Raw genomic sequence first — 286802 nt, 5'->3', positions numbered from 1 at the left:
TTCATTTAATAGTGCTAGGTGTTAATTTTTTATAACACAACTTGAGAGACAATTTATAAAAACAACAACCAAACCAAATTATTTGCTGGCAGATATTCAAACTCTGACTTTTCATATAATAATGGTCACAGATTTTTCTCTTGACTCTGCTTATCAATATCATTTTCCTTTTCTTGGTAAATGTTTTACTAGTATATTCAATTTACTGGTATTTTTTATTATTTGGTCTTAGTAGATGTCTGATTTTGTGTTATTTTCTTCTTTAGCCATTTTTCATTCAGCACCTTCTGCTTCATTCTCAGTTGCCCACACCATAGGATCCCAAAGGTGCCCCACTATTTTGTCCACTGAAAATGTCAGTGAATGTAACGTTTTAACCATGTTGAGGAATATTAGGGATAATGCATTTCCATGCCTTAATCCCTCATTTATATTAAATGGGCCAGAGATTTTACACCTTCTTCATGCTCCATCTTCTTCATTGCAAATTGTGACTACGCCTGTTAAAAAATGCCTTATGGAGTTATAAATTCCTCCAAAGTGGCTCAAAGGCCACGAGATGTCTTTGTAAGATTTATTAAAATCTGGAGGTGCGTGTGTTCATTCTGACTGTAGTGTTACATATCTTCAAATGTATCATGATTATTTACTGTTTGGGAGAATTCTTTTTCCAGAATCCAAATTGGTGTTACTGAAATGTTCCTGCTTTATTAAAAAACAAGCAAACAAATACTCCATAAAAGCAACCCCCTGAAAATGTAAACCCTCCTGAGACAGCTTTTTAGGCTTTCAGAAAAACACAGGCACTCTCTCCACTGGCTTTTACATTGCATTTCTGAAAACCACCTTCCATGGCTCTGAACTTTTTTCAGCTATCTGAAATCAACAGAATTATTCTGTACAAACCTTTGGCTTTGTTTGCCTCCTTCTGCTTTTAATAATTTAATGGCAACTCTGTCAACACACAGTGCCAAGTTCTTCCCAAAGGCTTGTAATTGCCTCTTGGATCACTTCAGAGCTGAGCTCCACAAACAGCTCGGGTCCATCCCTTTGTAACTTTTTTCTTTGAAAGGAAAGGGTTTTCATTGTTCATCAGATTGGCAAAAGAATGATGCTCTTTCCTCCAGATGAAGATTCTGCTTTCTTGTCAGGCATTAATGTCCCTTCTCTGCCCCATCCTCTCCACCATGCCCTTCAAATGTTCTGAAGTGGCTTTGTCTCTTGGCTTTTTTTTTTGATTCAATCTCATCATGAACCTGATCCAGGTTCTGAAGGCATGCAGTCCTAGCCACATTGTGATCCTGATTACTTTCCAAAATGTTTGATCTTTCCTTGTGGGAGTATACTCTTGGTTTCTTCAGCAGTTCTCCTACAGCATCTCCAATCATCATCATCTTACACTCAGCATCATCTGCACACTTCAAACAGAAACCTTGCAAAGCTTCAAACCTGTCCTTAGGTGCTGCTCAGAGTTTCTCTAACTGCTCAGAATGTGTGAGTTTTACTTGTACCACGTATGTTTGTCTCTGCTGGGACAAGGCTGCCTCCTGTAGAGACATTTACAGTTTTAATATCCAGCCAGCTGTTCCCATTTTTGGGGCTTTTCTTGCCCCATATGCACTCAAAATATTCCATGACCTCAGGGTCCACCCTCTCCTTAGACGTCTCCATTAACTGCCTTCCCAAGACTGAGTCAAGCATTTTCTAAGAATTTGTTCTTCTTTATGATGAAAAGGCCTTGAATTCTAGGTCATATTGCTTTAGTATGACCCCACTCCTTTAGCCTGCCCAGGATTTTACAGTCAGCAGGGCTTTAAGAGTCAAATGTGTTTTCAATGAACTGTTTCATGCCAAGGTCTAAGCAACTCTAGCTGGAGCTGTTGTGCTGAGTCATTGCCTAATTTCTGTGGTGCAATAGATCTGGGGGTTGTTTTCTGCTGTATTTGCAGGGTTAGAGGGAAATGTTTGAGAAATCTAAATATTTTAGGCCAATGATTCATATTCTGTAAAGGTGTTCTTTTATTACTTGACCAGATTGCCATTTCATAGGGTTTGCCTCTCACTCCCAGTCCCATAAAAAGGAAAACATACAACTTTATGTTCTCCTCATGACTAAGACGTTGAAATTGCAAATGGTAGACTATGTTATCATTTAGTTTATTTAATAAACTAATCCATTTTTCAAAAGAGGCCTTTAAAATTTTGCAGCTTAATGGTAGCTCAAAATTGAAGCACTCAGAACTTGCCATTTACCTTGTCATTGTTCAGCCTTCTGTTATAACAAGCTGCCTTTTTTATAAGAATTACCAACCCAAAAGGAGTGCTTTGAGGCCTGGGTGGCTTTTGCCTGCTTTGCAAAACCTTGCTTTGATGGCAAACTACATAGGATTGGAAAGGTTTCTTTATTTGTGTTCCTGTGACAGTGCAAGCAATAGTTTTGCTGTCTGAAAATATCAACTTGTTTGGTTTGTAGTCTCTAAAAATGAAGGCCAACAGGAAGGGCATCAGTAGATGTACCCGTTAAGATTATAACTTCAACAACAAAACCAGCATCACTAAATCCTAAATAAGTAAAAGTTAAACCAGGGAACATCAGGATATTCAGCTTTCTGATTTCTCCCTTGGCTGTTAGGAGTGTGATATACAGCTGGAGGTCTTTTTCACAGGAGAAGAGACAAAATAAAGTGCTTATCTAACTCATTCCAAGTATGAGCTAGACATCTGTGCTCACACACAAACACACACACACAAATATATATGGATCTCACCTATAGAAGTATTAGTTTGGCCTAAAGTCAGTGGTTTTGCTTGCAAATATGTAAAATGTCTCTCAGCATAAAGACTGCAGTGTCTTCAAGAGGCTTCAGGAGTTTTCCAGCTTTCCTTCCCTTTCTAGTTTTACATTGAATAGCTAAAAGGGGGCTGTGCTTTATGATGGATACTATCCTTATCAGGGAGAAGAATGAGCCCCAGTGAAATCTCTGAGACCTTCAGGCTTCCAGTTACACAGAAATTTCATGGCTGTGGACTGAAAGGAGCAAAGTGGTTTTAGCATTCGTGTCTGGATGTGCCACCCCTGCCTCTCAGGTTCTAGACTACTAAAGGCAGGATGTGATATTTAGTAAAGTTCTTCACTCAGTCTTAAAACTGCCCTTCTGAGGTATCCCTATCAGCAGAAAGCCATTGCAAAATCCAGAGTAATGGCACAGATTTATGGAAACTGGGAGCAAGCCCAAACCTTTCCTATGGTGTAGGGACTTGTTTTTTAAATTTATTACTGTGGTGTTTATATTTACTGGGATCATCTGCTTATGTCAGCTGCACATATATTCCATTGCATCAGGGTTTTGTTTCCCTTTGCTTTTTGTTTTCCCTTTGGCTGTGAGGATGCCCTCACACAGCATCAGTAGCATGGTGCAAATCCCTGCAGCTCATTCTAGGTGAGTTAGGCTGGGTACCAGAAGGGCACAGCTGCATCAGCACTGTCCTGCACCCCTGCTAATGGCTTACAGCTCTGCAGGGCTAATCAGCTCCATGAGAGAGCACAGGAGCCTGGCACTGGCACAAGCCAGCTTGTTCCCAGCCAGCTCAGGTAGCTCTGCACAGCATTTAATTTTCCTGTCCAGTTTTCAGGTTAGCAACAATTGCTGGATTAGCCTAAGTGACAAAGCAATGTAAATAACAGCTCCACTCCAGGAGAACACTCAGTGCCATTGAGTGACATTTTCCTGCAGGATTTCTTCTATGAGCTGGTGAAGCAAAACAAATGTTAAGGTATTCATATTAGTAAGTGTATTGTGTCCTTAAAAAAGCCAGTTACTCCTCCTATGAAGGCTGGCACTAACTGTACTGAGTCATAGTTTCAAAAAACAACAACCAGAAGAATTGTGTGACAAGGAACAAGTGACCAAGGCATAGCAAACAATCTTTAGATTCCTTTTGAGCTGGCTTCTATTTCTTTTTTTTCTTTTTTCCCTGCTGCTTCAAAGTGCGTGGTTACCCTCTGCACCTCCACGTCTGACATTTTGTTAGGTGTTTCTGAGTAAAGCACTCCTGCTCCAGCTCCCACATTACTTCAGTTTGTATCACTAACAAACAGCTTTCATTCTTTCCCAGTCAACGCTGGAATACGCAAAGCAAGTCAAAAGCTGTGGTCAACACAACAAACAGAAACATCTATCTCTCCCAGTCAGCCTTTGCCTCACTATGCTTTTTCTCCACTTCAGATAAACAATCTACAGTGTGTTTACTGAGGCTTGCACTGATATCCCTCAACGGTGCAGGCAAGTCTACTTTTATTCCAGCAGACACAGAGAATAAGCCCACGGTGCACAGTGCGTGCAAACCCCTTTGAAACCCAAGATTATTTGTTCTCCGACTGTTCTAAGGTAATTAAGGAGCATTGCATGTTTCTCAATTAATGATTCCTCATTCAGCTGGGGATCTTTGATGCTAATTTGTTTTAATCAGGACAGAGACTGCTAAAAAACTAAACAATTCAGTGAAGAGGAACTAGGAATTTTTAATCAAGTGGAAAAGATCTAAATGCTATGAGGGACACATCCATCATAAGTTTTCACTTCTTGTTCATTTAACTTTGTTCTTTCAGGTCTCATAAAAAGTTGCGTTAATCAATGCAAACAAGTTGGTGAATATGAAGAATGCATGGTGGTTTTTTCTCCATCTGACATGAACATTTGTGCAAATATGAGGAGCTGAAACAAGAGCCATGAAGTTAAAACACATTCACTGTGGTTTTTTTAGTTATGCACTGAAGTACAGTTTTCTGTTTTGTCAAACATTATACAGGAAGTTGTCAATCATTGTCATTAATATGCTGGGGAGTCCCTGGAAAGAAATACTGGTGTTGTGGGGGATTGGATGCTCTCCATTTAAATGTTAATTTTTTAATTATTTTGGTATCACACCACATGCATACATTGGGTAAAATGACCTACTGTGAACTTCTGCCCATGGAATTAGTATTTCAAATGCTGCAGCCCATGCCTCATGAAATCATGTGGTTTTTGAGGAGGCCATGTGTGTGCTCGATAAAATAATGTTTTATTCCTAAGTACATTTATTTATAGCTTTGAGGCAAAAGCACTTCACAGTTCTGTCTCCTCCAGCTGCTTTACCACGATAGACTTAGTGTCTTCCATCATGGAAATACCACTGTGTATATCCCACTCCTGTGGCTTCAACAGAGTGCAGGTGCTCCCAAGCCTTGACTTCCAGAGATCTTTAGCCATGAGTTAAAGCCATGAAGGACACTTAAATCCAAAATGTGAGTCCTCCTGAACAAGCAGTATTTTAGCAATGGTTCAATTAAAAGTTGTTCGTGCTAAGAAATTTCCAGATCAGGAGAGGCATTTAATGGCTTTGAGGTTTTTAGTGCTGGGAAACATTTGCAGATTACTGATTCTTATGTGACCTCCAGCATCTTCCTATCAGTGCTTTTAAAGCATGGAACCTGTTTTGGACTGTTACCTATATTCTTAGTACCTGTCCACTAAGCTCCAAACTGTGCCAAAAATAGGCAGAGAGACAAAAAATCTGACTGGCTTCCTTGCCCTCCTTTCTTTATGCCCTCCTGTCTTTACTGTGGAGTGTGTTTATTTTGGAGCTGGGAAGCTGAACAGAAAATCCTTCTAAGAAATTCCTAATGACTATCTTAAGGGTGAACTTGAAGTAGTTTAATAGCAGCAGGGGTTTGTTTGCTTGTTTGTTTGTGGTTTTTCTTGCAAGAGAGCTTAAATATATAACAGTTAAAAGTAGAATTGTATATGTTAAATGATGCCCATACAAATGGAGGCACAGCCACCGAAGAGTTGCCTTACAGAAGGTGGCTTTTTTTCACCAAAAGCTCTCTGTGCACTGTGAAACACAGTTCAGATGTTTGAACTTATGCTAATTGAAAGATCAACATTTTTCTTTCCTCAGTGAATACCCTGCTCTTTTCGTCTTCGAGATGGCTCTCCCATGTGCAAAAAATGAGCTGTAATTATGCCCAGCTCAAGGCAATCTCAGGATCTAAAATATCCTGCCAACCAGTGTGTTCTCAATCTGCCTTGTTAGTTCACAAAATTGTGCATGTGCCTCTGCTACAGTCTCAAACCTGATAATGTCACATCATTGGGACAGGAAATGTTCTCTGATCTTATCTGAAGTGACACTTGCAATTTCAAGTTCTAGCTTGATGAGATCACGTTGTCAGGGCTCCACACAAGTGTGATCTTTCCTGATTTGCAATTGTATCTGTTTTGAACGGTCTTTACACTGTTCTAGCAAAAGCATATGATAATGCATTTTGTCAGATGTAAGGATAATGAAAAAGTGATTTTATGGTTCCCCTTTTAGAAAATCCAGTTCATGTGACTAAACTCAGTCAGTTTTCTTAACAGTTCCACCCCATCTGTCTAATTCTGTTTGCACCTGGAAACCCTGGTACCTGCAAAATGTGAGCATGTCAAGGTACTTCTCCCCCTTCATAAAATAGATGAGACTTATTACCTTTAAACCTCTATTACTTCCGTGAAGCTCTGGGCTGTAAAAGGGTTTGCACATGCTGGAGTTGTTAAAACATATATTATGCCTTAAGCAAAAATATTTAACGTAGTAAAAGCTTGTAAAGTTGAAGAATACTTAAATACCCACGTTGTGTTATTGGCAATAAGAAAGTCTGTAATATTTAGGAGCAGGAGACTCTCAAGTCATATTTCAAATGTTTTTATTCATGATACTAATTTTCTTTAGATGTACATTATATGGGAAGGAAAGAGCTGTTCCAAGGGCTGTATTTCCCCTTTTAGCATATAGATTACTGTCTGAATCCTGTAACACCAAGATAAAATAGAAGAGGGAAGAAACATTGCATATATCTAACCTGTTAAGGCTTCAGGAGTCTGTGAACAGAGGTATGGTGCTAAGGTACAAATGCTCAGGTTTTCAATCCCCATTTAAAATGCATTATGACAGGTCCGACATCAACGCAGATGACCAAAACAAAGGACAAGTTGTGACCTCTCTTGTAGCAGTACCATGGGAGCAGATTGATTTGTCTGGATTGTGGCATGTGGATCACAGTAACAAGCAAGACAGGCCACAGCTATTTGACTAAATTGCTGCAAAACCTAAAAGGGAAATAATATTTATTTGTCCATTTAAAGTGATGAAAATAGAAGGCAATAAGAATCCAGGGTATTTTACTTTCTTGGATAATAAGATAAGACTCGGCCTGAAAGGCTGGAGGAGTGGAAATAGAGGAGTTTCTTGGCAAGCAGTTCTGAAATCCAGACAAAACCTCTGGCAATTATTTTATTTCAACTGATTATTCTTCCTAAATAGTTGTGTCCAAGCCAGAGGAAACACAGTTTCTAAGAGTTATTCTGATATCACAATGATTGTATCCCTCTTACTACAAGATTAGATAAATATACAGTTTTGCTGTATATCACATAATGATATATGGCCCAGATATATCACTAAAAATTAACCCTAAAGTGTTGCATTTGGACCGACTAATCCTGGACAAATGCTATTTCTTTAATAATGAACGCCAGCCCCAAATGCATTGTATCGTAAGGGAAGTGACAGTTCTGCCAAAACCCTGCAGAACTTGCAAGATGCAGGCTCATGTGAGATTACTGCGTGCTGTGCTGACTAAGAAGAAGAAAGGACAGAATTAGGTTATTGTGGTGCTACCATGTGTGTCAGGCCGTTGCTGAGATGGGAGGTGCACATGTGGTGCTGCCTCTGTGCATCCCTCCCACAGCAAAAACACTCTCCAAGTTCTGCTTGTATTCTGGGGTCAAAGTAGGCAGATGCATCTCTCTACCTAATAAATAGGATTTTAAAAAGGTTTTTAACTGAATATTACCATGTGACATTTATCACAGAGCTACTCAGATTAGTGCATTTGAAGGAGAAAGCTGTCTTGCATTATTTCTAAGGGACTGGGTTTCTTCTAGCTGCACAATGTGCTTTTGTCTTTATTCCCATGATGATATTCAAACTTTATGACTGGATAGTCTAAAATGTTATTAGATGGCAACAATAGCTTGCAATCTATTGCCTGGTCAGCTGGATTTTTATTGTTTAAAATAGCTTAACCTTTCCCTGCCATTTTATGGAGTATATAGAGCTCATTCCAAACCATTTTGTGCTTTGGCTGAAAGATGTATTTAGTAGATGGATTTCAAAATATCCTGGTTGAAAATCTGCATCCTATTGCAGTAATCTGTTCTTGGCCTAATGCTGGTTATTCTTTAGCACTAATCTGGAAGAAAATACAAAATCTCTGCTAGTAAATATTGCAGGTGACATAAAAATTAGTGGAGTGGTAAATAATGACAGAAGAGATCATTTCTGTCTTCTGGATTTGCATCATTTCATAAGGTGAGCTCATCTGAACAATATGCATTTTAATACAGACAAATACAAAGTCATATGCCTGGGAACAAAAAATTCCAGTCACATGTACAGAACAGCAGAAAAGTACCCTTGAAATACAGTGCTAGTGATGAAGATTTAGAGTTTGTGATAGGTGGTGTCTGAATGTGAGCTCCCTGTGCAGTATAATGGCTGAGAGAAAAACATTAGCTTTGAATGGGTAAGCAGTGAATGTCAAGCAGGAGGGAGATGAGTTCATGGCATGACTGAGATAATTGCTAGCATTCTCTGTCCAGATCTTGTTTGCTCACATGAAGGAAAAACCTGGAGGAAAAAAAAAAAAAGATAAAAGGTTCAAAGAGGAACAAAGGAATGATTCTAAGCCTGTGGAAAAGACATTCCAATAACCTGTGATTTAAGAAAATTAATCTGTCCAATTTATCTAAGAGTGGGTTAATAGGTGAATTGATACCAGTCTTCAATATCTACATTTAATACCTGTTTCACAATTCTGAATATGTCTGAACACACCACTAAAAGGATTAACAGTATCTTGTGGATGGAAGCTGGAGCTAAATAAATACAGATTTTAAAAAACCACAGTGCTTTAGAAGTCAGGGTAATTGATTACCAGAACAATTTATCTAGTATCAGAATGTATTTTCCCCCTCTGAATATCTTTTTGAAAAATGTACTATTGTTTAAACAGAAGTTAATTTAAAATAGATTATCGTAATGATCCCTTTGGTTTTACAATCCATTAAAGAGACATTACAAATCTCCAAATATGACCCAGAATGCAGATTTTTGTTTGAAGAAGAAAATGTTTACAAAATGAAAGACCTATAGGAATATGAGCTTCATTCAATTTTAAATCTCCAAGAGAAGTGTTTAAAAGAACCAAGAAACCTCCAGTGAGAGCTGCAACACAAATATTATGTATCAGAATTTAAAAGGGAAAACAGAGGAGCAGTGACATGAGTTTCTGCTAACTATCTAAGCTGTCCCAAAATGCTGAAGGAAACAAACTGGGAAGGCATGGCACTAGAAACTGAATGCAGTAATAGCATAATTATTGGCATATTGCTTATAATAAATCTTGTTTATTGTCCTTTTTAACTTGCCACTGACTTTCTCTTTTCACTGAAATGTAGCCTGTATTGTGAAATAAAACCATAGCCATTAGATAAAAGAGTCTTGGTGAGACTTCTCTGAAATATTGATATATTTCTGCTCTATATTTCTGTGGCCTGTCCTGGGAAAGAAATGAAGAAAAATATTAGTGAGCCATTAGAAAATGCTTGACTCTCTAGTACTGCTCTGTACTAAGTCATGTGAAAGAACAGCTCCTGTCACTGCAGACACACAAGGTAAAAGATATTAGCATGGTAATGACACCAGGAAGGGTCAAAGGATGGAGGAATAATGAGAACAGACATGTCAGGAGGATGAATAGGTGTGGCCATTAATTTTAGTTGAAGAGCAAAATGTAGATTCTGGCAAGATTTAGAGGACAAGTGGAGGCTGAGCATGATGCAATGGCTGTAGGACAGACAGGAGTAGGACACATTTGGGCAAGGCAAGAGAGAAGAGAAACACTCTTCCTGCAAATAGCATTTATTCTTTTTTACAGGGTAACACCTCATCCTGCTTCAGGGTGAGCTCAGGGACAGGAAAGGAAAGAGAGCTGCCAAAAGGCAGAATGCTTTTGTCTGCCAGGTACAGCTTTCCAGAAACTGCTCCCCTCAGTTGATTCAGGGTAGCGTCGGTTTCAGAGCAAACGATGCTAAATGCAAAGGCTGAGCTTCTTGTGGAAGAAAGTACTCAAGTACAGAGACTTGTGAAAGATAAATTCCCCTAACTCAAGAAGAGAAGAGGCAAGGAGAGAGTGTTCATCATCCCCTAGCTCTCCTTTGCTTTAGAGCCACGATTAGCAGTGCTCAGTAAAGGGAGTGTACATAAATCAGGGGCAGGGATCTCAGCAGACTGGGATCCTGTGAGTGCAGGCACTGGGTTTGTGGCATTCTCACGTGTGATACTCAATAACTCTTCTGGCTGAACACCTGCAGGAATGGAGTAATCCTAGAGAGGCAGTGAATGAGAGAGGATGTGTGTATGTGTGTTAATGGCAAGGTCAGGGGCACTGATGTAATAGCAATACCTATCCAAACATCTTTGACATTCTGATCAAAGACACCCAAAAGCAAAGAGTTCAGTGACTTGGTTTAAGCTCCTACATTTCAATTAACGTTCAAAGAAATCGTTCCTTCTAGGCTGAACTAAAATGAGTTATTGATGTAATTATAACACTCAGGAGAAAAAAAACTTTAAATACTAGTCTTACCAACTGATACTAGGAAACTTTTCAATATCCCATTAAATGCTTTTTCTTGTTCTGTTTGCCAGGGCCTCAGTTCAACAAAAACATTAAAGTGTTTGAGGTAAGTTAGTCTATTCAATGAAACACACAGTTTCATACTTACCCATATGTCCCATTGACATTAAGCACATATTTAAAGTTAAGCACGCAATTAAAGGCTTAGCTGAACTGGAGACTAAGCTCTTTATAAAAGAAGTTAGTTGCAAAGAGAAAATGAGCAAGGGTTCATTTCTACTTAGTTGAGCTTTACAGCTAGATCTGTGTTTAAAGAGAATAGTGTCTAGAAAGAAAAATTTAATCCCAATTCCTCTCTCAGGAGCCTCTAGACAGAGCCAGCTGCAATGGAAGACTGATTGGAAAATCAGGATTTCAGGAGTAGCACATCAAGGACCGTCTATTCCAGTCACCAGTTACTGGAGACAGCAATGCTGCCTAACCCTGTTAACTCTTCTTGGGGTACAGGGCACACATGGATGCAGGACTGAGGAACCACTCACTGCCTATCTGGGCCAAAAAGAAGTCCTTGGGGGCATTTTGCAGAAGCTTGTATTTCTGGGAAAAATGTCACAGTATTGTGAAATCAGGAGGGTGAAACCATCTAATATGCATCCCTTTAGATTGTGAAACCTTTAATTAACTTTCTTCTTGTATGGCTCTCTCACTTCTCAGGGTTCTTAGATTTAGATGTGCTACAGACCCATCACCGTGCTATGACAGCAGAGTTCATAATTTAGAGCATTAAACTCTGGTTGCCATTCTTGAAAATGTTTGGAAGAGATGATAATTTTCCTTTTTTGAACTGTCAGGCACTTTTCTCCTAAATTCCCTAAATCACAGATTGATATCTAAGTGCATGCCTGTGTTATCTTTAGATCTCACACCATTCTAATAACCATTTATGATTCCTGTTATTAATTTTTGTCACATATCACAGTTTCAGTTTCATATCACCTACAAGTCCTTTTTTTTGCAATAAATGGCATCACTTAAGCATGCTTATCTCATTCAATAAACAAAAGATTCCAAGAGAATCTTTATGCTACAGTTGGATTCAGATAAATAGTCTTTTCAGCACTGCTGTGAGTACAAGTGACATTTTTGAACCAAAACTTAATAGAGAGTGACTGGAATAGCTGACTCCTGATTTTTTGTGGAGATAAAATGAAACTTCAGTCTTCAGACAGTCCTATCATTGATTTTAGTCTTTTATCTCCCATGAAAACATCCCCCTCAAAAATCATTTAGCTGTGGATTTAGCAAAAACAGAAAGCAGATTTTGTCTGTTCTCAAGCTACCCCAGTAATACAGTTATCTGACTTTATTATGGCATACAGATGCTGGTTGAAGCACAAACCTACTTCTAAGCTCACTTAACCCATTTCTTACCCTAACAGGAAGAAATATATTCAGAATGTATCCTTGGCAGGTCACACAGAAAGAATTCGGTGCTGGGAACAAAACAGATGACCAAAAAAATTGCAAATGGAATAATAAGTGGAATGAGGTGCCTGCCATCCCATAGTTTGACATTCTGGATTCCCAGCAGCTTCCTGTGTGTTGCTGTATCCTTGCTGCTGGCCCTGTAGCTCATTCTCCCCTTCCTGCTGCCACCCATCCTCCTCAGTTGAGCATGTCTGGTATTGCTGCACTGAAGCTTTTTGATCCCTGTTTTCCACAGGCTGCCAGGACTCCTGGGGCAGGGCAGTGTCTCTGGTCTGTGGGTGATCCCACTCCTGATGCCTGGGACCACCCACAAGTTTGTGCTTTGTCTGTGCAGCTCTAATCAATCAACCTTGTCCATGTGTGATGCTTGATGCCAGCCATGGAATCCTTGGAGTGGGGAACACGCAGATTTCCCATGCAATCATCTCAGCCAGGTGATCGATCAGGAGATCACCAGGGACACACAGGCCAGAGAACATTCCAGAAAAGCCTGAGAGCAGTGTTGAAAAGGAGAGTGGGAAGGCAGAGAGCTGGGCAGCAGGGTGGGAGTGCTGCAGCAGGGTGACATGGAGAGTGCCAGGCTGCCTCTGCTGCTGCTTGAGCCTGTGGGGCTGCTCCTGAGCAGCTCCACCTGCAGCAGTGCAGCTGCCACAGGCACATCTGCAGGGGCCTGGTTTCAGGAAGGTAAGGAGAATCGAGCCTTGGAATTAATTTATGGATGCTTGGCATGATAACAGGAACAGGATAAAACTTCTCTCTTGTTCAAGGTGAACACAGCAGAGGGAGGGAACCAAATGTGCTCATGAATGCACAATGGAGCCTGAAGTAAGTGCACTGGATGAAGAAGGGAACCTGTTTGCATTGTTTATCTGTGTGTGGTTATGTTTGTCTAGCAATTGGGTAACTGGGATGTCTTTCCTTAAGAGCAGGTTAAATGAAAGCCAGCAGCTGGAGAAAGAATGAGGGCAGAGACGTGGAGAGGAGGATGAGGAGGGTAGAGGTTGGGTTTGCCAGTGCTCTGTGGAGCGAGGTGAGAAACTGCTGCTCTTTGTTTAAATGTCTGATCCCACTGTGGAAATTCTTACTGCCGTTAAAAATGCAGGAGGGACTGGATTTAATTTCCTATTTACTGAGGAGGAGAAAATCACGACTCTATTGGAAACAATGGTAATAAGGTGATAGCTCAGGATACTGCTTTTCTATGGTAAGCTCTTGATACTCAAAGCTGCTGAGTGCTGTGGCAATTTATACAGTAGAATCCATATGGAAACAGATTGGAAGAGGTCAAGTATTCCATGGTGACCTTTGCTGTCACCACAAATTTGGTGCTGCCCTTGAGCATCACTCAGTATGAACCAGTGTGTGCAACTCACTGCTTTCCCAGTGCCAGCTGATAGACTTGGCATATTTGCCTGTTTTTTAGAGGTAAAATGCTGAAGAAGCCAACTTTTGCTTTCATTTTGTTCGAATTTGATTGCACAGCCTGTGCTGGTTGTAACCCTGTTCTTGTGCTGTCTCCACGCACGCATCTCCTGCAAACCTCATCTTGCTGCAGCTCTGGCCACATCACCCAGCAGCTGTGCAGGGAACAAAGAGGCTCATTGAGCCCTGCCTGGTGCTCAGCACTGCTCTGGGAGCTGGGAGAACCACAGGCTGATTCAGTGTTTGTTGATCCCACACACGCAAGTGCTGCATGCTCTGTCCTGAGCATGAACCCCAGAGCTGCAGCCCCAATACCCCACGTAAAGCAGCAGGACAGCTGCTGGTTGTAGCTTTAAACACCCTGTGAATGATCCTCATGTCCCCATGACATATATCCATATTGCTTTTCTATCCCCTGTACCTGCAGGGTGTGAGGACAGGGACCAGTGAGAGCTCAGAGCACAGCTCCTCCTCCTCACTTTGCTGAGCACAGGCTGCTCTTGGCTTCCCCCTGCCATTTTGGGGCTTTTCCCCTCCTCTAACCCCCAACAAAAGCAGTTACTGAAGGGCTCTTGGCCCTGGGGTCAAGGCATCCTGCTCAGTGTTTGCCTGGTGCAGAAAGACCTGCAGCCCCAGCTGAGCATGGTACGTGACAGATCCCAGAGCTGCACAGGGCTGAGATCATCCTGGAGATGCCAAAGGAACAGGCAGGCAGTGGGGATCTCTGACAGCCAACACACAACACCAAAGGTGGTAGAGAGACTATACATAACAGAAAATCATATGTAAAGTTTAACGTGGGTATTGTTTGGTCGGGTTTTTGTTGGTTTTTTTCTTTTTTTTTCTTCTTTTTTTTTCTTTTTTTTTTTGTTGTTGTTGTTGATTTTTGGTTTTTTTCTAAGATAGATATGCAGTTTCCATGGACACCCATTTTTATCTTAATGTATGTTTCCTTTTATTAAATATGCATAACCAGGCTTGCTCAGGATGTGGTGTTTGATTTTCTTTACATTTTCTCCAGGAAATTGCTAATAGGCAAGCAGATTTTTGGAGACATTTAGGACAGTTTTACCTTCCTGATATCTGATGTTTCAAGTTTTAGGAAGCCAACCAGATACAGGAAAAAGATAAAGAATACAGAGAAGGTAAACTGCTGTATGCAGTGTGAACAGCTCATCCTCCCCTAACACAGCCCATTTTTCTATTGAATCCATCTTTTCTTTCAACAGGCTTTCCCACCATTTAGTCCTCTTCTTGTTTTGTTTTTCCTTAGCCTTGGTAGCAGCAAAGCTACTGCTGAAAAAATCTGACTGGCGTGGAATGTGAGCTGAGGGCTTGAGGCTCAGTCATGGGGAGCAGGTGTATTAATCAGAAAAGCCCCAGTGGTTAAGAGGGAGGAATGGGGAGCTTGTTTTGGTTGTTTTATTTTGGACATATCTTGCTTTAAAAGAAGAACCTCCCCACAGAGACCTGAATTTTGGATGGCCTGGGAGGCATGGTGGTGTCTTACTGAGGTGTCATGTTTTAGGAAGCCTAAGCAGAGAGTTACACTGAACTTAAACAAAGAGAAAAGGTAATTGTATAGGGGGGTGGAGCCTATTTTTGAGCTTTCTTAAATTTTAAGGCAGAACAATTTCTTTTGTTTTGCTGATGGAATGAGAATGAGAAGGGATTATAGACGGCCCTTTACTGAACTTTTCCTTCTGTTTCCCAGTTAGGACACAAGCTCAGAGTTCATGGATATGTTACCTTTTTTTAAGGAGCAAAAGCAAACAACAAGAACAACAAAAAAGAAGCAGATAACTTCTTTAAATTAGTTTCTTCTTTGATTTTCAGGAATAAGAACCGGTACCAAATTCAGCAAGTGTATTAAAAACTATTGGTGCCACACCGTTCTGTGTCCAGGTCTCTGTCTGGTCATCTGGTTCAGATTCACACCACTTTTTACATTATTTCAGCCTTCTGGAATCAGGGAACACACATTTCTCTGTCAGGGTTAATGGTGAGAATGTTGTCACTGTCTCACTGATGTGCCATTTAGAAGAGAGGTGAAAAACTGAGGATTATTCTATCAACATCACTTTTTCCATTGAAAAGGAAGAGTATAGGGCAGGTTCCCCAAAAATGTCATCACTTCTATCTGCTTATAGTGCAGTCTTCCACCTGAAAGCTCTCATGGTTTTTATCCATTAGCCCCTTCTTTATCAGGGCCATTTTATATTATCTTGGACACTTTATTGAGCATCAAACTATGAAAGCTAAGAGGCAGAGCAAAGGACAGGTGGCACAGAGGCTGCTGCAGGAGGTGACTCATTTGGCATTTCATTCTGATCAGATTACTACATTTAATTTGGGCATTGGAATCTGATGTTTCCTGTCCCTTCACATGGCAGGCAGGAGAGGTGGAGGGGGAGAAACTTTTGTACAGAGCTCTGAAAGGCAGCAGGGCACGAAAGATTTGCTGCCATCCTTTTGTGTTGTTATACAATGGCAAATATCAATTAATTGCTTTCTAACACAGGGGAGGGTTTCTTGGCTGGGAGTAGGAGGCAGGGTACACCGAGCTTGGTGCAGGTTCTTTCTGGCAGCAGAGATCAGGCCTGAAAACTCACCTACAGATGGTACAGCTGTCCTCATGAGGGGCATGGACAGGGAGTGAGGCCCTGGTGAACCTCCTGCAGCAAGTACAGGTGAAACTCAGGTCTGAGCTGGTGTGTAGCCACGTGCCCTAAAGTCCTGTGATTAATCAGTTCCTTCAAAACCTGAATGTGAATCAGGCAGTTCTTCAGTGAGGCAGAAAGGGATTCTGCGTGGTGAAACCTTGGATTCCTTATCCCAGTGCTGCTGATGAGAGCGTGGAAAGAACTTGGCTGTGTTTTGTGCCTTTATCTATGTCTAAATACACACCTCTGATGCTCACCTGCCTCAGGGAGCTCACTGTGCATCCTCCCCTTCCCTTCACTCTCCCGCTGCCTTGCAAGAGGCAGGGAATCACAATCAGCAATTCACATTGTTGCCTTTAGAAAGGGTTTTCCAGCTGAAGCCTCTCCAGATGGTTTCCAGCAGGGCTGGTGATAACCTGCAGGACGAGGGGCTGCTTCCATCAGTGCAGCTCACGGGAGTTTGCAGTTGTGTGGGCACATTTTGGAGCTCCTTTTCACTCCAGTCTCCTTTGGCATGGCAGGGTGGGAGCGAGCTGGGCTGCTCAGGGCTCCCAGGCAGGGTGACACGTGTTCCCATGGCAGGCAGGGATCTGCAGCACAGCTCCAAGAAGGGGCTCTGTGCTCTGCAGCTGCCAGTGCTGCGTGAGATCAGTCAGCCCTGATGCTGAGCTCTGCAGATTAATGTGTTTTCTTCTCCCATTTCATCCCTTCTCCACAAGCCAGCCTATCTCTTGCATCAGTAATGACCAGCTGCAGAGCCTCAGGGTTTTCTCTAGCCACTTTTAACTGATCTAGAACTTCTCATTTTTTCCCATGCTCTGCCCTTTCCTTGATTGGTAAATTCCCAAATGTCTTTAATCAAGCTGTGTTGAGCCTAGCAGCTCTGGCAAGTTTTCTTTTGTTTTAATAAAAGGTGAGTTTGTTCCCCAGGCAGGTTCTGCCAGCTCAATTTCAACTATTGCACATTGGTCTAAAAAAAGCGAGGGGCTCCCATCTCAAAACCAGAGGCAATACAATATCCCAGGTGAACTTCTGCAACCTTCCCCTTCAGAGGAAAAGGGGCTTTTCCCTCCCATTTCACTGAGCTCAGTGTTTTGTTGGGTGCATTCTCCATTCACAGCTTCAGGCTAATGGACTCAAAGGGTTTGGCTCTGTGGCTGCTGCTCAGCCCAGCCTTAGAGCTCAGGCTCTCCAGAATTGTCCTTACTTAATATTACTTAAACCTGCAAAGCCAAAGTCAGGCATTCTTGAGATCTCCCTGCCTCTCTCAGTTCTCAGCCTCTCCCTTTTTTAGGCATTTAATAAAAGCTGGGAGAAATCTTTCACGTAAATAGACTTAGTAAAAATTCACTGGAAAGGGAGACCAAAACTTGATATGAGTTTGGTCAGCACAGGGGAGTGGGTTTGGGGTTTTTTTGGCAGACTTTTTTTATTAGTAGTATTTCAGCCTCTTCTTGAGCAACAGCTGGTTATGGAACTGGAGAAGAGGTGAGAGGAATCCCAGGAAACTCACAGAGACTGGGAAACCATAACCCTGCAGCTTGTCCTGGCATTCCCTCTATAATATGATTTTCCTTCTGAAAAGCTTGTTTAAAAAACTTTTTTCAGATTTTATATGGTTTGGGGTTATTTTAAGCTTCCAGCTAACAGTAAGATGAGAAAATTCAAAGGTAAGGCTAATTATTTGGAATAGTTCCAAAATTTAGACACTGGAAGTGTGAAAACTGCTATTAAAAGCATCTCTGTAATTCATCTAACCCTGTAGAAATTGAAGCAATAAGTCAAGATGAGTTCAATGTAGGGCTGCTTCAGGCAGAAGAAATCAAAATTGAAATATTGAACCAAACGATTTGAGAAATCATCAAAATTTACAAAATACAGTAATTTATTTAGTTCCATGATTTCTGCACAGAGCAAGTGGACCTCAGTAAAAATTAATTAAGTGGGTCTGCATGAAACTGTTGGGTCAAAGGTAACAAAACCATCTACAGCTCCTCTGAGAGTCCTGGCTGACTTTATTTTTTCCTCAGATGGAACCATCAGGAAATTTGACCTGAATTCAGGAATAGCTTCTGGACAAGAGTAAATGCATTTCTTGGTGAGGTTATTGTTGACTGAAAAAATTATATTTACCCTGTACCACAGCAATATAAATAGCTTTTATCTCCATTACAAACAGACTTATTTCATCTATCAGTGATGTACTTTAAATCTCATATTTCCATTACAAACAGGTTTGTTTTACCAGTGACTTACTTTAAATCTTGTAGTAGAGTTCTGACAACCTTAATTTTCTTTATGGGCAGATGCAGAACAAAGGAAAATGGGTGCTCTATACTCCACATTCACTCTCAGTGAAGCAGTGGATTTCCTTCCTCAGCAGGATTTCCTCCCCTGCCAGGCTCTGCACATGTCTGAGATATCGGGGAGAGGGAGATATTGGGGTGATTCCTGAGGCTTTCTAGTCATGGAGGGGGGAGAATAAATAAATAAACCTCCCAGGCCCAGGTCAGGACATTATTGCACTGCCTTTCTGAGCAGAACAAAGCTTGGTGCAGAGATGGGGCTACACTCTTAGCATTGAAGACATGAATGTATGAAATCAATTATCAAAGGGAAGCTCTGTGGTGCACAAATAATTGGTGCAAGTACAGTGGCTTTTCTGTGTGGAATGTAGCCTTGGAGTGTTGCTGCAGCCTTCCAACACAACCAGAGCAGAGTAGCTAATTGGAGAGAATAAACACACCTTAAAAAGTAAGGGGGAATGGACAAAGATGGGAAGTTAGGGGGTAGCAGTGGGATAGATATTAATTAAAATTTTGAAAGCCCCAGCTATCAATTTCCATGCTTTGAGATATTTGAAGTTCTTTTAAGTACAGCCAGAACTCAGAATCCCCTGAGTCATTAATGGCTGTGATGATCATTAGTGCAGGGCACCCAGTGAGTGTTCAAAACAAATAAAGACATTTTATATTCAGAACTATTTACAAAAACTAACTGAAATAGAGCAGAGTGGGAATGATGGCCAAATAAAGCACAAGAGAGAGGTTGTGAAGGGAGGGTTTTGGTGGCCCTCCAGTGCTTCAGAGAGGCTACAGTACGTGTGCAGGTTGCTGTGGTATTGCTGCATCACTTCTTCAGTGGCTGGAAAGTGCCCCAGCAGAGAAGGCCTTGGGGTGCTGGTGACAGCAGCTGAACATGAGCTCAGCTGTGGAATTAAGAGGAGGTTACAAACAAAACCTTCATTCCCTGTACAGCACGGAAAGTAACACTCAACATCCAGTTGCCAGGGAACAAAGCTCTTCCTAAGGAATAATGGACAATGGAGAGCCAAAAATAAGATTAAAAACTCTTTGGCAATATACCATATTTTTACTTTGTCTCAAGCCTTCATCTTATGATTGCCTTGATAGAGGTGTAGAGCACAGAATAAAATGATGGAATGGGAAAGGAGCATAGATCATTTTTTTCAGGTTCTGTGTCACTGCTTTGCAGAGAGGATGTTCCTGCCAGGAGACATGCTCATCATTTTTCAAGTTTGGTGTCAGTCTTCTAAAGAAGATATCTGTTGATCATGCTCAAATTTATCTAGGGAGTATATCTATCTCAGCAGAGAGAAAAATAATTCATTCTTTAGATCTGCCAGTCAGAGCAAACATCTGTCCTTAGAGTGAGGAAAAGATAGAACCCATATCCATATCCTCTGACAGGTTATCCCCAAGGAAGGCGTGAGTCTCCCTGTTAAAGTGCTCTGTGGGAGAATAGTGGTGTGCAACAGAAACAAGAATCAACCTTCCTAAACCAAAGAATATTTATCCCTACAGTTTCTAATTTACACTCTGCCTTACTTCTGGGAGAATTTTGCACCACCCCCAGAAAACCCTCGACCCTTTTTTGTGCTCATTACTGTTCAGGTTTAAAGAAATTGTTTCTCAATGAAGGATGCCTCATGAGCTGCATGAGAGACAGACTGCAAGGAGATACTCTCTGACTCTGAGTCCCAGCCACAGACTTTGGGCTTCCCAATCTTATCAAGATGCTCAGGACAATAGAGTGTCTCCAAAAAGTAAGTCAGGCCTTAAAGTGAGAGAACAAAACCTATCATGTCAAGTGGCAAAACACAGGAGCAAAGGACCAGTGGCTTAGGGGAAGGAGAAAAATAAAATGAACTATCATCAGGTTGTCAGGTTTACAGTTTTATGATCTGTACAAGCTTAATAGAGTTTAATAGAGTGGAAATCCATACCTTTGAAGATGCTGTTGGAATGCATACTGCCTGATGAGGTTAATTGAGGAAGGCCTGAATTCTGTGAAGTCTTAATAGCACCACTTAAGTGAGTAAAATATGTATTCACTTTTATGTTGACAAAACAACTGAAGCACCAGCTCATGGCTGTACTCATACACTACCTGCTGCACATCATCTTATGCAACTTCAGTGTGTTTTCTTTATCCTCCCTGTGTGTTGGTGCTATCAAACCACCCCTCTCCCACTTTTCTGGTCCTTTTGTAACTGGAGACACCATTTTCCTCTCCTCCTCTCTCTCTCCCTTCAGCACTGCCTTCTGCTCCTGCCTGTCTCTCACCATAGACTGTGGGGTGTGTTATGTTTTGGAGTCCCAGTTCTGAGAGACAAGCAGCAGCACCTGCTCATAAAGCTCTGGAAAGCTTTGCCAAAGCTTTTGGGATATCATATCTATCATTTGTGGCTTTGAAATTTTATAGCAATTTAAATCTATCTCTAATGAGATAGAGCTATTGATGCAAAACCTTTATTACAGGAAGAAATTTTAAACTTGACGAACATGGGAACAACTGTAATATTTTTGGGAGGAAGGAGAAGCTTTTATTATTTTTTCTCAGCTGACAGCTTCAGTTTTAACTTGTTTTCTCCTCATTGGGCCAATTCTGTTGGTGCTTCCTTAGGATTTACTATAATTCTGAAGGCTCCCTAGCTGTGTAGTCATATTTAGACTTTTGAAAACAAGCAGCACATCCTCAAGGGCTCTTAAGTACACTAGTGATAACGTTAACTGAAGCAGGGAGAGATCTTTCCTTTCTTGGCTAAAATATTTCTGCAGGACAGTGCCACAGCCTTGGCCATATTCCATCAGTCTCCTCTTCCCTGGCTCACTGTCATGGCCTGCTAGTCTGGAACAAAGCTCTCAGATATGTCACAAGAAACAAAAAATCTCATGGAGAAAGAGAGTTAATGACCACAGTCAGGACTGTTAACACCAAGCAAGGCCCAGTTAGAGGAACATGTGGCAGATCTTCACCCTGGGCTCCCTCTGTGACTCTTTGATCCCACGCAGCTGCAGAACAACTCAGAGCAGTAACACCTGCTATAAAACAGCTCAGCGACTCTGCTAATTGCTTAACTGAGAGAAACAGCGTTAAATAGCATGAGGGTGACCACACTGCTTCTGCCTTCAATCACTCAACAAGAGATCAGACTCCAAGACCTGCCTCTGGAACACAGTGAGAAGGAACAGGAGACCTGGCACTTATGCTGCCCTTGGAGCTTCAGTCTTAGCTAATACCCTCAGGTGGAGAATATGAACATAACTCAAAGGTATTTGGGGTGTTTGGGGGCTGTATTTCCTGTGTTTCTATCAGTGCATATTCTGATGGCTGTCTTTGGGGGCTAGAAGGAAGCAAGTGTCTGCAAAACCCTAAGTGCACATCAGCCAGCCCCAGGTTTGTGAGGAAGGAGAGTCAGTGAGGAGTTCTGAAATCAGTTTTTTACAGACAGGACAAAACTTCTGGCCAGGAGCTTCCTGGGTAACAGTTTCCACCCTGTTGTAAGAGGCCTTCAGGCAAAGAGATCTGTAAACATTTTTGTCTGAGAAATAGAATGGTGTGTGCTAAACTGAACTACACTGAGAAGTGTAATGGACACCTATCATGGATGTGGATACTTATTGTCTGAAACACAGGCCATTTTTTATTATGAAATTAAGGTAGGTTTGAACTGATGGAGTGGGATGTTACTATTTGCTATTTGCAGATCTGAAGCAGGCAGCTTTTGTCACCCTCAGACACTGCAGGTGTTTTCACTGTAAAGATCTGGGGGATGCAAAAAGATGGGGACTAATTTGCAGGCCTTACCTAAAATAGTCATGTATTTTAAGCATTCCTTCCAGTGTGAGACAGTGATAAATTAGAAATCTCTGCCCTGGTAAGGCTTGTTAGTAAATCTGATATGCAGTTAGCTGACAACTCTGATGCATGGGGTTTCAAGCCTGCTCTTTGGAAGCCCTGCCTTCTGCCCACCTCCCACCTCACTGTGAGGAAGTATATCCATCAAATTTTACATGGGATAGCTCATATTACTATCTGGATGATAGGAACAACATTTTCTGCATTAGCAACTCTCAACAGATAATGTCTTGAGGATTGAGAGAGGCAGATTAGGTCTGAATAAATATCCTGTGTTATTCATATTTAATCATTTTACTTTGACATTGTCTAATCAGTCAAAGCAACAACTGTTACTGACATATAGGCTTCATAAAAATACATACTACACTAAAGCACTAAGCCTTGTCCCTTTATACTCATGTTGAGCCTGTAAACAGATCTCAGAACAAACTGACTTAGAAATAGAAACTGAAGGCTGTAATGAAAGAGCCATGTTACCAAGGAATGACAAACAGGGAATTTGGAGAGGTCTACCTGCTGGAGGAACAGGGAAAGAGGAATTGTCCTGGGAGCAGCTTGGTCTGGTGATGTTATCCTTGTCACCCTGTTAGCCTCTGAGTCTGGGGCAAATTAAAGGTGTGAAACCTGTCTGCCCAAGTGTACACATTTTAATATCACCACCTCAGAGTCTTTCCCCCCATTCATAAATACCAACGGGATGGAGGGAAAGGGGAAAGCAGCAGGGGGAGGGGGGGTGGTTTTGGAGAGACTAAAATGTTTCTGCTTTTCCTGGTGCAGAACTACAATACTTGGCAAAAGGCTGGGAAGCAGCATTGGAGGGAGGGAGGGAGGAGGGGAACAATGAAGATGAGCTGAGAGGAGGACAGAGAGGGTGATTTGAAAATTTCTGGAAGAGACACAGCAGATGTATTGCTGACGTGCTGTAAGTAAAGTGCACCATAACCAGTCTGGCTGAGGTGAGTTGGCATGTGCTTTCACAATGAAATTTGGCTCCTCCATCACATGAAACATTCTCTGGTTGCTGCCCCATCACTTAACTGCATGGCATTCTACTTAGGGCACAGCAAGCTGCTCTCTACCTTTAGAGACAGTGAGGACGTGTAGCAATGTCTTGAATGTTTTCATTGCAGCAGAGAATAGGAAGCCTCTCCACTGCAAGCATTAGCAATGCAATTTCATAACTATCTGTTCAGACAGTGCACAGGAGCTTGAAAAACAACTTGAGACACTTTATTCCCCCTGGGAAATGCCATCTGAGAATATGTTAATCTGACAAATATGCAAAAGGCTGTCCCCTATTGGTGAACCATGAAGAAAACCACCTCCTTTTTTTCTGGGTTTGTGAGATGTGCTCCTCCCTGCCAAGAGTGGAGCAATCCTTACCCTCTCATCAAACCAGACAGCTGAAAAGTATGGAGACATTGTGCTGCCTCCTTTGACTTGCAATGTGAATTTGATACTATCTGTACCACCTTTGACAATGCACTTGAAATTAATCAGAGGAGAAATGTCTTATTTGATTATATTTGACCGTGAACATTGATCAGTTGCATGCAATTTTGACTTCAGATCTGCATGTCCAAAGCCCTTTCTAAAAAGGGCAAAATATTACCCAGAGATACACAGGAGTTTGTATTATCTGAGTCTCTGAAAGGAAACTCTCAGGGGAAATGAATGTACATCTGGGAAATTAAAAATCATTTGCTATGAAACTCTGCGTGAGAGATGGACAGTATCAGCAGAGAGATCCCCAAGACATCAATCCTTTGCCTGTTCTCTTTTCATTGCATTAGCTCATCCTACTTTCATATGCTTGTGTTCATTTCTGGCAGATGAGAAGCTCTGTCAGTCCTCTGAGGAGACCCAAGACCCACTGCTCCTCAGCATCTCAAGTGACACAGGAGGCCTCTGAATTCCCTATTTGTAGTCTGAAAACCCCATGGAGACTATGTAATCCTCAAGATAGCCTCTTTTTCAGGCTTCCTTTGTGCCACGGGGAGCTGCTGTGGCCCTGGGTACAATGAGAATTTGGCATCCTTAGGGCAGAGCAGTCTGAGGATTCATCAGGCGGATTTAGAGTCAGGTGAGCCAAGAGCTGTGCACAATGTGCTGCTTGAGGGCTTTTCTTTGGAGCTTTTCTGTGTCTCCTAGGCTGGAATTCCCACCAAGAACGTTGTTAAAAGCTCTCCATAGGCCTTGTTCTTGGTGCAGACCTGGTCACATCCTCAGTGGTGGCCACGTTTGGTCCATGACTGGAGCAGAGCCTCAGGTTTAGCTGCCTCCGAAAGCTCTGGAGCTTTCATGCACCAAAACTCAAAGCAGCAGTTCAGTTCTTTACTGAACAAAGCAGTTCTGTAGAGGAGTGCTTTGTAGGATGCTGTTGGAAAACTTTCTGCTCTTATTACTTGTATCTTAAGTGAGTAGAGATCATTGCTTGCTAGCTCTGACCCTTCTTCCCTCTCTGTTTCTTGGGCTAGGGTAGATCTCCCAAATTTGGTCTATCCCACGGTGCTCAGAGAGTCCAGCGCTTTTCACTGATGACAATAATTTAAATTAGGGTGAAAAAAAAATAAAAAGGGAAGCAGAGAAGAGATGCTTATTGTTGCATGGGGCAGGGCAGTGCTCTGCTGTCTGCTCTAGTCTGGAGCTGTGCTGGCTTCCACTGCTCAGCTGCGTGGAGTCTGAGCTCAGACCACACACAGGCTCAGGCAGCTCCTCCTCTCCTAAAAGCCAGTCAGGGTTGCCACAGTCCCCACACCTCTCAGAGACCTCAGTGTGCTGAGGCAGATTTGCAGGTCCTGACAGGTTCTTCTTGATTGTCCTTCAGATTCATCATTCCTTTATAAAGGGCAGTAGCTTTTCCTACCTCTCACCCTGTAACTTTCCTGCTCTTCAGACACCCAAAGGCTTTTGGATGGCATTTTCTGGAGGGAGTAAAGTGTCTCAAGCTGTTTTTCAATAGGCTGGGGTTTTTGTTGCTGTTGTTTTGGTTTGTTTCGTTTCTTTCTTTTTTATTTTTTTTTTCTTTTTGGAACCTGAGAAGGAATTTATATTTCACAAAAGTGACTGGGTGGGTGGAGCAGGGGAGCCTGAATACAAAATTCACTTGTTGATTGGGATTCTGGGGTGGGAGTAAAGGAAGAAAGCATTGCAGGGAGTGTTTTCAAGCTCTTAAGAACATGTTTTTCCAAGTGCTGTTCTTAAGCATAAGACTTTTAATAATAAGAGCACAGTAGGGTAATATAAATGACACAAAAGGCACTCTCATTGCAAAGCTGAACAGTTTGTGGTTTAGTAGGTTTTTATGATAAAAGAGACAAAAAGAATAAAAGTCTTTTCCTTCTCAAAAGCCACCATGCCTGGTAACATCTTTTGCTAATAAAAAGAATTCAGCCTCCCCCCCTCCTGAGATATGTTCTTACCCAATTAAAGTCCTCCTGCAGATCTCTAAGCCTATTGACAACTTGTTCCGTGTCACTAAACTTGGTTTTCTGCCCTGCCACAGAAATTACAATGCAGTGCTTCTTAAATGGTCTCAGTGTTTGTGTTGGTCTCAATGTAAGTGGCAGAGGAGAGGGCGTTTTGCAGACCCTCAGCTCCCACCTGGGATCTTCATCCTGTCCTTCATCTCTCACTTTGTTTTCCCTTCCCTCTTGTTTGTCAGCAGCAGGGCTTAGCTACCAACAGGAAGAGATTCAGTTTTCTTTTGTATTGTGGCAAAACAACTGTGGTTGTTGTTGTTTACCTTTTATTCTCTTTGCCAGCTTGCCCTGGGCAGGCTGGAGGTGAGGAGCTCTGAAGTGAGCAAATTTGCCACAGAGACACAGAGATTGGTGTCTGTGAGCACATGGAGAGGGGAAGGAAACTGTGGGAAACAGTAACCAGCACCCCCTAACATGAAACGGGCCTGTGAGGGAGAGAAGGAAATCCTTTTCTGTGCAGAGAACACTGGAGCCTGATGCTAGTCCAAATAATGAAATCCTCTCAAAATAGACCTGTAGATAAGCTGTGCAAGCAGTGTTAATGCCAGCTATCATTTCAGCTGCAGCCCACCAGCTGGTGCAGCCTGTTTGTAAATCTGAGTGCGCTGTGGAAAGCCAGGCAGTGTCCCCCATCAGCAGTTCAGTCACCTTCTCACACAAGAGGTGGAATCCAGGTGACTTCATGCCTTTTTCCACACAAGCAGTAGGAGCAGAGGCTGCCACAAGTTCAAAAAGCTGAACTGCTCAGTTGTGTTGGCAACTAAAGCATGGCAAATTGTAAGGATGAAACCACAGGGCTTTAAGGGGAATATATGACCTTAATCCCACTAGAGGGCTTTGTAGTAATTTCCCTTCTCTCACAGACCATGCAAAAGGCTTGGGTGGGTATCTGGTATAATTTCTGTGAGTCACTCAGACATGGAACTCCAAATTAGGGGAGAGGGCTCAAATAACCATTTAGGAACTCTGTCGTGATCTATTTTTGATATATAAAAGAGAAATGGTAAAGCCTCCAGGTTTTTTTCCCTGTTTAGATCTATATGTTCCTTGCTGAGTGAGCTTTTCCCAGCTCAAGGAGATCCCATCTTTTTGGCACCACAGTAGTTCCAGGCACAGTTCTGCTCTCTGGACAGAAAGGCTAAAGCAGTCTGTAGTCCTTGAGCCACCAGGACCTACCAGAGCCCTTTCTGTCTGCCCAGCTTTTGGATCCATTCCTGCCCACACCTCTGGTACAATGGCCCTGGTGGATCTCCCTTGGCTCTGTAAAAACTCCTAAAAGTTCAAACAAAGGAAAGTGTACCTTGCTGCATGGCTCTGGGCCAACCCAGCACCAGACAAAAATGCCTCATACAGTATTACCCCGGTCTTTTTTTCCTTTCTCTGATTAAAAGCAAACCTTTGTCCCTGCTGGTTGCATTGTTATCACTTGTTCATTGGCTAGGGCATAAACAGCTGGTTTTAGCCTCCATTTAAAATGCAGGCAGTTTAAGCATTACGTGTGGAATACAGCAGGATAAATAGAGATATACTTGAGCAAACATACATTTAGTAATTTATTTTTCTACCAGCAGTTTTAGAGAGCTGTGGGGTTTGTGATTTTTTTTTTTTTAATCTAATCCATTCTGTCAGCGGTCTCAAGAGTAAAAGCTTCTGCCTCAGCTTGGGGTTGATGCTTGGTCGAGCCTTAAAGCTTCATGGTTTTTTGACACTGCACTAAGTCTGAAGCTTTGATGTCTGAGGCTGCTGCCTGCACAGCGTAAATCATATTTTAAAGTTTATTGGTACAAAGGGTGCCTTTCCTCAGACATCCACATGTGCATCCACTCACAACATCTTTCCCCTTTTTTTTAGTTACCTACAAGTTTCTGTAGGATTAGAGGATTCTTTCAGTTGCTATTCCCACGTGGATGTTGCCATCTTTAATTGAAAGCTCGCAGTATTTGTGGGCTTGGGTAACACCTATTGTGCTTGGCAGTGCTGATTGAGGGTCAAAAGAGAAATGAAAATGTTTTTCTCACTCCCTTACTGCTGTACCTGGTTCTCTTTGGCTGTGTGTGAAAAGCTGCTGAGGTCAGTGGGATCAAGTGAAGGCCAGACCTGATGTACAGAGACCAGCAGTGGTTTTTGGTGTGTGGATACAAAGCACACCATCTCCCATGGTCTCCAAGGAGCTTGTTTGGGGCTTGGCACAACACTGCAGGTCCTTTGGCTGCTGTGCTCACTGCTCCCCTCTTGGCTGGGCCTCAGGAGATGTGTGAGCCACCTCTCTGAAGGGTAGAGTGCACTGGGTTTGGAAGTTCAAGCCTGCCTTTCCCAGGCTGCTGGAGCACACCAGGGCATGGGATTAGCAGGATTAGCAGGATCAGTGTCTGGGTTGGAGCTGTTCAAGGCTTTCTCCAGTGCACACATGGCTGCTGGCAGGGACAGGACGTGGCTCCCTCTGGGAAGGGCAAGACACTGACTGAGCACTCATTCTTGTGTTTCAGTCATTCCCTGTTCCCAAATGTGCTTTATACAAGGAGTACAGAGCACAGCCTGCACGTGTGCCTCTGTGCCAGATGTAAACTTTCTAAGGAGCTATTCCAGCCAGTGGCACTGGGGATTGCCTTTGTGGGTCTCCTGCTTTCCATCCACGCAAAGTGAGAGCACACAAAGAAGTTGTGCAGCCTAAAACCTGTGCTGAATTTATTTACACAGAGCTGTAAATCAAAAAGGAGCACCCAACAGAATTCAGCACACTGAGTACTGAGGGTGACATCTGTTGTTATTCAGTTCAATGTCTTTGGAGGAGACATTGGAGGGATGCTGACATCATGGAGAGACAATACAGAAGAAGGCTGGAGGTGTGAGTTTCTTGTGACAGAACAGTTCAAGTCACAGCAACTTGTTTGAGAGCCCAACAACCCTTAGAAACATGAGGCCAGGACTCTGAAGAGGTGACCAAGCAGAACTTTATTCCCAGCAGAAGTAAAAAGACTCTAAGGGTAATAAAAAAATGTAAATCTAATCCAACATCACCTGCAGTTATGAAGGATAATGCAGAAAATCTGCTGTTCCAGGTGTTACTTGGTGATGTGGCATTTCAGGCAAAGCTAAAGTATGTAATATCTCTTAGTGGGACTTATGCTTTTAAATCCCATCAGTGCTTTTAAAAAAAATCCTCACTGGCCCCCTCAACCATTGCAGTTACCACTGCCAAAGTCACCTGGAATCTTTTGCACCTGCAGGGAATGTCTAGAAGTTCTCAGGGCAAGAAATAAAGCAGAGGGTCTTTCTTCTCCTGTTATTTTCAACAAAACTCTTTATCAGTCATTCTTTAAAGAGCTGAGATACTCTCTCACACCTACTCTCCGCAGTTGTCACCTAGAGTAAAAAGCCAAGTATTCAGGCTTTTTCTCTCTTTCTTCAGAGTCACTGCAGAGAGCTCAGGGAGCAGTATATTGAAATACATTAGTAACACAGAAAACCTCCTCCACCTACTCTATCATCTCGGTATTTTTCCTCCAGCTTCTATTTATCATCTATGTATAGATTCCCTGAATGAACAAAATTCTTCAAGAATTCATGATTCAGGCTGTAGGGCCAGGAGGTAACTGGGGGGAAGGAAAGAAATGGCAGGTAGAACGTAATTAATTGTCCGTGCACTGCTTCCCCTCAGCCATCTGTACAGCTCTTTCCTCTGGAAGTGGAAATGCCTTGGTATAAAGGTCAAGGTATTAGTGCACTGGGCAGGATTCAGACAACCTTTTTTCAATTTCTGCTATTGACTCTCTGTATGACCTGAGTTAGGTCCCTCATTTCTCTCTGTCTCAGATCTCTATCTGTACAATAAGGGTAACAGTGTTTCTTTTCCTTTTCCTAGTCTGTTTGTCAGCTCTTTAAGCCTTGGCTTTAGGTGTGGATGCAAACACACCCACACCTATGGCTCTCAAAGGAGAGAGGAATACAAATATGTAAGACTGTACCTGAGCTTCAAAGCCAGCACAGTACATCTGCTCTCTGCTACTGATTGTTTTTCTTCTTTCCTTATCCATTAAAAACTATGATTTTAAAACAGCAAAGTAGCTGTGAGCCCATTAGTATAGAGCAGGAATTTGTGATAATCTTAAACCACTTTCAGACCTCTGAATTTAGGAAGAAACTTCCCAGCAGCAGATTCACTTGCAGCTGCAGCTTTGGTAAGGAGTTTCTTTAGGGAAGTTTTGCTGGCCAGTGTTTACAGCAAGGCACTGGACTGCAGGGACCACAGGCTGATCTGGCACTGCATTCCTCCTCATCCTCAAAGGCACTGAGAGAAAATGCAGCAGAAAAGGGTATGCTACTTAAATTCACAGCAGTAACAGCAGTAAAATGTTTAAATGTCCCCACAAACCAACTTCTCAATATCCTGCCAATGCCACCTCCCTCACAGCCCCGCTGTAACTGTGAGGAGCGGTCAGAGAGACGCGGATTTCCACAGCAGAGCTGGCCAAAGACGCCTTTTCCCCTGGCCAAACCCCAGCTCCTCCTTGCAGTGCATCACCCCTCAGCTGTGCTGATACAACATTTCACCATTAACATGATTTTCACTCCAGGAATCCAGGCTAGGCTCAGCCCCCGTGCCGGTGGCACAGGAGAGGCGTGTCGGGCGCAGGGTTGGGATGGGATGTGCAGCAGGGACTGGTGATGCTGGGCTTGCTGCTGTGCCAGGTGCAGTGCAGGGACACAGGTGTCACTGCCTGCAGCCTGGTGTCCTGTTCACTGCACGGGAATGCCTGTGAGAGCTTTCCTGAGGAGCTGGGTGAGCACTGAATTCAGAGGGTGCTCATGGCACAGCGTTCCTTGTGCTAACTCAAATGTTCCTCTCACAGCATGGGAGGAGTTGGAGTCAAGGCTGGGAAATATCAAACTTGTGACACACTGATAATGGGGGCATTTAACACAGACTATGGAGAAATCACAGTCACGGAAATCAAAGAAAAAAACTCCTTGTGAGGTGACTTTTCGTGAGTTTTTATTTTCCTTTAGTTCTTCTTTATAGGGTGAATGAATGGGGATGGTGGCTCAGTTCCTGGCTTGTGAGATGTGATTTTAACAGTGATCTTACTAAAACATTGTCGAACCTCATTTTCTCCCTGTTACCAGAATTGACTTCAATTTGCATGCTTGTGCAGAAGCTTATGCTAGGTAGAAGCAGGGCATTTATGGTCTCCAGATGGCAGCTGTTTTGATGTATGAAGGTCACATCTTTTTAGATCCATTTGTATTGTATCCATAGACAAACTAGTTGAGATTTGGGGCTGCCTGGAATCAGAATGAATGGGTAATGAATAATGGAACCTCAGTTTCCACACAGGAAAAGTAGCCTGTGAGCTACCAAGGATACATCTATTGATCAACAGATTGGCCAATGCCAGTAAACACTTTTTTAATAAGGAAAAAAAAGCCATACCTAGGGATACATGCTATGAAAATTACCATTAGAGGGAGGAAAGAAGTAAGTTCACAAGGGGAATACTGATAAATTTATTCTTCCCAACAAAAATTGTGGGGATAAGCCCATTAACAACCTTCTGTTTCTGCTTCCCTTTGTATTAATTTCTCTTTCTTCGTTGAAAATTTAGGAGAACATTTAATCGTTTACAAATTATGTAGAATTTTATGCCTATTTGTCTAGTTCCTTTCATTAGCAAGGGTGGAGAGAACTTATGTCATTAACCCTGGGCTTTTAGGTTTGATTTGACTATTGTGAATAGAGTAACTTCCAGAACCTATTTGAAAATGTACGTATCTATGCTTTTTTTGAGCAGAAAAACTGCTCAGCTTTCTGACAATCAGTGTGAATAACATCCAGCTTCAATCTCACAGGTGGAACATGGGGACTTAAAGGCACAGAATCAAAGCCAGGAGAACAGAGCAGAACAAGGCTGGGTTCTCAGAACTGACTAATGATAAGAGGGGCCTAGAAGAAGATCTGGCTTTTAGCTAGCTTTGAATGTCTAACCTCTGAAGATTTGGAAGCATTTAAGATGTCTCAAACCTGAGCCAAAATTACCTTCAGTCTGAAGGTTGCTCATTGACTGTTCTCTTCTCTTTGGGCTGGTGACTTCATTTGTCCCACAGGTCCTTTAACAATGCATTTCCCTGTCGTGCCTGTGGTCCTTTCATCTCGCCTCATTTCCTGAGAGTGCTAAACTACTTGGAATTCCTTTCTTTTTCCTAATTTGAGAGTTCAAAGTATGGATTTGTAGCAAATTATTCCTGATGAGTGGTTTCATTAAAAGAACAGAAGGGAAATTGTTCTTAAAAGTTTCTATGTTGAAAAGGGGAGGAATGGTGAAATAAAGTACAGCCTCACACAACATTGAAAACTTCCCAGAACTGTAATGCATTGTTTCTATAGAGTTAGGTGGATGGTTTGGACATGCTGCTACACCTCTTCTTTGCTGAAATTAGGATGAATTCCACTACTAAACACAGTGCCCTTCCCTGTTCACAGTGGTGATTTTCCAGTGTGGTAACAACAGTTCACTACAAATGGGACAATTTCTCCACAAAGATCATAGACACAGAGCCAGAATTTTACTGAATCCCAAGCAGATTAAGGGATTATTTGTACAAGAAAATGCAATGTTTTCATGCATTGTAGTTGTTGAGCATCCAGTACAGTTTATTCTGAGATCTCTGGGGAATTGTAGCTGTACACCAATCAATAAACACAGTGGGACTTCCTCAGCCTGTCATGCCATCAGCCATTGCCTTGAAGAAAGACACGTACTCCTGTGAAGATTTTCAAATTGTTATTTAGATAGGGTCAGGTAATTCTACTGTATCAAGAAGGTGAGACTGAACTGGGAGAGCCTGGGGTGTGTAAAGCTTAGAAGCAAGGAGAGAACTTATCTGTCACTGGGTCAGGCTGTCAGAGGGCTGTTCATAATGGATTTTCATGAGTTAACCTTTTATCTTGTCCTTTTCAAAACGCTGTCATGTAACATGAGTTATGTGCTACCGGATAATTTTCCTAAAGTGGTTGCAGCACGCACCAAAGGCAGTTGTGCACTTTGTCTGGACTAACATTTCAGAACACACTTTAACTACATCCTCTGTGGGATATAGCCACTCTGGGAATTTTTTAGAGACACAATTCACGGCAGACAAACCATCTCTTATGTGTAGCCATGCAAAGTGAAATAAAACAAGGTAAGACTGAAGGCGTCAGTCGACTTTAAATGTATCCGAACTCTTTCTCCCGGGGGAAGGGGAAAAGGCAGTGATTCTCATCTTGCTGTGCCTTGTACAACACTTGCAACACTGATTGCCACTTGTTCACGTTCTGCCTGATTTCAGTGGAAATTCTGTGGGGCTTCTGGGAATTCTGAAACTCTGAGATGAGGAATTCATGGAAGGTTACCCACTACAAGGAAAAGACAAATATAGATGTTATATAGGCAGCATTGCTTCAGCACAGAAACCCAGCGTGGCCCAGCCTGGCTTTGGCCACAGCCCCATGGTTTGTACTCCTCTGAGGGGCACAGTGTGAATTCGAACCCTCTGGGGCCTGATCTCTGGGTTTCCCACATTTTGCAGATGTCTTCAAGAAGTGGAAATTAGTCAGTGGAGACAGCAGGAGTTCAGCACCCTGGTCCAGCACAGTTTTCCACCCAGGACTGGGCACAGTTGAGGTGTTTTCCCATCTAACCCTGGAGTGTGGTACACTTCAGGTTGGAGACAGGCGCCCTTCTGCTCCACCCAGGAGATTTTCCATCATGCAAAAGTGCTTAATGAGCTCTGGAGCCCAGGATGAAGGTGCTCCCTGAATTAAATCATCTTTGGGTCTACGCAGTGTGGAGAGTAAATACTGTACATCACCATCTGAGAGGCTGGCTCCTAACTTCAATTTAATCCCTATTTAGACTGCTTGAATCTTTATGTTCTCATCCATAAAATGGATTTAACAGCATTTTCCTGCCTTTCAAGGCAGCTGGGTAAGCACACAAAGATATGTGCCTTAGCACTAATGAGCTCTTATGAGTACTGTAAATGAGAATCATCTAGATTAAAATGATACAGGGACTCTATTTTGCTGAAAATAACTCAATCTCTGAGGTCACTTATGAGAGGTTTTTTCAGTGGAAACCTTTATATTTTGTGTGGGAAAGAATGAGGCCAGAATCCATCAAATGTAAAGGTGCATGTATAAATATGCATAGAGAAGTCCAACATTTTCACCCTGGGGAACTACTGTATAAAATATTTTGTTTTATTTTATATATATTTATATTTATATTTTCTTTTGGCACAGCAAGAAGTGTTTAGTAGAGCCAACTGCACTAGGGAGAGACCTCATGCCTCAGATTGTTGTCTTTGGGCTTTGAGTTCCAAAAGTGATTGAATAATTCCACAGAAAGAGAAGGTTGGTTGAGAGAAGAAAAAAATGAATCCATGTTTTGTACAGAAATGATTTAATCCAAACCTACCAGTTATTACACTATGATATGTGCTTGAAGACTTTGACTGGTACGAAACATGGCCACATCTACTTTTTTGGGCAGAATATATTTGTTGTACAGAAGGTACAACCATGAGCTTGAGGTAGGAGCAGAGGTTCAGAGGTGCCACTCCTCTCACACTTGCTTTGGTTTTTGCCCTTTGCTCCTGTGTATCCCTTGCTGTGCCTGTGCCTGGTACTTGTGCCTGGTTAAAGGAATAAATTCCTCATTTGCAGCAGGATTAGAGAGCCTTATCTCCAGGAAAGAGAGTAGTATTATGGTGTAAAATGACTTGAACTTTTAATTGTTACTTAGGCTTAAATCCAAGGGACTTCATTGCTTGAAATTAGAAAGTGAACATAGTAGTCTCTTTTCTTGGGTTGGTTTTTGGTTTGGTTTCTTGTTGTTTTGGGTTTTTTGTTGTTTTGGCCAATGCCAGTAAACACTTTGTTGTTGTTGTTTTATTGTTGTGGGTTTTGTTTGTTTTTTCCTCAGGTGTTTGAAATAAGATATTTTGGAGCATCCTCTGCTATTTATCACAAAGGCAGCTGCAGAGCTGAAACATGAGATGTACAAGGCAAAAGGAATAGTTTGTCATCCTTCCTGGTTTGTCTCTTCCTGAGGATTTCTGAGGTTCCCTTGCACAGATACCACTCCTGTCTCATTACAGTGAGTATGATTATGTCTAGATGCTCAGCACCAATTTCCAAGCTGAAGAACACGATTTTATTGTGTATTATTCTGAAAGTTCCTGCTAGGCCTAATGCCTGCTTCAGGAGAGATCACTGTGGAATATTTGAGCTGAACCTGTCTCATTCCACTTAACAACCCACTAGGGTTCCCAACAGGGTCTATTTTAACTGCTCCATTTCTTTATCAGAAGACTGGTCCTCCTTTTTGTTAAACACCTTCCTGTACCTTGGACTGAGGGCACCACCTGACAAGAGGGTAAGGGTTTCCTGCATGCAGCTGGATGTTATTTCACCACCAGCATTTCACTCTGAAAACTTTGGACTATTCTCAGTTTTCCAAGTCAGCAATTGGATCATATTTATTTAGAGCTGGCTGTGCAAATGTATTGATTTGTAGTCTGTTATTGTTTTGTGCCTTGTATTTATGTGGCTCTAATGGACTGAAAGTGTTTCAAAACTGAAGGGGATTAAAATATAGAGCTTTTTCTCTGGGTAAGTGTAGGGAATATTAGAACTTGAAATCTGTTCTAAAATGTAATTTTACAGCATTTATATACTGTTATTTTAAAGCTAGAGATACTGTGCCATCAGTAATTGAGTACAAAGCCATGAAAATAGTAGAAAGAAATGAAGGTACAGAGAGGAAACAATGAAGCTGGCAACACAAACCCTTGTCAAATGTGAGGAATGAGGTTTGAAACAAGCTCTGACTTTGCCTCAGCACCACTTGCTTGGTCGAATAATCTCACCCCCCAGCCAGATGTCACCATATGGCCAGTGACAACTTTCAATTAAAGGCCTATGCTGTTTATCACCCCCTTTTACATATGGATAAAAAGCAGTCCCGTGACCTGCCCATTGCACCCAAGAGGTTTGTGCTCCTTCTTTAAAAGATGTGTGTGCCAAGACTCACCCCCATCCTCGGTGCTACAAGTTTTCAAGCCCAGTTTTAGTGGTTTGGACCTCGGTTCAGCCACTGCCAGCTCTGAAGGCTGGATGGAGCCTGCATCTCCAGCAGTCCCTGGGTGCTGAGGGTGGGTTTTGGAGAAGCTGAGGGCTCAGCTCTTGACAGTGCTGAAAATGTCACTGTGCAGTGGATTCCAGCCTTCCAGCTGCTCTGGCTGCCCATTTCTGCAAGGGGCATTTTCAGAGCGTGGCCACACCAATGCGGATTTTGTGTCGTGCATCTCAGCTGTGGAGCAAGGCACCCTCTGCATTGTGACAGTCACTCCTGCCACAGAGTCCTGGCACCCCTCACAAATGAGGGACAGAGGTTGATGATCCAATCAGCTGCTCATCCCTGCGACCGTGCAATAATTGTCCAACTAATTTGATTATAGGAGTTACTATGTGTTTTAAGCTAACTTTTGTGCATGGCTGGGCTTTCCCAGTAATCCTGTTCAGTATCCAAGGCACCATTCAGCAGCTCCTTGTAAATCCCTGCAAAGCAATTACTGTCCTTTCTCCATATTCAGGAATTGTCACTTTCAGGTGCAATTAAAGTAAAATTGCTTTCAGTAGGTACTTGGCTATGATGACTTTTGCTGGTCATAATTCTCTCTACACTATGTTGTTTCTTCAGATAAAAATTATATTTCTCTTGTGCCCTGGAATCTCAAGCTCATTTTTGACCCAAAGCATCCTCAGAGAGTTGTAAAACTAAGATGTTATAACTGCACATTACCCAGTAATGAACGTTGTGAGAGTCAGGCCAGGAAGATGAAGACAAGAGATATGAATTAATGTTTTAATAATCTTCCTCAGATCAGTACAAGTCATACAGGCAAGGATCCCAGTAACTGCTGGTGAGCAGAGCAGCAGCTCCAGTGTGGGCTGATATTGCTGTGGAACTCTCCAAGGGGATGGTGCTCAGTGTCTGCACAGACAGATGGTCACTCAGCCACCAATAGAGCTGTGACCTTGTCCCAGCACCATGGTGCAACTGTGTACTTTGGCCAGAACTGCTGTTTACAGTGCCACAGCTTTTGCTGGAGGCATAGGAAGCTCATTAATTTATTTTTACTTCTATTTAATCCCAGGCTATGCCAGACATCCTTTTGTACTGATCCAGGATGTCCACCATTTTTATAATGGGAAGAAAAGGCCTGCTCCATTTCACCCTGACACAAGATTTGAGTGAAACACAGCTGTGGATCGTGCCATGGTTCTGCAGGGCCAGGACAGGAAACCTGTGCAAGCAGCATCTCCCACTGCACTGTGCTGGTGCCCCTTCTCCAGTACAGGAGCCAAAAATGTGAGACATTCTGCAGACCTGCACAATGCCAGCCTTCCCACACATCCACGTGTGCTGCCAGGCCAGATCTGCTGGGGTTCTCCCATGGTCGAAACAACCAGAGCAGTGTCTTGTTCTTGCATTTTGTAATACAAAGGATCTCCAACAACAGTGCAAAGATTGTATTTCAACATCTCAGAGGGGATAGCACAAACACTGCTGAGCTATATCCTGGAGAAATAGGTTTAACAGATTAAGAGGCTGTCCTTCTGGCACTGTGCAAGGTGTTGGACTTGCCTGAATCATTCCTTGAACACAGCTTTTCTCTGGGAAAAACACCTTGTCTGGCCTTAAAGATTTTGTTCAATGGTGGAGAACACAGTACAAATCTTGTTTACTTGTTCCTATGTTTACTTACATTCTCTGTTGAAAATACAGCACTTTTCTATGCTGAACTGGTCTAGATTTAACAGCCAGCCAGCCTTGTTAAAGCTTTGTCTATGGATGGAAAACTTTCTATTTATTTTCTAATTTTCTGTTCCTTGTTAGGTTCCCATGACAGTAGCCAGTGGGTTTGTGATGAGATTGCACTGTTAGGGATGTACTATTAGCCATGCTTTTCACAGACACTTAACATCACCCTTTTGGCTCTTCTTGGAACCAACTCCAATTTTTCAGCACCAGTTTGATAAGATTTCCTGAAAAAGGACAGTACAGACCCAGATGGCTTCCCAGCCAGTGCATTCAAAAGTGGCAACACTTCCATGTGTGTTGCTATAAATACAGCGACAAACACTTAAAATGATTTAATCTTATATTTTTAGGTACCTGACTGCTGTGAGAGGGGTGCAATGCCCCAGAAGCAGTGCTCAGAAAAGCCACTGTGCCGAGCTGATCCTATTCCTCTGTTTGGTTGGTCCAGAAAATAAGGCCCAGTACAAAAGGGAGCACATTTGCAGTGACTGTACCAGATACAGCTTACTCAGATATCAGTAAATGAAAAAACTGGGAACAGGGGGAAGTTAGTAGAGAAACTGTTATCACTGCAACTCCTTTGTTTTCTTTAATACACCCTCCTGATCTGTTCTGTGTTCAGAGCTACCTTCCAGTTGGTCAGTCCCCATTAGTCCAGCCCCTGGCTGTGGGGTGTTTAAAAAAGTCACTTCACCAATAAAAACCTGAGCCAAGCTCCCAAGGAGCATCTGGCTGTGGCTGTTTGGATGTGTCTGTGAGTAATGCCAAGCCACAGGAAAGCCAAGCCAGTATTCAGACATCAGTTTTTGGAAATGGGATTTGTTGTGTTATTTATCTTCTGTATTAACGGAGAGGGCCTGGCTTTTGTTTTTTAACCTTGTTGTTTCAATGCCAGAACAGCAGAAATATAACCCAAGTTAAAACAATAGCTCTTAAAAGATGTGATATTTTCTTTCATCCCCTGTTTAGTAAGCAGCCTTGGCAGTGTCATTTCATATAAAGAACTGCAAAGTCACAAGGTCCAGAAATACAATAATTCCAGGGATGACAAAAAAAATGACCTGCTTTGTCTTTTTATTGACTATAACTGTGGAGAAAAAGGCCATTCTGCATCCTCAGCCGTAACTAGTTAATTACTTTCTGTTGTTTTTTGTAGATGTTTCTAACCAACATTAAGTAAAATGTACATTGTGGAACAAACCATCCATACAGTATATGCCATAATTACTGTTTAGCAATTTCACACTAGCAAAAATTTATTAAAACTTCACGACTCATTAATAGTAAGTGATCATAATCGCTTAATAGAAAAGGAAACTCAGCTAATGATAGAAGTGCTGATTAATGTTTTTGACCTTTAGACAGGAAGTCAAGTGAAATTAATGTCATTGGGTGTTGAAAGTTAAGTTATTGTCAAGTGTAGATAGCCTCTAATCAAAAGAGAAACCCTACCACTTCACAAATTTTCTGTTCTTCGTGAGAAAATTGTTGCTTTTCTGTACTCTATGACATTTTTTAAAATCTCACTGCCACATTTCAAGTAACAAGATTGATCCATTTATTACAAAAGTCAGATAAAAAAAAGAAAGTTGCATATATATATATATATGTGTGTGCGTGATCACTTCAGGAGGAGGTCTTACAGAAATGCTTAACATGCTGGCCATAATCAAGCAGCATTATATGTAGCTATTAAATTCCTCTCTTTTTTTGTTAACAACACTCTTTTTATGAGCTCAGGTTAAATATTTTTGAAGAGAATAAGAGCCCAGCTGCCCAGTCAGTTGCCTCCCCACACATCAGCTGCTTGGGCTGCACTGGAGCTGACAGGAGGGCTGTGTGCCTGGAAAGCAGCAGCCTCAGTTTGCATCTGGCTGCTCCTGGTGCCCCTGGGGCTGTGGCAAGTGGTGGCATTTGGGGTGCAGCAGGCACTGGACTCCACCAGGAGGTCTTGAGGCCAACCTCAGGGCAGATGAGTGTGGCAGTGGGACATCTGTGCAAGGGTCCCAGGCCCTGAGCTAACTCAGGTACTGGGCTGTAAATGGAAATGACTTCTACTTCAGCTGTAAATATTTTTTTAATGTATGCTCTTTTAAATTTTTTTGAAATGAGACATTACTTGAAGGCAGGATCCCCAGGACTTATTTGTTCTTAATTATGCCACAGCCCTGAGTGTAACTTTTCAAGAGGAAGGGGATGGAGCCTCTCATGTATTGGCCTAATCCTGTCCCACTGAAAAGGCTGAATGGAGATGCCTCAGCCTTTCACCTGAGAAGGTAAGCTTCTTTCTAGATGCTAACTCAGGCTGTGAGCACTCTAAAACTCAGTTTGAACAACCTTATCTAGATTATTCAACAGCTCCCATGATGGGCACAGGGAGGGACAGTTTCCTCCAATTTTGAGCAGAAGCCTGGCTATGTGTTAGTGAGCTTCATGTTCATTTGACATCAGTCAAAGTCACAGAGGGAAGGACAATCCCTTTCTAATAATGTCACTCAATATTTAGCCTACCTACATTTGTATAAATAATAAAGCCCTCAGGGAGTGAGTTCTGTGCAGCCATTGATCTGCTCAAAACAGCACTGAAGTATTGACAAATACTGTTTTGGAGACAAATAAAAGCTAAACTGTATTTATATCCACCAGATTCTGACCTCTGACAAACAAGCAAATGGAACTGCACAGCCAGGTTAATGCTACCTTTGAGCCTCTCCAACCCAGAATGAAGACAGCAGTGGATTGGTAAATGCAGGTTTATTTTTAGATTTTTGTTTTTATAATTTGTATCTGTGTGTGTACTTCGTGGGAGACTTTCCAACTGCTTCTCTTGAAGGTTTTTGTGTTAACATCTCTTTTGAAAGCAAGAGGGATATGGCACACTTGCAGACCTGGAGATAAATACCATCTGTTTAGTTAACTTCACTGAGAATATTGGTGGAATGATGTTCTTTTTTAAAAACATATATACAAGAGCAATTCAGAGACTTAAATGGTAGGTCCTTCCAAAGCAATTGACTACAAGACTTTATTTTATAATGCTACAAAACATAAATATACTTTTTATTAAAGACTCCGTAAACTATGCTTTCTACCTCAGAGCAAAAGATTTCCTAGCATCCTCTTTGGGGGGAAAAAAAGCCAATAACAACCAATCCAGAAAACCTTCTGCACAATTACTATGGATCAACATTTCCCAGTCCCCTTTGTTTTTGTTTTTTTTTTTTTTGCTATTGCTCTGCAGTTTTCTGTAATTAATACAGATAAAAAATTCTGGAGATGCAGATTTAAGTGGTGTAATTTGTATTCAGAGCCAAAAAAGACATGCATCCCATGAAAACAACTGAGTTTATTGTTACCAAAAAATTGTTTCAGGAAATCATACTTCTGTCTCTGAACACAACCCAGAACTCAGCATGAAGCAGACAATAACAGAGACAGGGTTTTTTGCCAACATGCAGAGGCAGTGCAAGTGTCAGGGCAGGCTGATGGCTTGGGCAGTGTGTTTTGGAGAGCTCTAGGAGCATGCCTGGAAAATGGTTAGGATCACCTTTCAAAATCCCTTTCCTGTGCAGCTTAGAACTCTGCTGATTTAATGGCACAATGGAAATGCATGTCCAAGAAAACTCCAAGAAAGTGAGAAGGTGTCAAATTTGGCCCCTCTAACCTGTCCATCTTTGTCCATGCCTGCTTTGAAGATGCCAAACCATTCATCTGCTTACCAGGGTGTCATTTAAAACGTCTCTGCACAACCCAACCCATTATTCTATGAATGTATTCTGTGTAAAGTAGACAACTCCACTTATCCAGGCATCGCCAGGCCCTACCAACGTTCCTAAAGGAAGTCAGGCAGAGTGTGATGAGCACTGCTTTTCACATGGCAGCCAGGACAGTGGGGAGAGAACTCAGTTTTCATGTGGGTGCTGGTGCATCATGACAAGAGGTGGATGCTATGGAGCACCTTTCTTTATTAACAGCATAACCTCTACCTGTGGAAAAAGGGCAATGGGATAGGTACAATGGCTCGTGTTTGTGCACCTTCTAGGCAGACCCTTGGTGCTAACTCACCCAGCTTTGTCCAGGAAAAGTAGCCCAGATTGCCATGATCTCTCAGCCCACAGGGAAATTGCCAAAGGCAGCCCACGTGTGAGCAGTAATAATTGAAAACAAAACCCCAGTCAACCCTAAATCAACAAAACAGAACCTAAGAATCAAACCCACAGACGAGGCACACTGAAGAATCTATCTGGTCATGCACAGCTGGCTCCTCAGTGATGTCAAACACAGCTTGGTTTCACCTGTCCCAGGAGAGGCTGCTCAGCACGACTGTCATGGAGCTGGACCTCCTGAGTGGAGGCTTCACTGCTCTTCCTCCATCCTCATCCTCCTCTTTCACAGCACTGGAGCTGGGGCAGCACAGAGAACGAGGGAAAGGTAGAAGAAAAGTCCAGTGCTAACTCATATGGCAAACATTTTGATAGCCTTTGTGCACCACATTCTCTAAACATGTCTTTGAAATGGTTAAATGTTTGGAAGATAGCACTGCAGGAGCTGAAGGACCTGGAGCTCTTCATGCACAGCACTTAACAGCAGCAGAATGACACCTCAGTCCAAGCAGCCTCCATAGCTGGCCCAGGAACCCAGATGAGAGCTGGATACTGCCAAACAGAATGTGCTGCCTTCCCCTCCCCTCCTGAAACACAGATCATCTGGGCAGCAAACGATGCCAGCACAGCTAAACATCTCCTACTTGCACCACCCTGCAAGACCTTCCTGAAGCTGCCAAAGCACGAGGAGGATTTAGCTGGAAAAGTGTTTTCAGCCCTAGCAGAGCAGACCTTTAACCTTGGATTTTGTGCATCCCTACCCCTCCCATCTCTCCTTCTCACACCCTGCCCCCAAACCTTGCTTGTCTCTCTGAGCAACAGGAATTGAAACTGTCTGGCCTTAAAACCGTGGGAGGCTCTGGCCCATTCCTGAGCAGCAGCTTTTTCACGGGTGAGTGTGATTGCTCTTTGTTCATAACATATTCATTTGTTAAACCTCAGCTTGAATATGAGTAAATGCTGATAATTTTCCTGGTTTTTAGTCACCAACATGAGGGAAGGCATCCTGAAAGCCTGTTTATCCACCTTCCCTTTCCTCTCCCAGCATTTCCTAAAATTCTGCATCTCCTAAAATATCCTCCTGCCAGCGCTTTTGTCTCCCAAGCCTGTGCAGCTCGTCTGCTGCACTGTGTGAACACAGGAGCGAGCCCTCTCTGTCTGGCCTGGCAGGAGGAAGGGGTGGGATGGGTGTGGAGCCTCTGTGCGTGCCAGAGAGTGAACAAGCATGAATGGGGCCAGCTGGCCACTCCCGTGCCCCTCTTCCCATCCTCTCCAGCTGATACCGCCTGCTCATTGTCATTTTGCAGGCCACATTCACTAAAAAAAGACTAGGGAGCAAGCAAATGAACAGATATTTAAAGGGAAAAAAAGCTTTATTTCTTATTTTCTTAGATCATGGTAGACTGCAAAACAACAGGGAAAAATGAGATAAGCCTTGTTGTCCTTTTTTTTGTTTTGTTTTTGCCAGCCAAGCTTCCTTTTTTTTTTTTTTTAATAATGAATTGAAACAGAAGAAAAACAACCAGGAAATTGTTCTCACAAAAACATGCTCTTTAATAAAAAAAGAGAGTAATGTTTATTGAGAGGGATTGTTTTCTGGATATGTACAATACTAATGCAGGAGGATTATGCTAACAGAAAACGCTGAACATCGTGGATTGACTTCCAAAGTGTGGACAGTCCAAAGAGCAATGTCCTCAGAGCAAGTAAGTCAACAGGAACAAGTGAACAGTGGTTTTGGGGTTTTTTTTTACAACAAATTACCAGCCATTATGACTGAAGACCTGACACGTCATAACCTGCGGCGGGATGTACAGAAATCCGTAAGACAACACAGAATTTACACAAGAAGGTCACTGTTTGTGTAAGAGTTCCCTCCAGAAAATGGAAGCATGTTCTAGACAGTTATGGAAAAAGACTAAGGGGAAAAAAAGGTGAGAAGAAGTGCAGGAAAATACTAACATTGGATATCCTCAGATCACAGTGAATGCCAGTCTTCCTGGGTCCAAATGCTGTTACCCTTACCTTCACCACTTCTGCTAACCATTGATTAATTGCTTTATCATCATGATGTAAGAAAAATTACTTTTATGTGAGCCTTCTCCTGCTGTTTCCTTTTTGCTGCAGCTCTTGTCAGCTTGTAGTTTACACGAAAAGTGCAAAATTCAACATACCCTCAGGTGAAAGACACATGCACCTTCCCAGCCTGAGCAGTACTAATCACAGCTAATCATTTCAGTACCAGGTAATGCTGCACAAAACGTCACAAAAACCCTGTCAGAGCAAACTCAGTAGCAATAATTCTGGGGGAGGGGAGAGCATGGACATTAATAATTGCCACCAGTTAAGTTTCCCACATGTTGGAGTGCTTTGAAGCAGTTTCTCCCACTGATTGCATTCGAGATTTATTTTTTGTTCTTATCCAGAAACAATGCAGGGTACTGGGAAGAGGTAAGAGGTTGATTTTATGCATCACTTCACAGAAAAGCAGCAATATAAAAATCAAGACCATATTTTTCTTTCAATTTTTGCCTCCACTTGGTTTTCTTTTTAAGCACTGTGTGACTCAGCTCAGTCTGGGTTGTGCACAGGTGACTGCCAGGTACAATCCCCTGCGAGGCTTTGTTCCACCTCTAATAACCCTCACAAACATTCCCTCTGTCTTAACTTCCACTTAAAGGTTAAAGCCTTTGTCTCACCCCAAAGCAGGCAGAGGATGTCAGTGCTAATAACGTGGTCTGGGGATGTGAGAGGGAGATCCTGTGCTCCCAGCACTCAGGTTAGCACACTCCCAAAAGAATCGCTTCACTTCTCAGAAAGGGAACAGTTTCCATGGGCTAATCCACAAAGTCAAAGAAAAAACCCATGATTTCTCTGTTTTATCCTCAGTGGGACACACCTTTCTCTCTCAGCAGTGTGCTCTCTGCAGTATCTCCTGCTAAAATGAATGGTGGTTCCCTAAACCGTAATTTTTGCATCTTCAGGGTTTCTCCTGTTTCTCCAGCTTCCTTCTGTCATATATATCCTATTCCATAAACATTACCATGAGAGGACAATATTGTTTAAATCTTATTTTTTGAAGATTACTCCAGAGTTTCAGCAGATTTGCTGGCTTCTGTGCTTGAAGGAGTTTACATCTCCCTGTGGTTCACTAAATCTGTGGGGTTTAGCTTTTGTAGCATTTAAGCTTTGACCCAAGGACAAGTGCAGTGGCCAAAATCAACTCCTTAGTCAGCTGAGGAGCAGCAGCCAGCGAGACTGCCATGACTTATTTGTCAGAATGGAGCTCTGACAGGTTTGTTAGTGTGGGATAAACTTCACCCCAGCTGGACAGGCCTGAGTGATGGAGCAGACACAAAGGATTTGGTGGACAGAGGTTTGTAAGAAGTCAAATATTTTGGTATTTTTGAAGGATTTTGAGGAAAATGGCCCTCGAATCTATGACTCATTTTCTTCTGTATTCTACGAAATTCTCCTTTTGACAGAATAAAGAACCAGCGCAGAAGAATGATGATGTTGGAATCACTACAAGCAGGTGAAAAGGGGCTAAGGTTTGGGTGTCTTAATCCAAGCAATCAGCTCTAATTCTATGCATGGCAACAGCAATTGGCACCTGAGTAAGGTAAAACAACAGGAACTGCTTTAACTCTGGTTAAATGTGCTCAGAGAACTCCTGTGAATAGCCCAGACAGTGTAGTTTAGTCCCAATTTAGAATATTACAGTCTACATTGGTAAGAAATGCTACTGAGAAATTTGTTGACTCTGTGCTCCTTTAAAATCCAGGTAATTTTCAGGCCACATCCTGAATTTGTTGCTCGTGCTTTTATGTATGATAAAAAAAGAGATGGAAGGTCTTGAAGGAGTTGCAGGAGTTGGCTTCTGACTATTGAGGTGTCCACATCTAATACACATCTATTAAATATAAACATTGCCTAGGGGCAAAACAACTCAGGAGAACTTGAAGCAAGGGTGTATAAAAGCTGAGATAACGATGAGTTAAAAATGGGAATTCATCATCCTCCCTGCTTTTACCTTAAGAACAGAGCCATCAAAATTTCCCAAAGAGAATTCTTACTCCTGTAAGAATTTACTACTTAGCAAGACTTTATCTATTTGACTGAAATTCCAACTGGAAAATATACATGAAAACTATTTAAATATTTCTAAAGCTTGTGAAGAGTTTGAAAGTTTTCAATCCTATTCAGTACTGAACTAAATTTTAAATTCCATCTGGGGAATAACAACATAATGTTTTAGATTATTCAAGTCAAACCAGTGCTAAAGAGATAAAATGGGAACTTTCAATTTCCTCCCCATTAAAGGTGTTCTTAGTTCAGTGGAGACATGTTCCTGATCACACCTTTTTTTCCTCAAAAGTGAAGGCTGTAATTAAAAAAGAAAACCAGAAAACCAGCACTGAAGCAAATGTATAAAGTTGAATACTGTGGAACTGACAAAACGACCTTCCAAAGTTAAAGAGAAGCTGAAATAGCCAATAATTGAAATGTCACAGGAGGAACTGGCTGCTAAGAAAAAGCAAATATTTAAAGATGAGAAATATTTAACAAGTCACTAGATTAATTTCTCTGCCAAGTTCATCAGAACTAAATATATTTCTATTTGATGTCAGAGACATCAGGTACAATCTGAATAACCTTATGGGCATAAAATCACCCTGAAAACCCTTTAGGTTTTAATGCAGAACATGCAGAATGCAGAACAGTTTAATGCAGAAAGAAAGAATGTCAGTGAACATACATTTTTCAGTGAGGTAGATCCACCTTGGTATTGAAGACAAAGAATTGCATTTTATGAAAGAAAGTTACAATTGTATGAGTAACTGCTTGTGCTTCCGTCTGCTCCTGTCTGCTCTGAAGGAGCTGCTGTTGCAGCAGAATCCTGCTCTTTTATTAGAAGCTAAATATGAGATACTCCTGTCACTTGACATACATAAGATTTATGTCCCTTCAGGGAGCTGTTCTGAGTTTTGCTCTTCTACTTCACTGGTTTCTCACCATCTTTACTCCATGGAAATATCACAGTGATTAGCCAACAATTGCAAATTTTAATTGAATTGAGATTTCAAGGTGATTCCTGCTTTGTTTTCTTGATCTCCAGCCTACTTGTACAAGCTTAGCAGAAGTAGATGCTTTCATGTTTTCAGTGTACTGATTTGAACTGCAACAGATTGTGAGCACTCATAGAGAAAAGGCTGGGTCTTAGAGGGATGTAATTTCATTGAAGAAAAAAAAACCCAAACAAACACACAAATAACCCAAAACAACAACAACAAAAAAAACCAAACCAAACCAAAAAAAAACCCCAACAACCACCTGGGCATAGGTCTTCAGACAAGTGTCATCTATGCATGCTTTGAAATGATGAAGAATTCCAGTTGCTCCTAATTCTTGCTGCTGACACAGTGGGAAGTGGCCCAGTGCCCTGGTGGGGACAGATGGACAGACGGACAGCTCCTACCCAGGGCTGCCCCCTCACCACTGACCAAGCCCCACTCCCTGGGGCTGCTGCCTGCTGGTGGTGTCACCACCCACTCTGGGACAAGGGGAACCCTCAGGTGCTGTTACTTTTGCAGGTGTCTGAAAGGTTCACCCTCAGTGCCTCTTTCACTGGAGCAGTTTGTGGAATCAAGAGTTACGCTGACTGCTGCAAAACCTCAGCCACGTATTTCAGCCTCAATTTTACCTTTGTGTGCTCTCCTTCTAAAAACAAGCATAAACATGCTATGAATTATACTAATGACAGTGTCTGCTCCAGTACAAGATGATTTGGATATGTTTACGGTAGCCCATGATTTAATTTACACCCAGCTGAACTGGTGAGATTTACAACTGGAACAGTAGATCATCTCCATGTACATCTTTATTTGGACAGTCCCTGTATTATTGTTACATGGGTAAAATTAATCTTTTAAAGGACTATATAAAGCCCAGCCTAAGCTTGTTTATTATGCCCTCAACACTTGATATTTTACTGATTGAAAGGGGAAAAAAAGATTAAACAATTTGCGTAATTCAGTACTGTAGCAGGTGACTGCATCGACAAGGTCACCATGCTGACATCATCCACACCTCATCCAACTTTGAAAAATCCTCCATTATTTGCACACTGTAAAGTGCCAGAATCCTAAGGGTATTTTTTCCTTTCTGCCTGTTTAATAAGCAATTCAATTTTTAAATTTGGACTTCAGTACACTTTCAATTTACAGGACAAAAAGTACTCTGCTCAGATTTTTTGTCTGCCTGTAAAAGCCACCATTTTTTCCTCCACTACATATTAATTTTATTTCCAAAAGTAACTCTCATTGACACAGATAACCAGCAGTTTCTTTTGTAATGAGAAGCTGATTAGGTTGTTATTTACAGTATAAGTAAATAGTTTTTATTCTGGATCAGTGTCAAAGCTGTAATAATTGGTACTAAGTGTAAGAGAGATACTGTAACCAAAGCAAACATTAAAAAATCTTCAAAAAGTATACACTATACTGGGAGATTAAAATTCTTGATACTGGCTAAAATGTTTAATGTGCTGAATACAGACGATATTTTAAAGAAAGATTTGTGGATCAAAGATGGATTTAATAATCATAATGTTTAGGAATTTGTTTTGAAAATATTTTAATTGGATAATGTCAGACTTCTGAATTACAACGCTATGTTCATTAGCATTTCAATAGGTTGTACTATCAACTGTTTTTGACATAAAAGAATTTGATTCATTTTTAAAATCATGAATCTCATAATCTCTTTTCTGCTGCCACTAGTTTTCAATAATTTGATTATCTTCTACAAGAAGAGCAACAGGAACCACACGGGCTTTGCTGGTGATGATGGTCTACATAACTCTTCTCTGAAAGCAGCCCTGCTGCCTCTGAAAGTAATTTGCAGTTTCTTATCAACACAGAATTAAAAAGTAATATTATCTAATTTGTTATGTTCAGTGGCACAGAGTACTGTAGAATTCTATCACATACAAACAGCTTTGAAACCTATATTATGTGACCATAATCAAGAGTACATAAATGAATTCCAAAATTTATGAAAGTGTTTATTATTAGCCAAGAAAAATCTCAAAGGATGAACTTGTCAATAGGTTTAATAGTCTCTTAGCAAGATGTGTGTTTTGCACACTCAAACCTCAGTGCAGTTTATAAAATAGTAATTTGTACTTTATAGTTGTATTGCAAATAACTGATCTGGACATTTCAGAGCAGGACAGGGCACAATTGTGTAAGTCTCAGTAAATCCAACATGATGAACTTGCTTGCAGAAGTTATCTTCTACTTCCAATAGGAACAAAAACTGATTACTGCTGATCACTTAGACATAACTGCTTGTAACAGTCAACAAGCCATCACAGTAAGGTATAAAGACAGCCCTTAGGAGAAATGCTGCCTATCTGATGACATTTAAAGCTTAAAAAAATTCCTTCTATTCTAAATGCTGCAGGAAATCATCATGAGCCAGCACAGGCTGCCAGTGTCACTGAGTGAGGACCAAGCGATTAAATCATGTACACTGGTAACATTGCCACCCAAACCATTAAATTAATTTATGGAGCTGGTCCTGCAAACAGTTCATCATGTCAGCAATGCCAAGGTCTGTGGTAGGAGCTACCAGGGTGAGAAATGTCTTTCACATGGGTACGTGTGCACGATGCTGCCTTGCAAGTGATCAACCCTTCTTTCGTGTTGATTTTAGCCATTCCAAGAAATAAAACACAGATTAAATGATATCCTATTACCTCTTGTCCCTCTACAAGGTTCTGATAGGAGAAGTAAGGCGTGAAGTTCCTGTAGCTTTTTGATCTGATATTATCAGGTATGTATAAACAGATGCTGATGTTTTAGCAGGGCAAATAAATTGTATGTCATTTTTTTATTAAACAAAGAGTATAATAACTGGACTATATTATCACAATGGAAGCATAGAAGACCATAGACTGTACAGCTGAAACCCTGTAGCAAAATTTGTTCCTCATATTTAAAGAAATGTATCTTTATCAAGCTTTCACAATGGCTGCATCTTGCTAACGTAAAGAATCTTCACTCTTGTTAAGGCTAGATGATCATAATTAAAAGATAAATGTACTGTTAGAAGGTTCTACGCCACACTCTATTTTTATGAGAATTTAACTGAAAGACATACATGATACCTGTATGTGAATTATAATGGCTTCTCAGCAGGGAACGCAGAATCACTTACAGTACGTAAACATTTAAAGAGGAAAATGCTAACACACTGAAAGAGTTTAACATCAGTAGCGATTCATCAAATGAAGGAGTTTCATAAAGTCCACTCTCTGGGAGAACATTCACCATTAGACAAAAGCCTGGCATCCTTGATAGTCTGAAGTTCAACCAATTTGAAAACCAAAACCATTCAATGAGATAAACAAGATTTTAAGAAAACCGTCATCTTCTTTCTCAGGTAAAAGCCAGAATTAAAATAATAATTATTAAAATAATCCAACCAGGTCGCTTTACAGGCAAATTTACACACTGTCTCTTTAAAACACTGCATGCCCAAAAGCCTTTTGGGTTTGGAATGTAGCACTGCACCAAGTATTTCACAAAGCCTCTAAATATCACAAGAAGCTTTTTTTTTTTTAGAGAGAGAGAAAAAAAAAAATAAAATAAAATTCCAGCTGACTGAGACTGTTCTAGCAGGAGTGCCTCAGCTTAGCTCCCAGACCTGGAATTCCAGATAAACAACAGAGGACAGCAAACAGATTATTTTTTGTATTTTTTTTTGATTTTTTTTTTTGTTTGCTTTTTGAACACGTCCTTTTGCAATGCGGCTACAAGACGACTGATGAGCTTAGGGACAAAGAGAGTGAGAGTGCAAGTGCCATCAGGGTGAGCTGTGTGCTCAGGTAGAGGCTGGTGGGAAGAGCCAGGGAATTCTCTGCAGATATGTGACTGGTGGAGACTCCCGCTGTGCTGTCCTTCCCCAGAGCGTTCTGCAAGACACAAAACCTTCCCTGGTCACCACCACAACGTTCTCATGGCAAAGCATCAAAGTGCACATCACAAAATCCATCTTTTGTTTGGCCACGCCCCGCCCTCCATGGATACCTACACATCAACCTCATAAACAGAACGAATAAAAGGACATGAAAACAGATGTCACAACTACAATATTTTCAAATTTGTTAACACCAGGACTGCACGCTTCAATAAAGAGAGGAGTAATAAAAAATTCTTGCTTTAGCAATGCTTTCCTGTGTAAATTATGGGGTTTTTTTTAGGGATTTGCATTTATCATGCCAGTTTATTTTATAATCACAGGACTAGGACCCCCAGAGAAACTGCACCTACAGGACAGCCAACAGAAAAACTTTGTTTGACAAGTTATTTCTGGACAACAATAAATAAAATTTAATCCATTTATTTAATAAATAAAATTTAAATAAGTATCCTTGCTAGGTGCAATGCTGTTTACTATGGGATCTGTCTAAACACGTACCATGAAATATAAAATCAGCAGAGGACACTTTGAGCCCAGCTCTGACTTCTAAGTGAGATCATTCTTTAATGCACTGTGATATCCAAACATAACAAAATTGAGCAGACAAGTGTGAGGTAGCCCATGATAATTTTGACAGACTTGGAAAAGTCTTTTCTTATGGGGAGGCACCTGTGCTGTGAAATATCCGAGATCCACACTTACCTCATTAAGACAGAGCTCTGTATCTACAGATTCATTGGATTTTCGTTTCTTCTGTGCCTGTGAACAAATACAGATTTTATTCCCACTTACACAATTTATATTCCAGCAGCACAAAGCACTTAGATAAATTTGCATCGGTTGTCGTAATCCTGTAATTTTGACAGTGATTTGCAAATGATTAGCAAATAAACTCCAAATGTAACTCATGTTTTCCAATAACATTCACATTCTCATTTGAATTTGCAGCAAAATTTCAAACAGTCAACTAAGGGTACTTAGTAATTACAATGATGAGTGCCATCAGCTGCAGAGAACATGTTATCTTCTATGGCCCCCTAAGAATGGTGCTGGATATTCATGACAAAAAATGAAATATGACAGTTAATAATTACTGTAGTACCACTGCATATTAACTAATAATCTATTATATAACTCAGATTTTGGAAAATATATAACACAGGAGTATTTTATCCTTAATGATTCTTGCCATTTTCCCATTATGATAAAAATATAAATATTATTTTAATATATTTCACAGCTGCCAGAGAATCTCTTCTACAGAGCTGCAAAAAGAACACTGACTCAAGCAAGAGGCATTTCAGGTGGCATCATCCAAAATGGAAGCAGCAACCTGCACTCTGCCCAGCAGCAGGAGGTGTTTAATATTCCCTTTCCTCAAGTGGACAAGTCTGGGCTGGGTGTTTTCTGCTCTCCTACAAGAGCAGCACTAATCCCCATGGGGTGGAAGGTGCTCTCAGTAAAATGTACTGTGGCTGACTTGAGCATTTCAGTGATTCTCAGCATCAGTTCTTCCTTTGTGCATTCCAGAACCAAACCAAGCACCCTTTGGAGGAGGTAAATGTGCTAAAGTAAATCAGTTCTTGTAAGGGAAGACTTGGGTTTACAGAACTCCTGACTGCACTGGGCACATCTGGTGCTTCCACCAGAAGTTTTGTTGGAGCTGCAGCTTATTTCCTGCCAAACCCAAAGCTCTGAATCTCAGTGTGCTGCATTCGTCTCACAGTGCAGAATCTCACTGGCTTAGGCAGGGATGGACTGGACTAAAGCTGGTGTGAGAAGGTGCTGAGCAGTCTGATTTTATGACCTCAAAATTTCAGTTCCACATGCAGCTATTTTAGTTCATATCTGAGAGCCACTGGTTCTGCCAACGGACACAAAACAGTCTTTGACCTAATTACTGGTTTTAGAATTCAAATGAAGGAATTGAATTTCTTATTAGGAAATGCATTCTCTGCTTTTGATGATATATGAACACATTACACACAATTGAAAGAGTGAAACAGCTGGGATTTAAGAGAAAGCTATAGTAAGAATACACACTAAATATATGTTGATAGTTTTCATATATATGACAAAATAATAATTTATTAATAAACACCCTCCTTAAAATTTCCTTCTTACATGCCCTTTGTACTAATTAGTACCATTAAAGTGGTTATGGTAAGCATAAATTTAACTGGAAAAATGGAAAAAGAAATGCCTAGAAATAAATTTGGAAAACAAAAAAAAAGGTATCACAGTGAAGCCTTCCTGCTGTGTTTGTAGTGGATAGGAAACTTCTTTCAAAGGCAGCTGGGTAGCTTTCAACACCTAAAAGGCTGGCTCCAAGGAGACAGGTAAAGAAGGAAAAACCAGATTTAAATCCTGATTTTCTGATGTCCATGACACCCCTACTACCTTGAATTGGAATGTGAGGCTCCAGATAAAGCCTCTGGATGAGAGGTTCAGATCCTGACAGAGTGGGCTGTAAGGATCATGCAAACCTCTTATTTCTTCCTTTGTCACTTACTGCTAACTTTCCTATTCCCACAAGTGTTTGTTTAATTTGAAAGACTGTGCTTTGCTGCTTTCACCTGCTGTGGACTCACAGCACTGTGCTAACTACAGGTTTACACCTGGCAGCTGGTCTCAACACCAAAGTCAGGATTTATATGCCTTCTGTACTGTGTTTATCAAATGAGTAAAGAGAAAAATGTCATTATTTTGCCTATATGCAGTGAAGTCTTCTTTTACTTCATTCAGCCTGTAAACAATAGAGTGCAGCAGCTAAAACATACTTCCCTTTGAGAACACTATTTAAAGGGTAAAATCAACAGCTAGGAAAAAAATCACCATTAAAAAACCCTTTTCAATCATTTTTATAAACATTCTCTGGTTTTCATTTGGAAGGTGATCTTCTCTGCATCCCTATACTTATTGTAGACATTGTAACATCAACAACACTTATTCACGTGCATCCTCTATTATAATGTCCTCCCCTCTCAGCACTGAAAAGCAATTTTAATAATCAGGCAGGCTCTTGCCTTATCAAAACAGAAAGGACAGTATCTTCTGTTTAAAAATACAACAAAAATGAAGCCTTTTATTGGGAGGAAGGCAAAGGGAAAGAAGAAACTGTCATTCTGAGGATGAGATGAGACATTATATGCCAAGTTTCAAATTGGAAGAGTACATTTTTAGTGTTGAGTTATAAACCTGTGAGAATGGGTTATAATGGAAATACTGGCATAGGCTGCACTACTGGAATACAACAGTGCATCACTAAATCACAAATAATGGAATAAAAACTCCAAACTTACACGTTGAAGAGAGTGGTTTAGTGAACGTCCTTTACTTACAACTGCAGGGGAGAATTCTTCCTGCCCTATTTTGGGCAGAAACAGCTCTACAAGGAGCAGGACTCTTTGTTTGTGCTACAGTGAGTGAACACCTTATAGAGATTTTAAGAAAAAATAAAAATATCGGGGTTTGGAGGTTATGCTGATAGCCCTGGTGGAAACAGACCCAGACTGGGAGACATGCATTTGAATTAAAGAGGATACCCTCTGCTGTCAGATATCTACTTTCTAATAGCTTCCATTATTCTAAAAATTTAAACAAGAGAAATGAGTGTCCATCACGTACAGCTGCAGACAATTCTGGAATAACTGCACCATCAGTTAATTTGGGAATTGAGAGTTGTTCATTATGCAAGATGCCAAAGATTCGCTGCCAATCCCATCTCAGGTATCTGGCTTGCCTACCAAGCAGGCAAGGAGGAGTTTTGAAATGTTCTGGAAGTAACTAACTCCACAGGAGTAAAAGAGCTCACGAAAATGGCCAAGCTGTCTGTATTCAAATTTGTATTCTTTTAAAATTTTAATATAAAGCTGTTTATCTGGTGACAAAAAGATCTATGGGGAATCCATCATTAAATAAACAAAACAACAAAAAAAAACCAACCAGGGCTGGACTGATTTAAAAAAAATAAAGAACAGTGAAGAAAAATCAGCTTAAAAGAAGTGGCTAACAAAAACATATGAGCTCTTTTCTTCTGAGGAAAAATAGCATTTGCTAATGACTTAATGACACACTGAGCTGTGACATATCTCAGTCTGTAAAACAAAGTTACATAAGATGGGCTGACACTTAGTCCAGCTTTGCAGGGAAATGTAATTCATTAATGTGAGCTTCAGGTTTGACCTCACTTAAGCTTACATGTTTTCTAAAAAGAATACCTCCTTTCCCAGAGAATCTTCTCACTGTAGCAGCACATGCAATAGATGATATTTAGAGATAACTGTATTTAAGCACCTCCTGATGAGCTTCAGTATTGTGTCTGTTAGTCACACACAAGCCTTGTTTTGGTCTCAAAAGCCTTAGCTTTCAATGTTAGAACTAAAATACTGGACTTGGTCAGGGGCTGGTAGAGCAACTAACAGCATGTCTAGAAGAAAAAAAACCACCTCTCTTTATGAGAAGCAAAATTTTACTTCTTTCTTGCCTAGGTTGAGAGTTAAATCAGGGCCAGTAGACAAGCTAGTGGTTTTCTGAAAAAAAACAAAGGAATATTGCTCATAGAGATGTTTCTCCTTCAAAAGACTCTGTGGACCTCCATGTTTTCTTCTGATCTCAATGCATCCTAGATGAGTTAAACTGCATGCCCCTAATTAATCTTCTCTTGCCCTGCACCTAATAATTATCATAATGTGAAAAAGGCATATTGTATATGTGGCTCTACGCAGATATTTACTATATGTAATCTGATAGATAGAAAAGTTATACTATATTAACATTAGAATAATATAGTGAATGTAGTTTTGTAATTAACAGTAAGTTATAGTACAATAGAAGCTGTGTATGTGTGTTATATTTTTTTGCTCAAGAAGAGAAATTCCTCAGCACAGAGATAACATTCACAGAGGCCCCTAAACCTTACAGAGGCCTCTAAACCTTCTAGTGAAGAAGAATTTATGGCCTCTTATCCACAGAACCTAACTTTCTCAAGGACGTATGCTCTCATGCGTTCTTTTAATTAACAGAAAACTTTTGTGACAAGAAACAGCTGAAAATTACTCGTTTTACGTAAGATATGAATAGTCATAAACTGAAGGCTTAAAAAAGAAGACTTCTCTTTGTTCGGGGCCCTTCTCCTTCCTAGCCTTTGTCTGGGAGGGAGGGGGGACAAAAGCCCGGGCTACCTTCTTTGCTCTTGTTGTCTCATTATTTGTCCTGTCTCTGAAAACTTTTTTTAAACTTTTATTATTGTATTAATATTTTTGTAACCAATTTTTATTCTTTATTAAATATTCATAAATTTCAAAAAAACGAGTGATTGGCGTTTATCACAATAAGATCTCCTAAAATAACTCCCTGCTTTCCCTCTGGATCCATCCTCTGCAGACACTACAGCCCTGAATTTATGCCCAGAAATGCAATCTAGCAATTATGCATCCAGCTTTTGCAAATCACAGCAGTGCATGGTTAATAAATGCATTAAACGCTGCAGCAGTGCCTCACCAGGAGTCGGTGCACACACTGCTGGCTTGTCACCAAGCAGTATTTTTGTACACACACCACAGCATCAATTCCTGTTCCTCAGAGGAGCTCTGACTGGGGGTGTCTCCAAATGGAGGTGAGCTTTAATGTGAGGGAGGGGAGGAGAAGGGTGCAAAGGGAGCTGAATGCAAACAGGCACAGAGTGAGCACCCAAATTCAGAACCCAGCCCCTTTCTTTGGCTGCACACTTTGGGCTTTATGAGCTTTATGGGATGTGTTGCTTGGACAGGGAGAGGCAACAGAAGCATCATTAGGACGGATATCTGCCAGGTAGGCTGTTTATACAGCTGATTTTAATGAGTGAGCCCCTGTCCTCTCCTGAGATCCTGGTTAGTCATGCCCATATTAACAAGGCTCTCTGAAGAAGAGGGACAAACCTCCCAGAATTCATCCTTCAAATGACCACACTTCTAAAGCAGCTGTAACAAATGAGGGTGTTTGTTCTTTTTGTTCTTCTCCTATGTTGATTAGAGAGATTTACTATGCAACTAACCTGCTTTCCCCAACAGCAGGACACAAATATTAGGCAGAGAAATACACAGACTGTAAAAATGCAATCAGTTTAACTCTTCCATGCTCACTAAATGGGTGGTGCATCTATCACAACTGACAATAGCATTTTCTTATTAGCACAGGAGTGCTATGCCACACTGGAGTATAATTACTTTCAACAGGGAAAATAAGAAAAGTGTGGATCAGAGACAGAGGCCACTGAAATAAGGATCCAATTCAGTACAGGGTAATTCTGAAACCCATACCATCCAGCCAGAGTGCAGAGCTATTTAAGCTACAAAAACAATCAGCTCTGCACTGTCCTATAACAAAGCAGCCAGAGCTTTTTTCTGCTTTGTTTTTTTGGTTTTTTTTTTTTTTTTCCTCCTCTCTGCTGAACCAACCCTCAAGATACAAGCTCGGGGCATGAAATTATCAGTTGTCATTCTGCATAAAAGCACTACAGTTCTGTCATGACACTTTGTGGAGAGAAGAAAGTATCTTCTAGAAACAAGCATCACAAAGACATTACTGGCACTGTGCTCCAGAGCTACACAGATAACACCCAGCACAGAAAGAGGCAAATCACAAGGTTTTCAGCTGAGAGACATGAAATAAAGTAAACCAAGCATTCCCTTGTGCCCAAATATGTACTGGGAAAACACACACTGAGGGGTTTTTAACAGCATTTCCCTTATCCCTCAACATTAATGAATTCTTGCCAGATTTGAGGACTTAAACATGAGAAACAAGAAACACAGAGCAACCTTACAGCAGGGAAGTTTAATTTCTGGCCAGGAAAGAGAAAGTCTATAGGAATCCTCTGGGAGAGGGGCTGGAACAAAGGTAGGTCCTTGTTGTGCCAGTTTTCCAGCTCTGCAGTCATCAAGGAAGGAGCACTGCCCAGACCTTCTGGACTGGGCCAGGAACAGCATCTCCTTCCCAGACTGCAGAGGAACAATGAACCAAATCAGCCCTGGTCTCACACACAGTGCAGACACTTAGGGCTCCTGACAGATGCAGATGGAAACACACACAGCAGCAGACAGCACTTCAGCAATCTAAGAAATGGGCTGAAAGTTGATAAAGTCTGATACAGACAGAGGAGAAACTGCCTTCAACTTCTCTGATTTTCTAACAATTTGCAAATTGTTAGAAAATTTGATTGAAGGGATAAGAACTGCAAATAGTCCTCCCAAAAGGAGCTGCAAAGAGTGTGGAAGGAAGGAGAGATGACCTATATGATATTAATTATTGCTGGACCATTCCCAGATCCTTATGTTAATAAACATGAGACCTCATTAAGCTCCATCTCTCACTGCACTTATATGGCTGGGATAACATGGCCCAGAAATTGCCTAACAGCAATCTTAAAGGTTTTATAAAAAACAGATCCTATCAGAAACACCAAACTGATCAAACAGCTTACAAGGACCAGACATGGAGATCTTCAAATATTTATTTCAAGCAATTAGTTTCCCAGTGAGCACAGCACAAAATATGACACCCAGCCAAGACAACTGAGCTGACTTACCTTTCATGGCAGTACAGTAACTTGCTAACAATTTTGTTTTCGTGTTCAGTCATTCATTTAGCTGAGTAAAATGAATTTCTATAGTCCCAGATTCTTCCTTCCTATTTTTAGGGGATATTATGCAATTCTCCTAATACAGTCTTTTTATGGATTTGCCGCAAGCAAATATTTTTGCATTAAGAAGGGCAGAGGAGAAAACAGAATACTAAAAAGCAGAGACTGAGTAAGTTTTATTAGGTTAATATCTCAACATCTTGGGCTGCCTAGGTCGCTGGGTTTTTCCTCTAGTTGTAAAACTGAACATCCATGTAATCCCAAGTTGAGTTGTTTTGGATTTGATTGTAAAAATGCATTTCCTAAGGGATTCACCAGAGAGATCAACCCAGCGCCATGGACAGCAGGTACAGGCAGCACCTGGCTGCTGCACACTGAAGAGCACCTGAAGAAAACCAGCAGGAAGACAGAGCTATGGCAGTCCCAGTTAAAAGACATACTCAGCTTTTAATGTTGAGGAAAGGTGGGTAATTTAATCACTGGAGATCCCACAACACCTCTCCACATGAATGAGCACAAAAACAAAGCTGTTCAGGTGGCAGGTGAGGCTGCTGCCTGCTGGATTAGATGGGCTGTGGTGCCCTGGAGTGTGGTGGCATCACCCTGGGCAGCCACGGGAGCACAGCACTCAGCCACAGCAGCAGGGCTGCCCTGGGCCACGAGCCTGGAGAAGAGGGACCACAGCGTGGGGCTGCAGGGCTTCTGCAGGGCACCAACCCCTCCAGGAGTGCTCCAGGGCAGGCAGAACTCCTCTCCAGAACTGCAGAGCCTCCTTGGCTGCAGGCACACTCAGGACAGAGTGCAGCAGGAGCTGCAGGGGAGCCTGCCAGGCACAGGCAGAGCTGCAGGAGCAGTGCAGCAGCGATGCTCAGCGCATCCTCGGCTCATGAGAGCCCAGCTGGGAGCTGTGGGAGGTGGGAGGGATGGAGCAGGCAAGGTCAGGCACTGCCTCTGTGCTCCAGCAGCAGGACCAGGGGTGCTGCCCCGTGGTTCTGCAGCTGGAAGGGAGGATCAGGCAAGCTTGCTTGAGCACCAGGCTGCACAGGGCCCTGAGCGCTCAGCACGGCAGGAAGCCTCCCTTGTGCCATGCCAACCTTGAGCTGCATTACTGCTGCTCCTCTGAGCACTGCACCACTCCTGCATCTGGAAAGGGAAGGCAAGGGAACGACCATGAGCATCTGCTTCTTGTTAAGTGCCTAGAAAGGTTCAGCACCTTCTATTAACAACACACGGGCCCATCAGTCAGGGTCTCACAAACAGGATGGGGCTCTGTCTAGCTGCAGACTTAGGATTTATTATTTCTCTGTATCATACAAGCAATAAGCAAGAGATACAAAAAATCAACAAAATCCATGCAAGGCTAGATCAGAGACAGAGTCACAGCTGATGCAGAGCCTTTTTCTAGATATTTTCTCAACCAATAGTTTACAAGAAGTTTAGAGTCATTCCAGCAAATCAGAGAAAACCCTCAGTCTTTCAGTAACAAGTCTTTCAGTCTTAACAGTAAGACTTTTGTAAACCTAAGAAACAATACACAAGAATTCATTATTTAAGACTGAAACTTTCTCTATCTTTGCAAAGCATGTATCTAAAATCTTTTACATCCTGAACCAGCAATCAGTCTTTTTTCTTGTTCCTTATGAGAGATATAAATGTATTCACTTGGTTCTTTCTAGACTTTCTAGAGTCTTTTTCTTTTTAGATTCCCACATACGTGTCTGCACTGTGAGTTCTGGCATGGTTACACAGAGGAAAAAAAACCCAGAAAGCATTAAAGGGGTGAAAGCACTTCAGGTAAAAAGTGACTTTCAAAAGCAAGGGCTACAATAAAGTAACAGTGAAGTAACCTTGCACGGGAAGGTTAAAAGAAACCAGTTAGCTGAGCACCCACCCCACAGCCGTGCCCTCCCTGCCTCTGTTTAGTTTGCACATTCCAAGCCCAAGGTGTTAATTTCCACAGTTGTGTGGTGTACCCAAGTCCCACTAAATCACGGCGTGATTCAGAGGGCAGTTCTTTTCTTTGAAAATAATCCACTCTTGAACAGCTGGGATTTGGATTAATTAGTGAATTTTGCATTTTTGGCACAATCTGCTCTCCAGAAGTGCCACTGAAATAAAAAGAGTAAAGCATTCACTCCCCTCTAATCCTGTAGCAGAATTTTGCAGGTGCACAGATGTATCCTCAGAACTGGCAGGGCTGCAGTCGTAGTGAAGTTGCTGCACTACTTGTCTCAGTTCCTTTCTAGCACTGACAATACCATTTAGAAGAAAAATATAGATTTTTTTTTTAATAGTGGAATGAAATCTAGCAAGATGAGAATTTAAAAAAAACACCCCAGGTTATGGTGTATTGTGGCTTTGATAGGCAGCTATTCCTCAAGAATTCAGCTAGAATCACACACATAACATGAAAATTTTCACCCAAATAATTAATGTTTTGGATCTTTTTTAATATGAAATGTAAGACAACTTCAACTTTAAGCATAGCTGCTAGCAATGTCTATGACAACCTATTTTTATTTTCATTAGAATAAAAGCCTTTGGAAGTCTGTAGAAAGGTGTTCAAATTCACTACTAGCACTCCTGTTTAATAAACTCTGATGGCATTTTAATTTCTAAAAAAAAAAAGTGAATTATTATCATACAATTTGGATTATTGGCATTTTATTTTCTAAGACAAGCTTATTTTTCAATAGATTTAAGTCATGACTGAAAAAAACCCAAATCCAATTGGTTTCATCCACAAATCTCCATTAGCTAAGCTAGACCTTGGTTTGTCCTGTCAGCTTCCTAAACGTTATTAAAAGGCCCCTGCAAAATGGATCTTAAAACTCAATATTTGTGAGAGACTTTGATGTAGCACCCAACATTCATCCTCCCCTTGCTCAAGTGAGTGAAGGAGAGAAAAATCACCCCTTCTCAGAAATCCCATCAGTGAAACCCTGACAGTAATTCTCTTTAATGGGCTATCCTACAGTGGACCATACTTTAATGGATGGTATTAGAGTGGCCTTCCTCATATCCCTGATTTACACATGAATGATGCTCTCACAAACAGCCACACTGTAATTAATGAAGCTATTCAAAAAAGAGTTTCTTACAGAAACTCTTGTAAGAGATCTCTGCAGAATCATGACATTATCTGAAGGGTGCCTTATTTTTACTGCCCTGATCCCACCACAAAAACAGGAATTTCTCCACCTGCCAGGCAATACCAACTGGAAATCAAAAGCAACTTCCTAATATCATCTACACATATGGCCTGAAATGTGAGAAGTAAGAAGTATTGAGGATTTTTTCTGCCACTGAAACAATTTCTTAGACACATAAAAGTACCGTGAATGTTAGATGTTTAACAATTATAACCCTACTAAAACAAAACTGTGCCTATAATGACCAGATTATGCAAATAGCTACCAGATTATGCAAAATTGTATTCACAGGATATAATCCTTCTTTGTTTCATCCCACAAGATCTTCAATGAAGGACAGAAGGCTCAAGTTTATGTTTACACTTAATAAGCTGGAAAATAAAAGCAGATGAATGCTAATAATGTCAGTAATGCAGATCAACATCACTTTGGGTATATTTTGAAATGTTTCCATACTAAACTGGAAATAGCTTTAGAAGCTTAGTTGTGACTAGTTTGCCTACTTTTGGAAGAATTGTATTGTAGTAGAGTGGATAGTTCAGGGGATTATTAATGGGACATACAGATTTAAATTCCAAGGTAGTCTGTTTAATCTAGCTCCAGTCAATACTGACAACTATTCTGCAGTAGTTTTGAAATGAGGAGGTGGTTCTGGAGCACTCCTTCTCTTAGAAGGACAGGTTCAATGTACAGAAGTGGCACTAATTTGCACCTCAGGCAGTGCACTTCATCAGAGACTGAGGAATTAATGGGGTATAGGTTTACAATGTCACAAAGCACACAGGATGTTTTTCTATGCCCTTCCCTTCCCTGTTAAAAAGGGACAGTCCTATCTAGCCTCAGATTTTTCTAAATCTACTGAAAACCATGCAAGAAAAATCATGAAGGTGCCCTGTGCTACAAAATTGTAATATCCTTTGGTGGAACTCAAGAGAGAGATTGTAAGGTTTCACCTAGAAAAACATCTTAGGAGAGCTATCTGAAGAGAATCTTGATTGATGATGGTTGGCAGCACGCATATTTCCATGAGTGCATAATGGTTTTATTAATAGTTCTGGACTGAGCTGAAGCAAATAGAAAACAGACCAAGTGAGCAGTGGGGTTTTTTTTTTTTGTGATCTACCTACTCAGATGAATCTAATCCCTCACTAGCATCAGCTTTGTTTTCCTAGCAGGTTTCAGTGTCAATACATTGCCATCAAGTACCTAGAGAGGAAACATTAAAAAAAAAAGAAATACAACTCTGTGTGTGTGCTAACCATAGTAGCACTCTGGCTTCTTGTGTTACTCCTACCTACAGACCAGAGGGTGGAAAGCCACGAGGATGAAGCACAGCTACAAATGAGGGATGTGTGAGCAGAGGGTCCCTGCTGTGCATTAACAACGCCACTGTACATGGACACCAGTGCTGACACTGCACCACTGAGCTGGCCCAGCCAGGAGTGAACTAAATGGGCTTAAGGGATGTGGAGGTTATCACCAGTGGCTCACTTCAGATGTCCGTGGAACACCAGAGTGCAGCCCCCTGCTGCAGGGACACGAGCCAGCACAGCTGGCATTCCAGGGGCTGTCCCTGTCACAGGGACCCAGCTCAGCTCCCAGGGAGCAGAGTTCTCTCTCTCACTGAGGGCACTTACCAAAGAGCTGCACTGATACTAAATATAACATCAGCCACCAGCCTGAAGGTGAAAAGCCTCTGCCTAATTAATTATTCCTAAGTATTCTCATTAAGCTGTTCTCTGGGTACAGACAGAGCGTGTTTTTTATCTAAACCTGTTTAGTTGTGCCTATAACAATCTGAATTTCTTTGCATATACCTGTGACTGAATCTTTAGGAATAATCAGGAAATCTTAATCAGAATTAACAGGGGCTGGTTGAACTCTTGATGAGAGCAGGATTCTGCACACAGATGCAAAAATTTCTCCAAGTTCAAAACCACTATGAAAAAAGGGATAATTATTTTCTGCTGAATGTGCATTTGGATTCTGAAACTTTACTCAAGCAGCTAGGTCCTTGCAGGAACAGCCCCCTAAATTTGCCCTGAGAACCAGACAATTGCAGTGCCTATGTGAGTGAGGTGTGAGGAACAGCACTCCGACACAGAAATCATTACAGACCACCCAAGGTACATGCAACTCTTAATGCACTGCTTTTCCTACAGAAGGTAAGCCTTTGTAAAAACCATGCTGAACGCTGTTCATCAGAACAGTTCTGATCAAACCATCTTTTTTTTTACATTTGTGCAGGCACCAATTTAGGAACGGGTTTTCGCAGATTCCTGTAACTGCTTTGCTTTCGTCTGTGCACACCTGATTTATGTGCCCATTTATCCAACTCCCTGCACAAATGAGGTACTTAGGGCTGCAGGTAGCTTTTTAGAGCCTGCCTGGTACATGTCTTACCTGCCACGCACGTAACAAATTCAAATGCACACACTTCAACTCAGAGGATGAATTCAGAACATCCAAATGTTTAGGGTCATGTGGAATGTGTAACTTGCCTTGAATCAGAGGTGTCTTGAGGCTTCTGAAAATGTCAATCTGGATAACTATAGCACCATGTAATGCAGTATTTAATAAATTACTGCCTGAATACTTAATTCTGTTTTAAGAAAGACATGAGGGAGGATAAGCCTGTAATTCTTCATGAAACATGCTGAGTGAACCTATGACAAACAGTCTACGTTATGCACATCAGTCTGTTTACCCGTGACTCATAAAGAGAGCTGAACACGCAGGAGGGCTTAACCCGAGGTGGGATTATTAGGCCAAGTTCACTGATTTGGAACAGGATTTGGTGTGAAATAGTCAGGCTCTGCTCCAGAGTACTGACTAAAATAAACATTTTGAACTCCTATTGATTTTGACGGCAAGGAACTGAAATGGGTGACGTTGTCTCATGTTCTGGAACTCAACAGCAAATTGAAAAATGCTGTGGAGTAGATGGTTTGCATCAACAAAGATCTATTATTCAGGTAAAACAGCTGATCAGGAGTCATGGGGATAAAAAGTAGGAAATAAAGGGTGTCATTTATTCCCAGTATTTGATAACTAATGTACAGTGAAGACTGTAAGTAAAATGAGCAGACAGGGTAAAAGCAGACCAAAAATTTATCTTCAGCTGTTTTGTTATCATTATTTTTTTTTTATTAAGAATATAGATTAGCCAATTTGGTTAAAAGATCGTGTTTCATTTTCTGTCCTATAAACTTGGTTTGATTACTTGAAAAATTAATGAATGCTATGGAAAAGGTTCCAGATTTTAGCTCTTCAACACTGTACTATTTGTGCATCTATGCTGCCTCGTCAGCACTGTATGGGTTAGAATGATTACTTATTATTGCATTCTAATTTCCACTGGGCTTTTCTATATTTCATTTGCTGGTGGTAACACAGAATAAGCTACTCCTAAAAGGTCTTATTATTCCTGAAAAGATTTTGATCATATCTGCCACACGGCAACTGAGAGTCTGGGTAGTTTATATTTTAAGGATGTTAAATGAGAAATATCAAAGAATGGTGTGCATACATGTAAGGGGTAATGGATAATTACAATGCACACTTTAAGGATAATTCCACTATACACAACTGCGGAGTTATTCCCTTTTTACAAGTGTATAAACAAAAGCAGAATTTGATTAGGTAGTGTGATTGCCTCTTTAAAATCAAATGACTTTATATGCATAAACAGACTTCTGGTACTTGAGTTTGCTGTTGGCCAAGGAAGGCAACTTCTCCTCCTTAATCAAGGCTAAGGAAGCAGGGCTGATTCAGACATTTCACCCAAATCAAAATGCAGACCTACTCCAAGCTCAGCTGCACTCCAGTGTGGCCACAGCCCCCTCTGCCCTTCTCCACTGTGCCTGCAGGGCAGCCCAGCCACAGATGACACAAAGACCACTCCAGAACCACACAGGCTCAGCATCCCTCCAGCTCAGTCTGGTGCAGATTTTGGTGGGTTTTATTCCCCCCGAATCTGCATTTAGCCACTACATCACGAGAGGAAATACAGAAAAATAATCTAAGTGAGTTTCACAGCAGATTAAGTCCATGAGGCAGTTGAGTGTCCAAACATTACAGAATGGATCTGCAAGAAGAAAGGACAAAACAACCCAAACCAAAAGGAAAGAAAACAAACAAACCAACCAAAACCACTCAGAAAGGAAAAACAACAAACCAAACAAAACAACCAAACAAAAACAGACAGGAAAAGGATCTAATGAAGACTAATGGCTAACTGAAGTGAGGTTACAGATGTTTTAGGGGTAGATATGCCAGTGAGCATAAGACCATGAACTCTAGTTGACATTTTTCTGAAGGATTAGACAAAATATGATCAACCACTTGTCCCAAAAAAGAGCACAGGCTTGCTGTGCTCTAGGAAATAAATAGCTCATCCATGGAAACAACCTGCTGATCATTAACATAGTGTCCAGTAGTGTCTGCAGGACTTCAAGAGCCACCAAGGGTGACAGTAAATGAGAAAATAGTAGCACAATATGAGTATAGTTCCCATCTGTGAGCTCTCCTCTGCCCACTCATATACCCAAGGACTCACAGATACCTCAGGGAACAACAGTTTTGGGAAAAGACTCTGGGGCAGGCAGCCCTACACCCCTGTTCCAGGACCTAGGAACATTTCTCCCACCCCTGGGGATTCCAGGGAACACAACCAGAGACAAGGCAAACCCCTTGACCCTGCACCAGGACTGGCACAACTCATCAGGGTCCCTCTGTCAGTGAGCCTTTCCCTCCAGGGAATGAGGAGGTTGTGCAACAAATTGCTGCCCTGCTCCCCTAAACTCTCAGCCCCTCTGCACCATCTCCCTCTGAGACAGAGAAGGCAGGTAATTCATAAACTCCATGCATCTGTGACTAAAATTCTCCACTATCCAGAATTATTCAGCCTCCACACTGTCATTTGTCCCAAGCCATCATACTACAAAACAAAGCTGTCAATACCACTTCAGTAAAAGTGTTTTTAAAAGTATGTTTCAATTATATAGTTCTTGTGAAATCCTTCTGCTAACCTAGGAAAGAGTAATTCTTTGCAAAAATGGCAGAACTGATAAAGATTTTATTTGTTAAATTTTGATCTTGTCTGGCAACTGCTGAGCTATTTTCATATCTTAGCAAGAAACATCTCTCTATTGACAATTGTATTAATTATCTGATATAGCACAAGTCTTTTACTTTGGTTTTCCTCATGAATCTCTGTGGATATTTTTTTTGAGGATAACCTAGTGCATTAACATAGTTTATAACAGTAAAGTATTTACTCTTTCTGAATCACTCAAACACACTATGTGGCTTTCAGAACAAATAGAGGCTATAAGGTGATAGCTGCACTCAAGTTGACAGCAATTAATTGGGTTTTTAAGGCCAAGAGTACCTTTTCATTATGAGTTCCTGGAATAACTAGTATGATGGGATTTTGGTGTATAATAAGGACTCCTTGAAAGCTATTCCTGTTTAAAAAAAAAAAAAAAAAAAGTATTCGAGATTTCAAGGCCTCTGCTCATGATTTCTAGACTTCTACTCTGGATTTCTGTTCCATTAGAAACCTGGTGGCACAATCCCTCTTGCCTACTCTTGCTTGGTAACAGGTCACCTGCTGGCACAACCAGAGCTTCTTTCACTCCAGCAAGTACAGATGGGAGCAGAGCCATGACTAAAACCTAATATTTGCTAATAGCAAACAATATGTCTTAAACAAAGCACTTTGTCAGGCCCCATAAAGGCCCCATATATCCTGAACTCTACTTCCAAAGACAATATGATTAAACATGTACCATCGCTATGCAATGACCTAGAATTTTTATTGGTAGTAGTTATGCCTTAAAATTAATTTATAATACTGTAGTCCTTTTTATGGCTGTTTTTTGCAGACTATAGTCTATCTGTTTTACAAGAGAAATACATGATGGACTAGGTATTTGAGAACTAGAGTTGGCTGACATTAGGAACACCTTCAATATGATGAAGAACCACATAAAGTAATAGCAAGGGCTATGAATAGTTTGATTTGGCTTATCTGATGTGATCCAATTTTCTGATTCTGGTTTATTCTAGCACTTCGTATTTCTGTGGTATTCTTATAAGAGGATCCTCATGTGAAACATAGAAACAACTGTGGCTTAGGGGAACACTGCAAATGCAAATCTGCTTTTAGTAGCAATAATTTGCAAAATTCTTTCTGAGGATAAAAACTATAATCTTTCCATAGAAATTTCAATTTTCTGTAAAAGTGTGTAGTGCATTTTCATAAAGCTATATTTTTGTAAGTCATTAAATTGGTTTTTAGTAACCTCATCCTCATTTTCAATTGAACAATTATTAAACTATAAAACAAAATTGCACAATTTTTTTACAGAACTGTAGTCTGGAGTTTTACAGTCTGCTATAAAGTGCTGTATTATTATAATACACTAAAGATGCTCAGACTATTAAAACTTTTTTTTAAATGAACCATAAAATATTTTATCATTGATGAAATAATTCCTCAAGTATTATGCTCTTCAGCAGTATACATGCACAGCATTTTGGTCTCATGAAAAGCATGCTAATCAAAAGCCCACAATTTGAACTGTAATTCTAATACACAACATAAACCACGTCACTGTCTTTCAGAAGTTTATTACACCAATTTCAAACATTAAAAATCAGGGTATTGATCATTAAATATAAGGTCTAGTTTTACAGAGAGATCTCCATGCCAAAATTGTGATAACAAGAGAGATGTAAACACTTTCCTTTTGAAAGTTCTTAGTCTGTATTTCACTCCACAAATCATGACTGATCTTGTAAGGGGCCTGATGTTCACCTCAGAAGTTCAACTAAGCCTGGTAAATGAGAACAATTTTTTTTCCTGACTGCTGATGGCTGATGTCTCATAGCAACACTGACAGTGATATGATGCATCGGAGCTATTGGGTTTGATCCTTGGCTACATCCTCACACTGTTCCTCCCTGTTCAAAAGAGAGGCAAAGGACTCCCTGTACCTAGAAATTAATCAGCTGCATGAATCACATCTTTAACTTCAGCAGGATTTCAACAAACTTGAACACAACCCATCTTGTGAGGTCCTGAAATTCTAAAGTGGCAAAGATGGTGAAAAGCAAGAAAATGACCACGATCATGCAATAAATGACCACAGTCTCAGGGAATTGTACAGCCACACTTTTTGAGGACCCACTCCAGCATGGTGCTGAAGAAAATGAGGATTAACCTTGCTGAAACCAGTGTCAGTGAAATCTGTGGACAATGCAGCATCTGTTGTGGCAAAACAGAATTTCATTTAGTGTTCCTCAAATCAGAGGTATAAGATTAAAGATGAAACTTTAACTTAGCTCTGGCCATCAGATCTTAATCTGTACACACAAAGCACTCAAGACTTCTTTAGGTACAAGGGAATTGCCATTAAAGCAAATTAAAGACATTGCTTTTTTAGCAGAAAAGCTGCCAATAGGTGTTCTCTAAATCACTTGTACCAGCAGGCTGACCCCATTATGTCAGCTAATCCTGGAAATACAGGAGGTAGATTTAAATCTTTTCATAGAAAACATTAAGTCTTTTTTTGTTTTTCTTATTTTTCTTTTGGTTCTGGCACAGCATTGAGAGTTTTATACTGTTGTGCATCTTTTTCCCCAGAATGCAGCTTTCTGTGTAGCTGCAATGCCCAAAGGAAGAGGTCCAAGCAGGACTTTTCCAAGGGATGGACCAGGCTGGACATCTGAAACATCAGTGCTAGTTTATCACAAAAAGAAACAGCTCATGGGCTGTGTGAAGGGATGGGGGAAAAGGGTGCCAGGTGTATGTGTGAGTCAATATTGGGGATAAAATACCCAGGGGATAAAACAAGCTTTGTCTCTAGCCCAGTGCTCCATCTCTGCTGTGCCATTCCCTCACCTACACCCTGCCCGTGCTTCCTGCTCGTGTTCACCCACACCCAGTTACAGCCCGTGGAGATCCACACCCGCTGTGTGCTGATCCTCAGAACCTCATGGAGCTTTGAACCCTCTCCAAACAGCCACAGAAGGCTTTCCAATAATGGTATTTAGCACCTGGGAGGCAGCATTAAGCAATTACAGAGGGTACTTAAACCACCAGATTAGCAGCTCCCTGCACAGTGCTGAAGGTCTGCACAGACAGATCTACCTGGGAAAAGCAGGATCATTTTCAGTCTCAGTCACGTTTAAGTCCTGCTCTTCTCAGAGTTCTGTGAGCTCTCTCTCCTGTTTTTGTCCTAGGATTCACCAGTATAAATATTTTTTTATATCACAAGTATTAAGAGAATTTGTGGAAGAGCAGCTTGTATTATGACCCACATCTGCTATAAACACTCACTAATCTTACATCCAAATAGAAAGAATTGACATATTTAAGTATCCAGATTTCTCTTTTCACATTTTCCCCACAAAATGTTTGGTATTTTCCATTTCTATCTCATAGTTTTTGAATTTTGCTGCTGAGAGCACAACGACGTTTACATACAGGACATGTCTTCAGTCCAAAGGGCCTTGTATCTCAATTACATCTGCCCATTGCTACATTCTTCAAAAACACAAAAACTTTAATTCCTCTTTGAATGCTGAACATCCAAAGCAAGAGCAAGACATAACAAATATGGGAAAACAAAGTATAGAGCTAGCTAGCAAGACTTTGATGCATATATTTACTTAAATGTCCTTAACCATCTTGACCTCTACAATTTTTGTCTTTTGCAAAACATCCTTTAAAATATAACGGACAACCCAGTGTGAAAGTCTTAGTTTTATATTTATCTCTGTGATGACCCAGGAACAACTGGTCTAATCTATCACTTGAGGTTCATTTCATTACCATCCTTCAGGTCTATCCATCCCTCCTAAGTGCAAAGGCAGCCTTTTTTTGAAGAATACACGGTGTGAGTACACATCCAAACTCATTCTTTAGTCCCTTTCAAATAATCCAACACGATGGCTCAGGCAGGGGGGTAGAACATGAGACTGGAAGACCAGAACCATTTTTTGACTGGCACACTGAATGCAAGTTATGACTGAAAATGAAGGACTAACATATATGTCAGTTAAACAGAAAGCATTAGACTGAAGCTACCAAAAAAAAAAAAATAGGGTTGGCAATAACTTAATAAAATCTGCCTGTATAAGGAACATGCTGTTTGGATTCATCTTCCTTTTTGTTCACAATATTTTATGTTATTTTTACGTGGTGCTGAGGATCCTTTGCAAGATGTCAAGCACTTAAAATATACTTAAATTTAGCATTTGGTATAAGCCTAACAACTATTTACTGTGTTTAGCAAATTCTGTTAGAAGTCTGGTTCGTGAAAAGAGTTTAGAGGATTCTTGACAAAATTAAGCATCTTCCTGGCAAAGACAGAATGCTGATTTAATTGAGGGACAGAAAAAAGAGTATCATACACAATCCATGCATATGTAAACATAAAGTAAGCAGATATCAGAAACAAACATTTTGCTGTATCAATTTAAAATAAAAAATATCCCATAATAGGCTTGTCATAGCAATGACAAGTTCAAATGAAGAACAACTTCTGAACAGCATCACTAAAATGAACATTATTTTAAAGTCCAAATCTTCAGCACGTTTTTGAAATAAGTACTGAGTACAAATAAACAAAGAGTATCTCATATTTCCTTTAAGCATTCACCACCTTTCCAATTCCCAGGTTTGCTTGTGCAGGAGAACACAGCACAGCAACAAACCCATCCTGCTCTTCATATGACCATTCTGAACAAGTCAGAAAGAAATGTGTCAAAAACTGCTCAGCCAGTGGGGCTCTTGGCAGACTGGGTTAGTGCCCTGTATTTTACAGCCCTGGGAGGCTGGTATTTGCTCATTTCTGTGGAATATTATACTAATCAATCACTTCCTGCTCTTTCTTCCCTTGCTGTATTTATTTCAATGGCAATTTGGATTAATCAATCACTTCCTGCTCTTTCTTGCTTGCTGTATTTTTAAACCCACTAACTGGAATATGCAGCCCTGTTGCATCTCAATGACCACTTCCTTAGCCCCTCTCTGCCATTGTCTTTTTGTGTTGAGATTGATGCTTGTAATTTGACTTTTCACAGCGTTCAGGCTGTATTGCCTTTTAGAAACCTTTCAGCTCAGCTAAAGCCTATAAAAAAGCTTTTGGCTGCACTAGTTCATGTTTTGAAAATACTGCAAAGCCATAGTTTCATGGGAGGAGAGACTTGGAATGAATGCCCTTCTCCAAGTGCAATATGAATACTAGCTCTTTTATAAATTTGTATTAAGGTTTAAGTCTCACATGCAAAGTGGCACCATACTGTCCAAAAAACATAGGTTTCTTTTTAAAAAACCGTGGGCTTGTTTTGGCTCTGTTCATGCTACTTTTTGAAAAATGCATTAAAATATTAGAGCTTTGTTCTTTGTGTTTCAGTTCTGACAGAAGGAAGTGGCATATAATATTATGCTTCAGAGGAATAAAACTGCTTGGTTCACACAACTTCAATGACCTTTTAGTGCAGACTTTATCTACAGTTCTTACCAACAGCAGAGATCATTTATTTAAAGGTTTAAAGGAACCCTTTTTCCCTACAGACCTTTACTTCTGGTGCCAAGGACATTGGGGGGTACACTTGAAGTCACAGCAGAGCTTTAAACCAGAGCTGATAAACTCCTGTGGAACGTGACTTCAAAATGCCAGAGCAACAGGGGGAAGGATGGGGAAGAATTTAAGTGATTTTCAAAATACAGGGACATCTATTCAGGCTTAAGGAACATTTGCAAATTGAAGGGAATCCAATGGGATTTGTGATCACTTGCCATTCCTTCAGTTCTTTATTTATTATGTGTACTTTGGTAGCATCTGGAGGCCTTACTCTACAGGGGGCTGTACAAACACTGAAGGAAAATGTGATCTCTCCCACAGCACAACTTTTTAATATAACATGAAGTGACTCAATAATACCCCATCAAGGTCTTGTTCTAAATGCAAGATATTCCAAGTTTCAGGTTTAAAAGGCTGCATTTCTTTCAGCATATTCTATTTGGTTAAACGACTATTGCAAATAGCAATATCTGCCTCCAACTATCTCTCTTATCAATAACTTACAAAGCTTAAATAATAATGAGTGCACAGATGTGAAACCCAGAATTAAAACAGAAGGACCTAAACTCAGCACCATCTATCATTAAGCCCCTATATTTTGTGACTCTGTCATGTCCCTTATGTTGATGCAGATACAATTCTCCAATGCAAAATAAATGCAGGAACTGGAAAAGGATGAAGGAGAGAGAATGATGCAGGAAAAATTAAGAAGCAAAACATATTTCTCAGAAATAAGGTATTTCTGGTTCAGTGCACATGGAACTATTTAATATTAGGAAAGCAAAATGAATTTTTTTATAGAGAAGTGAAAAATCAATGCTTCAACAGTGAAATCCAGAAAAATTTATTGTAAAATCATCTGAGACCTTAAAGCTTGGACGCTTACATTTGTGTCACATAGCAATCTTCCTTCTGTAAAGACAAAAATAAACAGGACAAGCTGATCTATCCCTGCCTGACCTAATTTTGCATTTAAACCACCAGAATTTTTCATAGCCCGATTCTAATCTGGCCTAAAGATGTTTTCATTTTACATTTCCTGCTACCTTTTCCCTGCCTTGATTTTGCTGTTGTGTCCTGCCCAAGCAATCTTTCAAAGAGATGCAAAATCTGTCTTCAGCAAGTGGCGAGCCCCTAAATCCAGAATCAATGACCCACCATCATTAGCTCTGACACTCAATTTAAGTGTCAAAGAAAATCACTGCAGCCATTGGCCAAAATCACATCATGACCTCGACCTCAGTTCAGGGGAGTGCCTGATTCAAAATCGTTTTATCTTTGTCCAGCTTCTTCAACATGTAGCTTGCAGCACCACACGTTCTCTAATATCCAGACCTCCTCAGCCAAAAAACCTTCTTGAGTTTAATGCCAGTAACATAAGAAAGAAGGCAGCAGGACATGCAAGCTCACATTAAGGGTCCCCTCTGAATTAGGAGTACTCAAGGGATTAATTTAATCTGACATATCCTGGCAGGATTTGGAGAGTGCCACATTCATATTCAAACCTGTGATAACACATTAAATACAGTCCCCCGTTTCTGAGTCAGCGAGGCAATAAAGTTCACTTTGAGATATGCAAGTTTCTGATTTAAAATAAGAGTGCTGATAGCTCACAACATCTGCAGTTTGTAGCTACACCATGGGAATAAACAGATATTCCAACTTAGGTAGGCATCTAGTTAGGCAGTAGGAGACTACTCGACAGGTCTCTATTAAAAACTTATTTATGCACAACCTTAAAAACTTATTTATGCCCAACGAGAAGTACAAAACTCTCTTACCTGCAGGTTTGCACATGCTGGTGAATCATTGTGGGAGGGTATTTCGTTGTTGATGGTCTCTGACCCTGTGTTTTTAAGTCTGGAAGCTGTTGTAGTTGTGGCTGTGGTGGTCTGTACTGGTAAGATTGGCTGCCAGACATTCACATCAGTGCCGTTGCCAAAGGCCTGAATTGCATTTTCTGTGAAAATAAATTACAGGCAATTTTCTATTTCTAAAAAAAAAAAAAGGCAAAAAGTAGAACTGAGTTGTTTTTCACTGCCATTATTATTACATTTAAAATGTGTGTTTATAGAAACTCAATTTTATGCTGAAAAATGTGTCTTATTTTTGAACCTATCAGAAACATGAACTGAAAATCTGGGGTCACACAATTATCTGGTGCAGCCTCTTCTTTGTAAAGTTTCCTGTAATTCTTGACAGAAGCTTTAGGACTTACCACAATCATATTTGTTACCATCCAAAAGACTCAAAAATTTACTTTCAGGATTTAAAATACAGTTTGAATGTCATGTCCTAATTCAGGCAGATGAAGTTACAGAGCAAACTAAAAACAGAGAACAGGATAAATATTTATTTCTACAGCTTGTTGTAGAAAACTACCATGCCTATAACTACAAAATAGTTTAACTAAGGCAATCTTTTCCTTACCATTTTCAATCAAAATCTGCATAATTGGGTGAGGGAAACATGGTTAAACTAAAACTTTAGAATATAAAAGTTAAAAAGCTTATCACAGTTTCACAGGATTAAAGAGTGTGTTTATAGCAAGAGTAAATTGGTTGGAGTTTTTATAAACAAATAGAAAAACAGTTCTTAATCAGGTCTTTGGGGATTCAACAAGGATTTGGGGATTTCTTATTTCAAATTCTTTGTACAAGAAATCAAACAATTTCACTGGGGACTAATATATGGAAGTTATTAACACTTCTTCTCAGTGGCATTCCTTGCCTTATAAAATAATTTACATGTAATTTTCTTCTGAAAAAGATGTATTTTATTCTGATATTAGTTCTCAGAACTTCAATATGCAAAAAGAAGAACTTGTAAAAAGCACCAGAATGAGCTGCATTAATAGAGACAAAGTAAGAAGAAGGATAAGTTTTTTTGTGTTTCCCTGAACAAGGCAATATAAAAAGCAGTATTTCCCCAAATCTCAGTAACTCTTTGTTTCCACTGTTGCAAGAATGGTCACAGAAATACCCCCAATCCTTCCAGTCTTCAAAGTCACAAGTGGCCTTTACAATGAGTCTTCTTCAATTATTTCATCCAATTATACTTGATGATCCTTATGAGTCTATTCCAGCTTGAGATATTCTGTGATTCTATGACAGAATCACAGAACTGTTTGGGCTGAGGGAACCTTTCAAGGTCTTCTAGTCCAACCCCTCTGCAATGAGCAACTTCAACTAGATCATTTTGGTAAATGCCCCAAATAGCAGGTTTATTTTCCATTTTGAAGGGGAAATATACTAAAAAACAAACTGGCAAGAAATTCCCATTTTCTTCCTACCGTGAAAAAGGAAGTTTTTTGTTGTATAAAGGAGGTGGGAAGGATTTTAATGAAATTTTCTCCCGGCAATGGAACGCTCACTAATGAAAATAAACATTTTCAAAACTTCCTGTTCTATGTGAAAGACAAAACTTTGTAGAAAATGAAGAACCACCTTTGATTTCTTCCTGAAGAAGACATTATTTTGCAGCTAGGATGCAAAATTTGTCTCACAGTAACCTCCAATACCTTTGACTTATCTTCATTAATGCTTTTGTACTGACGGAAAAGGAAGGACAAGGAATCCCTCTGTCTTTATGTTCTAAAAGGAATCTGTAACACTCTAGAAATTAATATAGTCACAAATGAATAAAATCTGAAGTATTGCAATAGATATAAATGGCAACTGCCATTAGCCTTGAAGAAGGTCTGATGGCACATTGTTAAATTTTACCCCTCATAAAGTTTGAACTCTTTTTTTCTTTTGCTAAATGATCTTGAGTAATTGATCTTCTTCCAAAGCTTAACAAACAGTGTATCACAGAGCAGCTCTGGTTTTTGTGCACAGAACTCCCTGTGCCTTCAGTGCAATGCTGCCTCTTCAGAAGCTACCAATGGGAATTTTTGGATCCTCTCCTTAAATACTGAACCCTGCACTAGCACCAGCTCAGGTCTGTAGGGCTCAATCACTGAGTTCATTTACTGTTTTTGAGAAAAGAAACGATGTCTGCTTCTTTGCATAAGCTGATGAAATACGACTTTTAAAACCACTTTTACTCTCAAAACTCCTGCTGGAAGCCTACTTCTTAACTTTAGTCTGATGGTTAAAAATTTTCCAATTTCAAGCCTAAATATGTATGGCCAATATCTGCCTTTTTGATCTCATGCCAACATTGTCCTGCAGGTCCAGTAATCCCTTCCCCTCCCCAGGCTTGCCCCTCTAATGCAATTTCAGAGGACAATCACGTAGCCTTTCAACTTCTGTTCTGCTAGACTAGGGAAGCCAAACTCTTTTGGTCTCCTCATTTATCTGAAATTAAAACTCTGATGCACACTCCATATCATCCAATTATGCTGCTCCAGGCAGACAGGAAATTTGAAAAGGGAACCTGCCAAAATCGACTGCACTGAGCCATTCTGAAATTTAAAATAGTCCCTAATTTGGAAGTGAATCTGACAGGAAAAAAAAATCAATAATTTAACAAAATCTTTACAATAGTTACTATCCAGGCTTGTGTTAAAACCAGGCATCTGAGATCAAATATCCTAAAAAAAATGAAGCTGGCTGTAAATTGCAAGCACAATCCAATTTAAACTTACTTACAGCAAATCCTTCATATCCTAAACTACATGTCTTTCTTTATATGAAGTTCTTAAATTATACAGAAACCCCTCAGGTGTTGCGACTCCATGGTAAAGATGCTGCCTGACTGTTAGGCTCCAAATACGACCTGCGATGTAAACATATTTCAATACCATACAACTTTGGGTTTTCTTTTTTTTTGTTATTTTCCAAGAGCTTATCCTGTTTGCAATCTTGGCCACAAACCACAGCATCAGGCACATTTGCTCCTCCTTTCAATTTTTACACCTACAACAGAGCCATACGCAACAAAATGCAGAGCGATGGCCTCGATGTGCTGCGCCACGCTCAAGCAGTAAAGGAATTCCAGAAAACACTGTACAGCACGCTAAAAGACACCTAATTCTGTACTCACTAAGGCATGTGTTGTCCTGGAAGAAGTTCAGAAACTTCTGGCACTCCTCGATGTCGTTGCCGCTGTTGCTGCAGTCACACCACGGGGCCACGCTGAGGCTGCTGGAGTCGATGTAGTTCGGGGTCATCACGGTGCCTGTCATGATGAGAGAGGAGCACTGTGAGAAACCTCTGCACTGGAACATCCCCTCCACCCCAGGATGGCCATCAGCCCTCAGGAGGTCACACATTGGGGGCTGGATTCCCAGCACAGACCCACAGCAGGGCTCCCACCTGCAGATTCCACAGCTCCCCTTGGCCTCTGACTCCCAGCCCTGTGCTGTATTTCACACCCTCTGTGCTTTGAATGCCATCACTTCAGGGACTGCAGCACCACTCACACGGTGAAGACACATTTCTTCCCTCCAAAAAGGATTCCCACAGAGAGCTGCATCAGCAGAACTGACAGGTAGAAAACCGTGGCAGAGGGAGGGATGGGTTGGGAGAAGGTGAGCACCTCTTTGAAGGGCTCTGCTGCCAAATCAAACACACGTGGACTGTGTCCTTAGAGCTGCACTTAAAAATCTGAGTTTCCCTCCTCGCTTTGTTTTTTCTCATTTTAATTCTTGCTGTAAATGAATGGCTGAAACCAGGTACCCAGACCTGTGCTTCCTCCCTGAGCCTGCAGCCAGGCTGACAAAACACTTCTGAAATGCATCAGCAGGAGAATGCTGGTCCTGCTGAGGGGAGCCCTTCTGCATCCTGGAGCAGTGTTAACCACAGGTGCTCATGAGGGACCTGCCAGCAGAGTGGGTTATGCTGATGGACAGAGCAAAACCCAGCATGCATGAGAAGGTACAGCAGATTCTTTAAAGGTAATAAATTATTATCAGTCCTGCTGTCTCACTGTTTCCTCAGTACACTGATTATTTCCTAAACATTGTCAACAGCTCTCCAACCACAGGGTCATTCTAACTCTGTTGCAAACTCCTGGGTAAATATACTGCCATTTATATGCCAGCTCAAGGCAACCAAGAATGAAATGAAACCAAAACAGGCATTTTGTGTCCTGAAAGATGTACAGCAACTGCTCATCACTCATCTGGATCAGGAAATTGTTGCATGATGGCTCAAGCCAGGAGTCTCACTGAATGCATTACCCCAGCAGGTCAGGTATTTAAAACTTTCCTAAGGATTGAGAAGTTCGAATCTTTATTTTATTTGTCTGACCAAAACAGAAAAATTAAATAAAAAGGGGAAGACATTCCAGACCTGAACAGCTGCCAGCTGCTTCAGGGAACATGTTCCTCACTGGATAATTTGCAGTCCTAGGACAGGTCATACATCGTGAGGAAATGTGATCACATCTCCTCAAAACTGACATCAAAGTAGTCATTAAGAAGATGGAATAGATGAAGGACAAATGTTAGAGACCCAAAGTGAACACTAGGAGAGAAAATTTGGTCCATAGGTCCAGGGTCCAACAGTCTGCAATAAGAGACGGGAAAGGGCTATCAAACATCAAGCTAAAAAAAGGAACATTAGAAATAACACAAATCACAGAGTGATGGCTAATAGCCTTTCAGTCACCAGGCAGTGCTGGGAAATGAACAAATCAACATGCAAACTGCCTCATATGTGACGTGGGAGACAAGGGACAGCAGGCACCAGGGCTGGCCTGAGAAAGACAGTAATGGATGTGAAAATGAACGTGGTCCCATTGTGAAATTCACAAAAAGCACCTTTTATCTGGTTTTGGGATGTTCTCTGACTATAATCCCATACCTTTGGCTTCCTGCAGCTTTTAACAGATAGTTGCACTAATAATTGCTCGAATTCTACATGAGATTAGTACATGAGTAAACAGCATGGTTCAAAATTCATTAAATGGAGATAAAGAATTCAGTAAAATAGGCAAATATAATTTGCATTGTTAATGGAAACTGGACAGTAGATAAATAAGAAGAGGAATGATGTTAAATTAAAACAAAACACATTAAAATGTCTCTCCCTCATCCACATGATGGTTCAGAACACTATTTCAGCCTTGTAACATGATCTGAAAAGAAGTGTGAGAAAGTGAAGATCAAGAGGATTTTGCAAACGGAAAGAAAATAGGTAGGTTGAAAAAAAAATCTAATTAGCAAATGCTTAGTGAAGGGTTAAAAAAACAGAAAGGTACTGAGGAAATTAAAAAGGTCACTGAGGTAAGACTTTCTTATCACAAAGAGGTAATAAGGTAATTAAAATGGGTTAAGATGGGTTGAAAGTGTAACAGATACCAAGGCACAATTAGGGTTGATGAACACAGGAAAGACAGGACAAGGAAAGTGTGTACACAGCACACAAACTGTGCATCCAGCAAAAGCAGAGTGGCTGAAAGAGCAGCTAGTAGAAAATCAGTCTGTCACTTAAACCTGGGGGCAGATGTGAACCCAAGCAGATTATATGCTTGGTTTCCTGGGGTGGATTTCCTTTTTTCCCTGCCTCTCCCTTCCCCCTCTCTCCGCTCGCTGGCACCTTGGAAATTCTGCTGATGGACACTCAGGGACCAGAGAAACCCTGGTGGCTGGCAGAAAAACAGGACATGCTTGGTTTTCTGAGCTCTGGGTATCAAACTGCTCTGGGATGGTCTCAAAACCTCCACATTTTAGACAAAAGCAGAGCTGGCCTCAACACAGCCAAAAGGTTGCTTGAATTCAGGTGAGAAAGAGCTGAAATTCCTTTGGCCCAAAACAACTCTAGCTTATTCTCACAAACTCTCATGGAATTCCTGGGAATGCCAGGGAAATTGGATGGATTTTGCTCGAGACAAGTGAAAACGTGTCAGAAAGTTAAAGCTAAAGCAGATTTTGAAGTCAGCACTTAGAGCAAAACTCAATTCATGTGGGAGTGAAGAAGGCCCAGATGGCTTAGCCAGGCTGTAACCAAAGTACTGACTCGAATGTGGCTATCCACAGTCTCCTTCTGCATTAACTACTTTTTATTTTTTTCTGTTAATTAAAAAAAAAGTTTTAATTTATCCCTATACTACAACAGGAAGCCTAAAGGAATTGAGGTTTTCCAACTTCCTGTAAAGTGTACATATCTTTAAAATTATATACATAACACCCTGATGCAAACATTAAAGCAGCCTCCACAGACTGTTCTCCATTTTATTGATGAAGCACCTCACACAGAAACTGTGACTAGCTCTATTTCCATTTAAAGTCATTAACTTTAGGTAGGATTCCACTAATTTCAGTGAAGTTAACTCTCGTTTACATCCCTGTATTTGAGGACAGACTCACATCCACTGTACCTTCCACAGAGAAGCCTCAGTTTCCTGAACAAACTCTGTGGAGGAGCAGTTTTTGCTACATTTAATGAAATGGCTAAACAAAAGAATATTTTATTTTAATGAACAATATTTTATTTTAATTAAATGGAGATCCTGAAGCTCTGAATGGATCTGTAGCAGCTTCTTACCCACAGTCTAACTCTTCTTGTAGTTTTATATCTATTCAGCAGACATTTAAAAGATTATACTGCTGATCTCTGCCTTACTCCACTTTCAGATCAGATTGATATCAGAGGCAGGAATTTACTTCAGTGCAAGAAGCGTTTTGGTAATTTCTTGATTTAACAGAATTACTACTAAGAAATAAAAACTCTCCAAACACCAGTCAGTTCCTCTTTTGCATGTCTCCAGGGGCTAGCAGGAAGGAAGAAAAATGTGTCTTTTCCCCTTTGAGAACTCAATCTCCTTTTGATTTGAACTCCCTAGGCACCCATTCCACATTTCTGATGCGTGACAGGTTTTGCTGCATGGTCATCCCCAGTAACACGGGAACACCTCACCAGAGGAACTGGGTCATCCTTGGGCTTAAACTGAAAAATGAAACCAACAAAACTGCCAGCAAAATTCTCAGGGTCCAGCAAGAACTTGGCAGCTCTTACCCAGAAGTATCTATTAGTAACAGCTACTCCTTGCCAGCAACCAGACTTCTTAATCTCATTGACAAGATCAGATTTCAAGGCTATTCAATTCTCTGTTTCAGAGTCAAATGACAGTCTGTCATAACTGTTCAGATGTTATACCCTTTGCATACTGTCTTAATCTCTTCAGTGGTAGAAGAATATCCTTTGAAGCCATCACATCTCATTTTACCCATTGCCACATGGACTTACCTCACTTGTTAGCTGCTAGAGTAATAAGAATGGTAACAATAAGAGTGAGCATAGCTTTCATTTTTCAGCAAACCCAACCTATTTTAGAAATATTTTCATTTCAGTCTTATCCCCAGGGACATTTATTTAAAAGCAGGATCAGCTTCAGGGCATCAGCTGGCACCTTCATGCCCAACAGAAGGGGATATTACTGCACTGCAGCAGGTGCAGGCTCTAAGCTTAAAAACATCTGATCTGGTGGCCTTTCAAATTTGTTTGTTTCAGAGTTTTGACATTCACTTATTATTTATTGCCCAACTATGATATTTCTACAACACATTCAGCTTCTTGATGTGATCTCTCTCCTTTAGGAATTAAATACTGAGTGTGGCATGTGGAATCTGGCTTCCATAAAGGCATCCCTGTGCCTGTTGGCACTCAGGAAGGTGACAACAAACAAAAATAATCAAGTTGGGGGGGGATTTCCTTCAGATTTGGTCTCAGTTCATCTCACTGACAGGCATCTCTGAAAACACTTAGAGTGGACAGAAGGATGTAATGGAAAGAATAGCAGCTGGAATTGATAAAAGGCTGGATTGATCTGTTGTTTCATACCTCAGGTTCAGGCACCTTTCTCTCAAGGTGTTTACCCGAACTTGTGATGACAGCTGCAATATCAACCAAGCTGCACTTCCACTTGTTCACTTCCTACTCCTTGCTCCTGTCTACATTCAACCCTCTTAATAAGCTTTACTTTTTAAGCTTGCATTTATTTCAAATTCAAGCCTTTTCCCTCCTAATCTTCCATCCTTAACTTTCTTGTAACATACAAGCTTGCCCCAAAAATCTCTGTACGGTGACACCGGGCCATCACGTGTAGGAGGAGAAACTGGCCCAGCATCACATCATACAGAACTATAATCCAGTTGTTATCTCACACAGGCCTTCAAAGTGCAGTTTGGGTTTTTTTTCTCATGAGCAAGCCCCCAGCCCTCGCTGCCCTCTCACCAATGAGCCCCGAGTAAGCGAGCAGGCAGTCAGCATAGTTCTCCTTCAGACAGCCACTAACAGAGCGTGACTCGGGCTGGCAGTTGGTGAAGAAATCTGCAAGGCGAGATCTGCAACGGCAAGAAAAATGCATAGCTTTAAAAACCAACCCTGGAGGCATTCTTACCTCTTACACTCTCTGTTTGTGGACAAGACTTAATAATTCTTTAACTTAAATGCATATTGGACACATTTCAGCCATTGAGAGTCTCTTTCTAAGACGCATCTCTTCCCAGAATCTGTTTTTGAAGTCAGAGCAAGAAAGTGTAAGAAAACAGTAAAAAGGAACAGAACAAGAGGGAAATGTCTGCCCTTTACTAAAAGAAATGTTCTGCATTTTCATGCCAAGAAAAAGACAAAGACTGATTTTATCATATGAGGAGTCATTTTGCCTGGATCTGAACTCTTAACTGGAGTTTTTTATTCAGAACACAGTTTCTGCTGTTTTACTGATTACACAGAACTGTACGTTTGTGCTCACAGGGCCAGCCAGGCTCTTACTGCAGGGCCTGAAGCAGGTCCTGCCTTGGTGGTGCCCCAGGTTTGCAGGAGTGAGCTGATCCCTGCTCTGGGGCAGCAGGCAGCACAGCTGGCACCGCAGAGCCCCGGCACCCAGGGTCTGTTTGTTCCTGTGAAATCTGCATTTCTCCAAACTCTGGAGCACTCAGCCCGGGCTGAGGTGAAAGGAAGGTGTGCTCTGCATCGAGTCCTGCTGCTGAGCAGCCACATTATCTTCACCTACCTCAGCCAGCCCATGACCAGGGAGGGGAGAGCACTGAACACATGCAGGAGGTGCTTTAGGACCAGCAGTGCAGCTGTACTGTGATCAACTGAGTCCTACCATGCTGGAAATGAAAAGGACTAACACACAGGATCTCTTCTGATTATTTGTGATTTAAAGGCCATATAATGCCCCCATTCAGGCCTGTAAAATTTGCAAGGCATTGATGAGGTGGGTAAAGGTCACACATCCTACAGTCATCCCCCTGCCCATCTTAGCTTTATAATCCTGGATAGTGACTTTTTTTTATTTGCAAACTGTTATTTAGACCTTCATCTAAAAAAAAAATCACCTCCCTACTTCAATCTCACCTGTGAAATAGATATAAAAATGTTCTTTTGCCTCTGACAACCCACAGTAATGTCTCAGGATCAGATGTTTAATCTTTGCAAAGCCCTCTCAAAATCAGAATAGTAGAATCTATGAATTTTCATTAGTGCTCCAGCATTATGCAGATTTGCAATATAAATGCTCTTTTTCGGTTTTGCAACAACCTCACAAAAGTTAGCAGAAACAAGTGATTTGCAAGTGATTTACTTTATTTGTTTACATGCTCCAGAGACTAATTATCTTTGTTTGCTTTATTGTTTTACCTTCCCCAGAATGGGACTGGATACACATCATTAACTGGCCTGAAAGTAACGATGGGCAAACATCAAAAGGTTCAGAGGCTTCGTTTGAGAAAGCATCCTATAAATAAACTCCGTGCAACCTATACCTGAATTTATGAGAGCTGTTCTCATGGCCTTATTTTACTTCCATCTCCTGCTAACTGTACTGACACCAGCAAACCCATGGTTGCCTTCAAGCCACAGTCAACCCTAAGCTTTTCTCTCCCTCTCTTGCCTTATCTAACCACTTAACCTTGAGATGGAAATCTGTACCCAGTTGCCTTTAATAGTTTTAAAAATTCAACCACTCTAGCAATCATACATATATATATATAAATGTATACACACAGATACATATATTTCTAAATTTACATAAAATCCCTACTTAGCTGGTGAATCTATACTGTGCCTACCAGGTGACAGGCTGAGAGGAAATGTGTCTCAAGGTATGTAAAGAGATAAATAGCAGCACCATCAAGAAAATCTGGGGAAGGAAACCCTCTGTCACTGCAGTGATTCCTCTCCCAGTCAGTAATTAAGACAGTGGCTCGAATCCAGCTTTTGGATCAATTGGGAACAGAGTTGACAGTTTCCAAGGATTTTTCTAATTCTACTAATACCTGGATGAAGTCAGGTTTAGAACAGAACAGAGCCTATTACATCTATCTAGTATGAAAAACCTCTGCCATGGTAGAAAGGGCAAGCCTTCTGCATATACAGTATTCTTGTGTTTCTAGAACAAAGTAGCTCCTCAGATCTAGATTTCATTATTTATGTGACCACAAACCAATCTTTTCAGCAATGGATTATACAATCAGCATCTTGATAATCCTGAAAACACTTCTTGCAATCATTTCATCATTCTTAAATGTCCAGTTCTCCCTTAGGTTATTAGGTGCATTGGTCCAGAGATCATTTAATATACTCCTCTTCTCTAAATGTTTTTAAGGATTGATAACTATAGAATAAAATCAGTCATTTACTACCCAGCCTGCTTAAAGAACTTATTTGTTGTAAACCCTAAAGGAGGCTAAAAATAGCTCTGCAGATCTCTTTTCCATACACCTTGATTTCCATGTGAATTTCTGAAGAGTTTTTGCGGTCATAAAAAGTAATGATGTGACAACATTGCACATTTAAGTTTTCATAAGTCAAATATAGTTCAGGTAGCTCTGGCCTGAGCACTACTGGACATGAACACACAACCCTTCCCTCGCCAGTCATCCAAACTTCACACAATCCCAGCTCTCACCCTCTCCTGAGCTGTTAACTACACCTGATACTTATGTGGATTCATTTGTGCTGGAGATAAGGTGAGAAAATAAAAACAGAGATCTCCATCTGCCATGAAATACTCCAGTACTTTCAATGAAGATCTGCTGACTAACACTCAGTGAAGATCCCAGACATTTCCAGCAGACTGGCAGTGATGGAACTGTGCTCATCAGTGAACACCAGAACAGTGGTACTGCTGTTTATCCAGAGAGAAAGATAAATTAGCCTGGTAAGAAACATCAATCCTAAAGTATTGCACATGAATATTAAGAAATATTTGGGTAAAAGAGAAAATCCTCTTAGAGATGCAGAATCAGAGCCATCTGATAATAGCAGTCCTAACAAAAAATATGCACTGTGTTAACTTAGGGCTCCTTCAGCAGGAGGCAGCTCGAGGGGTTCTGACCCATGGCTGAGCAGTTTTGTTATCCAGAGAACAAACAGAACTTGCCACCTGTACCTTCAAGTGTGCACAGTTTTACATGTGCAGGGTACCCAGGTGTATCCCACTGCTGGAGAGAGGCAGACAGTTTTATACTGCTCATACCACGTAGCAGGACCATTTAAAAGGAACTATTCGTTTCTTTTTCTGTCACAAATCCTCATTGGGCACAGCCACGTTTCTGATTTGTTCCCTTTTCCTTGCATAAATTAGGGGTACTACTCAGAAATCTTCCTCCCAGGAAGTGGAAAAAAGGGGGGAAAAACCATCTCTTTGTAGGGCAAAAACCCCACAAATTAAATTAGTTTTATCTTAGCCCTGGAAAACCTGCATGTTCTGGAAGGCTTACTTTAAATATTTTGTATACCACTAGCTGGAAAAGTAAGAATAATCCTATCAGCAAATTCTAAGAAAGTCTGCTCAAACAACAAACAGCCTTTCTGAAAAGAAGAGAAAAAATCCCAAACCTGCTATTCTCTAATGCTTTGTATCAGTACCAGTAAAATAATTTGTAACAGTTAAAAATACAAAGGAAGCAAAGTTAATTTGCTCTCCTTATGATAGTGGCTCTTCAAATACTCAGTTGGATAATTCAAAACTTTCACACTTTGCTTACAAATAAGCTTTTTTAACAGCAGTACTGTATTGAATCTGCATATAATTTTTGAAGCAATTTAATTTTATATTAGCACAGCCCATTGCATAGGCAACATTGATTAGGTTTTCACTGTTTTTTGTTCTCAAGGTTTTGTAAAAGTTCTTCGATGTCCTAAAGTTATCTTTGGTATTCATCAGTTCTCCCTCTTTAAGGTTGATCAATTCAGCTTTAGCATTGGTGCAATATTTAAAAGTATGATAAAAATTGTGACGTTTCAGAAGATGTTTACCCTTTTAGTTTGGACCTGGTGCAAATCACGACGTATCAGAAAGCAGCACTCTGAACCAGACTCCTCCTCAAGAAGCACCCACATCACTAGGATGGCAGGTGTTGATTTCTCTTCTTTTTTTCTCTCTGACTGTATTGTTGGTACATAAGGGCCCTTGAGGAGAGAAACATCTCTCAGCCTTGCCTTGGCACTGGTGATGTTCACACTGACCTCGGGTCTCCTGCTGGCTGCCCACACACAGCTGGTGATGTTCAGGTGAGTGCTGACAACACTGGCCCTGTTAGGAATGCAGGGATGCTCCTGTGCCACACCTCAGGGATGCCAGGTGAGGTCTGGACATGCTCACTGCCACCTCTCCTTGCACTGCTGCTTGTGTTTAGGCACCTATTTATAGCAGTAACATGAAGAGTAGGTAAATGGCAGAGCTGAGAGGCTGAGGTGACTACACTAATTAGTCAGAGCTGCTCCAGTGTCTAGACACCGTTTGGCAGTGCAGTCACGTAAGGGAAGTGCTGCATCAATATTCAAAACAGAAAAGAGGCATAAATCCGACGCTGAAAAAAGCCAGACTAAGTCAATGAATGCATGTCATAGTGATAAATGGCACCATTACAGAAAAAAACCAAGTCAAAATACTTGTTCTTCTTTCGTGGGGGTCAACTGCAGCGTCCTGCTCTGGCTACAAATGGCTCCTGTACTGCTGGAGTGCTGCTGCTGCTGCTGGGATGCAGCAGTTGGTTGCAAGGGTTGGTATGTGGCCAAACCAATGGCTGCATTGCTGGAGGAGCATTTCATTTTCTCTTCTCTTTCATAAACAGGGAGAAAATGAGGCAAAGGCCACATAAGCAACTCTATCAACCAGTGGGATGAAAAAGCCTCAGAAGAACTCCATGATGAGAGATGACTCCCTGCACATGGTAAAGTAGCTTAGATCCATCTTTTTTTCATTAAAGGACACTAGAGTTGTGTCATATTACTACATCTTACACCTCCCTAGCTATCTGCACTCACTGTTGAGCACCTGTTAGCAACTACTCGACATTTTTATTTAAGAGGTCACTTTCCCATGGGTTTATTAAAGAGCAACCCCACTACATCTTTCCAATTAAAAGGCTGGTTTGTGTTTGGTTGCTACCTTCCTTCTCAAACAATGGCAGTGTCCAGGCCCTGAGGTCACTGATGTTCCTGCCCTGCCCAGCCATGAGCCAGGTCTGCCCATGGGCTGATGTCCCACCCTGTCCCCAGGGAGATGCCCCACGGCCAGCACTGCCCCTCTCCCGAGCTGGGGTGGTGGGATGAGCCCAGCCCTGCAGGCTCTGTCCTGCCCGGCCCTGGAGTCCCCAGACTCCCAGGAACCTCTCATCCCCTGCTGCATCCCGACATCCAGCTCAGCATTTGGGGAGTGGGAAGGGTTAGAAGGAAATTTTTGATGGCAAACCATTTGCCTCTCAGCACCTGAATATTGTAGGCACTGGCTCTCACAGGAGCTGATCCAAATCTTTTCCAACACTGGCAGAAACATTACAGGATTTTAGACCCCAAGTACCAGCTACTAACTGAAAGAAGCTGGGTTTTATCTGATTTTGCTGCTGTTTTGTTATTTTTAATGTCTGGCTGCCTAAACCCAAGCAAATATTTGATTCTGGATTCAACTTGCCACTCCAAACTGTGCTGTTATCTGGAAGCAAAATATGGACAATGCCCAATTACACAGAGGCAGCCTGTTTGGACTGTGGGATAACCAGACACAGGAACAAACACCAGGGACCACACAGGATTCACTGAGATGCCTTCTAGCAGCAGGAGTGCTTGCTCAGGGCACCAGGCACAAAACCCACCCAGGCTGGTCCCTCCAGAGGGGCACCCACACTCCACCCAGCTCGCTGTCCTCACCACATTTGCCAGCATTTATGTTATTACTCAGGTTTTTGTTAAGCAGGGGCCTCCTGGACGTTTAATACCCAGAAAATGGAGATCTAACTCTTTGAAATTCAGTCATGCAAAATGAAAAGCATTTCCAACTATGCATATCTGTATTTTAAAATTAAAACACTGTATTCTTTCTATTCTTCTATTAACAAATTAATAGCCTACAGCCATGCTCTTTTACTGCATTTTTGTGGAAAGTAAAGTAAGTTCTATGCCGTTTTCTCTAATACTATCCTTTCCCTTTGCTCATGTCATCTGCTGGAGACCAGCTAGATCTTCTTACACAGTATCTGCTACAGAAAATCAAAAGAACTTAACAAAACACTAATGCCACAGTTTATCAATGTTAATTAAATCCTCTAAGCGACTCAAGATCATGCATGAGAGTAATTTTAATTTAATATATTAGGTCTCCTTTGGGTTTAAGGGAAACTACTAAGCTCAAATGTGATTCTAAACAAGTATGATTTATGTGAAATTGGGTTATATAAATATTTATATACTACTGACCTTTTGTGTGATAAAACCAATTTTGAAAAATATGGTGAAAATCCTGAGCACAAGGTAATGCAATAAAGAACTAGAACAGTGATTCTCAGATGCTGTGACACAAAACAGAATTTTCTCTTTCTGTATGCAAAAAAAAAAAATTACCTCACATCATTTTTTAGAGGCCTGTTTGAGAGAACATCTGGAAAACATTCCACAGGAAATCAAACCTATATTAAATATGTTTTGCAGGGCTCTGTTTCCTTGCATCGACCTTAAGCATTCATAATGTGTTTCTGTCTTCTCAGCTGCAAAGAAAACACTTCTGTCAGAGTTTTCTACAAAATGACAGACTGAATTGTCAGCCTGTGATTTTATCAGGGGATGCTGCTAAGATTTCTATTTAGTCTACCTGTCTCTGTACCAAAGCTCTCCAATAACATGAACAAATCCACCAGCTGCTTTCCAACCATCATGAATTTGTACATTTTTTTGTTTAATTTCCTTTATGCCGTTTAATTTGAAGCTTCTAATTAAATTGACTGGCATTTTTAAAGATGCCCAAGCCTCAGTGTCTCCTGACAGGATGTTACTCAGGAAAGAACTCCTGCATTATGGGGAGAGCTGTTCTCACTTCATTAGCTGGGCAAGCAGAATAGTCTTTGAATTACAGGCTGGTAACCTAAGAGAATCACTGTCACTCTCAAAAAGCAAGGCAAGGAAAAGCAGTGCAAATCCTTGAGCGTGCACTGGGCGCTCCAGCGTTTATTAATAACTGCATTGTGAGTGCACACTGAAAGGATTGGCTCCAAGTACCTGAGAAAGACATCCACGGCAATAATACTCCCTGTAACCACTTGAATAAACTATAATAGACTATTACCAGCTCAAGCATGAAGCTGATGGGAGTTTGGAGGTGGAAAATAATCTAAAAAGTCCAATGTAAGTTCTCTCTCTACCAGAAAAGTTTCTGTTGGTAGATGTACTGGAACGCCAGGTTTCCTGAGGTTAGGCAGGGATGCTCTTTGTGTAAGAAACTCTCAGTGGTATGTGTGGTGACATTCCTGAAGGAAATAACTCCGTGTCCCCTTGTCAGAGGGGTGGCTCAAGGGAAGAAAGGGTTTCCAGTGTGTCCTTGCACTCAGCTGAGCATGGTCTGTGGGCAGCCAGCATGGCTGAAACCCATCCTGGAGCTACTCTAAATACTGCTCTGACCTTGGAACTAGACAACAAATATAAAATCAGAAATACAGAAGATGAAAGCAGAGTAGAGGTTCTTTTCTGTGCACCCATTTTTTTCCTGCACAGAACAGCCCCACCAAGCAGCAAATCGAGAAGTTCTGGCAGCAGCAAGCCAAGACAGCATTGATCTTATCCAGCACGTTTTACTTGCTTTTAGAAGCAATATGGATATATAATGATAGTACAGAAAGCACTGATTTGTAGTGTAGGATTGGAAAACAAAGCATTTTTACCAGTTAAGGATGATGTGCTGTCTCAGGAGCTTTTTTTTTTCTTTCTTTTTGACTCTAGTCTCAAAAAAAAAAAAACATGAACCCACGAGGCAGAGAAAAAAAATGTGAGGCTGAGAGTTGACAGCCTGTGGCACACCCAGACATTTACACAGGTTGTTCTGAAATGAACTGTCCATTCTGAAAATATTTTGCACTGCTGCATGATGGCCAGTTACTGAGATGTACCTCCAGCATTTCATCATGACTAATTGGCAAAGGGAGCATCGTTACTGAGAGGACAACCACTGTGATTTATGCTTGAATTGGGACAATAGAAAGTGAACTGAACACACAAATAATACAGCTTGAATTTAACAGTTTCTAGTTGTATGTGCTTTACAATAGGAAAGCTTCCTTTAATGGTTTACAGAACGTGCTTGAAAAAATATAATGTAAGCACACACATTATCATTTGATGTAAGGTCATCTGTTAATAATCTTAGACAAGGGTCACAGTCAGCTGACACAGAAAATCTATCATCACCAGTAAACACACACCAGAAAACCCCTTCTGTGTCACTTGTTTTAAAGCCAAGAGATCATTAAAACATGGGAAACAACCACCACCTCTGCTGAGAAGTCTTTGCAGACACTGCTACATTTACATCTGGCTCCCAATTAACAGGAGTTACTCCAGTAACATGGGAGTGTTTATTAACATAATTGAAGCAATAGGATTTCTATTCAGTAAACATGAGAATGCTAAAATTTGAAAATATGCATGCGGCTGTCACTTGCTCTGTTGAGAAGCAAAGTTTTATTTTTAGCTCCAGTGTTTACATTTTCTTGCAGCTATTTTAATAGATGAACTGCCACCAGGAATATTCTCTCACTGGGCCCTGATGTAGAATGATATAAATAACCTTTACAAAGTCCAGCATAATGGAATGGTAAAATCAGTTGACATTCTCCTAATTAGCACTGCCTGAAGATTTACCTACACAGAACAGGAAGAGCCAAATTCACCCCTAGAATAAATCCACTGAAGCCACTGATGTCAGAGGAAGTTCACTGGGAATGGACTTGATAGAGCAGATCTGTTATTTACATTAAACACAGAGCAGCTTCTTGCCCGTAGCATATGCATGGCTTGAGGTAAATGAAAAAAAAAATTTTGATTTATTAAAGAAAATGCTGTTGTGTGATATAGACACCCTTTTTTTGCCCCAGAAACAGCAGGTTAGCCAAATGTGACTGGGTGTACTGCACAGATCTTCACTGCATCTAATGGATCAGGAGGTGGAAACTACTCATCAAACAGTGGATGCTAAACTTCTGTGTACAGAACTCTCTCAAGTAACAATTCAAGAAATCAGCAGCAGCAGCACTCCTAGTGGAACCCCATCCAGCACAGCAACTAAGTGCTTGCTTAACTGTAAGGACATGAGCAGCTTCAAATTTAGATCTCTGTTAAAGTTTAATGCCAAATTTAACTGTCATGGATTTCAATATTTTTGAATGCACATGTGTGAATCTGCTTAATTAACACAGGTAGTTTAATCTCTCTCCCCCCCACCCCCAATAAATTAACAAAACACAATGGGTCACATTAGCCCTGCTGTAACCCCCTCCCTGCCTCATGCTCCTAATCTGTGGTCTTCTTCTTTCTTAAATTATACAGGCAGCTCTTCTTTTCCACTTAAATTAACAAAAGAAGGCTTTTCAGGCAAAATGAACACTCAGGGAGACCTTATCACTATCTACAACTACCTGAGAGGAGGTCGTGGCAAAGTCTTCTTCCAAGTAGAGAACAGGGTGAGAGGAAATGGCCTCAAGTTGAGCCAGAGAAGGTTTACTTTGTATATTAGGAAAATTTTCTTCATGGAAAGAGTTTTCAAGCATTGGAACAGCTGCTCAGGGAAGTGGTGGAGTCACCACCCCTGGAAGTGATCAACAGACCTGTAGATGTGGCACATGGGGACGTGGTTCAGTGCTTTAGGGCTTGGCAGTGTTAAGTTTAAGGCTGGACTTGATGTTCTTAATGGTTTTCTCCAACCTAAACCACTCTCAGAAGGATCACATTTAGGCACAAGTGCCCCAAGATTTTAGAGCTGAAAAGCAGAGGTCACAAGGATCTCGCTCAGCTCACTGAGTCATTTTCCTAGAAAGAGTCTGACATGGAAGCAGGGTGTCTGAATACAGCCTGTAAACCCTGAATCACTGGCATCCCAGTTCACTTTGTGACTGTTGTGTGCTCACTATTGCCACTTTCACTTCCTCAGTCCTGCAGACAGGGAATATGGAATATTCAGCACCACAGGTTATTTTTAACCTGATCAGCACAGGACCTACCTGAGTGCAGGGATTCTGCCTGGGGAGTTGGAGCTTGCCTGACAAGGGACCTCAGCATGAAATCCTGTCTAGTTACTGCTCCTTGGAGCACAAACTCTCTGCACTGGTACAGCACAAAGGTGAGGGAAAGTTGGGTGCAGGACTAAAGCTGAGCCATTTTTCTAATTACTGTATCCTCGTGTCTGCTGCTTTCAGAGAAATGTCAATCACCCAGCAAGCTTTTAATCTTCAAGCCCCTCTAAGCTGACCAGAGAGAGTGTAAATGAGGGCCAGCCAAGCAGATCTGGGCACTGCAGAACAAGCTCCATCCACACTTCAAGAGGGACAAAGCAGGCCTGTTTCCCTGGATGTCTGGATTTTTTTGATTCCAAGGGGATTGATGGATATTGTATGAGGAGGGACTGCTTGATTCCGTTTGAGTTTTATTCAGATGGAATAAATTTAAAATTACCTTTGTTTCTGAGGGGGAGAGGAGAGTAATATTATGTCTATTTACTCTGCTAACAGAAGACATCAAAGTAATGAATCATGTAAAGGATTGAAAGGGAAAAATATAATATTGCAGCATTTTCTATCTTTACTTTGCCTTTCTTGAAAGGTTTTTGCTTATTTTGCAGAGACTGCACTAATGCTTTTTTCCAGGCTAGCAGTTCCCCACACACATATTCCACTACACCATCGAGTTTCCTCTGCAGAGTACACCAGCTTCCTTCCCCTCAGACCCCATTTTTTGAGTTTTCTGAACTGTCACCATGTCTCACTATTAGTTCATTAAAATGAATGAATATCCATTTCATCTTTTTTTTCACTTAAATAAATAAACCTCTAGCAATATAGACATAAATGTACACATTTACATGCTTGTACATACATATATGTATAAAAATCACTCTTCAAATTCAGGCTGTGTGAGGTGAGCTTGTGGGCATGGGCCAAAAAGTAGACTTGGAATGTTTTCAGCCCCACTTGGTACTCCAGAGACAGAGGAGCTCTCCTGAGTGCAGGTGCAGAGAGCTCAGAGATGCTCCCCAAGCATCCCACACCTACTGCAGGGTGAGTCAGGCACCAGAGGTTTTGCATCCACTCCCTCCCTCAGTCTCTAAACACACAGTGCAGGCACACACCCCCTGCACTTCTCCAGAAACCAAGAGTGTCCTTTTCTTAATGTCCTTAACAGCATCACAGAATCTACACCGCTGTCCTGGTTTTGCATAAGCACAGCAAAGAGATCAGCTCAGAGTGCTCCAAGTGCCAAATTGATATAAATGCCCCGGAGGGACTCAGGCTCAGCTCTGTTATCCAGAACTGTGTAATGCTCCTGTGTCCTTCACAAAAACACCCACCAAGTGCCCTGTTAACACGCAGACCTAGAGTCAGGCTGAGAGTGAGCTCTCAGGCTTTTATCTGACCAAGTGAATTGTCGCCAATATCAGCTACAAGGCTCAGAAAGGGAGGCAGCACCTCTGTTTTCCCTCTCATTTGCTGAATTACAGATGATCACTGGACCGTGGCAGGATATTGAGGGAGGAAAAGCACAACATGCAGAGAAGCAGGTGAGGAGGCACCATAAGTGGCTGTAATAGAATTCAAAGTGTCAGAGAGGCAGTGAAAGTTGGATAATTGCAGGAAGATCTGGAAAGAGGAGATGAAAGGAGACTAAGCGAGGGGAAGAGGTAGGAGGGGGAAAAAAGCAAGGGAAAAAAGGGAGGAAAATGAAAGAGAAGTATAAGGAATAGAAAATGTGAGGAAAAGGGCAAATTTCTTTTTCCCCTCTTCCACCTCCTCCTGTACATCCCTCCAGGGCTCTGCTCCCTGCTAATACCACAACTGAGGATTGCTCCCTCCTAGAAATGGATGGCGGGCTCCCCCGAGCCTGGAGCAGGACAAGAACAGTTCCTGCACATTTATAACCTCTCACCACGGACTCCTCTCCAGTGCTGGAACACAAGGGTGGAGGTTTGCAGTCTGCAGGGCTTCTGCTGCAGGAACAGCCCACGAGACTCACACAGAGAAGCCACTTCTGCCAACAGGGTCCAGGTGTAAAGCACTGCAGATTCTCACACACCTTACAGGAAAGGAGTGCAGACACAGTGTCTCCCTTTCCCAGGTAAACTGACATTAAAAGCATTCAACAGAATATCATGAAGGAGGATTATTTCCTTGGCAAGTTTCTGATGTTTTCAGGAAATGCAGCAAGCAGCTGAGCCTCTGTTCTAACATTTCCAGTGGATGAATTCTCCTCTGCACTGCCAACCACGTTTGCAAATCTTCACAGAGTGTTCTGATAGCTGCAGGAGCAGACATCCTTCACACAGAGCTGAACGGGTGGGTGCAACTAAATTAAGATTGGATAGGACAGGTGACCAAAAAACTGGTCAAGAGGTAAGAACACACCAATGAAAGCACATTTATAAAGATCTGGCTCTCTGAGCACACAGTGCTGAAAACATTTTTCACTGTATTTTCAAGGAGATGACCCATGTACTGGAACCTAATTGGATATTTCATTATTATCCTTCTGATATCCCAGAAGAATTAGTATTAAGTCTATTTTCATAATTTTTTTCAGTATCGAACAGCTGCAGACAGCAATATGAACCTTTCGCAGAACTAAAGGCAAAAAATTAGGAAGACAACTGTCTTCTGAAATTAGTTAAGAACTACTTTCTGGCTATTTGAGCTTCAAATATGAATGTCAGTGATCTGACCAGTCATTCTGAGTATCATTATTATGAAGGACAAGAAACAAGCTCCTACCAGTTTCTTTTATTAGCAAAAAATGCTGCCCTTCTTTTCTGAACTTTGCAGCACATGAATGGATTGATAGCTTTATTTCAATAAATAATGGGGCTGCATTATTATCATTCTGGGCAGTGTCTTCTGAACCTATCCAGGAAAAAAACCCCAAGTATGCAAATTTAAGACACAGATTATTAAAAAGACCAGACTAATGACTCACACTTTCATTACTCAAGCAAAATAGTATTTGCAGTACTGTCAAATGTGATAGTGGCAAACAGGAAGCACCCTGCCCTGCATTTACAGCAGGATGATATTCTTAAAACACGCCAGTCAAACTTCTGAAGATTAACTGTTAGCTGAAGTGATCAGATCATGAAGTTCTTTAGAGGTTTGTGCTATTCCAGGACATCACTGGTGAAAGTTTTCCATAGTACACTGATTTTTCTTAGATTTGTTTATGCTCACAACAGAAAAGAACTTTAATGGCTTCTTCTTGTTGTTCTTTTTTGCTTTTCTTTTCAGTGAGCATTGACAGACATGCCTGAGAGACTGCAATTGTTCCAAAGCTGGACATGGACTGGGATGCAAGCAGAGGCAGCAGACAAATGATAATGAAAGTGAACCATTCAGAATTCTGAGAAAGCTGAAAATTAGGACTGTTTACATAAGTCAGAACTTATTTGCATTTCCTGACATTTCAGGTCTCTTTATCCTTCGATTGAGAATTTATTACGAAACAGATTAATGACTTGAATTAAAAAAATAATTTAAAAAAGCAAAGCATTCTGCCATGTCTGTCAGAGGTACCTGAAGTTTGGCCAGATTGCTTGGCTGCTCTGAACTGCTTCAAGATTTGGTGATATATAGTATTTGGTGATATACACCAGGATAAAGCTTTTATAGAGTGCTAAAACCCAAATGTTTACAAACTTTACTCAGGCCTAGCTGTTATTTTATACAGAGTGCAGGCAGATTCAAATTCTGCATTTCTGAAAATAAGTTCATAAAATGGTTTATGAATGCTGAGTAAGCAGCATTCATAAACCATTTTATGAACATATTTTCAGAAAACCTTTAGAACTTGTACCCCTTGTCTGAAGTAGCATTATGAAAAGGCTTTAATAGGAGCAATAGGCATGCAAATAACAGTTTCTAAATTACCTGGTTTCACAGTACGTAGATCATATTTTCAAATTATTCTGCCATTTACTCTTTCTGATTTCAAAATGAGATAGAAGTTACCCAAGTTAGAATTACACACCTACTGACTATTGCTTTTAATTGTTCTAAACATATCTGAAATTACTGTAAAGACTGATATTTACCAGTGCCAGTGGTTACAATAGCAGGGAGATCTCCTGTTTCTTTCCTGCCCTGCCCAAGTCCCTGTTTTCCTGCAGGACCAGGGGAACAAATCTCACCAATTTCCTTTAAGTGCACAGGTCACAGAGACAAAATGTCTTTCACTGTCTGACAGGCTGGGATAGCTTTGGTGCCAATTCCTCCTCTCCATGACAGCAGTGAGGGAAGGCACTAAACCACCTGGAGTTCAGAGAGCCCAAGAAGTTGTAACATCAATGTCAACACACCAAACTTGATCTACCTCCACAGGACCTCAGTGATGCCCACGAGTCTCTCCCAGACCCTGCAGGCATTTGCCCACCCATTCTCCCTGCCCCTCATAGCCAGGTCTCACTGAGCCTTGGAAGAGGTAAAACTTTTTAATTTTGACATTCTGAAGTAAAAGAAGCCACTGTTCATTTACAAATAAATCCATTTTCATCTCAGTGCTGGCTGCAACTTCAGAGATTTTACCAAGGTTTCCCCTGCAACATTGCAATGGAGAAAGCCCAACACCAGGCTCATGAAGTTACATTTAAAAAATGCCATTAAGAACTTAAATGCTGAGACAACATTAGATCAAAGCTGACCAAAGAAAAACACAGTCATGAGAGAAGTAATGGCATTAATTTAGCAAGTTAATTCCAGAATACCACAACCCAAACCACAGGGAGAAGTCTCTCTATAAAATCCTCTCTCCAATTTCACTGGCAGTGTAACACTCTGACAGTTTGACAGAAAACACAGTAAAGATACTGTACCTCTACTAATTAACAGGACCTGTGTACAGGGAAGGCAATACAGAGAAGCAAAAATACTAATTGAACAACATAGAAATAGAAAACGGATTGTTCCGAGGCTACAGCTTTCATAAACTGCATCAGCAACCAAGGTGCTGAACACAAGTCAGAGTGCTCTGATTTAAACCTGCTCCTGTTGTGGCCAGCAGGAAAGGTGTCTCCAGACTGCCCCAAAGCCATGGAGGGCAGGGCACTGCTCCCCTCCTCATCCCTGAACAACACTCAGGCACACCTGCAAAAAACTGAACACCAGCAGTGGAAATCCTATAAACAAACTTCAAAGTAAATATTTTACCAGGCATGAGTAAGTACTTATTAAGATTTAGATCGTATCTTCAGTGTCCTTGACATTTTACAATAGTGTTTATCTCCCTTGTTTGCTAATTCACAGAATTGGATAATCTACAAGAAATTTACACATTAGAAACGAGCAGGATTCTCAGGCACGACTTCATAAATATGACATTAGCACAACAGGGCTCTAATATAAACATACACAATGCTAAGTAGGAGCAAAGCATTTCCTGGGGGCAGAGGAGGCCCTGTTTGCCACTGAATAAACTCTGTGTGACAACCTGCAGGGACCCCGGGGGGAAAGGACCCAGTCTGTCCCGTGGAGCAGAACTCTGCTGTGCCACAACACCCAGGGAAAGAGGCTGGGAATCAGCTCAGTGAATCAGTGACCCCCCAGTGGCACCAGCCCAGCACTCTGCTCAGGGCAGGGGACATGAAACAATTTCAAGGCTAAACCAGCCCGATGAAGATTCTGTCAACAGTGTGGACTCCTTTTTTCCAGTGAATTTTAAACACATGAACAGTCTGTGCATTGTGACTATTTACGAAGTCCAAAATGAAGCTTGTATTCACAATTATTAGTGCTCACATGTACAATGAAAATAAATCCCATTATAATGAAAAACTCTGTTTTTACCTGATCACTAATGGGACATAAAAATCAGACTGAGACATCATTTCATAGAGACACACAATGTTTCCAACAAAAATCTGCAAACATTAAACTGGGGTTTTCAAACATTAAACTGGGGTTTTCAAACATTAAATTGGGTTTACTCCATAATGTGAGGGAGTAGCTGTGAACAGTTTTGGAGAAGGCACACACTAAGCAAATGAGAGCTTTTGTTACTCTGTTAAAGATGTCAGAGGCATTTGCTTTTTTCCCCTGACTCATCCTTTTCCTCAGCGAGCCTCCTGACCCTTAGACCTGGCAAACCCACCAGCACCAAGACGTTCTCCCTGGTATCTCATTAATCACTCCCCTGCCGTGTGCTGTCTTACCTGCAGATGTAATTCTTCTTGCAGGACTCTTGCAAGTTCAGGCAGTTTGGTTTCTCCCTGTCCTCATATGAGCACACAGGAACAATAGTCTGCCGCCTCCTCTCTGTACAGGCTACGTCTCGACAGGAGCAGAAGAGCATCCCGTAGCTGTGCTTTGGGGGGACCTTGTCAAAAAACAGCCGCAGGGCCTTATGACACTTCCTCTTGTTACAGACCTCATTGGACGTGCTGCTGGTGCAGGGGGTTATGTAAGCAGATCTGAACCTCTTGCAGGTATCATTTAGGTTACAAGCTTTGGCTGCATCCAAGCAATTGTTCCCCTTTGAAAGTACTGGCTCCACTAGAAAAGACAACACAACAGCAGTGAGAAACGCGTCACAGTTACACTTTGTGCTTTGTGGTTATTTCACTGTTAATGAGATTCCTGAGTACATGGATTTGTTACAGACAAAGCTTTCAGTGCCAGAAACTGGGACCGGCCCTCCTGTTTGTTGGGGTGATGGTTTATAAGTGAACAAGAGCTCGGGTGAGGTGTGGCCAGAGTGCTGGCCAGCAAATGACACTCTGGGCAGGCTGCACCTCATCTTCCTCATCTTCACATGCAGGGTGAGTGCTGGGTAAGGCTTGGGCTCACTGAACAGCTCTTAAAACCCCTGGTAAATTGGAAAGCATACATCTGGCATAAGAACACAGCGAGAACATAGGCTTCTAACTCTGGTTTTGCAAAGCTCTGACATTTCCCATTTTTTTTCCCTTGAACAAGTTAAATGACATGCCATGTCTACTGCAGGTGACAACATTTAAAAGTTTACTTTCTGTGTACTGTGCAGAAAGTGAAATAAACGTGCCCATTACTACATTTTTTGAGGTCTGAGGACAGCCCACCCAGATAGGAAGGAAATCAGGTGCAGCCCTGTGACTGGGAGCTGTCTAAGGCCACCCTAAAGTTCCATGCTTAGGTAAAACACTGTTATTAAATCTACAGATGCCATCCAAACCCTGGAAAATTTATGAACTTTACAAGCTTTGAAGAAGCTGACATAAAATTAAGAAGTGACTGTGAAGAAACATTTTCAAACAAGGATGTCCCTTTCTCTCACACACACACACACACAAGCTGGAAGAAATTATGGGAAAAATTGAACTCAGATATAAGTAAAGGCTATAATTACACATTTAATTTCTCAATACATTATCTAGATATTAAAACCCAATAGATGCTTTGCTTGAAAACTAAGACAACTGGCTTTAGATTACAAAATTCAATTAAGAATAATTGTAATGCTGCTTTGGATATTAGAAATGCCAACATCACAGATCCAAGAAAATACATTAATTTCCCACTGCTACAGACTTTGCAAGCTGAACAAAACATTTTGCAAATATCTAAAATCTGCTGCAACCTCTTGGGGGGGGGAGCTGGCCAAAGATAAAACATTTTAAACGATCCAAAGCTCTAAGTTACTCTTACAAAAAGCTTTTTTTCCTAGATCTTTCACTTTTACCCAGAAACTCAGTCCAAGGTCCTTCTACAACTCACTGCCACTCATCTCCATTCTCCTACCACACTGCCTGCCATTCCAGATGAGGACAGCAAGCTTTTCTCTTTCTCCACAGCAGGAAAACACAAGGCAGCTTGGCTGAGATGCTGCACTGAGCTGCTGCATTTCTCAGAGCACACTGTGCCCAAGGTGGGCCCTGGCTGCTTGCACACACTTCCCATTATTCAAACAGATCACCTGCAGCAGTCCCGAGCATCTTACCCACCCAAAAATACCACAAAGCTAAGGAGCATTTGATTTGTGTTTCACCCCAGCAGTGTGCTGTAACTACGTTCAGTGCATTTGTGTATTTAACCTTTGACATTTAACAACCACACTCAAAGTCCTTCCCAATCTCAGCTGCTTGCACAATAAAATGGCAACTTTTTGCACCTTATCTTCATAAATTACAAAACTGTAAACATGCAACATTTGACTATAAATTAAGAGCCCAGCATTTCTTATAATAGCAGCCTACAACAGATTAAGCAACACCAGATGCAGAAGAGATGCCCAAAATACAACCCTGTCATAAAATTGTAACATTTTTATATAAAATGTTGTACTACATTAGCATACAACTATAATATTAACTATGAACTCTCGAAGTTTTTTTAATACAGGGTATAGAATTATATGTTTAGTACAAATATAATTACTATGTAATCTGCAGGGCATATAATTATGCAATATATGAATAGTATATGTTAATTACTATGTGATTGCAGAGTAATTACATGGTTATTTGTGCCTGGGAGTCAAATGCTGAATTCCACTCTTTAAAACAAAATTTTGTGGAACAGCTCTGAATGGAGTATTGCAATATGAACAGACTTCAGCTTACTGTATTGATATATGCTGCTGCAGAATTAAAAAGCACCGTGAGTGCAAGGACTTCAAAAACCAAAAGGGACAGGTTAATCAATCTTTTTTAAAAGGCAGGACATAAGCCAAATCACTGACAGCGCAAACAGCAGTGGAAGTTCTCTTGGGTGGAAGCTGAATTAGGTGCAAAGTGTTCACAAAAGACAGTTATGCATATTCATACCTGTCATTCAATTTGTATCTGCCCAACACTCACATTCCTCTACACCTCAACTCTGAATACAGACTGGGTTTGGGGGGTTTGGTTTTTAAACCAGCCCTGGCTGTAACATGCCCCTTGCTCATCTGAATTAAATCTGTCTAAACCAACTCTTCTCTTTAAAACGGACTTCTCTTAAGCTTTTAAATCTTATTTTAATGCAAAATTGACAATCTGCAACACATTTAATGCTTTATTTTTATTTCAAGAGTGCTGAATTATTCCTAAATCCTGTGGTAACTATAAACAGTTAACAACACTGGGAGTCTTCCTGAGGATTACTTATGCAGCAGTAATTCATAAGGTCAAAATTTCACCCAGCTTCTGTTCCGCAAAGCTTAAATTATTAAGACAGACAGGAGTTTGGCTCTCACCAGGTACTGACTACTTTAAAAGCAAATGGATCTTATCAGCTACTTTTCATGCCAGAATCCTTTGGGAAAGGTTTGTGTAAGGATATCCTTTTTCAGTTTCCCCTCTCTTGGGGCATTATTAGATGGACTGGGGGCAGCCAGGGCAGGAGCCTGGGACAAGTCAAGATTTCTTTGCATCACCATTTCCCAACCCAGAGCTTTCTCTCTCCCAAATCGGCTTTGTCTGGGCCCATTCTGGAAATTTCAACCCACACAACCCTCCACTCTTGCCACATCATCACAGAACCCGTGGGAAGTCCCTTCCAGGCAGGTGAGAAGTGGCTGTGGGTGAGTCTGCAGCACGGGGCCCAGGGGAGCTGGGCTGGCACCACCAGGATGCTGCTGCCTCCAGCAGGAGCCTCCATCCAGCAGCTGGGGATGCTGCCCTGATGGGGTGCAGGCAGAGGGAGGGCAGAGCCCAGGCAGAGCCAGGAGCTGTGCCCTGGTGGGAAGCAGCAGCTTTGGGATGCCTAAACCCCCCCTCCCTGCAGGCAGCTGCTGCACACCACTCACACAAACTCTGGGGCAGGACACTGGGTACTGACACTGACCTGCCTTGACCTGCACCCCCAGCTCTTCTACTGCACATGTAACACGTGTGACATGTTTTCTGACCAATTTTATCTGACCAATTTTATGGATGAAAAAGCAGTCCTTGTACTGTGCAACCACTTTGATGTTTGGTACCTCCTGCATCCCTCCACCCTGGCCCAACACTGCTACAGCCACAGCAGTCCTGGCCTCAACCTCCCAGACCACAGAAAGAAGCCAAAAGCTCCTGTCTTTTATCCAGAGGTGCTCCTAATGTCTTAACAGGGTTTCTTCTACCCTATTTTATCTTCCTCATGCTTCACCCTTTCACAGACTTTCCACCTTCATCCTTCATTTTCCTTGCACCTGCCTCTGTATTTCACTTCTGTACCTACTGTGTGTCCTCAGCTCCTGTTAACCCACCCCCTGACACTCAAAAAAGGATTCTCAATGGGTACTGGAAACTTATTTATGAAAAAATATCTACTTTATTCTCTAGCTCTGTTCAGTCTCTCTTCCAGGTCGGCCTTCCCAAGGCATCACTCCCACTAGACAGAAGGAGCACAAGGAATATTAGTTGTTCTGTAAGATTCTTATTAAGCAGCAAAACGGACATTTAGTTTTCAATTTTCTTGCAGCATATAAAAAGCAATTTACTGAGTTTGTCATTAAAATTACCATTACTATTTGCAAGTAATTAGCATTAGTAGGTTTTCTAGTGGATATAGTGAAGGGAATGCTGTAAAGAGAGCAATAAATGTTAATGTGATGGAAGGCAAAATTACAAAGTGATAGAGGTGACCACATGGGTATGGGCCTACTCCAACACAGGTGCAGAATATGGCATATAGGAACAAAACCTGCCCAAAATTAAGAAGAGAGCCATGATCCCACTTAAACAAAAGTGCTGCTGTGGGGTTCACCAAAGTACTTTTGCTTTGTAAGAAGAGCAGATTAAAAAATAAGGAAAGCATAGCAAATATTGTCATCTGCATTTTAATGGATTAAAATAAACTACCGTTTTCCTGGACAAATTATTTGTAATCCCAAATGGCAGAGAAAAATATGAGTCATCCCCCCAAAAATCCTGAGACTGATGGTGTTATTCTGGAGTTCAATTTCTCTTCTGCTCAGCATTTAGAGAACAGCTAGCCTATTTCAAACCTCTTCCATAATCTTAATAAGCAGGTGACTTAATTTTTAAATTAAAGCTAATATACTATCAGCTGTGATCAGGGCTTTCAGAATACTACCACATACCACAAGATGCATGTTGAAATTACAGTTGGTGGCACCAGGTGACAAAGATGACGTGTGTGAAAGGTAGAACCAAAGCCACAACAACAAAAATATCTGAACAAACAAAAACTGCCTAAAATGAGACTTCAGCTTCCTAAGACCAAAGCTGGAACATTTTACATTCCTGGTTAGTCATTAAGTCTTTGATCACACAAATTGCCTAGGTCTCTAGAATTCCTTTCTGAGTACCCCCAGTAAATTCTGAAATTTACTTGAGGCGGTAAACACCATCTCCTCTCCAAGCCATTTAGAGATCAGGAACAATCACGTTGCTTAGCGTGAACCAACAAGCATGATTTGGAAGTGTTCATCTACCATGTTATGTTTGGAAGTGTTCAGCTACTGTGCTATGCACAACTGCTGTGTCTGAAGTCTTTCCCATCACACCCGGCCTTTGATTTCACGAGACTCCGCTGGTGAATCATCAGCTGGGATCCTGCAGACTTTGGTTCAATGCCTTCTGTGACATGAGAGACTCAGAAACACTGCTCTCATTTCCCAGAAGGGCTCTCAAACTATCTCACTGCGGAGTGTTCTCAACAAGGAAATGGTGCATATTGCAAAACAAAGAGGGAGCAAGATGCTTCAGCCCAAGAATGAGAGCTCTCAGTGGGAGGCAGATTGCCGGTCCCTGGCCTGCACCCAGGAAAGAGAGTTACTTCTCTTACAAGAGCAATGACTGGAAACCTTCCCCGAAGAAGGCTCTGTAAGCCTGCAGAGGCATGATCCCACTTGTACTCCCTACCTCTAACCCCTTCCAAAAACACATAACCCTTTCTATGCCACATCTCCTTCCCTTTCTTCCAGACCGAGGTACTGCCAAACCCACAGGGTGCCCTCCAAGGCTTTCTGAAATCCTGCAGAGATGAGCAGGGAGCAAGGACATCCCACTTCCTCAGGGACTGTTGTGATCACTGCCTTGGTGACTGAAGCACCACGACCCCTTGTGCTGGGTGCCCATCAAATCATGGGCTATCAGCTCCCAGGAGCACACACTGACTGCTGTGTGGGCAGAGGCACCAGCCCGAGGCTGGGAATCCAGCTCCTCAGGTCCAAAGTCTTCCAACAAAGCTCAGCTTCTGTATTTCCACACACCTTTCACTACACCAGGCTGCTCAAACTTCATCCAGCCTGGCCTTGAACATTTCCAGGGATGGGGCATCTGCAATCTGTTCCAGTGCCTCACCACCCTTACTGTAAAGAGTTTCTTGGTCCTTTTGTGTTTGCTTGTTTTAAAAACTGTTTTCTCTGAGTACTTTATAAAGATTCTGAGCATCTTGCTAAGGATTTTAGATATCACCTCGAAGCAGAGGTTTCCGACTTTCAGTTGGATAGATTTATCTCTTGCTCTGTTCCTGGAAGTTTAATTCTACTAATGGGACCACATTCTCTAAATGTTGCATTTTTTATTGCCCAAGTTCACCACTGGATCTGGGCTCTCATACTCCACAGGGCTCTTGGCTGTATCTAGACTTAGATCCTGCTTTAGTTGACCATTACCTGGTGCATTTCACAGGCACTGCAAATAAAGGTTGCAGTGGAATTGCAACTCCTATGCTGCATATGTATTAATTAAAAAGGGGGGAAGTTATATCTTACCATTTCCTTCAAGACTTTAATTCTTTATTGGGGAGGAATGGGGAGAAGCTGAGCAAAGAATTCCAAGGAGTCTGAGCCCTGTGGGTTGGCTGAGGGACATCTGCTCAACTTACAGGTTATGTAAGAGGAAAGTCTTATAAACCTGCAGTGATCTGGTTTAAATTGTAGTTCCATGAGGGCAGAGAGAGGAAACCCTGCTCCCCAGTGTTAACAACACTGTGGCATACACTGCTGAAATTCTGTCTTCACTCACAAATATCCTGATCTATCACCTTTCATTTCTATTACAAATCTAATGACAGGTTATGCCAGGGTCCCTAATTTTCCACATGGCACTGAGGACAGCAGTTGTACATTATATTCATGCCAGCACAGTTGAATCTATTTTGTTCACTGAAGCTATTCTGAATTTTTAATAATGTAAGTTATGAATTTGGCTCTTTAAAGCTACTGTTAATTCTGTCCATAGTATCTCAAAAAGGATGCAGAAACACATTAATAAAGTCAGAGACTTGCTAAACAAAGAAACTACAGTTTTTGCAAACTGATCCAGTCACTGTTTCTCACATTACTGCACCAATGATTTCAGTTCTACCCTAAAGAGTTTTAGGGTGTAAAGATCATTTTAACCTATCTACACTACACTAACACCATGGATGGATTATGCATGACTGGGGCCATGCACAGCATACAATTTTTTGTGAGGGATTCAGTCATTCCACACACAATTCATGCTCTGTACTGAGTGAGAGGCTGGGTTTGTGATGTGGAAGGCTATCACCACAGCTTCAGCTGAGCTCTTCTAATTAATTTCTCCTTAAAAATAGAGTGCAAACGTGTTACTGCATATGCTCTTGTCTTATACAGTTCAGTATTTTATTATTAGCTAAATACTAAGTCAACAGAATTAGGAAAGAACCAGCAGACACGGAAATAGAGAATAAACCTGTGAAAACATTCAAACCTACACGGTTGCCATGAGAAGTGATTTACTGCACGCAAGTTCTCAAGACACAGTGAGGGACTGTTTTGCCAAAGTCATGCCAATTTACAGGGCAACTTTCAGCATTTCTTTTTATTACTACAGAATTGAATTCACAACTTGTTTCCTCTTTTCCTCAGACTTGATTAATTACCATGTTAACATAACTACTATTCTTCTGCTTATAATGGGCTCCCTCTAAAGTGCTGCCCCAGCAAAATAAGCCAGGGGAAAGCTCCTAGTTCTTTGCTCTAGCGCTGCAATCCTTTCTAATCCCACTATTTTTCAAATTTATGTTCCATTCCAATAAAACTTGTGTGAATATTACAGCAAATCAGATAATACAAGGTTATGACCCTTGTAATTGATCCTCCAAGGTTCTTTTTTCCTTTTTTTTTCCAGTTGACGTGGTAAAAAAAAAAATCACATTTAGCTGTGCTTGTTGACACTTGAGAATTCACTTTGTTGGTCGTATACAGTGTTTCAGAGAGATCACATTACATAATGATGTATTTCCAGTGCTTCATTTCTTCTGTACCTACAAGCCCATTAAGCTGTAAGCAAACCTCCCGTGGGGCTGTAAGACTGCAAATATCAAGGGGGCAATGCTCCCATCCTGTTCAGAGGGAGCATGGCTGGAGTAGTGTATTATGTGAGGACAAAGGGTTAAACATTAGCTGCTATTTAAATAATTTCAAATAAATAACAGCAGCTACAAATAAAAAATGCTGAATTTCCATTTGTAGAAAAATGCACATTTAAATGAACACGGGTCATGTATCCCAGCACTAGGAATCAGCTTTCTGGAGGAATGGTTTCTGTATCACATGACCACTGGAATAAAGTGATTAATTGGACTGTCTCAGTAAATGCAATCATTACACTTTTAATTAACCTTTTCAACCTCTTACACCTTTTCGTTTTGTTATGCATTAGATTTTTACAGTTTTCCAGTTATTATGCTTGACTACACTTAAAACAATGTGGAGCTCTGTTAGAAAGATAAGAGAAACAATTGAAACAGCTCTGACTGTTCTTAACAGGAAAATATCACTGATACTGTCATCATCAGGGATGTTATAAATCAGGTGCAGGACAGACATTCTGAACTCTGTGGCTACGTTCCCACCTAATTTTTGTTTTGGCAGCACACTGTTATTTAATGACTCCGGCTACCAGGAAACTAGCTTTTGGAAATTCTTTCTCAACCTAGTTATAATTACTCCATATAAATCATACAATGATCAATTATAATAATCTTAGCTTCATCCATTATTTAAACTTAGAGTTTGAATCTACACAGCAGGAGTGCAGGAAATTCCAAAGTCCCTTCTCTGCTCTCTCACAACTGCTTTATTCCTGAAGCCATGCCAGCTACAGAAAGGAAGGGGCCAGATATGCTCTTACCTATGACATCTAAACCTCAATTAACCACACATTTCAGACAAGCAATGGTTGCTGGCTTGGTTTTTGGATTTTTTCTAACCACACTATCTTACAGCGCATGAAACGAAATTCAACATGAGATTTTGCTTTCTTTACATTGGTAGACCAAAATCAGAGGAGTCCTGCAATTACATACACTGACAGCACAAAATATTCCTACTTTAAAATAGCCTAGGTCTTCCTCACATAGATGCCCACAGACATATTTGTGTACACATGTGTATATCCTAGAATGTTTCAGCACTATTTGGCTTCGTGTGTCATTTTACAAGAGCTTGAGAAAAAAATATCCAAAATGTTTTTGTCTAATTTAAGGCTGATCCTAAGATACTTGAGCTCAGTGTGATATGAACACTAAGTCTGATGGAAAGAGGGGAAAAAAAAGAAGCAAACTTTCATGAAAGCTCAAGCAAAACATCCAAATCTTTTTCAGAAAAGCTTCAGAACTTTAACTGGATTTTGAAATAGTAATAAGGATTTACAGAACTATTTAATAAACTGACTATATGTTTTTGATTATGCAAAATATTAAACTAATTGTTATTACATTTCTGCATCTTATCCTAGTTCAGTTCCAGCCATAATATTTGCTATCCAGTGCAACAACAGTGTCTGTTTTGAGGTATAATACTTTTTAATTTCCAACACATATTTTAATGTTTCAACTACATGCCAAGAATTGCTTTGTCAACAGAGATATTTTTTTCTGTGCTTCTCAGCTAAGTCTGCCCAAAGCCCCCCAAATTTTGCAACATTTAGGCTGAAGCAGAGAAAAGAGCTGACAAGGAAGGAGACCTTGTCAGGGCAGGAAGGAAATTCTAGAAATACAGGGTCTTATGTGTGATAAAGCAAGTATTCAGATCTGATATGAGAATCAAAAGGTTTTTCAGTAACTCCACAGCCTCTCCAAACAGCTATCCAGTATTCCCAATGCATCCCATTAAAATTTTTTCATGGTATGTTACCTTGCACTTTCTAAAACATAATTCCTGTTTTCTTCCTAAATTTACTCTTTTCCTCTTAACAATGGCTTTTAATTTCTTGAAGACTCTCCTTCTCCCATTACTCTGTTTGTCCTTTAAGTTATTCCCCCTCATATTCTTTCTTCACAACCTAAATCAAGTTTTCTGGATATCTAAATTTGTGTTGTTTATTCTCAGATTTGGGGAATGAAAAAAACAAAACAAGAGGTTACAAAAAAAAAAAAAAAAAAAAAAAAAAAAAAAAAAACAAAAAAAAAAAAACAACAAACAAAAAAAAAAAACCCAAAACCCCAAGTCATTGACCAAGAGTTTCTGTTCGAGTTGCACTCAGGAGATTGCTACAGACAGACAAAACCTGTTAATTCAAGAGTTGCTGAAGCATAGCTTACTCCAGCCTCAAGCAATACCAGTGTAGGTAGGGATGGTTTACACGCATTGACTGCCTGCTGCAGGAGTATATATTAGCTTATCTTTGACAGCAGCTTGCTCTGGATGGCTATAACCTGAAAAAAAAGGTCAAAGTACATAAAACCTCAGTAGAAAAATCATCCTGCTTATTCTGCGGTATTACTCTTTCAGAAGGAAACCGAGAGAGGACAGTGGGCTGGAGAAGTGCCTGTGAATCCAGCCTGACAAAAGCAGCTGATGGGATAACTCAGGGAACACTTAAAAGCACAGACAGGGAAAGATCCTCTCTCCAGAATAACAAGAGGAAAGCTCCACCGTTCCTGGATGGGAGAATCACAGATGTCTCATTGGTCATGACAAAAGCCCGGCAGCACAAGTGAGAGAAGAGGCCAAAACCCCAGTGCAAGCAGCAGTGACAGACACAGGGCAGATGCTCAATTAGTGACAGCAGCAGCAGGGGTGGGGCAGAGGGTGCCATCATGGCACTGGAGAGAGCAATAGAGACAGAGAACAGCAAAACCCACAGCAGCTGGGGAGGCACCAACTCAGCCCCCCTTTCCCTGCTGCCAGTGAGAACCATTCGGGGCAATTATCTGGCCTATCGACCAAAAATTACGAGCCTCATTCCATTAATCCACCACCAGCTGCTCCTCTTTTCCCCATCACTTGGTCCCAATGAAATCCTGTTGAATACAAATAAATTCACCACAATGCAAAGAGGGCAGCAGCGGTAACTCTTGTTTGCTCCCAGATTTGCTTATGTGAGTTTCAGTCCCTGTGTTGCTGCTGCCTCCATCAAGTCTCACTGCTGAGCCCCAGAGCCAGTGACCAAGGAGATGTATGAGGCAGGGGGACCTAATGGATCCAGGGAAACAAGATACTTTGGGAATAAGTAACTTCAGTGATACTGCCCTGGAGAGTTGATAATGATTGTGATGGTCCCCATCCTTCTGTGTGCCCAGATGATAAAGCAGTACAAAACAAGGGTGAGACAGCCGTGTATGACATAACTTACCTACAGTGCAACTGAGGGGTTTGTTAACTTGAGATCATTATGATATTTAATAGATTACACCACACTAACAATTAGACTACTGCCTACTGTTTAATCTAAATTACCTGTCACTTTCATTTATGGCCTATACAACATGTGGCAATAGACAAAAAGCTTCTTTCTGTTTGGCCTTCAGTGTTCTTGACTTTGCCCTGTTCCCCACAGATCCCTTTCCTGAGCTACTCTGGTTACCTTTCCTTAGCTCTTATAAATGGCCAGTATCTCTTTTTTCCTCAGTGTAAAAATGTGGTTCTTTGTGAAAAAAGACAAAGAGGAAATAAAATTATTTTGACGTGGTAACTACATTTAACAGCATTTATGTCTCTTTTTCGAGGTGCTGCCTCTATGCTTCTGCTGTCATGTGGTGCTCAGTTTGAAGCTCACTGAACACAACATTTTTACTTCCACTTACTTCAAAAACTCTGAATCCAGGTTTTATGTCCAAATTTATCTTGTCTTTGAAACCCCTTTAAATCAACTAAGCATTTGATTAAGTACTATAGTGAACTGGGCATCAGCTCACACTCTCCTTGGCTCCATTTTTAACTCTAAAATACTATAGGATATATTGCCTTTTATCTGGCATACGTTTGTAAATACATGATTGCACAGGTACACAGGACAAAAGTAAACACAGTTGGAAGAGAAAAGCAGTGTTATAACAGAACTGATTATTATGGTGTTCAAATACTTAAGTCAAATGAATGTCTTCCTAATTAACAAGGAGTGAGCCTCACTAAGTAAAATGACAACACTATTTACATTTAAATAGTCTATTTTATTCAGAGTCACTTCACACACATGCACACTACTGAACTGCAGCCAATTCTGCAGTGGAGAATAATAACTATACAGCACCAGCAGCACTGTCCAAGAGGCACTGGGGGGACATGGATAAGAGATGAATCAAGAGTGTATAATGCTCCTGTAATCAAAATTATAACATTGACCCAAATAATTTTTTTCTTTTCTAATTTTTCTTTTTTTTTCCCCAAACACTTCAGGTAAAAAGTGTTAGTGCTGCCAGGAATTCAGATGTGAAGACTAACATCCCAACTCACATCCTGCTAGGATGCTTGCACAGTATTGACTAAAATGGATGGGTTTGAAAGACTAATTGACTAGTGATGTATGGCTTCCAAATAGGCAAATCATGTTTAACATGTCTCAGTAAGTGAAGAACCCATTCCAAGACAACATCAGTATCAACACTGTTAATGTATTAACACATTCCCTTCCTGAGGGAAGGCGGTGCAGTGCTGCAGACGCAGCAGCAGTGCAGCTCCCAGGGGCTGAGCAGTGCATTCCCCTGGCACATGACACTGTCCCCTGGTCCCTCTCTGGCAGGGGACATGGGGACTGCAGCTCCTGCCCCTCCCTGCACAAACACAGCTCCAATTCATGGCTGTAGCTCTGACTCAGTCACTGAGCCCATGGGTGCAGAACCTCTGTGTTGCTGATTTCTGCCTGCAAACCTTGATGCTTAGCAAAAATCTTTGGTAACCTTCAGCTTCCCAGTCTTGTCCTACTCTTTCTCTTGAAGGATTGATTCAGTAACACTGCTAGGAAAATGCTGAGAGATGGCTGAAGTACTTGGAGTCAGTGCCCCTCACAAACAGGAGCTTCTTAGCCCTGCTGGAGACAGATCAACACCATTCCACGTGTATTTGCTTTTGTTTTCATATATTCATTTCTTCAACCCCATCTAAAACACGAAAGAGTTTATGTACCTGATTAGAGTCACCAGCATTAGTTTACTTTTGAATACACTTACAAATCCATATATTCAATTAAAAATAGTACTCATGTTAAAGCCTGAGAGCTAAGTTAAACCTGTATCTTGAAGCTAGGGATGTGCTAATACTGGTTAGAGAGACACAAAATAATAAGAGCCCCAATCCCAGAAAAAGCACTGAGGAGAGAACAGAATCTCAAAATTCAGTGCACACTGGATACACACATTTCTCCATCAGCAGCTGCTCCTGCTCTCCAAGGCCCTCCTACCACTGGGAAAACTTTCACAAGTCCAATACAATAGCACAGTTCCCTCTGTAATTCAAGAGCATCAGAAAGAATGATTAAGAATGCTATTGAAATCAACACCAAAACTTCAAATAAAATGAATCATGATTAGCTGTTGAAACTAGAATGATGCAGAAAAGCGAGATACCCACAACACAGCAGCGCACCAGTAAATAAATAAAGCACAGAAGTCCCACATATTTGACATTTGAAGAACAAAACTATCCATCAATGTCTTGGCACAGATCGATCAAACAGAATGCTGCTGACGAAAATCTAATAGTATGATGGTAATAATGTAGCCATAAAGCCTCTACTCTGTAATTGACTGCTTCCACTTCAAGCTAACATGTCTAAAAGAGTGACTAATGTTCACCTAAAGATTCCACTTGCTTTGAATGACAATCAGCTACACCTCGTGCTATTCTCCATAGATTGCTTGTGCTGGGTAATTGCTGAGGGAGTGGAGCCAGAGGGGAAATAGTCTTCTTAACTAAGGAAATTTATGTGAGGAATTGTATGATAACCCCAAAGGAAAATACCGTTTCCCATCTGATTTTAAAACACAACACAATACTCCAGCCATAACATTCATTTCCTAAAGCAGAAGCATCAGTGGTGACTCCATTATCAGGACGGGGTAGGTTTTATATTTAAAATGGATATTTAAACTTTCAACAAGATATAAAAAATACAATTTTTGCTTCACAAATTTACAGCCTAAATTCTTTGAATAAAGAAGATATTTCTGAGAGGCTACAGATTGTATGCTTTGGTCAGAATTTCCATTTCACTGAAAGTCAATAAAGTTAATTAGCATTAGAAACCTAATAAAACCATACCCTTCAATGACATGTCTTTATAATTTATTTTATAACTTATCTTACAGAGTATACTATTTTACAAATAATGTGAATTTATACACAGTTTATGTTGTTTTAATTCAGGAGACTAAGATGAACTTAAGCATATTTTTTGTGCTTTCCTGAACAAAACCTGAAAAACTAAAGAAACATTTTGGTGGGTTTCTCTAACTTTTTTGAGGCCAGAATGAGAAATTTAAATTTCCCTTCTAAATATCATTGAAAATAAAAATGTATTTATAATAAAATGTTTTGAACTCTTTATTGGACCACGATTGTTACACAGATTGCTCTGTCGCCTTTGATAGATACTTAAAGGTAACTGGCTATTCTTAGTGATGTATTTTTAAAGAGCTACCTATTGATTAATAATGTTTCAGTATTAAAACAACCACTTTGCGTGGATCAAGAAACATCAATAGCAGAATCTCGTATTTATCCACAAATTAACTGGATATAAATCTGTTGCTTTAAGCAAAATGGGGTGCATTCACTCATAATTTTACAAGAGTAATGAGATAACTGTAAGAGTGAAGATTAAAGCAAAATCTGGCTGTATATTTCAGCTGTATACAATAGATAAAGTTCATTTTTTTCTGCTCTTGCAGAATGAATGAAAAAAGGACATAAAAGCAGAACTCCCAACTACAGGAATTGGTGACACTGTAGTTTTGTACTTTTGGGCCTCCAGGTCAAAAACTAGACAAAATGAAATGTGCAGTACTAACAGAGGTGGATTTTTTTTTTAATCCAGTTAAAAATGGATTAAACCAGTAAATGATTTTGTAATTGACCCCTATAACCAGGCCTCGTACAGCCCCACTCACCTCACTCTCACCCAAAGGCTCCATAAGGACTCAGAGGTTTGCTGATTTATAGAGATATTGAAAAGAATGCCCTGACGAAGAGCCATCACAGAATCACAAAAACCTGCATCAGTTGATTTGCAGAGGAAATGGCAGAAAAAGAGAGTGTCGTGTACCCCAAACAAGAATGAATAAATTAGGGAATGCCTCATTGTCAGTACCTTACCAAGCAGTTCAAAACTTGTGCACTTAAATTTCAGGAAGATTGGAAAAATTCAAGCCTGATGGCTGTAATTGCTATCCAGTTCATCCTACTGTGGCAAGCCAAAGTAACTCCATCCTTTGCAGATCATCTGTCCCAGTCTCCCAGTGGATGTGATGCTACAGCCTCCCCAGTATTCCACACAGTGTCTAGTCATCTTCAGATTTCTCTTTAATATCTAACCTAAACACCACATACTACAATTCAGAACAAATGACAATTACCCTGTCACAAAGGATATTACACTGCTTTGACATTTGTTCTTAATGAATCCACACTGACCCTCCTTATCACCTTACAGCCCCTAGATACTTTTAAATCAATTTTTTTTAATACCCTATTCTATCATGTTTCCAGGCACTGTGTTTAGGAACTGGATCATCATTCCCTGGGCTTTTTTTCTAGGTCTATTTTATTGATGGGGGTAGGTGTGTGTATAAACACATGTGCATACAAATATATATATATTTATTTATTTATTTATTTTTAATAAAATAGGTTCTATGTTAGTTTTCCAGCAGCCCCCTTGGGCCTCTTTTTCCTTCCATGAATTCTCAAATTGCTAATGGCTTAGCGACAGCTTCAGTTTATTAAGTACACTAAAAATAATTTAATCAGAAGGATAAAAACATAACATTTCTTGAATATTTTTCTTCCTTTCTATTGAAGAAACAATTTAACTTGAAATTAAAAAGGAATTTTTTTTAATGCCACATCATGTGATGATATATCACGTTATAGGTCAAATAACTTAAAACTACCTTTCTAAATTCCTTGCTGAGCTATGTTGAATAGTTTTAGGTGGTCTTTTATCAATATAGAAAGTAGTCAAAAATCTGTCTTTTCACCTCCAATACACACTGGTCACCAAGGGAAACACAGAGATGGGAGTGAAGCCTAGAGGGATTGGCAGACTGTGTCTGTCTGGGGTGGTTTTGCTACTCTGGAGAAGGACAGAAACTTTCACCCCAAACAAGAAATTAGACCAGATTCCTGATAGCTTTGTCTCACCACAGTTGCCCAGACAGGTACAAACATTCTGATAAAGCAGGTCTTTATTATCATAAAGTTGGCCAAACTTTATTGCCGCTGTTTGCTTTATGAACAAACACGTAAATGTAGAGCTTCTCTATTCCTGTTAACAAAACCCTTCCATGGCAAAACCAGGATCTTCAAAGGTGCACTTGAAATCCCCAAGCTCTGAGCAAAGTGTTGTTATTGAAAAGAGATCGCAAAGCCACCACTTTAGGACAATCCATCCACCCCCAGCGTCCTGATTGCTGCCTTAAATGCCTACACGACCACCAGGAGCAATAAAATAAGGAGTTCTTGAATCTCAAATGTGTACAACTGCTTGCCTGCTTCCCTGCTTTCCTGAGCAGGAAGCTGGAATCTCTCTTTCTCTCTCCTGGTCACTGGCAGTGGCTGAGGCCCCTGCTGCAGAGAACGATGCACACAAAGAAGCACAGCAAATCCAGCAAATCCAGCAAATCCAGGTGGAGACAAAACAACGGGAAGCAAAACAACACAAAGCAGACCCCTCACTGCCCACAGCAAAGAGGGTGCCTGGGTTGGGATCCCCAGGGCTGCATGGCCCCACCCCAGCAAGTAAAGACCTCTAAAATGTGTATTTGAGAGTCAGATCAGTGAGGGGCTCCTTCACAGCATCTGTCCTCAGCAATGGCAGTTTGCTGAGCCTTACAAATAGGGGCTGGTTTATCTGCTTAGGAAAGCAGTGAAAACTGGACTAGGAGAGCTGGTCAGCTCCCCAAAGCCCTAACCCCGCAGAGCTGTCAGTCAGCCAGGGCCTGGGGAGCTCCAAAGCCACTCTCCTACCATTTCTCATTCATCTATAAAATCACAGGGAGCCAGTGAAGGGACAGTGCCAGGAGCATCAGTTTCCATTTCTGAAGGGCTCCTGGAAGAAATGTCAGTCTGCTCAGCCTTCATTCCATGGGTTGTAGGGAGCTGAGAAGAGATGGAACCAGGGAATACTGCACAAAATGTGATCCATGGCCTTTGATGAGGGCTGCAGTCACTAAATGATCCCCTGAGTGTGAAACTCTGCAAAGCCTGGCTACAAACACAGGAGATCCAGCTCCTGGATGAAGGGCTTTGTCCATCCCTAACCAGTAATTCTCTTCAAGGGAAATTCATGTAGAATAGAGCTACTAGTGTGATAGAATGGCTATTAAAAGTTTCCTCCTCTGAGTTTGCAGAGGCTTAGAATAAGCTCAAGACCAGGCTATCGACTCCACACCTGCCATTTCCAACTCACAGCTGGATCCCTTGGGGTTCTGGAGCAGCAGGAGTAGCAATGGGACAGCAAAGGAAGCACAGTTTAGCACAAGCAACAACTTACTGAGAATTTGAATGTCCTGAAGTTACAGCAATTGCAGAAACAACACAAGGATTAGCTGCTTCAACACACACACAAGTTGCATAAATGTTCCTTAAGAATAACTGTACGGTAATTTTTTTCCTTCCTTAAAAAAATTAAATAATCAACTTTTCTAGTTTGTCTTTATCCAAACAGTTCTCCAAAACTCATTAATGACTGGACTGCTTCTGAAAGAGTTTAACTTGTATGTAAAGCTTGCTGCAAAGTAAGTTGTGAAGAACTAACATGGCACTATAACAAAGTTTGACATCCTCCTACCTTCTTTTAATCACTGGTGCTTTGCATTTTGTTATGATGTGTTCATGCAGTGCTGAATCCCAAGGAACAATGACCCACCCAAATTCCCAACGAGTTAGGCAGATGCATAAGAGGCAATTCAGAAACAAGCAGCAACGCTAAGAAAAAAAAGCCATTAAACATGAAGAGAAAGCTTTTACTGGGGCATAGGAATAGGTCAAGTTGTGCAAAAAGGAAATATAAGGAGCACTTTAATGGCCTTAAATGCATCAGTAATTTTACAGCATTTGCTTTTTTTTTCTTTTTTTTTTTATAGTGAAAGGATGTACTCAGCACCTAAAAGCTACTATATTTAACTGGAAAAATAAGTGACCACTGTTTACTACTACAAAATCCATATAATCGGTCCATGACAAAAAAACCTAGTATTTACTTCTACTCAACCAGCTAAAAGGCTTTCCTATATTTCAAATGCATATCTTTCTGAAATTTCATCCAAGATTTCTCACTGTTATTTTTGAGAAATTACAGCAAATTACTAAGGATCTCTATCCATGGTTGAAAATATTTTTTGTGTAACAATGAAGTCATTACTCTTTTTATTCCTGTAAATTCCATGAGAGCAAGAAACAGAAGCACAATAAAAAATCTCTTTCATAACAGTTGATTAGAAAATATGGCCTGCAGAAGTCTAGCTCTCTTTGCACTTTGCACATTAAGAATCCAAATACGTTACCAAAGCTGGGATTTTAACCCCCCACAGCTTTAGCACAAAGAAGCACATTAATAAGATACAATTCAGATTTGCATTTTTTAATAAGCAAGGGGATCAAAGAAAATATAAATGCTGAAGGGATGTTAAATCATGTGCAAATTCAAACATCAAGGTATACCACAGAATGAAGACACATTTGCACTAAAGCAAACGTAGTAAGGCTTTCCAAAAGTCGTGGTGAACAAAATGAACTTTTCAACTGTCTGCAGGTACCCAGTGAGTCTAGGAGAGGAGCAGATGCATTGAAGTTGCACCAAATACTTTGTGTGTTCGATTCTGAATATGTTAATGGTTGATGGCACTTCAGCTGTGACGACAGAGGACCAGCAATGAAAGGATTCACCTTTCTAATAACCTGTTCTCATTGAAGACTCTGAGCTGTTTCTGCTTGAAGATGTGAGTATTTCAGCAGACATGTATTGTCATGCAGACAGCAGGATGGCCCCTCTGGCTGAGGTGGCCACACTGCTGTAATTTACTGGGTGTGACCATCAGTCTGGGCAGCCCAGGCACCATGGGCTGGTACAAACCTCTGCTGAGGCCCTGCCATTCCAAAGTCTCTGCACTTCTTCACACCCCACGAGGAGGCTGAGACAGCTCCCAGCCAGCAGAATGCAAACCAGCACCAACATTTCAGCTGTTTCCACACACCCAGGGCAGCTGACAGGTGCAGGAAGGGACACAGAGCTCTTGAAAAGGGCACCAAGAACACAAGGGGGAAACAGCCTTGACAGGCTAATGGCAAACATTCTTTTCTGTAAAACTGTTTTACATTTTTTGAAGAATTGAGTCCATAATCTGAAGCTGCCTCTAGGCATGACCAGCATTTACTCATCAGATCTCCACAGGCCTCAATGACCTTGGCAGTCTTACAAGGATCATATTTTTACATGGATGAACTGTTCCTGAACAATTTCTCCAAACAGGATTTCTATCAATGTCAGGCACACTTCTCTTTTCATTCCACTTCCCTTTCCTTGATTAAACATATCTCTAGTGGACATTAAAGAGAAGAAAACAACTGTTCCCCAACATGCAGATTCAATAAAATTAGCTCAATCAATCACAGAACTAAACCAGTGTCTGCAGTTATCACACCCTTCACTGCAGCTATCGCACTCCTCACTGCTGCACACTTTGTCCCTCTGCCTGTCCTGGTGATTTACTCTGGAAGTTCATCAGGACAGGGTTTATCTTGCAGCAGTGTTTGTGTACAGAATGGCAGAATGGAGCCTTGCTCCCAAACAGCTCTTGAGCATTATGTAATAAACATGATTCATACGTGGATCATCCCCATCACTCTCACAGAGAATGACAGAAGATAATACCTTCTGAAAAAATAACTTTCAACACTTCAGTGTCAGCATGCAGCAATGGTCTTTGCTTATTTTAGACTTCCAACCTAGGAGTTTCCCATGAATTCTGAGGGGAAAAATGCTTGATGTAATTGTTGTATGCAAAGAACTTTATTCTGTGCTTGCAACTAGACTCAAAAATTCAGAGTAACTCAGTTGTTTTAAGAGATGTCAAATTCTGTCTCATTTCATAGACTTTTCCTATCTTCAGAAAAGACCAGCATAGAATAAGGAATCTAATTTACAGCTCTTTAAGCATCACACTGAGGAAATGAGGATGGTATTTATTCTTTGTCAGTATAAGCAATGCATAACAGAAATCTATATATTACTAGAGAAAGCAGTCTGTTCCAGTGCCCATGGAGAAACCTCCACTCATGCACAAATACTGAATTTACAAGCAGAATTCAAGATTTAGTTCTTGATTAGCATTGTCTACACCTGTACTAAGTGCAGATTAATCTAATCCCATGTCACACACATACCCATCTTGCTCCACTGAGTTCAATGGAGAGGAAGAAGGTAAAAAATGTCCTGGAAAGCAGCTTTTATTGGTTGCTGTCAGACAGGGTAGATGGACAGCTGTTCTGATTCATTGCAGAAATCTTTCTATTCTTAAATCCCTAACACATGCATAAATCATAGGAGGCTGAACAGAGCGATTACTCTTTATCTGAACATTTTTTTGTTGTTGTTCTTTTTAGTGGAAAATAAACTTGGACAAAACCATCACCAGAAAAACTTGTAAAATCTTGCCCTAATGATTTCCAATAATATATTTATTAGGTCATATTTTCGGTCATAAAAATACAACAACGAATGGACAAATTTTCCACTTTGAAAACGATAAGTGAGTTAAATTTTTTAACTCAACAGTTCAGCTGGTGCCCTGTGAAAATTTTAAAGCTTGGCTGCCTGACTGTAAGATGTCACGGGTATCTCATCCCTGGTATCACATGGCACAGCAATTATCTGGGTACAAACTTGTATCACTCACTGGGACAGACCTATCGAGTTTTATGGACTTGGTAAAAACAAACGGCTGTAAAAAACAACTTAGGTTTATGAACTTGGCCCACAGAAAGTGAGAAATAAACATTTATGTAAATCAGTTTCCAGTACAATAGCCGAAAACAAACAACAGACAATTAAAAAAAAATGGTGCTTGACCTAGTAGTATTTGATATATTTTAAATATTTTGTAGTATGTACTGTTAGATGTCTAATTCAAGAACTGCTCCATTTAGCTGTTGAAACAATATTGTATATTAATGTCAAATCTTAACAGACATTGCTTTAGCTCAGCCGAAGGGGAAAGCAAAAAAATGCCATAAAATTCTAATTTTTTTGTAAAGCACTATCACTAGATGCAGAGCATGAATACTGAATTGTAAACTAACTAGAATAACAGAAGCACCCTTTTAATGAATGTAATTCATCATGACAATGTCAATGCCATTCATGTAATGGGGCCACATGTCAGAAAAAAGGAAATTACAGGTCATTAGGGTAAGTTAAAATTATGTAATGGATTTGAATGATTTTCTTCATTTTGCTAAGAATTTCTCAGATTTTTCTTTTAATATCCTAAGTTTTCCTTCAAAATCTCACACCATTCTTCTAGACTCCAACCAGTTTTAGCTTGGAAAGTGACAAGCATGAGTTGTAAGGCTTTGTCTGATTATGTAACATCTGTAGCAATTAGAAAAGGAATGAAAAACCCTCACGGATCTACTACGAAAAACCCCTTCATTTTGTTAATATACACACAAGTCCCCTTTTTTACCATGGATTTATAGTAAACATACAGCTGGGTAAATTCTTTGCCTTGGAGATACAAACAAAAAATGACAAGCAAGACAAGGCACAAGAGTTTAGAGGACAAAAATGAAGATTTTGTAGGCAGAGGAGGGAGCTTAGGGATAGTACAATATAAAAGAACAAAATCAGAACACCATACAAAAATGTGATTTATCCTAAGGTCTTAGTTAACATTGCAAATAAACAGACCTAGGAATTTTCCCAGCCATAAAAGAATGTCCCAAACATTAGAAGAACTTTTTTTTTGTGGATCCCCAAATCCAAATTCTAATAAAGCTTTTAAGGTAAATTTATGTATTCTTACGAAAATGCTTTCATGCATTTTAGAGGAGAAACTCCAACCAGTCTTGAATGATGTCTGAAGTTTGAAACTTATATTTTCATCCACTTAGTAATTCATCAGTCAAAGCCATGTCTCCAGTCTGACAGAGTTCTCAGTAACATTTACAGAGGAAGCCAAGGTTGATTTTTTTCAAATGTGGACAGTTCAAATTAACTCTTACTTCCTTTAAAATGGCCATGACAGCTTTTTGAGGAAACAAACTTGAAAAGGGTGAAAACTTCATTTGCCAGTGGTGAAACAATGATCCACAAACCATGAACTAATACACAACTTCATACAGCACGACAAAGACTAGTTTTAAGCCTACTTTGCTGTAAGAGCTACAATTCTAAATAGGTATAAATCAATGACTATTGTACAGCTTTTTTAAAAATACATACACTGTCTTTAAGCCACCGTAGTACATTTAGAAATTTCAGAGTGGGATCGACCACTAGGCATTTAGCTATGCACAGATTTATGCTACTCTTATGCCTACTGTTTTAAATTAGTACTATTTTAACATGTTCTCTTTGAAAGCAGAAAGGCATATGTCAATAACAACCATGAATGATTAATTCTGTTACAGGATCTTAATTTACTTAGCAGGTAACATGAATTTGTCTAAGCTGAGTCCTAAGGATATTATGAATGTTAATAGATGGCCAGGTCACTGTCTGCTTTAATCTGATAAACATGGTGATGGTTTTCATTATTAAAATGTGGCTCCCTGAAGTATAGATTTAAAAAGATGAAAGAATAAAGCCAAGAGAGATTGATGAGATTCAACTTTGTGCTGCACTGCACAGAAGTAACCTCAATGGCATGTAATCCAGGACTGCTTCAGAAAAAGCAGGTGAAATATTTGAGTAGAGCAGGCCTCCAGAAAGGAGATCTCCTTCCAGGTGTGCATTGTTGAGAGAACTCAGGGAAGAAGGGGTCGGGTGCAGGACATTTGCAGGCAAGGGTGGTGAAGCCAAACTGCAGCAACAGGTTAATCACAGAGACAGGCAGAGCCCTGCCAAGAGGTCTGGTGGCATCAGATCTTCTCTGTGGGTCTTTAATGATCAGCTCCAGCACCCAGGGAACAGTCAGTGCCCCAATCAACCACAGACAGAGAGTGCATGCTAAGTGAAACACAGCCTCGATACAACAAAGATATGTAAAATTCATTAGCATCTGGGAAAATTATTTCACTGTCTTTGGATCCTGTAACAATTCATAGGGAGCTAATCAGATTCCTATTTGCCATTAATATTCTTTTAGGGCAATACTATTTAAAAACTCTCTTTGTATGCTCTTCAGTATTCCAGCTTGGAATGACTCGTTACTTTCAAGAACAGTCTTTCAAACAAACCTGCTCTGAGAACTCAAAGGCAAACCACTTTGTGGCTGAGATACGACCTAAGACATTTCCATCCATGATCACAACTCATGGCTACAGAGCTTCTTTTCTGAGATTGTTCAGTTAAGCTATCCTTGCACTTGGAATGAAAAAACAAGCAAACAACCTCCAAAACTTTACTGGCCAAAATTGCACTTTTTTACCAAAATGACATTTAACAGATCATGTTCTCGTCGTGCATAAACGCATCAACGTATGGAGACATCCACACTGGGGGTATCCAGTGCAGTGTGAAACTCAGCACACTGCTGTCCACTAACATTCTGTAACCAAGATTAAGTGAAGTGACTTTACACTGTTCAGCTGCTACAGCAAGTGAGCTGATAATTGTTCCTCCACTCCCTCATGAGAATATAAGTACCAAAGCACAGCAGTCTCTGCTGTAATGTGGAGTACAGAGGGAGACTGAGAGACAACTGGAGAGAGAGCATGAAAAATGGCAGAGGGCACTTAGTAATGAAAAAGGAAAAAAAAAAAAAAAGAAAGAAAACCGAACGCTGCTAATTTCCCAGGGGTTGGGTATATTTAACTGTCACATCTGGACCCCATGTTTAAGTGTCATTAAGGGAGCTGGTTTTCAAAGAAGGTTATAAACTGAAGTGTTCTGAAATCACTCTGCAGCACTGTTTACACAGCAGAGTGGCTGCAGGTTTTACAGCTGTGAGCTGGATCCCGACAGCCCCGCGGGGATGCTCGCACTGATGTTCTCCCCACCCTAAAAAGGGATGCTCAGAGAGCAAAGCAGCTTAACACCAGCCAAGGAGTTTGAAAGTCTCACACACAGCTCTAGAGCTATTAGTACAACAGCCTCTCCTGAGCCAAAAAACCCCACCTCAAAGCAGTGCTTTAAAGATTCTCATCATGATAACTGCACTTCAGGCAAGGGAGCGGCTGGGAGAGCCGCAAAGGACAACAGGAGGAGTTTCAGTGATGTGACATTTGAAACGCACTTCACATACAAAACAGTCTTTGTTTTCAGAGGTCTACCAAAATGTAGGTCTCTGTTTATGGAAGAAAAAAACATCTTCAAAAGGCACTCAAGGTTACTGGGAACTCTGAATTAGTAGAAGGCCTCAAGATTCAACCTTTACTCATCTGTGCCTACGTGCACTTCACACTGAATTGAAGAGCCCCAAAAACAACCAACGAGCAAACCTCAGTAGTTTGTTGTGGTTTTTTTGGAAAGGTCAAAAGCTCTTTGATTACAGACAGCATTGGTGAAGTGCTTTGGACTGCTAGTGTAAACACCTTTAGCATTATGGTAAAGATGAAAAGATGGAGAGCGGCAGACAAGGCACAAACAAAGACACTGAATTTCTTTTGCAAATGCATATGTGAGTTCTGCATGTGCTAGTTTGCTCTGAGCTATGTTAGGTCATGCTGTGTGACACACATTTGATTTGATATAGGATTTAGAAGGACACACCTATCAAAGTATGTTTATAAACTGCCTGCAGAATTAGTCAACTGAATTTTTGCCTACATTTGAAGTAGATGTGGGATGTTTATTTGCAGACCCAAAGGCTAACCTAAGTCAATGAATGTTGCTGGATTCTTTTTTTTTTTTTTTCTGTAGGAGAAACAACTGGTGTTCATTGTATTGGTACCATATTTATCACTATTTTGTCTGAAAAGGGAACTTGGATATTAAGACTATTAGCACAATACAATGTGAAGTATTTGCTTAATTACTGCTTTTAAATTGTAGCATGTCAGCTAAACAAGATGAATTACACCCCAAAATGAATTGATCTGTTTACATGTGTACACGGGAACACTGGAACAAATGACATTGCCATTATAAAACAACATTTACGCTTCACTAAATGACGTGTTGCACTCTGTTGGAAGAATAACAGTATCTTGGAGAGCACTGTTTAAAACAGCAGCACACATTGTTTGTGTTTATAGAAATTCATACTTTCATTTCCACCTAGTAGTGCATGGATTTGTACCAGCCAATTTTTACCTGCTGAAAAGGTGTTCCCAATAACACCTATGGGCTTTCATCTGTTTAGAGACTTCTTCTGTGCCAGTGTCTTCAGAAAGGAGACAAACAAAAACAAAGTATGAGGATTGGAAGGGATTACTCCTGTATAAGGTTAGTTTAACATACACTCCCATCCTCCTTTTGTGTGGTATCCTAGTCTGGATTGTGTCCATGCACCCAAGGACACACAAACCTCTCTCCCTGTGGTATTTCTAGAATGAGGTACCACACACAGCCACACTGGAGCTGAACTTCTCAGGCTGCAAGAAGAAAACATGCTCTGCAGGTGATGTCTGATGGGTGAGGGCAATCTGTCCAATTTTAATTTAGTTGACATATCAGGTTAGATTTTTAATTCTGTGTTTATCTGCAGACAAAAGACTGCGTTCTTAAAAACAAGCCTGAACTGCTGAAGTGAAACAGAGATCGAAATGCTAATTGAGTCTTCTCCTAGAAAGGTTTTGCTTAGATCTGTGAGAATACAAAAGGCCAGTTAATCGAAATATATGCAGTAAATTTTGTTTATTCAGTTCAAATCATATAGACAGGTTAATTAAAAATTCACAAAGGATTTGTTTTCTCTGTATCAAGCCTAAGGGTTCTTAGTGTTGTGTTTAAACAGGTGCATATAAGAGCAATGAATATGATATGTATCCTGAAACAGGCATTTTAAAAGAAAATCAATATCCCAGGCAAGAGAATAAATGGAATTTATCACTTGTGCATGCAAATGAGAGGGTAGTTGGGATAAGAGCTAATGCAAATTTCTTATTCCTTTTGTAGTCCAGTCCATTCTGAGATTTCAGATTTCAGCAGCTCTAATGAGCTGATAAGGATCTGGATCATGATGTGCTGGATTTGGCTCCAGAACACAGGAGTAGCAGGTGAGAGGTGGTGCATCCCTCCAGGGGCACAGGCCAAGGGCCAGGCAGAGCTGGATTCCAGCCCTGTCGAGCCCAGAGAACAAATAAGGCACTGCCAAGGAACAGGTAAATTTGGGCAAATTCCTCTTGGAATTCATCTGGAATAACAGAACAGCCCGGTTTGGAGGTGACCTTGAAGGATCATCTGTTCTAACCTTACCTAAGAATTTTGGGGACTGGAGTGAGTGTCACAAAGGGACTGTACCTTCAGAGGTACTACAGTCTGGCACTGAGACCAGCTCCAGGGGAACCTCGTCTTCTCACACCCTGAAAACATCTTTTAAATGCAAGTAAGTATTCCTCTTGTTTGAGGTGTGTAGCTGTAAGTAATTTCCTTTTCTTATGTCCAGATCCAAAGCATGTAGGCTCCCAAGAAGGTGAAACAATGGGGCTGGAACTCAACTTGCAGGTGCTCTGTCTGACTGAGGCCCTGGAGTTTAAGCTGATTCTCACCCAAGCCAAGAATATTACAGATTTTATCAGTGAAAATACTGATGTGCCATTGACTTGTATCTTCTATTTTCGCACGCCCATAAAAGGCCGTTTAATACTCAAATTGTTTAATCTAAGATGGGAAACTCTTCTAGCTGGCAGACTTGAAAGAAACAGCTCTGTCCTCCAGAGAAGGAGAAGAAGATCAGCTTTAACCAGCAGAAGGCTGATGGTCAAAACAATTTTTGGCTGAGAGATGACTCAAGGTATTTCCACCCATGAGGGGGAAATTTCCACCCCTGACAAGGGCCTCTGCAGAGGCAAATGCAGACAGCAGGACACAGCTGACAAGGAGAACATGGAAGAATTGTCTTCAGTGGTAACCACTCTAAGCAAGGGGCACAACATTAATACCTTTCTGACCCTGCTAAAGTAACACTTTCTGCATCCATGCTCTGGAATTCTGTATTCCCGACAAAGTAACTTTCAAGAATGGAAAAGGATGGCCTTAAATGCATTTAGAAAGGACATTAGCTTTGAAGAACCAGATTTTTTTGGATGGAATAGCAGAGGAGAGGTGAAGAAAGCAGTAAATGTGTAAATATATGCTGACCTAGCACAGAAACAAATGGAAACGAACAGGTGATGAATCACACAATGTGAGTAATTTAGAAAAGTATCCACATAATATGCAGAAGCACTGCCTAGAAGATATCTAAAAATACTACATGATGATTTTGTTCAGACAGCATCCTGAGTATGAAAATATGGTTACAAAACATGCAAGAAGTTTCAAATCATACCATTTTTTCCTCCCCTTTTTTTATGAGTACAAAACTTTACTATATAGCACCCACTTTTTAGCATCTCTCTGGACACCATAACTGTATTAAAAAACCAAGCAAGAACAATTAATATCTCAGCAAGCACAGACAATTCTGCTACTACAGGATGAGCTGGAAGCTGTCTTTTGTGAGAGGGAAATTGCAACCATTAATTCTTTCAGAACATAAACTTTAATGAAAATAAAAAGCACATTAAGAGCAAAATGGTATACCAGGTTACCTCATGTCATACTTCCCAACAAAAGCAGTGTTTTTTCTAGAGATACTCAACAAACCAAACTCATCTTGAGTTAGTGGTAGCTGGGGAAATATGACAACTCTGAAAATCACTTTGTTCTGAGTACCTCAAGAGGAACTGAAATGCATATCTTCACAAACACAGGCTTGACAAACTTGTCCACTCTTTCCCAGCCCTTATAGTTACACCAGTAACCCCCCAAAGCAAAGTGCAGGTAAAGCAAATGCAGAATTGTCTTGCTGAAGCAGCTGGGGTGGAAGTGTTTGACCCAAATCAAAACCCCAACCCAAAATATAACTGAGGAAAGCACACAACCACCTCTCAGCCGCTGCTTATAGCTTTTAAGGTGGAAAAAACCCTAAAATTGACATGACTCCTGTCACAACACAGATGCTATTAAGAACTGTGCAGGGCTGCTGCAAAGCTTTCAGAAGCCATGCCATTTTCCTGCTGCTGTAAACTGGGGGATCTCAGAACTGAAGCACAGGTTAGCACCAGCTTCACTTTTTAAAGGAAAAATAAAACAACCCTGCAGAATCAGAGCCAGAGGAGTCTGCAGTGGCCGGGGCCCCTCCTTTCCAACTCCACAAAGTAAAGCAAGACTGAACATTAAACAGTAGAGGGGTTGTGATTTTTACCCAGTCCAGAAGGGCTGAGGAAAAGGCAGAAGTGTGAAGGCAGAGAAACAACCCGAGGAGGACACTTCACCTTCCATTTCAGCAGTGAGCATGCAAATCTGAGAATGCAGACAGAACGAAGTGCAAAGAGGCAAAAGAGGTGCCAAAAGAGGTGTAAACTTCTAGAGATTAACACTTAAAAGTTTGTGTCAAATCTAGGCTTAGAAGGAGCTCATAAACAAAAGCTGCATAGGTTACAAATAAAAAAAAAAAGGAAAATTACATCCCCTCTGAGGTGCTGCCAGGTCAAACATTTGGCCCTTGGTTTCTTTCTCAACTTTAAATGCAGTTCTCTCCTAGCAGACACCCAGAACCAGTTTTCCAGGCATCTTTCAAACATATCTGTGCTGGCTTTTAGCTGGAAACTGAGCACTTAATCCAGAATTACCAAATTCCAGACCCCTGCTCAGCTGCTACTAAAGAGAGCCACAAAGTCCATAAGCACTTTATTTCCAGCTCCCAAGTTTTCCAGCGTTTGAGGTGAGACCTTGGGCTCTTGGTCACGGCCAGATTGCCTGAACTGCATTCCAAGTTCAATCCCTGCACTCGTCCATAACCTCACTGTAATGGGCAAAGCAGCTTTCCATTTGCTTGGTAACAATGTCCCTCAAGATCCACAAAGGAAATGCTCTCTCTCTCAGACCTAAGAAGCTTAAAGTCTACTGGAATTTATTCGAACTTGCTTAATAAACTGTGCGCTGTTAAAATGTGGTCATTTTAACACGGCGCCGGGGCAGGAAATGAGATAGTGACACTCATCCGACTCAATTATTTCTGTTAACTGCAAAAGCAATTCTTGGAGCAGAACTGGAGCTGTGTTCCACTTCCCCAGGAGAAGGCTGACCACTACATTAGACAACCATTATCACCCTTACATCCTCTCATCTTCTTTTTTGTCACAGGGTGTAACTCCTTGTGAGGACGTAGGGCCTAATTAATTTCGCTGCCCTAACATAATGTAAGTGTCCAAATACATTTATGCAGTTTCCAAGTAGGGGGAGAAAAAAAGAAAAAAACTAAAAAAAAAGGAGGATACTTGAACCCAGCAAAATTACCCTCCCGCTCAAGTTCTTGAAATGTATCCATCACAGCACTTTCTCAACACTTGAGGGCACAAGAAAATCCTGATTTAATGGACAGGGCTTGGAAGAAATCCAAAACATCAAATCCCAAGCTTAGTTAAAAAGTACCTACTATTGTGTAGGACTTATTCTCAGTGCTATGCAGATCTTAAACTAAAATAAAGGCAGAATTGTACGCTGCTTGTTCAAAAGAAAAGACCTTATTTTTTGAGTACAAATTGTATGTGACTTTAATAGTATGAATTCTGTCAAGTTGTCCATAGAATAAATTTGCACACAGTTCAACATAACATGTGCACATTAAATAGGATTTGGCATTGAAAGACCCAACATTGAATGGAAATCGAAAATAAATGCCCACATTCTCCCCAGAAGACTATTCACCCCAAGGCCTTAGGCATTAATTTAAGTGAATGAGGAAGCCACTAGGGCAGCTGTCGGTAGCTTATTTGATTTGTGAATAAACAATGGCTTCATTTTAAATGCTATTTACTCCTACTACATACTAATGTCAGAATCGAAAATACAAAAAAGAACAGACTATTCAAAACCACACGGTTTTAAGAAATCTTTTATACTGCAAAGTTCTTCATTTCAACATGGCAGGAAAATAAAATTATAAGAACTTCTGCTGCGTTACTAATTTTAACTGCTGCTAATGTTAAGAAGGCCCGAGATTGTATCTTATACTTAATTGATATTGTGCATTTGGCTGTATATTAATGAGAACTTAGGGTATCATAGGTCATTCCAATAAAATCTTTGGGCTTGTCAGCTTGAATTATGTATCTTTACATCTGCAGAAAACAGTGGCAACATGATAATTACAGTAGTTGATACACATTGTTATAACTTGTTAGTACAATCAGGTACATCATGTCCAAAGTGCAGATGCCAATCCAGTCTGGCACTAATAATCCATCAAACAGATTATTAATTAAGAACAGTTTCTATGCAAAGAGGAGCATTTAGCTGCACAATGAATTTTCAGATTGGATCACAGCAATTTCTTCCTGATATTATGAAGACTTAATTACAGCACAAAACCATCTCCCTGGCACTCCAAGATGAAAATGAAGACCTTTGCCCTCTACATCCAAATAAACAATGCTGAACTTCATGTGTAGGTGTGCCTGTGGGTTTTCAGATAATTACACCCAGAACCTCATTCAACTAGTTAGTTTTCATCTGAAACATCCTCACACCACCAGGATTCTTATTTCTATGTAGGTTTTGTCCTGGGCAGGGTTCAGAAAGAAACTGCCTACAAAGATGCAGCTCCATACAGCCTTTATCAAGCAGAACATCCAAGCTAAACACTTCTGGTTTCCATCTAACTCTGTAATTTAAAAGACAACGAAGCCCAGCTGCCCCTTCCTACACTCAATTTCTATTTCACATATTGACATCTTGTCCAGCAATCAGACTCTTGCTTGACATGTAATAGAGGTATGGGAGTCTAAGAAAACACAAGGAATTTACATAAAAGGATAGGAACTGTTCCAAACAATAAGCAAATTGTTTCTGCTCATGAATGCAAAATCTGACTATAAAGCAAACCGAGTGCACAAGTTAAATATGCCTTTGTGCACCTGGCACTTAGAGCAGCTGATAACCCAGGACAAAACTGTCACTGAAAGCACTGCACAGACAATCTATGGATAAATTGTTCCTGAACAATTTCTCCAATATACATTAAGCACTAACAGGCCCATTTTTAACACACACACTCCATTCAAGTTCAGCCTTCTTGGTTTTCTTGGTAAATAGGAATGTTCAGGCTAGCAAAGAAAAAGGAAGAAGCCCCATTGAGCAGTTCCCATACTGATCTCTGCTTCTAAGATGAGAACCTAGAAAAACTGCACTGCAATCCAAAAGGTGCTCTGAATTTACAATCTGTAATAGCAGAAAAAAGGCAATTGCCTCCAAAAGCCTGAGCCCCCAGACATACTACATAGGAACAAATATTCTTACATTATTCATTTAAATTCACCCAGGTTGTCCAGCACAAAATATCAGGGTCCAGAGAAAGAAGAAACCCACAAAGACAAGCTGCAGGTGCTGGTGTCCATGTGCAGTGCAGCCCAGCAGCTCAGGGTATTGCCATGCCTGAGTCAGCTGTGCAGCACATGTGGAGGGAGGGAATCCAGCACTTCCCAGTGTCTGCTGTGCCTGGCTGCACCAGACCTCATGTGCACACCAGTTCCAGCTGGGCTGCCAGATGTCGGAGATTTATGGACATATGGCAGTCCACACGGTAGCCTCTAAACTTTTAGGGCTTCCACAAAACCCAGAGTAATCTTTTAAACCCTTGCAATCTACATGAACAATGCCTCTGTGTGCAGCACCATGTCCAGGAGCATGCAGATGACTGGTGCCTGACAGGGATTAATGGCCCAAACTATCTGCAATCTTATATTCACTGAGAAGTCATGAACCTCACTATTTTTTCTTTCTGAGTTATGAAGCAGAGCTCACCAGGCTGTAAAATGTTGTATTTGATACATTAATAGTGTATTTGGCTGTAAGCATGTTTTCTTCCTCAGGTATTGCTCAAGTGGTTCCACATTACCTCCTACATGGGCTGATATTTAGCAAAGGAGCCCCATTTGAGCAGAGCTGGTGTATTATGGGCAATAAGTTGTTGCATCTACAATAAAGGATGAAAACAAGGAAAGAAGGGGGAGTGAGTTGCTTGGAAAATTTTGTCTCTCACATATGGCCTCAGATTTCCCCTTGTGTTCACACTACACAACGTTTCAGCACACGGCTGGTGACCCCCAGTCACTGTCTGGGGGCACCCTCTGGGGAGCAGCATCAGGGCAGGGCAAATTACATCTGTCCTTAACTTCTGAACCACAGCTTTGGGGGGCAGGCTGCAGAGAAACACAGATCACAGCCGGGGGAGGAGTTCCTGGCCACTAATAGGGCTTACCAGAACCATGCTTCTTTCTGAAGCATCTGTGTTTTCATTTCCTATTTTGGTTCGAGTGTTTAAGAAAAAGAATTCTGCTTCTGGGTTCTTGGATTCCAAACATTAGGCACTGAGTCTGTATTTGAGTACCTAAACAGAGCTGGCCTGTTTCTCCATATCATCAAAGCTGTGCACTTTCAACCAGTGCTTTTCAAGTTCAACTCTTCTTTCCCAGTCTTCAAAAATTATTCATCATTTTCCTTGCATAAAGAATGCTCAGATTAATAAAACAAGGAAGAAATGCCCTTGTAAAAGAAAAAAGAGGGATGAACATACAGACACCACACTCACTCAGACCCTAACAACAGACCTTTTCATTAATTATCTTCCTAATGATGCATTCTCGAACAATACTGCAAAATTTCCTTCGAAAATTGAGCTACTCGCTGGGGAAAGAGTGTATTTTATCTTGTTCCCTCAAGAACTCTGAAGCCATCTTCCTCATATTTATATTCTAATCTTTCTATGCTCACTTGTAAAAGCTGATAATTAGGAAAGCCTCTTTGATGGCCAGAAGCTGCACACTATTTCTGTGTGCATGGTAACAGCATGAATCACTGGCTGCGCTAATCCTGTAAGAGTGTTAAAGGTCCCATGTGACACTTACCCTGAATGCTAAACCTGTCCTATATTATGCTATTTCACACTAATCCTGAGAAAATTAATGTTAATTTATCATGAAAAAAAGGTTAATTATACATTTACTTCTGATTTAGCCACATTACACCAGATTCACAAATAATACTGGGGGCTTTTGGGTTTTTTGTTTTGTTATGGGTTTTTTTGGTGTTTCTTTGGTTTTGTTTTGGAGGGGTTTTTTTAAATGGAAGTTTTGTCTTTCAGCCTGCAATCAGGGACTATATCCCAAAATCGTACCAGGTTGGGAGGCAGTGTTGCAGAGGCAGGACAATGTCAAGACACACTGGTAATTTTAATGATCTCTCTTATTCAGTTTGTAGAAACTTTAGCTTTTGTTCTTTAAGCAAAACTTGCAAACAGTATCTGACTCATTGTTTCTGCTGGTGGTTTGCAAGTATACATTGAATGCCAACTCTGGTTCAGAAAACAGATTCAACTTATTTAATTGCCTATTCATTGCTTATTAAAGTAATAACTTATAGAATAAAATTTGCTCCTTTAAGAAATACTTCACTGTAATTAAACCACAGCATTTACTTGAAAATCAAAAAACCCCCAACAATGATATTCTACATTTTGAATGATTTATTAATATGAGTAGACTCTGATGCCTAAGTACAATCCTGGCATTTTACCCAAAGTCCTGCAGTAGCTGCATTACACACTACACAAACCAACTTTGAGAGACTGCCAGGAGACACCACCAGTGGCTGCCCACGGCTTCCAGACAGAAACCCACAAGAAAAGCAATAATGTACATCACTGACATTTCTGTTACAGAAGTTAAAACTTAATTGATCATAAATGGGAGAAGTCAAACAGACAAAGTATGTCATTTACATATATCTCAGTGTTTTCTCTGGGAAACCAGAACAACTTCTACATCACCATTTATAATTAAATACATACTTTTACCAACAGGATGTGGATGGGGTCAAACTAGTATTACTAAAAGAGCATTTACATTTTTCCTTATTTTTATATTAGATATGCCATCATAATGGGTGGTGAAAAACCATTTCAAATTCAGCTGCTTTTCAGAAAATTTATAACAACCAATTAAAGACAGGGTCTATCCTATTTCCTGGATCTTCCAATAGCCTTTTGAAACCACTTCTCTGCTTAATATCCTATAAATTTTTCTTAGAAACATTCTTCAGTGTCTGTGATAGAAAAACTGTGCTGAAAATCAATAGTCTCCATACTTCTTTGCCTGCAATACGTTATATATCAAAATCCTGTTTTATAAAAGTCTAAAATGAGCTAAAACAGATTCAATTTTAAGATTCAGAATTCAAACTAATGGGTTTTAATTTAAGAAAATATCTGACACTGTGAATAGGCAAACAAATAGATTAGATTCTCTGGTTTTATTCCCGAGGCTGTGAGTGTTAATCTCTCAGCAGAGCCAACATAACACACCATGATAGATTATCAAAAGTGACTACTTGCTGCCGTGAATTATTCATTTGAAAAGTTATGCACCAGTGATAATATGAATTATATTTGAAAAATATTCACATAACATTTTAATAAGCTTTAAAAATGATTTCTTTCTCAATGTTTAAACTAAAAATAATATTTAGTATCTGAGAAAGAATTATGGATCTACTGGATATGTTCAGTAGTCCTCCCATAAGGTATCAAAGACTTAGGGGGAACTGATCATGTAAATGCTCTTTAAGAGGTACTTGCTCCATAAATTAAAGGTAATTTCTCTCATTGGATATTTCTCTCAAAAATTGTGTGTTTTTCTCAAAGGCCTCTAATCAAATTATCTCTATGAATGTAAAGAGCTGGTCTTGTTCAAATGTATTTACAAGACATTCTAAAATTGAACTCAGTAAGGTTTCCATTTCTGTATTTGATTTCTGGCTGAGCAATGCAACACCTCCTCTTTCCTACCTTAGATGTCCACTGCAGGAGTTGAAATGTCAAAGTTTTCTTTTTCTTCCTTTTGCATCCATTGATCTCCAGTGGAAAATCCCAGCCAGTCCTCCTCCTCCCCACTCCTGTCTCAGCAGGTTCACCTGCCCTCCGCTTCCAGCACCATTCTGACACTGATGAATCACCAATCTTCACCCGCATCTTTCATTTCCCCTACGTTGCAGGCTATCTCCCTTCTCTGCCTGCTTCTCAAACACACAATTTTGATGTCAAAGTCACCCTCCTGAAAATTGAACTTCTTATCTTTGCTTCCAATTCTCCCCTTCTTGCCACTGCTGCTGACAACATCACTGTCGTTCTCGATTTTCGAGATTTCAAATTTCATGGCCCATTCAACCCTTCTCACCATCCCTTGATCCCAGCTCAGACTGTCACTGTACTTCTCTATGATACCTCCAATATGCAGCCTGTCCTCTCCAATCCCTCCTCTAAAATACTTGTCCAAGGTTTCACATCACTTGCATCAATTACAGCAAATTCCTGTTTAAGGTCCTATTCCCAACACTCCAACACATCTAAAATACAGCTGCTGAAACTATGACCCTCCTTGCCTGCACTGACCATTGTAATTGGTCACTGACCCATTAAAAGAAAAGTTACATAAAGTTAACCATTACTTTCTTCATTAAGCTCAAGGTTCTGACTCTTCCAAGGCTTAGTTCACCTCCCCTCTTAATTAATTTTTCTACACTTTCTTTTTCTTCTCCCATTTCCTGCAAATGCACTTACTCTTCCTTCTTGTTTTTCCCAAGGCCTCATGCACGCCACCACAGCACTGAATATATGAAATATCTTTGTTCCTTCCCTTCCAAAACACAAGTCTCTGTTATGCTTTCTCAGGTATCTCTTCTAAAAATGCTTCCTTCAACCTGAAGTTAGCCACTGGAACATAATCCTTGCCTTTATTTTGAAAAAGGAAGTAAGCCAATTCTTATTCTGTCCAGAACAGTTTTTCCTTTACAAAATATAAGCAAATCATTCCATTACAGCAACACCATCTAAGATTTTTAAAAAAACCCTCAACCAAACACAAAAAAACACTGAAAACCATCCCCACCTAAACAGAAATAATCAGTTTAATTCATTGTGTATCTCATTGAAAAATCAATGTTTACTAACAACTAGTAATCAATATTTCTTTAGATAAATCATAAGATGGTAACATGCAAGGCAAAATTTAAATCAATTATTCAACAAAAGGCTACTTTAAAGTAAAATGATTTAAATCAAGATTGATCAATTAAATTAATCCACTCTATCCCGATATATTACCATAGCACTGTACACATTCAAAGTCCTTTTTATGAACTTGCACACACAGTTTGTCCTGCAGGAAAGCTGAGTTTATTTTATTCCTGTCAAACAGATTGATAAATTGAGACAGAGAGATCAGTCAATGAATCAGTGGCACATCTACAGCTCTGAACTCTGCTGAGCAGCTCTGCCTTCCCTGAAGAACAAGGCTGATGGTCACCAGTTGAGCCCCTCAAAGACTGTGTCTTTGGTCTGCACTTCTGGACATTGCCACTGAGCCAAAAAATTAAAGTTGTGAAACCTGAACAAAGACTACAGGAACAGGACAACTTCACTATCATACAGCCACACATTTCAGATCAGTCATGTGAGCATGGATATACAATAGTTCCAGAAACAAGAGTTCCACGCAAAACATTCTCAAAAATGAGATGCTTCTCTCCTCAAAAAATTCAACTCAGGATTTTGCAAGATGATAGAAAATATGCAAAAAATAAATTTCATTACACTGGTCAAAATCTCTTTTTACACCACAAATGCAAGTAAGGCAACAAAACCCGAAGTGTACTGCCTTGCAATTAAGTCTTTTACTATTTTGTTATTTCATAGGTACAACCCCAAATTTTAATACTACAAACATTTAATTCAAAGGACTGTATTGGGCACTAAAGCAAGAAGAAAAACAGATCTAAACTAAAAGTGCATTGGAGTGATTATGATGGTTATGAATCAGCCTTCCATTATTGAGCCACTTTAGCAGCATGTAATAGATTCTGATTAAGCTCTTTAAGCTGAATTACATTGTACTATTAGAAGACTACTCAATTAGTATTTTTCAAGGCCCAGAAGCTAATTTTGCCAGCATCACTAATTTTTACCAAGGTCTGATCAGACCTTACCACAGTGTGCTCAGCAGGAGCAATGAGCCAACTCCAGCTTTACCAGACCTGCTATTAAAAACCCCGGGCTGACGTCACAGCTCAGAGCTCTGTCACCCCATGTCACAGAGAGGAATTCCAAGGTTCCCCGTGGGGATACAGACATCACATGCTTGTAGGAGACAAGTCATGGGCTGGATTTTGCCATTTCAGAAGCTCTGTATTACACTAAGGCATTTAGATGTCACTACAAACAGTGCCACTACAAACATTTAGAAGCTGAAACAAGAACAACTCAAGTTTTCCAAGCAGTTTATAGGTGCTCCTGGCAAGGTGTAATCACACACTGCTGCTCCTTGAGTGCACAATAGATTTTGAAACACTGCAATCATTCATGCTCCTGTTGTAAGACACAGTATTACCTCCTGTTTTCACCATGTAAGCAGGACTATTCACATCTACTAAAAACGCCAAGAGTTGCAAAAAAGAAAAAAGGAAAAACCAAACTAAAAGCCACAAAAAACCCCACAAAACAACGTTGCAAAAAAAGAAAAAGAAAAAAGGAAAAACCAAACTAAAAGCCACAAGAAACCCATGAAACAACAACAACAAAAAAACCAAACAGTTCAGCAACAGCTCCATCTACAGAAATCCTGGGTAGGAAATGACTGTCCACCTTAGAGACAGCAAACAGGTCCCTCTGACCTATGGGTCATATCAAAATCTGGGAGGAAAAGAGGTTTCTTTTATGAAACTCCTCAGGAAGATATCTTACTACAACATTGCAGCTTAATTTAAAACCTAACGATTTTCATCCTAGTAAACAGTATGAATTCTTAGTGTAGGCATTTCATTAATAAAAACAAGAGCATTTTCTCAGAACGCTTCAAAAAGCCGCATTTTGTATTGAGAATCATGTAGTGAAGACAGCACAAATTTAGCATTCAAGAAAGGTTTTGCTCCAAGTTCCCAGATGTACTTTTGCCGTCTGGAGTATTTTACATGCCAGTGAGGCTCCATGGCTCCAAATTCCAAATTTAATTCAAATGTTTGCACACTGAATGCAATGTAGACACAGGCAATCGAAACCAAGAGGTCTCTCAGATAAATGTATGAAGCAGTGCACAGTCAGATGCCAATTCATGTGAGACAGATCATAAAATCCTTTAGCCTTGAAATAAATGGGGCTCCTCCAGGAGGTCTCTCTACATAGACTACCCAGAATCATCCCTGAAAATGTACTGAGAAGAGTTTACTTTTCCAATCTACTCAACCACCATCTATTTCAGATAGTCATGTAGTTATTGTTTATCAGTTCTACTAAGTAGAGCCTTTGGAGCCAGGTTCTTCAGCTGGATGGTTTAACTTTGCTGCTATCTTTTTTTAATCTTGTCTCTGAAAAAGTTCATTTTAGCTTCTAGTACTTAATTGACAAAATATGTTTCAGCATCTCCTTTGCTTTATAGCATTTTCTTTCCTGGGCTTTTGTTTCACATGGAGCAATAAGTAGCAGGTGCATTTTCTCACAGTCCATAAATATTTATGGATTGTGAATAACAAAGTGCACTGGCTTTAAAAAAATCCTCTGTCATATTTTACATACAACAGGCGGAAAAGGAAATTTCCCCTCCAGAGCCCACGTGTGGGAGTGAATGTCTTGGCAGTGTGTGTCAAGGAACCACCTGAGACCAAGGGTTATGTCCATATTCTTACAGCCATCCAATTATTCATTTATATATGTATGCATGTAAGCCCATGACATCATGCACCTTTAATACATTTCCTATTAATTCAGGCAGCTGGTCTTTGAATCAAGTTAAGAAATCCCACCAGCCTGGAGACAGTAGGAATCTGGAGCAGATGAGCATGCTGTCCTGGGAATTTCTGAAGTCCTACACTATGATTTCAGTATTTTAAATTTACATTAAAAAAGAATTGGAAATAGTTAGTTTACATAATAAACCCCAATTTGAGTGTTGGTTTAGCACCAGCTAAAATTTGCAGAGTCCCCAGATATTCACAGCTAAACAGTGGCTGGAATACCCCTCAGGTGATCTGCACTTCTGTAGCACCGGGGCTGTCTCTCTCTCAGTGAGAGTTTGTAAATGTGTATCATCAACTGTGGGGTAAATCAGTGAAAAGGGAGCCAAGGCTACCTTTGGAAAGCAGTGCAGCCGACTCCTGGAGGTGTTACCTGTAAGTAACCTGTAAGTACCACTAAGCAATGTGCACCCTTGCACTAAACTACTCCCTGGAGGTGTTACCTGTAAGTAACCTGTAAGTACCACCAAGCAATGTGCACACTTGCACTAAGGACTACCTGTGAGCACCCAAACAGCCCCTGGGGTTACCTCAGTACACCCTGGTGCACTGCAGTATCCAAATGTGGGGTTCATGTGTTTCACAGACAAACAGCTACAGTGAGCAGACTGAAAAAACAGTCAGCAACATTTTTAAAGGCTACTGTTTACAAATCTGAATGGATGTAAATATCCTAAATCAGCTCTGCATTGTTCTCTCTTCAGCATGGACAATTTTATGTGCCTCCCAGAAAAATGGTTTTATATTCATTTACCAGAGTTATCTAATTGTCACTTGGATTTTTGTCTTGCCTAGACTTCAGACACAGAGATCTGCACCATCACCATTTCCAGTGTAAAGACAAGGCTCAGAGTCACCCACAAAAGGTTCAGCACTGTCTACTTACACATCTCTCTGAAGCAAAAGGGAAATTCTCCCACCTTCTCCAACTGAAGACCACAGGTGGGTCAGTAAAACCTGGATATAAAAGTTTTTATATCCACTGTCACAGACTGCTGGAATGTTTACAATAGCTTTGATTTAAATGCGACTATTTTAATAATAGTTTAGTCAAGATTCTGTTCTCTATATAAAAACTATTATAAGGAACAGGATATGCTTCTAAGCACGAAATAAAAATAGTCTCATGCAATGTGCCTGACCCTAAATCTGTCCATATGGATGTCCTGTCCTTCCTCTGATGCTCGGTGGAAATGCAACAACAGAGCCAGCAACGAGGGCCAGGCACAAAGTGCTGCTTATAACATAAAACACGCCCTGCAGAACAGAGGAGCTGTGTCCCCAGGAAAGGTGCTCTGCACCAGCACAGGTCTGCACAGACACTCTTCTGACCTGTGAAATAAAGGACACTAAAACACTGCCAGCTCTCAGGATAGTCCACCTTGCTTGCAGGGTTACAGGGGTTTAATGATTCCTGGTGACTGACAGACAAAACTTCCCTCTGCCCATTCTGCCTAATGGATGAACAGCTGTGAGCTCAGAGAAGCCTGTCTGTCAAAAAGTCACCAGCAAATGGCTTTCTACTGACCTTCTAAGCAGGTCTGAGGACAAACATTCCTTTCAAACAAGAAAATTTTTGTTTCTAAAATGCATGCCACCAAACTGTATGAAAACTAAATATATTGAACACTACATCTATGAGGCTGCTTTGCAAGTGCATTACCTCAAGAGCAACCCCTCCCATCTGCCCGCTGGATAAAAATACATGCTTGTAATTGTAAGCATAAAAACACTTCATTTCATAATATTTTAAAAATTCTACACAGACATCTTGAAGTGTCCAAGTATGTTTGTACTCCAGAACAGATGAAATGTGGTATGTGATGATTTTTTTTCCCCCAAATATCAAGATAGCAAGAGGGAGAAAAAGTGTTATTCATATACAGACAGTGACAGTTTCTAATTATCGATGCATCACTAAGCAAGGTTTTGCTAACAGCTAAATGAGCTATTGCACTTACAAAATGAGGGCACGTGGCATATCTGATTAATTTTACTTATGTCTGTGATATTATGTAATTTAGAAGGTTGGTATGTCTTTATCTTTTGGAAAAATGTGCTACTTGAAGGCATTAAATACCATATTGTTTTCAACCCAACTACTTTTTGTTTTCAACATGCAAATGGAAAAATGCTGACTGGTCATTTTAAGTCCTATCTATCATCATAATTAATTGAGAGGTAGCTTCTGCTAATGCTTGTCATATACAGAACATGAAAGAAATTAAAAATTCTTGGCAAAAGAGGGTAGAGTGTTCCAAGAAATGTGCTTTTTGCAAACTAATGAAACAATTTTTAACCATTTTTATTACAAGCATCTGTGAGCTCCCATCAGGCAGGAGCACCAGAATTGTTTCTGCTTTTATTGCTCAGTTCCAAGCTAATGTCCCCTAAAGCTGTTAGGCTGAAAGCCAAGGGAAGATATATCCACAAAGAGACCTGACCCTTACCCCTGCAACTAATAATGTCTCCTGGAAGTTTTAACTTAATAGTCTGTGTGAGATTCTAAGTAGTGAAACTTTGCCTTTTTTTCCCACCCATATTTAGTGAATTATACTCTTCAGGCAGTAGAAATCACAGCATCATTTAGCAGGATAAAACCTCTAAGATCAAGTCCAATCACTAAACCACACCCCCAAATGCCACATCCACGTGGCTTTTAAATCTTTCCAGTGCTTACAACCCAGCAGGTGAAGAAAATTTCCCTGATATCCGGTCTAAACCTCCCCTAGTGCAACTTGATGCTGTTTCCTCTTGTCCTGTCACTGGTTTTTGGGAGGAGAGGCTGAACCCACCTGGCTACAACCTCCTGTCAGGCAGCTGTAGAGAGGGACAAGGTCCCCCTGAGCCTCCTCTTGTCCAGGACAAACATCCCCAGCTCCCTCAGCCACTCCTCATCAGACTCACCATGTGCAGGAACCAAACCCTGGCCTGAAAGAAACAGACTGATGGAAAATTCCCTAGCTACAGAACATTTGAAGTCTCCTATATCAAGGACACCAATATCCACATTTCTGTTTTCCTTTCTGTTTTTACTAAGCATGCTTTTACTTCCCTGCTTACCAAATCTCAAAAGTCATCTCTTGAGTATTTGTGTGCCTGTGAACACTGTTCTTAATTTCTTTGCTCCCACACTTCAGATACATGACAGAATCTTTCTGGAAGCTATTAGATAACATCAGGTCTCAGTCACTGGAACACCCCAGTTTTTCATGTGTTGCGATTTTTGTTCATTTTAAGTTTTTTTTTTTTTTACCTGATTGCTTGAAAGGTTCTACCAGCAGAGGCCAATGCTTTGACCCTTATCAATGCCCTTTTTCTTGAGATAATTTTGTATTTCCACTGCTCCAACCACAAAAATGCTGGACAAAATGGCATCTGTACCCTTAGTAAGTGAACTTACAGAAAATATTTGACTTTCCAGTGGGTAACTTATGTGTAGTTGAGTCTCTGAAAGCTGGAAACTAAAGAGGAAATGAAGCCAAAGAAACCACAGAGGTCAAGACTTCTAGAGAAATCCATGTTTAAACACTTAAGCAAATAGTTGGTTCTTCTACAACAACTTTGACCTATAGTTAAAATGAAGGTAATTACAAGTTTCTGGTTGCTCAGTTAATAGATGAATTCAGAACAGAATCTAGATTATAGTGCTGTGGGAAAGCACTGCCTAACCAGGAATCATTTAATGCCTGACTGATAGTTCCTCTCACAGAAAGAGAGAGGTTTAAAAAGAAAAAAAAGGGGAAAAAAACCCAGTAGGAAAAGGAGCTGAAAATATCACCTGTCTGAGCCAATGTGATATGACAACAATTTCAAGGAGTGGATCATTTTCTAACATAAAGCATTATTTGTAGGCAAGATTTTTCCTCTGAATAAAGTCTCCAAGAAGGTCTGCAAGAAAAAACTCCTTGTCCCAGTTTACAATAAAAGGATGGAGCAGCACAGCCCTCTCTGAAGCTGCTCTTTGTACCATGCTGTAGTGCAGAATACCTTGCACGGGACAAGGTATTCATCAAGAGTTTGGAAATTATGATTTCCAGAGCAGGGGAGTAACTCAAAACTGCATTTTCTGAATGTGAAAATTAGTGCACAGAACTCCCAAAAAATATAACACCACAGATTTCATATGTGTGGAATAAAACCATGTGCAAATACCTGCTCATCTCCACCTCTAATTATTACCATGTTTATTGACAGAGAAATGCAGATCACGTGGGAAGATATAATTGGTGGGATTTTATGAATTAAATGCAAACTGTATCTTCCAACTAGTTACACAGGGCAAGTATACTTCTAGAGATTAAATAAAATGTGCACCTGCAGCTCTAAATTACTTTGTTTGCTGGAATTTTAGGTGTGCAAGGTCTAGGAAAGAGGGCATAGACAATCTGTCAGGCTCTATAGCTGCCAGAGCTGAACAGCAGCTTATTCATGACTTGATCCTGAATAAAATCTAAATTCAGGCTTAATTTAAGGGATCATTTATGTTCTATGTTTCTTTTTAAAGAAAAGCTCTTAGCCCACACAAAAAGATTAACAGATATGCATAAAACAAGAACAAAAATGGTTTTATAGAAGGCAGTAACATTACCACCTGAGTCTCTGCACAAACCTGCAAACTACCAGAGAGGAAACTGCTTGGATATAATTAAGTATAATTTATTTTTGTAATGATCTGATTCCAACACAAAACATTCCCAAAGGTACAAATGTCAAGCAGGCACCCAAGTCATCAGCGAGTTTTCAAATTTTCACTCCCATAATTAAATTGAGAACATGCCAAGAAAACAAAGGAAGATGTGGCTATTTCACTTTTGCTACATCCTCATGAAGACAGATGACAAAGACCTGACAGAACAATGGGAATGTTAAGATTTAAAGTTTGTTCTCTTCCCATACTTTGCTCTCTCTGTAAGAGAGCAAGCTCTCTGTGCAGAACAGCTTGGCATAAATGAAATAATTTCTGGATAGTCGCCAGTGCTGTGGTTAAAATGCAGGATTACAACCTACAGGGAGACATTTGTGGAAAATTGCTCTACCTATCATTCAGTCAGCAGAAAGAAGGGAATTAAAAAAAAAAGCTTTGCAGTACAAGTTACATTAGGGGTATGTTGAGTCTTTATCTATAAATGATACAAATTGTAAGCTTATAAAGCCCCCATACAGGTGCAATCAACATAAAAGCCTAGCATTTCTCCTCGTTTCTTTTGTATCACAAAGCTCTCTATATTTTCACCATTCCAGTAAGTGTGTGTAATTATAAAGGAAGCATGACCTAAGATTTAGATTCAAGTTTCAAAAATTAAATTGATTTTTTTTTTTGACAACAGGCAATAAAGTTTTCACCAGTTACACTGAGAACAAGCAGAAGTCTTAAATCTTGCAGCATCATGTAGAACAACATGCTTTAACCATACTCTTTTACTCTGCAGGAAATAACAACTTAGGCAGTGCAATACTACTAAATTGTAGTATTTTAACTGCACTATACATGTCTACCTTTGAAAGTCCACTGAATACATGAAAGTCTTCTACAATAGTTTGAAAGAAATAAGAATAAAGAACTAAGTCTCAAATTTTCAAAGAGGTCCATACAGACTGTCATTTGGCTCTCATTTAAGTTAATAGGATTCAGTCAGCTGCTTCCCAGAATATTGCTTCAAAAATAGAGGCCTACGTAGTCAGAAGGTTTTCTCCAATATGGGTAAAAAATTAATATTCATATTCAACAGCAGCTTTTATCTTAATGTTATCTGTTACTGACAAAAAGAAATTAGAATTCTCATCTGTGTTTGGGTATCGCTAAGTGATTCAAGAAAATATCATTTGTAGTTTCAGTTTTTAAGAATTAGCCAGATCTGTAGGTGAAACTGGATTTAAAGCGATTCCAACATGTTAACAATGAGCAACAGTTTATGCATATACTGCATCAAAATATGGTTCATTTTGCAGCTTTTCATATTCTTCTGGACCAATTCTAAGGGAAAAAACATGGGATTTTGTAACAATTTCAATAATCCAATTGTTTTCTTGTATCCATACCACATGGAAAGCCTCTGCAGTTGAGTGTTATCACTGGGGACCCAAAGTGTGTGTAATCTTTTTGGATTTTTTTTTTTTTTTTAATTTACTCCCTACCTCTTTCTCAAGAAATTACTATTTTTCCTAGAAAATGAGTGTAGACAGTCTGATGATGAATTCCTAAGTCCACAGAGAATTCATAGCTCTGTCACCAGCTCCCCTCTCTCAAAGGATTACTTAGAGAGATTCTCTCCGAGACTTGACTACAGCAAAGTAAAGCAGTAAAAAGTGTTATTTGGTATGAATAAAGGATTACTTTATATTAGATGGATTCATCCTTGTGACAACCGGGTAAGTGTTCAGTGTAACTCATATAAAGCCAACAGAAAAACTATTTAGCACTTCAAGCATAAATTGGTCTCTTAAGCCAAATTATACTTGTGCATGTCATATTTCAAATAAAGGGAAAGACAAAAACGGTTGTCGGAGGCTGGTCTCAAGTTAATATCTGCTCACATGGTGCAAGACAGAGTCTGGCTCTGTGGTAGCACACACTATAAATTTCCCTGTAAGAAACAGCAATCTCTAATATTCTTGGGGTTTTTTACACCACTGATACAAACCACACTTGGATGTTAAAACAGTGATTTTTCTTACTACATACGAATGAAAAACAAATGGCAAAGCAACTTGATAAAACTATTGCAATTTGAAAATAATTCTTTTTCACAAGACTTTTGGGTCCTATTGAGACCTCTCATTGTTATGAATTGATACTTTCTGCACTCATAATTATGAAAAGGACCCCAAAATCCTGCTTCTGCAATTCAAAAAGTATTGGTATGGGTTGTATTTGAGTTCAATTCATGTTTATTTATTTATCAAGTTCATTATTTATCAACAATTATTTATCAACATTTATCATGTTCATTATTTATCAAGTGTTTCTATCCCTAATTAACTTGTATACTGAAGTCCAAATTCAGTGTACAACAAATGGATTAAAAATATGGTGGTGTTTTATTTACATTTACACAAAGTGATGTTGATCCTAAATTTGACCTCTCCTATCATGCCAATCAGCCACTGACTGTCAGCCTTTTTTACTTCCCTAAAAGCCATGAAAAAGGCCCAAATGTCAAATCAGTGCCAACATCCACAAACTGACTAGAAATGGATACAGAGACAGAGGCAGAAATGCTACATGATACTGACAAATTAAATCAAAGGGAATAAAACAGCCCTAACATTTTATGCAGAAGAGAAAACTCTAAAATTAGTTTTGTACAAATAAACCCTGACTTGACAAGAAGTGAGGCAAATCTAGCTATAGTGGGTGACATGCAGTCATGATGAAATTCCAGCTGAGAAGTTTATTTAAAGAGAAGTGAAAACATTTCCTTTTTTTTTTTTAGCTGAGCATCATACAAATACAAGTGAGAACAAGCTTTTTGGGCCTTTGGGAGAATCATTCCTACTGCTCTGTACGGTGTTAACTCCTTTGCAAGGATATCATCACCTCCTTCCACTCAGAAATGTCTTTCTCCTTAATGTATTTTCCAGTTGGCTAATCTGATTTGGATAATACCACTAATACAAAAACCCAAAGAAAGCTGTCATATGTCCAGCTTTTCAGTTAATTTGGGTATGTAAGCTTTTATTTTAGAAGGAGTGCCGAGAAAGAAAAATGTGATGGAAAGAGAAAGGTAAATAATGGAAAAAAATGCAGGACTGTGGTGTCAGGGAGGTGCATAAATGAAGGAGGAAAACAACTGGTGTCACTCAGCTTGTAGCACAGAGTGGCAGAATTATCAAATGTGACATCAGGATTGTTGATATTGTTGACATTAACCAAGAAACTTTATATAGAAGGGCTGTTAGGTCATAGTCCAGAGCTCCTCCCCTGAGGAAGCAAAGCCCAGTGCAGGGATTAGGTGGGCTTCACTCAGCATCTGTAATGTCACAGAGGGGCTGAACAGCTGTGGAGCCATGGCATAGCTATGCCTGCTATGCAGAGGCTGTGCTGGGGCACTGGCCAGGGATCTGTAATGCTTGTGGGCTCCCCCACTGCCACTGCCAACCTCCTCAGCATCCTCAGTACACCACTGGGAAAAGAGCTCCCGTGGAACTCACCAGCTCTCTATTGCTTGCACCTGTCCCATACATCCAAATGCTGCAGCTGTGGTGTTTTCCACACTTTCCACACTTGCACTCCAAGGGGAAGAGGGACTGGATTTGGTCCAAAGGATGTTGCATCTATATGCTTTTAGAAGGATGAAGTAGATATCAATTTCACTCTGACCCCTAATGTCATAAAAGCTGTCTCCAAAAGGTATTAAAACCAGCTACATGTGGGGCAACTGGAATGGAAAAAAACAGAAATGAAAAACCCAAAATCCACTGACTGCTGCACACACATTTAATCCTTTCTTGCTTTTCTGTGGCTGTCGTGCTGGTGTAGTGCAGAAAGCACATCTGGATGGACACAGGCTGTGCTCATGAAACACATGCACACACATGCACAGAGCCAAGCAGCCTCCTGATTTAGGCTATTGCATATCTATTATTACACTTCAGAAAACACATCTCTGAATATATTTCACCCTGGTCTAAAACTGGAGAAGGGCAACAGGGAATGGTGTCAAAAACCAACAGCCCTTTCTCAGAGAATGCAAAATGGCATCTCTAACAAATGCAACTCCACAACTCACGGTCCACTGGCCCCAGCATTTAAAAACCAATCGTGGGGAGTTTGAGAAGGATATGGATCATGAAAGGATCTCTGTGACAGCTTGGCAGAATTTCTAAACTGAAGAGACACCAGGATGGTATTTATATTCAAGAGTAAAACACACACAAATGCACAGTTACAAGTAAATACTCTACAGGCACCACACTTAATATAAAAATGAAGGTAAATCACTGGTAGGATAAAAATAGGCAGCAGGGAAAAAAAAGGGAATTCACTTACACTTTACTACTAAAATAAATACCAATGAAATAAAGCAAGCTGAGTAAGAAAAGACTCCCTTTTCCAGACTGTTCAGGCCTTGTCTCAGCAAGTGTTTCCACCCCCTGTACAGGGCACTGAGCATACACAGGCTCCCCTCTCATAATGCCAGTAGTAATAGGAGACAAGACAACCCCAACCATGGGGGCTCCCAGGGAGAAAATCAGGGATCTGCTGTGCTGAAAAAAAGAAATAACCGAAGTAATCACTGATATTTTCCATGCGGGCTAAGAGATACAGCTACAGCTGTGAGCAGAGTTTCAATGAAAGAACAACAAATATTACTCAACATCTTGCTTCTCCAGCAGCGCGCACACCCGCCAAACCCGTCCTTTTCCACAGCAGCGCAGCAGAAGCTGCCCTGGGGATGCTTTTGGCCCGGGCAGGGTTTCTTTGCAGAGCTCTCAGCACCAAGCAGAGCAGCAGAGTCTGGAGCAGAGGGTACCAGGTGGCAGCAGGCTGCCCGACAGCGAGCGGGGCGCAGATGCCAAGCGGCGCCGCGCGCGTCGCGCCCAGCGGCCGACGGAGAGGCATTTCCAGCAGCCTCACAGCCTGCTCAGCCCAAACGCTGGCCACAGGGCCAGGGCTGCTCACGGCAGCTGTGGAGGAGTGTGTGGAAAGGGGAAATAAAAATGGGGAAAAATGCAAGGCCTCGCCAGCCAAAAGAGATAAACACACACACACACACGCGACGCACAAATAATCGCAGCAGCTTCACAGTCCGCTGGAAAGCGGGCAGCGGGCTGGGATTTCTGGATCTTTCTGTCATATTTGTAATGCTCAGAAATGGGCATAATGGAAAAGATTAATTTCAGAGGATTTCTTAAGTTTGCAATATTAACTGGGGCGAGAAGAACGAAAAAGCCCTCACAAAGGACTACTGTAGGACTTATGCAAATATTTCCATCTGGGTTTAGAATAAAAATCAAAGCCCTGAACCAACCAGCAGACAGTTTCATGCACTGCTAATGAAGAGAGAATTCAATTCTCCTGTTTGCTGAAATGAATACTGAACTTGTATCTTAATGTTTTACGAGAATACGGTATGTGTGTCAAAACAGGAGTTTCACAGACAATTGCAGGAGCACTGGCAGCTTCTCTTAATGTCTAAGGGCTGGATCACAGCGTCAGACTGAGATGTGTAAAGGACATTGAGCAGCCATGCCTCTACCTTGTAATAATTGAAATTCATGCTGTAGCAGATGAGATGGTTGGGTCCTACTCTATCCTTGGCAGGGTGCCCCTCCCTACTAATGGATGATACGCACACACAGAATGGGACCCATTTCACAGCAGCACAACTTAGCCTAGATGCTAACACATGCTCTGGCACCTGAACCTGCCAGCTATTTTCCTCAGAAAAAGGATGGGGAAGGAGCTGAGCTGCATGGAGCCCATCCAGCACCCAGGGAGAGTGACAAAAGGCCAAGTTCCCATCACTGGACAGCAATGGATGAGCAGGAACATGTTGCTCCTACAGCAGCCTGGAAGCAGACAGCAAGGGCAGGGTTCGAAAAGGAGGGGAAAAATCTGTTGTTCCATCATGGTTATAAAACAACCAGGGAAAAAAAAAAAAGGTAGGATGATAGATGACTCACAAAAGTGCTAGCCTGGTGCCAAAAGCAGTAGGTTTGGCAGCCATGCAGGACACACTGCCTCAGGAGAGTTGAGCTCCAGCCCTTCCTGCAGCGGGGGAGCGAGACGCATGAGCTCCCATCCAGGGCAGGCTTCTTCCCCTGCCACGGGCTCTGCTCCACCACCATGCCTGCTCCCCGCAGCACCACAGGGATGCCACCAGCCTGCCCTCCCCTCCCTGCTCAGACAACACTTCCAGTAACAATTGGACTGTAAATTAATAGATGTATTCCTACACCGCTAAGCCTGAAATGGTTTATAAATTCCATTTCCCCCCCCCCCCTTGTCACATAATTAAAACTCTGCTTTCCTTCCATCCTCCTTTCACTAAAATCTTTTGTCATAAATTTTGTCATTTGTGGCATGTGGAATTAGGAATTTCCCCCCCCCCCCTCCAAAACTGTTCAATATAAATCAGACAGGCATCTGGGAAATAAAGGAGATCTGAAAAACGAGGGCAGCTGAACTCTTGGAGATATGCCAAAAAAACCCTCAAGACGAAATTAAGGCCATAAATACGTATTGATTACTCAGGGGAAACTTTTTACAATGTTTTATCAAAGGTTACCTGTTCCCAATTCTTTCTGTTCTAAACTCTGATACTGCCAAACCACAAAGTGCCTCAGCATCTGTCCACTCTTTAAACATGAGACTACAAACTGACTCTCACTCACCACAGACAGGCAAACAACTCAAGATATTGCTTTGTTTCAGATGCACATACGTTAACTGCAAAAGTCACTCACAACTTTCTCAACCTTCCTTCACCCATAAATGCAGGTTACTGAAGCAGTGATACCTTAGGAGACCCTGGAATATCAGGTTCCATATCTGTTAGGTGTTTGGAACAGGCTAATAACAAAATTGTTCATTCATATCAAAACACATTTACTGTCTTTTCATAACAGGCACTGCTTTGGCCACAGAGCTGCAGAAAATGCAGCAAAAGTAACATTTCCTGTTGGCATTTGAGAGCATGACTTTCCTCAAAGAGTCTCCTGAAACACAGAAAGCAAATGGTGTCCTCCTGGTGTTCTGAAGAGGTGTTTTAAGGTAAGAACAGGCACCCAAGTGGGTTGATTCTTTTGTATAGATCTAGGGGTATGAGGGGGGGACCTGCAGGGAGTCAAGGACAAGAGAAGTCTCACATAGCTTCCATATTCAGGGAAAGAACACATCCACTTGGACTCCTTCATCCACTTGATGGCTGTTGTATAAAGGGATATTACCAAAAATTGAGTTTATACATGTGTTTATGGGGTCTCCCACAGCCTTCTGGCAACAGTGTCTAACTGAAGGTTCCTTACTGGGGTTAGGAACAGCCCCTCTTTAGCTGGATTTCTGTTTCACACTCACATTACAGCAGAAACCAAGTCACCAGCCCAGAGAGCTCCAACTTCAGCGGCTGCAGTTATGAAGGCTCAGCCACTGTCTGGCCTCAGGGGTAAGAAAGAAGCAGCTACTGTAGCTGAAAGTGGCATATGTTCACCACTTCTAGGGAACATGAACATTGATATTGCTATTCTGCGGGCTAAAATCACCTTTTGTGTTGTTAAATTTTTGGTACTTCCATTTGGAGCCAAAGAAAACTCTTCGAAGTGACCTTCGTGCTCCGGGCTTTGTAGCCCTGGAAAGCTCCAGGGCAGGTGATGCAGCAAAACAAACAGCCTACATAACTTCAGCAATTATGCACATGTTGACAAATACAAGCAATTTTCAAAACTTTCAAGTTTCTCCAAAAGCAGCATTCAGGGGTCTGGCTGTGGCCCTTTCACTAAAACACAACCCCACCACTCTTTCTTGCTTTCGTGATATTTCTTCTCAGGATTAAGCTGTCACCACATAAAAAATTTAGATTTTATGTGATACTGCCAAACATCCAGCACACAACTGTGCAATGTGTCATTCAGAAAGCAATTGTATTTATAACTTTTCAATTACACTTGCTGAACCTAGCACCAGCTTTATCTGGGTTGTTTTTTCAATGTTCTAAGCAAAGATTGAATTAAAATAGTGAGAGCAATAAAGCGTATATCAAGCCCAACAACTCTGACTGCCTTGCATCCCAAAACAGAAGAAAACCATGACAGAATTTCTATGTTTTTATATAGCACTGCCTTGCACAGAGTAAAAATTTTTAGAATGTTTTTCCTAGTTAAGTATTTGTAACGTTCGTTCCAATAGGAAAACTGCTGTGAGATAATCATGTGAGAAAGTAACAGTATAACAACAACTGTTCCAGTGTTTAAAAAAATGATACTGACTTTCCAATTATGAGAAATTTTCAGAAGATTATGCTTAACAGCATATCATGTTACTGACTGGCAAATTGTACCAACAGAATGGCTAATTTTACAAAGTATGGCAAGCTATTTAGTAATAAACCTAAATTTATTCTTTGCACTTCAGTGGTGCTCACAAATTACGCACTTAGATTTTATCATCGTAAGTGATAAATCTGTCTTGTGCTCTGCACACAGAAAGACTTTCACAGTACAAACAGATACTGTGGTAACATAAAAAGTACAGACTACCCTCCTGGTTGTGGTTATTTGTAGTTTATGAAACATATAATAGCCAAAGCTGTCTAGATGGCTCAAGCCAATTAGAAGTAGTCCCAATAGATATGCATTTCCACAACAGATATTTCATTAAAAAACAAGCCCCATCCCCTTTTCAGTTTTGTTTGTTCACCCTCAACTAACTATAACCTCAAATGCAACTCACAGGATGTTGGGTTATACACAGAAAGTCTCTGTTGGTAAAAGAAGTTACTACATAGCCTCTGGAAATGGAGAATGTACAGCCTACAAACAGTAGGCACCTTCTTTCCCATGCCATGTGCCCCCAGGAATCATTGATACATCCTGACTTCAAGAGACAGACAGACAACTGTGTAAATAAATAGACTCTTTTGAACTGCATTTTAATAGCCATATAAATGAAGAGCCCATTCACTATTTAATTAATCTAATAAACGTACCAGCTTCACAAATCTCTGGGAAAACATCAACATGCCTATAGCTATCCATTCCCAAAATCTGATATTTCATTTATTAATCTTAAAAGGATGTCAGGAAGGTTTGTGATGGATCTGCAATTTTCACCACTTGCTTGGTGGATCAGTCCTTGCCACCACAGCACATCCCCTTCTCTGAGGGGCCTCTGAAAGGCAGCAAATCAGAGGGAAGAGAACCACGAGCCATCCTTCTCTGTGCCCACAACGTCCTTGCAGGGCACAATGACAAACACTCAGGCCCGCTCTGATTTGATAAAATGTTTTCTGCCCATTGTGCACAGGGACAGTGACTCCATAAAGCAGAAGGCAGCAGAGACGATGACTCACAAATTGTGAATGAGAGTTCTGGACCTGCCCTCTGTGGATGGCAGGACTTGCAGTGACTCTCAGCCACGAAGAACTGGCCTTCTATCACAATCTGTTATTCACACACGGAGTGAAGCCGGATCACAGCATAATGAGATCTGTATATTACACCCAGACACCATTTAGGAAAAGCAGTTTTGCCTTATTTAACAAATGTAGTATGCACATATTCTCAAATGTTGTTTGTTTGTTCATAAAAATCATGGAGTAACTCAGTTTGGAAGGACTCATGAGGTCTGGAGACAAAGCACTGCTAAAAGCAGGATCAGCTGCAGGATCAAACCAAGTGGCTCAGAGCTTATCCAAATGTTGTGAAACTTCCAAGGATGGAGTGTGGACTTCAATGTGTATATTTGATAATCAGTTTGCAGGGATATAAATCAATGTACATGAATTTATATCCCTGCATCTGGCTGTTTATATATTTATACCTATGTATCTGGCTTAGCAAACACTCTGCCAGAGGGCAGCCAGGAGATAATGCTGAGCAAAACAGCCAAAGACACAAATTTAGTCCATTGTCCATAAGGGACATTTCCTTCTTAATGGCCAAGTGCACCTTCCATCTCTGGGAGAGGCTGCCTCGCCTACTCTGTGAGCACTAAAGGTTGTCTCAACCTTCTGTGTAGAGCAAGAAGGTGACACTTGCTGCAGATTGACATGGCACACTCTTCAGAACACAAAAATGCCTAAAAAACATTAAAAGAAAACCACCATTCATGCTACGAAAGTATATTTCTGCTTTTATAAAAACATCCCTCTTTTTACAAGAATATCTCAAAATGTTAATTATGACCAAATAAGAGAAAGAATCTTGGACAAGAATAATCCAGAGCACAGCTTTTCTCTCAGGATCTCACTTTAAGCAGGCACTGAAATAACTCCAATCCATAAAACTTTCTACTGTGTTCTCATGCAATAATAATATCAATGGAACTAATAAATCAGGATTCATTTGTCCAAAGATCCATTATTGTATCAATAAAGCTACTGGGCCCAAACAAAGAAGACAGTATGAAAGCAGGAGCAAAGCTTTTTGCGTGTTGAATAAAGCTTCTGAAAATGGTTTTCTCTAAAACAAATGCTAGCAATGTGAAATTTGATGACTTTAGCAGCAAGCATTCATAGGTAATTCTGTATGGAACATGAACTCTAGGCCTAGGGATAAGGGTCTTTTGAAGACAAAATATCCATTCCTGGACTCTTTTCCCAAGCTGCTATAGAGAAGCTGTTTCAAGAATTCTATCTTTATATATGCCCAGTGAACCACAGACAGCTGTATACAACACAGTTACAGGATTTTTTAGGTTTTGTGGGATTTTTCTGAGTTTTTTTTTTTTAATACCTGCTTTCTTTTAAATTTCCTTTGTCTGTTTGAGGTAGTTTTTATCTGCATAAGTTTACAAGTTTTCATATCACCTGTCTCTTCTTTGCAGGATGTATAATTTCCATTTTCTGCAAGAACCTTCACCCTCACACCTTCACATTCTGCCTCTAGTAATTAATTTTAACACCCACCCAATATCTAATAATTTCTGTAATGACCAAGAGAATACCCAAACACTGCAAACTGTCTTTATCTAAGAAAACTGAGATTTACCATGACAAAATCTCAGAGGTCATTCATGTTTAGGAACAGAGATGCAGCTCTCGATGGACTGCACTTCCTCTATCCAACTACAATGTTTAAAAAACCCAACCTACATCTGGTTTTCTCTGTTCCATGAATGAATCCTCTCAGTGCAGCTCAGAAGAGTGGACACACATGATTTCAACCAATTTGATCAAAGAGAAAAGGCTCCTCTCCAGTTTAAAAAATATTTCAGTAAGTTGAGTTGTACATTTTGATACTAAACTCCCTGCCTTAAGCCACACAGTCCAAGAAGCTGGGAAAGAGTTCTTCTGGACAGGAACATGAAATTCATTTTATCAGATGAACTAGGAGACTTCCTTGCTGAAGGAGTATCTCCTCCTTCTGTACTGCAAACAAGCAAAGTTTAAACTTCCACCCTGTAAAGAGGGGTATATAAAACAGATCAGGGAAGAAAACTCTGCTCTTTCTCCAAAGTGATATGAATCCTTTTCCCCCAGCCCTTAATCATTTCCAAGAATTGCCCTATTTTGAGTTTGCACATGCTCTTTTACAGGATCTGTGTACTTCACACCATGCTTTGTTGCCTCTACCACCCAATTATTCTCATTCTCCTTTTATCTAAGTCACAGTTTAATCACATTTGCCAAGTAAGCAAGCATTAAGCTGTATCCCTGGGTGAGTTTCTAATGCTAACAGCATGCAACAAAAGGAGAATCCTATCACTTTATTGATTGTCTCCACACAAAAGCCAAAACCTGATTTAGCATGAATGGAACCATTCCTTATGTTTAAAGGCTGTATCAGAATGAATGCTTGTACTGCTTCTGTACAGGATCTGGAGGAAAAAAGATCACATTGCTCAAAAAAAAAACGCAAGACATGTTAAATCTATTTCAGAAGTTCCCCAAAGCTGGCTAATTATTTGATTGCAATGTGGGAAATCAACTAAAAAGGTACAAAATGGGATGATAATCCATCTTCCAAAGTCAGCTACACTCATTAGAATATTAATTTGGCTAGTCCACTTAGGATGTTGTATCACAGGGTGCAGAGCTATAAAAGCTGTAACTTCAGATTAAAAGCCCAAGCAAACCACTTTTCTTAGAATAAACCAAAAGGTATTTCTAAAATAATAACATAAGAGCATCAGCCTCATGCTTATTTTACACTTGGATGCTTTCTAATATCCAGACAACCTCAGTGCACAAATTGGTGTAGTTCACAAAACTAATTAAGAAGATAGGATAGAAAATCTAGACATTATAAACATTTTAGGCAACTGATCAAGCTTCTTCATCTTTTCTTAATAGGTCTGTTCGACTATTTTTCCACCCACACAATCATTCTGAAGAAAGATTATGGAACAGGACACATTTAGAAACAAAATAAAATAAAAATATGAACCCCAAAAGACAACAACGTTTTCAGTTCATTTTAGAAAACACGATTCAGGGGGAAATAATACAAGATGACACAACAGAGGAAAAATCACCCTTTTTCAGATCATTACACTATGATTTTACGGGGTCCCTGAAAGAAATTAGTTGTATTAAATGGAATTAATCGGTGATGTAATTTAGGGATGAGAGATAAGGGGCTGTGAACAAAGGGGAGAAGTAATTTGACATAGGGGCATGGGTGATTATAACACCTAACACTGTCTCACAAAAAGCGATTAGCACGTTGTATCTCTGATGCAGACACCTGATTCCTGCCTGCCCTGTCCCCTCCTGCTGCCTGAGAGCAGCAAACCAGGCAGTGTGGCTGCAGAGGAGCTCAGCTCAGACAGATGTGCTCCTGCAAAGGGAGCCTGTCACACAGTGTGGCTGCAGAGGTGCTCAGCTCAGACAGATGTGCTCCTGCAAAGGGCTGTGCCTGTCACACAGTGTGGCTGCAGAGGTGCTCAGCTCAGACAGATGTGCTCCTGCAAAGGGCTGTGCCTGTCACACAGTGTGGCTGCAGAGGTGCTCAGCTCAGACAGATGTGCTCCTGCAAAGGGCTGTGCCTGTCACACAGTGTGGCTGCAGAGGTGCTCAGCTCAGACAGATGTGCTCCTGCAAAGGGCTGTGCCTGTCACACCCCGCTGACTGCACCCTGCTCCACAGGTTGCCTGTGGCAGCTGTTTATGGATCTGTAGATGGATACAGATGAGGTGTGTGTATAAATATATACACACACAACTGGGGACAGAGAGACTGAGAAGCTGTGTGTGCTGAATTACTGAGTACAGCACCCCACAGAGCCAGGACAAGCTATTCCCATACACACACTGTGTTACAAGGCACATCCCAGCTTTGCTGCAACTGGCAGCCCAGGAAAAGAATCTCTTGTCCCCACTGTGTCCTACAGTGGGGAGACAAAGCTCTGCCAGCCTTCAAAGAAGGCCTAGGTACTAAAGCATTGCTCAGGATGGGTCATCTGTACAAAAATTAATCATTAAGTAACCTTATTCCTTTTCATGTTTTATTTGGGAGAAATTATGGAATTTTTAATGTGCTTTTTTTTCTACACAAAATCTGTCTGAATGAAGAAAGGATGAAGTTTGTTTTCTGAATGTAGATCAACACAAAATAAAATATCAGCTCTCAATATCACTTTACAGCCTGACTACTGGCAAAGCCCTCTGCCCAGCATTTAAAGCCCTTGCTGAGGGTATTCAACCCTAGGAGCAGAGTGATTTCTTTGTAAGGACACAGTGAAGCAAAGTGAGGACTTTTTACAAGGCCATGTAGTGACAGCACAAAGGGAATGGCTTCAAGCTGACAGAGGGCAGGTTCAGATGGGATATTTGGAAGAAATTCTCTACTGTGAGGATGGGGTAGCCCTGGCACAGGCTGCCCAGGGAAGCTGGGGCTGTCTCATCCCTGGAATTGTTCAAGGCAAGGCTGGATGGGGCTCGGAGACTGGAAGCAGATGAGCTTTAAGGTCCAACCATTCTGTGATTTTTCCTCTGGGTATTCAGGTCTCCCTTTGTTCTGCCTCATGGAAACCAATTATGACAGTTCTGTTCTAGTTTTTCCCTGCTGAATTATCATGTCTTTTGATACATGTTGTTAACAGATTTGCCTTTTTTTACTTTTGAACTCCTTTCATTTGTTATGATTAGGAACAAGCCTCTACCTGCCATTTCCTTTGCTTTGGCATCTATTCTGTCTCCAAGTACCCTGCACCACTGAAGATGTTTTCTGTTATCTGAGCCCTGAGTGCTGTCAGGACTCATTTTCTAGACATTTTGCTAGCATTCCTTGCAATTCACAAGTTTCAGAATATCAGATCACCTCCCATTTTCAATACAATGCAATATACAATACATACATAGTTTCATCTTTTTCCTTCTTCCAGTCTTTAAAGCATGATTCTCTATTGCAAGAGCTGTAAATGCTAACTGTGCTTTCAAAGAATTGTGGAGAAAACGTATGACCAAAAAGAAATTCCACATACACTTGCTTATGTTGAATGGATGGGTTTTTGTGGCAATGCTTTACAGCTATGATCTTTTGAGAGATTATATATATGTAAAAAACAGAGTAATAAAGATTAGCAGTGAACTAGTAATCCATTTGCAACTTTTATGGAAGGCTTTCATTGTTATGGATCATACAAAATTTACAAGGCAGCCCTATTTAGTGGTGGTGTTTTTAAATGAATACATTCAAGTGCAATGCTCTGTTCTGTTCATAAACTATAAGCCAAATTCAGAACCAGGCATATTATTATTATTATTAGAAGTATAACTATACCACAATTTATATCTATTTAGAATTTCTGAAATTGAATTACTTTTTAATTACAATACATGTAATTCAGGCATAAGGAATTCAAGTATTATTAAACTCTCTGGGCTATAAAAATATATTAAACTCCATCCCTCTAGCAGCTACTGATGACTTTTCTGAGTCTAGCAAAGCAATATAGATTACTTTTCCCCCCAAATACCTTGGCAAGGTCACTTGTTTGAGACTTGAAATGTAAATTACTTGTATTACAGCAAAAAGTTTTTCATTTTGTGCATTAGCTCTCCCTCATTCCATCTGTGCTATTTTAGGACTGTGAAGTCTGAACTGGTTGTTTTCATAAAAAGACATGTTAGGGCAGCACTGAGACAACAATCTGGAAAGTGAGTTTCCTTTAATACTACCAAATATTAATCCTCCTTCCCCGCTCTTCACCCTTGCCCTACAAAACTCTGTATTTATGAACAGTTTATCTTCCTGTGCTCCCCATGGCCTCTATTTCTCTAATTTCTCAAGGTCATTGCATTTCAGGCCTGGCCACATGTCCATTCTTGACCCATCTGGTTTTGTGTCACCAACAAATTTGATCATGGTTGAAACTGCATCAAAGGAATACCCAACAAAGAAGATGTGAAGCAGCTGCAGATCAGACAGAAAGGCAATAGTTTACAGTTCCCATCGTGAAAAGAGTTTCTGTAAATGCAGCTCTCCAGAAAGAGCCAAACACTCTTGAGAACCAGCACAAATTTCACATGTATAACAGATGCAGCACACCAGCATGGCCTGTCATGAAATTTGTCTCCAAAAAGGCATGTATTGTGAGTGAGAGCTTTCCCAAAGCCATGTCACTGAAAGAGAAACTGAGTGTTTCATTAAATGATAAACAATGTTATATCCCCTATGAAGGTAAAAACACATGCAAAAAAGCCAAACGAATAAAAATATGCCTTTATAATAAGACCACCTTCTTTAAGCACCCTGTTTTTTAAAACAGATATTCCATTTCTTTCTCCAAAACCACAGGCCAGAGGGAAATACTTCTGCAGCACAACTGATATGTCCCAAACCAACAATGGATTCAAGTTGCTAAACTTCACAGATGGTTTTTTTTTGAATTTTCTTTCAGCTGTATTTACAAGACAGCTGGTAATTAAATCACATCTAAATATTCCCTATGGAGAATACACGAGTGACTTCAGAGGTCCTAGATGGTGTTTGCAGCAAGTTAGCTCTGAAATCAAATAGGATGGCGATGGAAATTACACATACTGTCTAACTCAGCATTTACTTCAACACACTATTTAAAAAATAAATCTAGAAGACAGCAATCATTATTATACTAAATTGGCACCAAAATATTGCATAATCAGGATCTCTGGATGTGAAATACAATAAAAGCTTAGATAGTGTTGCAGTTCCTAGTATTGAGTCCTTAGTATCATGCTCTGGCCCTAATGAATATCCATGAAGTTTTATTGATGTACATGGTAACAGTGTTGATAATAATTTTATACTTATCTGTCACATTTCCTTCAGAAAAATTCTCAGTATTTTACCAAACACACACACATTTAATGGGAGAATAAGTTTATACATCAGTTATCCAAGCATTTTTTAAGTGGATGCAGGTGATATACTGTTATACAGCAATAGGTCTAAAATTCAAACAGCTGCGTGAAATGAAGGTGGAAGAGTCCAGAAGACAGAATAAAACACTTATAAAACTTAATTTGGATGAGACACCACATCAGAGATTTCACAGAGTAGGGAAATACAAACTGATGGTCACTTTAGGAAGTTTAGCAGAACCAGTGAGCAGTTTAGGTTTTTTTCTGTTGAATAAATTCTCTTCCCAGTGCTACTACAAGATGCAGATGGTTTCAGCAAGGCTGTGGGAAGATGAGCCCAGCAATGTTTAATGAGACCAGCTTTGTTTTTCACACATACACTATCAAAGCTCTTCCTGAGCAAGGAAATACCAAAGACAGCAGCAGCCACTAAACCTAAATACCAAAAAAGCCTAAAATCCCCCATCTGCCCCAACCACTGGGGCACCTCAGCCAACAGTTAGGATCCAGTTAGTTTTCCTTGCCTCTTTCTTTCCCATTCTTAGATGTTTACACCGTAGAACAGATTCTCTTTCTAAAACTGGAAACTTAAAGATTTGTTAGTAACAGTATTAATAGCATTAAACTCATAATATGGCCAGTCAAGTCCCTTGGGCATTTTAATGCAATTCTCATAAGCCTCCAAACACTGGCTCTGGAAACAAAACAGAAGGAAAGAAAAGGAATGCATATTATCCATGTGTGCTTCCTTTGTTCCATCTGTTTTCCAGTCTATGCAAAAGAAATACTTTTTTTGTGTTAAAGTGTTTCAAAAATAACACAGATACAAATTTTTTACACTTGAAAACATTTTTATTTTTGCCTAATCCAGTCAGAAGTAAATACTAAATGTGGCCATTTTGCAACTCTTTAAAATCTGTTCTTTGTTCCTGAAAGCAGTATGTTTTCCAAATCCTAGAAACCATAACATGCTCAATTTGTCCCCATCAGTTACATTTCATGGCTTCATGTGGCAAGGCATGAGACAATGTGCTCAACTACACAACAAGCAAAATAAATGCTTGAGAGAAATGGAACTTCTCCAAAAGCAGAGATGAGAAAGTAAAAGCCTACAAAGTGATTTCTAAAGTTTTTTGGTTATAAACAAAGACAACTCTGAAAGTCACCAGACAACGACTGAGAAGATCTGGTACTTTGAAAGGAGAAGGGTTTGTATCATAAACCTGATACAGTCTACAGCAGTGACTGCACACAGTAATAACATGGAGCACACTATTGATGAGTTTTATTTAGCTTAATATGGAAGCAAACCTCCTTTGAAACAATGCAAAATACTTGAAAGCCCAATAGCATTGGCAAAAATGTAATAGTAATTAAAAGTCAACGGAGGAATGAAATGCACTGGCCAGAGAAAAAGCACTGTGGTCCTCCTGCTTGGGAAGTTTGATCTGTGTCAAGCCTGGGCGTACCAGAGGTGTTGGGGACTGTGCAGTGACAGCCAGAGCTGTGCAGGTTCACTGCAGTCTGTGAACCACAGGGGAAACACTGACAGCACCTGTGGAGGTGTCACCTGTGACTCCTCCTCACAACTGGTCTGCTCAGATCAGGGTTTCAGGAAGAATCCTCATTCTGCCTGTGGCACCTCTCCTGGTCCATGGGCTGCTGACTGGAATCCGTGTGCCCACTGCTGGAGGGGAATTCTACAGTCTGCATACACAGCACACTGTGGCTCACCCAGCAAATAAACACACTGGAACTGCTGTGCACACTGCTCACTGCACTGCTTGGAACTGTTCTTAACCATGGTGGTTCCTCTAAACTAGATCCTGTAAGTGGCTACAGCCACTGCTCTCAGCCCCTTTATTAAATTTCAGGCCTAGGGTGTCTCTATACCGTTCAAATATACATTGAATAACTCACGTTTCAGATAGCTGCATTAACACTTTGTTCTACTCAAATTAATTAGTCCTACTGAAAAGATGCATTTCTTCCCCACAGCTTGTGATTCAAGTCTGACTTCTGATTACCATTTTAGTTAGAATTGGATAAACAATAATAGGATGCTGTAGGCCTGTAAACTTTCTTCCAACACATTGTTTTAACAGAGAATTATTTTATTTAGACTCTAAATGGTAATTAACTTAGGAGTACACTCAGCAGGTGTAAAATTCACGCTGTTCTGCACTTGTAGAGGTACAAAAGGTCCCTTGTTTGCAGTTCTGTGCTGGTCAATTCCTGTGGTAGGGCTGTTGATTCTCTGCATGAGTTTTCTCAGATAATACACAGCCTTTTAAATATTGGTGCACAGGGTATTTATAAAGCATATATTTTCCAAAGCTGGGCAAAGAAAGCTTATTGACTTTGATAATTTTTCAATGTTTGACTTAAACTCTGTAATTTAAATCAAACATTGAAAAATAATCAAAGTTTTATACAACACATTTTTCAGTGTTGAAGGTCGGTTTCAAATTACAAGAGTGAACAGTATCAGAGAGAAATATATTACAAATTGCATTTATAAACCAGAAATTTGAGGTACCTAAAAAGCATATTTGGGATAAATACACTCAAATGTGCTTTAGCACATCAAAAATAATAGTGTACTTCAGCTGACTAAAGCATCTTGAACTGAAGCAGCCATAGGAGAGCTGTCTTAATTTTCCTCTGGGTGTGTGCCAGCATAAAGCCAGGCAAGAGTGACTTCTAAGCCGCAGTGTTTTCAGAGTGGTGGCATGGAAAGTGCCAACACTATCGATTAAACAAAGATGGGAATACTGCTCTCCCAGAGCATCAGCTCTGGATCTAGCAGCTGCTTACTTTACAAATATGAGCAGCTTGTTCTGTCTCAGAGCCTTCTAACTTTCATAAACTAGATGGTTTTACAAACAGGACATGATGTTTCTGAGGTTCTGGTAATGAAGGAAACCACATCTGCTCTCTGATTGCTGAGCTATAAACTGAGTTTTCCACATAAATAATCCTCTCCAGCTGTAGCATGAAGTGTAGGTGAAAAACATAAGGCTGCCAATTCTGCTCTGTAAAATTCAGGCATCACCTTTATGAATGAATTTCATACAAGGTCTCAGTTCTATTTGTTCCTGACAGAGCAAGGCATATAGCTTTTATACCATAACTGTCTACAGCTTGCTTGCTCTCCTGAAATGAATACCAGTCTTAAGAGTCAGACGATGACCACAGCAGTGCTTAAAACACACACAAGATGCACGACTAGCATCACAAACAGGACACTAGAGAGCTCCATAAAAACCTGTCCTGTGTCTAAAAGGGTCTTTGAGATTTGACCAACATGAGCCAGATCATGAAGTAAAGCACTGAGCAGTGGCACACACGTGTTGTTATCAGATGAACTTTCATCAGTGCAGGAGAGAGCATCCTACACATTTTAAATAACTACAGAGCTTTAAGGTTCAAGAGCTGCCCACATGGAAAACCTCCTCTACTTGGAAGGAATCTTCTTGCCTCTGCCTGATGCAGTCTCCTGATCAGGTTGCTCAAAGCAAAGAAGCAGTAGTCATAATGTGAGAATAATTATCAAGAGCAAGTCCTGTTTTGTGGAAGATAGCTCATGACATTATCTGTCTGAGGCATCAGACTACTGCATAAAGGCCTGCACAAAAACTCTGAGAGCTTTTAATCCATATTTTTCATGACTACTGAAAAATAACATTCGGAATTAGACCAAAGGCTGAAAAAATGTGTTTTTTCAACTGTTACAGAGCTTAGATATATCATAGAAGGCAAACACAACCCTCTTTCCTCATATAACTTAAGGGAAGGTAATAGCTGTGTCCCTTTTATGTGTGAAGAAAGCAGGCACGACACATACAGAATTCCAAAAGATGCAATTAATCAAAACACCTCAAGGTCACACAGACGAGGTGTATTTGCAACCTAGAATACACAAAGCTACATCACTGTTGAGAGTGGTTATATCCTGCAGCTTGCTTGGGAAGGCTCCATGTGATCTTAGCAAAAAAATTCACCCTAGGAGGGACTAAAAATCTGATCCAGTGAAGCTGATTTTGATTCAACTCTGACGGAAAACAACTGGAGACTCAATGGTAGCAGAGGGCCTACAGTACTCATAATGAGACCCTGATAATAGAATGTAAATGGTATCCTGTGACTGAAAGCAAGAGAAAACACTGCTGCAGTTAACTATAAAACATGTTTCTTGTAATTTAATGCTATGAATATGGGTTCTCCAGTTTAAAACAAATTCTTTCCAGATGAAGCAGCAAAATCATACAAAATGTATTTTGCTCCAGTGTTCCACCATACATGAACAGAAAAACAATGAGAAGCTAATTTCACAGTGGCTGATACTACCCTCACAAAAAAAAATATAATCTGTAATTAAAAGAAGTAATTGGCACTACTTAATTACTACAAAATACATTCTTCAAATAACAATGTGACCTGATGAAATAAACAGGTTTTAACATGCAAACATCACTTTTCTCCCTCTGCCAAGTGTCTTTAAGAACTATTATTTAGTTTGCAAAACAGCTTCTACAATTTGACTGGTGTTGGTATAACCTGATTTCTCCATAATGCATCTCCAAGTTTCCCATTAGCAGCCAACTGACAATGAGTGAAAACAGCAAACAGAAAAACATTTGTATTCCATTACGCATCAGGAGTGATTGTATAAGAATATAACATAATACCAGACTCTGTGGAATTCTGCCACATGAGAAAGCAAACTGGTCATTTCCCTCTCTCCAACACCAAACAGAGGCACTACACATCTTCCTCAAAAATGTTGCCAGCTTTCAAGTTTTGGTACTCAGTGGAATAGATTTTTGATACACATGAAAGGAGAGTGAAAACAAACACAGGATTTTCTGTTTAAAGATGTATTTTACGCTACCTGAAGCTCTCCACTTTAAAGTTTGACACATTTTAGTTTTATTCACATGCAAGATGTTGTCTTCCTTCTTTCTACTTGTCTGCCTTATTCCAGATGTTACATCGCTAAAATTATATTTCAATTGATTATTCAACATTTACTTGTCAGCAGTGCAGAAAAGAAACTGCCAAAAATGCAGGTATTTAAAATCTAAGTACAGCATAAAAATTAATGCTGTATGACAGTCATCACAGGATGCATTCTCTAAACAACAAAAGACAGATTTTCCTTATGAAGCAAATCCAACTTGGTTCTTCCATGTTTGTTTTATTAAATAAAACTGTACCATGGTTGTCTGTGTGAAGTACAATTCACTTTATTAACTCTAATAAAATAAATGGCCTCTGAATGCCAGATGGGAGATGGAACTTGTGCATCCTTGTTTCTTACCAATTCATGTCCTTGAGCTGATTTTACTGTGAGGCAACAGATACAGACAGAAGAATTGGTAGCAGGAAATAAACTGGGTTAAAGGACCAACACTCTGCTTTGAGAATATCTGGCCTTATGATGGTAGTGCCCTTAAACACGTGCTGACCTAAAATCCTATGGTTTGAGGGCACCACGTTGTATTACAAACAGAAAGGTTTGGCTCTTCACAAGCTGCACGCTTCTGGCCAGCTCTGTGCACAGAAATGTTCACACATCTCCTGTACAGTACAAATTGCCACCAGTGAAGGCTTTGAAAACTCCTAACAGGAACTAAAACACAGTCTCACAGAACACCAACCCAGAGTGCAGTCAGGAAATTAGGATAACTGCATTCTTCTTCAATGGAAAAGAGCTATTTCTGGGGAAATGTCTGGAAGTTTACACAAAATGAGCCTCCTAACCTTTCTTTCAGTAAACCTGCTGCTGAATGATTTATGAGAAGAAACTTTCCAGTCACCAAGGCCCAGAATTAGAGATGTGTTTCAACCTTAACTTTCCCTGTCATGCACGTATTAATCAGATTTTAACTACACCAGTAAAGGTGATCTTAGTCACTGGTACAGCATTCCACAGAATATTCTGAGCTGGAAGGGACCCAGGAGCATCAAGTCTGATTCTTAAGTGAATGGCCCATACAGAGATCAAACCCACAGCCCGTGGTGTTGGTAACACCATGCTCTGACCAGCTGAGCTGATCTCAGGGTCATCCGTTCATGGGAATGGCCTGAAGTTGTGTCAGGGGAGGTTTAGGTCGGGAATTAGAAAAAGGCTCTTGCCCCAGAGGGTGGCTGGGCACTGGAACAGCTCCTCAGGGCAGTGGTCACAGCACCAGGCCTGGCAGAGCAGGAATTATTTGGACAACACTGTTGGGCACATGGTGGGATTCTTGGGGTTATCCTGTGCAGGGTCAGGGGTTGGACTCAATGATCCCTGTGGGTCCCTTCCAACTCAGCAGATCCTGTGATACCATGTCCTGGAAAAGGAATGTTTGAATTCAATTCCAAGCCAGTGTCAGAAAGGAACTGCACAGGAGAGAAAAAGCTAAAGTCTCAGGCTTCCTGACCTCTAAGTTCTTGTGTCTGCCAAATATACATTAGCTCTGCTTTTACATTTAATATGAAAAAAGCTGGAGTCCTGTCAGCACCTATTCACTCAAGTCTTAAAACAACCAAGGATAAAACAGTCAAGAGAATGAACTCAGCCACATCCTCTGCAAACCTCACAGCTTCTCATCCTGGTGCTGGATGCAAAGAGAAACAAACCTGGGTGTTACAATGTGAAATAGATAAACGCTTCATGTGGCAATTAGAATGAACGTGATTCCACAGCAAACACCAGCACTTCCCCCACCTTTCAGGTGAACTCAGTAATTTCAAACAAATCGGGGATGCTTCAAACCATACAGAAGAAATATTAACAGCAGGAGTCCCCCAGTGGTAAAAATACCTCAAAGAAACCTTTTCCTCCTCTCAAATACAGCACTTTGGGCAGCTAGCCAAAACCTTGCCTCTAAATAGCTGTAGAGTGATTTAGAAATGAATTTTAATACTTTTACCACTCTTTAAAAATCAACAAAATAACACATTTATTGCACCTTAATAATACACATCTGAGAAGTTAACACCATTAAAAAACCTTTCTAACTTTCCCATTGTAGTATAATAAATCACTCCAAATATGCACAGTAATTTCTAGAATTTTATTAAAATACTTTGCTGCCATTGGATCATTTCACACAACAGAAAGTCATTACCCAGAATTAGACCACTGCACTCAGCTGCAATCTGGGGAAAAGCTGCTTTGTAAAGTAATACTCTGAAATACCAAGGTTTTCCGAGTTTGAACATTTTTCAAGTATTAGAAATACCTTCAAAATTCTGAAAGTCACGAGGAAGGATAAGTGCTAAACCTTAATTCTCTCTGACATGCTCCTTGACAGTCTGATCTTGTTCAACATGGAGCATTTGTGCTTAGGAACATTATGAATTGTCACCCTAATCTATTGGCAACAGAAGAACAGCCTGCTCAGGAGACAGAGGAGCCATCTATCTGCTACCAGCACTTTGCATACCTCCCATTCTGACAGCTGCAGTGGGCAGCAGCTCTTCTTACCACAGTCCAGGTCCAGATTTATTTATTGTATTTCTCAGGCTGGCTAAAGACAGGAACTAGTCACTTTGAGTATTCTACAATACTGAATATTGACTCTTACAATGCAGTCCTTCAATTAGCAGGCATCACTGCTCAAGGGGAGATAACTATTGGCTCCATTTTATTCTTTTTACAACAGAATAATTTATCCTGTAACTTGTAAATTATGTTTCTCCTCACAGTCTACACTAGACACTGCATACTGCCTGCATTATGGAAATACGTGATTTTTTTTCAGAAGATCTTAATAAAAACTGCTCTAGAGAAAACATTGCCATTTGAGATCCATCACTTTTGCCTCCTGTTAGAGTCCTAGCTACAGTCACTTAGTGATTATCGTTTAAGTATGATTTTAATTTTATTATTTCTATGTAGGATTAAATACATATTTAAAACACTGAGCTAACCAAAAATAAATCTTAAAACCAATATATAGTTGCAGTGCTGCAAACATGACTTTGAAAGGCAAAATAGGATAAGGTCTTCTGTTTTCTTAGCCTGACAAAGTGTTGATAGTGAGAAGATTCTTATGGTGACATTTTCCTCTTTAAGGCAGGACCAAAAGTTTGCAACATTTAAATCCTTGACTTAATGCAACAGGAAGGAGATAACTCTCTTTTTAATAATCTGAGGGGTTTATAAGCTTACTTGCAATTAGCATAAACGAAAGCTCCTATCAGACTGTGTAATTACTGCCCAGCAATGCAGCACCTAAGCCTAAAAATGACAGCTCCACAAGTGCACCCATTCCCTGCCCTGCTGAGGGAGTGATTTAAAGCAGGTTAGAGCAGTGCAGAGTGGCTGCCTGTAGTGGTGTCACAACGAGCCACCTGCTTCCAGAAACATCCCTGTGACATCTGGGATACCCAAATACCAACACTTTTTTAATAAATAAATAAATAAAACCCATAAAGCTCAAGCATCACAGTTATTCAGCGTTTGTGGTTATGCCATTAAGGATGTCTTTAATATATTGACAACCTCACCTTTGAGTCAGCAGCTCAAACACAGCCCAAGGGGGTAATGACTGGGAGTACTTCCACAGCTGCTTGGGGAACTACAAACAACAAGCTGGGGAGAAAGGGAAACGCTCAGGGACAGGGAACTGAGCTACAGAAATCGTGTTTGTAATTGGCACCTTTGCTGGCACCTCCTGCAAGGAGGGGAAGGACTGAGCAGAGAATAAAGGTGAATTACTTTCCCTTTTCCATGGCTACCCGAGCCTGTCTCAGCAGCAGGGTTCCCTGCTCTGCTCTGCCAGACTGGCCAGGAAGGACTGACAACTCCAGCCTGCAGAGAGCTAAGGCATGTGGTACTGTTTTTCTTCAAACAGGGTAATTCTAAATTTATTCTCATTTATGCTTTTGAATCTTCCCACAGCTCTCAGAGAAAGGTCAAGGGCATGCAGATAAGATATTTTTAGCTATACAGCAGAAACTTATTAAAAAACTAAATGCAGCCCGAAGTCAGACTCAAATAGTTCTTTGTTTACCAAGTTTGAAAACACTGTATGCCTTTCTCACTAAACATTAAACAGAGCTAGAGTTAATAAATGTACTTTCTACTCAACCCAAAAAGAGCTGTCTAGGTATTTTTTAAATGTGCAAAAATTAAAAAGAAACACCCAAACACATCACCAAACCCTGTGTTCAACAATTCTCACAGCAATTTATAGACCGGATTTATACACTAACACACCGCATTTCTTTGCAAGTCTTCTTTAATTTTCTGTTGCAAAGGTGGGATGTTTGGCAAGGGGAAGAGACATCTCACACATCAGCAGCCTTGGGGAATGTTTGCTTAGAAACACAGAGTTTGACCTCACAGAGGATCAAATCAGGTTACTTCATCAGGTCATGAGTGTTATCAACAACTGCAAGTTTGTGTCTCTATTTCACCATTTAGGAGACTAAAATTAAGTAATAGATTACAAGAGAAAGAACTGACACCATTTCTCAGTCTACATGGGCTGATTCTAAAGCCGTAATTTTCACGACTTTTTTTACAAGAACACTATAGGCAGTTCTTACCCATGCAATCCTTTACAGAATCTGACAAGCAAATTCATCAATTTCTAATAGAATTTCAAATACAGCCGACACCTCGCTGTCTTCAATCATGTCTTGTTTCAGAACTGTGTATGTGGAGAAAAGACATGTCTGTCTGGGGCCTAATGGATAACACGACGTACATTCCCGTGGCAATAGAAAATGAACAACAATAAAAAATTATAATTTACTTTGCTGTCAGGTGCTGATCCTGTAGGTGTGAAGGAAAGCAAGTAAAGCTGCAGGGACCGGGTTTTGATCTGGTATTGTATTTAAATATTCTGTAGTTGAGATTTAATTGCACCTAATCTGCTCAATAAAATCATCTTCACTGTTATTAATATCTCAGACTTGTGTTATTATATAAGCCTAACCTATTTTTTTATACAGACATTTTAATCTGCTGCTTAAGTGTTGATTAATGCAAAGCCACTGCTGTGGAGAATACATTCCACTCTAGTTGCAAGAGGCAAGAATTCTTTGGAACTATTATCAAATGCTAGTTACTTAACTTTGTTTATGGCCTTATGACAACAAACATCAGCAAAACTTAATCATTAATCCTAAAAATATTCCATCTGGAAAAGAAGATGACTCTGCGCAGTGCAGTGTCATTTGTAAACACAATGTGGTATCACCCACATAGTCAAATGCAATATATGTGTTTATATACAAACAGCTTTTGGATGGCTCCTTTCTTTCCTGTTTCATTTCTAAATCTGAATAAATAATCTGCATGCCAGCTAACCTAAACGATGAGTTATTTCCCATTTCGAGAACCCTGAGATGCTCAATTATCTCACACACTGCTAGCCATCAACTGCACTTAATTGCCTGGATGTTTCAAGTCCACTGCATGTTTATTTATATCACTTGCACACTAGATGTTCTGTGAGACCAGAATAAGATGAGATATGTCACAGTCTAAAGCTCAGGGATATGACAGGAACTGTATTTGCTTTTTTTAATCATAATTTTTCAAGGAAATCTAAGTAAATTAAATATCAATCTCTATTTTCTCCACACCCTGCAGCTCCCAGTGATTTCTTAGCCCATAGGACATACTTGAACAAATCTGCCAGAGGAATGAATAGGAAGTTCTTACAAATCTTATGAAAAACCTCAGTTTTAGACCCAAGCAGACCTGACAAGGCAGGTGTGCCTCTGGCTCTGAGCCACTCCAGGAGGGAGTGGGGATTTCCTACCACAGTCCTCCAGGACAGGTGTAACTCTGCAGAGCAGAGATGTGGGACAGAGCTACGGACCAGGGAAAGGACAAAGGAACATGTGGAGAGGGCACTGCACAGGGACAGGAGACAGGGACTCTGCATGAGGGGTAGGGGCATCCAGGGGATGGAGGACTGTGGTAGGAAATCAGGCTTTGTCAGCTCCATCATCCAGGAACAATTCCTTTTATCAAACAAACCACAACTCAAACTCTTTACAGGGAGGGTGAGGGAACAATTTGGAGAATGCTGGGAAAAGCTGAGTTTAACACAAGTTTGCAGCAACACAGAAGGTGTTGCTTCACCAGAAGTCCTGGATGAGGGAGGACAGGGAGGCATTGGTGGAACAAAGAACAGAGAGCAGGGAGCAAAGCAAAGACATCAGACAGGAGAGCAGAGACAAGAGTGTCACAAAAGGAATGGGAAGAAGTGCAGCCAGATTTCTGAGCAGCAGCAGGAGTGGAAAGCAGAGCCACTCCATGCTGCACCAACAGAGAAAGAAGCCCCTGGAACCCTGCAGCTGGAGGGGATTTGGTGTGGGAGTTACACAAAGGGAGGGGAAAATCCACAATCAAAGAAGGGAAGGCAGTACATGGAAAAGGTACATCAAGGCAGGAATAAGCTGGGATTCTCGGCTCAGGGGAGCAGCAGTGCTTAATATGAGCCTGACTGCCAGGACTAAACCCAAAAAACACCAGCAGTGGGACTGGGGAGCAGGAAGAATCCTTGTGCAGCTTCCAGCGGAGGAGGAACAAGGGAACAGCCATTTCTGGGTGTGCTGAACTGAGCTTTAACACTGACTTTAGGGTGCAGAATTGAAAAGGAAGACATGGAAGTTTTTAACACTTTTGAACCTCATCAGCTGCATGACAAAACATTAATGGGGAGATGCATTTCATGGACATCAGAAAGTGATAAAATCACATAACCACTGAATGCAGAAATTCATCTTTATTTATGGGTTTCTACTCAAATTGTTTGATACCTTCAAGTCTCTTTAATACCTATCATTTCAGCAAATTTCTATGCAGCAAGAGCTATCTCTATGCCATTACACTTTGTGTCATGCCTCTCTCATGTTAAATTTCAAGCTGAGTGCAGATTGTACAGGACAATAGCCTGACACTCAGAAAAATTGTCAAAGCATCATGGTAACTAAAGAACTGTTCCAAAAATAACTTACTTGTGGTAATGCTCTAACTATACTGACATTATTGCTGCATTAGTTTCATCCATGGAAAACGCAAGAATATAAAAATACTACCAAAAATAATATAAATTACAGAATTACATTTCATGAACAAAACCAGCCACATTTCTAAAAATCAAAGCTGTAAACACATTCCTTTCTAAGGTTTAAAAAATATAATGTGCATCTTAAGAAATGTTAGATACTTATCATAAATATCTGCCTTGCAATCCAGAAATCATTATTTCATCACACACAATCATTTTACTCATCTCGTTTTTCACGTACTGTCAACTCCTGACAGAGCACTGGCTTCTACAAGACTGTCAAAGATATCCCTGAAAGTCAAATACAAATAGGGTTATTAAAAAAGAAGAAAAGAAGTTTAAAAATATCTTAAAGTGTAAAGAGCCAGCGTGCCGAACGCCTGCCATAAACTGCACCTTGCTGGGCCATCAGGAGACAGAAAGCTGCAGGATGCTGTTCTTTTGGTTTCACCAGGGAAAGCTGCTTCCACACGAGGCATTTTGGAAGCTCTGCAAGGAAGGCTGCCACAGAAATCTGCCTACTCAACGCAGGGCCCTGTGCCAGCCTCACAGCACTTTTATCACTGAACCAGGGACAGCAGTGTGGTCACCACATGAACCAGGCAGCTTCTGCTCACTCTCACCACGGCTCCAGCTGCTCCGTCAGCAGGCTCAGTGTGTCCCACCACTCCTCCCTGAGACACAGCAGTCTGCAGACACCTGACAAAACAGGGGACCCAGCCAGTTCTGTGTGTCTGAGGTCCCCAGCAGCCCGGTTCCTACTCACTGCACCCCTGGAACGGTGCCACCTCTCCCAACAGAGAACCTGATTCTGCTTCCCTCCTCAGTGACCTGATCTCTCCTCATAATCCCACCAACACTGGCAGTTCCTCTGCCCTTTGCTTCTCTTTCAGGGAAAACTCAGGTGCCACTTAAGCAAACCACAAAGATGGCCTGTAGTGGGAAGCAAGAATACAGAGTTTGCTGCCCAAAACTGTGTATATGCATTTGTTCATTTAATACCTGACTCACCATAAGTGAGGCTTTCCTGCAAAGACACAGATTAAGGGATGGCAGTTCCATTCTCCCAGGATGTTACTCTAGAAAAGATGTGGTTCACTGCCTATAATGTATTTGGTAACGAAGTACCTGGTCATACTTGTTCAGCCAGCTGTGTCCCAACACTTCCCTTTGAGGCTTCAGGAAAATACTGCCCATCACTGAGTTCCTTCAAGACTCCTAACTATTCTCTCTTACTACTCTTGGCACTAAAGGAGAGGGTGAGTATTCATGCATAAATGCTTTGTGTTGCATCAACAGGTGCTTCCTCCTTCCATGGAATGGATCTCATCTTGTGTCCCATGTTGAAACAGGTCAACAAAGCCTGTCAAGACTACCAGGACAAGCAGAAATACTGCATTTGCACAAAGCTGTGCTTTTTAAATACTTGAGGAACAAAGACCCCATCTTCTGTTTTACAGCTCTTCAAAGAAATTAGCAGAAATGTTCCAGTAATCTTAGTAAGGAAAGCAACATGGACTGAACAGAGAGTATTTACATATTCCTATTTTCAAGGCCTGCTGAAGGTAAAGTGCGTAGGCACTGCCTTTATAGGCCAGTCAATCAGTTACTTCAGCAAGGTACTTAATTCCCCTCTCATAATCAGATCCAGCTTCAAGAAATGAAGAAAACAGGATATTCAAAGAGCTCCTGCAAGCCAACAGTCAACCAAAGTGATTTTCTTTTGTGTGAAGTCCAATCTGATTATAAAAATGCAGAAGTGGAAATCAGGAACTGGTATCTATGCACCCTCGATAACTTGTTATCTGCCTGGAACCCAGCCTAGTTGTCTCTGCAAAGAAAATCTGCACTCAGAAATGTCAAAGAACACAAACATCGTACATGCTTGGATTTATTTTTGTCAAACTGTTTTCATTTAGCTAAAGTAGGTGCCTGGTTTGTCTGTTTGTTTGTCTTCGTGTAATAGGACATGAATTCTCACTGGGGAGAGATAGAGTTAGCCTGGATTTGTGTAAAACCAGTACTAAATATTGGTTCAAAGGCTATTATTTGAATGTATTACCTTAAAAAGAAAAATACAGTTGTGTATGTGACAATCTAATATAGGCCAATACAAAAAGTTTTTACTTTTCTGTTATCAAAAGGCTCAACCTCACATCAGAAAAACAGAACTAAGCCAAATAAAAGAAAAAAAAATTACAACAGGAAACAGAATACATTATAATGAAATAAGATGATTTTGATATATTGTGCTTACTTCAGTGGGAACAGACTCAGATTGGAAGACTCCTATTAACCTAATAAGATCTGGTTTATTGTTTATGAACTCGAGTGAAAGTCCAAGGTAACTAACATGAAGTATCTTGACTTTTTTAACCAAGCAGCAATGATATAGGGGGGAAAAGCTAATAAAATCATTGCAGAGAGTCAACAGAAACCAACATTTTAAATATCTTTTTTTAAATTAAAAATATTTTAAATCTGCCTTTGTAAAAAAGTGGCATCTCAAATAATCTCAGAAATTTCATAAGAAGACATAGTGTTAAATTAGAAAAATAAGTGGCATTTGAAATACATGCAGATTTAGGAACAGAAACAGGATTAGAGGCCTCAGGCAATAGGAATTGGAGATGTCATAGAGTATTAATTCATGGCAGAGGCCACTAATTCATATGCCACAAACCCCAAGAGGATAAAGCAGTGAATCCCTTGCCTAGGAGAGAGATTCTAACTTACCTTTTTGTTAAACAGTCTAAAAAAGCCCATACATGGATTCTACAAAAGAAACGTCATTTACCAGGTGGGAAAAAAAAGAAGTAAATAATAATTAAAGTGTCAGGGACTTGTTATCCCGAACACAGCTCTTGCATCAGATCAAGAATTACAAAAATGAATAAGGAAACACTTCATTCTTGATTAAAGGAATTTTAGGGGTAATGAAAATTTTGGGAAAGTTAATTCACTATGACACAGCTTCCTAATTCTACAGAATATTAGGAAGAGAAGGTACGAGGAGAAGCACACAGGGAAGCTCTGCTTCTCTGAATCCTGGGAATTTGGACTGAAAAGCCTCAAGCTCCCTCCCCCGCCTTTGCTCATGGCAACTTTTCCAAGGAAACACCAGCAGTTCATTCTCAGTGATGTCTCTACCCTACCCTAACAAAAATATAATGGGCAGGGGGCAAACAGATGCCATCAATACTCAGGGCAGGTTTTATGCTGGGGAGAGGGAATTACTCCCTTATAAAAGTCTGTCCCATCCTCAATTAAGTGTTTTGCACACTGGATTTATTCTTCCTCCACAACCAACTTAGTGATTCGTGAAGAAATTATACAAGATGCCTACAAGACTTTGAAAAACTCAAAGGAAGTTAGGACAAATATTGATCAACTTGCTCTCCTTCTGAGCAAGGGAGAGATCCTAGAGGGAGACCCAGAGCCATCCTCGTATGTCCTACAGAAAGAGTGTAAAAGCCACCAGCACACACACACTCACTCCTGAGATCCCAGCACTGCCAAATTTTAATCTCAGCTTTTTACATACAATAAAAAGCCACCTTACTCACCCTAACTGTTTCTGTTTGCACTTACAGCTTATACAGTGGGCAAACCAAACCTGGTAACTTCATGTGCTGTGTTCTAACATTGAATGACACACTTCAGTAAGATGCTCAACATTCTGTGCTGTCTACTGAATTCTTGGTTTTAATTTAGAAGTTTACTATAATAAATATAAAATAAACCCTTTTCCAACTAAAGCTTCCATATACCTTCTACAACAAAAGATTCCCGGAGTTTTTAGATCAGGCAGCCTCTCATGAGAAGAGCAGAATCAGGGAACAGTCCCTCTGACATACAATCATATGGGCCATTTTCTTTCTCTGATTTGTTAATGATGCAAAAGGCACTTTGCAAAAATAGTTTAATACTACCGTAACAAGAAATACTGGCAAAATAATTAATTTCTACTACTCCTGTGCTTTAGCAGCCAGAAACAAGGCCTAACTAGCACATGTAACCAGCCCATTCTCCACAGATTAACAGCCAACCCTCTGTTTTAACAAATGTTCTGATTTATGTAGCCTTTTCTTTTTAAGATTATTTCTGAACATAATGGATGTAAAAGAAAGAAGATTCACAAAGCTGAACAGTAAGATAATAAGCCTATGAACAACTAGGCAACTTGGAAGTGAATCCATGGGAGGAGAGTATTTTGTCAGCCTAAATGCATTGGTCTAAAGAGCCAACTCTTTTTAACACTGAGTATTCCATTTACACCATTTCACAGACATGGCTTAAGGCATTTTATTCAGTGTAGTGACTCTCCCTTTTCTGTTGACATGAATGAGACATTTCAGAAACATTATTTTGTTAAGTATTTCTACCGGTATGTGGAGCTACATTTTTTTATGCAGGATATTTTCTTACAAGGTGCCCAAGATGACCACTATACTGTAGCAGCTCACACCAAAATAATAACATATCTTTCAGCTGCAATGTCAACTGCAAAGCTCAATTCAAATTTAAGAGGCAAACCGTTCTCCAGCTAGTAAAAATCCACAGACAGCTTTAAGAAGTCACTAATTCAAGCATCTTTCCTTAATGTAGTGTGAAACTCACTTCTGAAATCCAATCAACAGATTTTGCATTTACTGTAGTTGTGACAGAAGTCAATGGCCTTGTATGTTTTCACCTCTCAAAAGTTGTAAAGGTTCATGCAAAAATGTCTGTTTAAGCAAAATCTTTACATCACAGTAACTAACCCAAATCTGTTACCCCTCTAAAACAAACACATGAGTCCTCAGCAATTTGAAGAGCTGCTTAACAGGAAGAAATTCGCACCCTTTAGGCAGAAGCACCACATCTGACAAAGAAGCTATAAAAAAAATTTCAAACCTAGATATACCCAAACCAAAAAGCAAGACTGCCCAGTCTTTCCACTGGAAGATTCAAACTTAGTAACAGCTTTAGCCATATATTCCTGATTTTTGTTCTAAATCAACATATCAATGCTTGAATTAAAGAGGATGTGGCATCCTGTCTCCATAGGGGAAGCAATTTTGAACATCTATCAGAACAGAATTACATCAGCTTTAACTGGTTTTAAAAACTCTCCCTCATTAGTCAGGTTTATGTACACTACAAAAGACTTATCTGACACAGAACAGCCATCTCAGCCAGTGATCTCCCCTTTTACACACCACAGAAGAAAACTACTGTTATTTATCTTATACTGTTATACTAGCACAAAAATAAATACAGCAGGTGGCAAAAGCATTACACTTGATACATACCAAGTCACACAGAATGGGCTTTGTGATATGAAAGGGTTAATTGCTGCTTTTAATTACACACAACTAACTTTAATGGGAGTGAACGCTGCAGCAACATCTATAACCACAACGTCCACATTAGCAGACCAGTTATGAAAACCCTGCCAACACTACTTGTACAGGGATTGTTTTGTTTGTTTTAATCAAATTTTACCAAGTTCAGCTACATTGGCAGAGCTCTGCAAAAACCTGTAAGACTGAGGAGCTTTAAAGAATATAATATGCAATATTAACCATGACAATAAGAAAAATGTTTTTGCTAATCTTTTTCTTTCAACTGACAATACTTTCAAATGCTGCTGGTTTTCCACGGGATGACAACTTCTGTTTGTTGCTCACTATGAATTCTAGGCCTCCCATTCTTGTAAACCTGAAATTTTTGACCAAGGGAGCAGCAATTTGGGTTGCACTGATAACATGGGATGAGCCCTAACTGTGGTAGGATGGACATCACCTGTTGGCAGCTATGTCTTACTTCATTGTTGCACTAAATAGATGCATGAAAATTACATTTTAAGGTAATTATTATATGCAAGTAAATGGGTAATCTTAAAAAAAAACCAACAGAAAGGCAGAATGCAGATAGGGTATTCCTCCAGTGATCACAAACTGCTGAGGTAGGTTAGAATTTGGCCCCAGGCAGGTTGATCATAAACTTCAAGATAACAGCCTGTAACTCCTCTGTACTGATTTTGTCTTGGTTTTATATTAAGTTGGAGATTTACCCAATAAAAAATAAAAGAAATAAAGATTCTTCAGAGATTTATCTTTGCTCTCTACTATTTCTCCAACAGGCTTGCTCACCAAGTAGGACAATGCTCTCAAAAGATGTATGGGGTAAGGCTCTGAAGTCACATATTGAAAAGTGACTAAAAGGACGATTTTCAAAAGCATTAAGATACCTAAAGATGCATTAAGCACTTAAAATTTTCAAGACTGCCTGGGCATCTAACGCCTGTTTAAATCACTTAGTCCTTTCTGAAAATCCCAATGGGCAGTTATCTACATTTTATGTGTCTATATACCTTTGAAAATCTGTACCATTAAATACTTAACAGACTAAGTCCCCCTGGCTTTTAATGGGACTTTGAGTCCTAAAAAGTCTAAGTACATCTAAAAATTGGTCAAGCCACTCTCTCTGGTCTTTTTTTCCTTTCTTTTAAAGAGGCATCTCCTAATGCTTATCCATAGCATGTCAGTTAAGTAGAGCTTCAGCACTGTCCAACTTACACACTGCACTGTGCACATTCGATTTGTTTTATGAAGCTAAACAAATAAAAATCCAGAGTACAGACTGCATCCTCAAAAAAGACTTTCTGAAGCTCCTAAGAAGAAATTAAATTCCGATTTGTAACCCATGCCCCCAAAAACGCCCCCCAAAAACCACGCTTTCAATAAATGACCCCAAATGAGTCAGGCTTAGGCTGATAAAGAACCAACATCATTGCTTAATACCCATGCAACATATTCAAAATACACAAGAAAGTTCTGAAAGGCAGCCACATAGCAACAAGAAAAAAAGACAGAAAAAAGAGGAAGTTGTGAATAGGCTCTTTAAAAAGGCAGCAGTTCTAGAAAAGAAGACAAGCTTTACTTCTGAATGTTCTTTCTTTAAAAAACTGTATGAAACTATAAAGCATTCCCTTATGCAAACATTTGAAAGAGGAATCTTCTGATCTTCTGTAATGTCAATAGGAGGTAACTTGCACTGACCAAATTCCCAAAAAGGAACTGATTTGTAAATTGGGAACGCAGGGAATCAGATTGCCACCTACAGGAAAATTTAGCATTTATTGTCAAGAATGACTCAAAAAGAATACAAATTGCCATCCTGCCAAGCATTCTTTCACTTCAAAACCAATTAGTCTTTTCTTTTGTGCAACTGTATCATGAGCTTCCAAAATCCAGGAAGCCATTATAATTTCTTTTTATTTATGAGTACTGCTTGAAAGATCCATAATTCAATTACCAAATGATGTGTCAGTTAAAGAATTTGAAGTGTGCTTACCTGATACAATTGGTGCTAGCCTGAATATGTCTGATAGTCTGCTGTTAACTGGCTCATAGGGGGAATCTTCGAGCAAGTCATTTCCTAAGGACGAAAAATATTTGGATATTTTTCTTACACAAGAATTCAGGATAAGATTTATTTTGTTTACTTTCACTCCATAACAGTGAAATGCACTCCCCTTTAATCCCTTTAAAAAGTTTATATGGCTACTTCTTAAAGAATGACCTATGAAAACACCTGAAAGAAGCTAATTGTTTATCCCTGGCACTAGATCTCATCTCCTTCCTCCTTGGGTAAGGTCATAATTTGCAGAGACAGCCTGTGACATCACAGGGGCTGTCCCATCTCATGCCAGCAGGAGAGAAGCTGTGGCGAGGATGCTCCTCTTCATTCACCATAACAAGCAGAGCTCTTTTTTAGAGAAGCTCAGCTCACAGCCAAAACCCAGCATCTTTGGTATGAAACACTCCTACCAAGATGCTGTTGGAAGAGAAACTTTTAATGACGCAGAGAATGTCCCTTATTACAGCTGGCAAAAAAATTATGTACGTTAAAACATACGGCTAAATGAACAGAAAGGGATTATTTCTCTTTCTGCAGGAGCAACTTTAAAAAAAAATGGGGAGCACACTGAAGTGAGAGATGGCACCTTCAGCTCCAGGGCCACAGCAAAACAGGACTAAAAATGATGTGTCTCATATGAGGACCTGACTGTTCTCAGCAGACTAAGATAAATTAGCCTTATGATTATGAACAGATCAATCCTGAGTCAATCACTGTCGTATCTCTTCTAACTGGCACATCTACGTGCTGTAGGAACCATAAACTTTGGGGTTTTTTCTGCCTCAGCATGCCCAGGGAATACTTTTAGTAAGTACAGGAAAGGAAAAAGTAAACTTTTACTTAAAACAATCTTCTTTTCATATTATATTAAACTTTCAGCAAAAAGGCTAAGAAACTAGCTCCAGTGTCCTGTAGTCTTGTTAGGCGAGTCCTAATTAAGGAGTTTTGATATTTTCGGGAAAATGCCTCCGAATGACTGTTTTTGCGGCTCTCGCACATGCTGGTGCCGCTGTCTTTTGGCTGTGGCTGGGAAGGTCAGCCGGGTGCCCTGGGGGAAGCTCTGGCTGTATTTCCCCGGAGCGGAGCCGCAGCTGTGCCGGGGCTGTGGCGGCAGCTGCCGGGCACGGCCGGGGCCGCGGGCTCAGAGCCCGCCCGAGCCTCACCCGCACCCCGCACGGGGCTCTGCGCTTCGCCACGTACCCTGCAAGCTCTGGTACATGCTCCAGTAAATGCGCAGGCAGTTCTTCTCCTTCTTCATGCCCCTCTTGCAGCGGCAGTTGTACAGGGATTTCTGCTTCAGAGCTTCCATGGCGCTCCTGCATTCGTCCTTCGCCTCCAGGCCTGTGGCCCGGCTGAAGTTGCTCTCTTTGCCGGCTACACACTGCCTCAGTGTCCTGAATTTAGTACTGCAGCTCTGCTCCTTCAGACACTGATCGCTGGCTCTCACGCAGTCCAGGCGGTCCCCTCCAGGCAGCCCGCTCACTTCTGCAGACAAAAGTACATCTATGGAGAGGAGACACAAACCAAGGGAGGAGGGCGGCTTCGACCCCAGCTCCGGAGAAGCACCGGGCAAGCACCGGGCACCTCCTCATGCTGCACATGCAGCCAGCCCCGGGGGCAGCACCTTGCAAACCTCCTGGCTTCATGCTACGCCTAGGGAAAAAGCACACAGGCTTTCCATGGGCTCAGATCCACTTTCGGGGGAGTCCAAGGAAACAGTGTTTTTTAACCCTGATGGCTGATTTATGAGGAAACACAAAAAACAAAGGCAACCCAGAGGGGTTAATGTGCCTGACAACACAAGCATTTGTTATTCCATAGATCCACTTTGGTGAAACAAATCAGCTTTCCATTCCAGGGCTTAACTGAGGGGTTAAATATTCAGCCTCACTTTCCACAAGAGCTTTGCTGTAATTTCACTTACATCCAGGAACAACCCGCTCAGAGAGATAAGTATCCTCACTGATTGATATTAGCCTGTCTTTGCGTCAGTCACTTTTTAAAGCTGTACGCATTTTTGCTTATTCTGTATGTATAAAGGCAGAATTTGTTAGTTCTCCCCCTCCCCACTTCTCTCCACGTATGATGCTTTTGCAGGAGAACAAAGCAAATTGCATTAACTCTCTCCTCTCCATCGTGCCCCCGTCATGCTCCCTCAGACACATGCGGATGGAAACGCAAACCTCTCCCGTGGAAAGGAAACCAGTTTGGGCTGCAAACCACTACCAGTCGGGCACGCTGCCAGGTCCAGGTGAAGATGTAATCCTTCAGCTGGTCCTGTCATCCCCCACCTTCCCCAGGCAGCCTTATTTTATTTAAATGAAAAGTTTCCCCGTAACTTGCGAGAACCCAATTTAACAAGAGGCTAGACAGGCAAGTACCGAAGTCTGTAACCTCACAGAGCTTTAAACATAGACCGGGCTAACTGATGTGAGGCAGAGCCATAAAAACTACTGGAAACTTCACTGTTCTGCCTAAACAATAGACTGACAAGCATCAGGCTCCCTGTCCCATAAACCCTATGCTTTGCTTTATGAAGCGATGTGCAGACCGAAATCAGGCACCAGCAACTTACCCACTAAGGGCAAAGCGAAGTACAAGAGAACGAGAAACATCTTGCTGTCTTCGGATGGTTTCCCCAAACGACTTGATGTGCCACAACAAAGATGATCAGCATGTAGATATTCCAATACCGCCGAGGTCTAAAGGCTCCAAGTTCACATCCATTGAATTAAAGGGGGAGAAAAAAAAAGCCACCAAGCAAAAAAACCACGCAGCCCCCTCTCCTCTTCACCGCTCCCACCACGGGCGGCAGGCGCAGCGACGCAAACGCTGAGCTTTTCCCTTAGATTTCAGGTCTGAGCAACCTGCAGGCACAAGCAGCGACTCCAGTGCGGGAGCGAGGCGCACGCACGGCTCTGTGTGTGTGTGTGTGTGTCTGTGATGTGTGAGCAGCGAGCGGCAGCGGGGCAGGAGCGCCGGTCGCCTCCTTGGGTGGGCAGCGCCTGTTCCCAGGGAGGGACCGAGAGCGCACAGGGGGCGGGAGGGGGGCGCACACAGAGCCCCGCAGCGCCCGCCCGCCCCCGGCCCTCAGCCGGGGCCAGCCGCTGACAGCGCCGAGCCGCGGCTTCCCGAGACCCCCGGGGCAATTCGCCTCTTCCAGCCCCCGACCGCAACTTTATTGCCGCGCCGGGGCCGGGGCCGGGGCCGGGGCGGTGCGGGGCCGGGGCGGTGCGGGGGCCCGGAGCGCTCGCCGCCGGGGCGGAGCGGGGCTGGCCGCGCGTGCGGCGCCGCCGGCAGCCAAAGTTTGCCAGGGAAAACTGGGACGGGCGGGAGGCGCCCCGCTCCGGTTCCGCCGAGCGCAGCCGAGCCCCCGCCGCCCCCAGAGCGGCCCCGGCGGGAGCGGGTCCGAGCGGGCGCCGCCGGCACCGGGCGAGCCGGGGAGAGGCGGCGGCCCCGCGGGGATGCCCCGCTCGCTGCCCGCTCTCCCTCCCTCCCTCCGCGGGGCTCGGCGGCCGCGGCCTCCCCCTGCCGGCCCCGCCGCCCGCGGGGGAAGCCCGGAGCGTCCCGCAGCGGCCCCGGGAGCAGCGCCCGTCCGGCCCCGCATCCCTGCAGTGCCGGTGCGGGCCTCGGCCGGGGCCGAGCGCGGTGTATCGGCTTCTACTTGGCTCCCGAATAAACAAAGCGAACATATGTCCCATATTCGTGACAGATGGTTCAAACAGAGAACTATTTAGTGGTTTTCCCACAGTTGCTACTATGCACCGCTCCCCCGAAACCCAACAAAATGCAATTAGCCTAAAATAGCGTCAGCTTCCAGATTTCCTTTTTTTTCATATGTGGGAAATTTGATTCAGGTGTTATGTTCTGGCTGCATCCAAATGTGTTGGTTTAGGTTTATTTTTTTCTATTTTTAAAAGAAGTCAGCATATATGTTCCTTGGTAGTTTTGTCAACAAGCTATTTGGCCCATTTGACTCAAGGAATTTGCTTTTCCTTAAAATAAATTTTGCTTACAGGAATTTGAGTTGCCTCATGAGATGGGAGATGATCAGGCTGGCCACTTTTATAGCAAAAACTGGATGGCAGATGGAGCTAAACTGTTGTAAGGTACTTCAAAACACTTATTTAAAAGCTTAGCATATGCCAGGATATACAGACTGTACAACATTCATAGAACCCAAATGGAAAGGGCTTATTTTTGCTTGCTTTGAGGTTGGGAGTTTTTTTCACCTCTCTTGCCACTTTTTCTAAACAGATGGATTTGCATTTCTACCAAAAAAACCCTCAAAACCCAGGCCCCACCAAAAAACCCCAAAACAAACAAAATCCAACAGAACCCGAAAAAACCTGTGTGGATTACCGGTTCTCTCAGTGAAATTGCAATAGTGGTATCACGTTGCAACTGATTAAGTCTCAAGTTTTGTGGTTTGGTTGTTTAATGTGAAGAGACACATACTGTTATATGGTCACAAAGTCTATTATCTGCTGCACGTATAAGGATGTAATTGGAGGAACAAAGACAATGACCAGATTTCTGGAGTATTTCAGGATAATTAGAAGGTGCTAAGTTGGTGATAGCATTGACGATTCAAGACAGCTTCAGCTTTTCAAATAGCTGGTATTTAATGAAACAAGTTGGTCTTGCAAACACTTCAATAGAAATTGAGCTGGATAATACAGGGAGATGATTTCTTCTTCACTGGTAATTTTGACATCATTATGGCACACGATAAGCTCTGTATAGAAGTTATCTGTGCATCTAACACAAAGGTAGCATAATTCTCCTGTCATTTAGAAACCTAAGTCAAGAATAGCTACAACATTCACAGCAGAGGATAGCAACTGAAAATCAGCCTGAAATCCAGGCCACTTTTTACAAAAGCAGCCATGCATTAATGTCCTGAATACCTACATGGACACATACATATACACATACATACACACAAGTTACTTAGCCTATAAAAAGCTAGACATGGTAAATCTTTGCATTAATAGCTACTTTTGCTGTTATGAAACACAGCTTTTGTGGGGTGTTTAGTGTTACAGTAAACTGAAATTGCATTTTAAGTGTTAAAAGTTGAATAAAATGTTGCTGAGAGTTCAGAAATAACAAAACAGCTGGAAAACATGGCTCCAAAAATTCTGAATACTATCTAAACACTCCTCTTGCCAATGTTTTGACTCATCTCTGGAAAACTACCACCCAAAGTGAAAAAAGGTTAAAATGTTTTAATAATTAAAAAAAAAGTTTAAAATGCAACCATGTTTGAAAGTTAAGATCCAAGAAGAAAGTACATGCTACATACAGCTGCTCAGAATATCCAGCTGTTTACCAGGAGAGTAGGTGGGGGACAGCTCCTCACAAACCACAAAGACATTTTTCCATAGCAGAAATTGCCTTGTTTTTTTCTTTTTCTCTTTCATAGATAGAACTATTTAGAAATTTCTGTTGCAGACAAAACCCCATAAGCCACTCTGTTGCTGGGGTCATAATCCTTTGGGTCTTTGCAGTGTTTTCCAACTGCCTTTTGCTTGCCCTGGGGCAAAACTAAGTCATTGAATGTTTTGCTGTTAATTTTAGTCCAACCAAGGTCTGCCTTACAATCTGTATCTGTCAATCACTCAACTCAAGAGCCTCTTCAGATAAAAGAAAAATTAAATAATAAGCCACAAAGAAGTACTTAATGCAAATATTTTAAAGATATTCAAGCTTTTAAAAATATTCTGTTGGTCAAGTTTTATAAAAAAGTTGCAGAACAATTAATATAACATATGTAAGGTGCAGCTGGTTAAGGACAAACACTTCATTATAGGAAAGGTGACAACACAATCACCACTGGATTATTGTTTAAAGGCCATTACAGTATACATAATGTCAAAGGCAAAACCAACTACTTCAGGTTACTTGCTGCCAGCATTTACTGCCAGTGCTTCAGTCTTTAGGTAGTTGTAGTTACTGGTTTCTGTGTAGTTGGAAGCTGTTATACAATAGCTGGTTTTCTGTCATTGGAAACTTTTCACAAAGAAAAGACAAAGTAATGTGCACACTGTGGTTATTTGACACTAAAACTTCAGTAGAATTAGTGCTTCAAACCCTTTCTTTTTCCAGGGAGGTGAAGGTAACACTGAGCAGTTTTAAGCTTCCTGTCACCTTGCAGCCCGGGCCCAAATGCTCTGAATGCAGCAAGAGCACCAAGCGACAGCCGCCTGTATCTGTCCAGGCCATCTGCTCCTTGAGGCCAGGCATACACAGCCAGCAAAATCAGAACTTTGCTGCATTCAGCCCTGCTGGCGTCCTTCTGCCTCCTCCTCTGCAGGTAAGCTAGTGACAGCAAACCCTTAGGAGGTGTCAGGTGCACAGATGCCTCCCTCAGAGGCAGTGGATGTTGTTTTGCAGCCAGTTCCACTTGCAGAGGCTGTGGTGTCGGAGCTCTGCTGTGGGTTGGTGTGGCTGGCAGCGGCTCAGATGACAATGTACCCCTGAGCTGACAAGGAGGCTGAATTAATCCATTGCAAGGCCCAGGGTTGGCCTGCAGATTCCCTCTGCCATCTCTGCTACAGACCTCCTTTTAAAGACTGAGCCCTGCAAGAAAATCTTAAAGTTGGAGCCACTGAGCCCAGGGAACATTACACAGTATTATCCGCAGTGCCACTAGGTATGTGGAGAGAAAGTATGCTGAGAATAAGAACAGTGCCATGAACTTTAAACATAATTCTTAGGGGAGTGAAGAGGTGAAGCAAAGCTAAAGCTAAACTAATGAGTCAGATCTAGCAGGTGGGGGAGAGCAAGCAAGTGATGGGAAAAACTCTGTGTACTATGGGAGCACAAAAAGTAATGTTTACACAGGAGGCTTTCTTCAATAATGAGAAAGGGAGAATAGAGAAGTTAGAGAATTACTAGGGACTGGGGGAACAGTCTGAGCTGCATTTTTTGTCTTACATTTATCTGCTTACCATGAAGTCAAAGTGCCTTTTGGTGGGAATAAGGCAAGAAGGATTTGCTCAAGGCATTAAAGTTTTGTAAAGGGCAGATTAAATAACAGCGCTCCAAAAATCAATTTTGAGGGGCTTATGAAGCCTTGAATGGGCTTTTGCAGCACAAAAGCAAGATTGAGTTTTTTACTGAACCTGTCATTTATTTGGGTTTAGAGCTTTCAGTAAGTATCAGAAAAAACATAAAACAAAAGCAGAGTAAGCAATGAGCACTCACACAGCAATCAAATAAAAAACGTGGAGGTGCAATCCAGATTACCAAGTGATTTAACTTATGCAGAAGTATAAGAAAAGAAAGTCACCGTTTCACGTCTGCCACGCCCATCCCCTCTCCATGTGCTGTCATCAGATATGGTGGTGAATTCCCACAGCTCTTCTTGGCCAGGAAGTTTTTCCTAAACTCTTGTCTCCCTGTCTTCACCAGGAGTTGTGCTGATATATTATCAAGCCATCTGGCAGGAGGGGAAAAAAAAAAAAAAAAAAAAAAAAAAAAAAAAAAAAAAAAAAAAAAAAAAAAGCTACAAATCTCATTAGAATAGATACAGAAATAGCCAAAGAGTACAGTGCAAGTCAGAGTTTGTAGTTAGGAAACACAACATACTGGTTACCCCTAAAAACATGAAAATGCTGATGAAACTGCAGCTACTTGTGAAGGTCTGTACCTTATAGAAATGATTCCGTTTAACTTTAAGTAGCACTGTAAAGGCATAGACTGTTTTTTGCCCAAACTGGTAAGAAAAGGGTTGTTAGGAGAGGCCAGTCCCTGGATCCCTGGATTTAGAGCTTTTTGCTTTAAAAATGGGCTAACACCGCCCTCTAGCGCAGGTACGGACAGCGCAGGCTGACGTGGGAAGCGATTCCTGCCTCCACAGAAAAGGAGGCGCAGAATTCCGTGGCGCATGAGCATCCAGCAGCACAGAGACTCCATGTGGCGCAGTTAAGTAAAAGTATAAAGGATGACCAAAAAATGAAATATCATCTATTAAGCAGCAATAATTCAGGTGCCCAGGGAATCTAGAGCAATACAATTCAGATACTGCAACAGCATCATTGGTACTGACCAGATCAGGCCAGGGTTGTGGGTTTGATCTCTACATGGACTCATTTAGGAGCTGACTCAACGATCTGAGTCCCTTCCAACTCAGAATATTCTGTGTTTCTGTGAAATACACCAGCAGCATCAACCTTTAACATCTCGGGCATTAACAACCAATGTGATTCTACCAAGGCCAGTTTGGTTTGGTAACTTGAAACCTTCCTTTTATCTTTAAAATGTCAGTGATTGGTCTTGTGTATTCCATTCGATCCTGAACCACAAGGCAGGAAACTCTACCTTACACTACATAAAATATATTTACATTAATGAACCTCATCTTTTTTGCAGAAAAAGTAGAGCTAGAAATTACTTATTCTAATTGTCTGTTGCTGTAAGAATAGAGCATCCACACTGCTTTAAAAACATAACTGCACGAACATTCCAAACCCCTGAAATCAGATTCTTGATCTGAGAAAATCCGTGTTAAAATAAGAATGTTGGTATCTTGTATTTGCATACTGCTTCACTTACACATAGATTCATTTCCCTCCCATTTTTAATTGAAAATGATGAAAATTCTGTGTATAGAGTGGTGTGTAAATATATTCAGCTTTCCCTGTTCATGCTACACCAGATACACACACACTTACAGAGCAAAGCATGTTAAATCAGAGAGGAACATTTTGCTTTCACTTTCTGTACATATCTTCTTCTAAATTGTGAGACCAAATCTGCCCTGACACCTGCCCTGTGTAGGGAAGTCAAAAAAGATGTATGGAGGTTAAAGTCATTTTAGAATTTAGTGACCAAAGGCAAAATTATCATCTTGGATTTTCAAAGCCGTATTTTCTGTACATTTGCTAGAATAGCCCTGACGAGTGAAATAAAATTTTCTCCTGATAGTATCACCAAAACTGTAATTTTATTGGAAGTTTCTCAGAAGGTTAGTGACTCTGTCAGTGTTAATTTCTGCAATCTCTGTTTCATCAGTCTTCCTCTGAGGTAAGAAATTTTGGGGACAAAAAGTCACAAGATATTTATATTGGAGGTGAAAGGATATCACAGGGAAATGGAAGTGGAGGAAATAGTGTTGTGAATGCCTTGAGAATTTTACTGAGAAACCAAAACTGACTATTCTCAGATACTTGTAATCAGCTGCATGTCACAGTATCTCTAGTACAGGTGCAGCAATATTGGGGGGGTTATTGTTTGTTTTGTGGGTTTTTTTTGTGGGGATGGTGGGGGGGGGGGTTGTGCCTTGTTGGGATTTAAGGAGGAATTGTGTGTTTTTATAAGTTGATGGGTTTTTTGTTGTTTTTTCTTTTTGGCTTGTGGTGGATTTTTTTTTAATTTGGGGTGGTTGGGGAGAGGTATTTGTTGGTTTGATTACACAATTTTAAGAATAGCTGCAAAAAACTTCAGAAAAACTGAAAAAACAGATCAGAATTTGAACGCAGAGATTTAGTCATAAAAGTTATTCAATAAGTAAGGGATGAAAAGACAATATTTCTTGAATCAGCAACGTCTCCATAATTAACACATGCTCTTTTTTTAAAAATATCGTTTAGGAAGAACCTTATGATGAGATAACTCTCCTTTAATCCAATTGATTATCAGAGGGAAACAGCGCTGAAAATCAAGGCCTTTCTATTCTATTAAATAGAATATCTGTTTGTTTTATTAAAACACCTCCTAATCCCATTACTTGGCTCCTCTGCTACTGCTGCAGAGTTCTGAGGGAGCAGTGCACATGCCAAAGCAGTGAACACGACAGGCCACTCTCAAAGCCCGAGTGCCAGCGGATGGTGTTTGCAGCTTCTTCCCTTTTCTGTGAGCATTCATGGCATCACAGCTCTGTCTGCCCAGGAAATTCCCCTGGTTTAATCATCTGATGCACAGTTAAATCTACAGCACTTGTTTTAGATGGATGGAGTTACCTGCTGGTAACTCCAGTAAAAGAAGCTTTTTTGCATGTCTGCATCTGTCCTGCAGTTTCAATGCCAGGCATAATTCATGTGAAAAACAACAATGCAGACTTTTAAACTTGATCCTGAAAGTTTAAATTTTTTTAAGTTGCATTTACATGTAACTGTATTCTGAATATCCCAGAATAAATTGTACCCTAACTCAGCAGTAAAAGTAACCACATGTGAGGGACTCCACACTCATCTGTCCCTCTGTGAGGGATATGGATGCGGAATTAGCATTTTCTCCACACCAAAGCCATCCCTGAGAAACATTTCCAAAGGCCACACTTCTGAACTCAGCAATGGCTGTAGACATGAGCAGCTGAGCTGTATAACTTACTTTATAAAGACTAGGAATCTTCAGCCCCAAGTAAGGAAAAGAAGTAAGTTTCTGATGAACTCATTTTCATAGGAATTTCTGAGTTATTAATTTATGAAAGAATAGAAAACTGTTTGCAGACAAAATGTTAAGATAAAATGTAAATACTTTATAGTAAATTTAAAGCTGTAACAAATTACCTATACACTCACAGTGTGACCCCTCCAAGTTTCTGACTTGTTTAATTATGCAATAGGACACTGTTTATAACAAAATAATGCAAACTTGTTTAAACATGTACAGTGATGGCACCTTGCCAGTATGAAATGTGACCATGATGTTCACAGAATTGCAAAAATCCAAAGCAATTGAGATTAATATCATGGTTCCTGAATTTGATTATACTATAATCTTTATGACTGGAGCTATTCAGAGGTTGTTTATTTTCTTAAATTCTTCTAATTCTTAAAATATTTTAAATATAAAAGAAAAATTAAGGTCATAGTTGTCACTATCTGCAAGTTCCATGTCATCACCAAAAAATTGCTGTTTCCTGTGATTTTTGAATTTGCCCCTTTTTTGCAGAGCTTCAATAAAGATCCAGTTAATATTGCAAATACAAAAATTATATTCTTTCTATAATTTAAAAGAATATTATTCAACACGTTTATGTGCTGTGTGACACTTGTCCATACCCAGTTTAAACCTATTGTAAACAGACTGAATTAAAGTGATATGCCAACCCTAAAGTACAAATTGCACAAATTTCAAAATTGATTTCTGACAGTGCTTGCAGGCATTAAGCAGTACTTTTACAGACATTTAAAACAGCTCACTTCAGCACAGAGACACTGTATTGAAGAAAAGCTGAAAATGTACTAACTGTCCAGTCAATATTAATTTAAAATTGAGGTTTAGATCTTTGCTAGAAGTGAAAAAAAGATTAATTTTTAAAATTCCTTTTATCCCATGGAAAACCCTCTTCCTCAACCCAAATCACCATATTCTTACCATATTTCAAGGTCTCAACCCAACACTTGTGCAGAGAAACCCAGTATTTTGATAATTACGATGAGCAGTGAAATACTGTACTGACTCCTTGGAGTTAGACACAGTAGAGTTTGCTTTCCATCTTGTGGGTGGACTTATAAATTCAGCCCTACTCAGGTTTCCAACAGGGACCTTGAAAGGGAGTGACCAAACACTCTGCTGCTCCATCTGAGGTGATCTGGGACACCAGTACAGCACACAAGTAAAATCACACAAAGCTAGGTGACTTCCTGCCAACACAGGCTACTGTCTGCTTAGCAGCAGGACCTTTTTGATATCAGGAAACTAAGGCTTGAAAGCACTGATGTTTGTTCACAGTTTTCCTGTGGAATAAAAGGAAAGTAAGTGTTTGATGACAATAACTTAGACAAGAACAATGAAGAGCCTAGGGCATGTAGGAGAGGAGTATTATAGTATCTAAAATGCTTAAAATGGAATTGCCTTCAAAAATCCTGTGTTTCTGACCAAAACTTAAAACAAGACAGCTTAAAATGGCTAGCCTGGTTTTGGCCATGTAGAGTTAGTAGCTGTTACAGAGCTGAGTTGGGATTTAGGATGAGAATAACATTTATAACACACTGATGTTTAGTTGTTGCTCAGCAGTGCTTACACCATACAAGGACTTTTTTTTCTCTACCCCATCAGTGAGGAGGCTGGGAGTGCACAAGAAGCTGGGAGCGGTCACAGCCAGGATAGCTGACCCCAGCTGACCACAGGGATATTCTATACCATGGCTCATCATGCTCAGCAGATAAATTTGGGGGATAGCTGGCTCAGGACTGTTGCTCAGGAACGGGCTGGGCAGCATTCTGTCTGTGGCAAGCAATTGTTTTTCATTTGCATCGCTTGTTTTTTGGGGGGAGGGGGTATTTATCTCTTTTTGGTAAAATTTCCTTTTCATTCCAATTTATTATTCTGATATTATTTATTAAACTGTTCTTTTCTCAACCCACACTTTTCTTACTTTTACCTTTCCAATCCTCTCATCCCACTGGGGCAAGAGGACTGAGGAGGCAGCAGCTGTGTGGTGCTGGCTGGGGTTAAACCACAACAATGACTCACAACAGTTTTCAGCTGAAATTTAATCACACAATTTATTGGGGAAAAAAAAAAGCTAATTTCAACTGGATTTGTGTATCAAAGATGGTAATGAAAGGAGTTTAGCTTTATTTTACTGCTGCTCCAGATGGTACCCAAAAGGGACTGAGAAGAGTGGGAGAAACCATTCTCTGTCTATGAGGGGTTTGAATTTGGAAAATTCTGTATTGCAGGCAATTGCCAACAGTTTCTTACAAGGTTCCATGGCTTGTAAGTCTGGACTCCTCAGAGACAACAGTGTGAGGAGTAAAGGAAAACTGACTTGGTGATTTTGCTGTTTGCATCACTAGCAGAGAACTAAGCATTTGCTTAATTCGCAGAAAATTGCACAAGAGGATTTTGGAGGACTGGTTTAGAGACATGAATTTTCTACAGATGTCTCAGGCCATCTCTTCACTGAAAGATAACTTACCTTTCAGTGAAGATTTATATATAATAGTAATATTTATAATACCTTTATGAGATTTTTATAATTTGTCTTAAAAAGTAATTTTTCAAAACAAGACACAAAAACCAGATATAGACTTGATTTGACCTGACTTATGAATCTGCTATTTTCTTTGACAAGAAACATAAGGAGAGGGATAGACTGAGTAGTAGTAGATTAAACTCTCATTTCGTAACCTTGCTGCAAAAAAACAAAAGGCAAAAAAATCCCTCTTCAACTTCCCAGATTGCAGGAGATAAACCTCATCTCAGAACTGATGCCAGTGTAGAGGTTGGAAGAATAAACTGCCCTATTTCAAAGTACACCTATTCAGAATCCAAGAAGCAGTATGGAGATAAACCAAGTATCTTGTTTTTATTAGTAGCAAGAAAGATGTCAACCCAACCACTACACGCACAGATATGGATGTCAATAATTCACACTGAATTACTCAGTGGATTTTTTATACAATTGTGTCCTATGTGGCCTACAGTTTGAGGATCCATATTTGTATAAAAAGCAATCTTTAGAACTACATATTATAAATACAGTATATTTACACCCCATCTGATTGTATCCATTTAACTATGACATGTGAGTTAGGAGCCTAATTGCTGTAAGCCCCCTACATATTTAATGAGATAAAGCACTTTTTTCAAACATTTCTTTCCAGGCAGCAGTTGTCAAGAAACCAAAACAGGAAGAAAAACTGTGTGTAAATGGATTTTATAAAGTCTGAAGAATCTCAGTCATTTAATAAGATGAGGCATCTGTATTAGTGTGATACCTAAGACAGAAAGCCCTTAGAATCTGGGTTAACAAAGTTTGATATCCTTTAAAGTCCTTTCTGGATTCTTTGAGCTACAATCACCAATTAAAGGACTTTTCCTGCTGTGATGTCTCAGGAATTTCTGGTTCACAAAAATTATCAATCTTTTAGTTTTCAAACTTACCAGTACTTTAGAAGTATCCTTAACTGCCTCTAATTCAGCTTCATGCTACCTCAACAAAACTCAAATTTTCTTATTCAGAGGAAACTCCTAAAATATGTGAAAAAGGCAACATTGATCAAGCGTGTTATGTACAGAAATAATCTCCTGCATTACAGTCACAGCCCTTCATACTTCAGGAGAATAAGTTTGAAAAATATTGGAGGACAATAGAAGATATTAAATTCATGAGATTTCTTGATGTCACATCTTAGCCATCAGCAAGAGCAGGTGCTTCACAAAGAAAAAACTCATCTGCCTTTTTAGACAGCGTATGCTAGAGAAGAGTACAATGCCCGCTGTAACCTCAAAAACTATGATTTGGAGAAGAAATACTTCCTAATCTCAATCAGGTGATCAGTTTAACGCTGAGCATATAGGTAGCTTGAATCCAGTTAACACCTGTCATCCAAAAAAATTACTCCATTTTTGCCAAACTTACCATTTAAGAAAGGGCAGTCCCCTTCTCCTATACTTCACACAAAAAAGGAACATAAAAGTCCTGGGGAATGCAGAATACAAGGGCTGACATGTGGACCAGTTGGAAACATTTCTTTTTAGAGACTGTATAAAGAAAGTACACAAACAAGTTTCCAATTAAGCTTCCCTGGCAATGTCAGTAGGTATCCAAAGCTTTATATCCCAAACTTTATATTCTGACACATGATCTCTTCACCATGTCACACATAGCCTTTATTAATTTACAAATTTCCATCTGGAAGTAGTTCGGGTCCCTGCCTCCCTGACCTTGTCAGTAAGCAGTTCCAGAGCTTTGCACAGATTGCCAAGAGCCTTCTTTTAAATTTCTCATTTATTCATAATTGTTTGTAAGTATCTGATCTTGAAATAGTGTTATCCTTTAACATAAACGTCGCCTTCCCTCACATCTCCCCCCACACAGACTTATAAAGAAAACCATATGCCCTTTCAAGCTTTGTTTTGCTAGATAAGCTATTTTCATCTCAGCTGTGAAAACAGGTACTTCTTTCCCCTAACCAGCCCACTCTGCACCTGCTGTGCATCAATGTGGGTCATGAGAACTGTAAACAATATTCTGAGACTTGTCTTACCAATGCCTTTAAAGCAAAATTAACACTTTGTTAGCAGTCTTCATTGAAGATTCTTCATCCAATATACCCTGAACCTGCTGCATGGCCATGGCACAGTGATGGCTCATGGTCCACCACAGCTGATTAATGCATGAAACCCCTTCCCCTCACTATTGACAGCAATTATCAAGACACCAGGTTATACTAAAAGAACATGATATTAATTCCCAAGCACCTCCCTCTACTTTCTGTACTAGTAGATTTCCATTTTGTCAGTTCATGAGGTCATTTATTTTTTCTGATACACTAGTCATTCCTATTTTGTCACCTCTTAATGCCATATCCATCCTCCTTTCTTCACCAAGTTCAAAAATACTACTTAAATCAGTGCCAAGATCAGTCCTGGAGGGATTCTGCTAGCAAACTTCTTACATTTTGATATTTTCATTTTTAACAGAACCACATTTTAATATAACCCTTTACTGAGTTCCTCTTCCACCTTCAGTGCTAGCATTAAAGCTCATCTTTTCCACCCTCAGTAACTTGCTACAACAAACAATACAATGCCTTATTTTGATCAAGGTAGATTAGGTCTACTGCATTACTCTTCTCTGGGACAATTATCTTATCAAATAAAGATATTAAGTCAGTCTGATACAATCCCTCCTTGATAAAATCATGTTTTTCCCACTTCCCATTTACTTCTCTGTTCTTGATAATTTTTTTTCATTCAGAATCTACTCTTAAGACCTTGCTTGGTGTTGAGGTCAAACCATCACAACTGCATTTTGTTTGACCACCTCTTGTCCTTTTCATGAATATGGAAAATAACATTATTAGTCTTTATTGGGATATTTTCAGGGCTATTGAGATAGCCCTGAATTGAACAGATACACATAAAATACACATGAAATACCAACAAATACATTAGTGCAAATCAGCATTGCAGGATTCTTCCAGTGCCCTGAAATGAGCATTGTTTAAGCCTCTCCATTTTTGGCAGTAAATAGGCTCTGTTTAGCTGAGAGCTAATTTGGGGAAAAATCCATTTTTTTTGTGTCCCTTAAGCACCTTATTTTTATTTTTTTAACTTTTTTTCTTTTTTGCAGCACTGGAAGACCTAACAGCATTCACAATCAACATCAATTGCTTTGAAACTGGCATTTAATGTATGTTTATTTATTTTAGCAGTGGAACAACAGGGTTAAAAACACCATCAGCAGTAGCCTCAATATGATATATATTTTAAAAGAAAGAGGAATAGGCCAAAACATGCATGAAAACACATATGAAAACACTGTGAACTCTGCTGTCTCAACTATGGATATTAATTTTGTATTCAAAGAACTGACTTAGTGCAGATATTTTAAGTATTCTGATTTATTTTTCAAAATGAGAAAAAAGTAATTATTTTAAAAAGAGTAACATTTTTTCCTCTTATTCTAATTCTTTCCTTCTGTTATCTTCTCTCTCAAAAGGCAAGCTGTAAAAAGACAAACCCAGCAGAATTATTTATATACTTTTCACACAATCTGTGAATAGACATGTTTAATGCTTCTGGAAAGAAGTGACTGTAATACAATGCAAATTATTAATTTATGAATGTGGCACAATTGATAATACATGCTTACTGCAGCTGTGACTTTCTACTCTACTCGAATGGAATGCTTTTGTTATCCTGCCTGTGCTCTGAGTCCTGGCAGATGTGTGCAGATGTGTGGCATGAAGCCTTTGAAAATTTCAGGATTAAAGGTAGCTTGTCTTCCAGAAGCATCAATGGGAAGGAATATGGGAGGAATAGAAACCTAACTCTGGGTTCTCTTTTTTATGCTACCTTTAAAAAAGATGAAATTACAGCATAACAGCAGGATCAATAGGCAATAAAGTTTATGTAGTGTTATTTATCATTGTTTAGTCTTTATTAAATATGTACCTCTGCCTGCAAAAGGCTGTGCAGAACGAAGAGGGCCCACTTTTATAGAGATATATTTATAAGATTGGATTTTACAAAGCAGCTTGTAAAACCTGCAGGCAGAACATACCTTTTCCACAATATCCTCAAGGAAAGAAGTATTCTGAACACTGTTCACAATATTTTGAGGGAGTGGGGACAATAACTTTTCTTCTTCCTTTTTTTTTTTTTTTTTTTTCAGAATAAATGATTAGAATTGAAACTTTCTTGGAAAACATTTGTCACTAAAAAATACCATCTGGCCCTATTTTGAGAAGATGTTTTATGAGACAATGCAGTTTCAATGCAGCAAGTTTTCAGATTCAGGGTCTGTGTTTTAGTCAAACTGAGACAGCCCTTCCTCAAACCTGCTTTGTGTGGGCACTTGCATGGAATCTGGAAATATTGCTGCTGCTACCTAGTTCAGCCCATGGGCTAAAATATCCATGCTTCTGAATGTGGCTTCCATTGGGTGCCAACTTAGGGGTAACCAGTATTGATGTAAAGCAAACTACAATTTCCCATATGAATAATTAAGAAAATTTACTATGAAAATACAAATCCAAGGCTGTGCTTTGTACTGTGATATGCACTCCAGATCTGAACATTTTTTTCTTCATTAGACAAGTTACAACCCTTATGCCAAGATAAATAAGAGCCCTGATATATGTTTCAAAATGAGAGCCTCATTTGTTGCTTATCCAAATAGGACAGAATAGCAGAGTATAAAAGTTTTAGGATAGACTCTCTGACCCAGTAAAAGAAACAACTGAAACATATTTAAAACTCTGAAACACTACAGAAGAACAGTGTGGATACCTGTATAACAGCACAGTTACCAATCAGCAAAGAAAGCAGGTGGTGTGTTCTCTGACCAAAGAAAATAGAAAACTTAGATTGAAACCCATAAAAGAATAATCTTTGCTTTAGTAAGCTAAAGGGGTCCAGTGAAGCCTTTCCGGATGGAATTAAACAAAATCTTGGATATAAGACTCAAACAGAGATATCACAATGCAAATAGCAGGCTTTGTCCTTACAAAGAACATCTGTTGTGAATTGTTTACATTCCTACCAAAGTGGAAAAGGGTATCACTAATTCTCCATTGCAGCCAGGCATGTAATGGGGGAGTACAAAGTTACTGCTTAATATTTTTTAATAAACCCACAGGGATTTTCATGAACTCACAGTTTTTTCACCTGAAAAAACCAATAGGGGTTTGGGGCAAAGAGAAACATTCTTGTTTCTTGTGATACTCATTTTCATATAATTTTCAAGGGATTTATTTCTCTGTTTTCCATTATTTTATATTTTATTACATGATTTTTTAGCCTATTTCCCTCCTGTTCCAAGAGGAAACAGGGTGTCCATTCATGCCTTGCTGAGCACTCTACTAGAAATGGAGAGCTTCCAGCCTGTGGGTCAGCAGTTTGCTCTCACTCTTCCAGAGATAAAAAACTAGACTCTTCTTAGCCTGACTTCCTCAGGAAATTTGAGTTAGGCCATAAATTATAGGTTATTACTGCATTTTAATATTTCCCTTCTCTGTTGTCCTGCTCTAGCTTTTCAGAAGTAATTGAGGTAGTTAAGTGGCCAGCGAGAGCAGGAGAAGCAGCACACAAAATGTTCTTGATTTACATTGAAAACATTTTATTTGGTGTCACCAAGTTACACTGCTTGCTGAATTTTCACAGTTTCAACAAAGTTTTAAATAATAGAGTTAAAGCCATGCTGTTTAGAAGTGGCATTATAATATTAATTTTTAATAAGTCTGTGATTTTTTAAATGATGATTTATGATAAATAATTACTGAGTTTCTCATTGTTTGTGATTTCTCTCCAATAGAATTGCTGCTTAACATTACATGCCAAGTGGCTAGAGCACTCTCATATATATTTTTGTTTTTAACATACACACACACACACATATATAGGCTATTTCCTGTAAAGGAAATAACACTTCAGCACTGAATGCAAAATGACAGCTGTGAATTTATGCCACAGAACAGTTTGACTTTATTCCTTCACCTGAGATAGACAAAAGTAGTTATCAAATAGAAAGACCACCAAGAGCAAAGGAAGACCAGAGAGATGTGTGCTGGTAAGAAGGTTTGCTATAAATAAAACTGTTCAAAAGTAAGCAGCGTAGTTTGTATATGGAAAAAAATAAAACTAACAGTGCTTAAGACCAAAATACAAAATTTATTTGTAACTGTAATTGTACAGTTTCTAGTTCTTATCCTGCATTTCTTATTCTATTTTTTGGCTTTTAGAAAAACAATTTGTGAAACAATCTGAGTGTATATGATTTAGAAATAAGTTACAGTAATATTTTTCTAATAGTGTCTGTAAATTACAAGCAAAATCTTTCTTTTCTTCCTACACAAACTAGAGAAGAAACTTGTAGAAGAAACTTTACTATTAGCACAGCAGCCTGATTGCAAAGGGCAATTAGTAATTTTGAAGAACACTGAAAAGACATGACCTGATTACAGCACAGTGATTAAGATACAGATATAGATTAAGATTAGGATGTACTGATATGAGAGACAGAATGAAATTAAAGTCACCTTTCTAGCAGCTAGTGATCTACCAAAGATCTTATGCTTTGCAAAATTTAGAGCCAAGCGAAGGTAAAGCAGGTTTTATTTTTATCCTGAAACATTCAGGTTTATACCATCTCATGCCTTTCCATGGGAGCTTGGAACTGCAAACCTTTGATCTGATGGAACTGATCCTGATTCTGACACCACTGGTATATGTTTCACATGCATGGTTACATTTACATAATCCTGAGTTATTATTGTGAGTAGTTTACCATGTAAAAATCAAGCACATGGCAAATAGCTGCAGGAGTCAAAAGCTGTGAAGCTTAATGTCAAACACTTGTCCCACTGAACTTTCTGAAGGAAACTCTTAGAGGGCTGTTAATCGTGCTGAATGGTCATTCTCAGACAGTGAGAAGTGCAGTTGGAGTCAGACTCCTCTTTCTGGGGAGAGCAGCTCCTTTGCTGTAATTAGAAGCGATGAAGCACCCTCCACAAAACACAGTCATTCCTTTAATAAGTGACACTGAGCTCTCTCCCAGCCTACAGCAGCCGCCTCAGCTCCAAACACAAAAGCAGTCAAGTCTTAAAAACTTCAAAGAAATCTTTTCATTTGATTTTCTCCTTGATCCACTGATGGAGCAGTTCATTTCCTTGAATTTTGTAAAATGACTTTTTGACTCATCAGACCTGTGTAACAAATCGTTGTCTCAATCACCAAATGTTCCTGTTTGACTCATCTGCTTTTCCTTTGGCCTTTGGGTAGGAAGCTTCACTTCTGAAACATTTTCTAAATTCATTTTTGTGAACTCTTCCCCCTCAGTTGCACTTTGTGCCATTTAAAAAAAAATTGCATTTCCTGCAACATAATGTGTTAGTTTCCAAGTTTTAAATTTCATCAGAACCCACATTTTCTTTCTTAGAGCAATGCCTTTCCTTTAAAAAAAAATCATTTTCTAACACATTAACGGCTGTAACATGGTGCCCTTTAAGCAGTAAATGCTACAACATAAGATTTTTCCAGAATTCTGTTTCATTCTGCTAACTTAGAACAGCTTTTTCATTAATGATACATTTGTAATCTCATGTTTGTTGTTTTGGTTTTTGATGGTCAAAGACTTTCTAATTTCTGAACTTTGCTTCTGCAGTCTATGCTAAGACAGTATCTCCTCTGAGGAAAACTATAACAACACAGGACTGTCAATAATCCTAATATTTTTCAGTGTTAAAAAGGCTGGAAATCAATAAAGTTTCATTCCTCCAGGCTTTTTCTGCCTCAGAGCAAATAGGCAAACTTCACATAGTTATTCTCCACAGGGAATGCAGTCAAGCCTTCCCAAGATGTAAAAGCAAACCCTGTAATGTGAATTATATTTTCAACCAGGTGATTACACTTCCAGGTGTACCATCCAGTAGTGTACAAACCAGAACTTTGCAGGGACTCAGAGCATTGTAATTTTTTACAAGTTATGCTCTAGAAGAGCATAAAATGGGCTGCATTGTGATCTTTGCTTACTGGACTAACTGGAATAGAAACACTGCCCATTTTATGCTCCTGGTGAAATGCAACCGAGCTCAGTCTGATCACTGTAAGTTCCACAGAGTCAACCTTACCATGTTCTCCTGTGTGATAGCAGATTTTAGCCTATTTCCTTAAGTTCTTAGGTTAGGTTTCAGTCTTCAAAAGATCGGTAAATCTGAGCAGATGTAACATTTAGAAAGGATGGTGGTCACACCATAGAAGAAGGAAGCGGTAAAGAGTAACAGCTTCTGAACAACAGAAAACCAGTATGGAGCACATGGTCCTGGAGACTAAAACCCCCAGATGCTGAGTCAGAACCAGTTTGACAGATGTGATGTGACACCAGTTTGACATGGGGGTGTGTGTGCCCAAGTTTAATGTGATTCAGTGTCAAATGGCTCTTTCCTTCCCCAACATCTTCTGCTCCTGCTGTGCTGCTTCCCTGCCTGCCTGTTCCAGGCCCTGTTTTCCATCCGTGCTCCCCTAGCCAGTCACCCACATTTCCCTCAGCTCGAGGTCTGCCCTCAGTGCCATTTCTTTAGCCCTCACCTCCCTCTCTGTCCCCGTGTCCCCTCAGCCGTGCCCCCACAGCCGTGCCCCCTCAGCCGTGCCCCCTCATCAGTGCCCCCTCAGCAGTGTCCCCTGAGCCCTGTCCCCTCAGCCGTGTCCCCTCAGCCCTGTCCCCTCAGCCCTGTCCCCTCAGCCGTGTCCCCTCAGCAGTGTCCCCTCAGCCGTGTCCCCTCAGCAGTGTCCCCTCAGCCGTGCCCCCTCAGCAGTGTCCCCTCAGCCGTGTCTCCTCAGCCGTGTCCCCTCAGCCGTGTCCCCTCAGCCCTGCCCCCTCGGCCGTGTCCCCTCAGCCGTGTCCCCTCAGCTGTGTCCCTTCAGCTGTGTCCCCTCAGCAGTGTCCCCTCAGCCGTGCCCCCTCAGCAGTGTCCCCTCAGCCCTGCCCCCTCGGCCGTGTCCCCTCAGCCGTGTCCCCTCAGCCGTGTCCCCTCAGCCGTGTCCCCTCAGCCCTGTCCCCTCAGCCGTGTCCCCTCAGCAGTGCCCCCTCAGCCGTGTCCCCTCAGCCGTGTCCCAAGCACGGGGAGGCTGAGCCCGAGGGCCGGGCTGTGGGGAGCCTCCGGGGGCCCTCACAAAGATCCCGGCCCGCAGAGCCCACGGGCTCACGGGGAGCCGGGAATGAACCTGAACGCTCTGTTCCAGCACATACAGTCCACGGAGAAGCAGGCCAGGGAGAAGAGGAACTTCATCCAGCAAGGTTGGCTCCATGGGTGCCATCCTGAGGGATCTCCCCGTTCCCAGGGGATGTCCCACAGCGGTGTCCTGAGGGGACTCGTGCATGGCAGAGCCAGCATGGCTGGTTCTTCCCATCACCACCGTTCTGTAAGGATGTAACATTTACAAACTGAGCACATACTCTTACAGGTTTTTGTTGTCTTGCAGCTAAATGCGACATAAATAGAAGTTATGAAAGAATTAACCAAATGAAAGAAGAGCTGAGCGCTGCAAAAGTTAACTTAGAAGCCAAGGTGAGCAGGCATATTTATAGTGTGCATAATAAAGAAATACATTATGTTTACAAATACACAACCTTTTCTTTCAGGAACTTTCGAGGAGTGTGTTTCACCTGCTGAGCAGCACAGTGTGGAGGAAACCTGTACCATGTTTTTCTAAAGCACTGCTTTAGTGTACTAAAGTATTAAAAAGTGTCAGTCAACATCCTTCATCCCACAGACCTCACCCTCGGGGCTGGCCCCTGGCTGTGTTGAGGGCAGGCTGACTTTTGGGGCATTTGAAACTTTTTGTTTCAACAGCCCTGTAACTTATTACAGCACTTTCCTCCAGTGTACAGAAGCCATCCCTTGGTTGCCCGATGCCATTTATTAATGGCCTTTCACAGAAAATATATGGAAACATTCCCTGTGTTTATTTCACAGGATCTTGGGTCATATACTGAAGAGCTTTCTGTGAGCTACAGTTGAGGCTTACAAGCCCTAAGTGATTTTCTGGGCAGGCCCAAACAGAGGAAAGTTTCTGAATCTATTTAGTGATTTTATTACTCCTTCTATTTAATCAAACTGCAGATGTATTTGCAGATTAAGCCACTGGTTTTGCAGAGTTTTTCACCAATAACACCTGTGGTTGCTAATTATTTAAAAATCCATTTGCTTGTGTCTGAAAATTAAGTCTAAATACCCTCCCCTGTGTCTTTAAGTATCTGTGCTGACAGAATGTGTGTTTACAACAGGAAAGCATGGGGAGCCTCCTTTGAAGTCAGAACTGTTGGATCCAATCATTTAAACAAACAGCTTCAAGAACCTTTGGGAGATTGCCTCATCTTGTTGTGAAAATAAATGTTTGGGGGATGACTTTCATGCTTCCTAAAACAGTCTTTCTGCATTTTGTAAAGGACCATTATATATATGTATGTGTGAATGTAGGTGTATATATATATATAAATAACAACATTACTGAGAAGGGATCAGACTAGAACTCATTTACAAATATTTACTTGTTGCAAATTGAGGCTATAATCATGCAGGCTGTTATTCAGATGCTCACATTTATGCCTGCCACAATCTCAGAGCCCAAAGGTGCTTTAAAATAGTAACTTATTTATCCAACACAGATTATATCTTGATGTTGCTTGTTAGGTGAAGTCCTCAGTAGTCTTACTCCTAAGTTTATTTACCAACATCACAATTTTATGTTTCTACTACTGATTTGTTATTGATGCATTGTGATTTATAATCAAGGTTTATGTGGTGGGTACACAAGGTCCCGAGAGTAGAGCCATTATTGTAAATGACTAATGGCAAGAGCTGAAGAACTATTCCTAATTAAATTTTATGTGCTTTACTGACCAGTATTAATAATATTCTCACTGATGTCCACAAAAATACATTTTCCTTGCTTGCCTAGTCTGACATTGATTCATTTATAGGTAGGAAATGATACAGAGAAGTAGTGGAATAGAAAAATGCATTTCAATCAGACTGTATTTAGGTTTAAAGATTATATAGTTATTGACATTATTTAAGTAATTTATTTTTCAGTACAGGAATTAGGTTTACATATGTCTGCAATAGTTCATGTAATTCATATAATATTAAATAATGCTGTTCAGCTGATGCTGTTCAATTTATCCCACACCAAATAACTGCAGTTCTTTATAAGCAACATATCCAACCATGTGCATGCACAGCAGCTGATGCCTGACCAAGATGATGAGGCTGAGTTCAGAAGTTTTTTGACATCTATTTCACAGGCACTGCCTGTGGTCAATCAAAGAGTCCTAGGAAATGCAATTTTCCTCTCTCTTCTGTAAAACCAGGTAGCATGTAATTAGAACCCAAATTACAGCATTTTGCTGTTTGTAGCTCAATGACTTCTTAAAAAAATTTGGTTGCAAATGCATAGCTGAATTTGGCATCTTACAGATGAAGAAACTACACTGAAGCTACTTATGTACAGTATTACAAATACAATGGTGTAAGACCACCTACTCTCTTTGAATTAACATGTAAAATAACCTCACTTTATATTTTTTTTTCCTTTTGGAAGGTTCAGCATCTGTCTGTAAATCAGTTCAATTTAGAAATTCTGAAGAAACGTGAAGACAGCTTAGAAAAGCAAAAAGCTGAACTTATTAATCAAAGAACCAGTCTTCTTAAAATCATGGTATGTTTCCAGCTGTGATATTCACACAGCTCTTTTCTATTGTACAGGAGAAATCAGCTTTAAAATTTGAAAATCTGGAAAAACTAATGTTTTAAATCAGAATTATTTTTTTTTTAATTTTAGAATATGTAACAATGTAAACGTAGATAAAATTCTTGCATTTAATTTAAATCACAATCTAAGGTAGTGTATGCTGCATTTTATCTCCAAAGCTGATTTTATATTCTTGACTTCATTTTCTAATGCTTGCTGTTGTATGACTGAACTCCAATCCTGACAGATTATTTCCTTTATAAAAGTAAGCTAGGGAAGCCTTGCCTTAAATTGGATTGCCTCATCCACAGTAAAAAATATTGAAAAGGATCAAAGGAAAACCCCAGGGAGGCCCACACCACATTTTAGCAAATGTGGACCATTTAGCAATCCTGACATAGCACACAATCTCTTTGATGTCAGACACACCTCACCACCTCTTCAAGGGTAGCTGCTTACAACAAGTTTTGCAGTTCTCTCAGATGCTAACCTGAATATTGCCTTCCTCTTATTTGTTGTGGCTTCTTGGACCTGTACATATGCAGAAATGCCACAGAGTCTTTTCTGCAGAGGTATTTGCCCTTCAAATCAGCAGAGCTAAATTTTAAACATTCAGTATAAACCAGTACTGAACCTAAATCTTCAGGCAGATATCCTTTTAACTAAGTCATATTTCTGCATCACCCATGGTATTCCCAGTATATGTGTAAAGTTTGATACACAAGTTATCTTTTCTTTTTTCCTGTATATAGGGGTCATTTTGTTTTAATTAATTTAGCAATCGAGATTTCTTAGAAGGAATTCAATATAACCTTACTCTTCTGAATATTTTTGTTTCCAGAAAATTGAACTGTGATTTTCTATCAGCAATAGCATTCTTGGTAGTTATAAAGGGAGTTAAAATACATCTGCATTCTGTAGAGGGTTAAACAACACTTTTATTTAGTTTAATAACAAGCTAAAAAAAAAAGGACTGCTGTACTGTGCTAGTGACTTTAAACAGAATTTTCTAATTTCAATACAACAGTTGAACTGAAAATCTGCTGGTTCAAGTCTATAAAAATGTATTGATTTTTTAAATGCTCTGCTATCAAGAATAGACCATCTTTACAAGAAAAAAAGCTTAAAACAACAGGCATAATGATAAAGCTGTAGACTATTTTCATATTCTTATAAGAAAAAGTAAATATTTTCTTTACCTTTACATGTATTTTTTATTTACTTACTTTCCTACTACAAATATACGTATAAAAAACAACAGTGTGTCTCAGTCTGCCTAGCAGACAAAGCAGGCATTTTTTCACCTGAATACTCAGTCTTCCCTTTCTTTTCTTCAGGCAGATGTAAAGAGAAAAATTGCTGAAGAGGAAGATAATTTTACCAGAGAAGTAACAGAATTTAACAATGAATATGGACTAACAAGTAATAGAGATCTTCTTATTAAAAAGAAAGTCAAGACTGAAATAAATGATTTAGAGAATGAGGCAGCTCTGTTGAAAACTGGTAAGTCTTACATTAAAACAGTTTATCTTGGATTAACACAAACTGATAAAATATAGCTGTGCAAACCAATCATTTTAATTTCATTCCCCCACTTTCTGGAGCTTCCTTTTAGCACTGAACTGAAGGAGTGTTGTCTGACATACCAAGCATAATTAAAGGCTCTTCTGTTCCCCATCCTCTTCAACCTTCCTGATGTGAGCACAGTGAGGAGAAGAAGCCAACCTGAAGAGGCAGCTCCCAGTGTCTAATTCAGCCAGCACTGAATTAGGTTTAGAATCACCTGTGGTCGAGCTCTGTACATTTCCTTAGCTTCAAAAGACTTGTATACACAGATTTTCTGGAGGATTGGGCCTTGACTGCCCCAGTGTAGCCTGATTTTCAGTTAAGGTACAGAGTGTGAGATGTCTCAGAGCCAGGGTCACACTGCAGGGCAGTCCCTCTGCAAGGAAATCGGGGTCGTCACGGTTCACAGGCTGAACATGAGTCAACGACATCAGAATGCCAACACCACACTGAGACACAAACAGAATTCTGACCTCTAACACGTGAAAATAATTCCTCACTCTATTTCGAGCAGTTAAGTCTGAGCTGGAGTGCTGTGCATCTCATTTTGATCTTAAACTTCAAAAAAAAAGTGTGGACCAGCTGAAGAGAATCTACATAAGACCAGTGATCAGTGTTCTGGAGCACATGAGAAGGAAGAAAATGAAAGAATTGTGAAAATTTAAGCTATTAAGGAAAAGACTGATGAAAGAGGGACATCAGTCTTCAAATTGTTTAAGTGTCCCATAGAAAGGGAATATATTCTTTAGACCTATAGTGAACTGAATAAAAAGTAGCAAGTGTAAAGCACAATAAGAGAGTCTGTCTGACAGCTTAGGAGTCTTTCTGGGAACAGTGGACAACTGAAGATCTCTGCCTTAAAAGATTTCATTACTGAAGGAATTAGGAGTGTTCATTACCAAAGGTCTTCAAAAGAAGGTCCAATCAACATTTTTCAGAAACAAGAGTTACAGCTGATCCTGTTTTCAGGAGAAGAATGCAGTGGATGACCCCTCAAAGTCCATTCCAGCCTCATGATCTGTAAAGTGACAACACTTTCAATTCCCCCTATCTGCTGTAGTTACTGAAAAAAGACTGTCCACTGCAGTTTGCACTAGGTAACATCTTCTTTCTTATTTCATGTGGCTGCAATACTAATCTACAACTGCAAAGTCTGTATTTGGTGTTAGGTGCTACTTTTAACATTTAATTTTTACATCTTGAGGCAGAGCTGGGCAGTTAAATGATCAATAGTACCTGAAGGGTGACCAAAATTCTTCTCCAAGTTCAGTTGTCATCTCAATTCCATCCTTTAATTCCACCTTTTTTGAGGCACAACTTGTCTTTCTGTTGGCTACACTCCTGGGCACACTGACAAACTCTGAAGTGAAAAGTTTAAGCAACTCGTAACGATGAAATTATCTGAGGACCTCCAGTTGGTAGAAAAACAATCACAATTAATTCCAGATGCTGTCTAATAGCAAGGTTCAAATATATATAACACCAAAAATACTAAGAAAGAGGGGTTTTTTTCAGTCCTGCTGAGAGGTGTCTGTTCTCCACCTATTCAATCAGTCATCTTCCTTTCTTTATAGCTGAATTAACTCTAAAGCAAAACATTCTTTTTATGCTCAGACAACAAAATATGTTGAACAGCTCAATAACATTAAAAGAATCATTTTCTTTCATAGCTATGAATACATTTTACAGCATATAATTTCCTGTGAACTGTATTATGTATGAATTATTTTAGTTTATTTTGGGTTTATATTTAAGGCTCTTTTGACTTGCTGAAGATTGGTAGGAGTAGTTAAGAATATTTAAGATTGTATCATGAATGCTAAACCTGCAATGTATTTAATTTAAAATGTATTTTTTCTTAGAAATGGAGTCAATGGAACATAAAAATGTTCAGTTAAACGCACTCCAGCTGGAGAAGAATGAATTAAAGCAGGATTTATTTACTCTCCAAAGTGAGCTCAAAGGTGTGCCTGATAACTGTCTTATGATAATTATTTCTGGCTTGACAAATGCTTTTGAAAAATGTTTTCTGTCAGTTTACTTTTCTCAAGCAGAAGTAATCACAGTAACAATATTTTAATTTATTTTTACAATATATAATGCATCATTTTCAAACATGATTATAATAAATATTATGGATTTCAATGATATTTAATTGAAGTGTCATTGATACTGAGGTCCAGAGATCTGCTGAATCATGAGCTGCAAATATGAAAAAGTTTTGCTTTGGCTGGTAAATCATATACTTAAATGTAGAATTTAATGTTTTAAAGAACTTAAAATCATCATTAATATTGTTTAAAATCTTCTGTGTCAAAGGTGATCACAGCAATAGGGAATATTTTGAAATCTGAATTAAAATAATAGAAATGAGTGCTTTAGTATCTTTTTTTACTGATATCTAACTAAGGTGTCACAGTAAGAGCTAAGAAAAGCAGTAAATATGGTCCTAAATTGTTTGGGAAAAGGAGCTCAATTCTCTAGATTGCAATATGTGATTGCAATAATAATAAAATAATTCATTTTCTTTATTTAGATGCCTTTACCCTTCAAAAAGCTCCATGAAGAAATATTAGAAAATATAAATTTAGAATATGTAGAAGGTCTTTGAATATGAATGATTAATATATATTTATAGGGTAATTCTGATTTCATGTTTAGACCTTGAGAAAGTAATCAGGGAGGCAGAAAGAATGACGAAAGATTTAGAAGCAGAAAAAGTTCAAGTCACTGAAAAACCTCAGACTGATCCTGAATGTTTAAGGTAAAAGCCTCATGTTGATTAGTTCCTAATTTAATTTTAGGACTGTAACTGCAGTCTAGTCCTGGTAACAATGACCATTTTACCTTTCATGTACAATATTCCTTCTGAAATCAGAAGAACCATTCATTTTTTTATTAGACAACCCCAAGTTCTGGTGTTGATTACAGCATTTCACCCTCACATACACACTCCAATGAACTCAAAACTGCAAATGCTTGCAGGGATGTCAGTCAGCCCCAGAGGAAGAACAAACTGCAGCTGCCTGGGTGGAAGACCAGTTCCTGAGCTCTTGAGGAAATGGTGGTGGTGCACAAAGTGCTGATGAAATACCCAGTGCTCAACTTATTTCTGCAGCCTGGCTGTGCAGAGTCCATTGCAATGGGCTGGACTGGCCACAGGAACCTCCTTGGGTAGCTGGGGCCACTACTGGGGCAACGAAATGCAGATTTATTTTCTCTGTGATCTCTGCTATGAGTTCTAGTTTGCCTTCCAATTAAGCTGGTTTTAAAAAAAATTGAAGTCTTAACCAAGACAGAAGAGAAGACCTTGCACAGTCTCCCTTAACAGTGAAGTTTTCTTCTCAGGAACTGAGTGGTAACAATTCATTTCTTTTCAGTTTGCTGAAGTGAAACATTAGGTTTTCACTTCACAGAAAATAATGTAATTAAAAAAAAAAACTCCAAATGCAGAAAGCCCAATATCAGAGAATTGACCATCTTTTTCATATTTTATGATGGTCCAGATGAAAGTGCTTGGGAATATTTAAAAATATTTAATAGACCATGCAAGGGAACTCCTCTTTATAAAGCTAGTCCAAAAGATTCCCTAAGAGAAATTAAGGAAAATGCAACATATATTACCATTAAAGTGTTCTTTCCTCTATATCCCTAAGCTTTTGACAAAAATAAATAAATATAGTGCGGATTTTTTTTTATCTGAAAACTTTCAATGGAAAGTTATAACTTTGCAGAGAACCCTGTGCAATTTTCTGAAAGACGATTTGGTAATGACCCATTTTTTGCTGAATATCAGTTTTTGAAAGAAAATGATATATCAGCCCTATTACTAACTCTCTTCAACCTCTTACGTGGTGTTGAGACATGGCCAAAATCCCCTCAGCATAAAAATTAATTAGCTCACAATCCTGCATACAGCAGCAAAAAATTTGCATTCAACATATACATAGAAGACCCAGTGTAAATAATAATAACAGCAACGATTCTCCAGGACAGCACGTTATAATTCACTCCTTTACATTATTCATTCAATCATGATATATTGGGGTTGGTGATACATGGGGCTGCCAGCTCCCTTCCAACTAACATACTTCCCTTGGAATAGTTTACTGCCATGATGCCACTGAATATCCAGATTTGTGTAATTACTGTTCTGTAATAGGTTTCCTGTGTGGAAGATACAGAAGTAGCCAACATTATCATACTTTAATCCCCAGCTCTGCCACTGAGATCCTAGGGATCAATCAAATCCATGTGTGTCTGTCTTTTCATCCAGTGGAATTATCTCACAGCTCTGCAGAACGACACTTTGGTTTTCTCTGGGTGGAAAACTGGATAAAACATATTTAATTCTATTAACTGCAAAACCAGCAAGGGTCATTTACACCCAAAGCAAGAAAGATGATGCAATTTTCTTATTTCATGAAATGCCTCCTTTTTTGGTCAAGATAAGCTAACAGTATTTGATAATTGCATGTAGTGCAAAATATAAAGTGCTCCTATGCTATTACCACTATCACAAAGTACAAGCCCTTCTTGAAGTCTAGTAATACACTGAACACATTTTCTTAAAATTGAAACATTTTTTTCATTTCAGATACTGGAGAAAATTTAGGACAGATTTGCCTAAATCATATTTTTATCTTGCACTTGCTTTTGATCAGAAAAGCTCAATAGAGAGAAATAGCTCTGAAAAAGTTAACTCAGATGCCAGAAGCAACAGAGCTGTGCTGCTGTATTTCCATGTCAGCACTAATAGATTCTGCTTTTCAGTGGAGACAAGCAGGCAATCCTCATTTTTCTGCCTCCCTATGTCACTGCTGGGCTCTTCAGAACCACCTCAAACTTTATCAGATTCATACAACTCTAGCAGTTGTTTGGGGTTTTTTCGATGTAACAAAGCCTACTCATCACTTCTTGGTTTGGACTACTGAATTAAGAGAATGAAAGGGGATTTAAAGTATTGGACATGTAAATAGTGCAGCATAAAATAGTCCCTTTATTTCTGATCACTCTCTGGTACCTCTGTATCATCAAGAGGATGGAGCCAGGATCTGCACAGTGCTGCACAGTAAGAGAACAAAGGGCAAAAAGCTCAACTTGAAACAGGGGGATTTTGAGGGAATTTAGGGAAAAAGCATTTTTATCATGAGGAAACACAGCTTGCTCAGAGAGGTTACAGAGTTTTCACCCTTGAAGGTTCTCCTTCCCAAGATATATTCATATACTTGTGTCCATCTTAATAGGAGTCAATTTTGTGTTAAAATCAATGTGATTGAACCTTCTGTGTCTGAAAATCAACCCGTTTTAGCCTAAAAGGAGTAGGATTTTTATGCCATACAGAGTTTATTACAAGAATAGAATAGTTTTCACTGAAAATCATTTTTATTACACAAAAAGATGATAATATTTTGACACACGTAATGTGTGTCAGAAGTACATATTTTTTTCTATGAAATAAGCACAAAATCTGATTTTATTTTTTACAGAGCTGGAAACCACACCACTCTTTAAGTGGTAAAAATACCTTTTTTTTTTTATATGCTTCCTTAGAACAAACATGAGAGACAGTCAGCATCAATAACCTGATATATGTAGCTCCCAGATCACCCTCAAGTCTGTTACTGTATCACATCCCTAGTCCCAGCTTAAAAATCAATATCAAAAGTAGCTGGCAAGGCAAGAATCTTCATTGCAATTAAGTATATATCTAAAAGTAAATTGCATTTCAGCTGAAGAGCGTAGCCAGCTAATTCAAATTACAGCAATTCATCTTTGATCTGAGAAAAATGCCCCATACCACGTCTGCAGTTTCATAAAATTTCTCTCAGATCCATCAAAGAATTGCAAAGGGTCATGAGAAGCACACAGGGGTAATTCCAGCAGCAGTTGGGGCTGCTGTAGAGGATTGTCCTGACACACACTGGATGCAGAAAAAGCCAAATGGAATTGGAATGCTAAGCACAGATGTAGTAAGCAGGCACCTTGGAAAATGCAAGCCTCATGATACAGGTGCAGAGATATTCAGAGAAATCAGGTGCAGATAATTCAGAGAAATTTTTGCGAAAAGAGTTTTTCTCTTCTTTTTTTTTCCCCCAAAGAGAGCTGCAATTAAGATCAAAAGCCTTGTTTTAATCATCTTTTCTGCCAACACCGTCCTCAAACACAAACAGCAGGAAAGAACTTTGGCATCAGCTCTCTGGGGTCCCATTTCCCTGGCAGGTAGCAGGTAACATCACTTAAGTGGAACAATGCAGGAGTCAAACAGAGACTAACTGATACCAGTAAATTCCTAACTATGGCATTTCACTGGTATATTCATTGTAATTACTGTATTAATTATTTATCCTCTTTCACATTTTAATTTTAAATTTTTGGGTTGCCTTAAGTAAAACAGCCTGGAAATAATTTTAGTTGAAGTTCATTTAGAGTAAAACCAGAGGATTTCTACCAAAAATAGATATCTTTCAACCTATTTAAAAGGTAGAATAAGGATGAAATGCTGCTTTGAAACCTGAATATCTCTTCTACTTCAGAAAAGAAGTAGCAGAAAGGAAATGCATGAAATCTGCTTAGTTTGTAAATAGTTCACAGCTTTGTATACGTGTCTAAATCCTAAAAATCTAGTATTCCTTCTTATTCTTCACCATCCAGAAAAAGAAACACCATTACCAAAATTAGGAAGGAAAAAGTAATTTTCCCTTTCATACAAGTTGTACAGGAAATACATTCCCTAGAGCTCAACAAATTATTCACACAAACAACAGACTGCCTAAGCCCCATATATGCTTCTGATGGGTTATTTTTTTTTTTTAAGTTAATTTGATGTTAAATTTTATAATCAGAAAACATCAGTCTCTGGAGTAATATATGTGGTTCAAAATGAGTTTTTCAATGGCAATCTCCTCATTGATTTTTTGAGCTTTTCTTCTTAATAGCAGTGCCTAGTGGAACTATTATAGCTTGAATTATGTTAAAAGAGCTTTCCATTATGAATTGCAGTATGGATTTACAAAAAGTAGATCAAATCTGACTAATGATGCCTTTCTTTGATAAGACAACAGATAGGTTAGACAAAGAAAATTCCAATACCATCCATCTAGACATCAATGAAGTATTTGATGTTATCCCACATGGAAAAATACTAGTTAACCTAGGGAAGATACCTTAAAAAATTAAGTAAAGAAATGAGTAATGATAACCACAGTCATAGGTCTGCAATTTAAAATTCTGGGACTCAAAGGTAACAACAGTCACAGTTGGTCTTGCTTAATTAATGACTTTAGAACAGAAATTGTTTTAAGACAACATTATCTTAAACAATTAAACTCTACACCTTACAGAAGGGGGACTAAAAAAAGGAGGAATATAATTATATACCATGTAAGTTTATCTACTTGTACACAGTTAGGGACTTCAGTAACAGGCACCTGGAAGCAGAGAGGTCTGAGCATACTATGTGTGCAAAATACAGCTATAAACATCAAAAGAAAATATAGCTGGGGACAAGATAAGAGAAAGAGTTATTTCCAAAAAAATACCATGGGGTGTAAGAATACTTTATATTGAAATGTCTCACCTACTTGTCAAAAAAGATTCATTCAACCTGGAAGATGAGCAGAGCATGGACAGCCCATAAAGCAGAATGAAAGAAGGACAATTCTAAATCCTTTTTAGCTCTGAGTATATTATACACATGAAGAAAGCAGTACATAATAGAGATACTAATTTCAGCAATAGAGTAGCCATATTAATATACCCAAATTAAGATCTAATTTTCTCTATGCAATAGAAAAAATCAAGATAATTGAACTAGAAGAACCACTGACCCCTATTTACTTTCCCTGCCTTTCAATAGGAATCTTAATGACTCTTAGAAACACATTTCATTTCACATACATGCTTGTGTATTTTTTTCTTTCCTATGTAGCTCATTTTTACAGTTCCAATGAAAAATAGTCCACACAACTTTGGTTTGCTGTCTGCACAAAACAGAACTCATCCTTGATGTGCAATTTAATTTAGTGTGCCTTAACCTTTCTGTGTTTATTCATCTATTATTACATGTCCCTTAAATATGTGTTAGGATGTTTTATGTATTTGGAAAACATCACTACACTTTTCAAAACCTCTAACTACTCTTATCAATAGTTGCCTGACAGCATTCACAAAATACAAGTTTTAATCAATGATAACTATGTACTTTAGGTTTAACATTTTATCCAGGACAGCAAAAGCAGAAAATTTCTGATTTTGCTTAAGGTAGATCAACTTATTTTAATTTACATTTAATTTCCATTGTTATGTTGTCTAGTACCTTCTTTATGTTCATGTTTCATCTTCTTCCTGGACTTTATTATTACTATTAGATCACTTGCTTAGTTTTATTATCCTTCTGCTCCATCAAGCACAGACTTTTCTATTTAATTGTGTAACTCAAGTACTTGACTTTATATTTTGGGATACTGAATTCCATGCAGGACTTGTTTTCCCTCTTCCTCAATTATTATTATCAATTGATAATAGTCTGAAATTTATTGACTTCTTCAACTGTATCAATAGCATATTCTGTTTAGTAGTGTCAGCAAATTGTAAATACCAGCAAAATCTTGCTCTCGCTGTAGAAACATGCACATTAATTTAAACCTAGTGTTGAACTAACGATTACCTCAATGTCTTACCTCTACTTGAGCTCAAGACAATAAACTAAAGTCTTCAATACTTTTCTTCAGTCCCAATAAAGTCTTAAAGCATTCATAAATGTATCTCCTGATGTTCATTATGAAATCCCAGAACATCAAGATATTTACTCTCAAGTTATATATAACTTCTTAAGGAACTTCATTTTGTACCATGAATTCTATGCCCTGTATTATCAGTGCAAAGCAGTTCTGTTTTACAATACACCACAGTATTTTCCCTCAAATTTATGATTAAAAAAAAAAATGGTGGTCATAAACAAGGCAAAGACAGAAAGGAGAATACCGAAAAAAATTGTACTTGTGTCAGCAAAACATAACTAACAGACAGTCTGCTCCTCCTGCAACTTCAACAGTTAGGTAGAGTCTTTCAGCCCCACTAGAAAAAAAAAAGACTCTAAAATCACATATTAACCCTACCTTCTACAGAATTTATTTCTCCCGTAAGACCCTTTTACATAAAATTATTCTTGGAATGCAAGTTTTGGATCCTAAAGTCTTGATCCAGTAATTTGAATCTATGGATGATTTGCAGAGAGACCTGTTTGACAATAACATTATTTTCTTCATAGTTCAATTTATAATACCAGCATGTATTGATTTCAAATTATTTTTCCTCTTTGCCATGTGCATACAGAGCTGAAATTCAAGAAGAATGTGTATCAACCACAAATGCCAATGACATTTAATAGCTGGGCTCATTTCAGAGCTGTGAAATCGATCATCTTCAGTGATCTCCTCCTTCTTCATCTCTGTCACTTCTAGCATTCAAGAGTAATGGAAAACGGGCATTGATAGCAGAGCTCAGGCCAGGACAAGACAGCACCCAAAAATGCTGATGTTGTTGTCCCACCTACTTGATTTAAGGCTAGGTTGAGCTATTGCAAATATGGCATTTCAGCTCCAGCCGTTCATTAGAGCCTATGATACTGTAACTTGCCAAGACACTGTTAGTCCAGTGCAATGACTTATTTCAAAGCTATATTTTACTGTCAGCAAGGAGAACAAATGCTAAAAATAAAACAATGCTAAAAAAACACCGAAACCAAAGGACACGGGTAATGTGATTTTTCAGATTATTTTTCCTAAGAGATCTGCCTTTTTTCATAGTCATAAAAAGGGTATAATTGTCAAATTAATCCTTGTTCTAGCAAAAGTTACATCTTTTTCCATTTTCAAAGGTGACAGAAAACCTGCCTTCCATCTAGACAGTATAGTGTCGTGAATAATTGGTTTGCACATTCAATCTGATAGTGGAAAGATGAATATGAATATCCTGCTTATCTTAAATGTAAAATGAAAAAAATGAAATCTGCTTTCAGGTTAAACATTTTTTTTTAATAGTTCCATTGTCTCACATTCCTTCTGGTAAAACTTCATTATTTATTCAGTAACCCAGGCGTCTCCAATGCATTAATTTTGTAGACTGTAACCTAACAGACAGCTCTTATTTTGTGAGTATAATATTCCTGGCACATACTGTAATTATCTAGCTTCTAAATAAGAAAGAAGGAAGACCTGAAAGCAGAATCAATTGATTAATGTAAGAATTAAACACCACATTTGAATGAATGTCGTGTATCACCACTGCCTGATGCTGTATAAGAAATTGTCCTGTCACTACATTTAAAAGTTTTATAAAATGTTTGAAATAAAATTTTAAAATCCATACACAAAACGTTAATTTCAAAGCACATCATCAACAGAAATTAATTCCCAATCCCAAGACACAGATAAGCAACTCCTACTGCTTATCTTCTGCTTGTTCTATCCCTAATGTGGACCTAGCATGGACCAGTATCACTCTTAGGTAACAAGTAGCAAAGAGTTTTACAGTGTGAAAGACAATGGGAGAGCATTTTCTCTAACACCAACAGACTCTGTCTTTTCCTAAAGTAAATTAAACAAAGTAGGGCTTTTGTTTGTCTCAAGCAAATTAGGGTTCCAATATCATGCTAGCAGAGAACACAGTGAGCAAAAAATGCAGAGACAAGGCAATGAAGTTAAGGAGATTTAATCAAGATCACAAGCTGATCTTAGACCTTGAAGTGAACTTCTCTCAGTGGAATGGACAGAAAACTAACAGTGTGCTATGGTGCAGTGAAAATTTCATTTCTTAAAGAGTCATTCAAAATTCCCTTTCTGATGCTTGTAAGTTTTATGAGAAATACTTCTGAAAGAAGGGAAATTTAGTCCTTTATAATGCAGGCACATAGAGCTCATGCTTTTTCTATACTGATGGTAAGAGATTTGCGTTTTCCACAGGAACAGCAAAATGAACTTCCAGTCTTAGTCTATTATTCTAAAGCTGCACAGTGACTAAGCTATTCCTCTATTTAAAGATATACCCTTTAATAAAGCCATTTTCTGTATAGAAAACCAACTCTCTTTGCACTAGGACAGCTGAAGAGGTACATCATCTCTATAATAAGATCAAACAATTTATTGTCTATTATAGTATATAAAAGCAAAAAAGGTTGCTACCTTCTGTTTCAACTTCAGAAGAAACAAGGTCCTGCTTTAAAACATTGGTTTAGCTATTTAATGACAAGCAGAATATTTTCAGTCTATTTGTATGTTCCAGAATATTCAGTTTGTTTCCTGAAACAGTATTAAGCGTAAACAACCTTATCTTTGTCATTATGCAGAGCATTTCCTCTGACAGCCATGAAAAGATCCAGTATAATCTTATCACTTTGTATTTATCAGACTATTGAAAACTCTGCCGTGGATTCCTCTGGTCCTACCAAGCATTAATTTAAACCTCTATGGTCACTGATGTTCAGAGTTGAGGTATCTCCTTTTAGCAGGACTAAACAATCTTTGAATGGAGAACTATCCATATTAAAATAAGGATTACTCCTCATTGTAGAAAATTTGGAGAACTCCTGGCTGAGAGTAACTGGGAAACAGTAAGTGCTGAGGAACAGTGGGAGCAGTGGGGAGCGAAGAGGAACAGAAGCTGTAGAGGGGTATGGAGCAATGCTGGCACAGGGGCAAGCAGAGCATCCATCTAACCCAACGTTCTGCCTCCAGCAGAGGCTACCAGAAGATACCCAGGAAAAATAAGAATGGTAACATATGGTGCTTTCTAAGTATCACCATTCCAACTCACATGTTTAAATAAGGAAAATGATGACTAATGAGCCCATATATCTTTCACAGGTTATGGAAACGACACAGTCCAGAAATTGTCTAACTAGCAAACTTAAATCCTGGCTAGGAAAATAGATCAATGAGGCTTTTCTCACGCAAGCCAAGCTGAGAATTGGGACCAAAGCTGAAAAGATAGTTACCCAGCAACAGTCCTCTGACCTGAAAATTTATTTGCTTTTGGACACAGGCTTAAGAAAGAATTGGAAAAATGCAAAGATGATAGTTGGGAAAGTGTCTGTGAGACTCTTCAAACAGAAATTGAAATTCTGCAAATGGTATGTCATTTTCATTATGTATTTTAAGTGTTTGATAATTTTAAAGGTGTCCTTTTACTGTGATTAGCAGTGGGTTTAGATAAGCAGTTTTTTATACTATGCACATGCCTAAACATCCTCTTGTTGCAGACACACTCCAATATTCATTTGTTACAGCTTATTTCCAAATGTCCAGGAATATAATTTCCACAGGAAAGGAAAGCACAAAAAAGAATTTAAAGATATGCTTTTAGCACAAGGAAGATGTCATTCATTTACTGAAAGCTGTGAAAGATTATGCATTTAGGAGCTAAATTAACCTTTACCTCCAGCTGCCAGTTAAATGGAAGATGGGAGTATGGAGAAACAGGGTGATAATAACATCCTTTCATCTTGTATTTTATTTTGTCCACTCAAAAATTCCTTATAAAAAGTTACTAAAACATGTTTTTCTCTAAATGTCAATCCTAACTTCAAATTTCTTGATTGTCAGTCTGTGCCACAATACAAAGAGAAAAAGTATTTTGAAATCCCTTTTGGGAAACAAAGAGGTTTTAAAAGTTCATTTTGGAGCCTCTGATTGAGCTGTATGAAGACACAGCTGCCACTGCCATCAAGCAGAATGACAGTCCTGAGAAATTTGCATTACTCACTCTTATAATCAGTTTCAAGTTTCCATTGAAGTAATGTGACTTACTTGTACTTTGTTATTTTTTCATTAATTTTGTTCAGAAAGAAAAAGCAGCTCAATGTTTAAAGATTTCTCTGTGAAAAACATACTAAACTCATAAGATTTCATTTTTTACAATTCCATTCTTTCTCTTTTCCAGAATTTATCACAAAAGAAGTCTTCAGGGAAGTGAATAATATGTGGCATATAATTTGGAGTGTCATAGAAGCAAGTCTGAGAATTTTTAAACTGTTTTATTCAGGTTCTATCAGATTTGCTTCTATTTTTTTGTTTGAAGAATTCACAGTTTGTATCTGCCTTTACTTTTCATTAAAATAAAATTGGATTCATTTAGAAGTGAGGGGAGGTTTGTGTTTTATCTTCATGTTCAACAGTTGTTCCTTTATAGGTTCCTCTTTGTGGCCCATGGATCACAGTACCTGGTAAACTCCACATAAGGCTCAGTTCCTCCATTGCAAGCTCTATTCTTTATGCACTATTTCTCACATTAATGGTCTCCTATTTATAAAGGTGGTCACATGGTCTTATTTGAGAGGAAGACTGCTATTACCATCAATAACTCCTAACAGGAGCTGTGACTATTCCATTTATTCCTCAACAACACAATTCTGCAATGAACTCCCTGAAATAGCTCAGCTCCAGCGACACAGCTTGAGAGTCCAGAACAGTGCAAATCTGCTGAGCCCTAGGTGCCCCCAGTGGTGGTAAGCCAGTCTGTTACTTAGCACTTGCCTTCTAATAACACAAAAAAATCTTTTCTCCCTCTCCCACAACCCACAAAACACTGGGTACTAACTTCAGCACTTGAAAGCCAAGATAAAACCTTATGCCAAATGAGAAGTCCACATTTCTAGAGAACTGGTGCAGAATTTTGGTTGAATCAGAACCCCTGTTCACTCCAGCATATAGGATGTGTAACCAACAGCAGTTCCCAGCCCCACAGTGGGAACTTCATCATTCAGGTGCTCACAGTAAAACCATGTAAGAACATTCCCTCTGCTCAGCCTCAGTCCATTCTGTGGCCATTGTCTCATCACACCCCACTGAGCATGCAAATATTTTTCAATGCTTTCCACCTGGGGTGGGATGGATAATTGTTCTTTACTAGTTTTTCTACACCCTGAGCCCTCCAAGCTACAGCGAGTGTCAGTCACACATAAAACTGCAAGGATGTTTTATTAAGAAGGGAGGAATAAATCACTTTTGGAAGCTGACCAGATTCTGCCTTAGATGGAGAAAGTTCTTCCTCTTGGGACACAGCTGCAGTTTGAAGTTTGGCAAGGTTTGATCTGCAGCAGGGGTATCAAAGAGTCTTCTGATCCACTGGGTTAGCTAGCATAAATCCAAGTGGTTGGAATCATTATTCTTAATAACCAGAGCTGTAGGAGCTGACATCCTTAGAAGACTTTTTCTTTGTCTCTTCCCTAAGACAGATCCTCTTAGGATCGCTTGATTTTAAACAACTTAGTCCCACAGACTTCTATGGGAAAATCTGACTTTTAAAGTTAGGCAACTGCTGCTTGTGGGTTTAATCAAATCCAAAATAATACAGTTACATATCAAAACATCTACGGCAGCTAAAGCAGTGCTATTTCTGAGTTTAACTGATAAAACATAAACCTGGGATTTGCTAGAATGGCTGAGTTTATCTTGATCATTTTATTCGTTTAAGAGAACTTGCTTATGTTAAGTATATGGCAGTCAGCCAGGAAAACCTTCTTTTTATACTTTGTGTTTGTCTGCTTATAGTTTTCTTTATTTACAAGAATCTTTGAATTTCTTTTGAAATGGTCTCAAATCTATACAGCTCTTTGGTCCCTACAGATTAAATATTCAGATAGGACATAAACCAGAGCTCACTGGTTTACCTCAAAGGTATATTTGAAATTTTGGTCTAAGTGGAATGAGCAATAGCATCAATTAATACTACACATTAATGTCCCTGTATCACCTAAAAAATCATCTGGGGAAAAAAGAATATGGTAAGCTCTTTTCAGAGACTTCAGATTCCAGCAAACCAGTTGAAAGTTCAGGCTTGTGTGTGTGCATCTTTTTATGTTGGGTGTGTGTGCATGAAAGTCTGTGAAAGCCTGACTTCTTGACTATTGTAGTAGAATTACAGCATAAATATAGCAACATCTGTAATAACCCAAATGGCTGAAGCTTTCAGAATCAATATAAGAAAAAAATCCCAAGAATAAAGATCACAAAAAAAAAAAGTGAAACAGAAATCAATACAAATCCTATTGGGCTAAACAAATCCCTCAACAGCTCTGGAAAAAAGTATGCCAGACTAACCCAGTCGTTGCAGGGTGAATGTAAGACATACTAATTTTTCCAGGTATAAAAATACATCTGTCATCACTGTCTTAGCAGCAATGTAATTTTGGACAAATACAGTACTTCTGTTTTTAAGACTCAAACTAAAAATTAAGCAAGATTTTTTGTTCTGTGGATATTTTTTCAATTCTCAAACTGAGTATAAGTAATCTTTTAAATAATGACTGTAAAAGAACCAAATCTTTTGCTATGCTTAGTAAATACAAAAAAATAACAATTGCCAAGTTGCCATGAAACACACAGACTTATTATGAATAAGTGAATTCTTTCAGAGATGACATAATAAAACCTGCATTTTTAACTGCAGGTTGCATATTCTATGAATGTAATTGTCCCTTTTTATGACCTTTATGACCCAAAAAAAGATGAATTACAAAGAAATACTTGAAAAAGCTAATGAGAAAGAGGAGGAGAGTACAAGAAAAATGTTATTATTCTAGGAAAAAAGGCTTTGGGAAAACTAGCCATGCTCCTGTTGGACCTGGGAACAGTTGCTTCTTCGGATCAACAGATAAAAAGTCTCTCATTTATGAAGAGAGAAATATTTTAGATTACTGCATTTACCTATTAAGAGCTTTGGTAAGCATCAAGTCCCATCTCCTTCACAAGGAGGGTTTTGAGTGCAGTTTCACCTCAGGCTGCCACTGGCACCACGGTGTCTCTCTGCTCCTGTGACCATGTACCTGAGGCAGCTGGGCAGCCTGGTTTTATCACAAATCACAGCTCCAGCCATGCTTTGTGAAAGGGCCTTCCTAGCCTAATGCAAACAGGTTACTGCAAAGGAAAATCCAGGATCCATATGAAAACATAGAACAGCATAATAATCAGGCCAGGCCATGGACATGAGATGGCTTGGGAAAAAAAAAAATCATTGGATTGTCCAAAAGAGTTTTCCAGCCAGGATGAGTAAGGACTGAGAACAGGGCCCTGAAGAGACATATATTTAATCCTGAATTTACAAGATCACAGCCTTAAGATTGTGGAAGTGTAGCAAGGACAGGTCAGGAGGAAAAGAAACTGAGATGCACAATGACAGAATCATGGTCAGAGGCCACGCTGAGGAGCAGAAGACCCAAGAACCTGCACTCCCAGCCAGGCAGGACACAGAACACAAACCATGTGGCTGAACTGTGTAAAAACTGCCCCATGACCTCATGTTATTTGTCCAGAGTTGTGGCTATACTTGAAGCAAGGAACAGCTACAACAAGGGAGGAACAAAACCATGCAAATAAAAGGAATTAAAATGCAATTATTTTGTATCTTATAAGAATTATCTAAGCTACCACATTTTTATGTTACTTTATTCATTATTATGAACAGATTATTATGAACATTTCAAAGACTAACAAGAAAACCACTACAATACCTGACCACAGAATGAAATTACAGTTAGCTAATGCAACAGTGCCCACACAAATTATCTCTAATTGGTTGACATTAATATGATTGAGCTGCTGATAGTGCCAAAATAATGTCATAAGATGAAGAACAGCAAGAAAAAACTCATTTAAAAAAAAGTATCTGTAACCGAATGACAAAATGAGTTAATGAGAAAAATTTCCTTTGTGTGACACAGGAAAATACATCAACTGAGGTCCCATAGCCTTGCTCAGCTGACCCAGCTTATGAGGTCCTCAGTCACAGAGGGAACTGACAGGCTCCAGCTACAGGGCTCCTTGCCTGCTTTGAGCTTGATAGTTTGGCAGTTCCCTAATCTAAAAAAATCAGACACCAAGATCTGTGTGGACCTGTTCAGGTGCTTTCTGCTGTGATTTCACAGCACCCAGCCCGAGGGAATTTGGATGAAACTTTGGGTGTCTCTCTATATTGACATGCTGGTCCATGTCTAACCTCATCCCAACTCAACTCAGGCATGGAGCAACTCAGCTGGCTTAGCACAAGTTATCTTCAGTTTGATAGTGGTTTGTAACACAAGAAAGGATTTCACCACCTACTGAGCTGAGGAAAGAGATAGGGGGTCTTATAAAAAAATTCCAGGTGATTTCCATGAAAAAGATAACAGGCTTAGCAGCTTTGTTACACACCCATTTTCAAGGATGACAGCACAAAACGGATACTGGCTGAGGAGAACCAGCAAAATTGTTCCAGTTCTCTGAAGCTGAATGTGACACTACAGTGTGGTAACTGGGTAACAGATCAGATTCAATGTCTAATGATCTGCATCTTGCTTGTCAATAGAGTATTTAAGCAAGTGCTCTGCTTCTTTTATTGATTGCTGCTGATGTGTAGTGCTTACATATTGTAGTGATAGCCCCACCTTCCAAATTCTCATAATTCTTATTTTTCTGCTTAGGATTTATCAGCCCCTTATCCAAATGGCTTTTGCAATTATTTGCTCTTTCAGTTAGTGAATTTTTGGGGCTGAGTTTATCAAGTTTCTACATGCCTTTTTTAATGTTCTACACCAGGCTGCTTTTAGTAGCACTTTGTGTAGCAAAGCATCTGTATTCTGGGCTGAAAAACAATTATATTTACTAATACCTTCTTCTGCAGAAGGACAGTTTTCACCTGGCTCACAAGTAAAGCTCCTAAAGCCCAAACTGTAAGAAACACTTACAGACTCTGAGTCCCAAGGAGGGGACATGCCAGCTCCCATTATCTGAAGGGCCAAAATCAAGGCACATCAAGACATTTACAGTCACCTCGAGTCACCCTGCTGATATGTATAGGGTTTGAATGTGTTTTCAGCATGAGACTGCCATCAGAAGAAGGTATTTAATTTTTGACTAAAATTTTACCAGAGAGCATAATACTCCATCACTTTGAATTTTAAAATACCAGATATGTTACACTCTTTGTGTATACCTTCTAACTTTCTTCAACCAGACCTATACATTAATTCCCATATTTTATCAGTTTTACCATTCCTGTGGTCATTCACACAATCTGGTCACTCTGAATAGCTGAGGATCTTAAAAATTCCTGGGAAAATGTGAAACGGGAGCTGATTCCTTTCTTCCCACTTAATGCCTTGAGTATTTAAAGGCAACATCTATTTCTTTGGAAGAAACAGCTTTAAAGTGATCCTTTTTACTTGTAAATAATTTATTATATAGATGAAATCCCAGAAAAGAGTCTTTCTAATTATACAGCATATTTCTTGCATCTTACTGGAACAGTAATTCCTGTTACTGTGTGTTAATAGAATTTGAGGCAGTTTTGATGCCGTGTCACAGTGCAAGAGGGACCCATAGCCTCTATTTCACTTTCAAATAGAGAATTGCTGTTATTAATTCAATTAAATTTACTCCAGTAGGAAGACAACAATGCCTAGCCAGAAATCCATGTTCTGAGGAGGATTTAATACTATTTGGTACTGACTAAATTCCCATAAACAAAGCCTCCAAACATTTAAGTGCATAAAGATAATGCAGATAATCATGAAATAAACAGTGAACAGTATACTATGTACAGTAAAGAGAAAGAAAGAAAGAAAACTCCTCTTGTGTAATATCAGAATTTCATGTCTCTTAGATTCTTCATACTGTGGTTCACAATATTTAGATAATGAGGCTATTGGTCAAAGTGAAAAGAATTGTAAAACGATGTTTCAGTGCCATCTAGTGGGTTTATCATGTTAATAAAAAAAGTTTCCTCTTGTATGACAATTTTTATTTTATAATCATAATCAGAAAACAATGTTTGCTACTGCTCTATGTTTCCTTTCTCTTCACTTTTGTACATAATGATGTTGGACACATTCTCATTTAAATGTTTGAGTTAATTACTTCTAAGGCCATTCTGTTTCTGTGCAAAATAAATAAGATGCAGGATGGGAGCGTACTGAACTATACTCTGAGTCCAAGACCAGTAACCCAGGGAGGCCACCCTCCATCCTTTGCAAAGAAACAGCTTCAGCTTGAAGGTTCCAGGAGTGGGGATGTCTCAGAGCAGTTCTGCTGACTGATTGGCATCTTGATCATCTAACTGAGAGTCTGAATGTGTTTGCTGTAGCTTTTCGCCTTTGTTTCTCCTTATATTTTCTTCTTTGAGGTAAAAAAGCTCTTTAATGTATTTTCCATGTGTTAGTACTTCTGTGCTATAATCCAGACTTACCTTTCAGAGTCCTTTTTGATATGCTTAACAAATTGCATTCTTTCTGTCCTTCACAGTAAGGCTTTTTTCCCCAGCAGTCAGATAATCTTTGTGACTTTCTCTTCACACCTTCTCCATTTCTTCCACTGTCAGAAACACTTGATACCTGACTTGTAAGCAATATTCTAGTACTGGCTTCATCAGTGCTTATATAAACAAAAAATTGCCTCCCTACTCCTACACACTGCCTCCCTGAATAAATTTACAAATTCACGTTAATCCTGTTTACCTCACACATCACATTAGAAGTGTGTGTTGACTCAGTTGTTCAAGATGATTTATAAGCACTTTTCAAAGTTGCTGTTTTTGAGGATGCCAACCTCCCCTCCATAGTTATAAATTAGATTTTTTTCAGACATACAACTCAGTATGTGAATATATTAAAACAGAGTTAATTGCATAGGTTCATTCTCTTTACCAAACTATCCATGTTACTCCATGCAACTTCAGCATCAGTATCTGTCATGCTGTCAATGGTCAAAGGTCAAAGGTCAAGTCAAAAGTAAAAGGTCAACCTGAAAGGTCAAAGGTCAAAGGTCAACACCAAAGGTTGACCTGACAGTCAAAGGTCAAAGGTCAACCCAAAAGTAAAAGGTCAACTGTCAACACAGAAGGTCAAATATCAACACAAAAGGTCAAAGATCAACCCAAAAAGTCAAAGGTCAACCCCAAAGGTCATTGAAATGAGACAAAGTTTTCCCCACACCAAAGCAAGCGTGCTTTGAAGTTATCTCTTGATTTGCTGTACAACAGGAAATGCAACCAGAAAAGTGATGTTCCAAGGAATTTACTTTCAATTCTACTGATAAAATGCCTGCATATACCAGTCTAATGGGATTAACTAATGAGACAAGTTGATAATTAATGTGTTGTTTAGAGGCTATGCTATTTTAAGGCAGTAATGAACTGCTCAGCAATGCAATGCAGGCTGGGTTTTTTCAGTTTAGATTTAAGGACTGGGGAGGGTTGGTGCCCCACACGGCTCCCTCTCCCTGCTGACTGCAGCCTGAAGGGGGATGGTGCAGGTTGGGTCTCACCCCTCATTGTCAGAGCACAGACGCCAGCCTGAGAACCAGAAAATGTTCCTTCCTGGGGCTGATGGAGTAGATGAATCACCAGACTTAATTAGGGACCAGAGTGTCTCTGCAAATCAACAGAAAACAGGGGTAGACAGAGGTTCTGGTATTTACACATCCACCTGGCTGACTGTGGAAGGACACTTCAGCTATTCAGGGAGCCCTCTAATAAAATGAGACCCTGATTCTTCTTACAAAGTAATCATTTTTTTTGAGATATGTTATCATTCCTTATCAATTCTCCAGATGTATGTATTGCATCAGTTTGAGAGATATGAACATTTATGGCACAGAAAGGCACAACTCAGGGCGTGTTCCCGCTCCCAGTTCATAAACCGAGATGGCCACTCCCCTGCTGCTCACTGTCCTGGAGTTGTTCATTGCTGTTCTTTTTCTTTATGAATAGGGTTGGGAATCATTAATGAAAGAAAATAGTTTATCTTACAATGGGATACCAAACATGCCATGACTTTTTGGCCTTTGTGAATGACAATCTTGTAAGTGCAGATGGGGAGGGCTGTAATTGCTTCTATTTGAGATCCAGAGCTCCCTGTAATCAGCATTTACACAATGCAGAGGAGGATTGTGCAAATCTTGAAAACACATACCTAACTCTCTGTCTCTGGATTCTCTGCTTGTCTGAAGACAATTCTGTCCTCCATCACTTGAATGACTTAATTTCAATGGCATTAAAAAGTATGCCCAGTAAAGTATCTTACTCATGTCTCATACAGAGTGCAGCAGGCAAGTTAAAAGGCACCCATGTACACAGTGCATAAGAAGCAGTAGTTTAGATTAATAAATTTCTGCTCTCTATAGAGTATTGCTGCAGGATAAAAGAAAAGCCTCAATATGAAATCTTTCTGGGATAAACAGAGAAAAGCAGAGAAAATCTCTAAAGCCAAAACCAAGGAACCCTGAAGTGACATTTTTACTGTACTTAAGATTTCATGCCAGTGAATGCATTTCCAGTTATTTTAAAAGCAGTGTTACACTAAAAAACTATAAAGGCCTTCATCTTCCATATTGCCTTAATTCTGTGTTATAAATTGCAAACTAAGTATAGAAAAAGTGTTAGGTTATGCCACCTGGTAAATTTTCTATTTTAAAGGAAATAGAGATTACTTAAGGAAGAGACATCAGGTACATGAAGAACAATCCCTTTGGTGTGTGTTTTCAAGGCTGGCAGAAAAAAAGAAGAGTTGATTTTCTCAGAACCTGTGAAACTGCTCATGAGGATGGGCTTTGATTTCTTGTCCAAATGCTGGATCTGCTTGGGCCAGGCTCTGATGTCCAGGCTCAGACCTGGGTCAGGAGAGCAAGCTGTCTGCAGACAGACCCCTTATTTTTATTGCCTCTGATGCAGGCTCTGACTGCTTTTCATATAACCAGTAGCCCCCAGGATTTTGGGAACCCCTGGCTCCCAACACCTGGCTAAGAGCCTGTTCTTATCCCAAATCTGTGTCCAAGGCTCCCCTTGCCATTTGACAGCCCAGGTGTCATTTGACTCTCACCTCTGGTAACTGCCAATGATTCTAGCTCTGATCCTTAGGTGCTTTTCATTAATCTCAACCAAACTAAACTGTAGTCTCTTTGGTAGTAACAGAAAGCAGATGATAGCTGCTTAAACCATTTACACACATTGTGCATAACTAGTACTGCAAATTCCCAGAATACAAAGTACTTCCTCCTTTGCACATACCAGCATTGCTTAAATCACTTCATGGTTAGCAACCCCACAGCACATCACATTGTTGTTAACATGCACTTTAGGAGGATGATGAAATAGCCACTTCTTTTCATAAGATATAAGTGTCGAATAATCCCAAAACAGGCACAGGTCCTTGAAAAATCAAGGCCTGCATGCTGCAATCACCTACAAGTGACTTGTTCCCAAACCACCCAACTGGTTTTCAGAAGCAGGAAGTCCACACAGAAACCAGCCCTAAAGCTTTTCACTCTCCAGTTGTTCACCCTCAGCATTTAGTGCCTGTCCAGTTACAGCTCACTGAAATATCACTGAAATCTCACAGCTTTTTCAGACATTTCCGTGCACTCAGATTCAGCTACATACACCTTGAAACAGCTACATAACCCTGAAATCAATACTGCAGTGCAGCCTCGTACCCTTGCTTGTTGAAAACAATGACAATCACTTCAGATCACTTAAAAAAGAAGCTGGGTTGGACTGACATTGTGAAATACTCCAGTTAAACTTATTAAGTTTAATTGGTGTGGTAATGTTGAATGCTGTGCTGGTTGCAACCTCCCACTCCCACATTCCTTAGGCTTAAATGACTTCATGTTTGCTGCCCTGCCTCATAATTCTAATTTAGGGAAGCCCTTTAAAAAGGTTTCCCTGCTCCTCATGATTGTTTTCTTCCATTTTGTTTTTTTAAAGCTATGGGTTTTAACTTCAAAGCCATAGGGCTTAAAATCAATATGGTGATGCTCAATTTTTCTGAAATCATTTTGAATGTGATACTGATTTAACTGGCCTGCAAAATAAGTGGATGGCATCCTGTAGCTTTTTCATTACTTTTTTTACAGAAATATGCTATTAACTAGATACTTTTCATCAGTCTACCCTGTATTAGCTGGCCTCTCTCAAAAGAGTTTTGCAAGACCTTCCAAAAATAGCAGAGGGCAAAGGTAGCACATCATTGAAAACAACCTACTGGATTTAATTCCAGTAGTGGCCAAGAAATTAATAAAATTCTGATAGTATTCTCCAAGTGTACTAAAAGTCCAAGTTGCCTGAAGAAACAACAATACTCATAAGCAAAGTAAAGAAGCCCTCCTGTTTCCAGTCAGCCTTGTTGCTCTTATCAGCAAATATGATAAAAGTGTGTTCCCTGTGCAAGCCATCCTTTTGCTCAGGGAGTGGCAAAGCCAGGGAGAGGCACCCAGCAGACTCTGGGAGCCATCCATGTGCTGCTTCTCCTTCTGTCAGCATTTCCAGGAGTTCTTATGAGGAGAAAATCTCTAAATCACAGCTCCAAACTGAAACACGAGTGAGGCACAAACACAAACCTGTGGCCACAAGTGGAGAGGATACCACGAAACAACACAAAATTTTATGAAAGCAATATGGGTGTTGCCACAGGTAGTTAAGAACATATTTACAGTGGCACAAACCTAACAGAGCCCTGATGGAAACTTGCTGTGCTAGACTGAAGTTAAAGGGAATGTGATGGAACAGAACCAGCACCTGCAAAATGACAATTAAACCCACAAACACCAGGCCCCATATCACATCAAAGGTCTGATATGGAACCATCTGGGGGTTTCATTATGTGCTTCCATTTAATTGTGACTAACAGCTTGTATAAATTAATATAATTTCTTATTTTCATTTTTGAACTGTAATTTACTAATTTCCCAAAAAATTAGAACAATGCACATAGTGCCCATAGGCCTTAAAATACCTTGCTGTGGGAAATTTAAAATTTTCTGTTTATATAATATTCCTTAAATCCCTATTTTGTACTTTTTAATTCAATATTGTCCTCAGAATATGCACTGAGCATCAGAGTGTTTTATCACAGAAAATGACAACCAGCTAATTCACCTGGAATTCTCTTTGATGAAAACAGAGGCATAACATCAGGAATAAATATATATATAAATATAAATATATTTTCTTTATTAGGATAAAAACTTCAGATCTTACCCCATGTAAATCAGAAAAATACTTATGTGAAAGTTACAAATAATTCATGCAACAACAGTTAGTTTAGATAGTATTAAAATACAAAGTAAATGGAACTTAACATTTGGTACTCTTTCTTTAGTATTTTATTCTATGACTCATCCCACTGGGATTGGCGTCAATAAAAGTATTTGAAGCTGGATCATAATAAAGGCACAGCAGATATAAAAATAACAATCCCTTCAGACATAAATAATAACAATATATTTTTCAGCAGCCAAGTAGACTGGAATTAATAGAAAAATACTTGCCGGTATTTAAGATTTTTTTTATTCAAATCTGTTAGAACTGATATGTTGGAAAAGGTGACCTTTACATTACTGTTACTATCTATAACATCCACACATTACTCATACACCTAAAACTGAATTATGCACCCTGCAATGTGCATAGATAGGCAGGTCTCTGCCCAGAAAGTTTATTCTCTAGATCAAGACTTGACAGTGGAACAATTAAAATTAAGAGAAAAGGAAAAAAAAATATATAAAAAACAAATCCTGAGCAATAGCTTGCCTGAATTATCCCTATTAGGCCATTTTTTAATTGTAGGATATTATGTGCACTGTATCTCATCATATAAGATGATTACGGATGTTGCTGAAGAAGAGAGATCTAGGAGAGAATGCACAAAGCTGTGTTTTAGCTGCAGAAAGAACCTCCTTCCACATTTGGCCACTTCATCCCTCATGAAAACACATTCATTCCTAAAACTTCAGGACAGAAGGAATTTTCCTTGCTGGTTTTGGTAATGGAGAGCAAAATACTGATGGAATAAGCAATTAGTAATTATTGTCCTTCCTGATGGAATAAGCAATCATTTTCCCATGTTGGTGTATAAGAGAAAAACAGAAGTCGGCCAAGAACAGAGATGAAGGTATGAATGCCATCTATAAAAAGAGAATGGTCATGGAGAAGGCAAACACGAAATGCCTGCTTCATCTCCTTCCACCCCAGTAACAGGGGCATGAAATGGAGCTGGCACTGCACACCTGAAGAGAAGGGAAAGGAGATGATTCTCCTCACACGTGCACAATTACAAAGTGCTTGATACAGGATGCTGGGTGTGCTAGGGCTGTGCATGAGTTCAGGGACAGCTTGGACAAGCTCGGGGATGAGAATTCCCTGGCATCTCGAAGGGATGGAGAGTCAGCATTTTGTTTCTTGCCACCTCCTACCCACATCCCCGATAATACTGAAGCACTTAACCCCATTAGAGTGCAAAGATTTCTAGAAGCCAACACAGAAGTGCTGACGTCTGACAATGCTGCTGAGCTCTGAGCTTTCCTGGCATTAGTAAACCAGCATAGAAAACCCATTTCATGCCTGTCAGCTGGGTAAATCCTCTGACTAATTTGTTACAAATACGAGGATACCTTGCTCTCCCAGTAACCTTGTCCTAAACGCTGGAGGAGAGCTGTGGTGTCTCACTGGCTGCTCAAAGGCAGCAAGATGTCACTGAATAATCCCTTCATGTGTTCTGAGAAAAGCCTGGGTAAGTTAAAATTCATTTGATTGGCTGGAATCGATCTGTAAAAATTGCAAAGCACACGTTTACACCTAGGATGTGAGACAGCAATGTCCTCATCTTACCCTTTATCAAAATCCCTTCAATATTTTTTAAAATCAAAAACCCTTTAATATTTTGTTGTTTTAAGTTTAACTTGGCCAAGTCACTGAATCTTGTAAGTGATCTGAAATCTGCACCAGCAGATTGCAGTTGAGTCCATCTTGCAGCAGAGGGTTCAGGTATGGTTTGGGACTATAAAACCAGGTTTGAGAAAGGCTTCTTAATGTAATGAGTTATTCACATTTCTTGAGCTCCCCTCAGAACATAAGCACCAAAATACTGCAAAAGTAAAACCTATAAATTCACATTTTTCAAGAATAATTTATTGAATCAACTAGATTAATTTAAAAGTTTGAGTGATCTGTTTGTGCAGTAAAACTTTCCTTCTGAATTGTGAAGAAATGGTGAGGATAGAATGAAATGAGGGTTTAGTCCATTCTATATAATAGAATTAAATCAGAGGGTAAGATTAGATACTAATTTTCTGTGGGGCACTTAAATTCTAAGAAATCAGCCTTTCTTTGTCTATGAATTCTTAATGATATAAAAACAAGCATTAAGTACTTTCAAATGTGATGCTTTATTAGAGATCTGAGTTTATCACACATCACTGTTCTGAGTTCTATTAACTATCACTGAACCCAGTTTTGTCCAGCATGGCCTAGGATAACTTGGAAGCAGATTGTTGTGTGTGTGTGTCTTTTAAACATTTATTCATTTTTGTTTACTTAACTTCTGTGGGTAACTGGTTAACTGATCTATTTGCAACTCAACAACAGACTTTAATTATATGAGCAGAGAATAACTCAATTTTACTGTGACTAATTCAACACTTTACTGGACTAACTTAGTCTCAAAGAGATGAATAGGAACTCCCTGAACTCCATACTAACCTTGATTCATAATTTTCTATTAGGGACACAGAGTTGGAACATATATTTTCTTCTACAATATATAGCTGAAGAAATCAACCTTTCAAGGCTAGCTTCATTAAAAAAAAAGGAAAACCTTGAAAATGCTTTTGTACCTAGCATTTGTAAGAATCACTTTAACCCAGTTCATATTTATGTGTGCCAGTTATGGACTAACACATCAGTCAGTGGAAAGGATTATACCAAAAAGGGAGTCTCCCCTTCCTGTACACCTTGTCTTAGGAGGTGTCAATAGTCACCCTTATACTTAAAGGGTTTAACACTAAAATGTGGAGATGCAGGTTTCTCATTTGTGTCTACACGGAATTATAGAATCATTTAGGTTGGAGAAGCCCCCCATACACCTACAGCAACAAAGATTTCTAGGAAAGTATGATCAGAAATGTGAACATAATAGTATAACAACAATATAGTACTATGTGAAATGACATCATTATCAAAACACTAAAAAATAAAATTACTGCAATTAATACAATTTAATTATGAAGATTCATGGTGATTGAATGTGGTGACAATCTGCCCCAGGAACTATTCTCCTCTCTTTAAAAGTATTTCTGTCACCTTTTCAAAAGAAAAGTCAGGTAATTCATCCGGCAGCAAAATTAGAGATAAGAGATCTACAAAATGAACAAATAACAAGGGATAGACTAAGCCACTTCATTTTTTTATCATTTTTCATATTTCTTTCTGCATTTTCTCAAGAGACAGTTTGAACCTTGCAAACACATCCCAAAACACCTTGTTTGTGTCTTCATGTTGCAAAGTGGACTTAGATATCGAACACAAATTGGAGAATTTTGCCTAAGACTGTAAGTTATTTAAGGCAAGGATCAGCAGAAGGATATCCAAGAAGGATAGTTTTGCTATTAAAACTGGAGTGGAATGCAAAGGACAGGGGCTCTGCCACTGCCATCGGTGTGATGTTGAGTCACAGCCTCACCTCAGCATCGCACCAAGATGAGCGCCCCGCTGATCCTGAAAGGCCCCGTGTTTGTTCAGGGTTTACATCACAGCTCCCAGCAATTTTTAGCTTGAAAAATAATAACCAACGGAGGACAATAACAGGCTGTTTGAAACTTTGCATTAAGTGGGTGGAGTCACGCAGCAACTGGTCGGACCAGGTTGCTGTTATCTCGGATGGAGGTGACAGAAGGAGATCTCCCTTGGCATTGCCCAACGCAGCTCCAGATGCAGCTGGGAATGCAAGTGCTGTGCAGCAGCAGACGGTGAGCATCCCTCTGCCCTTGGAGGGCAGGCACAGAGCTGTCCTGCTTCTCTCCAGGCTCCTCCGAGAGCTTCTGCAAGGTTCCCCACAGGCAGCTGAGAGGCTGGCCCCGAGATCTTGCTCTGAGCGTTGCCGAGGTAAAACACGATGCACTGGAGGCAGGAACATCTAAGGAACTGAAATAAGGATCATGGTGGTGAGGGGTGGGGTATTTGGTGAGGGGCTGAAGGACAGGAGATGGAAGCAGGACGTGCTTGAACCTGCACTTGGTTTCACAGGATGAACTCTTTGCTCCTGACAGTGTATCATGGACTTCGGGGGACTGGGAGGACTGGCCAGGAAGGGGATGCAGGGCTCTGCTGTGCAGCACTCTTTGGATGATCTGGGCATGACATTAGATTTTTAAAGAATTATCTGTTTTCCTTTGAAGATAAGTTGCTCGTGGTAGCAGTGAGACCGTACTTCAAAGACTTTCCCTGCTTCAGCTTGGAGTAAATGATGGGTTCCATTTACCCCACTGCTCACCTATCAGCTGGTGATTAAGTGATCAGGCAGATGAGGGCTGATAAGCATACGTGGCTGATAGCAATGATCAAAATGAGTTTTCAAAACTATCTGTATGATTTATAAGCACAAATTAAGTTTGTTCTTGATTTTTTTTTTTTTAATGCAATCATCGATGGCAATTCTGTGAGTAGCTTTTCTATGAAATCCTAGGACCAACTTCATTCCGTAATGTATTGTTGCAAATCCTGTAAGAATTTAATTTGCATGCCCATAAACTGCAGCTCTACAGAGAAAAAAAGTTTCTGTTTGTCAAGGACAGGAAGATGATCTTTAAGGATTCCTAAAGGATACCCTGTTTATGCAAAATCTCCATGGCAAACAGAAATAATCCCAAAGCTATTTTCATGAAACCTTACTATTTTTGAGGAAAAGTTGCCTTTTTTTGGATCTAACTCAGTAAGCGACTTAAGTACTGAGTTTTGAGGGGTTTTAATGGGTTGAGGGAACCCTTAGGTGAATTCCAGATTCTAATTTCAATTATGTTTGAATTGTGTTCTTATTCACTTCAGATGCTTGCAGTATGGATCACTGCTCTTTTTCTTCTCAATACAGCCAGAGGTGAGACAAATAATGAATATAGCCTACAAAGAGTAAAAATTATGTACAGCTTACAGCAGGATATTTATATTCTAGAAAAAGCCCGTTCATTGGAACGTATTTAACATAATTCTTCATTAGGATCACTGAGTCAAGCTGTGTCTTTTCCACTTTTAACTCATTACTTTTTAATTCTGTAAAGGTTTTTGCAGGTAGCAAACAGAATGGGAATCAGAAAGATATTTTTACGTCCAGATTGATACTGAAATTCTTGCAGAACATTTTCCTCCTACCCACCTTCAACTCACTCATGGTAGCTGCAACCCTGGTAAAGAGAGTCTGGACAGCTACACTTTGCTATGCAGAGAACAAGAAAATAGTCTTGGTCCAAAATACCTCTTTAAAGACAGGAAAGAATAGACCTTTTAATAGCAATAAAAATCACTTGGGATTTCACAACTGTTGTGCCCTAACAGTGTGGAAGGATGACAATTAATGGCAACACCCGCGTGTCACCTTGGCAGCATTACTGCAGGCACAGTGGGAATTGTGGAACCGGTCCTTCAGGCACAGACCACACTTCCTGAGGCTGTGCTTTGCTCTAAGCTTCCACTCACATTCCACTTTATTGCTTCCACTAAAATCTTATGGTGATAAAAAAATAAGGGAGATGTTTAATGTCCTTTGTGGAGCAATCGGATGTTTCTGTTTTAATGTTTTGGTTTCTTTTTGCTCCTTCATGAACTGTTGCACAAGAAATAACAATTTAGATAATCCCTGGATCTTAGGACTGATTTAAAGGACTACTCTGTGCTGACAGCTAAAGCTGGTTTCTTCCTTGGATCAAGATTTTATCGTCTTTTTCCAAGGGCTGTGTTAACAAAATATTTGACCAAACACACCCTGAGTTCAGCAGGCTGAGCTGCAGGCTCTGTCTGCAGCAGGAAGCGTTCCTGAAGGTGGAGTCTTTGCTACAAGCACCCGAGCACCACTGAGCCCTTCAATCAAAAATGCTCAGGAGTGTCATCCTAATCCAAACCTGGCTTGCTTGGCTTTCCTGCTGTAAACCCTCTCCTTCCAGCTCCGTGTGCAGAACCTGTGACATTCCCAGAACATTAATATCTTTCTCTTTGTGCACCCCAGGAAGGGAAGTTTGCTACAAGAGGCTGGGATGCTTTTCAGACAGCCCCCCATGGGCTGGGATCCCAGGGAGACAACTGGCAGGCTTGCCCAGCTCTCCAGATGCTGTGAACACGAATTTCCTTCTTTACACCAGAGATAACATGGTGAAACACCAAGTAAGGAGATGCTTTGTTTTTAAATGCTGACAGTGTACAATACATTCACTAAATTGTAGGGACAGTTTCTTTTCTCACATATTTTTGCTCATAAGACGCCCGGGAGAACCTCCAATTCTGTATTGGACACATGATAATTTTCTTCCACCTTTTTTCCTTTTTCCTCATTTCAGCTCTCAGGAGCCAGGTATATTTACAACACATTAATCACAGCCCTCTAAAACAAGTTATTACAGGTAAAAGGCTCTAGAATTAAGGGGTTTAATATAAATGGCAGTCACAATCAGCAGAGGTGTTTATTAAGTCACTTCAGAACAAGTCCAACTCCTCCAGCTGAGAGGGCCTGTGAGGTTTTAACAAATCAGTCTTTCACTGAAAGTGAGATGTCTGCTAATTAGTGCATGACATTCCCCTTTGAAGTAAAAAAAAAAATGTAAGAGCTAGTACTCAGAATTTCTTTAAAAGAAAATAATTTCTTCTTTCTCAATATACACTAAAATACCTACAGCCTCTGAATTTGTAAGCCTGGTGGGCTTTCCTATACAATATAAATGAAGCAATAAAGGTCTTATGCTCAAAGGAAAAAAGAAAGAAAAATAGGTATAGTTTCAAAGTCAACCACATAACACCTTTCAGAAGATGCTATCCTTGCATTTCTGTGGCCAAGTTTGATAAAAATCTTGTACTTACATGGCATGTTGTACCAGTATATCACAAAGCATTGTACAAAAGATGCCAGTATCATTAGTTCAATTAACCAGAAGAAGTGAAGCATTTGTTGAAGTGATTAATTGATTTCCCTTCTAAAGGCAGTTTAGGAATGAGAAATAAGACTCATCTCTTCTGGGTCTAGAACAATGCCTTAACCATTGGGGTACTCTGCCCTTTATCAAAATGTACAGTGGATGGAACAGTCACATCCTTGTCTTTGTTGGTTGTTTGACTTTCTTGGCACAGAAAATTTCAGCTACAAATCCTTCAACTATAAAAGCTTCGAATTTCCAAGCGCACAGGAAAACTCGTTTCATTATCCACGGCCACCTTGCCGGGGCAGACCTCCCCTGGATAAGCAGCATGTGCAGGGTAGGTACAACCACTGTGTGACAGTCGTTTTGCTTGTATTTGAAAGTCTAAATATCCACATCTGACGTAAAATTCCCATGTAAAATTTACATCTCTGTTGTCTTGTTAGTTCAGGGGATACATAAGGAACACAAAAGTCAGAGCGAAGCCCAGTTCCATGTGGCCACTGTCTTGCTCCTGGCTATGAGTATAGTGCACTTCAGCCTTCTGCTGAATGCCCTTTTGCTGCATTTACCTCCACAGGGAAAGCTATAATAAATTGATTTTTCAATTCCTTGCCAATAATAAAGGGGGAAAAAAGAGTGAGTTTTCTCACCTCAGCAAAAGGTGACAAGAAACGTGTCAGTTTGAGTGACACATTTGATCTAATAAATCCAAAAGGCTTTGTTCAGCAGATTGGTTTCATTCCACTCTGGCACATTTTAAAAATTAAATTGTTTCAGAATAAAAAACAAAATTGGAAAGTTCTTTTGGCAGAAATGTCTAAATAGAATATTTTGGTTATAATGTATGAACTTCAGGGCTGGACAAATCAAGCACATATTTGAGAATCTTTTTAGATGATCCAAGCATAAATAATTTGAAGAATAAAGCTTGGACCTATTTTGGTAACAAGGGTACTGTCATTAAGAAAGGTTGGTACCTTAGAGCCAGCCAAAGCATCTTGGATGGAGACAAGAGCTGAAGGAGGCTTGTGAGTGTCCTCTAATCACTGGTTCCACTCTGCCTCCTTGTGTTGATCCTCAGCATCAGTAGGAATTACTAAAGATGTGTCACCAGTCACACAAACAAAACAAAATATGGTTCACATATGCCCTGCTGCAATTGGAATTGAAGGCTGTTCCCTTCTCCTCTGTTGTTTTCCTGCTCCCCACCAGTTCATGTTCCACTCTGAAGATGTGAACTGCATTTTGACAGACTGGAGGGGCGGCTCCAGCGGTCTCTACACAGACGCCGTCAACAACGTCCGCATCGTGGGCGCCGAGCTGGAGTACCTGGTGAACTTCCTCGAGGTAGAGAAAACACCCCTGGGGTGTGCTCAGCCCACATGGCAAAGGCCGAGCTCAGAGTGGCACCTTTAGGCCTGACTCAACAGAGCCAGGAAGAACAAGAAGTACCCAGTGAAGCCAAAGAGCTCCAAGCCCACACAAATGAAAATACCTGCTTTAGTGTCGTAATTGGCTCTGAAAAACTGATGTGGCTTCTCAGCAGTTCAAAAGGTTTGAGAATCTGGAATGAGAAATTAAATCCCCTAGATTTAGGGTATTGGGATAAGATGGTAAATAGCCATGAACACCCTAAAAATGAAGAGGGGTGGGATGAATGGGGTATTGCTTCTCTTCAGATAGAGATCCCATCACCCAGAACTGTAACTTTCCACCAGGACACTCATCTCCATTTCCCAGTGATCTGGCCATGTCCTTCATGGGGACATGCTGCAGAGTCACTGGCTTGTATAGCCACACTGTTTTTTCTCCTTTCCATAAACCTTCACAGAAAGAGTATGGCTACTCTCCTGCCAACATCCATTTCATCGGCCATAGCCTTGGAGCACACGTTGCAGGGGAGGCAGGCAGGAGGAAACCTGGCATTGGAAGAATAACAGGTACTGCAGCTATTTCAGCTGATAAAACCTGATATTTCCACACAACTTAAGAGAACTGAAGAATCACTGCTGCCTTATAAACATACAATGCAGAATGCAATGTGCTGGTTTGTCATAAATAACAAATTTATGCGTTATTTGTGTCTAGCCAGCAAGTTAGACACAGTCACACATTGCTTTTTTCAAAAACTTGCTATTTTCTGCTTTTCTCTGCACAGACATTGCTTTGTCTAAGCCATACACACAATGAGCAGTCACATGAGCAATTCAGGGAAACCAGGATCAGAGCTGTGTTTGTTTGTCTCCAAAGAGACCTCACTGGCACTGAAGGGATACCATTTTCAACCAAGATATTCTGCAAATAATAGACTTTTTGCTAAATAAAAATCCGTAAATAAATCTACATGCTCAGAGTAGCATATGGAGATTTCATATTTTTCAATAAAATGACCAAAAAAACCTCAAAAAACCAAACCTCTTCTTCTATCATGTTTCCCAACAGTAAGCCAAGCAGCCATCAGCATTCTACTGTGCTGCAATGCCTTCAGTCAGCTTTCTGTTAATACCCTGCCTGTTTTTCCAGCTGTGGACCTCAAAATGGATTTTTATATGTGGAGTAAAGGCAGAAATGTAATCACATATGTAGCTTACCTAACCTGTATGTGATATATACCTATCATTTGTTCAGTTATTTACTCAATCAGATGTATCTCCGTTCATTTAGGTTTGGATCCAGCTGGGCCCCTTTTCCAGTACACTCCCACAATGGTTAGGCTGGATCCTTCAGATGCAAAATTTGTTGATGTAATTCATACTCATGCTGGTCATCTTTTCTTTGACTTTGGTAAGTTTTCATTTAAAGGCTGCCACTGGCACACAGGTTGGCCACAGAACACCTGAGAGTGATCTGCCATGATCCATTGTGCATTTCAGCTCCAGGGATTCTTCAGACTTGTGGCCACCTGGATTTTTACCCAAATGGTGGGAAGAGGATGCCAGGATGCAACCAGTTTCGTGTGCCTCCTGCAACCAGGAATATCAATGACCTGATGAGAGGTAAATCTATTTTACAGAAGTGGTGTCTCAATATAAGTTACAGTTAGAAACAAAGGCTGGGATAAGGTAAGACCTTTATACAGCTTAGATTTGGAAAAGGGAGACAATGCTCAAAAATGGAACATTTAAAGCTGCCTCTGAAATACCCTCCAAATTTCTTTTGTACTAACCAAGGCAAATTCTAGATGAAAACTTCAGTTAAAGCATGCAAAATTGTACATCACAAGCTTTCTAAGAGCCTCCCACTGTGCTGGCAGGCTGACCTCAGTGGGAATTCCTCACATGAAGGACTGGTAAAGTTTCGTTCATGGATAATCCAAAAATTAGTATTTTAAAATCTGAGCTCTCCTTCTCCCTAGGAAGATATCACTCCCAATACTCCTGGGATTCATTCAAGCTTTAGTCTTTTCAAAGGGAACAGCTCAAGGTTAGAAATATAAAAGATGATAAAATGACTGTTCCATTAGTAGTTCTTCAAAGAAAGCTGTGCAGTTAATCAGAATTACCCTGGGATCCAGTACAATAGATCCCCAAAATCCTGTCTTCTGATCCTAACCTACAGAAATGAGAACATCTGTTATTCACAGCTAAATGTTTTGAAATCCCTACCACTAGTTAAATAATTTGCTTTCAAAAATGTTCTCCCTTGGAACTGGTCAGGAACTTTGTAAGAAAGAGAACTGAAAGCTGGCTGTGCTCAAAGTCACTTGGAATGAAAACACTTTCCAACTGGAATGCATAAAAGTGTCTGCATTTAAATCAAAAAATTAAATATTTTCCAGAGACATTTCACAAGGCTCTTTGCAATACTTTGTCAAGAAGGCGAAACTCAGCTCTATTGAACACGAGCAGATGGAGTTGGTTGTTCATGCAGCTCCTAAATATAGAGATGGCCTTAACTCCCTCCTCTTAGTTAAACCTTACTTTGTTTGGTAACCTCTCTTTTGTTTGCTGATGTTTACATTTAGGTAGTGGTTTTATGCATGAAGTGCTTTAGAAATAATATTTAGTGACTTTTTCCCCGCAGTTTTTGATGCAGCAGAAAGGCTATAGGTTTCAAGTGAATTTGTCACTAACATAAATTGAGCCAGCTGTAAGAGCTGAGGGTTTAAAAGCACAAACCCTTCTGAATTAAAGAAGGAGCTACAAAGAAAACATACTCAGGAGTCTTTGATGATGCAGATTATTCTCAAGAAAAACAGACAACAAGTACTTCTCAGAGAGATTTCAATGTGGCATTTCTTTTCTTTCCTTATGGAAAGAACAATGTGTCAACTGGTCGACACACACCGCTCTATCTTTAAGATGCATAAATATTGTCATTAGGGGAAATTTTGATTTCACTACAAACTGTGCTGGCTTGCAACTACTTCAGTGTCCCCCTGACCTCCCCCTGTGGTTTGGTGAGCCCCCACCACGAGCTGAAGCAGAACAGAGCTCATTTTTATACAAACAACCTAACTTGGGTACATTGTGCTTTGATACAGGAGAGACCTCGGAATCAAGGAAGACAGCATTTGCTATAAGGGATGTGTAAATATAACCCAAACAGCACTTTCTTCCTTCTTACTGGCTGCTTATAAATTTCAGTCTGATGGGAAAAAGTACTTGTTTCAAAGAGTTCTGACAAAATCAAGGATAAACTGCCAAATATCCTGCTTTTCAGAGGATTTCACACAATTGCTATCAAATGACTGCAGATTTTCTAGCACTTAAGAACACCAAAAGCCACTGAATTTAAAATAATTGCTAAAATTACCTTTAATTCTTGAAATTAGTGGAAACTGTGATTTTACAGAATACCATGTTGGGATAACTGTAAGAAAAGGAAAACTACTTCATTGTAACTACTCTATGCTTTACAAAAACTGTAGCTATGAAATATTACAGTCTTTGAAATATGAAAGGGGAATGCTCCCAAAGGCTTCTTGTTTCACCTTGGTGCATCTCCACCTCTGTTAAAAACTACCTCTTTCCAACAGAAAAAAATAGATGTAGGCATAAGTACACTGTCTTACTACAAAATCAAATAATTCACTCTTTAAATGTCTTTTAATCATTGCTATTTCTTTTACCTTAGACATCACTATATATGCAAGTGCTTTTGAGGAAAAGAGAGCCCAAAATGTTTCTTTAGCATGGACTTCATGTTAATGTATTGCTTTAATCACTTTTTACCTGTTGGGTTTTTTATTGTTTGGTTTGGTTTTTTTTCCCCAGCATACGGATCTTTTGGATGTGGCCATAAAAGAAGTCTCAGGTATTATGTTGAGAGCATCATCACTCCAAATGGCTTTGTTGGGTATCAGTGTGACACATACCGAGAGTTTGTGTTGGTAAGTACCACGTCTGGATTTATCTGAGGGCCTATAGCCCTGCCCTTCTTCTTTTAATAATTTCTGGGAATACTTCTGCAATTGGGATCATGTGATATGGGCAGAGGGGACATTTAGAACTACATTCAGACTGCCTTCATTCAGAACATACCCAAACCCAAACAACTGCACGATAGAGAAGTGATGATGGTCATTTAGCCTTTTTTCATCGAATGCACAAATAACCAAAGGTTCCAAACAGAACCTCCCACTTATCAAAACTGAACTCCCTAAATATAGCAATGCTATTTTTTCTGACTGCAGTTATTCTGCTTTCATGCTTATCTTTTTTAACCTTTTTTTAATGGATGTCAAGGTCTTGATGTGATTGTCTGATGTATGTAGGTAGATTAAATTCATTAAGGCTCTGCATGGGAATAAAGGATAAAGAGCTGACAGAACAAATCCCAAATCAAAACCCCAACCTTCAGTATTCCTAAACATAAATATTTTTACCATATGAGTGAGATATCCAGCCAGACCCACTTGGAGATGTGGTTATCCCTCCTATCCATCCAGCAGAAAACCTTCCAGTGGACCATATGAAAGATATGAATATATTACTTGGATTTTACAGATCAGGTATTAAGGCATCACATTCTTTATGGTATTTATTTATGGTCTGTGCAAGACCACAAGGAATTAGGCCAGATTTCCAACCTGTTTCTCTGTGATTTTCAACAAGATGAAATAAGCTGACTGACCACCTCAACTCCTTTTTCAACCACTGAGATTTCAATACTGAAGATATGATCTGAACTGAGCAGCAAGAACCTAAAAAGATCCCAACCAACCCAATAAAAACCTGGGAAAAAGCTGAAATACCCTCACTTCTTAAAACTTAAGAAGTGAGATTAAAATAGATGGTATCTTATGACATACATTTTTATTTTCCCTCCAGGGAGACTGCTTTCCATGTCCAGAGGAAGGATGCCCACTGATGGGTCATTATGCTGATAAGTTTTTACATAAAACTGCAAAAGAACATCAAAAGGTTTATTTAAACACAGGGCCCTCCCCTCCATATGCTCGTAAGTGCTCATTTTGTGGTGTATTCCAAAGTGGCAAGGAATTATGTGTAAAAAAGGTCCTTACACTTCTGCAGAGCTGTTGCAGTTAATAAGAATGAGTTGCATTCCATAGAACATCTAGAATTTTAGGTGTTAGGAACATGCAGTACCAGAATTGTTTGAGAAAACTGAGATAATTATAGAAACAGATCAAATGATGCTCATCTTTGGGTTAAACTTGGTTATTACATGATGGCAAAAATTTTATAAAGCTGAAATTGGGAGGAATTTTATTCTGGAAGTGCATAATTTCGAATTTTAAAATGTTGCATTGTTTTTATTGGCAAAAGTTTATAAACTTGGGAGCATTTCAGGATATTTTTTCCAAGCTCATCGAGTCAAAATGGCAGGGAGCAATAAAAAATACAATTTTAGTTTAGTAATTAATGTAGAAACAGCCACAGGACTGGGAAATAGGAAAATTAATAAACGAACTGCAATTTATCACAGGTGGTTTTTGTTCTTAAGCACATTTGTGCAATCCTTTTCTCTCTCTTAGAGACACTGAAACATGTAAGAAATTTAACCCTTAGGAAAGAAATCTTACAACTGTAATCCATTTGACTTTGCTTTCCAAGGCTGGCGGAAAGAGATACACGTCAAAGTCTGTGCAACAGAAACCATGAAGGGAAATATAGATGTGGCCTTGACTGGAACTAATGGGTTCAGAAAAAAATATACCATTGACAAGTAAGTTTAATGTGCTGTTGAAAACGTGGCTCTATCACTGTTACCACATGCAATGGATACACAGCTGGTTTTATGTGGCACCTCGTTCTGTGTGGTCTGTGATTTACACTGGTAATAAAAGTAGCTGAGAAGTGACTGAAGTTCCCTGTGCTGCAGATTGTGGTAAAAATCTGTTTGCTGGTCCCTCTTGCTCTGCATTTTCCTTTGTTCTCTGAGGTTGGTGTTAGCACAGCAAAGTGGGCAAGAGCTCCGTGGCTGCTGCTGGACTCAAACATGGTTTGGTGATCTCTGAGAAGACAAAGAGCTCAGTGATTTACAGTAATTATCCCCTCCTCTGGGGAATATGTGAATAAGAAAGTTGCAGCTTGCCCATGAACTGTGCTGGAGTATGGGATTCCTGTCCACTCAACCTGACCTTTTCCAGCAAATGTGAATTTAAATCTCACTAAACAGATGCTGGTCAGCAACCCAGCTTCAATATTACAAACCAAACCTCCTCTGTGTTTGAACACAGCCCCATCACTGGTCTGTACCAGGAGCAGCTTTGGTTATAAATAAACCGCTGCAGCCACAACCCCGCAGATAATTTCAGTGTTAATGTCACATTGCAATGTGTGTTCTGTTAGAGTGAACAGTGATAGCACAGAAGGCACAAATGTAAACTATAATTTTCAATTTCCTTCATGGCTGAGAGCAACCAGAAACACTGACAGAACTTTTCGACTTGGATTTATTTGAAGTTAGATCTTATTTTTCAAAAGTAACATCTAGAATAAATCATGGCAATACTGACAGACGCTGTTGCTAACTGATGTGTGTTTTCATGCTGAAAGACACAGGAACTTCAGCAGATCTATTTAAAAAGTTCATAAAATTCTAACAGTAGTATTCAAAGCCCCAGCTTTCATGGCACCCCACAGCTCATCTCCCTTACTGCCTGTAGTCAAGATTTCTTTTCGCCCTCGTTTGTGTAGAACACAGAGCATCACTTCTGTGCTTTTCTTTTGGCAGGGGAACTTTCAAACCAGGCAACACATACTTGAACTACATTGATACAGAAATTTCTGGGAACATTTCAAAAGTTGAGTTTCTCTGGAAAAAGCATCTAGGTCATGTTGACAGAGGCTGCATGGGAGCTGAAGAAGTCAGAATAATATCTGGGGAAAATGGAAATATGTAAGTACACAATGTAATGATGTAAAGGTAGAAGTTTTTCTCCTGAATTGCAGTTTCATGTGCCCAGCTCTCCATTGGCACATGGCACAGCACACAGGAACAGCTCTGCAGGGTTCAGCACTGTCCCTGCCTGGCAGGGGACTTCATGCTGACTCCAGCCTGAGCTGATGGGCCTGGCAGCCCCTGGCATCTGCAGGATCTTAGATACACTTTTGGAACACACCTTTTGGTTAGTTTTAACCAAAATTAACCCAGTTTATGTGTCCACCCCACTCTGTCAGGTAAACCAAAGTGTGGTAAGTGGGGAAAATGGAGGGAGAAAATCCCTTCAAAAGCTCCTATCCCAAATGAAAATGCTAAGAGAGCCTGATCAAAAAGGCAAACACATCCTAACAGTTAATAATTAGTCATGAACTAGTAAGTCTTAAAAAAAAATGATCACACACTATGTTCTCAGTCTACTGGAACTTGTGCTGTGACCTAACATGAAATAAAAGCAGGGTTTATATTGATTATGTTGGCTAGCATATGGAAATGTCCCATTTTACTGACAAATACTTCCTTAAACTCTCTCCCCCTTCCCAGGTCTGTGTTCTGTGGGTGTGGAACTGTACAGCCCAGCATGTGGCAAGCCCTGGCTCTTTGCTGAGGGCTGGGAATGCCTGGAGCACTGTGGAATCCTCACCAGCTGGAAGAGGGCACTGCAGTCAGCAGCAAAGGATTAACGAGGCTCCCTCAACAGATTCGGAGAAATTTGCAAAGCCCCATATAAAAGCTCAATTTCCAAGTTAGTGCTGTCACCTGTTCTCCATGCAGGGCAGCTACACTCCTGTGAACTTTGGTTACAATGACAGAAAACACATATGTTACTAACAACCAGCTGGAACTCTTTTCTACACATGAAACAGGCATCTTCTTTATCAAACCTGCATTGTACTACTGAGGAACTTGAATTTTCTGGCAGCCTTCAATAAGAAACTATTTTCTCTTTGCCAGTGAAACTGAATTTTCCACCTCTGCGTTGCCTTTGTGACAAGGCTGAAGTCAGACTTGAGCTACACCATTTGGATTAGCATTGCCACTCCAGATTTGTCAGCAGTTTGATTGTAGTGGTTAGCAAAACCAGACCACTAAGAGTTATCAGCATCAGCCAAAATAAGCTAAGGTTCCTTTGTTTCAACACGAGCTACCCAGAAAAACTCTTCCATTTTTTAATTACCAGCTGTTGTCTAAGGCATGCAACTGATTTTTGCCTCTGACGTGAGGTTTATCCTTTGGGTGCAGAAATTATGTGTACCAATCACATTGGGCAATTCTGTTGTGCCCCATCCTGACAACCAGCTCTTCCAGAATGCCTCCAGTGAGGTTCACCAGGAGGTGTTGATGTGTTACACAAGGCTGAACGTGGCTGAGGAACAGGTGTGTTTCAAGTTATGCAGCAACACTTTTGAGAAGTCAGAGCCCTGTCACCTCCGTGAGGTTTGCTGAAGGAGCTTGCTCAGGATATTTGGTAAATCAGGTTTCTGTCTGTCTGTCTTCAGCACCCTGTGTTTGTCATCTCCCCACGAGCAGGGTGGGACCAGAAACCATCTTGAGAGGGAAATTCATCCTTCTCTCCCCCTTAAGAAAACTTCTTGGCAAGATGCCCTTCTTGAGCAAGAAGGGGATCCCCTCTCCTGTGCATCCCTTGAGATATTAAAAAATCCCCAGGTACTTCTACAGGGTTTGGAAATATCTGTAACTGGGAATCACAACATCTTGAACATCCTCCATAAACCCTGCATGGCTCTCTGCCCCGGAGTTGCACAAATTAAGGAGACTCTATTATTTTGCCTTTCTTACAGTCAGGAACTGAAGCAAAATAAATGTAAATATTTTTCTCAGGATCACAAAAATCTGTGCAGCAGGGGCAGGAACTGGGTTTTGTGGCATGACAGGAGTGTGATTAGTGCCATGTAAGGCATCACTCCTCACAGGAAGGAAACAAAGTCCTTTTGTACTCAAGACTTCCTTAAAGCCCATCCTCTCCTGCCTCCATACTTGACTGTGCCCCTTTTGCAACTCTAAAAAACAATTCGATGTTTTTATGAATAATAAATCATATTCTTTCAAAAATGCAAGTTTCATTTTGTTTAATTTTAAGCTATAGGTCTCAACAGCCTTCTGACAAAACGTGACAGTTCATTTAGGCTGCTGACTGGTGCTACAAGTGTGGCACAGCTGATTAGACCACTTAAAAATATGCATTTTCTCACCCAACTTTTTCAGCTAAAACTAGAACATTGCATTTATTTCTTCCCTTTGTGTTGTTCTGTTTTCATTCTTGTCATATGCTATTGCTTGTGTTGATTCTTATTCTTTGGTATAGTAGATATCAACGCTGTCCCTCTTTGCTAATATATTTTTAGACAGAACAAGAGGGATTTATTTTTATGAGATAAAGGTGAAAAAAACCACACTGACAGCTGCTGTGCTTTGCTGCTGGCAAATAATCTTACTCCTTGTTTCCTTCTGTAAGTAAAATTTAAAATTCTTCCTGGTATGAAGTCTTTGGATACTATCACTTCATATTAATGGTGGTAGTCCAAATAATGCAAGGGTTTGATATTTCTTGAGACAATCTGCCTTTGACAGAGCTCTGGACAGGCAATTCTTTCATTTCTTTAAAACAAGGTAAGCCATCTTTTGAGAACAATTTAAATTGAATCTTTAAAATGTCGAGACACACCACTCGATATGTTTGGCTATCCTGTGGAAAGGGAGTGCTTTTAAAAATCATTTCTCCAGGGATTTAAAATTATGATTTGCATTCTGTCTTTTACATTATTTGAATATCATGCCAAATTATAAGTGCTTCAGAATTACAACACAAATTTAACTTTATACTCCTTAAGCATGTGTTCACAACAAAAACTATGCCAAAGGTAAATTGATAAGAAAGCCATTATGAAGCTTTCAGCCACAGTCAGTTTGCTCTCTTATGGCACTCTTTTGACAATGGGGCAAACAAACCTCTTGAGCTTTTTATGGAAAAAGGGACAGCAATAATTAGCAATCCCAAATATGAACTATCTGTCCACTTACATTATCTTTATGTACTTTATATGTGACAGAAAAATAATTTTAGAAGAAAACACACGTTTGTCATAAAGGCATATGTGCAGGTGTGCTAAAGGGAAAACAAGGGCCATTTTTGTCAGAATTCCCTGATAGCAAAAATAAAATACTGCATAACACACCCACTTTCTATTCTTCTCAAAATCACAGCCTATCAAAATGCCCCTCATAAATGTTTGTGAGCCCAAAACTAAAATAAGAACAATAATTAAAATCAACTAAATAGGACTAGTAGACAGAGACCTCAGCGTTCAGATTGTGCAGTTGTCTCTTTTCTTACTTTTGATGCTACCTGAATCTGTGGCTTTTTAGATTTTGTCATGCTTCTGTAATCCACTGCAATACATTGATAAAATCCGTGCAAAATAACCAGAAATTTGCATGAATAAGCCTTCTAAGATCTTCTGGTGTTTCATCTTTGTGGGGTCTTTTTCCTACAACAGGTTCCAATTCTCAAATATCTGTCTTACACAGAAGGTTAAAAAAACAAAAACCTTTGGAAGGTAATTTTACTGAGACTTTAATGCAGTCAGGGTATTTTGTGAAGCCCCTGGGTCTAACAGTTGTTTGACAAAGCTGCTGGAACAGAAGCAAAACCAAAAGTGTTTGCACATTCCCAACATTTATTTGAGTTATTCTTCCATAACCAAAGCTGACTGGAGTTGGGGTTGCCACTAGACTGACCTATCACTGATCCATCAGTAAATCTGTCTGGATGGAGTCTCTACAAAACTTGGGGCTCTCTTATTCCCCTTTTGTCATTACACAGTGTCAGGGACTTTGTAATTTCAAGTACTCTCCAGGCTGCTTTAAGTAGTTCTGTTTTCAGTAATTAGGGAGCAGAAATTGATAGCATGCCCAAGTCTGTTTCTGTGGCATAGTTCCAGGACAGAACAGAGCCAATAATCTTTATCTTCCAATATCAAGGATATAAAAACTTCCAGAAAGAGCATGCCTCATCACCAGCCCTTGCACAAACAGAGCACGCCCATGTTGCTGTGCTGAGGAACACAAACCTCTCCCAGCTGCCAAAGGGGTCTTGCAACACAGGAAGCATAAGCAATATGTGAAAATACAGGCTGGCAGTGGTGTCATCCAGAGCTTTTTTCCTTTTTTTGTGACACTTGGAAAGCTTGGGACCAAGTGATGATGGCCAGAGCTCTGGAGCATTAGCTTTGTTCTGAGCCACTGGGCTGTAGGTGAGCTTCCCACAGCCATGCTTTTATCGAAATGAATATTCAAGATTGGCATCTACTTTTCAATTTCCAAGGCAAATCTAAAGTTATTCCCTTTTATCTCACTTGATTCATTCAAATAAGTTCAGTACTCTAGTATTAATAGGAGATAAAGCATTCAGAATAATGAATTTCACCCTCTTCCCTTTTAATTCTGTCCATTACTTGTAAAGAAAATCTGTCTCTCCCTAGGGACTCCCCTCTGCCTTGGGGAGGGCATCTCCTCATCTGCTCTAAAACTCCCTTTTCTGGTGCTATTTCCTTCAAATACTATATTCCATAAATCTCCAGCTCACAAAACCAATAGTTAATATTAGCTTTCTTTGCTTTGAGTGATTTAATTAACAGCCAGCATGTATTATGGAAAATCATAAATATATATAACTTCCAAAACATTCCTTTAATTGCTGCTGTGTGATACTGGATAGGATATACAAAGGTTAATTGGGTTTGTCTCTATTCAATTTAAAATTTGTTCACTTGATCAGAAAGAAAACACTGGAGTTAAACAATTGAAATATGAAGTTAATCTCTTATTCTTGGCCCTGCCACTCAGATGCTGCAGGTAAGATTTCCCCAAGGAGCTGAGGGTCTTTGTCTATACACATTAACAATTCTCTAGAGAATGGAATACACAAAGCTACTTCCAGCTGACCTCCATCCAAGCTAAGAAATTCATTAACCATCTTCAATCTAAAATTGAAATGAGAGCAAGAAAAATGTTGCTTTTACAGATTTATACACTTATCCTTCTATGAAAGCCTCAGTAATTTATATAATGCTGCACTTGAAACACAGTTTCTGAGATTCCTTCGGAGAACATGATTCTCAGTGAGTGTTTTGATCCTCTCTTTCCTACCTATGTTAATGCCACTGCTACCAAAAAGGATTTATGTCCTTGATAATTCTCAGGCTGACATTTATAAAACCACTGGATGTGTTCAATTGCACATTGTCAGAGACAGCTGCAAAAGCCAGGCTTTTCTTCCTGCCCACAAAAATCTGTTTTCCTCTTAAGACATAGAAACAGGCCCAGAAAAATTAACCATTCCTAAAAGAAGCTACACCTCAAAAGCCTACAAGATGGGTTAGAAATTACTTTTGCGAATTATTCTGGTTTGTTGTGCTGGCTCACTTTAATTTAATCAAACCACTGTGTATTTGCTCTGAAATACACGGACAGTGAAAGTCAGTGGCACTGAGTGTTTCAGCACTCACACAGGAAGACTAACTTTGTGGAAAGAACAGCAAAATATTTGAGCATATCCAGAAATCCTGGTCCCCTAAAAAAATGCTTCAAAGGGGTCTGGTCTCCACACAAAGATGTCCATCAGAGTCTGAAGGTGTCTCATAAACAGAGGCACCAGTTTCAGTGGCTGCTTTGCATTTAACTTACATGCCAGAATTTTGGCACTAGGCACATGAGGGCACATGGCATTCCTCGTCTCTTTTCCTTGGCTCCCCAAACTCATCCCTCCCCAGCCCTATCTAATTGTTCTGAGGAGATAAGTGTCCAATAACTGCTGCCAAATCTCCATCTTCCAGTCAATGAAGGTAGACTCGAGTGTCAAGAATTTCTAATTAGCTGGATCTCGTCTGTCTTATCTGAAACTTACACACACATTGTCAGTGTAAGCAGAAATTAAATATGAGATGCAGACCCCTGGCCAGTGCTTCCTCCCAGGCTTCTTTCTAATGGTTATTTTCATGCATGGCACTGCCTTGCACCACTCCACCAAGAAGCAGACCCAGACTCAAACATTCCTGCAGGTGCCATGTGCCACAAGGAGTGACAGACACTCTTTTTACACACAGTTTTTACAATGCCTTGCAGGCTGACTGCCCTACATAAATTCAGTGCACACAGAAACATTCTTTTGGTGTAATTTCTGAAATATCTTCTTTCAGGCAATGCACATATCCCAGGACCACAAATTGGCTCCTTATGTGAACCACAAATCCAGCCCAAGTTACTTCCTGCCCTCAGGCACTTGCACCACTCCTTGATTTAGGGTGACAGTGGCTGCTGCAGAGCTGCCAGAGCAGGTGATTATGGCAGCACCCATCCTGCAGATAGCACTGCAGGGACTCCAGGCCTTGCTCAGGAACTGAAAGAACTGGGTTCTGACATGGCTGTGACTCACAGTTTCCAGAGCACACAAGAGAATCTGGGATTTACGTGATGGACAAGTCATGAAAGGATGAATGACATGATTATCATCACCCCATCCGTCTCCTGAAACAATTTTGAATGAAAGTGCTCGTGGTTTCTCTGATCTAGGTGGATCACAATAATGCCAGTTTACATTCAGAGCATGCCAGCTGATAACAGAGCTTGGTACAGACACCTGATATGTAAATCCCACATGGCTTAAGAGGACAGAGATTGGACAAAATGGTAGTGGGTAGACAGAAATTGAGTAACTTCACTAGTAAAAACTCAGATACTTACCCCTTATAATACCCCAGATAATTGCCCCTAAGCTGTAATTTTCATATTCCTTTCTCTTAAAAGAAGCTAGTCTTCCCTTGATTAAAAAAATATATATATATGTATATAAAGAGGTTTGATTGTATGAAAAAGTACAAGGGTTTGCTTTGACAAGGCACGTTCAGCACACAGCCAACAGAGACAGCTGGTGACTGCTAGTGGGGGACACAGAGCAAGGACATAAATAAAGCTCCTGCTCTTCACTCCCCCGCAGTGCAGGGTCAGTCCCTGCCTGTAACACGAGCTCACAATAACCAGGGAACTCAGGAGAGCATTCCACATTGGCTGGGATGGATGTCACACACAGCCACCCCTCTGCGAGAGCTCGTCTTGCCTTTCCTCAAACTAACAAAACTTCAGGAGGGGAGAATGTTGATGAATTACATACAAGAGACAAGGAAAGGCAACATCTGTTACATCCAGCACGGAGGGGATCGTTCTTACAAAGGTTCTCACTCACCCACACCAAGCCTATAATTAGACGCCGTGTGGGCAGGTCTGCACCTACTGCCGTGGGACTGATTCCAAGTGAAAAAGGGCAGCAGCCACCGGGATTTGACAGGAGCTGGCTGAGCAGAGCCTGCAGAGCACCAGCCCCTCCTGCACTCACTCTGGTAAGTGCTGAAAAACTGCTGGGGTTTGGGGACGAGCTCTGTACAGGCTGCAGGTGGGGACTCCAAGGATTCCTTAGCTGAAAAACAGCCAGGCTGAACGGTGTGGTGTGAGTGGGGATGCAAAAAGCAAAGAGCAGCACTCAGAGAGGGGCCCTGGGCAGCAGCCACCAGGCTTGAAACTTTTCAATTGCAGGAAATCCCAGCAGGGGATGAGAATTCCTGGGCTGGGACAATGCAGTGCAGCTAGGGAAACAGGGTGGGTTCAGTGGGGCTAAGGTAATTCGAGACTGGATACCTCCCTGTTTTTAAAGGAAGAACAAAATGACAGTATTTGCAGATGGTGTCTGGACTTCTTTCATTTTTAAGGAAAAATGTATTAAAACACAACAGCAGAAGTGAGAAAGGAGGATGAAACAGGCTACATATTTAAGCATTATTAGGAGCACTGAAAATTTAAAGGGAGAGTGGAAATGGGGAAGAATTATAGAGCTGTGGAAAAATGTGAAAAATTAGACTTTTTTTTTGGTAGTCTACCTGTGCACAGGGGAACTTGAACTAGTCATTGACAAGGACTATTCTGCACTTCAGAAATGACAAAAGGGCAGCAGTGCTGGTCTTGGAGCTGACCAAGTTTAAAGGCAGCCTAATCACAGAGATGAACAGTGGAGATCACCTGGGGAACACACACAAGTGGCCAGGTGGTGGCTGCAGGGCAGCTGAGGGCTCCCTGGTTACTCAGAATTGGCACAGCCACTTCCTAAAACTGAATCACTTTTGTTGTTGGTTTGTTTTGGTTTTTTTATGATGCTTGTAGTCAGATTAAATTATCATAATTGTCTGTGTAAACCTGAATGTTTGAATATCATGTAAGGTCAAGGTGAATACCCTATTATTTAGGAAATCTGAGCAAATACTGCACATTAGGAAGCCAAAAGCTTGTTATTGAATATGTTTTCTTCACTGTTATCCTACAATTTCTTGAGGTTGTTCACCAGTTCTAAACAACTGACCTAAACACCTTAAAAGCTTAAATCTTACTGCCCCTCCAACATACCTGCTAACCTTTTATTGGAGCTCTTCCCACATTAAATACCTCAAGAAAATAATTTGCATCACTGTTCTGAGTCATTCAGGTCAATGTCCTAGTCCACTGTTTCAGATTCAGTTTAAGAGGTCAATTGGCACTCAGAAAAATCTGCTTCCCAAACCAGACCACGTGTGTGAGCCCTGCCTGCCGTGGTTATTGCTTTGTGTTGGGTGGTTTGGAGGAGGAAAAATTTGCAAAAGGTTCTGCCCATCTTTGCTCTGCTACAAAATTGATTTCTCTAATATTAAATTTGTGGGTTCCAGAGCTATTCAATTAAGGCCAGTTTCCTCCCGCACTTCACTGTACTAAAAGCTGTGAGCAAGCAGGAAAGGAGGCTGACCAATGCCAAGGTGATTTTTATCCCACCACAGCACCAGCATTTTCCTCAGTATTCTGCACACCAATTCTGAGTATTTGACAGGTATTTGATAGGTATTTGATAGGTATTTGATAGTCTGCTCAAGCAGTGTGCCTGAGCCACTGAGTGTGGGCTGTGCCTAAGAAAAATGGTACTCTTTGTGTGCTTGTACAGAGTGGGCTGAACAACAAAATTGCATTCAAATAAACAACTAAAAATCATATTGTACTTTCAGGTATTTGCATATATAATAAAGGATAAATATGTACATGATCCCCATTATGAGGCCTAAAGATGTTATTGTAATTTTTTTTCATTTTCTTTCTTTTACCATTGAAGTAATATTCTATAGCTGGGTGTGCAATTAGTTCTCTAAATGCCTCACACTCAAAGACAGGCAAGAATTTGCTGGGAGAACAAGAAATTTAAGCTACAACTCCTATATCCAAAGCTTATGTGTTAAACTCTGGATGGGTTTTCGTGTTGATTTAGTTGAGCCAAACTGCTGAAAAATAAGAAAGACTTGAATAAAACACTGGAAAGAGAGAATTGCAAAAATGTTCAAAGTTTAAGGACAGTGCCAGTGCAGGGAATATAGGAAGCATGGTTCCTATAGTATAGGAGTTGTAAAGCAAGAAAAGAATTGAAAAAAATATTAAAAATCACACATCAAAAAGACCCGAAAGAAGGTAGAGAACTTAAACTTCAGTATTGAAGGGGATAAAGCAGACCTGAAAATTAGAAAGTAGCATTCTCCCAACTGTATGTGTAGAAACAGAGAATAAAAAGTTCCTTGGCACTTCAAAAGTCACTACTAATACAAGAGCAAGACTTTAAGTCTTTTCAGTCACAGCTTCCTCAGATGTTCACCTCAGATCTGCAAACACGATACGCAGCGTGACAGCATTTAATCCCCCAAACACCAAAAAATAATCCTACATCCAAAAACTGTACCTTTTTTTACTGTACTTTAGCCTAGATGTCAGTACTTTCTCAGCCTGAGCTCTTGTCCAGTCATGTCAGTGTTGAAAGATGGAATTCAGTGTAATCCCAACAACTGATTGCTCTAAAACCTTCTCAGTGATGATCCAGCATGAGCAGTGAGTAAAAAAAACCCTGAAGCTAAAAAGCTAAAAAACATAATCACACCTTGATTGTGGTAAGATATATGATATGATACTGATATATGATAAAATGTTATGTGACATGATGGTTCACAGTAGCAAGAACTGCATTTGTAAATCCAGGAGCTGCCTTCTAGTTCTTCCAACTAAAGCCTGAAATGCAATAATTACTCAATTTTTAATCTACTTAATCCATGCATTTAATTTTAATCTACTTAGCTGTTGTAGTACTGCATGTATATAATTTTACTTTCTTAATCAAAATGTTGAGTGGCAGAGATCTTCCTAAAATCCGAGTATCGTGTGACTTCAAGTGTTGATCTTATGACGGTCAGTCTGTCATGTCATGTAACTGAATTCAATTACAGAGCTTAATCTTTTCACAATTTTTCACAATTTTTCTTTCATGAGTGAGTGGAGAAATTCTCCTGTGGAGATTTTCATTATTCTGCCTCAGGCTGATACTGGACTGAAATTCCACAGGTCTGAAATTCCTCAGGTCATTCATCTGAGTTTTTTAGTTAATAACATATTAATTTTCTTCAAATTATGTATCTGGACCTTTCTTACAAATCGGTAACTTTAAAAAATTGTCAATACTTTTTTTGATGGTTTCATTTTTTTAAGAATCTCAGCTATGAGTTACTGAAGTCCAGTGATTTTTGAATTTCCAGTTCAGCTATTCTAACATTTCCAACAGCTATTCTACATCAGATCTAAAATCATTATCTGAACAATAATCATCATGAATTATTTTTTTCCCCGCTGTGAATTTCACCTGGTTTTGGTAAAAATACATAAAAAACCATTGTATCTTCCTAATTCTTTCATGCATCAAATATTTTTACTTAATTCTGATGGCCATAGATTATACATGTTGACATTGTTATTTTCCTGATGAAATCTGTGTAACTTTTTAGCCATTAATTCCCAGTTACCACTATTGCCCTTTTTTGCTCCCCTGTTTTCTTCTAATTTCTTACACTTTGCCAAGTTATCCATAGGTTTTTAATTTCTTTTCTATTACTTTTTTTAGCATAAAGCTCTCCAATTTTTGTTAAAGAAAACAGCAACTATCTTTGCATCCTGGTAGTGTCACCAGAAAAAGAGATAACAAGGGTTATAAGAGAATGGTGAGTAAAATTCTTAGCAATTCAACACATAACAAATGTTTAAATGTTTAAAAAAATCTCTTTATGGTGGTGAAATTATTGGGTTAAAATGCTGGTAATGAGATTTGGCCTTGCCTGTCATTGAGGCTCTGTGTGCCTGCCCTAAGGAAGGTGTGGGTACATGTGTGGGACTCAGAAATGCACTGCAGACAGTCATTATGCAGACTTTCTCATATCTCCCCAACCTCCACCGTGGCCCGTGAGTCACTGATTGAGCAAGGCTGTCCTGAAGGTGACTTCTTGTCCTGTTGAGAGGAGCAACCACTGCTCCAGCAGAGCTTTTATACATTACAATGGCAGTCTGGGAATATTTGCAATTTATTTTTCTTTTTTTTCGGAGTTGAACATCAATTGAAGAATATTTAGTGCAGGTTTTGCCTGTCTTCTGTGCATTGAGATGTTACCTGAGCTCAGCATTGAGTTGAGCAGCCTCTTGCCAGCTGACATCACATTCACAAACGAGTCCTTCCAGTTCCTCTTGTTCAGCACTACGCCTCCTAAATGCCCAGTGAAAGAATTTTCAAATTGCATACTACCTGAACTCTTTTTACATAGTTTTTTAACCTCTTTGCAATCTTTTTGTCATTAACATGGACTGATACAGAAAGCCTTCCCACTAAAATTTATCTTCTTCCCAAACTACAACTCTCTTAATTACAGAATGTATCAAGATTCCACAAATGATAAAATTTCTGTTACTCCTTTTATTTCCCTGGCCACATGTTCATATCTGTTTTCTGTCTTCAAAGGAAGATCCTTTGAAAGAAATTACTGATCACTTCTATTTGGCAACAATCTCCTACATTTCCTTAAATCATTACTTGCCTTTTGGGTTTTGGGTCTGAAAAAAAAATCTACTCTCCTTCCTGCTGTAGTGCTCCTGACATGGATTGTACATCTCCTGGGTGTGAGGGCTGCCCATTAATATTAAGAAATCCTCTGGAGCTCTCCAAAAATCAATATTAATCAATAGTAATAATATTCAATTATTAATCCAATATAAAGTGGATTCACCATCTCTGGATGTGGCACTCGGTGCCATGGTTTAGCTGAGGTTAGGGTTGGGTTGGACTGGATGATCCTGGAGGTCTCTTCCAACCTAATGATTTTTTAATATTCATTTGATGAGCCACAGCAGCTGTGATTTTCCTGCTGTCATCAGGTTCTCATCAGGAGGACGGGCACCTTGACAGACATTCCTGCTGAATGGAGCTGCTCCTTTTGACTAACAGCTGGGACCTCTCTGCTCCTGCCCTTCTTCAGCTGCTTACAGTAACTCCTAAATTCTTTTCTCTCCTGTTTTACTGCCAGACTTCCTCTCTGCTCTCCACTCTCCTCGAGCAGAGAGTTTTCCTGTCTCATAACTACATCAATGGATAAATCAGGCTTAGATCAGAACTGTCCTCCTAAGGAAATTCCATGATTCCTCTCAGCTCTGCACTTTGCAGCTCCTGCTCACTGCTGAGATATTCATCCCCACTGCTCTGCCCTAACACAAAAACAAAACAAGCTATTACCAAACAGGGACTTCAGAGTTTATTAGAGAGTGCTCTGACCTATCCCGTTTGGCTTTGTTAGGAAACCATGTCATTACAGCCAAGTAATCCCACTTCCATCAAAAACAAGCACAGAGGTGGATCACACATTCCTCCTGTCTGACACGTGTCACACCAGCTTCAAGGACAAATGCTGTAAAATTCCCAAATATTTCCTCTTTGTTTCTGAGAATGTGGTGTCAAGGATCTTTGGAGTGTTGTGTTTTTGGCTTTCTCACATCTGTAAAAATATTTTTTGGAAAGTGTTATGCACATAGCAAGAGTGTAACTACTGAATTTACCAATTTTTTTGATATTTCTAATGAGCTGTCCCAGTGGCCAGGGGTGACAACTCAAACTTCTGGTTTAAAAGAAAAGCAGTATGTTGGAAATGGGAGGAGGGTGCCACAGGAAAACATCTAAAAGAAGAGGAAATTGAGAACAGTTCAATGATGCAAACAAGAGGGGAGGAGGTGAGATTAATGGAAGTCCTGGAAATGGAAAAGACCAGTCAGGAAAGTGTAAGGAAAGGAATCTGATCAAAGTTTTTGTTGCAGTGAGGGGCTTAGGCTGCCAAGAGTGCAGACTTCAACAAGTTACATGAACCACTGTGCTTGTTGTACCACACCTCTCACCCCTTCAATCAGAGCTGGAAAAAAACCAGGATCCTGTGATCTGACTGCAGCAGCAATCTGCATGCAGCATTGTCTGTGCAAGAAATGCAATGAACTGCAAAACTGAGCGGTGGGGAAGGGTCCCTTCCCACATCCTGCTGGGAACACTCCCCTCAGGCAGCCCAGGGTGCTCCTGGCTGTGGGGAACATTGTTTTATGGTCAATTGGTGTCTGCCAGGACCCCCAGGCCTCTTTCTGGCTGCTGGGTCCCCTCTGTGCACAGACCAATGTGTGGGGTTATTCCTCTTCAGGTGAAGGTTTTTGCATTTCTCTTTGTACTAAACTCTTTTTAAAAGGACAAAACACTCAAAACGAAATGCTTAACCTGTGTATTCAATTTGCTTTAGGTGGTTGGAATGTGGATTGTTGCATTTTATCTCCTTGGCAGAGTAGCAGGTGAGAAATTGTATCTTTAAACACTGCCACTAGAAAATGAATTCAGATGAAGTGGTACATAGCAGATGATAACTGTTATTTTCCTTTACATTGAAATTGTAGTATGATTTGTGGGTCACTGTAGGGCAATGTCTATTACAGTGCATGGAACTAATGCTAAAAGGCTCTGCTGTGTTTAAAATTTATTTTTAAGGCCACAAGAGACATAACTCTGTGCTGGAAATCCACAGAGAAATTCAGTTGCATGCCTACTTCTATCAAGGCAATGCAAGATCTGTCTTTACATTGCTGCTCTATACAAAGAGCTGGCCAGCAAAAGGGCGCTCAGCACAACAATGCTAAAACATAAAGTTGAGTGTCAGTGAGCACAAGACCCATTTGATCTAGAAAAAACCCATTACACTGAAGGAAATGTTCATATCATTCTTTGTACAAGGTTACCCTCATTCCCATGGCAGAGACACAATGCTTTGGAGTAGAAGGTATGCAGGAGCAATTCTAACAAGCCTTTCTTACTAGGCTGTTTTTTTAAAAAGGGACTGATCTAATCCTTTACAAACCTAGAAAGTGGTGTCAAAACATTCTCTGGGTCCTTACTTTGTTTATTTAGCTCTGCTTGTGTTCTCACTTCAGGCAATACAAATAAAGGACTCATAAATGACCTTCAAAAATTAATTCCCAAATAAATCATAAAGTTAAATCCTTAGGGTTTTGCTTTTCAAACTGCTTTAGTCTCAAATACATCATCAAGCAAGGGAATCATACATATAAACAAGTTGTTTCTTCTGCTCTAGGTAAAGAAGTTTGCTACCCCAGGCTTGGCTGTTTTACAGATGACCCACCCTGGTCTGGGATACCAGGGAGGCTTCTGACAGGTTTGCCAGATTCTCCAGAAGAGATGAACATCACCTTCTCTCTCTACACCAGAGAAACAGGAAACAACTCACAGGTGACATTTATTTTTAACATCAAAAGCTGCCTGAACCTAAAAACGTTTGTTAGTCTGTGTCAGTCACCACAGGCAAACAAGCCAGAATCAGAAGATAGTTTGAAGGTACACTAATGAATATACTTTGGGGTAAAACACACACACAAAAAAATTGTTATGAATGAACTATAGGGCACAAGAATTTCCTGGTATTTTCCTGAGAGTTTAGGATATGGGTTATGGCAGATTACCTTTTGCATGTTTAAATGTCTGAGGAAGGTTGAAGCACATAGGATTCACTCAGGAGCAGGTTCTCAGCACTTCTGTTGTTGATGAAATAAATCAAAATCGAGCTTCCCCTACTTCCTATTAAACTGCAGCATATCTATGATCTAGGACACAGCCCTTCCACACCCAGACTCCCTGCGCTCACATCACAGCCCCTGTATTTGTCTGAAAACAATACAGACTGATAACATTATCAAGGAAAAAGAGATAATTAAGTAGCTTGCAGCAATGTGGGAAGATCAGCTTCACCCCTTCATGCAGTCCCTGCATGAAGCTCTTCCAGCCTTTCTGGAGTGGCTAATGAGAAAAACAGGCTGCACTCAGAGGCAGAGCAGCACACTGAAGGCAAAGGTCAGGTCAGGAAAAGGACAAGGAGCTGTGCAGCTGGTGGGCTGCTCCCTGGAGAAACTCATCCCCTCAGGCCAAGAGACACCCTGGGACAATGTGGCACTCTTAGGTTCCTTCATATTCTGCAAAATATCTATTCATGCAGAATAGACAGGAGCAGCAAAAACCACAAGGGCACAGTTTTTGTGAAAACCATAGTGGGACTGAGAAAGATGAGATTTTTGGTCCTCAAGTTCCAAAAACCACAGATTTTGTCCTGTATGACCTAGCTGACTTTTTAAAATGTTTGAAAGTAGGAACAGATAAAACCTTTTTTATTTTTTTTTACCTATAGGTGATCTCGGCAATCAACTCCTCGACCATCCAGAAGTCACATTTTTCCTCACATAGGAAAACCTCCTTCATCATTCATGGATTTGGCAGCACTGGAAAAACAGGCTGGGTGGTAGAAATGTGCTTGGTATGAGACAGTATCCTCTGGTTCCTGTCAGCTCTGTTGGTGCCCTTTAGGCATTAAAGTCCACCCTGCATTTTACAGTTCATTAGGCAGTAGAAGATACGAACCAAGAATTAAATTTCACACACACCACAGTGTTCCCCTGTGGGAAGGTGCAGCATAGTCAAGGCCCCTTGGTCCTCTCTGACATGGTTTTTCTCTGGAGTTTCCATGCACAAACCCTGCAGATCAGGTCAAAGCAAGAACTGAACAGAGCTGTCCCAGCCTCTGCTCCGTGTCCAGACGTGGGGTTAGACACCAATCCACAGCTGCTCCTGTGCAGCAACTGAACCTTCCTGCAGTCCAAGGGCCCTCCTGAGTTCTAAAGCTCAAGTTTCAGTCTATAAATACTACCCTGGTTCACACTGTTCAGTTCTTAGCGGCAAACAGAAACCAGCCTGAACAACTGCAAAGCCCAAACAAACAAACATAAGAACGTCACCAAACTTTTAGCTTTTTGTTTGGTTACAGAGTTCAGTGGAAAAAAAAAATTCAAATATGACATGTGGAAGCTCCCACAAAACCAGCAGAGTGCACCTTGGCTGTGGCAGACAAGCAAGGTCTGCTGTGCTTGCTGCTGCTTCTGTGCTGGCAGGGAAAAGGCCAAGCTGGGCAAAGGCACCACTGGACACTAAGGCACAAATCAGTAGACAAATCAGTAGCACTTTTTCTGTTCACAAATCTATGAAGACTTCTAATCTGAATTATTAACTTTCCTTTTTTTTTTTTTTTTTTTTTTTTCATTGAAAAGAAATAGCAATACTTTGTGGCTCTCTACACTACAAACTTGTCATCCCCACAAGAGAGGAGTGAGTCTAGGATGCATTATTGTTTCACTTCTGTTTCCCTTGTCATCCACCTTTAGCTGTTTTTCATGGATTAATTTTTGTTACCACTCCTTAATCTATCTCAAACTTTAAGTAATCTTAAGTAAACCTCCTTGTTCCCAGAAAGCTGTAATTGCAGCCTAACACGTGATTCTTCCACTGGAAAAATCACTATCTCTGCAGGACTGTGCTCAGTACCAAAGTAACCAATGTTATCTTTGTGGAAATAGAACCTTTCTTGTCTCCTCCCAATTTTAAGTCTGACATGACTTTCACAGTTTTAAACCCAGCTGGTAAATAAGACTACTTCTTATACAATTCAATTAAACTACTAATATCCTTCAAAGAAAGCCACAATATTGTACATAGAATTTACTGAGCAATTGTATGGCTTTTCAGAAGTATTTAAAGTACAGAAATGGTGTATAACGTAAAGTATTTTTATTACAGTCTTCATAATTGGCTTTGTTTTGAGGAATGGCTTGTTATATGTAAGAAGATGTGTTTCAGTGTGGTACAGGGTACAGTGAAGAGTCTTATTTAGGAAAGAATGAGAAACTTCATTATCGTGTCCCGTTTTAACACTTATTCCTGTTTAAGCTGAGTCTCTGATTGTTACTTTCTTTGTTCAAACACTTTGCTCTGTGTGTTCCCATGCCAGGTGTTACTGGAGGTGGAGAACATCAACTGCATCGCTGTGGATTGGGAAGAGGGGGCAAAAGGCACCTACGCCAGAGCAGTGAACAACCTCCGTGTGCTGGGGGCTGAGATTGCCTATTTCATAGCCACCCTGCAGGTAAAGACCCTGCTTATTTCATAGCCACCCTGCAGGTAAAACATAAAACACCCTGCTTATTTCATAGCCACCCTGCAGGTAAAGACCCTGCTTATTTCATAGCAATCCTGCCGGTAAAACATAAAACACCCTGCTTATTTCGTAGCCACCCTGCAGGTAAAGACCCTGCTTATTTCATAGCCACCCTGCAGGTAAAGACCCTGCTTATTTCATAGCAATCCTGCCGGTAAAAGTCCCTGCTGTGCCTCCTCAGAGCACCTGCTGGGGCTTTGGGTCAGAACCTTGTCCGGCACGGCCAGGCAGGGCTGTACTGCTGAGATCCAGCTAATTACACTAATTATCAGCCCGGTGAGGGCTTCCCACAGCCACAGAGGACACTAACGAAGGACATCCCGTGAGGGGATGTGCCTGTTAATTAGAGACCAGCAGATGGCAACGTCTCCATGCATTGCAGGGAATGAGGCGAGCTCAGGGCTACCGAGCTCCCAGCATCAGATACTCGTGCCAGAAGCGCACGGATACCCCAGCTTAGCACCCCAAAACGAGCAGCAGCTGCCTCACTCGGGAATTCCTGTCTGCTGTCTACAGGCACCATAAACTACCCCAGTGCCTGCTGGCTGTGAGCCTCGTGTTCCCAAAAGGACACAGAGCGCAGAGCTGCTCGCTTGCTGGGTTTGTTCTCAGAAAGATTCACGAGTGCTTGGAGCAGCTGAAAAATCAGAACCTTGCCTGGCACTGCACTTGGCCCTGGCCAGGAGTTATTCATCCTAAAGTGCAGCAAGAGGAAGCTCAGAGCCCATGAGGCAAAGTGCCAACCTTGCAAGAACATGAGGCTCAAAGAAACCTGAGGCTCAAAGAACACTTCACCAAATTCTGCTGGGATACAATCTACTCTTCCTTCCTAGGACAATCATGTGTAGCCTCACACATTTGGCTTCTGGATCTTTCCCCTCTGTGTATAAATATTAGGTCATTTGGAGATGTTCCTCATTTACTGTCTCTGTTACTGCATCATGTGCAGTTTAGAGCACCCTTTCTTCCCTTACAAAAATGCATAATTGATGCTTAGACTTCCTTTTCTTTTCCCTAATTTAAAAATTTCCACAGTTTCATTGTCAGAAAGGTTCAGCTGCATTGTAAATGGAAGCACTGCAGTAAAATGATTTCAGAGGAATCTGCCATCTAACAATACAGGCACAGAGGCCCATTCTCCAGATCTGTTTTAATTTTGGTACACACACTACAAAATTTAATGTGAAAAACTCAAGCAATTAGCAACCTTGTTGGTTTTGGTTGTTAAAAGCCCCAATAATCGTGTCCCCTCTGTCTCCCTTTCCACCTTCAGTGCAAGTGTAACATCTCAGCAGTGCAAGGCTTGTACAGGTGAGACCTGGTAAAATGGACCTCACCCCACCTGAGCTTGGCACTGAAAATCTTATTATTTATATGATCACATATTCTAAATAGACATGGAGAATAGATATGTGACCAAGAAAAGGGCTGTAAAGTAGAATAAATAAAGAGGAAAGTAAGATCATTTTTATGGAAGATGATTGATCCAAATGGGAAAGATGATCTGTATTTTGTCACACAGGATAATGGAATACAGCAAGCATATGCCAGCACTACAACCGTGAACCCTTCATCACTATGCATGTAAAATTCCAGATGGGATCATTTTTCTGTCAATTCTTAGTGTAATTTAAACAGCAATTAACTCAAGGAACTCCCCCTGTGTTTGCTATGCAGAAAGTCGGCCTAGATGTTCCCAGAGGCCCATAATGTCAGACCTTCTCTTTGCTTGTTATTCAAAGCCTGTGTTCTTATCTCCTACCACCACCACCACCACTGTAATGATCAGAAAATGTTCAGGTACTCCCCTTACGAAATCCATTTAATTGGCCACAGTCTGGGAGCACACACGGCCGGAGAAGCGGGAAGAAGGATCCGCGGCATCAGGCGGATAACAGGTAGGCTGCTCACCGAGGTGCAGAGCAAACAGAGTGTGTTTAAAGGAAAAAACTTTCCTTTAAAAAAACTTACACACTGGTCTGCAGACTGGAATTAAATTATTGGCAGTGCTGGAGATACCTGCCATGAGAGCAGATGAAATTTATGCTTCTCATAAACAGGGTGATTATTACATCTCTCTCCGTTTAGGTGGAGTTCTCTTTGGTGGAAGGACAGGCATAGTTAAAATGTTTGTGACATTGCCATCATTCACTGGGTTACAGCAAGCCCCACACAAAGCAACAAAGAACCCCTTAGTTTTCCCTATGTACAGCTTCAGAGTCCAGTAATAAGTCCATGGGTAATAAATGCCTCCTTCCTAGTAATATAATGTGCCGTTATATCATCTATCGAAAAAATATTTTACGTCTCTTGGAATAAGAGAAGGTTCACCAAACCATATTATTAGCACATTTTTTATAGTTTAGCTTGGAATTCACATCATTACTGAGCTTGCCTTTTGCAAAACTAAACCCCTGATTTCTTGAGTTGGCAAAAGATATATTAACATGTGCAACACTTCTCTCTCTTCCTCAACCAATAAATGTGGGGGTTTTGTTTAGGTTTAGACCCTGCTGGGCCCTATTTTGAAGGCACTCCTCCCCTGGTGAGGCTGGACCCTACAGATGCTCTCTTTGTTGATGTTATACACAGCAATGCTGCTCACTTTCCTGTGGCAGGTGAGTGCTCCTGTGCCAGCGGGTGCCTGCAGGGATGGGCACAGCACCAAGACCCTGACACCTTCCCATGCATGTCTCAGGGCTGGGAATGTACAACACCACTGGGCACCTGGACTTTTACCCAAATGGAGGAACTGAGATGCCTGGATGCACTAATTTAATCCCACAGATGAAACAAAGGGATTTTGAAGCCATCATTCCAGGTAAACAGACAATTCCAACGTGCACGGTGTTTTGGTTTTGTTCAGTTCTGAAATGTGAACTGTGAAAATTGCCCACTGTCTGGGAGAAAACAGGAAAACAAAATTGCTTTTTGCCTGTTTACTCCTAAGTTAAAAAGGAAGTAAGAAACAACAAAGGCAGGAACAGAACAGTGCTCCACAGAGAACTCTGCAGGGAAAGGAGGTGTCGTATGCTCCTAAGCTTTACTTCTGTAATTTGAAAGTGGGTGCAAACCCCAAAAAAGCAGGAAACAGGGAGTCTGCAGGTCCAACAACCCCAGCAGGAGACTTTCCAGGCTGAGAAAGGCCAAATCAGCAGCATGACAGCACCACTTCTGGTTCCTTGCAGAAACCAACACTTCTAAGGTGTGAATTAAGTAAAAGCACTGAGTGTTTCCAGAGGCTGTACATGCCTCACCTCTGAACCTGAGACTTGTCTCTTTTCAGAGATTTTTGGACAATTTGGTGGGCTCTCCATGCTCTGTTAAGCTCTTAAAATTGTAACAAATTTTATCTTGCTATGACATCTCATACAGGTAGATATAGATATACATATATAGATATATATATATGTACACATGTCTATATGACTATCTTCTCAAAAGGGATCATTACACCCCAGCAGACCTATGCATCCCACTTGCAGTCTTAGGGTAATGGCACACCATTCTCCAGATAAAACACCAAAACCCAGCAATTTCTCCTGCAACTAAGGCCAAAAAGCAATCATTTCAGGCCCATGCTGCTGCTCTGCTCCGTGCCAGAGCTGTTTCCATGGTGAGTGCAGTTCTTGCAGAGGCTTACAGGGGGTTATCCCACCAGAGCTCACAGAGTTTCTCCCAGCAGACACTACACTCTTCGGGAGTTGCCACCACTCCCGCAGCCACGAGTTTTACTCTGCAAGCATCCTCGAACCCGACGGGTTCCTCGCCTTTCCCTGTGACTCATACGAAGACTACAAGAAAGTGAGTATTGTAAGAAAGTAAGTATTCCAGCCCAGGAAGGGCTGAGGTGTACAGAAAATATTCCAGGTCTCTCTGGAGCAGATAGCACCTGGCTGCAGGTGGCTGGGGTCCTGTGGTGTGGCTGGGTAGTTCTGCTCTGGAAAAAGGAATCCTGAAGCATAAATGATGTCACCAAAATACTGGGGACAGAAAATGAAAGCCAGTGAAATCCTCACCCCAATGCTCTATGCAAGGGGAACATAAGTCAGGTAGATCTATCCTACTCACTCCTACATTCAGAGCTTCCAGGATCCTTGACTGCTCTCTAATTTACACTGGACACTGATTAGAGTCCCTGAATACCTGCAGTTGTGAGTGATGCTCCTTTCATTTCCCCCCATTTGTGAATCCAGGCAAGTTCCCCTTGACTAGGAGGGTGAAACTGGCCTATATTTTGCACTAGAATTTAACTGAAAAATATTTAAACTAACAAGTTTCAGGCTGGTACCATACAGAGGCATCAAACCTGCTCATTCTGCACCATTATCTAAAACAAGTTTGTCAGGTTTTATCAGGTGTTAAGTTATGAAAGCACACAGCACTGCCACAGCTTTGCAAGATCAGAATAGCATCTGAAGCCTTAATTTTGTAAGGGCTAGCATGAAAAACAATATTCCTCATTAACTGATGCTCTTATTTTCCCTAGGGAATGTGTTTCCCCTGCCCAGAGGAGGGATGTCCAATGATGGGCCACTATGCTGACAGATTCCCAGAAAAATTGAAGAGGGTAGACCAGAAGTATTTTTTAAACACAGCAGCAGATGTACCTTTTGCTGGTAAGTAGAGAAGGTTTGTTCCAGTTGTTCACAAGTTTGAGAAGTGCCTCGATGTGATTTACAGCCATGCACCTGTGCTGCTTCTATAAATAACTGCTAATAGCTCTGACAGAAAATGCTACATCACTTATGTAATGCAGCACTCAAGATCACCAATGATAATCTGGACTTATTTTTGGTTTTGTTTACACAGCTTGGAGACAAAAAGTATTTATCAAATTGTCTGGTGTAAAGAAAACGAGGGGAGATATAAACTTGGTTTACTATGACACACAGGGGAACTCAAAAGAATATGAAGTTGCCAGGTAAGTTAAATTAATATTTTTTCTACAGTGTTTAATGCTGCTAACATTAATTTACATACTATCCACATATTTAAGCAGTGTTAACAGTAATCCTGCAGTGCAAATATTCTGCTTAACATCAGATAGGAAAAAAGATATTACTTAAGCAAGAACCATGAGGGCAGGGGGATGGCTGTAAAAAGGAAATGGAAGGACAGCCCCAGTCTCACTCCTGTCATCTCCCTATGGCCTCCTGCCACAGAACACATTTAAAGAACATTTTTAAAGTGTTCTGTAGTGGTTTTCACCCTCTCCTCATCGAGAGCCCTGTGCTCTTACAAAGAACAGCAAAAATGGGAAACAAATTTCTATTGTAGAAACAGGGAAAACCTGAAAATATGTGGAGAATGTGATTTATTTCAGTGATCTCTGAACTGTTAAACTCAATGATGCCATTTTTCCTTCTATTCGCAGTGGAGACCTCTCCCAAGATGATATCTACACAGAGTACCTTGATGTTGAAATCAACCCCAAAAATACTACAAAAATTGAATTTCTCTGGAATAAAGCCATATTCTCTCTGCTCTGGGCAAGGCTGGGAGCAGAAACAGTCAATATAATACATGGAGCAGATGGACATAGGTAAGTGTGTCCCATTTAGAGGTCATAAGGCAAGTGAAAAAAACCCTGAGAGAAAAGATGGAGAAATGGTCTTAAATTGGACACATGGTTTCTAATCAACAATGTGAATTTCAATAAGGGAAAGGACAAGGCATTACACTTTGGACAGAAAAAAAATCAGAAAAATCACGTTTGACTATGCACCAGGGAACAACTGTCTGGAAAAGAATACAGCAATGAATAATTTGAAATGTTTAGCTTTTCCACAGCAAAACAATTACAACCAAAGATAAAGCTTTATGTTAAAGATAAAATTTTACAGCTGGTGCCCAAAAGAAGGAAATTCACGTTGTTACTGTTAATAGCAGAGATTATTAGCAGGCTTTTAAGGAAGCCTTTAGTAGGATTATGGGTTGGACTAACAACCCTCAAGGTGACAGCTGACACCCTTTCATTTTTCATTGGGCAAAAAGAGATAAATCTTGATTCATGCATTTTCTTTTTCTTGCCAGGTCAACTTTTTGTGGCCGTGGAACTGTGGCATATGGAGATCCTCAGTTACTTACACCTTGCTAGAGGTCCCCAAGGTCTGTACACAGCAGCTGAGTAAACCCTCAGGCTTGTGCATGGAAATCTTGGCAAAAAAACCACAATTAAAACAAATATTAAAAAAAAAAGTTGCTCTGTTTGGGTTTTTTTTCCAGTTCTTTGCAAACCCACGTGTCAATGTTTTCTGTGTTTGAGCCAGGTTTATTGTGCTTATAACTGTGGAGCAACCAGAAATGACACCTGCTAAAATCCATTTAAAACACAGTCTCACTCTCCCTGTTCCTCAAGGCAAGAAGTGAGTCCCACCACACTGACAGACAGAAAATCTGGGATGTTATCTAAGGCAGCTCTCCAGGCAACACGTGTCCTCAGAACAGCCCTGCAGGTCTGAAATGCCTCCTTCCACAGCCTGTGCTGCTGTGGGGAGTTTTCCAGCCCCACACAAGAGCTCTGCCCTCAGAAGACACTCTGGGCTGAGGCAGCAAGGGCAGGTTATTCCTGCAGCAGGGGAGCCCTTTGTACCTGCAGCCCTTTGTACCTGCACCTGCTTGGAAAACGCAGATAAGGCCAACCTCAAGTGCTTCCTGCTTTGGAAGGAACTAAACACGGAATCCCAGCTCCTGGACATGGTTTAATTTCAGACACGAACATTTGCAGTGGCCACTGACAATCCTGAGTAACCAGGCTTTGCAAAACCTGGGACTGACCATTTCACTCTAAAAATGACTATTACTGCTCTGCAAAGCCTGGCATGAGTGAGCCTCCTGCAGCCATGAGAGACGAAGGTAGTGGGTATTTTTCCAAGTACAGAACCCAAACTCTGAGCTAATGAATAGGAAGAAAGAGTTAATAATTTATTTACTCCCATTTCCTCATGTTTGATAGATGATGTACAAGCACTTGGGCAGATAAACTTCTGAGAAATGAGTAGAAATACCATGTGAACACATTTATGACTATAGAGTTCTGAATGATTTCTTTTTAAGAAAAGCCCCAACCCTGTTGCATTCTTGACTAAACACAAGTGTGTAAAAATTTAAAAGCATAATTAAACACAAGTCTGAGGTTCAGCCAGAGAAACCTGCAATTCTGAGCCTTGCAAAGTCTCCTGGGGAATTCACACTTGGCAAGAAAAATGTGAACAATGCTGGGAAGCCCCACAGTGTCCCAAGAGAGAGCCACAGCATCCTGCAGCACCATAAATCCAGTCCTCTCCTCTGCCTGCTTCCTATTCCAGACTACATCTTCTTCAGGACAGGAGAAACATAGCTGTGCCCTAATTTATCACTTTTTTTTTTTTTAATCAAAACCCATCCTTCTTCCAAAGGGAAGGGTCACAAGGATCAGAACATCTCCTCCAGGCACTCCATTGCACTGAGGGACCTGCATCCCAGCCCTGCCCAAAGGAGAAGCAAGCAGCTGAAATCCAGCTGACCAGGGCCTAAGGAGTTATCCATTTATTCTGTCTCACCTGTATTATTAAAGTACTGAATAAGAGCAGCAGACTAACAGACAAAATCCTAATTCAAATCTTTTCCACCAGCTCTTAAATGAAATGGGAAAAAATGCTCCCACCTTGTTTTGAACACGTGTTAAATCTTGTCAGGGCACTGGGGCATGTGCTGATTCCACTGATACAAACCTATTTACAACCCGAAACCCCACTTCAGCTAAAGACAGGAGCACTGAGCTCTAAATCAGTATCAAAGGCGGTATCTTCACAAAAATAAAATTTAGCTGTTTAAAGAAATAAACTCTATTAGCACCAGTGACAGCAGTGGAACACCTGGTATCCATTTGGTCATTCCCAGAGGTGGAGATCAGGGAACATCAACTCTGCAAACATATAAGGCCATAAAGCATAGCCAAGCTGACAAAGCTCTCTGAGGGGAGTCAGCTCAGGTCTCGTTTCTTCCTGAGTTCACTTAGAACCTTCTCCTACAGACAAACAGGTCCAAGGTGCTGCCAGACCTAGTCTTGTGCCTTTGCACAGCCTGCTTTCCACCTTTCAGTTGGTGTTTCTGTTAGAACAATCTACAGAGCTTTGTAGCATTCCAGGCATATCTCAATGTCTGGGGGAATTTTGTATATTATTTGTATGTATTTCCAGTGTGTTTGCTCTCAGTTCATCACTCAAAGGCTTTTCTCAAAGCTTGTATTATATGGGTAACACAGAAAAGATCCCAGGGGTTAAACAACTCTCCATCTACTTATTGCAGCAAGGGAATTAAAGGGATGCCAGGAGAAGGTCAGACTCGCTATGAAGAGTTTTCCAAGAGGGATAAGCCTTCCTCAGAAGACCCAGAAAACACCGGAGCATTTCACATCTGAAGTCACTTGATACAGGGCAAGGAATGGGACTTATAATGATGTGGTTCCCTGCTAACTCCCTCAGTAGATCTCCTACATCCCAACTACACAACACCAAAAATAAAAGCCTTCTCACCCAAGACACAGATCCATAAAATCATCCACTCCTGATGAGTTGCTGCCTGGGAATCACCAACCTCTGGAGCTCCAATCATAGTGTGGGATCCAGCTCAATGATTCAAGAAACCTACGTCCATGGAGTTTGGAGCTACCAGAGAAACCAACCATTAAAGTTGTTTTCCAGCTTATCTATAAACTATCATCTGAAACAAATATTCCTATCTTTCCAGGAACATTTCCAAGGATAAAGCAGACTATAAAAAGCACATGCAAAGTTTACACATTAATGCCAGGAGGCATTCAAGGCTGCATCGTAAGTAGTTCAGGTCTGGGGGTTCTTCCTTGTACCTCGTCAGATTTGTGGCTTCTCACAGTACAGGAGTGTGAAGGGGAATGGCAGGTCATGTTCTGCCAGCCCTAATGCTAATTCCAAAGTAGCTCCTATACATCTGATCGGAAAGAAAAAAAATTTCCCCTGGATTTAAGCTGTGTTTTGTATATTTATGGCCCCCCAATCTCTCGTGGAGCATGAGAGCACAAAGCTGACTCACGCCTGTCTGGCACACAGCACTCAGGAACACATCCTGCAGAACCAACAGGCACTCTGTTCACCTTGAGAAAACTCAGCACCAGGGGGCTGAGTGTGCCTGCTAAGTGGGTTAGTAAATCCTAGCTGCTTCTTTTTCTGCTGTTCCAGATGCTTGGAATTTGGATTCTTGCCCTGTCTCTGCTCAGCGCAGCAGAAGGTAAGCATATGGGGTTAGTGTTTGTATTGCCTTGCTATGCTGCTGTATTTTCCACCTGTTTTCTAGGTATTATTCTACACCCCAGTGCCTTAAACTTACTGTTTGAGGTTGATGTTGTTCACTTTTCCATACAGGAATGGTAAGATGAGAGTGTGTGTGTTGTCTTTCTTCCCCAGTCTGGGAATTCTGCCCTAAGAGTGAGCAAGGAAAGTTGATGCTTCATATCTCAGAACAAAGCTATTGCTCTACTAACCATAGGGAATTATTTCCTGTACCCTTATTAGTGATGGAAATGGAAAAAAAGCCAGGGCCGGGGGGTGGAGGCAGTCTAATGAGGGCATAGCTTTGTATTCAGCAGAAAACACTGGCTTGTGTGGTATAAGACTTCTCATGTAAGCTGTTCAGCACAGTCTCAATTTATTGCTGATTATCTGCAATATTTTATCTTGGCATTAGGAGAAACTCAGCAGCTGTCTCTGCCTTGGGCAAAGCAACAGCTGGGGGGGGATTCCCGAGGTATTGCACAGGATAGCAGAGAGGAACTCCTCCAAAGGCTTTGTTGATGAGCAGTAGGGTGGCTTCTCTCCCTGGGGTGAACTGCAGCCTCTCAAGGTCTGGGAAAAGGCAACTGCTGGTCCTAGCTTTCTGTAAACTGTGGGATTTTCAAGGGAAAAAAAAGACCCCCAGAGAAGCCATGCTCTGAGTCCTGACTGCTCCATTTCTCTGCTCATTCTCACATTGTGGTTTTGGTCTTCATGCTACAGGCAGAGAAGTTTGCTTTGAAAGGCTTGGGTGCTTCACAGATGATGTGCCATGGTCTGGGACCACGGAAAGGCCAGTCTACAAACTACCCTGGAAACCAGAGAGCATTGACATCCACTTCCTCCTGTACACTAGAGAAAACACTGACGACTTCCAAGTAAGAGCTGATGTGGTTTAAACATTAGTGACTCACATGCAAAAATTGTTAATGAACACAGGCTCCAGCTGTGCTCCTGAAAAGTGTTAAAAATGCCCAAACCTCCACTTTATTCAAAAGACCACCTCTTCCAGCTCCTTGGCAGGATCCCCACTGAGAACTACTGGGAAACTGAGCATTTGGGGGCAATTTTTTCCCACAGATAAATTCAAAGCATGCTGAAGTCTTGTCTGCTCTAAGATAGGTGTCAAATATTGCTTCAAATGGAGATAAACATAAACCTTCAAGTGCACTCCTGCAGATGAGTTCAACATTGCAAAACTTTTAAACACCTGCACAGATAAGCAGTTCAGGTCTTTGCAATTTTGAAAACTTATTTACAAAAAGCAGATTTAAAGGTTCATTAAGATCTCATCTATGCTAATTTTATTCTTTTAAAATCTGTATCATTGTAGGAGGTGTCTGCTGTTGAGAAGTCAACAATTGAGGCCTCAAATTTTAATGCAACCAGGAAGACCAAATTTATTGTGCATGGATTTGTAGACGATGGAGAAGAGAACTGGCTGTCAGACATGTGCAAGGTAGGTACCACAGGGACACCCTTAGTTTGCATTTATAAACACATTCATATAAATTGTTTTCTCTGTTTTGAATGAATATTTCTCATGGTATTTGTAGTGATAAGAAAGTGAAAAATAGTTCACCTTCTCAGATTGTTACCAAACTGAATATGCAGCTTTGCACCTTGAGGAAAGGCATGAGGTAAAATGCACTCAGCTTTTCTCTTTAGTGAAGTGAGAGAGAATATTTGACTCAGTAAGTGCCCTTTTTCTTGGTAAAAAGAGCACAAACCCTGGAGCAAGATACTGGCTAGGATCAGGGTGATTCCAGAAATAACTGCAGGCTCATAGCTCCTGCATCCTAATTCTCCAGCCAAGAGAAGGTTTCTAGATGTGGAAGGGCTTTCAGGAAGGTTTGGGCTGCCATGTGGGTGCTGGAGGCTGAGCCTTTACCAAAAGCAATAAAGACATAAAAATGTATATCCAAAGGGGACCTTAAGGGGAGCATTTCGAACAAAGCTTTCAATCTAGGACTTGCTACGAGCAATGAATGTAGTAAAGCACTCTGCTTTATTGATTTTTGTGCTCATTCCACGAATCATTTCTTAACCCTGTCCCTATGCAAAGTGCAATTCCAGCTTGTGGTTTTCTCAAGTCCTCCACACATGCTTTTAATTGCAGCTGGAGCTAATGAAAGCCCCTAGTCATGCAGCACAGAGCAAAATACCACTTGATGGCACTTTGAGGATAAGGTTTTTCAACCATTAACACAACTACAAATTTTTAAAACAATGTATTCCTATTTTACATATGAGAATGCCATGAGGAACAATGTAAAACTAAAATCAAGGTATTTAGCATTTATTGCATCTCCTTTGCCTGCTTCTTTTTGATGCTAGATCAAAAGAAAAGCAAAATGATGGGTGATTGTTGGGTTTGTCAGTTAACAGTTTGTTTAAAGTATCAGAATTAGATTGATGTTTTTATAATTTTCTGCCTTACATTTTGCACTCTTAAAATAGAGCTTTATTTCCTGGAACTTCTCAATCAATGAGAGAGCTCACAATTTTTTTCAGCTCGTCCCTTAAATCCATTTGATCAATTTTCCAGGATGTAGAGACATGAGATAAATCCTTAAATTCTTCATCTATTATGGTAGCCTGTGTTTTGTCACAATACTCTCGTTTATATTTAGAAACAAATTGGTGTCAGTGAATCTTTTCAATCAGGAGTGGAGCAAAGGGGATTGTGAATACATCGACCCTCCTGTGTGTATCTGTTATTTGCTTTCCTTCCCATTATGCAATAATCCTATCTGCATATTGATTTTTACCACTTCTAGTATGGCCACAGACATTTTCATTGCCTTTTTTGTCCTTTGTCAGTTGTGGCCACATACTTAAGCTGCTAAAACAAAATACTTTTAGCCGAACATCCAGCTCAGTGGAGAACAGTAAAGCTTCTGATTCTGTGGTAAAGTCTCTGCCTGCATATGCATATTTCCAAATAAAGCCATAAATCCGAAATGAACACCAACAGTTTATACACTATCTTATAAAAACATATTCTCTTTCTTACAAATCTGCATCAGAAAACCACTTGACTATTACTATCAAAAACATTCTAATTGAATTTGGGTTAAAGTAGTGCTTTTAAATCACTGAAGTGAATAGGTTCATAAGTAAAGCTTTTATTTAGTGTTACATACCAACTTGGATTGAAAATAAAAATTGAAAGTTTCATTATTGATACTGTTTTCCTTTCTGTAGAAAGTACTGCTCTGGGTTTTTGAAATGATTACTACATTACATATCACCCTCTTTCAGCATTGTGTGACCACACAAGCCCCTGTGAGCACAAATCCAGGCTACAGCTTTGGTTTTCAAAGCATTCTCATACAAGTTCACACAGCATTTAGTAGCTGAGCCACAGTGACCAACACAAACTGATCCCATGCTGTGTTTACCACGGTTTTTAATTTTGTTTTACCCAACAGAGGATGCTCACTGTGGAAGATGTGAACTGCATCTGTGTGAACTGGAAGAGAGGTGCGAGGTGTCAGTACACCCAGGCATCGAACAACGTCCGCGTGGTGGGCGCCGAAATCGCTTATTTTGTGAATGTTCTCATGGTAAGGGTCTGCTCTCTCTAAAGCCATGGCTAAAATACTGATTTCAAAGCAAAACAGCTCTGGAACTCTCACAGGTGTGGTTGTAACCAGCAGAAAATATTGTCCTCTACTCCACTATCAGTTGCGCTGAAAACAAATATTTTGTAAAAAGGAGAGTGCTGTGTGACAGCAGGAGGGCCTGCCAGCTTAAGGAGAGGAAATAGATTTGTAGAAATAATTTCTACAAGAAATTCTCATAGCACAGCCAAAGAGTTACTCTGTAGATGTTAACAAATGCAGTGTAAAACTTTTATATATGCAGAAATAGTGGATATGGCAAACTAATTTTTCATGGAGACAGAACCAAAGAGCTCACAAGAAAACCAGAAAATCATCTGGTAGCACTGCCTGAGGACAAGCAGGACCAGGGAAAGCCATGGTGGATGGTGCCCAAACCCACAGGAGGTGTCTCCTTTTGCAGCCAGCTTCACACGGGAAGTGAAGCTTGGTCTGAAGCCCTCTCTTAATCTAAATGCTTTCAACACAAATTTCCCATAAAAGAACCATAAACAACTAAAAGCAGAGGGTGTGCTGTGTCTAGCAGTGCTCTGACCCACCTCTCACCATCCACATCTGCATTGTAGCTACTGAATTCCTGCCCAAAAAGGCTGAAGGCCTCTCTCCTCTGTGCCTGGTGCTGCCAGGTGTGACCAAGAGCTCCTGCCTGGCCAACCCTTCCAAGCCAGACAAGCATTCTGTGAAGCTCAGGGGTTCACCCTCTGGAAAGACACAGAGCATCTCAGGACTCTTGACAGAGGTTTGCAGGTTGTTATAGTTCCAGAATAAGGTTGTTATAGCTCCTGAATAAGGAGGTTTGGAAAATCTGTGTGTTGGGTAGAAGCAACCGGCGAAAGAGACGCTGAGATCCTACAGGAGTTCCTGAGAAGGAAATTAAAAGCCGTGTTCCAGCTCCTTCCGTGCTGCTGCTGCAGAGATAGCAGTGTTTATTTGTTGCTGTTTCCCCAGGATGACTATGGGCTCTCCCCAGCCGACGTGCACATCATCGGGCACAGCCTGGGAGCACACGCTGCTGGCGAGGCCGGCCGGAGGCGCCCGGGCATCGGCAGGATCACCGGTCAGTGCCCGCAGCCACGCCGGCCCCAGGGCCACCAGACAGACCCTGCACCCCCCTTCCCTCCTGGCTGCACCTCTGGGCTGCAGAGTAACTGGGAAATTACAGACCCCAGCCCTTCCACACTGCACCCCAAGGGGCAGGGCTGGGGTTGGTAAGGCTGAAAAGAGTGCGATAATTATTTTGCCTGCGCACGTGTTACACAGCAAAGGGATTATTTTATTTTTTTTTAACATGTTCAGCGCTTCCAGAGTTTAAAGCTGTGGGTTTGAGCTCCTCATTCATCACGTAGGCAACGCCAAGGGCATTGTGCATTAAGCTGAGTGGCCTTTCATGCATAAAAGACAAGTTTGGATGTTATTAACAAAACCCTTTTAAATTGTTGCTTTTCCTCAGGGATTTCAACCCTTGGTGAAACTGGGATTAATAGTCTACAAAATTCAGTTTAAAAGCCAACCCAGAATATGCTGCCTAGGGACAAGAAGAGATGCAACTACAAGGCAGCAAAAACTGTGCAATTTCCAAGACTTTACAAGCACCTGAAATTGCTGCAGCAATTTGGGAAGCAAATTGATTCCACTTTCTGCTAGGTTTAAAAGCAAAGCATATTGCTTCAAAACGAGATGTTTTTCCCAAAATCTGACTGGAGCCTTGCATAAGCAGGGAGGTTTCAACACCTCCAAGCAGGTGGGATGCTCTCAGCACAAATTCCTCTGAGTACTCTCAAGGAAGAGACTCTAGAAACCACACAGATGGATCAGTTACTTGGGATGCAGACACAGTAACCTCAGTTTCAGCAATGTTATTAAAGAGAAGTTCAATTTCTTAAAAAAAAGTTAATTCCAAGTGTTGGCATTCAGTATTGTTCTATGTAAAGCAGTCAAATTTAATAGGCTTCCCACAAGTGACTTCCCTGGAGAAAAACCACTTGGTAAGAGAGAGAACACATCCTCTTTTTATTAATGCCTGTATTACTTAGATATAAGGAACCATAGGCAACTGTATTGTGATATTCATTACATACAATCAATCAGTGATCTGTAAAATTATTCTACACCTACATCTCTTTATTTATACATAACACTACTCTTTTTCTCTCAGGACTGGACCCTGCACAACCTTACTTTCAAGGCACTCCAACTGAAGTCAGACTGGACAAAACTGATGCAGACTTTGTTGACATCATCCACACAGACTCGGCTCCTACAATCCCCAACTTAGGTGAGCATGCAGCTCTACTGTACTGATTATTTATTCCTCACTGTACTGAATTATTTATGCCCTGTGGCACTTAATTCTGATTGTTCCCCGGGGCTGCTGTGGCAGAACAGAACAAATTCACCACTGTGGTCACTAACAGCTCCTGTCCTAAAACACCTTGCACAGGCAAACTTGAAGCCAGCAGCTACAGCTATGAGACAACATTAACTTAAAACATGTTTACCCCTGTTCCAAATGCTCCAGGTTTTGGCATGAGCCCAGCTATAGGACACATTGACTTTTATCCAAATGGAGGAGAGCAGATGCCCGGGTGTGAGAAGAACCCTGTCTCACAGATCGTGGATATCGATGGCATCTGGGAAGGTAAGTGTGTGTTTGCATTACAAATCCTGGAGAAGGCCTCCACCCCTCAAAGTGCAGCCACTTATTTTCCTTTAATTCAGGTGTTTTACATTAGCTTTTGGTGTATCCACCAGCAATGGCAGCTGCAGACTGCAGTGAAACTGGTAAAATGCTCAAAACACACCACTTTTCCAGAGCTGGTTAAAAAATGAACAAGACAAAGGTTTGCCTCTGGAAAATGTGTTTCCTCTAAAGGATATAATATCAGAAACAAAAGTCGCTGGAGCTGTGCCAAGAATTTTGAAGGGTCTTTAACAACACATGACATTTTGTGTCTAATTGCCCAGCAGCAGCACTGGTGGAATTGGGCAAAGATGTTCACAGCTACCCCTGGGAGAGGTCTGCAGCTGAAATTTTTCTGAGACAGAGCAATTAATTCGATTCCTTGTTAAATTACAGATTACAATCTGAGTTGCATTGAAGTGATGTCACTGTGTCTATTTTTAGGCAGCTAAAAAAAGATTGGCACGTAGTTGCTCAAGTACCCTGTTCTTTGTTGTTTTACGTGGTTATAATAAAATCTCAAAGTACCAGAGGATTCCTTTGTATCTTTCTAAAGTTAAATTGCTCATAATATTAAAAAGATAAATAAAAAACCCCGAAGATTTCTGCTGCAGAGATTTTTTCAATAAATTATCTGAGATCTTTCTTACACTACTACAAACACCTTAAACTCTGGGAATCCATTAACTGGTTTGTGATAGCTACCTTTTATTCCAGGTTTTATTCAATGTAGTTGGAGGCATTACTTTTTCATTCTCGCCCCACCCTTTTTTTTTATAAATTTGTTATCAATAATGGAGAATTAAAGCACAAAGAAATAACTGCATAGTATATGGCCTTCCTTTTAACTTAAAGTCAGGAAAATACAGGCAACACAAAGGAAAATAATATATTCATTATTTTAATTTTAAGAGTCTCCCTTTCTTAAGCACCCCCCAAATAATAATAATTTTGTTTTGAAGCCCTCAGCTGGAGCAAATCAGCACTACCCTAGGAAGTTCACTGTTAAAGACTTTTCATTTGGGTTTCTTTTGTTATGGTAATGAAACTGTTGCCTACAAAAGACCTGCTTCGGGCAGCTCTGGTTTCTATTGTTAAACGCGGTCAGATTGCTTGAATAAGAGGTTTTTTGGGGGCAGGGGCTGGGCTGAGCTGCACAGTCGGTCTCCACAAAGCATTTCAAGTTTTTATTTTCTACCTGTTGAGCCAGGGAGGTTCCTTAGGGCGCCAGTGCATCAGGAGCGGGGCAGGTTCCAACCCGGTGTTCCATCCTCCAAGAGCTGTGGGAGGCTTTTGAGGAGGGATGATGCGGGTCAGTGCCGTGGTTTCCTCCCTTGAGTGGAAAGAGAAAATGAGAATTAACCTGGGGGCATCTTCTCCCAGGAACTCGGGACTTCGTGGCCTGCAATCACCTGCGGAGTTACAAGTATTACTCGGACAGCATCATCTACCCTGACGGGTTTTTAGGCTATCCCTGTGCTTCATATGATCGTTTTCAAGAAGTAAGTATTTCTCAGAGCTTAGGATGAACCCCATTGAAAACACTGTTAAAAATAAATCCTTTGACTTTTTTTTTTTTTTTCCCCTTTTCCTTGGTTGGCTGGATAATGTTATTAATAGATATATTTGTTTTCACTAGGGAAACTGTTTCCCGTGCCCACCAGAGGGATGCCCAAATATGGGTCACTATGCAGACAAATTCAAGGACAAATATAAAAAAGATTTCACCAAACTTTACCTGAATACTGGAGAGGCCAGGGATTTTCCTCGTGAGTTTTGAATGCTTCCATTGCTACAAGCTCTTTGTAAAAATTTTATTTGACAGTTAACTTTAGCAGATGAACAGATCTCATCACAGAGCAAGGTCTCTTCTGTTAATGGTTTTTTCTCTTTAGCTCCACCTCTAATGCCAGTTTGGGGCCCTACAGAACAAGAAAGTTGGTGACAAACTCTGGAGTCCAGTGGAGGTTACTGAGGTGTTTGGTGGATTGCAAGGTTCAAGGAGAAAGGAGGAGAGACAATGCAGAGAAGCTGCAGAAAGGAAATTTCTTATCAAATAATATGAAAATTGCAGTCATGATGGCAGTGGTTAAATGCAGGAAGAGGGGCCCAGGGAAGCTGGGAAATCTCCATCACTGGAAATGTCAAAAAACATTGGACAAAGGCCAAGAATAAGCTGATCACAGCTGGTGTCAGAACTGGATGGACAAGATCACCTCCTTGACAGGCTCAGTTATCCTAAACCCCAGCTCTCACAACACACTGCTTAGTTTGCCCCTGTAAGCACAAATCAGAATCTTCCTGAGCTACTTTTGCTAATTGCACACTAAAAGGAAGTTCCCACCCACAAAAATGATTTGCCTGGAGCTTCAGAATTTTTTCATGCTGCTTAGATTCTGTATCTGTATTTACCCCCAGCACCCCTTTATTTCCAGCTTCACTCTGTATGAAAACCTTCATGGTCAAAATGCTGAGATCTGTATTGGATTTACTACTTACCATACGGACTAGTTTTCTCTTTTTTCTCTCCCAGAAAGTTCCACAAATGTTTTCCATTTCTCATGTTCATCTCATTAGGACATAACAGATTTGACTCACTGGTGTTTTGTATCTTCTGGTCTCAACTATACTGTACAGACAGGAAAACAACAAAAAGAAAACCACAAGAATTTGATATTTTGGGGACTGTTTCTCCCTGGGTACAGTCTAAATCACTGCATTTCTTCTGTGTAGTTTGGAGGTACAAGGTAACCGTGACCCTCTCTGGAAGGAGCAAAGTAAGAGGATATGTAAATGTTGCCCTGTATGGCAGTGGTGGGAACACCAAGCAGTACCAGATCACCAAGTAAGTTAAAAAATCAATAGAAAAGAAACTTCTCTTCTAGAACCCTTGATTTGTATTTGTAATTAATAATTCTGTTTAAACTGGTCTTATGAAGAGAGAAATGAAAAGGCAGCATATCAGGCCCACCTGCCCTTGGTGAAAAAACAGTGATTTTGGATGAATTACATCAGAAATCTGGCAATAATGCTGCTGCCATGCTGTCACGAGCCAAAGGATGGTCGTGATGGTTCGTTTTGATTTCAGAGTGCAAAAAGAGGCAGTGATAACTTAATTCAAGTGAAATCAATTGTATCTTTATTGATACACACAGTTATGCGATAGAAAAGAAGGGGAAAGAAGAGAGGGAGAGAGAGAGGGAGAGAAAGGGGGGTAAAGAAAGGGTATAGCTACCAACTGACAGACGGGGGTCCTCGTGACGCCGATGCCAACAGACCACCTTCGCAGTCTCCGTGGCACGTAGGTCAATAGAGCCGTCGTCCGCTGGGGAGGCCTCAAAGTGTGAGTCGCAGGGGGAAGCTTTTATAGTCATTGCAGAAGCAGGGGGCACCCGGCCAATGCAGGCAGAAGTGGGGGGCACCTGGCCAGCGTGGGGGGAGCACCCAAGAGTCACTGTGAGGAGCCCCGTTGCTCTGAGAATCAGGTGCAACCATTCAGATCAGGCAGGTTTGGGGCAAGCAGGTCTGGGCTCTGCAGCAGGTACAGCACAGTCAGTCAAAGCAAACACGGCCTCTGCAAACATGGCCAGGAACCATGACAGTGTCCATTGTTCCTACACGGGTCCCTGAGGAGGGCGTCTTGGTCCAGTGGGTGCAGCTGCAGGGAGAAGCTTGGATCTCTCCTGTGCTGTGGCCCAGGGTCCAGGGGGGGTCTCAGCCTCTGACAGTCGTGAGGCAGAAATGAGGGATTTTCGGACCGACTCTTACACCACCCCGTGACTCACGACTGGTCGGCAGGAGAGCTCCATCAGTTGAGTTCGTTGCGTTGTTCTGAAGTCTTCAGGACTCATTGTCAGTGTCAGTAGTATACCCAGGAAAATAGAGTCCAGAGAAAAAGAGAGGGGGAAAAGAAATAGAGAAGGGAGAAGGAAAAACAAGAGATATCATAATGATTAATATTGATTGTTAATATCTCAAAACAAATTATTATGACAAAACAAATCCAATGACATTAAAATTTCAAAACAAATAATTGTTGTTGATTAATAAAACTCTTAAACAAATCATGATGATAAATGATTCATAAAATCAAATAATCAAGACAAAATCTTAACAATATTAATTAAAATAATATTATTAATTATAACAATTTTTCAAGTATTCAAAGCAAAAAGTCTTAAAACAATTTTTTAAGAGGATTATAGTGATATTAATTAAAGCAATTTTCAATCAAGGCAAAAATTATTGTAAAACAATTTTCAAGTAGCATGAACAAATTTAAAAATGATTAACACAAATCACAAAAATCAAAATACATAATTTTCTTAAAATATATGTATTACTTAGGCAAAATCCATTTCACAGTCCGTGGCTATGGCCTACTTGTAAAGTTTGTCTTGTGTCAACATCTCTAAGTATATCTATTGTTTCTAAGTAAAGAATGAGATTGCTGCAAAACAAAAGCCAATCAAAATAAAGTTAAAAGAACAACGATGGGATGACATAATTTGTTATCAAGGTCTTGGTTTTATCTAAAATTTCACTTAGATCCTGATGGAGCAACAATTACTTTACCAAAGTGAGGTTCATCCCAATCAGAGTAGGCCGTAGCTTGTGGATCAGTGTGTAATTAGATTGTAAAAGCTGGTAAGAAGTAACTGGAGCTGAAAAAGAAAAATCAAAAGCTGTAATTTTAGTAAAGTTACAAGCACAAAAGTTCGAGTGATTTTTGGTTTCTAGTATAACATTTTCTACAGTTACAACATCACAAGCAGTCCTAAAGCATACACATCCATTGCCTACATATAAAAGCACTGTTTCAGGAGTCTCGTTAGGATAAACTTTAAAATGACAAATATTTTGTTCTATGTCTAAACAAATGTAATTTTATTACTTTCACAAATAAAGCCTTGTTGTTCTCGGACTATGCAGGATTCTAAGTTAACAGTTTGCCATTTTTTATCGACTTGACGGGCCCACTCCCTATACTGGAAAAGATAGAGAATAGCTCCATCATGTTTTAATCTTAACACAATAATAGGGAATATCAAATGTATCAAAGCATTACATATGGTCAATACAAAAGCTGTGGCTGTGTTTATAAAAGAGTCATAAATAAAATTCACTAAGTTCAACTAGAATTGAAAATCTCTTTTGAAATCATTGGCATTGTTCCAAATTACTTTCCAAATTTCAGTAGAAAAAGCTGCCATCTTTTATAATTGAGGCAGCCACTAACTGCATCCACTACTGAGACTGGAGGCAGCTAAGAGCTAAAAGATTTAGTTTTGCGATCAATTATCAATTTATAATCATTCACATTTACCAGTTCTCAGTTTGATAATATGTTTGATAATAGCCACTGAGTCGTTCCCAAAGCCAATAAGGACGACTGTAAAAGGTGTTGTCAAATTCTTAATTATAACAACCAATTTATTAACGAATATTTCTAAATCAATACTGTTTAAAATTCTTAATTTTGTTCCTATAACACAAATAATGTTTAAAATATCACCAGTTTTATCATGGTTTTATGTGGTCTTTATGTCCATCGGAGTTCTCCTGTGAAAAGTAAACACAACAGAATCTGCCTTCAAAGGCAGAAAAGTTAGTATGAAGGAATTATCCAGGGTGTATTTATGCTTGGAACTGCCGGGCAAAAAGCAGTGATTTTGGAACATTTGTTAGCCTCCCATCCATAACAGGTATGAGAAGCCCATTTGATCTTTTCACGTTTTGCCCAATCTGGGACAATTTCTGCAGAAAAGTGAGACTGCTTGGGGCAAAAGGGAGGGGCTGTTCCAGTGACTGAGGCAGGTTTGTCTGGGTTACCATCCAAGTTCATTGTCAGATTTTTTACAGCTCCAAATGAGGCTCCTTCGGCCACCCCGTCAGGTGAGGGGGTTGCATATGGAGAAGGGCCTCTCAGGACAACAGGTTGTTGTACTGACAATCCTGAAAAAGCAAAACACCATTCCATGTGGAAAGGATCTGTAGGATAAGTAGGACCAAGTGTTTGGTGGGCGGTTGCCTCAAAAATTAACAATTTTAAAGCCTCATGATGAGAATCACCCCATTCCCAAATTTTTCCTTTTCTCAGCAGGCTGTAAAGGGTTCTGGCAATTATAGAAAAATCAGGGATGTGTTTTCTGCAAAGCACTAGTAATTCTGAAACTTGTTGCAGTTCCTTCGTAGATTCTGGCATTTTAATTTGATTGAAGGAGGTTATCAAATGCATATCATGCTTCTTTTCCATCAAATTCCCAGAAATTTTACTTTCAGGGGAAATTTGTAGATCAAAGCTTTCAAAGTTGGAGATTATTTTCTGTTGAGGATCTTCCACTTCTATTTCATCCCTACCCACAAAAATATCATCGATGCATTGGTAAACAGCTACATTGTCAGCTATGGGTATTTTTTCTAACTCTTGGGCCAAAGCAGGGTGGGCACGGGTGGGTGAATGTCGGTTCCCTTGAGAAGGAAGGCTTTGCTTTGGCTCCTTGCCTGGGTGCTGAGAGGGGGAGGGTGGGGGGGGTTGGATTGTTAGACTGTTTCTGGGCTCACTGCCCAGATTCTCAGAAGAAAGGTGTGTAATTTGCTGTGACTTTTTAGGGAGGGGTTGCCCTGGCAAATTTGGGTTTTGTTCGGGGACCCCTTTTTTAATATCTAATAGCAACAAGTGTTGGCGGCTGGTGATTTGTTTACTTTTCTCTGGTTTTTCACTACTAGGAGTTTTAACATAGTTGGTCACTTCTACTGCAATTTCACTTAATACATAGACATTACGATCACCAGCAGGTGAATTAGATTGAGGGGCTGGGGGCTGGGAGGGGGTAGGATAAGGACTGAAACCACGATCTGTAGATCCGGTTGGTTCACTTGGGTTTCCGAGGGATCTGTCTAGCTTTTCTACAGAACTTAAAACAATTGCTATAGGTTTAAGTAATTCCAAAGGCTTTTGAATTAAAGGAATCATAATTTCAGGCTTTACAGGCAATTGCATTGGAGAGTCATCATGTATCATTTGCAGGCAGGCAGCTTTGTGAATGTTTTCCATGGGCTGTTCGGGAGTACCAATTAAAGTTAAATGGTTTCCCTTTTCCAAGGGGTTATACCCCTCTGCCCAGTGAGCTGAGCATTGAATCAGGGACCATGAATTATGTTTTAAGGAAACTCCATGTCCCCAATACCCACTAACTTCTTGTTCTGTCAATTTAATTTGATCTCCACCACCGAGAGAAACTCGGGAAACATGTCCTGTCTCTGATTCATGAGGGAACCGCGAGTACTCTCCTTTTAGCTTAGATAATTCAGTGGTGGTGTCTGGGATTTCTTTAGTGATTATTTGTGGGTCTGAATTTTCATCAATATAGTTGCATTCTGTTTTAACTAGAGGTGTTGTGTTAGGGCAGCAGTGTTCCTCACAATTTTTTACTAACACTAATTCTTTCTGGGGGTAAATCTGATAAATGTGAGGAGTTTCTTTTTCTTCTGCCTTTTTTGGGAAGTTAGCATTCTCTAAATTTTTAGAATATTCATCTCCCAAGGCAGTCCGTAGCAAATTATTTTCATCTCGCAGCAAATGATTTTCATTTTGCAAAATTTCAACTAAATTTTGAAGGGAGTCTATTATTGCATTTTCTTCACTTCTTCGCTTAAAGCGAGTTTCTACAGCTGCGGTAAGGCAGGCTCCCAGAACTGAGCACAGTATGGTTTTATTTTTGCCCAGTTTAAATTTTGTTTCATGTTGTAAAGAACATACTTTATCAACCACACTTTCCAAATTAGACCAGTTATTATTAGCCCAAAATTCCACCTCTGGAGAGGGTCTGGCATTGTGTTTAGCTAGTAGAGCATAAAATTCAGTTTTATGTATAAAATCATTAGTCATTTTGTAAAGGGGATCAGAAAACCACTACAGGGAGGTAATGCTTGGTTGTACACACACACAGCTACGCTGCGTCTCCCCTCTTTCCCTGGGGTGGGTGAAGGGACAAAATCTGTCTGCTGAGGCACTGTTTAGTTACGTCAAGGTGTCCCTTCTCTCAACAAGACAGTTCACACACAAAAAACAGTTTCTCTTTTTGCACTAGGAGATCTTTTGTGAAATCCTGAAGACAGATACACCTCAATAGAGTATAGGGATGCTTTCACCTAGGTGTCTACAGTGTGCGAAGAATCAGAAAAGCCCCCCTTGCTTTCTAGCTTCGTTCACCGAAGTGACGGGCTAGGTGCGGCTGAGGCTAATCTTCCTCTTCCTAGTACAGACTATAGACAACCTGCAACCCCTCTGTCAATCAGGATCCTGTCCGTGACGCCAATTTAATGTCACGAGCCAAAGGATGGTCGTGATGGTTCGTTTTGATTTCAGAGTGCAAAAAGAGGCAGTGATAACTTAATTCAAGTGAAATCAATTGTATCTTTATTGATACACACAGTTATGCGATAGAAAAGAAGGGGAAAGAAGAGAGGGAGAGAGAGAGGGAGAGAAAGGGGGGTAAAGAAAGGGTATAGCTACCAACTGACAGACGGGGGTCCTCGTGACGCCGATGCCAACAGACCACCTTCGCAGTCTCCGTGGCACGTAGGTCAATAGAGCCGTCGTCCGCTGGGGAGGCCTCAAAGTGTGAGTCGCAGGGGGAAGCTTTTATAGTCATTGCAGAAGCAGGGGGCACCCGGCCAATGCAGGCAGAAGTGGGGGGCACCTGGCCAGCGTGGGGGGAGCACCCAAGAGTCACTGTGAGGAGCCCCGTTGCTCTGAGAATCAGGTGCAACCATTCAGATCAGGCAGGTTTGGGGCAAGCAGGTCTGGGCTCTGCAGCAGGTACAGCACAGTCAGTCAAAGCAAACACGGCCTCTGCAAACATGGCCAGGAACCATGACAGTGTCCATTGTTCCTACACGGGTCCCTGAGGAGGGCGTCTTGGTCCAGTGGGTGCAGCTGCAGGGAGAAGCTTGGATCTCTCCTGTGCTGTGGCCCAGGGTCCAGGGGGGGTCTCAGCCTCTGACAGTCGTGAGGCAGAAATGAGGGATTTTCGGACCGACTCTTACACATGCAATAGGATAAACATTGTTTCTCTGCTAAATTTCCACCCTCTTGCCACTATAGCAGATGCTTTGACAAAACTGGTAATTAACAGTAAATGTTGCCATGCCTCACATCCATAAAATGCTGTTTTTCACAGGGGTACCCTCAAACCAGACAACACTTACACAGCCTATATTGATGCAGAAGTTAATGTACGAAAAGTTACCAAGGTTAAATTCCTTTGGAACAACAACTGGATAAACCCAACTCTTCCCAAACTGGGAGCTGCAACTATCACAGTAGAAGTTGGACAAAATAGAACAGAGTAAGTATATCCATTGCAAAAATCTTGAAAGTTACTGGAGAAGAGAGGTGACAAAATTATAAGTGGAGTGGAAGCCTTTTCACAAGTTATTTAAGGCAGTAAAATGAAAAGATTCTCCAAGAAACCCTTTTTTTCCTTCCTTTCAAGACACTGTTCATCCATAATTCTATTCACTATTACTTCAACCCTTTGTTTTGAATAACCTCAACAAAAACCTGAAAATCTCTCCAGGATTTAGAAGAGCAAACTTTCTGTATAACCCTTTGGGTGAGAAAAATTAACTCTGGCTTGGATTGTCAGCCTCATTCTTGCCAAG

At 40.3% G+C, this 286802-nt stretch overlaps 5 protein-coding genes across 9 annotated transcripts in view; 4 read left to right on the top strand and 1 right to left on the bottom strand.

The window, feature by feature from the left end:
• Positions 1-43446: 43446 nt before the first annotated feature.
• GFRA1 (GDNF family receptor alpha 1) lies at positions 43447-181667 on the bottom strand. Of its 2 annotated transcripts, none has more exons than XM_063405244.1 (9): positions 181102-181667; positions 179727-180011; positions 178461-178544; positions 98838-99177; positions 82400-82509; positions 77265-77399; positions 74057-74235; positions 51607-51663; positions 43447-50896 (listed from the first exon to the last, which is right to left on the bottom strand). In XM_063405244.1, the coding sequence occupies exons 1-9, from the start codon at positions 181139-181141 to the stop codon at positions 50735-50737; spliced, it is 1392 nt and encodes a 463-aa protein (XP_063261314.1). In that variant the 5' UTR covers positions 181142-181667; the 3' UTR covers positions 43447-50734. The 2 variants fall into 2 exon arrangements, with proteins under 2 accessions (XP_063261314.1, XP_063261312.1); XM_063405242.1 differs by having other exon boundaries at positions 179727-180029; positions 181102-181241.
• An 18984-nt stretch (positions 181668-200651) lies between these two features.
• CCDC172 (coiled-coil domain containing 172) lies at positions 200652-217724 on the top strand. Its single transcript, XM_063406115.1, has 8 exons — positions 200652-200730; positions 200916-201001; positions 203037-203153; positions 204524-204689; positions 206615-206716; positions 207414-207516; positions 216795-216882; positions 217692-217724. The coding sequence occupies exons 1-8, from the start codon at positions 200652-200654 to the stop codon at positions 217722-217724; spliced, it is 774 nt and encodes a 257-aa protein (XP_063262185.1).
• Positions 217725-232277: 14553 nt separating this feature from the next.
• LOC134555097 (pancreatic lipase-related protein 2-like) lies at positions 232278-244747 on the top strand. Of its 2 annotated transcripts, none has more exons than XM_063406450.1 (13): positions 232278-232658; positions 233598-233646; positions 234769-234923; positions 235881-236006; positions 236885-237019; positions 237504-237612; positions 238337-238456; positions 238546-238668; positions 240889-241004; positions 241945-242074; positions 242692-242803; positions 243815-243979; positions 244565-244747. In XM_063406450.1, the coding sequence occupies exons 2-13, from the start codon at positions 233598-233600 to the stop codon at positions 244626-244628; spliced, it is 1404 nt and encodes a 467-aa protein (XP_063262520.1). In that variant the 5' UTR covers positions 232278-232658; the 3' UTR covers positions 244629-244747. The 2 variants fall into 2 exon arrangements, with proteins under 2 accessions (XP_063262520.1, XP_063262519.1); XM_063406449.1 differs by having other exon boundaries at positions 232279-232522.
• A 6333-nt stretch (positions 244748-251080) lies between these two features.
• Positions 251081-267715, top strand: LOC134554588 (pancreatic lipase-related protein 2-like). Of its 3 annotated transcripts, none has more exons than XM_063405239.1 (14): positions 251082-251436; positions 255042-255138; positions 257734-257782; positions 258577-258731; positions 259681-259806; positions 261331-261465; positions 263327-263435; positions 264039-264155; positions 264236-264358; positions 265220-265341; positions 266027-266156; positions 266350-266461; positions 266915-267082; positions 267574-267715. In XM_063405239.1, the coding sequence occupies exons 2-14, from the start codon at positions 255136-255138 to the stop codon at positions 267635-267637; spliced, it is 1413 nt and encodes a 470-aa protein (XP_063261309.1). In that variant the 5' UTR covers positions 251082-251436; positions 255042-255135; the 3' UTR covers positions 267638-267715. The 3 variants fall into 3 exon arrangements, with proteins under 3 accessions (XP_063261311.1, XP_063261309.1, XP_063261310.1); XM_063405240.1 differs by having other exon boundaries at positions 251083-251436; positions 265223-265341; XM_063405241.1 differs by lacking the exon at positions 264039-264155 and having other exon boundaries at positions 251081-251436.
• Positions 267716-270737: 3022 nt separating this feature from the next.
• LOC134554587 (inactive pancreatic lipase-related protein 1-like) overlaps positions 270738-286802 on the top strand; it is a 17550-nt gene continuing 1485 nt past the window's right edge. The window contains exons 1-11 of the mRNA XM_063405238.1: positions 270738-270786; positions 271551-271705; positions 272161-272286; positions 274262-274396; positions 275402-275510; positions 276609-276728; positions 276972-277091; positions 278517-278635; positions 278773-278902; positions 279867-279978; positions 286319-286486. Of these exons, the coding sequence (XP_063261308.1) occupies positions 270738-270786; positions 271551-271705; positions 272161-272286; positions 274262-274396; positions 275402-275510; positions 276609-276728; positions 276972-277091; positions 278517-278635; positions 278773-278902; positions 279867-279978; positions 286319-286486 (1343 nt within the window). The remainder of the gene's footprint in view (positions 270787-271550; positions 271706-272160; positions 272287-274261; positions 274397-275401; positions 275511-276608; positions 276729-276971; positions 277092-278516; positions 278636-278772; positions 278903-279866; positions 279979-286318; positions 286487-286802) is intronic.

Source organism: Prinia subflava, chromosome 9 (genome assembly GCF_021018805.1).
Source record: "Prinia subflava isolate CZ2003 ecotype Zambia chromosome 9, Cam_Psub_1.2, whole genome shotgun sequence".
NCBI lineage: Eukaryota > Metazoa > Chordata > Aves > Passeriformes > Cisticolidae > Prinia > Prinia subflava.
The sequence above is the reverse complement of the archived record's forward strand: the minus strand, read 5'-3'. Positions and strand labels throughout refer to the sequence as shown.

Bases quoted from the DNA above. Each gene is read 5' to 3' on its own strand.
- GFRA1 (XM_063405242.1), bottom strand. From the start codon at position 181,141: ATGTTTCTCGTTCTCTTGTACTTCGCTTTGCCCTTAGTGG. The intron at 74,236-77,264 runs GTGAGTACAGAA...TTATTTTCACAG, and splicing joins CCAGGACAACACATGCCTTA to AAAATGCAATTCAGGCCTTT. The intron at 50,897-51,606 runs GTAAGTGTGGAT...TGTGTCTTGCAG, and splicing joins CAGAGCTCTGTCTTAATGAG to AACGCTCTGGGGAAGGACAG.
- CCDC172 (XM_063406115.1), top strand. From the start codon at position 200,652: ATGAACCTGAACGCTCTGTTCCAGCACATACAGTCCACGGAGAAGCAG. The intron at 201,002-203,036 runs GTGAGCAGGCAT...TCCTTTTGGAAG, and splicing joins AAGTTAACTTAGAAGCCAAG to GTTCAGCATCTGTCTGTAAA. The intron at 206,717-207,413 runs GTGTGCCTGATA...TTTCATGTTTAG, and splicing joins TCTCCAAAGTGAGCTCAAAG to ACCTTGAGAAAGTAATCAGG.
- LOC134555097 (XM_063406450.1), top strand. From the start codon at position 233,598: ATGCTTGCAGTATGGATCACTGCTCTTTTTCTTCTCAATACAGCCAGA. The intron at 234,924-235,880 runs GTAAGGAGATGC...TTCTTGGCACAG, and splicing joins ATAACATGGTGAAACACCAA to AAAATTTCAGCTACAAATCC. The intron at 237,613-238,336 runs GTACTGCAGCTA...CCGTTCATTTAG, and splicing joins TGGCATTGGAAGAATAACAG to GTTTGGATCCAGCTGGGCCC.
- LOC134554588 (XM_063405239.1), top strand. The intron at 259,807-261,330 runs GTATGAGACAGT...TTCCCATGCCAG, and splicing joins GGGTGGTAGAAATGTGCTTG to GTGTTACTGGAGGTGGAGAA. The intron at 267,083-267,573 runs GTAAGTGTGTCC...TTTTCTTGCCAG, and splicing joins CATGGAGCAGATGGACATAG to GTCAACTTTTTGTGGCCGTG.